Source organism: Ranitomeya variabilis, chromosome 3, assembly GCF_051348905.1.
Source record: "Ranitomeya variabilis isolate aRanVar5 chromosome 3, aRanVar5.hap1, whole genome shotgun sequence".
Classification (NCBI taxonomy): Eukaryota; Metazoa; Chordata; class Amphibia; order Anura; family Dendrobatidae; genus Ranitomeya; species Ranitomeya variabilis.
In genome coordinates, this window is record NC_135234.1 from 29612009 (window position 1) to 29816926 (window position 204918).

Sequence of the window (204918 nt, forward strand, 5' to 3'; positions counted from 1 at the left end):
AGGTCATTTCTTCCCCTTCAGTGGCAGGTCATCACCACCGATGCCAGCCTTCTCGGGTGGGGAGCAGTCTTCCGACAACACACGGCTCAGGGCCGTTGGACCACCCAGGAAGCTCTCCTTCCCATCAACCTTCTGGAGATCAGGGCAATCTTCCTTGCGTTAATCCGCTGGCAGTCTCTTCTGTCGAATCTTCCCGTCCGCATCCAGTCGGACAGCGCCACGGCCGTGGCGTACTTAAACCACCAGGGCGGGACTTGCAGCGGCCAAGTAATGGCAGAAGCGGCAAAGATCCTTCGGTGGGCGGAACGCCACGTTCCGGCCATATCAGCCGTTCATATCCCCGGGGTCGAAAACTGGGCAGCCGACTTTCTCAGCCGCCAGGGCCTAGCAGCGGGCGAGTGGTCTCTCCACCCCGCAGTCTTCAATCAAATTTGCCTCCGCTGGGGTACGCCAGACGTCGATCTTATGGCGTACCGGATGAACCACAAGGTCCCTTAGTTTGTTGCCAGGTCCCGGGATCCTCTTGCCGTCAGCCACGATGCCCTGGTAATTCCATGGTCCCAGTTTCAGTTTCCCTACCTGTTCCCACCCCTCCCCTTGATTCCAAGGGTGGTAAAGAAGATCAAGTTGGAAGGGATTCCAGTCATACTGATAGCGCCGGACTGGCCAAGGCGGCCGTGGTACGCCGAGCTCGTAAACATGCTCGCGGACACTCCTTGGAGACTCCCGGATCGGTCAGATCTCCTCTCACAGGGCCGTCTCTACCACCAGAGTTCTCAGTTGCTGAGTATAATGGCATGGCCGTTGAGGCCGCAGTCTTGAAAAACTCTGGTCTCTCTTCCCAGGTCATACAGACCATGATCAGAGCCAGAAAACCGGCTTCTTCCCGTATCTACCATAGGTACTGGAAAGCATTCTTTCGCTGGTGCGAAACCAATGAAGTTTTTCCAATGTCCTTTTCTCTTCCGGATCTTCTCGGTTTCCTCCAGTCTGGTCTCGATTCGGGCTTATCCCTCAGCACACTCAAGGGTCAAGTCTCCGCTCTGTAGATCCTCTTCCAGAGTGACCTTTCTTCCATTCACCAGGTTAAGACATTTCTACAGGGAGTTACGCATATCCCCCCTCCTTTCCGTCCTCCCTTGGAACCTTAACCTGTTCCTTGGCGCTCTTCAGGCTGCTCCCTTTGAGCCTCTTCAGGACGTGCCCTTTAACCTTCTCTCTTGGAAGGTCTCCTTCCTCATTGCCATTACATCCATCAGGAGGGTCTCCGAGTTGGCAGCCCTGTCATGTCGTTCCCCTTTCCTGATTCTTCATCAGGATAAGGTCATTCTTCGATCAGTTCCTGAATTCCTTCCCAAGGTGGTCACGGCTTTCGACATTAACGAAGACATTGTCCTTCCATCATTTTGCCCTTCTCCGGCTCATCCTTTGGAGAAGTCCCTTCACAAGCTTGACGTGGTCAGGGCCATTCGGGTCTATCTTTCTAGAACCGCTCCCTTCCGTCCGATTCTCTCCTTGTCGTTTCTGAAGGTAGTCAGAAGGGCTTTCAAGCGTCTAAATCCACCATTTTGCGCTGGATTCGCTCGGCAATTTCAGAATCGTACCATGTTCATGAGGCACGTCCTCCCCTGGGGGTGCGAGCTCACTCCACCAGAGCTGTCGGAGCTTCTTGGGCTGTTCGCCACCAGGCCTCCGCCTTACAAGTTTGCAAGGCCGCAACCTGGTCGTCTTTGCACACGTTTACGAGGTTCTATCGGGTTCATACCCAAGCCTCGTCCGATGCATGTCTTGGTAGGAAGGTACTGCAGGCGGCGGTCGCACACCGGCCGACCTGAGACCTTTTCTCTTTTCCTTTCTACCCACCCTTTTCCGGGACTGCTTTTGGATGTCCCATGGTTGTCCTGTGTCCCCCACTGAAGCGATAAAGAAAGAGGGATTTTTGGTACTTACAGTAAAATCTCTTTCTTGGAGCCTTCATTGGGGGACACAGCACCCTCTCTACTGGTTTGTTCTGGTACCGTGTTTGGGGCATGGAGACCCTAGTTGAGTTGGTACTTTTACTGTTATGAGTTCTGTCGCTTCTCCTACTGCTTTTTGCACTAACTGAGGTGCTTGGTGCCTGTCGGTGGGTGTATACTGCCAGGGAGGAGCTACGCCTTTTTCCTTTTTTGCATAGTGTCAGCCTCCTAGCAGCAGCATACACCCATGGTTGTCCTGGGTCCCCCAATGAAGGCTCCAAGAAAGATTTTACGGTAAGTACCAAAAATCCCTCTTTCTCCTAGACTTTGTACTTTTCAGTAAAGCATCTGGGCACCTTCCAAATGCTACTAACCTGCAGATTTATTCTATATCTGCAGGTTAATGGGTCACTTTAAACAGGCTTTGCTTAACCAAATAAGAAAAATGTTTAGCTCTAAGGTCGGCTTCAACAGCCACGCCATAAAATGCAGCTGTGAGATGGAACAATGGACCTTAAAAAAAAAAAGTTGTGACAGGAAAAAAAAAGACCATGATGGGTCTGTAACCAACTGGACAAGGTTGGAGGACCAGTCCAGTGCTACCGTGATCAAGCTCAATCTTGAGTGTGGGGTCAGAAAGAGAAAAAGCAAAGAAATGTATATTGATGGAGTGTCCAATGTGAAGGCCCATGGTTCTCAGGACCTGGCTATAAAGAGGTCCACATCAGGAGGCATGCAACAAAGGCAGGTGGCCAAAGATGTCCAGAAAATAGCCCACTCTACTGGATCTCATGCTATACAAGTAATCAGCCTGCAAAAAATGATAGTCCCATAAGTAGGACAAAGTGAAAAAGTTAAAAGAAAGTGAAAAAAAATTGTAAAAATATTTATTGTACCCAGAAATAAATATTTTTATGGAAAAAAAAAATGTTAATAATAAAAGTACACCCATTTGGTATCGCCACGTCCAGAACAATCCAACCTATAAAACTCCCACTAGTTAACACTGTAAAAAAATAAATAAATGAGACAAAAAAGGCTTTATCATCAAACCGCTGAACAAAAAGTGGAAAAAAAACACAATAAAAAGATGGATATAAATAAACATGGTACCGCTGAAAACGTCATCTTGTCCCGCAAAAAAACAAGCCGCCATACAGCTCCAGAAAAATAAGAAAGGTACAGCTCTCATACTCAAGTGATGCAAAATATTTTTTTTCTATAAAATATTTTTTGTGTAAAAGCTTGAAAACATAAAATCTATATAAATGTGATATCGCTGTAATCGTACTGACCCGAAGAATAAAAATGCCTTATTAATTTTATTACACATGGAATGGTATAAAAAAAAATTCCTGAATTGCTGGAATTGTTAATTCTGCCTCCCAAAAATCATAATACAGTGTGTCTGTAAAGTCATGGTGCACTTTTGAAAGCAGCAAAAAAAACGATAGAAATGTGAAATCTACTCCAAATAAAAGACAAACTCTCCCAGTTTCATACCTATTCAGTGCAGTTTGATGTGGGCTCCATATGTTACCCTACACACATCCAAACGATAGCATGAGCTTGTGGTTGCATGATGTCACAGACCTGGCTGTTATCTCTCCTGACGAACAGGTCTGATGATTGGGCCAGAGAAAGGGCGCCAAAATGTAAACTATAAGGGTATGTGTCCACGATCAGGATGGCCGGCGGTATCGCCGGAGCGGCAAACCCGCTCGGCGCTAAGCCCCGCTCCCTTCTGGGACGCGATGATGCCGGATGTGTTGATTGCACACATCCGGGATCATCGCACCCCTCGCATAAGGCCCTGTGTTATTCCTTACGGCGGCGCAGCGTCGCCGCAAGGAACACGGACATGCTGCGATCTTAAAAGACGCGCAGCATGTCCGGAGTCGCAGGTCCAACGGATGCGTGTTTCCACGCATAGTGGACACGGGATTTCATAAAATCCCCTCCACTATGCTGAAACACCTGGACGCTGCGTGTTTGACGCTGCGGCCCCACGCAGCGTCAAACACGCAGCGTTTCCTGAACGTGGACACGTACCCTAAAAGTGCACCATGACTTTACAGACACACTGTAGAAAGCGATCAAAAAATGTCATGTGGCCGAAAATAGTACCAATAAATCTTTCAGCTTGTCCTGCAAAACAGAAGCCCTCACATGACTGTCAGCCGAAATATGGAAAACTTATTTTGCTATATTTAACAAAGTTTCGTGATGCAAAAACTAGTTTTTGCAATAACAAAAAAAAAAAATACTACTTTTAGTGTGTGACACCACCCAAACAAAAAATAATAAAAGTCTGGTATCTCTGTAATCGCACTGACCCGAAGAATAAAGTTGCCTAATCACTTATACCGCAAAAGGAACGTCGTAAACAATAAAACCAATTCTTCACCTGCTGTTGATTTGTTCATTCTGCCTCCCAAAGATCACACTAAGGCTTGGCGCACATTTATCCTGCACTGAGCGCTTACACCGGCGTTTCCATGTAAATCTCTGAAATCTGTGAATCAGATGGAACCCCCAGCAGAAGATTCCCTATAATGAGGCAGAATGAAGGTACTGTGAATGCCGTCTGACCTGTGATCCGGCGGTGTCTGTCTTTTAAGGATTGCATAAAAGTGCAGTCGGCCAGTTTTGTGCACTTCTGAAAAGAAGGGCGCCGCTGAACAGAGTTCAGAGTAACTGATGCCTCATTATAGTGAATGGATCCCTCGGAGGTTTCATCTGAATCACGTCACTCAGAGATTTAGATGGAAATCCCAAAGTAAGTGCTCAGCGTAGTGCGCAGGATAAATGCGATCCAAAATGTATGTAAAATGTTCCCAATAAAAGCTTCCAACTCAAAAAAAAAAAAAAGCAAGACCCCACTCAGGTCTGTCATCTGTTAATGGAAATATAGGAGGCTTCCACGTAACTGGTAGTGCAAAGACTCTGGAAAAGTGAAATTGCTCCTCACCCGCCAAAAGAAATTCAGCTAATTCTGGGCTCCAAAATCCAAATGCCCCCTCCCTTCTGAGACCCACAGTGTACCTAAACCACATATTGCGTCCACGTGATTGACATTTCTGTAGTGATGAGAGTCGGCCTAACTACATGAGCTGGGCATAACATACTGGTCACTACAACGTACTGGTCACTACAACGGCAGTTCACTCAGTAATATCCACTGCTGCTTGTTTCTGGAAAACACCCATGGAGTCAAAATCATCACTACACCTGTAGATAAATTCCCAAAGGGGTATAATTTCCAAAATGGGGTCACTTGAGTGGGGATTCTGCTCTTCTAGCAATTAGAGGCTCTGTATATGGAGTCCGCAAACTATTCTAGGAAAATCTGCTCCAAGAGGTAAATAGCGCTCTGTTCCTCCCTAGTCTCTCCGTATGGCTAATCAGTACTGTACAGCCACATATGGGGTATTGCCACGTTCAGTAGAAATCGTGGGACAAATTTTGGTGCCAGTTTTACCCACTTCTTTTGTGAAAATGTAAAATCTGGGGCTGAAACTATTTTGGTGGTGTCGGTATGATCACTGCACCCCTAGATGAATACATTGAGAGGTGTAGTTTGTAAAATGGGGTTAGAAGGCTAAAGTTTTATCCTGGTCTCCCAAATCTTCAATAAGCTCAAGGCTCCAGGAATCAAATTATAAACTGTTGTCTAGATGGTACAAGGTCCAGCTAAATTGAACAAAACGTTCTCATCCATTGATCCAATATGTTTGAGATGTACATGTCACAAGGGCAATATTCTCCAAACCTTTTGGTCTTGCCCAGTGTTACAACCCTTCTTGTCTAGGGTGAAAAGTATAATCCGGATGGTCACTGGTCATATACCAGAAATGGGTCTATAACTGTTTCTTCTTCAGCTTTGTGAGATTTCTGTCTGTACAAACACTCACTCTTGAGGTTTTTGGTGATGGCCGCTAGAGCCCGCATTCCTTTACTATGGAAGACGACTAATCCACCTAGTATGTCCCTCTGGATTTCACAGCTTCCCTTTACAATAGACATGGAGCATGCTATATAACCTGGCTTTATTGGATTCCAGTATTCCAGTGAATATGGAAACCTAGTTCTCCCTGATACTTCTACGTAATTGGGTTACTAGTTTGTGGATGTATGGTTACCTTATACAGTGGGGCAAAAAAGTATTTAGTCAGTCAGCAATAGTGCAAGTTCCACCACTTAAAAAGATGAGACGCGTCTGTAATTTACATCATAGGTAGACCTCAACTATGGGATACAAACTGAGGAAAAAAAATCCAGAAATTCACATTGTCTGTTTTTTTATCATTTTATTTGCATTTTATGGTGGAAAATAAGTATTTGGTCAGAAACAAACAATCAAGATTTCTGGCTCTCACAGACCTGTAACTTCTTCTTTAAGAGTCTCCTCTTTCCTCCACTCATTACCTGTAGTAATGGCACCTGTTTAAACTTGTTATCAGTATAAAAAGACACCTGTGCACACCCTCAAACAGTCTGACTCCAAACTCCACTATGGTGAAGACCAAAGAGCTGTCAAAGGACACCAGAAACAAAATTGTAGCCCTGCACCAGGCTGGGAAGACTGAATCTGCAATAGCCAACCTGCTTGGAGTGAAGAAATCAACAGTGGGAGCAATAATTAGAAAATGGAAGACATACAAGACCACTGATAATCTCCCTCGATCTGGGGCTCAACGCAAAATCCCACCCCGTGGGGTCAGAATGATCACAAGAACGGTGAGCAAAAATCCCAGAACCACGCGGAGGGACCTAGTGAATGAACTGCAGAGAGCTGGGACCAATGTAACAAGGCCTACCATAAGTAACACACTACGCCACCATGGACTCAGATCCTGCAGTGCCAGACGTGTCCCACTGCTTAAGCCAGTACATGTCCGGGCCCGTCTGAAGTTTGCTAGAGAGCATTTGGATGATCCAGAGGAGTTTTGGGAGAATGTCCTATGGTCTGATGAAACCAAACTGGAACTGTTTGGTAGAAACACAACTTGTCGTGTTTGGAGGAAAAAGAATACTGAGTTGCATCCATCAAACACCATGCCTACTGTAAAGCATGGTGGTGGAAACATCATGCTTTGGGGCTGTTTCTCTGCAAAGGGGCCAGGACGACTGATCCGGGTACATGAAAGAATGAGTGGGGCCATGTATCGTGAGCAAGGGCATTGAAGATGAAACGTGGCTTGGTCTTTCAACATGACAATGATCCAAAGCACACCGCCAGGGCAATGAAGGAGTGGCTTCGTAAGAAGCATTTCAAGGTCCTGGAGTGGCCTAGCCAGTCTCCAGATCTCAACCCTATAGAAAACCTTTGGAGGGAGTTGAAAGTCCGTGTTGTCAAGCGAAAAGCCAAAAACATCACTGCTCTAGAGGAGATCTGCATGGAGGAATGGGCCAACATACCAACAACAGTGTGTGGCAACCTTGTGAAGACTTACAGAAAACGTTTGACCTCTGTCATTGCCAACAAAGGATATATTACAAAGTATTGAGATGAAATTTTGTTTCTGACCAAATATTTATTTTCCACCATAAAATGCAAATAAAATGATAAAAAAACAGACAATGTGATTTTCTGGATTTTTTTTTCTCAGTTTGTCTCCCATAGTTGAGGTCTACCTATGATGTAAATTACAGACGCCTCTCATCTTTTTAAGTGGTGGAACTTGCACTATTGCTGACTGACTAAATACTTTTTTGCCCCACTGTAGCTTGTAAAATTTGGTAACTTATGGGGGGATTTCTGCTGTGCTGGCACCTCAGGGGCATGACATGGCACCCGCAAAATATTTTGGCAAAATCTGAACTCCAAAATGGTACTTCTTCCTTTCTGAGCTTCGCACGGTGCCTGAAAAAGTAGTTTTCGACCACATATGGGATATTGTCATACTCAGGAGAAATGTCATAACAAATTGTACTCTTCAAATTCTCCTATTATTCTTTCTGAAAATAAAAAAAATTGAGACCAAAGCAACATTGTTGTGGAAAAAATGGTAATTTTACATTCACTCAGTCTTATACAATTTTGTGAATCGCCTGAGGGTTAAAAATGCTCATTACAGCCCTAGAAGAATTTCTCAAGAGGTGTAGTTTCCAAAATGGGGCCACTTGTGTTTTTTTTTTTTGCTGTTTTGCCATGTCAGGGATTTTTCAAATGTGCCATGGCATCCACTATCTACTACAGACTCCTTCCCTTCCAAGCCCTGCCGTGCGGCCAACCAGTAGTTTTCCACTACATATGGGGTATTGTACGTAAGGGAAATTGCACAATAAATTGTACTGTCCATTTTCTCCTTTTACCCTTGTCAAAATGCAAAATTTGGGGCTCAAGCGACATTTTTGTGGGTAAAGGTAACATTTTCATTTTTTCCATACAATTAATTACTGTGAAGTGCCTAAAGGGTTAATAAACTTAGTGCATGTGGTTTTGAGCACTTTGAGGGGTGCAGTTTTTAGAATGGTGTCACTTTTGGGTATCTTCTGTCATATAGGCTCCTCAAAGTCACTTCAAATGTGATGTGGTCCTGAAAAAAAAAAGGTTTTGTAAATTTTGTTTGAAAAATGAGAAATTGCTGATACATTTTTAACCCTTATAACTTCCTAACAAAAAACAAAAACAAAAAAAGTTTTAAAAAATGATGCTGATGTAAAGTATACATGTGAGAAATTTAATTTTTTAAGTGTTTTGTGTGATATAAGTAGCTGGTTCAGGGCTAGCGTCACCACCAACACACCGGGGCAAATGCCGTGGCCCTGGACGACCGGGGGTCCCACCGTCGGGGACACCAACTTGCTATGGGGCCCATGAGTCAGAGGAACCTGGTGCCAGCGCTTTCACCACCACCCCTATCAAATACTCCCGTCTCCCTGTTCCCCGCTGCTCCGGTCTCTTCAGCATCTTCTGACTCTGTCACGTCTCAGGGCTGAGGACTCGATGATGTCACTACAGCGCTCCCTCTGTGCTGAGCACTGCACAGAGTCAGAAGACGCTGAAGAGACCAGAGCAGCAAAGAACGAGGAGAGCATTTGATCTTTTTTATGTATGGATCATTATATGGGGTCCATTTTACTGTAAGGAACAATATGGGGCAGCACGGTGGCTCAATGGTTAGCACTGCAGCCTTGCAGCGCTGGAGTCCTGGGTTAAAATCCCACCAAGGACAACATCTGCGAGGAGTTTGTATGTTCTTCCCATGTTTGCGTGGGTTTCCTCCGGGTTTTCTGGTTTCCTCCCACATTCCAAAGACTTACTGATAGGGGAGAGTGATGATAATGTCTGTAAATCGCTGTGGAATTAATGGCACTATATAAGTGAGTAAAAATAAATAAATATATGGAGCCGTTATACTGTATTGAGCAATATATGGGGCTATTATACTGTATGGATCATTATATGGGTTACATTATATTGGGCCCCTTATACTGTATGGAAGTCTATGTGGTGCCCATAATACTGTATGGAGGACTATGTGGTGCCCATAATACTGTATGGAGGACTATGTCGTGCCCATAATACTGTATGGAGGACTATGTGGTGCCCATAATACTGTATGGAGGACTATGTCGTGCCCATAATACTGTATGGAGGACTACGTGGTGCCCATAATACTGTACAGAGGACTATACTGTCTGATCTAAAAGGATAAATCTGCAGTCACACTGTGCTGCGAGGATTCGCCAGTTTCTGAGCTACTGTAGAATGTACAATAGAAATCACTCATGTAATGTAAGAAGTGAAATCTTTGGCATTGTACCATACCTATATTTCTCTGCTGTATCTGTGCATCATGGATTGCGGTATGGTATGTGATAAAGGGGCCCACTGAGACTCTTTTGCCCGGAGCCCACGAAAAACTGGATTTAAGGGCATACAAATTAAAAGCATGAACATTTTCTACATTTAAGTGAACATTCTTATATTTTCATAAATAAAAGCTACTTATCTAAAGTACAATGTGTCACAAAAAAGCAATCGCAGAATCACTAGAGTATGTTGAAGCGTTCCAGGAGTTATTACCGCACAAAGTGGCGCTGGTCAGAATTGTAAAATTTGGCTTGTTCAGGAAGGTGAAAACAGAGTCAGGAGGTGAATGACGTTAAAAAGATGTGGACAGGGGAGAACCTAACCAAACTGTTATATACTTTCAATACCTTAATTCTAAATAAATAAAACCTATTGAAACTAAAAAAATGTGGACAGCATTGCGGTGGTTGATGCACATGTATGCTTACTGTTGACTGTGCTTATACTGATGAGAAAAATTGGCCACCGGTTAAAAAGCCTGCAAACAAATTTCCACCCTTAGACTGGACATCAAAACCGATTGCAAATACTGCCAGATTACGTGGCTTTTGCTCCTGTCAATTCCCGAAATAGTTGATTTACAAATATAAAATTGTATGTGTCTGAATGCATAACAGTGGACAAAATCTGTGAGACAGAAGACAAAATAAACCAGTATGGTCAATAAATAAAGTACAACCTACACGGAAGAAAAATGAATCAAAAGATCCACTTTTCAATGCCAAAAAATGCACAAACCACAAACATGATCAAAACATCGAAACCACATTTAACCTTAGAGTAGTGAGCAGCCAATCCACAGGATGGATAGCTAGATGCGTGGTGGTGTCATCATGGCAAAGATGGTTCGCAAGAATCGCTCCCATTCATCAAATGTAGACATGGCCATGCGGATAACTGTGTATAAAAAGAACATAAGGGATTACAAATGATAAAACATGAAAACACTAAGAAAAATAATTTACAATAAAAAAAAAGTTTCAGGAAAACCTCGCCATTTTCGGACATCTGAAAAAAAAACCATGTTGTTTTGATCATTTACAAATGATCTTTGTACACCTAGGCCTGTGACGATGACAAGTGGGCATCACCGGCATCCCACTCTAGAGGAAGAAAGGTTTAATCATTATTATTATTTTATTATTATTATTGTACATTTTTATAGTGCCATTTATTCCATGGCGCTTTACATGTGAAAAGGGGCAAATATAGACAAATACAACTAAACATATGCAAAAAAAGGCACACAGGTACATAAGGAGGGAGGACCCTGCCCGCGAGGGCTTACAGTCTGCAGGGGATGTGTGAGGATACAGTAGGAGAGGGTAGAGCAGGTTGTGCGGAGGTTCAGTAGGTTGAAGATCACTGCAGGCTGTAGGCTTGTCGGAAGAAGTGAGTCTTCAGGTTCTTTTTGAAGGTTTCCGTGGTAGGCGAGAGTCTGATGTGTTGTGGTAGAGAGTTCCAGAGTAGGGGGGAAGCACGGGAGAAGTCTTGGATGTGGTTGTGGGAAGAAGAGATGAGAGGGGAGTAGAGAAGGAGGTCTTGAGAGGATCGGAGGTTGCGTTTAGGTAAGTACTGGGAGACCATGTCACAGATGTATGGAGGAGACAGGTTGTGGATGGCTTTGTATGGCACTGTAAGGGTTTTGAACTGGAGTCTCTGGGTGATAGGAAGCCAGTGAAGGGCTTGGCATAGGGGAGAGGCTGGGGAATAGCGGTGAGACAGGTAGATTAGTCGGGCAGCAGAGTGTAGAATGGATTGGAGTGGTGCCAGAGTGCTAGAGGGGAGGCTACAGAGTAGGAGGTTATATTGGAAGGAGAAACAGGAGCCTAGAGTACAAATATACAAAATGCTTTATTGATCAAATAGTTAAAAGTGTAAGACAAGGAACTATCAAAAATGAGCGTACCACAACAATACATGGAGGGGAACAAAGGTGAGGGCAGCCCTATCTATGCATCTCCCAGGACTAGGTAACATGGACAGAGATTGACTCCAATTAATAGTAAAAAATGGTAGATGTCAATATAGTGCACATTGCTGGAAAAAATGGGAAGCACAAGAAATGGTATGAGGAACTGCCGTGTGGCAGTGCAGTACATAGTCTGAGGGAAAATACCCTGTATAGTTAGGTGCAAAAACCCACCGCACAACGGCAATGACCAGATGTAGTATGCTTACCCATATGAAGGGAGATGGAGAGGGAAGGGTCCTGCCGGTGGAGAAGCCCCAACGCACCTACCAGAGTAGGAGGTTGCAGTAGTCAAGGCGGGAGATGATAAGGGCATGCACTAGTGTTTTTGTGGTGTTGCGGTCAAGGAATGCGCGGATCCGGGAGATATTTTTGAGTTTGAGATGGCAGGATGAGGCAAGGCCTTGGATATGTGGCTTGAAAGAGGGGGAAGAATTGAGGATCACCCCGAGGCACCGGGCGTATGGGACTGGGGAAAGTGAGCAGCCATTGGCATTGATAGATAGGTCTGGTGGAGGGGTAGAGTGAGATGGGGAAAGATGATGAATTCTGTTTTAGAAAGCGAGCAGAAAAGAAGGCCGAGATAGCAGACAGTGTGGGATTTTGGTAAGTAAGTAAGTAGGTGAGGTCAGGTCCGGATAGGTAGATCTGCGTGTCATCGGCGTACAGATGATACTGCATACCGTGGGATTCTATGAGCTGTCCCAGGCTGAAGGTGTAGATGGAGAAGAGGAGGGGTCCTAGAACAGAGCCTTGAGGAACACCGATGGACAAGGGGCAGAGTGAGGTGGTGGTGTGGGGGAGGGAGACACTGAATGTTTGGTCTGTCAGATATGACGATATCCAGGATAGGGCCAAGTCTGTGATGCCAAGAGATGAGAGGATCTGTAGCAGAAGGCAGTAGTCCACAGTGTCAAAGGCAGAAGACAGGTCCAATAGAAGGAGGACAGAGTAGTGTCGCTTGCTCTTGGAAGTTAGTAGGTCATTGGTGACTTTAGTTAGGGCAGTTTCGGTTGAGTGATGGGGTCGGAAGCTAGATTGTAACCGGTCAAAGAGGGAGCAGGAGGAGAGGTGGGAGGACAGTTCAAGATGGACATGTTGTTCCAGTAGTTTTGAGGTATAAGGGAGAAGAGATATCGGGCGATAGCTAGACACAGAGGATGGGTCGAGGGAGGGCTTTTTGAGGATGGGTGTGATCTTGGCATGTTTGAAGGATGAGGGGAAGACACCTGTTGTGAGTGAAAGGTTGAAGAGGTGTGTTAGGGTTGGGATGAAGACAGCGGCAAGGTTAGGGATGAGGTGGGACGGGAGCAGGTCAAGCATGCAAGTGGTGAGGTGTGATCTTGACAGGAGGGTGGAGAGCTGATCTTCTACCATGGTGGAGAAGCTGGTTTTGGAGTAACAGGGTGGGACAGCTAAGAGGGACAATGGGCGCTGTGGGCCAAAGCTTTCTCTGATTGTGTCGATCTTCTGTTTAAAGAAAGAGGCAAAGTCTTCAGCAGAAATGAGGGGAGGGAGGGGCTGCTGGGGGCCGGAGTAGAGAATTGAAAGTGTTGAAAATCTGTTTAGGGTTGTGAGACAGGGTGGATATGAGAGATGAGAAGTAAGTTTGTTTTGCGGCAGTGAGCGTAGACTTGAAGCTGGCGAGGGACTGCTTGTATGCAGTGAAGTGGTCGGCAGAGCGGGATCGCTTCCATCTCCGTTCAGCGATCCTGGAAGCCTGTCTCAGTTCTTTGGTCAGGCTGGTCAGCCAGGGCTGCCTGTTGAGTGTACGAGTTTTCTATGCATGAGTGGGGCGGCCGAATTGAGTGTTGCTGTTATTGTGGTGTTATAAAAAGTGGCAGCAGCATCTGTGTAATGAAGGGAGGCTATGTCTGTAAGAGGGAGAAGGGACTCAGAGAGTGATTGTAAGTTGAGGTGATTTCTGCGAGGGTGATTGAGTTTGTGGAGTGGGGGTTGCACACTAGGAGAGGAGAGGGAAGAGAATGTCAGTAGGTTGTGTGTTGTGAATTCTGCTCTTGGGCTCCCTCCGGTGGTTATAAGTGGTAATGCTGCTGTCTTTGGATCGCAGCATTCATCAGGTGTGTCCACTTATTGCAAGTCTGACTGGGCTATTTAGTCTTGTTTGACCCTTTAGTCAGTGCCAGTTGTCCATTGTTCCTGGAGGATTCACATCCCTGCCTGGTCTCTCCTTCTTTGCTGTTCATTTCATCAAAGTTAAGTTCTGGCCTTGTTTTTTGCAGTCCACATGCTGTGGGCCTTATTGTTCAGTTCTTTTTCATGTTTTGTCTTGTCCAGCTTGGTCTGTATAAGGATTTGTTCAGCCAAACTGGTATCTCTGGAGATGCAGATATACCCTCCATATCTTTAGTTAGATGTGGAGATTTTGTATTTTCTGTGGTGGATATTTTTTAGTGTTTTAATACTGACCGCATAGTACTCTGTCCTATCCTTTCTATTTAGCTAGAAGCGGCCTCCTTTGCTAAATCCTGATTTCAGTCTGCATATGTTATTTCCCTCTCCTCTCACAGTCAATATTTGTGGGGGGCTGTCTATCCTTTGGGGATTTTCTCTGAGGCAAGATAGTTTTCCCTTTTCTATCTCTAGGGGTATTTAGTCCTCCGGCTGTGTCGAGATGTCTAGGGTGTGTGTAACAACTCTGCTGGCATCACGGCATGGCCTCGCATTTCTCACACTATCTTACCCACTGCTCCAGGCCATGATGTGGTTTCTGTTTCTTGCCAGCTCCATGTTCTGTGTCTCTGCTCTCTGCATGCTTCATAGTTCTGTGTATAGAGGGGCGGCGCCTGAACTCTCTGGTTCTTATAGGAATCAGGTGCATCTGTCCAATCTGTTCCTGACCAATTGCCAGGAGACCTCCAGTATTTAGTTCAGCTCCACCCAGTGGTCTGGGCCTGTGCAATGTGTTAGCTCAGTTAGTGTCTTGCTTCTGAGTTTGCCTGGCCTTGCTCTGAGTTACTCCCTCTCTGGAGGATTCTCTGTGTTATTTCCTTGGTCTTGTTGTCCGCCCACCAGGAGGCAGTATATCCTGGTCCCAGTGTCTTTGTCCTTGTGTCTTGTTCCATTGCCTTGTCTGTACTTAGTCTTATCTCTGTCTCCTAGTCTTTGGCTTCCTTCCCTGTTGTCTTTCCTTGTATTCTCAGTCTGCTTTCACTCCGCACTCTTGCAGCTCTGCCTGCTCTGAACCTTTGTTACTTTACCTCTGCTCCTCACTTCTGCGTTTCTGCTCCTTTCTACTCAGCTTATCTTCTGCTGTTGCAGTTATCCCTTGCTGCAGCTTCTCTCCACATTCTTTGTGGCTCTGCTCAGCTTTGCTGCAGAGACCCCTCCCGCAGCTCCTCTCCGCTCCTTGCGGTTCTACCTGGCTCCGCTCCTTGCGGTTCTACCTGGCTCCGCTCCTTGCGGTTCTACCTGGCTCCGCTCCTTGCGGTTCTACCTGGCTCCGCTCCTTGCGGTTCTACCTGGCTCCGCTCTTTGCGGTTCTACTTCTCCTGCACTTGGCTCCGCCGCCAGCTCTTGGCTCCGCCTCCTGCCTGTCTGCACTTGGCTCCGCCTCCAGCTCTTGGCTCCGCCTCCTGCGGTTTTGCACTTGGCTCCGCCTCCAGCTCTTAGCTCCGCCTCCTGCGGTTTTGCACTTGGCTCCGCCTCCAGCTCTTGGCTCCGCCTCCTGCGGTTTTGCACTTGGCTCCGCCTCCTGCTCTTGGCTCCGCCTCCTGCCTGTCTGCACTTGGCTCCGCCTCCAGCTCTTGGCTCCGCCTCCTGCGGTTTTGCACTTGGCTCCGCCTCCTGCGGTTTTGCACTTGGCTCCGCCTCCAGCTCTTGGCTCCGCCTCCTGCAGTTTTGCACTTGGCTCCGCCTCCTGCTCTTGGCTCCGCCTCCTGCATTTCTGTTCTTGGCTCTAGCTCCTGTGCTTTCGCTCTGCATCCGCTCTTGCGGTCTTTATCTACTTATTCCTAGGTCCTCATGTCTGAACAGGTTCTTACCCGTTCTACATACCTGCCTGCAGACCGGTCCCTACCGGTTCTTCCAGTGTACCAGTCTTGTCCACCAGTCCTGCCAGAGAGCCAGCCGTGCCCGCCTGCCTACCAGAGAGCCAGCCGTGCCCGCCTGCCTGACAGTGTTCCTGTTGTACCCGTCTGCCTGCCTATGTGCCAGCCGTGCCCGCTTGCTTGTCTATGTTCCGTTCCCCGGTGGGATCAGCAGCCACAACCAGACTCCACCCTGGAGTGGTACCTGGTAGCTTCCTATTGCACAAGTCTGACCTCACCATCAGAGGCTCCAGCGAACACCTAGGAAGCTACTTAGTTACGCCCCTTCCAGGGAGGTTTGGTCTGTGGTCCAGTGGGGCCACTCCCCCGCACGCCCGCGCCAACCAGTCTGGGCGCGAGCATGACAGTGTGTTAGGTACATTCCACGGCTACTTCTAGTTGCGGTGTTAAGTTCAGGGTCTGCAGTCAGTACAGGTACCCACCTTCTCCAGAGTGCGTCTCATGCTGCTCCTAGGCCACCAGATTATAACAGTACAACTGGCCAACAATGAGTTAATCGCATCTCAGAAGAAGGGAAGGAAAGTGCTGAGCCATTTTTTTTTTTCTGTAGTCTGTTGTGTTTTTTTTTCCCTCTTTACCTCTGGGTGGCTCAGAAGTTTGGCGCTGGCATGGATGTTCAGGGATTGGCTTCTCGTTTGGATCAACTTGCTGCTAGAGTACAGGGTATTTCTGATTATATCGTTCAGACTCCAGTTTTATAGCCTAGAATTCCAACTTCTGATTTGTTTTTTGGGGACAGGTCCAAATTTTTGAGCTTTAAAAATAACTGTAAATTGTTTTTTGCTCTGAAACCCCATTCCTCTGGTGATCCCATCCAGCAGGTTAAAATTGTCATATCTCTGCTGCGTGGTGACCCCCAGGATTGGGCATTTGCCCTGGAACCTGGGAATCCGGCTTTGCTTAATGTAGACACCTTTTTCCAGGCGCTTGGGTTATTGTATGATGAACCTAATTCAGTGGATCATGCTGAGAAGACCTTGTTGGCCCTGTGTCAGGGTCAAGAAGCGGCAGAATCGTATTGCCAGAAATTTAGAAAATGGTCTGTGCTGACTAAATGGAATGAGGATGCCTTGGCGGCAATTTTCAGAAAGGGTCTTTCTGAATCCGTTAAAGATGTTATGGTGGGGTTCCCCACGCCTGCTGGTCTGAGTGATTCTATGTCTCTGGCCATTCAGATTGATCGGCGCTTGCGCGAGCGCAGAGTTGTGCACACTATGGCGTTGTCTTCCGAGCGGAGTCCTGAGCCTATGCAGTGTGATAGGATTGTGTCTAGAGCTGAACGACAAGGATTCAGACGTCAGAATAGGTTGTGTTTTTACTGCGGCGATTCTGCTCATGTTATTTATGATTGCCCTAAGCGTACCAAGAGAATCGCTAGTTCCGTTACCATCAGTACTGTACAACCTAAATTTCTGTTATCTGTGACCCTGATCTGCTCATTATCGTCATTTTCTGTCATGGCATTTGTGGATTCAGGCGCCGCTTTAAACTTAATGGACTTAGAATTTGCCAGACGTTGTGGTTTCCCCTTGCAGCCTTTACAGAGTCCTATTCCTTTGAGGGGCATTGATGCTATACCGTTGGCTAAAAATAAACCTCAGTTTTGGACACAGCTGACCATGTGCATAGCGCCAGCTCACCAGGAAGATTGTCGTTTTCTGGTTTTGCATAATTTGCATGATGCTATTGTGCTGGGTTTCCCATGGTTACAGGTGCATAATCCGGTGTTGGATTGGAAATCTATGTCTGTGACTAGTTGGGGTTGTCAGGGGGTTCATGGTGACGTTCCTTTGATGTCAATTTCCTCCTCCCCCTCTTCTGAAATTCCTGAGTTTTTGTCAGATTTCCAGGATGTATTCGATGAGCCCAAGTCCAGTTCCCTTCCACCGCATAGGGACTGTGATTGTGCTATTGACTTGATTCCAGGCTGTAAGTTCCCTAAGGGTCGACTTTTCAACTTGTCTGTGCCAGAACATGCCGCCATGCGGAGTTATGTTAAGGAGTCCTTGGAGAAGGGGCATATTCGGCCATCTTCTTCACCATTGGGAGCAGGTTTTTTTTTTGTTGCCAAGAAGGATGGCTCCTTGAGACCCTGTATTGATTATCGCCTCTTGAATAACATCACGGTCAAATTCCAATACCCTTTGCCTTTGCTTTCTGATTTGTTTGCTAGGATTAAGGGGGCTAGTTGGTTTACTAAGATTGACCTTCGAGGGGAATATAATCTTGTTCGTATTAAGCAGGGTGACGAATGGAAAACTGCGTTTAATACGCCCAAAGGCCATTTTGAATACCTTGTGATGCCATTCGGACTCTAATGCTCCATCTGTGTTTCAGTCCTTCATGCATGATATATTTCGGAATTATCTTGATAAATTCATGATTGTGTATTTGGATGATATTTTGATTTTTTCAGATGATTGGGAGTCTCATGTGAAACAAGTCAGGATGGTATTTCAGATCCTTCGTGATAATGCCTTGTTTGTGAAGGGGTCTAAGTGCCTCTTTGGAGTACAGAAGGTTTCTTTTTTGGGCTTAATTTTTTCTCCCTCATCTATAGAAATGGATCCGGTTAAGGTTCAGGCCATTCATGATTGGATCCAGCCCACATCCATGAAGAGCCTTCAGAAATTTTTGGGCTTTGCTCATTTTTATCGCCGTTTCATTGCCAACTTCTCCAGTGTGGTTAAACCCCTGACCGATTTGACGAAGAAAGGCGCTGATGTGACGAATTGGTCCTCTGCGGCTGTTGCTGCCTTTCAGGAGCTTAAACGTCGATTTACTTCTGCCCCTGTGTTGCGTCAGCCGGATGTCTCTCTTCCTTTTCAGGTTGAGGTTGACACTTCTGAGATTGGGGCAGGGGCCGTTTTGTCTCAGAGGAATTCTGATGGTTCCTTGATGAAACCGTGTGCCTTCTTTTCTCGAAAGTTTTCGCCTGCGGAACGCAATTATGATGTCGGCAATCGTGAGTTGTTGGCTATGAAGTGGGCATTTGAGGAGTGGCGACATTGGCTTGAGGGGGCCAAGCACCGTATTGTGGTCTTGACCGATCATAAGAATCTGATTTACCTCGAGTCTGCCAAACGGCTGAATCCTAGACAGGCCCGATGGTCCCTGTTTTTCTCCCGTTTTAATTTTGTGGTCTCGTATCTTCCGGGTTCTAAGAATGTTAAGGCTGATGCCCTCTCTAGGAGCTTTTTGCCTGATTCCCCTGGGGTCCTTGAGCCGGTCGGCATTCTGAAGGAAGGGGTGATTCTTTCTGCCATCTCCCCTGATTTGCGACGGGTTCTTCAGGAGTTTCAGGCTGATAAACCTGACCGCTGTCCAGTGGGGAAACTGTTTGTTCCTGACAGATGGACTAGTAAAGTAATTTCTGAGGTTCATTGTTCTGTGTTGGCTGGCCATCCTGGGATTTTTGGTATCAGAGATTTGGTTGGTAGGTCCTTTTGGTGGCCTTCTTTGTCACGGGATGTGCATTCTTTTGTGCAGTCCTGTGGGACTTGTGCGCGGGCCAAGCCTTGCTGCTCCCGCGCTAGTGGGTTGCTTTTGCCTTTGCCGGTTCCTGAGAGGCCTTGGACGCATATTTCTATGGATTTTATTTCAGATCTTCCGGTTTCCCAGAGGATGTCGGTTATCTGGGTGGTTTGTGACCAGTTTTCTAAGATGGTTCATTTGGTACCTTTGCCTAAATTGCCTTCCTCTTCTGATTTGGTTCCGTTGTTTTTTCAGCATGTGGTTCGTTTGCATGGCATTCTGGAGAATATTGTGTCCGATAGAGGTTCCCAGTTTGTTTCTAGTTTTGGCAGGCCTTTTGTGCTAGGCTGGGCATTGATTTGTCTTTTTCTTCCGCATTTCATCCTCAGACAAATGGCCAAACCGAGCGAACTAACCAGACTTTGGAAACTTATTTGAGATGATTTGTGTCTGCTGATCAGGATGATTGGGTGGCTTTCTTGCCATTGGCCGAGTTTGCCCTTTATAATCGGGCTAGATCTGCTACCTTGGTTTCACCCTTCTTTTGTAATTCTGGTTTTCATCCTCATTTTTCTTCAGGGCAGGTTGAGCCTTCTGATTGTCCTGGGGTGGATTCTGTGGTTGACAGGTTGCAGCAAATTTGGGCTCATGTTGTGGACAATTTGGTGTTGTCTCAGGAGGATGCTCAGCGTTTTGCTAACCGTCGTTGGTGTGTGGGTTCCCGGCTTCGGGTTGGGGATTTGGTCTGGTTGTCTTCCCGTCATGTTCCTATGAAGGTTTCTTCCCCTAAGTTCAAGCCTCGGTTTATTGGTCCTTATAGGATTTCTGAGATTATCAATCCAGTGTCTTTTCGTTTGGCCCTTCCAGCCTCTTTTTCCATCCATAATGTTTTTCATAGATCTTTGTTGCGGAAATATGTGGTGCCCGTTGTTCCCTCTGTTGATCCTCCTGCCCCGGTGTTGATTGATGGGGAGTTGGAGTCTGTGGTGGAGAAGATTTTGGATTCTCGTTTTTCGAGGCGGAAGCTTCAGTATCTTGTCAAATGGAAGGGTTATGGCCAGGAGGATAATTCTTGGGTTGTTGCCTCCGATGTTCATGCTGACGATTTGGTTCGTGCCTTTCATTTGGCTCGTCCTGATCGGCCTGGGGGCTCTGGTGAGGGTTCGGTGACCCCCTCCTCAAGGGGGGGGGTACTGTTGTGAATTCTGCTCCTGGGCTCCCTCCGGTGGTTATAAGTGGTAGTGCTGCTGTCTTTGGATCGCAGCATTCTTCAGGTGTGTCCACTTATTGCAAGTCTGACTGGGCTATTTAGTCTTGTTTGACCCTTTAGTCAGTGCCAGTTGTCCATTGTTCCTGGAGGATTCACATCCCTGCCTGGTCTCTCCTTCTTTGCTGTTCATTTCATCAAAGTTAAGTTCTGGCCTTGTTTTTTGCAGTCCACATGCTGTGGGCCTTATTGTTCAGTTCTTTTTCATGTTTTGTCTTGTCCAGCTTGGTCTGTATAAGGATTTGTTCAGCCAAACTGGTATCTCTGGAGATGCAGATATACCCTCCATATCTTTAGTTAGATGTGGAGATTTTGTATTTTCTGTGGTGGATATTTTTTAGTGTTTTAATACTGACCGCATAGTACTCTGTCCTATCCTTTCTATTTAGCTAGAAGCGGCCTCCTTTGCTAAATCCTGATTTCAGTCTGCATATGTTATTTCCCTCTCCTCTCACAGTCAATATTTGTGGGGGGCTGTCTATCCTTTGGGGATTTTCTCTGAGGCAAGATAGTTTTCCCTTTTCTATCTCTAGGGGTATTTAGTCCTCCGGCTGTGTTGAGATGTCTAGGGAGTGTTAGGTACATTTTACGGCTACTTCTAGTTGCGGTGTTAAGTTCAGGGTCTGCGGTCAGTACAGGTACCACCTTCTCCAGAGTGCGTCTCATGCTGCTCCTAGGCCACCAGATCATAACAGTTGTGGTCAGACAGGGGGATGGGTGTGTTAATGAGATTAGTAAGGGAGCAGAGGCGGGTGAAGATGATGTCAAGCGTGTGGCCATCTTTGTAAGTGGCCTCAGAGGACCATTGAGTGATGCCGAAGGAGGCAGTCAGTGATAAAAGTTTAGATGTGGAAGTGTCAATGGGGATATTGACGTTACCCATGATGATGGTGGGGATGTCAGCAGAGAGGAAATGAAGTAGCCAGGTGGTGAAGTGGTCGAGAAAGGTGGAGATGGCTAGTTCTGGGAGGCGGTAGATGACAGCCAGCTGGAGGTTGGAGGGGGAATAGATGCGGACGGAGTGCACCTCAAACAAGGGAAAAGTAGCGGAGGGTGGTAGCGGGATTGAAGTAAAAGAGCAGGTGGTGGACAGGATCAAGCAAACTCTTCCACCACGTTTGTTGCTAGGGCGAGGGTTGTGAAACAGCCATAGGAAAGCGCAGCTGGAGAGGCTGAGTCAGAGGGGGTGAGCCAGGTTTCCGTGATGCCAAGGAAGGAGAGTTTGTTGGTGACGAAGAGGTCATGGATAAATGGCAGTTTGTTGCAGACAGAGCGTGCGTTCCATTGTGCTCCAGGTAGGGGGACCGGGGGAGTGGGGGCTGGATGAATGGGTATGAGGTTATCATGGTTGGGAAAACGTGCAGACAATTGTGGCAGGGGGTTAGAAATGAGTGCGGGGATGTGTTGAGGAGGGCCAGGATTTGGGGATACATCACCAGCAATGAGGAGTAGCAAACAGAGCGTTAGAAGGTGGGTGCAGGATAGGACATGATGGGGCCGTCTGTGTCTGGAGAAAAAGGATTGTATGTGGAGGAACAGTTCTGAGGAGAAGGTGAGATGGCTGGGGAGGATGGAGGAAGATATGACTAGCTCTTTGCTGGGTGGAGGGATTGCAGGAGATTGTAAGAAGGAAAGTAGTATGGGGGTGAAAGAGAAAAGAAACCGAAACATTGTAGTGGTTTGGTAATTTGTTACCTTCCAGTCAATTCCAGTCCAATTCAGTCTAATTCAAAGTAATTAAAAAGATGTCATTTAAAAGATGAATGGAGCAGACTATGTCTGTAGCAGACGCCTGCATGTGACTATACCCCCAGCTAAGTGAAATCAGGTGTGAAAGAGGAGGTGGCTGGGTATGAGAGACCAGATGTAGAGAGTTAAGCAAAAGTCATAAAGAGAGGGAGGGGTTGGACTGACCACTCAAAGAGATGCCAGAATAACATAATAAAAGATATTAAAACAGGTAATGGAAAAAAAGATGATAGGTAACAAAGCATACCAAAGAAGCATTATATGTGCTGCACATAGACACTCTGATGCCAGGGAAAATCAATGCAATCATCATCTCAGACAGCGATTTTTGTACTGTACGAGAAGTGAGACTAAGCATTCTTTACTGTACGAGCAGTGAGAATAATGTAGTGGTTGATTCACTAAAAAAGTTAAAGGAGGGTCTGGATGCCTTTCTTGAAAAATAAACAGTAAAATTACAAGTTATCGGCACCAGAATCTGTGATGAGATGTTTATCCACAAAACATGTTTAATTGCTGTTTGTGGTGTCAGGATTAAATTTTTCCCCTAATATGGAGTTATTAGCATCTGCACCATGGGGATTTTGCTTTCTTTAGATGGACATGTTAAGTTATAGGATGAACTTGGTGGAATTGTGTCTTATTTCAATCTTAAATCTATGAAATTATGAATTTGAGACAATTTTGCTCAGATGCTTGCAAAAAGTCTGTTATCTGTGAAAGGAAATCAAGTAAAAATCTTTTTGCAAGCTGGTTCAGCAGGCCAAGATTTATATTCTGTATTATACTCCAGAGCTGCACTCACTATTCTGCTGGTGCAGTCACTGTGTACATACATTACATTACTGATCCTGAGTTACATCCTGTATTATACCCCAGAGCTGCGCTCACTATTCTGCTGGTGCAGTCACTGTGTACATACATTACTGATCCTGAGTTACCTCCCGTATTATACCCCAGAGCTGCACTCACTATTCTGCTGGTGCAGTCACTGTGTACATACATTACATTACTGATCCTGAGTTACATCCTGTATTATACCCCAGAGCTGCGCTCACTATTCTGCTGGTGCAGTCACTGTGTACATACATTACTGATCCTGAGTTACCTCCCGTATTATACCCCAGAGCTGCACTCACTATTCTGCTGGTGCAGTCACTGTGTACATACATTACATTACTGATCCTGAGTTACATTCTGTATTATACTCCAGAGCTGCGCTCACTATTCTGCTGGTGCAGTCACTGTGTACATACATTACATTACTGATCCTGAGTTACATCCTGTATTATACTCCACAGCTGCACTCACTATTCTGCTGGTGCAGTCACTGTGTACATACATTACTGATCCTGAGTTACCTCCCGTATTATACCCCAGAGCTGCACTCACTATTCTGCTGGTGCAGTCACTGTGTACATACATTACATTACTGATCCTGAGTTACATTCTGTATTATACTCCAGAGCTGCGTTCACTATTCTGCTGGTGCAGTCACTGTGTACATACATCACATTACTTTTCATGTCCTGATCTTGAGTTACAGCTTGTATTAAACTTCAGAGCAGTACACCATAAGTGACATACTGTATGTACACAGTGACTCCATCAGCAGAATAGTGAGTGCAGCTTCGCAGTATAACACAGGATGCATCTCAGGATCAATAATGCCTTTCTAATGTCTTTCCTAAATTCTCTAAAACATACAAAAAAAAAGTCCATTATGTTGCTAAACCAAAGATCACAAAAGTTAGAAAACTTATAATGCGGCTTGCCTCAGCAACACCTGGGGGGCACGTCACAGTTTTAGAAGCACTGCTCTAAACACCAGCTGGCTCAACCAACTGACAGTGCATGTTAGGGTCTGTGACAAAACTAAGTAGATATTATTGTGACATGTTAAAGCAGGTGGCCGAGCTCGGACCCAAGGGGCACTGGTGGTTTACATGTGGTGCAGCAGTATTTCAGGATACAAATCTAAAGGAAAGTGCGGGGCGATCAATTAGTGCTCAGTTTTACTGGGAAGTAAATTGATGTAGCACTAAAATAAAAGTATATAATTCCTCTATTCTAATCTATGCTAAATTTGGGGTCAGCAATAATACCAGACAGCCCATGGACAATACTGTTGAGGCCTCCTTTACCAGACACAAGCCTTAACCTTTCACAACCATTGTTAAGGCTCTGTCAATATCTGCAATTATTATTATGTCAATATAGCTAAATCTTTGAAAATGACCTTGAATAAAGATTTTCTATTTTTTTTGTGTTTTTAGGAACTTTTTCACAGTTCCTACGCAGACCTATGTGTCTCCATGGTAACAGACTACAAACAACCTCTGTGTAGTCTGATTCTGCAGTCATACTTTATTTGATATGTCCCCTATAGGGGGGGAAATAAGTATTTGATACCCTGACGATTTTGTAGGTTTTCCCATTTATAAAGAAAGGAAAGGTCTGTAATTTTTATCGTCGGTACACTTCAACTGTGGGAGACAAAATCTTAAAAAAAAAAAGAAAGAAAAAAAAATTACATTGTATGATTTTTACATAATTAATTTAGATTTTATTGCATAAAATAAGTATTTGATATAATAGAAAAACAGAACTTAATATTTGGTCAAGAAACCTTTGTTTGTAATTACAGAGGGCTGTCGCTGGACAACATTGAGTTTCAGCTCCCTCCAAAGATTTTCTGTTGGGTTCAGGTCTGGAGACTGGCTAGGCGACTCCAAGACCTTCAAATGCTTCTTACTGAGCCACTCCTTAGTTGCCCTGGCTGTGTGTTTCGAGTCATTGTAATGCTGGAAGAACCAGCCATGACCCATCTTCAATGCTCTTACTGAGGGAAGGAGGTTGTTGGCAAAAATCTTGAGATACATGACCTCATCTATCCTTTCAGTATGGTGCAGTCATCCTGTCCCCTTTTCAGAAACCACCGTCAAAGTATGATGTTTCTCCCACCATGCTTCACGGTTGGGAGGGTGTTCTTGGGGTTGTAATCATCCTTCTTCTTCCTCCAAACACAGTGAGCGGAGTAGATACCAAAAAGTTATTTTTTGGTCTCATCTGACCAAATGACCTTCTCCCATGCCTCCTCTGGATCATCCAGATGGTCATTGGTGAACATCAAACGGGCCTGGACATGTGCTGGTTTGAGCAGGAGGCTCTTGCGTGCCCTGCAGATACATTATTGTGTTACTAACGATGAAGTTTGAGACTATGGTCCCAGCTCTCTTCAGGTCATTGACCAGGTCCTCCCATGTAGTTCTGGGCTGATTCCTGACCTTTCTCAGAATCTTAATTAATTGCCCCACGAGGCGAGATCTTGCAAGGAGTCCCGGACCAAGGAAGATTGATAGTTATCTAGTGTTTCTTCCATTTTCTAATAATTGTGCCAACAGGTGCTGCCTTCTCATCAAGCTGCTTGCCTATTGTCCTGTATCCCATCCCAGCCTTGTGCAGGTCTACAATTTCGTCCCTAAGGATATGTGCACACGTTGCGGATTTGACGCTGCGGATCTACAGCTGTTTTCCATGCGTTTTACAGTAGCATGTAAAGCTATGGAAAACCAAATCCGCTGTGCACATGCTGTGGAAAATTCTGTGCAGATTTGCTGCAGTTTATTTTCTGCAGCATGTCAATTCTTTGTGCGGATTCCGCAGCGTTTTACACCTATTCCTTAATAGGAATCCGCAGGTGTAAAAACGCAGGTGAAATCCGCACAAAAACCGCAGTAAATCTGCCGTAAATCCGCAGGGCGTTTTTTCCTGCGGATTTTTCTGAATTTGCGCAGAAAAATCCGCACACATATCCGCAACGTGTGCACATACCCTAAATGTCGTTGTCAAATTCTGATGGCAGGAAATAAATGGTGTGATCATGATGAGGGCTCTGTTCTGGAGCCCAGGAATAGCTGGGATACCATGACCACTGAAGGCCCCTGTTACCACCATTTTGGTTCTCCCGTTATGCCCTGCCCAGCCATAGGCTGGCCTAAGTTCCCTAGGGGTATGAAAGAATAAACAGAAAATGAAAAAATAAAAAGCAAAAATAATCTAAAAGTTTAAAACACATTTGTTCCCAGTTTATTATTATTATTAATAATAATAATAATAATAATAATAATAATAAATAAACATGTTTAGTATAGCTGCGTGCATAAAAGTGGTATCTCTTAACATGTGGAAGTATTTAAACTGTAAGATAAATTATGAAAAGAAAAAAAAAAGAAAAATGCAATGCCGATTTTCATTCACTACACTTTGCCCAAAGAAACCATAAAAACTGAGCATTTTCCACAAAATGATATCAATGAAAACATCATCTCGCAATGCAAAAATCCCTGAAGCCATCATACAGCTCTATCAATGAAAAAAAAAATCCTCTGAAAATGGTGATACAAACCAATTTTTTTTATTTTTTTTAATTAAGTCTTGAATTTTTTCAAAACACTAAACAAAGTCGTAATCGTAATGACCTGAAGAATCATGTTACCTGGTCATACGGCTATGTCGATTGAAAAAAAAAAAAAAAGTTAGCTCCTGGAAGAAGGGGAGAAAAAAACCCAGAGTAAAAATTAAAAAAATAGCCTGGTCCTAAAGGGGTTAAAGACCCATACTACTATACTATATAGTGTCATTTTCTTGCCAATCTAGAGAATTGTCATACAAGCAGTTTCCCCAAGTGAGATGTTATTTTTATATTATAGGACCATTAGGGACTTGCACGGCCCACTTGGTCCCAGATACTGAGTGAGACGAGACCACCTGTAGTTACCCCCTAGAAAGCCGTCACTTTCCCATTCACAGTCTGGGTTAGGCCACGTTCATATGTTCAGTATTTGGTCAGTATTTTACCTCAGTATTTGTAAGCCAAAACCAGGAGTGGGTGATAAATACAGAAGTGTTGCATATGTTTCTATTAGGGCTCATTTCCACATGCGAGAAACACGTCCGTGTCTCGCATGTGGAAACCAAGCTGTGGCGCCGGCACTCCAGAGCGGAGCGTGCGGCTCCATGTGTTGCTATGCGGCCGCACGCTCCGCTCCCAAGTGCCGGCACCAGAGCTTGGTTTCCACATGCGAGACACGGACGTGTTTCTCGCAAATGGAAACAAGCCCTTAGACTTTTCCTCGGATTGTTCCTCTCCTGGTTTTGTCTTACAAATACTGAGGTAAAATACTGACCGAATACCGAACGTGTGAACGAGGCCTATAGCTAAGTATTATGTCTGTAGAGGAAAGGGTTATGTAGGTAAGCTGCGGGGCATTAGTTCATCTTACAACCTATTGAGAAGGATTATATGTTATTTTTGGATAAGTAATGTTCACTGACTTCTCCGCCGCAGCTGAAAAGAAATATTTTCTAATTCTCTTATCTGTGAAAAATGTTACTTTTCTAATATAAGCATTTTAGAAATATAGATTTTTTTTTTTTATTTCACATTTTTATTTTGGTTGCTAAAAACAAAGCTGACAGAATTTTCCTGGTAGTCAGACATTAGAGGAGACTAAAGAAAAGCAGACAAGTTGCCCATGGCAACCAATCAGATTCTATCTCTCATTGTTCAGAGGCCTTTTGGAAAATGAAAGCATCGACCTGACTGGCTAATGCATCACGATCTGTTGCAAGTGTGACCCCGGCCTAATGGGGATAAAAGTTCCACATTCTGCCGATCGGCTGGGTCCCAGCAGTCAGACCCCCACTAATCAATAAATGATCACTTATCCTTTGGCCACGTTCACACGTTCAGTATTTGGTCAGCATTTTACATCAGTATTTGTAAGCCAAAACCAGGAGTGGAACAATCAGGGTATGTTTCCACAGTCAGGATACGGCAGCACTTTGGACACAGCACATGTCCTCTCCGTCCAAAGCGCTGCCGGGTTTTGTACGCGCGGTGATTCCGCATGTGTTCATTGAACCATGCGGAATAACCGCATCCTATACATTGGACTGTAATGTCCGCAAGATAAATAGGCATGCTGCGGTCTAGAAAGACGCGCCAAATGTACGTATACACAGGGAAGCCGGAGGCATCCCTGCACGCATAGTGGAGATGGGATTTCATAACATCCCCTCCACTATGCTGTAACATCTGGACGCTGCGTACAGCCGCACCGTCCAAACCGCAGCGTTTACGGACCGTGGAAACATACCCTCAGAGGAAAAGTATTAGTGCATCTTTACTACTGCTTAAGCCTTTTCCGACATCGGGTGTAATAATATGCCGATGTCGGACACCCTCCCTTTGATGTGGGCTCTGGCGGTGAGCCCACATCTATTCAGGCACATGTCACCTGTTTTGAACAGCTGACATGTGCCTCTAACAACTGCGGGTGGAATCATGAACTACCCGCAGCTTTTAACCCGTTAAATGCCGCTGTCAAACTCTGACAGTGGTATATAACACGCACTTCCGGCAGGCACGTCGGAAATCTGCCCATCGGTGACCCCCGTCACGTGATTATGGGTCACCGATGGGTTGGCATGACAACCAGAGGTCTCCTGCATACCTCTATGGTTGTCACTGCTGGAATGCTATGAGCGCCGCCTGCTGGTCGTGCTCACAGCAAGTCAGCAGTTCTGCTACATACAGGCGAGGAGGAGAAAGAAGCAGTTTACTCTAATAAGATATACTACAAAGTTTCTTATTTTCATGCGTACTCTTGATTTATGAAATACCAATTACTCCTGTCTTTTTTATTTTTCCTTTGCAGATGATTGTGACAGATTCATAAAATGCGACTTTTACCAAATATTGCATTGTTTTGACGCATCTCACTCTAGTCCCTTGCGGAGTTTTTAATTTAGTGAATTTATGGACCTTTTAAAGGACTTGCAACTTTTTTTTGGAGGGGACAAATAATTGCCAAAAAAAGACAAAAATAAAGGGCCTTTTCGATTTTGCACCACTTTGAAGAATTTGGTGCAGAAAAACATCAGTGAATACAAGAAAACAAAAGAAAAGTGACTTCAATAAATTGCAAATGATGAATCATGTATACCCCTCCTCACATGTAAAGCGCCATGGAATAAATGGCGCTATAATAATAAATAATAATAATAATAATCAGGGAGGAGTGGCTGAAAAAAAAAAGAGGCTTCCAATTTTCATCCGAATCACCGATCAACCTATTTTCATTGTTTGCGATGTGTTGGCCACAAGTCACCACGTGCCCGTAGCCTAATAACAATGCATAATACAAAATTGTGAATTATGAGCCCTTATTCAAGTATTCCACAAACCACGCAAGCTATTTCACAAATATTACTGAGACACAAACCTATGCGTCCCCCTGCGACATAATAATAGGTAAGACTAGCTGGGGAAATATAAGCTTTGCTTTCTTCACACATATTTGGTTCTTTCCAGCCACAACCTGCTGCACTTTACATATTGGACTACATTTCCCATGATGCCGATGCATATAAATGTTTATAAGCGCCTCATGGAACTTGTAGTCCAATCACAGCCGAACGTTCTTTGCCTACGTCACAATGTATTGTAGCGCCTCGCTTGGAGCGAGCCGCTTTACTGCGTAGGAATACCAATGCTGATTTTTTTTTTCTTGAAAATACATTATTTTTTAACCTTATGAAAGAGTTAATAAATATTTCCTCACAGTTTTAATAGATATTATGTTTGCTCTGAGCTATTTAGAGCTGTGTTTTAGGCTGGATGCAGCGATGTTGTTAGGGACTACTTTATATCTCAGGGTCTTTACGCGGAGGTAGTTGAAGGTTTTCTTCGTGACGTGACGGAAGAGGCGGGTTTAGTTGCAAAGTGTGCGGATGAGAGGAGGCCGCACGGAGGCTCGGAGGACGTGCTCTCAGTCGGGCTCCTGACCTGAGCCGGCATGGCATTCCAGCCTGTGCCCAGCGGCTCCATGCTGCCGGCGGAGTCAGGTAACCGCCTCAGCCCTGCCCCCGGAGCCGGCCATGACCAGGGGCAGCGCCGCTACTTTACAAGTCTCCTGACTGCTGTCACTTGAGCTGTCACCTCAGCAGGAGCCTGTCACCCGAGTCCATCATGGGGCGCACGTATCAGCCTGTCAGAGTCCACTGTAAAAATCATCACTCCCTGTTTATGCAGAATTGCACCATGTCACCTCCTCTTTTCACCTCATCTCCCCTGAATTTGGAGCCGGCAAAAACTTTTTAGTTTTAGCACCCCGGCGTTCGGTTATTTACCACATAAAATTCCATCAATTTGGTGTTTTTTGGTCACCATTTGGCTGAAAAAACAACAAACCAACTAAATTGCATTCAACTTAGGATAGCGGCAGCGGAACGCGCTCTTTGTAGGTGAAAACTCTGCAGATTCTGTTTTTTGGTGACCGCCCCAACCCCCATATGTCAGACCCGCACCCATCACTCATTTATTACCCCCTATCCCGCCTTAGGGAAAAACCCTCCTACCGTATAGTCAGCTGGTGAAGAACTACAAGTGCCAGCATCCTGTCTGTGCCAACTGAAGCCTTTACAGTACTGTAATAGGCCTTGATTTCTCCCAGACTGCCTTTATTCTTATCCGCCCCGCCTACCTGAATTTCTTTGGGGGAGTATTTGTGTAAATAAGTGTTGACTGTCCGTGCCATGATGGGAGTTGTAGTGTCGCCTCAGCCGCGGAGCTGCAGGTCACAGTCCACTGGTGAACTCTAATCCCTCTGGTAATAACCTGCTATGTAGCACTATACCCTCATGCTAAACTTTCAGCAAAGTTCTGCAACTTTCTAATATACCTTGTCTCACTTTTTTCAAAGCCTCTGCTTGCTGTGAATGGAAACATGGTTGCTTATCGTACACATCTGTACTTTTAGGGTATGTGCCCACGATCCGGAGTTGCTGCGGGTTTGACGATGCGAACTTGTGCAGCAGCCAGATGTTACAGTATAGTTGATGGGATTTCAAGATATCTCATGTCCACTATGCGTCCGCAGATGCCCATGGTTCACCCGTGGAGATGGACATGCGGTGCGTCTCTCCAGACTGCAGCATGTCAATTTCTCTTGCCGAGACGAGAGTTATCTGGGTTGGGTTATCCTGGACCGGCAGTACATGGGCATCATGTGGATGATGGGAGTTAGCAGCAGGTGTCTATTGTCTGTTTCTTTTGGTCACCATGTGTTCGGTGCCACTTCCTCCTGTATCGGTGCAGAGTCAGGAGTGTTGTCACAGTGTGTGTTGAGAACAAAAACATAAGTCAACCTCCGGGGCAAAACTTTTCTGCACAGTGGCCTCACGTTTTCCACCATGTGAAAATAGTCTTGATTTATGACAATGAGTGGTGATTGTTATTGGGGAGAATTCATACCTGACAGATTGGTTTCTGAGAAAAGGGGATTTGTAAAAAGCCATGTGTCTGCTGCAGAAACAATGCCCTTGCTGGAATGGAGAGGGTTTTTCACTCTTAAAAAATGTCTGCAACTCATCACCTCTCTGGTCCTCATCACATTTTTTGATCCCCGCCGCTCACTGTAAAATTCTCACGTTGAGCCGAGACTTCTGGTTCTGATGAGACCCGGGAAGAGCTAGAAGTCCCAGCTCAGTTTCAGCAATGGGGATCAGAAGATGTGAGGAGGACCGGACGGGTGATGGTTCATCTTGCTGAATCAGCCTAGAAGTGAATTACAAATAGCATTTGGACTATATTTGATTTTTGTAAAATTCAAGTAGAATTCCACTTGAATTTATCTTAGTCATGCATAAAAATAAAAATAACAAACCAGTGGTATAAAAACACAACGCCCAACAATCACATCGTACCACTGTTAGTCACACCTGAGCGGTAATATGAATGCTGCAGTATAAGGGTGCACCTTCTGGGAAACCGTATCATTACATTAAATAAATCCCAAATGATGGGATCACAGGAAAGGACACGCTTCATGATTCAAAACAAGTTGATGAGGTTCAGTGGCTTGCGAAAAAATTCACCCCTTTGGCTTTTTAGTTTTTACCTATTTTGTTACATTACAACCAGTGTTTAAATATTTTTGTAATCCGATTTGTGTGTGATCCATCAGCACTGAATATTCTAAGTTGAAGTGTGAGAAATAAGGGCAAAAATGATATTTATGGGATAAAATAAAAATTGACATGTGCATATGTATTCACCCCTTTTGCTACAACGCCCCTAAAAATTTCTGGTGCAAACAATTCCCTTCATAAGTCCCATGCTTAGTGACAGGACGTCCCCCTTTGTGCCATCTAAGTGTCACATTTGTCAGTATAGACACTTTGCCTTTTCTGAAAGGCCACAGAGGCTGCAACACCATTAACAAGAGACATCACTAACCAAACACCATGAAGACCAAGGAGATCTGCAAACAAGTCAGGGACCAAGTTGTTGAGAAAAACAAGTCAGGGTTGGGTTATAATAAAATCTCCCAATCTCTGATGATTCTCTGGAGCACTGTCAAATCCATTATCATCAAATGGAAAGAACTTGGTACCACAAAAAACCTGCCAAGAGAGCGAGACAACCACGACTCTCAGCACGGGGAAGAAGGGCATTAATCAGAGAGGCAGCATCGGGACCAAAGGTAACCCTGAAATGGAACTGCAGAGTCCCCAAGCAGAGACTGGAGTATCTGTCCATAAGGTATACTCCATAGAGGTGTCCTGTATGCAAGAGTGGCAGAAAAAAAAGCCTTTAATTGCACACAAATTGTAAGGCTTGTTTTACGTTTGCCAAAAGACTTGTGGGAGTCTCCCCGAATGTATGGAGGAAGATGCTGTGGTCAGATGAGACCAAGATGGAACTTTTTGGACACCAAACCAACACAACTCATCACCCCAAGAACAACATACCCACAGAGAAACGTCGTGGCAGCATGATGGTGTAGGGATGTTTTTTGGCAGCAGGGACCGGGAAAATGGTCCAAATCGAGGGGGAAGCTGATGGTGTGAAATGCAGGGATATGCTTGAGAAAATCCTGTTTCAGAGTGTCAGTGACTTGAGACTGGGACGGAGGTTCGCCTTCCAACAAGACAGTGACCTAAAGCATGCTAATGCACCACTCGAGTGGTTTTAAGGGAATCTATCACAAGGAATAACGCTGTTAACCTGCATGTATGGGGTTCATCTGCATGCTAACAGTAGTGATGATCGATTAGCTATAGCGCTTACTGAATAGCTGGATTGGTAACCTGGATACCTGGAGTGCTCCCGATAGCTGTTCGGCGCCGCAGATGCATGTGTCACAGCTGTGTGACAGTCACAGCACATGCATGGAGAACCCAACAAACAGGCTCTCCATGCATGTGTTGTGACTGAAGCAGCCGCGACACATGCAGCTGCAGCACTGAACAGCTGATATCGGGAGCGCTCCAGGTATCGAGGCTACTGATGCAGCTAATCGGATAAGCTCTTACCTGAAGCTATTTGATCATCACTGCATTATGATGCTGCCAGACACCTGCAGTCATTCAAATGCAGCAGGGAGAAAATGATCTTTATTCCCTCCGGCAGCATTCGTTTTCAGTCATAGGGGTGGGGGCGGCACTGGTTCAGTCATAGGTCTGAGTATACAGACCAGCGCCTGTAACAGCCCCGTCGCTGACTGACAGCCGGTCGCAATATAGAGCCAGCGTCAGCTGACAACCCTCAGCTGTCATCTTCAGCAAGGCTGGTTATTAAGAATACAGGGGTCCCCACACCATGTTTTTTAAATAAAAAAAAAAAAAAAAAAAAAAAAAGGCGTGGCCCCCTCATTTTTGTTGACCAGCCAAGCTAAAGCAGACAGATGGGGCTGGTATTCCCAGGCTGGTAAGGGGCTTTTGATATTGGCTCTCCAGCCTAAAAATAGCAGCCGCAGCTGCCCCAGAAAAGGTGCACCTGTTAGATGCGCCAATTCTGGTGCTTTGCCCGGCTCTTCTTACTTGACCTGTGGTGGTGGCAAGTGGGGTTGATGTCACCTTTGTATTGTCAGATGACATCAAGCCCATGGTTTAGTAATGCAGAGGTGTCTATAAGACACCCCCATTACTAATCCTATAGTTATATTGTAAATAAACACACGCACCCAGAATAAAGTCCTTTAACCCCTTAATGACTGCTGATACGCCTTTTAACAGCGGCAGTTAAGGGTACTTATTTCTCAGCGCCGCATTTTAGCTGTACGATTACAAACTGATATTTACAATTTAGTTTCTGTCTCATCTGATATGATCTAGCATATCAGAGAAGAGAGAAATGGGGTTTCCTGAAAACTCCCCCGGTACCTCCGCCATCCCCGGGCCCTCCTGATCTGTCCCCCGGACCTCCACTTCATCTTCCTGGAAGAAAATGGTGGGCGCATCAGTGTGCCCCCCGAGAGCTGCTGGCCGGTACCCGACAACAGGGCATTTTTCCTAGGGTCTATCACAGTGATCAATATCACAGTGATCAAAATACTTTTTTTTTTATTTTAGAATTTTTTTTTTTTTTGTTTTGGTTGGGACTGTGGTGTAAAAAAACAAAAAAACAAAACGACATGACGACTAGTTTGGAGCGCAAGTGCTCGCTTCTCGAATTTGCATCTGGTACTCTGGTCTGCAAGGAGTATCGCAGATGCCCACATGTTGTTTTTGGGGTGTCTAACAGCCACGAAACATGTGGGGCAGGGACTCTAGCGTGATACTCGGTGCATATCCGAGCGCCTGATACAAACTGGAGTAGCGAGCACTTGCGTTCAACACTAATGACTATATATTCAATATGATGACCTCATGTTATAAAATTCTGTCGCAAGTCGAAAGCTCTCAAGTTCGCTGTGCCGTCAGAAAGGTCCTGGGAGTTCACAGCCAATGAACGCCGTTCAACTCACTGACGTCAGCGCAAGCGCTGTGGGAAAAGTTGTAAGGCTACGTTCACATTAGCGTTGCGTCAGGCGCAGCCGCGGCGACGCATGCGTCATGTGCCCCTATATTTAACATGGGGGCGCATGGACATGCGTTGCACTTGTGTTTTGTGACGCATGCGTCACTATGGTGCATGCGTCAGGGCACAGAGGACGCTGCATGATGCAGTTTTTTCTGCGCCAAAAACCATGCAAAAGTGGACGCATGCGTCACAACGCTGCGTTGTGCATGCGTTTACATTTGCGTTGTGCGTTGCGTCGCCGACGCTGCACCGCACAATGCAAATGTGAACGTAGCCTTACTGCGCTGACGTCAGTGAGTGAAACAGAGTTAATGTGAAATCCCAGGACCTTTCTGACGGCACCGCGAGTGTGAGACTGGTTTCTGGTTGCAGCCTGCAGCTGTCAGTTTTGCCTGGCTGGTTATCAAAAATACAGGGGAACCCATGTCAAATGTTTTTGTTTTTTTTTAATTTTTTTAATTTATAGTGCAATTGATGCCACTTTTCCTGGTGTCTGCCCCTAACTTGAACTTTTTTGGCCTTCCTGAAGGTGTTTTCTATGCATTTGGCTTTGCCTCCCATTGAAGTCAATGGGGTTCGGCAAACATCGGGACGTTTGCCTAACCGAATTTTGAAAGGTTCACTCATCTCTAATTGTAACACATAAAATAATTAAATTGGTTTGATTGTGAGTCAACCGATTTTATGCTAGTATTAAATTCTACATGATAAAGACGTCAATATATAATAAAATTCTATTAAATAATCCCAAATAAGAAAATGTATATGCATAGTTGGTCCACACCAAGGAAATACCGTAGGTACAAATTGTGTATATTACTTTAAATGAACAAGAAATGTCACTGAGCATAAATATCTCCCCAAATGTAACTATTGCAAGAAAGTGACATCAGTGAACCGGAGTCCTATACAATGTATAGCTGCTAAATTCCATTACTTGTCTAAAAACAAATGTATATGAATATTAGATACGGTAGGTTGATCTATAATTGCAACTCTAAGGGAGGGTATGTGCGCACGTTAACTATTTGCAGCAGAAACTTCTACACCATTTCTGCATCTCTTGGCAATAAAACTCTGCTAAAAATATGCAAATTGCGTGTTGCGCAGTTGCAGGAACTATTGTGTTGACTGAAGTGTATATCATTCTGATTTTTGCAGGTCTTTTTTGCATTGCTGTGTGCAATAAAGTACAGGATACTTATATTTTTATTCCTTGTTGTGTGCTGCTAAGTCAAGATGTAATGATCTTTTCCGTTACTTATATGCAGACATTTCCCTGTTTACATGGGTGACATTTCAGGATCTCTGCACTGATCTGACATTTCTCCATGATGTTGTATAGATCCTTGGCTCACACTGGTGGTGACATATCTGTACTATAGTTACATTTTGATGAGATTTCATGCTCTTAACATCCTATTTACATGGTTATAACCACAGTAGGAATCACTCTGATTTTTTATTTTGCTGTGAACAATAAAATACAGCGTTTCTACTTTATTATTCATACTTTTGCATGCATCCAAATAACACATAAAATAATTATTCATTCAATCCATTATTTATAGCAGACACATTTTTCCACTTAACCTCCGGTGTGACGATTTTTTGGGACCTTCTGTCTTTCTCTTACATTGTATAGGACTTGGGGTACAGTCTGATGTGAAATGTTTTCTTGTGATTGTTACATTTGGTAGGATATTTCTGCTCCAGCACACGTTTTACCAGTTCCTGTTTAGCGGAACCATTTCTCCCATATTGTTTTGTTCCCTGCCGCCTGATATTTCAGAAGAGAAGTTTAATTCCGGCGACAGGGAACAGAAGAATATGGACGAAATGGAAAGTATATGCATTCCAGCATAAAATGAGTTGTCACAATCAGACCAATTGTATTTGTTTATTGTTTTGGCTGTTAACAATATGAGCCGTCCTGATTTTTACCGGTTTGTTCACTCTAGTGTGGTCTAATGGCATCAAATCGAGGGGTTCGATAGTAAGGAGGACGAGTATAGTGAAAAATGGTTGAATAGCGATCGGTCCACTTCTTTGTCGATCTAATCGTTGATCTATCTATCTCAATTTACATTACATGAATGTCAAAAGATGAATGGGAATATCTTTTGCTCACCGTACTGATTTTATGCACGACGAGAGCATTTTTGGATGAGCGAACGTGGTTTGAATAAGGTGTTATCTGAGCATGCTCGAGTGCTAACAGAGTTGCTTCGGAGTGCTCGATTAAAATGTTCAAGTCTCCTTGCCTGCATGTACAGCCTTAACACATGCAGGGATTGCCTGTTAGGTGATCCCTACAAGTGTTTGGCTATGTGCACACGTCAGGATTTGCTGCAGAATTTTCCTGAACAAAACCAGACTTTTTCTGTAGGAAATCCGCATGCGTTTTTTTTTTTTTTGCGTTTTTCTCGCTTTTTTGTGCATTTTTTTTTTCCTGGAGCTTCCCAATGCATTAAATAGCGGCAAAAACGCGAAAAATCTGCAAAATTAATGAACATGCTGCGTTTTTTACTGCAATGCGTTTTTTTGGTGGAAAACAACGCATCATGTGCACAAAAATGGCAGAATACATTAAAAATGATGGGATGCTTATGTATGCGTTTTTTTTAAGCGTTTTTCATCGGAAAACTGCTGAAAAAAAGCAAAAAAAACGTGAATAATCCTGAATGTGTGCACATAGCCTTAAGGCTGTACATACAGGCAAGGGGACTCGAACGTTTAATTCGAGCATGCCGAAGACTCAGCACCTGAGCATGCTCAGATAACACCCAAAGCACGTTCACGCATCACTATTGCTTAACTCTTTCATATTGTATAATTATTGTGAACGATGGGGTGCTAAAATCTGACAGATTATCGGCGAGTGTAGATGTGCCTTTTAGGCTATGTGCACGTTCAGGATTTCTTGCAGAAATTTCCTGAGCAAAACAGGACATTTTCTGCAAGAAATCCGCATGCGTTTTTCCCGCAATGCGTTTTTTTCACGGAAAAAAAATGCATCATGTACACACAAATTGCGGAATGCATTCTAAATGATGGGATGCATAATGTATGCGTTTTTTTCATGTTTTTATAGCGAAAACGCGAAAAATCTGCAACGTGTGCACACAGCCTTACTCACACCTGAGATATCAGATTGTTAGGTGTTGTTTGTACAACAATGGTTTGTTACTTTTATTTATTTTATTTTTTTATCTCCACGTTACATATGTTAATGAAGTCACAATAAAGATTTTTCATATTACGCATCTCTTGTTGGATCGGATACTTAAAAAACAAAACTTTCATGTCATTCAAAAATACAACTCTTCCCATTAAAATAACAAGCCCTCGTATCGCTTTGTCAACAAAAAAAATCCTGCAATTACTGCTCTTGGATGTCGAGGAGAAAATGGATGTGTACAAGTTGTTAATTCAGTACTCTGATATCCAAATTCTGATGTCTGGCATTTGCTAAAAATCCCAAACCAGATTTGAAGGAATTTGTCCAAGACTCAATGGCTTTACAATTGAAAAAAAAAAAGTCTTCATTGCCTCCTGACTACACTTTTAAATGTTCTATGACTGATTTCCTGCAGTTTGTGCAGCAATGACCCGCTGATCTATTCACAGTAGCCAATCAGAAGAGCTTGGGCTTTAGGGGGAGGGGGAGACTTGAAGCCTGAGCCAATGATTAGTGAGGGGGCGTGTCTCAGACTACCCTTTAACCTCCCTGTAAACAAACTAATGTGTAGTCACAGATCACAACTCTGCCCTAATGAAGCAGCGCTAGAAAGCAGTAAGATCTGAAGAAAATATATAGCAGGTAATTATGTCCTGTAGCTGCTGACTAATATATGATGTTTGAGCGTCCCACTGGTTTGTTACTTTAAGGCCTGTCAGGGCTTATTGCATGTAAGGAAAGAAGAAAACCACCATAAGAATAAATCCTGATCTAAACATGCAAGTAATCTGTACAGTAAACTTCTAGAAATTCAGACATACAGGATACAGTTAACTGCACTGCCAAATGTGATGTTAGCGCAGCTTATCTATACAAAGTGGCAGAAACCATGGCTTGCAGACTTCTCTCAGAAGCACATATGTCCTCCTTATTTGGCCCCATTCTTCCCAGTGAACACGGATGCTCTGTTTTCTGCAGGCTGCTGACTGTGGTAGTCAGATAATGGCTTGCCCAGAAGAACTCAACAGAACGTAAAAATTAGTGTACCTAATGTCTTGGATAAATTTTCTTCAATAGTGAAAAATTGTCCTCTCAGTCCTACAGTAGGGTTAGCTGAGATGAATATCTCCCAGACACCTCACATGTAGACGTGAAAGATTCTTGCTCCCCTGTCTATAAAGGAAAAGTTGACCAGCACCATGGAAAACATTATACAGCAGTACTGAGCAGTGTAGCTGTGATTCCAGCTCTAGATAATAAACACAAATATGTAGCTGTCTTACCTTCCTCTCTCCATATTGCTATAGACTTCTATGAGCTACGCTATCACCACGACAGTACAGTGCTTGACGCTATTTGATATTACTGAATGGTCCTTACCATATGACCCCCAATACTTACACATAAATATGAGACAGGAGTATTTACCAATGTGTGCCGTGATATGCAGGTTATAGGATCCCATTTTAAAGGCAACCTGTCATCCTGGCTGTATGATTGCCGCCAGAGAAACATTTTTTTTCTTTAAACGCCAAAAATATACTTTAAAGACCCTAAATCATAGACTGAGATGAGTTGTCCAGCTCCAGCCTCGGCCGGCTGCTCCCAGCGCTGAGATAGAGGATTGGCCAATCTCTCCCATAGAGACCTATCAATCTAGCAGCACCGCACATTTAAAGTATTTCCAGGTGGAGAATGAATAGAAAGTTAATGCTCAGAAGCTGGTGCTGGGAGGTGATAAACTGCCGATTGTAAAGGGGTTTTACAAGAAGTCTGCGTCCCCCCTGTACCTTTGCTCTGCAGTGAAGATTGCGCTTTTAGTCCTGATGATAATGTTCGGGGTATTATTGTGTAATGTCACTTTTATCTCCTATTTTTTCAGCTATTGTATGAATCATTTATTAGCAGCATCTGTTGATTTCATTTATTTATTTTTTTTCCATTGCAGAACTGTACTTCTTAATTGCTCGATTTCTCTCGAACGGGCCTTGTGGTAAGTCTGCACAGGTACGTAGCTCTTGATGGATTATTTTGCCTACTGCTGACTGTTGTGGCTTATTCACAAGAATTATTGTTCATGCAATTTAGGGCTTCAAAAAAACAAAAACTATCCGGCAGGAGCCGCCATATTATTTTAGTTACTCTTAATTTATACAGTGTGTCGTGGACAACCCTTTTGTATGTGTTGTATATATGTATGTATGTAATTTAGTAGTACAGACCAAAAGTTTGGACACACCTTCTCATTTAAAGATTTTTCTGTATTTTCATGACTATGAAAATACATTCACACTGAAGGCATCAAAACTGAATTAACACATGTGGAATTATATACTTAACAAAAAAGTGGGAAACAACTGAAAATGTCATATATTCTAGGTTCTTCAAAGTAGCCACCTCTTGCTTTGATGACTGCTTTGCACACTCTTGGCATTCTCTTGATGAGCTTCAAGAGGTAGTCACCGGGAATGGTTTTCACTTCACAGGGGTGCCCTGTCAGGTTTAATAAGTGGGATTTCTTGCCTTACAAATGGGGTTGGGAGCATTAGTTGTGTTGTGCAGAAGTCTGGTGGATACACAGCTGATAGTCCTACTGAATAGACTGCTAGAATTTATATTATGGCAAGAAAAAAGCAGCTAAGTAAAGAAAAACGAGTGACCATCATTACTTTTAAGAAATGAAGGTCAGTCAGTCCAAAAAATTTTGCAAACTTTGAAAGTATCCCCAAGTGCAGTGGCAAAAACCATCAAGCGCTACAAAGAAACTGGCTCACATGAGGACCGCCCCAGGAAAGGAAGACCAAGAGTCACCTCTGCTTCTGAGGATAAGTTTATCCGAGTCACCAGCCTCAGAAATCGCAGGTTAACAGCAGCTCAGATTAGAGACCAGGTCAATGCCACACAGAGTTCTAGCAGCAGACACATCTCTACAACAACTGTTAAGAGGAGACTTTGTGCAGCAGGCCTTCAAGGTAAAATAGGAAACCACTGCTAAGGACAGGCAACAAGCAGAAGAGACTTGTTTGGGCTAAAGAACACAAGGAATGGACATTAGACCAGTGGAAATCTGTGCTTTGGTCTGAGTCCAAATTTGAGATCTTTGGTTCCAACCACCGTGTCTTTGTGCGACGCAGAAAAGGTGAACGGATGGACTCTACATGCCTGGTTCCCACCGTGAAGCATGGAGGAGGAGGTGTGATGGTGTGGTGGGGATTTATTCAAAATTGAAGGCATACTGAACCAGCATGGCTACCACAGCATCTTGCAGCGGCATGCTATTCCATCCGGTTTGCGTTTAGTTGGACCATCGTTTATTTTTCAACAGGACATTGACCCCAAACACATCTCCAGGCTGTGTAAGGGCTATTTGACCAAGAAGGAGAGTGATGGGGTGCTACGCCAGATGACCTGGCCTCCACAGTCACCAGACCTGAACCCAGTCGAGATGGTTTGCGGTGAGCTGGACCGCAGAGTGAAGGCAAAAGGGCCAACAAGTGCTAAGCATCTCTGGGAACTCCTTCAAGATTGTCAAGATTGTTGGAAAACCATTCCCGGTGACTACCTCTTAAAGCTCATCAAGAAAATGCCAAGAGTGTGCAAAGCAGTCATCAAAGCAAGAGGTGACCACTTTGAAGAACTTAGAATATAAGACCTAATTTCAGTTGTTTCACACTTTTTTAAGTATATAATTCCACATGTGTTAATTCATAGTTTTGATGCCTTCAGTGTGAATGTACAATTTTCATAGTCAGGAAAATACAGAAAAATCTTTAAATGAGGTGTCCAAACTTTTGGTATGTATGTATATGTGCACCTCCCCGTCTCGGCTATTCTGGGGACACATCCACTTCAATGGGAAGAGATAACGGTCACTGCGCAGTGCATGGACCTCAGTAGGGGCAGCTGATCGCTTAGGGTGCTGGTTGTCGGACCCCTCTGCAATCTGATATAAATGACCAGTTTTAGAAATCAACTTCCCCTTTAACTCCTTAGTGACCGCCAATGTCTTTTTACTGACCTCGCATATCAGACAATAGCAGCCCCCTGACGAGTGAAAATTCAGCAGCTGTCAGCTGTATACTATAGCTGACACATTGCTGTATCAGCCTTGATTGATTTTGGCACCAACCATGGCTTTTTAACCCGTTATATGCTGCTGTCAATAGTGGCTATGGCATTTAAATGGTTAACAGTATGGGGGCTACCTCTTTAATCCCATCGGCACCTGGAGATCATGATTGTGTAGTCCTGGGATTTTTGCCATGGCAATTCATGGCTACATAACGGCCTTAAAATCTGCCAGCTATAGCTGCCTGTTCAGAAGTTAGCGACATTGAGGTGGTAAAAAATAACATTTTTCCTTCCTGTCATGACACTTTGTATTCCTGAAAAGCAGCTGAATGGTTAATAAACTACCTGACAGCAGTTTTGAATACGTTGAAGGGTGCTGTTTTTAAAATGGTCTCACTTTTGGGGATTTTACAAAATACACTGTATTTTTTGGACTATGACACACTTGTTTCCTCCAAAAATGTGGAGGAAAATGGGGGGGGTGTCTCATGGTTCGGATGTACTGGTTCTGGCTATGGAGGGGAGGTAGTGGAGTGGTTTCAGCAGAGCAGTGGGTCACAGAGGCAGGAGCCGGCTACTTACGCTAACTCATGTGCCTGCTGCTAAAGAGAAATGAATATTCACTGCATTCCACGCCCATGGGAGGGCAATGAATATTCATTTCTTTTAATGGCATTCTGGTATGATTGGCCCCCACCCCTATCCTGGTATGCATTGCCCCATCAGAAAACATTAAAAAGAACAAACCATTATACTTACCTTCCCGGCGCTCCCTCGCAGCATCCTGTTCCGATGCCAGCAACTGCTTTATGCTTGTAAGCAGCACATGGCAAGGATGTCATGCTCTGCTCACAAGCAGAGCACAGCTGCCAGAATACTCAATACTCTGCACGCCGGGACTGTGTGAGTAAAACAGTATTCATTGCTCTCTTGCGAACAGTGTCACCCAGGGAAACTTCCTGCTGCTGGCGGTCACATGTGCTGATACTCAAGAGAAATGAATATTCAACCCATTCCATGAATATTAATTTCTCTTGATTATCGGCACACGTGACCACCGGCAGCAGCAGGAAGTTTCCCTGGGTGACACTGGCACATCCAAAGATGTGCCAATTGTGGCACTTTACCCGGCTCTTCCCACTTCCCTGTAGCATTGGCAAGTGGGGTAATATTTGTGGGGTTGATGTCACCTTTGTATTGTCCGGTGACATCAAGCCCACAGCTTAGTAATGGAGAGGAGTCTATAAGACACCTATCCATTACTAATCCTAGAGTTGTAATGTTAAATAAAGACAGTGCCATAGTAAAGTCCTTTAATATTCTTAATTAACCATACTTACTGCAACGCCTAATCCCCCGAATCCCTCGAACTCTTACAAAAAAATAAAATAATAAACCAACACAAATACTCCCTGTCCAACTTAGTCCAATTATCGAGTGTCGCACGACGAGCCCAGCTCTGCTAAATCTCGATGCCTTTGGCTGAATGGTGTCACGATGGTGACAGATCTTGTAGATGACCACCGGAGATAACTTGGTCTCCAGCGGTCACCTGCACTGCAGTTCTCACAATCAGCTGACCGTGAGAACTAGTGACCGGAGATAACCCTGGCGGTCACTTGCACGGCAGTTCTCGCGGTAAGCTCAGTCATCCCGAGAACTGCAGTGGATGCAAGCTTCTGGATGAAATAAGGTAAGAGGTTATTTAAATTAGTACACATGCGTAGTAAGCTGCATTTCTGCACTTACTACGCATGTGACTATAAAGAGGATTCGGTTTTACCGCATCTAATGATAGTCGATGGGAAATTTATGTTGTGGAGACTGAGCGTGGACCTGTGGGACCTGCCGTGGTCAGGCGAGTACAGGTTAGTATTATTATTTTTTTTAAATATGTACCAAGCCACTGATAATTTATTTTTTGCCTTAAGCTCAGCAGTTGTTACTGCTGATATCGCTCCAGTCCCTATGTGTGAACTTTATGACTATATAATAGTGACAAGCGACATGTAAACCCGGCAGCAGCCATTCCTCCCCCCATGGGTTAAAAACACCGAGCCTGCAGGTTGTGATTTCTGCTGCGAGCTGCATGTAATTATAGTGCCTGCCTCGTCTCACCATCGTTCACTGTGCAACACACTACCTCCTAGGACTGTGATGGGCAACCTTTTGAGCTTGGTGTGTCAAAATTTACCAAAAAACTGAGCATAACTCAGGTGGTGTCACTTCGAGAAAAAAACAACATAATTTTGCGATTTTTAGTTTAACAAAAATGTATACAGTAAATACTCGAGTATAAGCTGAGATTTTCAGCCAATTTTTTTTTTCTTTTTTAGGCTAAAAGTGCCCCTCTCGGCTTACACTCTAGTCTTTTTCCCAGGGGTTGGAGGGAGAGTGGCAGCTGTCGCATCATACTCACCTGCTCCTGGCGCGGTCCTTGCTTCTCAGATTGTCTCTGACGCGACTCCACTCCCATAGGGGTGGAGCACATATTCATTACTTTAATGAGCGGTACCATGTGACCGCTGGACACAGGAACAAGCTTCCGGCGCCAGAGACCATCGCATCAGAGAAGCAGGGACCACGCCAGGAGGGTGAGTATGATGGAGGAGGGTGGGCCATTAAATATTCACCTGTCCCCGTTCCGCCGCCGGGCTCCGTCTTCCACGTCCATGTCTTTTTTTTTTTTTTTTTTTATCGCAGCAGCATATGGGGCATAATATGCTATGGAGCATTTTATGGGGCCATCAACCTTTGTGCAGCATTATATGGGGCTTAATCTATGAAGCATCTTATGGGGCCATCAACCTTTGTGCAGCATTATATGGGGCTTAATCTATGAAGCATCTTATGGGGCCATCAACCTTTGTGCAGCATTGTAATATTCTGTGGAGCTTCTTATGGGGCCATCATTAACCTTTTATGCAGCATTATATGGGGCATATTTTAATATGGAGCATCTTATGGGGCCATCATCAACTTTATGGAGCACTAGATGGTGGCCCAATTCTAACGCATCGGGTATTGTAGAATATGTATGTACGTCGCGCTTAGCACAGCCACGTAGTATATAACACATCCACGTAGTATATAGCAGCCACATAGTATATAGCACAGCCCACGTAACAGATAGCCACGTAGTATATCGCATGGCCCGCGCAGTGTATCGCACGGCCCGCGCAGTGTATCGCAGTTAAAAAATATATATATATTCACTCACCCTCCGGCGTCTACCGAAGCTGTCCCGGTGCGCGCGATGCTTCCGCCAGCTTCCGTTCCCAGTGATGCATTGCGAAGTTACCCAGATGACTTAGCGGTCGTGACCGCTAAGTCATCTGGGTAATTTCGCAATGCATCACTGGGAACGGAAGCTGACGGCAGAAGGTGAGAATAGCACAATTTTTATTTATTTTTTTTAAATTATTTTTAACATTAGATCTTTTTACTATTGATTCTGCATAGGCAGCATCAATAGTAAGAAGTTGGTCCAGGATGGGGCGACACACTGGCACTGACTGGAGGAGAGTAGGGAGGGGCCAATTCGCGGCCGGACTCTGCCCGTCGTTGATTGGTCGCGACCAATCAGCGACACGGGATTTCCGTGACAGACAAAACAGACGGAAGTGACCCTTAGACGATTATATAGATAGAGTATATGGGGCATATTTTGTATGGAGCATCTTATGGAGCCCATCATGAACTGTATGGAGCATTATATGGGGCGTATTTTGTATGGAAAATTATATGGGGCCCATCATGATCTGTATGGAGCACTATATGGGGCTCCTGATTAAATATGGATATTCAAAAACACTTAACCTACTGATGTCTCAATTAATTTTACTTTTATTGGTATCTATTTTTATTTTTGAAATTTACCAGTAGCTGCTGCATTTCTCCCTACCTTCTATCTCTAACACTGAAAGAAGGGAAAGAAGAGCTGCTTTAAAAGCAGGAGCTCTGACAATTTGTGCTTTTCTGTAGCTGGATAGAGGATTTGCAGACTCTGCAGCAGCAAAGTGGTAGAAGTGTTTTAACAACGTTTAGAAAGTGGCTTTACTTTGAATTTAGGAAGTCAAATGAACAATTGGAAATTAAAAATGTTTGAAGGCGTTTAAGTTCCAAACCAAGCTGCATCCTGGTAAAATGCAGATGTGACATAGCTTGTGAGTCAGCGCTGTAGTATAGATGTGGTAGTGGCGCACTTAACACCTCCTATTAGTTATCTGCCTGTAGGTCACTTTAATCCTCAGTATGAATCCTGTGTGAACAACCTGGTAGTGTCTACTAATGCAGACTTTTATAGTATTGCCTAATTGCTGTACTTGATTTCTTTGCTCCCCCCCCCCCCCCCCCCCCCATAGAGCTGGTATATTAAAGGGAACCTCACAACCTCTAATTGTCACACTCACAAGCTGTTCTTAATCCTGAACATGCAGCTACATTGTCTGGCTCCGATGCATGTGTATTGAAGCTGTGTATTCTTACCCCGGCTTTGTCACACTGTGCATTTGCCAGTTGCCATTAGTCCGTAATAATAAGATTCATGGTGGCTCCTGGTGTTTCTCTGCTGAAGGGACTTCAACTTCAGGTCAGAATGTGGATTATTTGGGGATAACTTTCATGACTGTTGACTGGAGCGGCTCCACCTCCATGACTCCAAGAAACTAGTTTGCATACAGCACCTCTTTTAAAGCATGCTGGTACTGAATATATAGACATGCAGGATTCTTGGCATTTCCTGCATGTCCCATCGGTGAAGGTTTTGAGGGAACTATCCAAGTTGATATGATCGCAGCAAAAGAAGGTTAAGAAGGTGCAGGGACCCAGATTGTTGTTCTCCCTTGTCCTCTTTGGGAATGCCCTGCTGATCTGCCTTCCGACTTCTGTTTGTCGTGGGTGGAAAGCTCCAGATGATTGACAGTTCTGTCCAGCAGCATCGGAGGAGAGCAGGGACACTGAAGTTGGCTGGATGATTGCCTATGAAAGCTGGTAATAATGTCATGGAAGTCTGATGTAACCCCTCCGCATGCTTGTTGGAATAATCTTAATAAATATTCTCCTTTTTATAAAATATGCGTGTCCAAGAAATATCACCATAAATGTGAGATGATGTGGTTGGTTTGGATGGAAACACCAGAGACGACTGTGTCTGTTCTATCAGAAGATTGATTAAAACTTACATTGTATGGAGCCTAACATTTACCTGAAATAGGATTGTCAGCTATTGGGGATGGAATGTGTCCGGTAACTAAAAAACGAGCATTAAACAATAAAATAAAGTGAAGATTTTAAATAAAATTGCTTGTTTTTACAGGTAGTTTTCAAATTTACCAATTATTGATGTTGAGAAAACTGCTTCAAATGGATTGTGTCATTTTTTTTAGTTCGGAGCACTGATTCCCAGCCTTCTGACTTCATTCTTGCTAGAGCTTAATATTTTCATGATTGATTCACAGTTTGTCCAGTATGAAGGCTTTGCCGCTAGGCCAAACTGGGCACTCCCTGGTGCTGCAAGCAACATAGGAGGAATGCAGGGGCCCAGAAGCTGCCCGAATTGTGCGCTCTAGCAGTGCCGCCGGCTTTAGCTCAGGTCTTACAAGCTCCATTTAAAGAACTTGAGAATGACCCTTTAAGTACCAAAGAATATTAAGGGGCCATAGGCCTTGTTAGTCTTCCTGCTCATGACTAGTGGTGATGATTATGCACAGGACTAGTTTATTGAGTCTTTGTTTTCTTTGCAGATGCTGATCCGGGAATTGAATCAACACAATGTAAGTACCGCTCTTATCACGGTGTCATTCTAGAGTGAATGAAAGGCTTTTATGGCACGTCAATTAAAATGGCAAAGTTTTTTTTTTTCCAATGATTGGTTCCGATGCCATCGCTTTCCCATATGGGCACGTGCGAAACTGGTGATCATGCTCCAGTTCTATTCATTAGAATGGGATGTGTGTGCGATACCCGTTGAAGGTGCAGACATACTGTGTATCTGGCTGTAAATGCCTTTCACCACCATCCGTAATAATCTTACTGGATGGTCATGGGTCATGCTTTTAACCCCTTCCCAACCTGACACGCCACGTAGGCGTCATGAATGTCGGTGCCAATCCGACCTGTGACGCCTATGTGGCATCATGGAGGGATCGCGTCCCTGCAGATCAGGTGACAGGGTTAACTCCAATTTCACCTGACCTGCAGGGACAGGGGGAGTGGTACTTCAGCCCGGGGGGGCGATGCTGCAGTATCTTCGGCTGTGGCTGGAGACCGTGATGTGCCCCCTCCACCGACTGACAGTGGCGGTCTGCCGCCGCTGTCAGTCTTTCCTCCCCTCCGTTCTGTGCTCTGCTGCCCTCCTCTCACCTCCGCCCGCCCCCCCCGCTGTCCGATCCCACCCCCCCATACTTAAGTCCCGGTGTCCTTCCTTCTTCAGCGATGGGCGCCGCCATCTTCCAAAATGGCGGGCGCATGCGCAGTGCGCCCGCCGAATCGGCTTGCAGATTCATTCCAGGTACATTTTGATCATTGTGATAGGGTTATATCACAGCGATTAAAATAAAAAAAAAGTAGTTACTGAAGCCCCCCTTATCACCCCCATAGGTAGGGAAAATAATGAAATAAATATAATATATTTATTTTTATTTTTCCACTAGGGTCAGGGTTAGAGTTAGGGTTTGGGCTAGGGTTGGGGTTAGAATTAGGGTTGGGGTTAGAATTAGGGTTGGGGTTAGAATTAGGGTTAGGGTTAGAATTAGGGTTAGGGTTAGAATTAGGGTTAGGGTTAGAATTAGGGTTAGGGTTAGAATTAGGGTTAGGGTTAGAATTAGGGTTAGGGTTAGAATTAGGGTTAGGGTTAGAATTAGGGTTAGGGTTAGAATTAGGGTTAGGGTTAGAATTAGGGTTAGGGTTAGAATTAGGGTTAGGGTTAGAATTAGGGTTAGGGTTAGAATTAGGGTTAGGGTTAGAATTAGGGTTAGAATTAGGGTTAGAATTAGGGTTAGAATTAGGGTTAGAATTAGGGTTAGAATTAGGGTTAGAATTAGGGTTAGAATTAGGGTTAGAATTAGGGTTAGAATTAGGGTTAGAATTAGGGTTAGAATTAGGGTTAGAATTAGGGTTAGAATTAGGGTTAGAATTAGGGTTAGAATTAGGGTTGCAATTAGGGTTAGGGTTAGAATCTGGCTATGTGCACAGGGTGCGGATTTGGCTGCGGATCCGCAGAGGATTGGCCACTGCGGATTCGTGGCAGTTTTCCATCATGTTTACAGTACCATGTAAATCTATGGAAAACCCAAACCTGCTGTGCCCATGGTGCTGAAAATACCGTGCGGAAACGCTGCGTTGTATTTTCCGCAACATGTCAATTCTTTGTGTGGAATCCGCAGCGTTTTACAGCTGTTCTTCAATAGGAATCCGCAGTTGAAATCCGCAAGTAAAACGCAGTGCGTTTTACTTGCTTATTTTTCAATAACAGTGCGGAAAAATACGCACACGAATCCGCAACGTGGGCACATAGCCTTAGGGTTAGGGCTGGAACTAGAGTTAGGGTTGGAATTATGGTTAGGGTTGGAATTAGGGTTAAGATTGGGGTTAGGTGTGTTAGGGTTAGGCTTGTGGTTAGGGTTAGGGTTAGGGGTGGGTTGTGGTTAGGGTTGTGGTTGTGATTACTGTTATGGTTAGAGTTGGGATTAGTGTTGGAGTTAGAATTGAGGGGTTTCCACTGTTTAGGCACATCAGGGGGTCTCCAATCACGACATGGCGCCACCATTAATTCCAGCCAATCTTGCATTCAAAAAGTCAAACGTGCGCCCAAACAGTGGTTTACCCAAACATATGGGGCATAAGCGTACTCAGGGAGAACTGTACAACAATTTTGGGGGTCTAATTTCTCCTGTTACCATTGGAAAAATAAAAAAATGGGGGGCTTAAAAATTATTTTTGTAGGGGAAAAAAATGATTTTTTTATTTTCACGGCTCTGTTATAAAATTCTGTGAAGCACTTGGGGGTTCAAAGTGCTCACCACAGATCTAGATAAGTTCCTTGGGGGCTCTAGTTTCCAAAATGGGGTCACTTGTGGGGGGTTTCTACTGTTTAGGCACATCAGGGGCTCTGCAAACGTAACATGACGCCTGCAGACCATTCCATCAAATTCTGCATTCCAAAACATCACTTCCGAGCTCTGCCATGCGCCCAAATAGTGGTTAACCCCCACATATGGGGTATCAGCGTACTCAGGACAAACTGGACAACAACTTTTGGGGTCCAATTTCTCCTGTTACCTTGTGAAAATAAAAAATTGCGGGCTGAAAAATAATTTTTGAGGAAAGAATAATGATTTTTTATTTTCACGGCTCTGCGTTATAAACTTCTGTGACGCACTTGGGGATACAAAGTGCTCATCACACATCTAGATAAGTTCCTTGGGGGGTCTAGTTTCCAAAATGGGGTCACTTGTGGGGGAGCTCCAGTGTTTAGGCACACAGGGCTCTCCAAACGCGACATGGTGTCTGCTAAAGATTGGAGCCAATTTTTCATTCAAAAAGTCAAATGGCGCTCCTTCCCTTCCGAGCCCTGTTGTGCGCCCAAACAGTGATTCTCCCCCCCCACACACACACATGGGGTATCGGCGTACTCAGGACAAATTGGACAACAACGTTCGTGGTCCAGTTTCTCCTTTTACCCTTGGGAAAATAAAAAAATTTTCGCTAAAAGATCATTTTTGTGACTAAAAAATTAAATGTTCATTTTTTACTTCCATGTTGCTTCTGCTGCTGTGAAACACCTGAAGGGTTAATAAACTTCTTGAATGTGGTTTTGAGCACCTTGAGGGGTGCAGTTTTTAGAATGGTGTCAGTTTAGGGTATTTTCAGCCATATAGATCCCTCAAACTGACTTCAAATGTGAGGTGGTCCCTAAAAAACAATGGTTTTGTAAATTTTGTTGTAAAAATGAGAAATCGCTCGTCAAATTTTAACCCTTAACTTCCCGGCAAAAAAAAATTTTGTTTGCAAAATTATGCTGATGTAAAGTAGACATGTGGGAAATGTTATTTATTAACTATTTTGTCTCACAACTCTCTGGTTTAACAGAATAAAAATTCAAAATTTGAAAATTGCAAAATTTTCTAAATATTCTGTTATTTTTTTTCACAAGTAAACGCAAAAGTTATTGACCTAAATATACCACTAACATGAAGCGCAATATGTCGCGAAAAAACTATCTCAGAATCACTAGGATCCGTTGAAGCGTTCTTGAGTTATTACCTCATAAAGGGACACTGGTCAGAATTGCAAAAAATGGCCAGGTCATTAAGGTTAAAATAGGCTGGGTCATTAAGGGGTTAAACTGCCTCCTACTAAATCATGTAAGGGTATGTGTCCACGTTCAGGTTTGCTTCAGGCTTTGGTCAGGATTTTATGCAGGTAAAATCCTGACCAAAAATGCACCTGAGGTTACTGGCAGGTCACCTGCGGTGTGCCTGCGTGTTTTGCTCATTGTAGCAACATGCTGCGTTCTGGAAAAACGCACTGCATGTGCGTTTTCGTGGGAAAAACGCATTCGTTTTTTAATGCACAGTGGAGACGGGATTTCTTTAAATCCCCTCCACTATGCTGTAACATCTGGACGCTGCGTTTTTGACGCTGCGGCTCAACGCTGCGTCAAAAACGCAGCGTTTCCTGAACGTGGACACATACCCTAAGGGGCTCCCTAAGGCCAGTGCTTTGCTGACAATGACCCTTTGATCATGGTGCGGACACTCTTCAATTTGGTGATGACAGGACGTCTTTCTTCGTTTGGGGACTATGGTACCAGTCCTCATTGGGGATTTAGAAAGTAGTCCTGGGCTCTGCAAATCGGCCCGCGGTAAGGGCACCTAAAGCTTAGTCTACACCCCACACTGTTAGGCTATGTGCCCACATTGCAGAATGTTCGCAGAATTTTCTTGATCAAAACCAGACTCTTGTTACAGGAAATCCGCTCGCGTTTTTTTTTTTTTTTTTCCGGAGCGTCCCAATACAATATAGCGGCAAATCCACAGATTTTCTGCAAAGTTACTGTATATACTCGAGTATAAGCCGAAACTCTCTAATTTTGACACAAAAAACTGTGAAAACTTAATGACTCGAGTATAAGCCTAGGGTGGGAAATGCAGTAGCTACCTGTAAATTTCAAAAATTTAAAATGGATACCAATAAAAGTAAAATTGCGACATCATTAGGTTAAGTTTTTTTGAATATCCATATTGAATCAGGAGCCCCATATAATGCTCCATAAAGTTCATGATGGGCTCCATAAGATGCTTCATAATAAAATAAGCCCCATACAATGCTCCATAAAGGTTGATTATGGCCCCATAAGATACTCAATAGAAAATGTGCCCCATACAATCCTGCATAAAGTTTTATTATGGCCCCATAAGATGCTCCATAGAAAATGTGCCCCATATGCTGCGATAAAAAAAAGACATACTCACCTCTCGTCGCTCAGGCCCCCGGCACTTGCGATATTCACCTGTCCTCTGCAGTGACTGTTCAGGCAGAGGGTGGCGCGCACACTAAACACGTCATCGCGCCCTCTGACCTGAACGTCACAGGCAGAGGACGCGGAAGACGGAGCGACGCGCAGCGGTGGAACGTGGGACAGGTGAATATCGCGCAATGTTCACCTCCCCGTTATACTTACCTGCTCCCGGCGCTTCTGCACATCCCTGCTTTTCCGGCGCTGGCAGCTTCTTCCTTGATCAGCGGTCACATCGTACCGCTCATTGCAGTAATGAATATGCGTCCATATTCATTAGTGTAATGAGCGGTACCACGTGACCGCTGAATACAGGAAGAAGCTGCCGGCGCCGGAGAAGCAGGGATGTGCAGAAGCGCCGGGAGCAGGTAAGTATGATTTGGCAGCTGCTGCTCCCCCTCCCTTGCTAACCCCCTGGGACATCGACTCGAGTATAAGCCGATAGGGACACTATCAGCCTAAAAAAATGGGCTGAAAATCTCGGCTTATACTCGAGTATATACGGTAATGAACATGCTGCGTTTTTTTTCCGCTATGCGTTTTTTTTGCGGAAAAAACCCATCATGGGCACAAAAATTGCGGAATGCATTAAAATAATGGGATTCTTAATGTAAGCGTTTAAGCGGAAAACCGCCACAAAAACGCTAAAAAAACCGATAAAAATCCGTAATGTTTGCACATAGCCTAACTCTCCTTAATGAGACGCCCTGAACGCTTGCTGTAAGTTATTGGGGTCCACGTACTTTCTTGGTTTCAGTGAAAAACTGATTATAATATCATTTTTTTTTTCTAACATTCCATTTAACAGCTTCTTCCAAATAGACTGGATTGGCATGGAAATGAACACCCGAGAACATATGATGAAATGGTGAGTGTTTTACGCTATGTTGGGGATTTGTGAGCAGCGTCATGCCATATGCAAAAATGTAGTTAATTTACTAATATGCAATCCTTCAGTGGTTTATCTAGTTAAAATACTGCAAACATGTCTGCAGATGTGTGGACATAGCCAGTTCCTAGTGGCATGTCCTGTGTGCCCCTTCTCCTATCTGGGCACTTCCCTCAGCTGTGGCCCCGTACTTCTGTATGGACCCTGCACTCTTATGGTAACGCACATTGATCTCTGGTTTCCAGCATAGTCCTAAATAAAGAGGATGTAAATCACAGTGAGTAAAAAGTGACAGTGTTGATTTTCTGTACTCACCAGGTTGTATGCTGCTCACATGTTCAGCTGCAGATTGGAAGAGAGCATATTGCTTTTCATAACAAAAAGTTTGTATTAGTGATTATTGGCCACTTTCCGCTGTGACCATAAAACAAAAAAATTAAAATATATTTTCCGGTTTGGCACATCTTTTCCACATTTATTATTTTGTTGTATGGAACAGTGTTAAAAAATAGCATAATCTGCTTATATTTTAGGCGCATAAAAATGGCAAGCCAAAGCTGCAGTAGCCCACTAGTTACCATGACAGGTCATGAGCACCTCGCAATCGCACTGTGATAGGGGGAGCGATGGAGGCAAAGGGGTCCATCTCTGCACCCGTTAACACACACTTAGATACATGAGGCATCTAAGTGGTGACACGATCGGAGATGGGTCTGATGTCTGCAGTCAGAAGCAGGTGCCAACTGGTGAAAACCCCCCACAGACATGCACCTCACATGGCAATCATGTACTGATTAGGGGTTTATTCTGATCTTCACAGTAAAAATTGTATACATTATTACATATTTTTTTTTTATAGTCCTGATAGGGCTGGTGTATTTACTTCAAAATCCATTTTAGAATGGCTGAATGATCCTCTTGTTAATGGCATTGGAGGATTCCTCACTAAGGGTGTTTGACCTACCACTTGGATGCTCAGAGTTGTGTAGGAAAAGTGTTGGCTCTGCCTAATGGACTGTACTGTCTTCTATGCTTAGTCTTTCGCCTTCTTTTTATTCTTTGGAAAGCGCCTACATGACATTGTCAAAGATGCTACTGGGGACAAGCGTGGTGTTCTTCCTCACAATTGTTAATGCTTCATGGTTTTTTCACTCCTTTCGTAACTCTTCCTGCTGAGGTGACGAGAGGTCCTTTTTGACCTTCCCAATTCCAAGCAGCCTTCATTCAAACCTAAACCTTCCTTATAAGCCTCCTCCAATATTGAGGACTTTCCACTGCATTACAGTCTTTCAGAAAGGTGGTATCTATGTTGCAAAATCAAATTGGCCTTCCTGGCTTCAAACAAGTATTTTTACCTTCATCGTCTCCAAAGACCTTGTACCTTTCAAACTCTTTTTCTCCATCTTCTGTTCAAGACATGGAACATTTCTAAAGATGCTACTCCATCCTGTTCAGTTCACAAGAAGGATGACTTGGTCAGGGCTCCCCTCTGCCAGATGTGGCAATCTTATTTTATCTGAACGCTTTTCTGGTGTAAGCCTCTTCCAGAGATGAGAATTGTTCTGTTCTACAAGTTGTCTTGGGTTCCTTGGAGCTCTTCAGTTGAGTCATAAATCAACAGAAGTCATGTCTGATACCATCCCAGCTTCTGTAATTTCTGGGAATATCCTTCGACACTTGGTTCGTTACTTTTCTTCACAAGATCCTTCTAAATCCCACTTTACCTTAGTAACGTTTAATGACATGGCTATTGAAGCGAAGGTTCTAAGATCCAAGATGTCTGACTCTGTTGTCCTGCCCCCGCTGAGCACTTACAAGCCTCAATCTACTAAGGTTTACCAACGTACCTGGAAGTCCTTCAGCTGCTGTGATCAGAGGGACTTCTATCCCATGGTGTTCACAATTCTTGGGATTTTTTTCTCACCTGTCAGGTTTGGATGCAGGCCTCAGTCTTTCCTCCCTCTAGGGACAGATTTCTGCCCTTTCCATGCATGGAGTACACTAGCTTTTCAGAAGAAGCTTAAGACTAGGGTTGATCGAATACCGTAGCTTCGGATAAGTGCTTCTCCGAACAGCTGTAGTGCTTACCAAATAGCTGGATCTGTAACCAGGATACCTGGAGCGCTCCCAAAAATCATCTGTTAAGCATCGCAGCTGTATGTGTCGCGGCTGTGTGACACTCACAGCAAATGCAAGGCGAGCCCAACACACAGGCTCTTTGGTAAGCACTATAGCTATTTGGATAAGCCCTTATCCAAAGCTATTCAATCAACACTAGTTAAGACCTTCCTCAGGAGCTTGCACATTGTGAAACTTCTTAAGTGTCTGAGCCTTGGGAGCTCATCCTTGTTCTTTTTGAACGCCAGGAGTCTTCCTTTGAGCCTTTCAGAAGCATCTCCCCAATGTTCCTTTCGTGGAAGGTGACATGTCTAGTGTCCATAACCCCCATGAGTAGTGTGTGAGCTCATTGCCCTTTCCTGCTGGGCTCCTCTTCCAGAGGTGGTCGTGCCTTCCACATCAACCAGCACTTTGTCTTCCTCCCCCTTTTGCTAATCTCCAGTTAATTTCTTGGCGCATTCACTCCACTGTCACATCCTATTGGCCTTGACCAGATCCAGTCTTCCTGTTCTGGAAGAGTTTTGACATTCTAATTTTTTTTTTTTTTTTTTTTTGTGATCTCTGATAAATCATGCAATAAACTTCCAGCCTCCAAGATGACAATTTCCAAATCATCAGCAGTAGTGATGAGCGAATATACTTGTTGCTCGGGTTTTCCAGAGCACGCTTAGGTGGTCTCCGAGTATTTGACTGCTCGGAGATTGTTTTCTTTGCCGCAGCTGCATGATTTGCGGCTACAAGACAGCTTGATTACATTTGGGGATTCCCTAGCAACCAGGCAACCCCCACATGTATTCAGGCTGACTAACAGCCGTAAATCATCCAGCTGCGGCAAGGAAAACGAAATCTCCGAGCAGTCAAATACTTGGAGATCACCCGAGCGTGCTCTGGAAAACCAAAGCAACGAGTACACTCGCTCATCCCTAATCAGTAGAGCTGTTGTAGAACCCTGCAATGACAAAAACAAGTTTCCTCCCTTTGGGTTCCATCTAATTTGGCAAGGGCATCAGGCATCCGTGTTTCGAGCTTTGCAAAGCTGCCACCTGGTCCTCTGTCCACACCTTCCTCAAAATTCTAGAAGATCCACTCTATAGTGCCTATCGATGCCTCTTTGGGACGTAAGGTGCCTGTTTGCTACATGGTCCACAGAGCTAGTGTCATTTCTTCCCACCCATTGAGGCTACTCTTAAACGTCCCATTTTTCTTTGTCCCCAAATGGTATTAGTGAGAAAATTGGATTTTTGTTTTTACCATTAAATATCACTTGTTAAATACATTGGCGGACACAGCTGCCACCTGATCCTGGTTCTCCTGTCTTAAGGCTAGTTCAGTTGCATGTGGCCTATGTATTTTTCTTCCTTGTGTTCAGGTCATTGTGGTTCTTGCTACTTGTTTATAGAATAGTTCATTTTTTTTCCTGGTTTTGCTTTGCTCTTCTTAGACCTTTTCAGTCTCTGCCCATCAAGCATGGCTTAGTGTTGTAGCTTGTACTGAGCAATGTGAGATCTCAACAGCTGCAGGGAGGAGGGACACTGAGGAGCTGTCAATCAGGCTAGGTGGGCCGAGATGGCGTTAACCTTTCTGGAAATTAGAAATTTAATTAAATGCATATTTGTAAAGTCCCTTTAAAGCTTATTAAATGCTTATTTTTATTGTAGTATTTAGTTTAGTAATTTGTAGCGCAATGCATCTGACGTTTTTATAAGCAAGTGCATTAGGCGGACTCCACTCCCAGCTCTTATGCCGATCTCCCCATTTTCCCTCCCATTGTCGGCCTTCAGTCTTTCCCCGACAAGTCACTTGTCTCTTTTCCTGCCCGAGATTCTGAATCCTCGCCTGAGGCGGCGTTTGCGTGGATCGTTAGTCCTGCTCCTGGAGCTTACTGCGCCCTTTTTAAAGGACTATAGAAATATTTTAACATGGATTCTCCAAGTACACCAGCCTCATCAGGTCTGAGAGCTATTTAATAATGTATGTAGTTTAAATTGTTAAATCTTTAAATTGTATTACCATTCTCTTTATGCACCATCCAAAGAGTGTTATTTTTCATGCATTTGTAATCTCGGGTATGTTATTGTCAAAATGTTAGGCTCTCATAGGCAAGTATTTTTTATTTTTTTTTGTCTTTTCACAGTGATCATTGCTATTTTGCTCTCTAACGCAATGTTTTGCAGGTTTCCGCCAACAAGTCTGTTACTTATGACCATTTACTGAGGATCTGTCAGGGTCTGTCCTACTTCGTTGACCGGCATGCCCCTGTTACTGTATCACGATCAAGTTCTCTACTTGGAATTGCAAACAAGCCTTTCTGTATGGAAAAAGGTACAAATGTCATCTGCACTTGTGTCTAAATAATCCCGACCAGGCGGGGAGAGGGTGACTTTAAAGAGTTTTTGGCTAGCTGCTCAAGGGGACAACATAGCCTCATATATTTATAAATGTATGCTTTTCTGCAATTTCAATCTTCACTACAATTAAATCTGACATGTTTAAAAGTGGCACTTACCGTCCCGTAAAAGTCATTTTATTCAAAGCAAATTAAAAACATGGATGCAGGATGACTGACGGCGCCACACCATGCATCCACGGGTCCTCGTACCTAGTCTTTGGCTAGCTACATATCCTTGTAAATGTATGCGTTCTGCAATGGAAACATGTCAGATTTACCTTACTGTTTCCTTGCTGCCACCACTGGGTTTATTGGTCAGGTGTAACAATCAGCAGAAAAGGTTGATGGTTTTCCTTACTATAATCTCTTTTCTGCATCTTTTCTTCCTCTTAAATCGTTGAAATTGCAAAATGCTTGTAAAAACAAGCAACTTAGCAATTTGCTTGTTGTTAAAATACTCTTAGGAACTGAGGGATTTTTATTCTGTAGTTTACTGCTCATTTACTAGGTTACTGGTCACCACCAGAATGAGGTGGCAGGTTTCCTACCTGAGTGCAGCACTTACAAGCTCTTTGCTGTATATATAATGGTACATCTGCTCTGACGCTTGGCGCATTCCTGGTCTAACCATCTTCGGTGCTTTTGTTCTTCTCCGATGCCGCAGGGGCAAAAATACCTTTGCTAGCAGCCTGGGAGAGCGTATACAGTTCTGGCTAGTTGCACGACAATGCCCATGGCCTAAAGTGCAGATAAATGAGACAACCCCTTTTACGATTATTATTAAGTCACACTGGCGCTCACCACTCAATGAACACCTAACCAAATCAATGGAAAAAATAGTTATATGAATGAAAACAACCACTAGCAGCTGGAATCAAGACAGAACATGTGCCAATTCTGTAAGTACAAAAAGACTAGATAATCATAGTATATGATGCTGCCCTTGAGGATGTGTCATAAGTACCAATATGGATAAAAGTAGCTTCTTAATAGTATGATAGTCACTGTAGTGATGTGGCCCCTTTAACCCCTTAATCCCATATGACGTACTATCCCGTCGAGGTGGGGTGGGCCTTAATTCCCACCGACGGGATAGTACGTCATAGCCGATCGTCCGCGATCACGGGGGGAGCGCGGCCGATCGCGGCCGGGTGTCAGCTGCCTATCGCAGCTGACATCCGGCACTATGTGCCAGGAGCGGTCACGGACCGCCCCCGGCACATTAACCCCCGGCACACCGCGATCGATACAGGGAAGCATCGCGCAGGGAGGGGGCTCCCTGCATGCTTCCCTGAGACGATCGGTACAAGGCGATGTGCTCACCTTGTACCGAGCGTCTTCTCCATGCAGGCCCCGGATCCAAAATGGCCGCGGGGCTGCATCCGGGTCCTGTACTCGTCCTGCAGGGAGTACTTCCGGGTCGGAGCAGGCTGCAGAGCGATGAAAGTATGATCGCCGATCTGATAGAGTGCTATGCAAACTATCAGATCGGCGATCTGTGATGTCCCCCCCTGGGACAAAGTAAAAAAAAAAAATTTTCACATGTGTTAAAAAAAAAAAAACCTAAATAAAGAAGAAAAAAAAGAATATTCCCATAAATACATTTCTTTATCTAAAAAAAAATAAAAAAATAAAATAAAAGTACACATATTAAGTATCGCCGCGTCCGTAACGACCCAACCTATAAAACTGTCCCACTAGTTAACCCCTTCAGTGAACACCGTAAGAAAAAAAAAAAAGCCAAAAAACAACGCTTTATTATCGTACCGCCGAACAAAAAGTGGAATAACACGCGATCAAAAAGACGGATATAAATAACCATGGTACCGCTGAAAACGTAATCTTGTCCCGCAAAAAACGACCACCATAAAGCATCATAACCAAAAAGATAAAAAAGTTATAGTCCTCAGAATAAAGCGATGCCAAAATAATTTTTTTTTCTATAAAATAGCTTTTATCGTATAAAAGCGCCAAAACATTAAAAAAAGATGTACCGTATATACTCGAGTATAAGCCGACCCCCCCTAATTTTGCCACAAAAAACTGGGAAAACTTATTGACTAGAGTATAAGCCTAGGGTGGAAAATGCAGCAGCTACCGGTAAATGTCAAAAGTAATAATAGATACCAATAAAAGTAAAATTAATTGAGACATCAGTAGGTTAAGTGTCTTTGAATATCCATATTGAATCAGGAGCCCCATATAATCCTGCATAATGTTCATTATGGCCCCATAAGATGTTCCATATTAAAATATGCCCCATATAATCCTGCATAAAGGTTAATAATGGCCCCATAAGATGCTCCGTAGACACATTTGCCCAATATAATGCTGCACAAATGCTGATTATGGCCCCATAAGATGCTCTATAAAGATATTTGCCCCTTATAGTGCTGCACAAACGTTATGGCCCCATAAGATGCTCCATACAGACACTTGCCCCATATGCCGTAGTGCCCTACAAACGTTATTTATGGCCCCATACAGACACTTGCCCCATATAGTGCTGCACAAACATTATGCCCCTATATAGTGCTGCAGAAACGTTATGGCCCCATATAGTGCTGCAGGAATGTTATGGCCCCATATAGTGCTGCAGGAATGTTATGGCCCCATATAGTGCTGCAGGAATGTTATGGCCCCATATAGTGCTGCAGGAATGTTATGGCCCCATATAGTGCTGCAGGAATGTTATGGCCCCATATAGTGCTGCAGGAATGTTATGGCCCCATATAGTGCTGCAGGAATGTTATGGCCCCATATAGTGCTGCAGGAATGTTATGGCCCCATATAGTGCTCCAGGAATGTTATGGCCCCATATAGTGCTCCAGGAATGTTATGGCCCCATATAGTGATCCAGGAATGTTATGGCCCCATATAGTGCTCCAGGAATGTTATGGCCCCATATAGTGCTCCAGGAATGTTATGGCCCCATATAGTGCTCCAGGAATATTATGGCCCCATAGATGCTCCATACAGACACTTGCCCCATTTGGTGCGATAAAAAAAAAAAATCACATACTCACCTCTCCGTCGCTCAGGCCCCCGCACTTTCAATAGTCACCTGCTCCTCGTTCCGGGCGCCGATCTGTCTCCAACACTGACGTTCAGCAGAGGGCGCGCACTGACCACGTCACCGCGCCCTCTGACCTCAGCGTCACTGCTGGAGACAGATCGGCGCCCGGAACGAGGAGCAGGTGACTATCGCGCAGCGCTGCGCTCCCCTCCCCGTATACTCACCTGGTCCTGCCGCTGTGTAGATCCCGCTTCCCCGACGCCGCAGCGCTTCATCCTGTACTCAGCGGTCACATGGTACCGCTGATTACAGTAATGACTATGCGGCTCCACCCCTATGGGAGGTGGAGCCGAATATTCATTTACTGTAATGAGCGGGACCATGTGACCGCTCAGAGCAGGAAGACGCTGAAGCTGCTGGTGCTGGGGAAGACAGGGTCCTGCAGGGACCGCGCCTGGACTAGGTGAGTATTTTTAGACAGCCCCCGCTCCCCCTCCCCTGCCGACCCCCGTGTATGACTCGAGTATAAGCCGAGAGGGGCAATTTCAGCCCAAAAAAGTGGGCTGAAAATCTCGGCTTATACTCGAGTATATATGGTAAATGAGATATCGCTGTAATCGTACTGACCCGATGAATAAAACTGCTTTATCTATTTTACCAAACGTGGAACGGTATAAACGCCTCCCCCAAAAGAAATTCATGAATAGCTTGTTTTTGGTCATTTTGCCTCACAAAAATCAGAATAAAAAGCGATCAAAAACTGTCACATGTCCGAAAATGTTACCAATAAAAATGTCAACTCGTCCCGCAAAAAACAAGACCTCACATGACTCTGTGGACCAAAATACGGAAAAATTATAGGTCTCAAAATGTGGAGACGCAAAAACTTTTTTGCTATAAAAAGCGTCTTTTAGTGTGTGACAGCTGCCATTCATAAAAATCCGATATAAAAAACGCTATAAAAGTAAATCAAACCCCCTTCATCACCCCCTTAGTTAGGGAAAAATAATAAAATTAAAAAATGTATCTATTTCCATTTTCCGGCTAGGGTTGGGGCTAGGGTTGGGGCTAGGGTTGGGGCTAGGGTTGGGGCTAGGGTTGGGGCTAGAGTTAGGGTTGGGGCTAGAGTTAGGGTTGGGGCTAGGATTACATTTACGGTTGGGATTAGAATTAGGGGTATGTCAGGGTTAGGGGTGTGGTTAGGGTTACAGATGGCATTAGGGTTAGGGGTGTGTTTGGATTAGAGTTTCAGGTAGAATTGGGGAGTTTCCACTGTTCAGGCACATCAGGGGCTCTTCAAACGCGACATGGCGTCCGATCTCAATTCCAGACAATTCTGCGTTGAAAAAGTAACAGTGCTCCTTCCCTTCCGAGCTTTCCCGTGCACCCAAACAGGGGTTTACCCCAACATATGTGGCATCAGCGTACTCTGGACAAATTGGACAACAAAATTTGCAGTCCAAGTTCCCTTCTTATCCTTGGGAAAATAAAAATTTGGGGGGCTAAAAATCATTTTTGTGAGAAAAAAAAAAAAAAATTTTATTTTCACGGCTCTGCGTTTTAAACTGTAGTGAAACACTTTGGGGTTCAAAGTTCTCACAACACATCTAGATAAGTTCCTTAGGGGGTCTACTTTCCAAAATGGTGTCACTTGTGGGGGGTTTTAATGTTTAGGCACATCAGGGGCTCTCCAAACGCGACATGGTGTCCCATCTCAATTCCAGTCAATTTTGCATTGAAAAGTCAAATGGCGCTCCTTCCCTTCCGAGCTCTGCTATGCGCCCAAACAGTGGTTTACCCCCACATATGGGGTATCGTTGTACTCGGAACAAATTGCACAACAATTTTTGGGGTCCAATTTCTTCTCTTACACTTGGGAAAATAAAAAATTGGGGGCGAAAAGATCATTTCTCCTACACCTCATTGGGGGACACAGGACCATGGGTGTTATGCTGCTGCCACTAGGAGGATACTAAGTAAACAGAAAGATTAACTCCTCCTCTGCAGTATACACCCCTTCACTGGCTACAATTTCCCAGTTCTTGCTTAGTGTCTGTAGGAGGCACTTAAGTCTATTCCTAGACCCCAATTTTCTTATTTTAATTTTTATTTTAATTTTCTCTAAATTTTTATTTAACGGAGTGAAGGGGGCGACGGATCCCTTTTTTTTATAGGGCCCGCTCTCCCCCGAACCAGCAACAGGCGAGCACGGCGAGTATACCTCCCCGTCCCTCTCCTGCGACGCTGGAGCACGCCAATTTTACCGGGGCGACGGTTCCCACTTGGTTCCGATCTCCCTTCCCCCCTGCTGCGGCGAGCACACAGAGTCCTGATGTACCTCTCCGGGGGCCCCACAGACAAGGCCCACTATGGCGGTGCACAGGGTTATTCCAATGCCCTGCAACATCTTCAGAAGGCGTAAGCTGAAGAGGATCTCAATGTGAGGAAGTGCAGCGCACAGCTGACAGGGGGACCGGCTACCGGAGGGCACTGTAAGTACACATCCCTCCTGCCCCCCGGAGCTCAGGGGGGCGCCGGCGTTACCTGCGGGAGTCCCTGGGGAGAGGCGCCGGCGGTCGGGGCCTGCGCTGTCAGCGACGCTCTTTGCGGCATCACCGCCGCACATCGCCGGGCAGGCCGAAAATTTAGTCCCCGGCTTTTCGGCCCGAGTAGGCCTCAGTGGGCAGGTACCTCCCACTGCCGCAAAACCCCGCCCCCCTTTTCGGCGCTTCTCGTCTGGGACGAGAGGCGCCCTGCAGTTCTCGGGGGGCCATATTTCTTCTTCTCTGCAAGGTGGCCCACGCATCCACCTGCAGCCCAAGAACCGCCACGGCTCATTCCTCCCCGGGGACACAGACACAGGATCGTGGGTAAGCTGCTTAAAGAAAGCTTAACCCTTTCCCTGCATACTACCCCGCTCTGTCTCTAAAAGACACTATGTCTCAATCCAAGGAGACCAAAAAGGGTAACAAGAAGCACACAGTGTTTTTCACTGTTTGTGCCACTTGCAATACGGCGCTGCCCCGAGCTTACAGTAGCCCACTGTGTGCGGATTGTGTCACAGCCTCTGTGCAGCCACCTCCCGCCGCCGCCGATATCGCCGCCGAGGCCGCAGCCGTCGATCCTGTAGAGCCTAGTCCCCCGGAGTGGGCAGCTACTCTGTCACGGTCCGTGGCTTCCCTGGTCAGGGCAATTGACTCCCTCCGGGGTCCCCCTCCAAGTCAGACCGCGGAGGATTCAGATGACAGTACGGATCCATCCTCCAGCAGGGGGCGTACCCTGTCACTTTCTACCCGGGGTTCTAGAAAACTGGTTCACGTTTCGTCCCCGGACCATAGGCCAGCGGGTCCTTCAGCGCCTGCAAGCTCTGCTTCCCGGTCCCCTTCCCCAAACCCAAACGACTCTGAATGAGTCCGACAATTCCTACTTTCAGGAAACCTCTCCCTCCCAAGAGTCTCTCGACTCTCTCATCTAGGCAGTCAACCAGACCCTGAAGGTGACTGAGGACTCCGTATCCGCACCCGAACACGCGGTGTCATTCAAAAAGACTAAACGTGTTCAAAAGGTTTTTGTCACTCACCCTGAGTTTAAGGAGATTGTACAAAAACATAGGGACCGTCCAGATAAACGCTTCATGGGGCAAAAGTCTGTCGAGGCCAAATATCCTTTTTTTCTCGGGAACTGATCAAGGACTGGCTGCAGTCCCCTTCAGTGGACCCTGCTGTGTCACATCTCGCGTCAAAAACCATCCTGTCTCTCTCTGACGGTTCCTCCGTTAAGAACCCCTCTGACCGCCAGATTGACTATCTGGCTCGCTCCGTCTTTGAGGCCGCAGGAGCCTCTCTCTTCCCTTCCTTCGCCGCCTCTTGGGTGGCTAAGGCTATGGTCTCTTGGACCGAGACACTTTCCTCGACCATCCAAGTTAGTGACTTATCTCCAGAAGCCATCAATCTGGCTAACCAGATAGGCCGGGGTCTTCATGGTCAGTGCCTCAATAGACGCAGCTAATTGCGCCGCACAGGCAGCCGCCAATGCAATCTCCATCAGGAGAGCCCTGTGGTTCAGGGATTGGCGAGCAGATTCGGCTTCCAAGCGTTCTTTGACAGCCCTGCCTTACCAGGCTGGTCGGTTATTTGGAGAAAAATTAGACCAGATGATCTCGGATGCCACCGGAGGAAAAAGTAAATTTCTCCCCCAGCAAAAGCCTACCCGGCCTTTTCGGTACCAACAGCAACCTCCATTTCGGCCTTTTCGTCACAATGCCAACTGGTCTTCTACATCCTCTGCCTCCGCATCAGGACGCGGTTTGCGCGGTGGCCGAGGCGCCCAGGTCTCTTACAGGCCAAACCGTAACTGGAAACCCAGACCGAGACCACACGGGTCCAAGGGATCCACATCCCATAGATCCTCCCAATGACTCCTTGCTTCATCCGGAGGGCACCAACAAAGTAGGCGGACGCCTGCTCTTGTTCCGTCAAGCCTGGCTCTCAGTCGTTTCCGACGAATGGGTCAGGGAACTGGTGTCCACCGGATACAAAATAGAATTTTCCTCCCCTCCACCCATGCGTTTCTTCCAGTCTTGCCCTCAAAAGTCAAAGGCCACAGCGTTCCTCCAGGCGATACGGGCTCTACGAAAGGACGGAGTCATCATTCCGGTCCCTCTAGGACAAAGGTTCAAGGGTTTCTATTCGAATCTATTCGTGGTCCCCAAAAAGGACGGATCGCTACGCCCGATCCTAGACCTCAAACTCCTAAACAAATTCGTCAAAATCCGACACTTCAGAATGGAATCCCTCCGTTCTGTGGTCGCGTCTATGGAAAAAGGAGAATTCCTGGCGTCCATAGACATCAAGGATGCTTACCTGCACATACCAATCTTTCCTCCGCACCAACAGTTCCTCCGCTTCGCATTTCGCGGAGAACATTTCCAATTTGTGGCCTTGCCCTTCGGTCTCGCCACCGCTCCGAGTTTTTACGAAGGTCATGGCAGCTGCCATGGCCATTCTTCATTCCAGGGGAGTTGTGGTACTACCGTACCTGGACGACCTGCTGATAAAGGGTTCTTCTTACCTAGCCTGAGAGGAGTCCGTCATTCTCACGGTGGATACTCTCTCTCGCCTGGGTTGGAAGATAAACTTCCAAAAATCCTCTCCAGTTCCGGCACAACGGATCTCTTTTCTTGGGATGACACTGGACACTTCTCGCGGTCTGGTCATCCTCCCTCCAGACAAGGCCTTGGCCTTGCAGCGGGGAGCTCAGGGCCTTTCCCGCCCAGTCTCCCACTCCATTCGATTCAGCATGCGTGTTCTCGGGCAGATGGTAGCTGCCATGGAAGCGGTTTCATCTCCGTCCCCTACAACATGCGCTGCTCTCGGCATGGGACGGCAATCCGTTCTCCCTCGACCGCCGATTCCTCCTGTCCCCACGGGTCAGGAAGACCCTCAGGTGGTGGACGCTGAAGTCCTCCCTATCCCAAGGAAGGTCTTTTCACCCGGTGCAGTGGCTGGTGGTGACCACCGATGCCAGCCTCATAGGCTGGGGGGCGGTTTTCAACCATCACACAGCTCAAGGACGGTGGTCCACTCGAGAGTCCCGTCTTCCCATCAAACTCCTGGAAATACGAGCTATCAGGCTAGCATTGTTCCAGTTTCACCACCTTCTGGCTGGCCACCCAGTCAGAATCCAGTCCGACAACGCCACGGCCGTGGCGTACATCAACCGCCAAGGGGGAACCCGCAGCAAGACGGCTATGCTCGAGGTGTCCCACATTCTTCGTTGGGCCGAGTCCAACCATTCGCCCATCTCAGCAATCCACATTCCAGGTGTGGAGAATTGGGCGGCGGACTTCCTCAGCCGCCAGGGTCTCGCTTCCGGCGAGTGGTCCCTTCACCCGGAGGTTTTCCAGCAGATTTGCCATCGCTGGGGGACCCCGGATGTGGATCTCATGGCATCCAGAATGAACAACAAGGTTCCACAATTCTTTGCGCGGTCCCTCGACCCACGGGCCCTCGGAGTGGACGCCCTGGTCTTACCTTGGCGCCAATTCCACCTCCCGTACATTTTTCCCCCTCTTCCCCTGCTGCCGAGGGTCATCAAGAAGATCAGAGCAGAGGGGGTACCAGTGATCCTCGTCGCGCCGGATTGGCCGCGTCGGGCATGGTATGCGGAACTGGTTCAGCTGGTCGCCGACGCCCCCTGGCGTCTTCCAGATCGCGTGGATCTCCTTTCACAGGGCCCAATTTACCACCAGATCTCAGGGGCCCTGTCTTTGACGGCCTGGCCGTTGAATCCTGGATTCTAGGCCAAGCGGGTTTCACCCCCAAGGTGTCTTCCACCATTATCAGGGCTAGGAAACCCGTATCCATGCGCAGTTATCACCGTACCTGGCGAATTTTCTTCTCATGGTGCGACACACAGGGACGATCTCCCCTAGTATTTTCTGTCCCTGTCATATTGGAGTTTCTCCAATCTGGCCTGGACTCGGGACTTGCTCTCAGTTCTCTAAAAGGTCAGGTTTCGGCATTGTCAGTACTCTTCCAGCGAAAGATCGCCAATAGATTGCCGGTCAGGACTTTTTTCAAGGGAGTTTTCCGTGTGGCGCCTCCCTACAAAATACCTTTGGATCCGTGGGATCTTAATTTGGTTCTCGGAGCTCTTCAAGAGACTCCCTTCGAACCGCTATCGGACGTTTCCCTGACCTTCCTTTCTTGGAAGGTAGTTTTCCTAGTGGCTATTACGTCCATCAGACGGGTCTTGGAGCTAGCGGCACTTTCCTGCCGCCCTCCGTTTCTAATTTTTCATCCGGACAAGGCAGTGTTGAGAACCTCTCCCGCTTTTCTTCCCAAGGTCGTTTCTCCCTTCCACCTCAATGAGGAGATTGTTTTGCCTTCGTTCTGTCCGGCACCAGTCCATCGCATTGAAAAGGCTCTGCACACTCTTGATGTGGTGAGGGCTCTTCGTCGGTACGTCTCGAGGACGGCTCCCTTCCGCACGTCGGATGTCCTGTTTGTACTTCCAGAAGGGTCCAGGAAGGGTTCTCCCGCTTCCAAAGCTACTCTAGCTAAATGGATTCGGTCAGCCATTCAAGAATCCTATCGTGTCCGGGGTGTGCCTATCCCCGCTGGGATCAAGGCCCATTCTACTCGGTCGGTGGGCGCCTCGTGGGCCATTCGGCACCAGGCGTCAGCACAGCAGGTCTGCAAGGCTGCGACATGGACCAGTTTGCACACTTTCACCAAACATTACCACATTCATTCTCTTTCTTCTGCAGACGCCGCCCTTGGCAGGCGCATTCTGCAAGCGGCAGTTCCTTAGCCGTAGGTCAGTGGTACATGGGGTATTAGCATATTGCTCCCCACCCAGGGACTGCTTTGGTACGTCCCATGGTCCTGTGTCCCCCAATGAGGCGTAAGAGAAAAGGAGATTTTTGTGTACTCACCTTAAAATCTTTTTCTCCGAGCCACTCATTGGGGGACACAGCACCCACCCTGTTAGCCTGTTTGGCTTGTTGTTACTACTTTGGTTTTGACATAGGTTGTCATTGTTCATGCTCCTACTGCTTTACTACCGAGCTGGGAAATTGTAGCCAGTGAAGGGGTGTATACTGCAGAGGAGGAGTTAATCTTTGTTTACTTAGTGTCCTCCTAGTGGCAGCAGCATAACACCCATGGTCCTGTGTCCCCCAATGAGTGGCTCGGAGAAAAAGATTTTACGGTGAGTACACAAAAATCTCCTTTTTTGTGAAAAAATGATTTTTCCAGGTCACCACCTGACAGCACACTGGAGGACGTCCTTCTTAGCCATGATGGGACAGGAAACACGAGAGGTTAAAAGGACCCTCCCCCTACCACCCTTCAGTGTTTTTCCTGTCCCATTATGGATAGGAACGGCGAGAGGAAGCTACCGTTCTGTGCGGGGGGATGTGGATCGGGGGGGCTTTGCCTCACCCTTCCCTCCATAAGGCGCCCGCTGGCCGACACCCGACCGAGGGTCCCTCTGCCTACCAGTGTAGCGCTGCTCCTGGTATGAGGATCGCTTCCCCCTGCCGGGGGCTCTCGATCCTTCCGTCACGCCCCCTGGTGCATGCGAATCCCAGCGGCGGCCTCTGCTGATGTCGGCGTCTCCATGCGGCCGGCATGGGGATGGAAACCCTCGCTGCACCATCCTCTCTTTCCGGCCGCGCGTCACTTCCGGTTTGCGGCTGAGGGGGGCGGGCGGCGTCTCTGCAGGCGGTAGTGAGCGCGGGAGCGCTGTACAGATGAAAAGAGGAACAGAAGTATAAAGGTATGTGCAGGGGCAGTAAGCGATCTCCAGTGCAGTAACATGGAGGACGCAGCTAGAGCAGAGGGGCAGGAGTCCACAGCGCTAGTAAGTAGAGCAGGGCTCTTTGTTATGGATATCTTAAAAAAAAAAAAAAAAAAAAAAATGGGGCATTATCCTAGAGTTTGTTATTTTCTATAGGCTGCCTCATTACCTGAAAAACCGTTAAAGAAACCTGGCAAAAGCAAGAAGTGCCCTATTTGTGCAGCCAAGCTGAAAGATACCTGGCAGAAACCCCTATGTGAAGCATGCACCTGCAAAATCATAGGAGAGGAGCAGGCTTCTCTTATGTCAAATATGAGAGCCATGATAAGAGAGGAGGTCCAGGCTTCGGTATCAAGTCTGGTACTACCGCAAGCCTCACCTTCAGAGAGACCGAGCAAAAGGCAGAGGGTCGATTACTCTTCAGGAGACTCGTTATCTGCGGTATCGGATATAGGGGAGGAAGAGGAGAGCAGAGACCCTCCAGAGAGAGGGAGGAAATACTTATTCTCCGCAGCAGACACAGGAGAACTGTTGGAAGCTGTACGGCATACTATGCAGATTGAGGATCCACAACCATCTTGTTCGGTTCAAGATGAAATGTTTGGTGGCCTGCGCTCACAAACTGCGATGGTGTTTCCTGTAAATTCCCATATTAGATCCATGATTTTGGATGAATGGGAGGAGGCGGAGAAGAGATTGACTATTCCTAAAGATTTCCGACTCCGCTTGCCGTTTGACCCGGAGGATGTTAAAGAATGGGTCGATGTTCCTAAAATAGACATTCTATTGGCGAAAGTGTCCAAAAGAACCTCAATCCCCTTTGAGGACTCTTCCAACTTAAAAGAGCCCATGGACAGAAAGGCAGATGGACTTTTGAAACGGGCCTGGGAAAGTTCTTCGGCGGTTATCGGAGCTAATATTGCAGCAACATCAGTGGCTCGCTCCATGGACCTGTGGCTAAATGATCTTCAGGATCAATTAATAGCCAAAACTCCTAGAGATACTATCCTGAAATCTCTGCCTCTGTTAAAATTGGCAACCACCTTTTTAGCAGACGCGTCCGCAGAGACTGTTAGATTTGCGGCTAGAGGGCAATCTCTCTCTAATGCAGCCAGAAGAGCTATCTGGCTCAAAAGCTGGTCGGGTGATATGCACTCCAAAAATAAATTATGTTCCATACCCTTCTCTGGGGGCAGGGTCTTCGGACCAGTCCTCGACGATATCTTAGAGAAAGCCGCAGATGTAAAAAAGGGGTTCCCCGAAGAAAAGCCTAAAAAATTTCAGCCCTTTCGGAGACCCCGCTATAATCAGAAACAGGATTACAGGGGTAAAGGGAAGCAAGGTAGATGGAGCTACCAGAAAGGGGGAGATAGTAGACCCAAAACCAAGGACTCGAGTTACTCAGGTCCGAGGTCCAGCTACCATAGAAAATGACGCCATCAGAGTAGGGGGTCGTCTAGCCGGATTCCTAGAAGGTTGGAGGGAAATAACAACGAGTCCTTGGGTGTTACAAGTGGTGTCCCAGGGGTACAAAATCGAATTTTCCTCCCTTCCGCCCGAAAGATTTCTGGTGTCCAGTACACATCTAAAATCATCGTCCCCCGTGTGGTCGGATATACAGGACCTCCTAAAAATGGCAGCAATTGTTCCGGTCCCCTCTCAAGAAGAGTACAGAGGTCATTACTCGAATCTCTTCTCGATAACAAAACCATCAGGAGAGTCGAGAACAATTATAAATCTGAAGCACCTAAACAACTGGGTGGTATACAAAAGGTTCAAAATGGAGTCGATTCGGTCTACCATTCCTCTGTTGGGAAAGGGTATGGTGATGTGCACTCTGGACCTAAAGAGTGCATATTACCATGTTCCCATTTACTTAAACCACCAAAAGTTCCTGCGGTTCGCGGTAAACATGGAAGGGAAAATCTATCACTTTCAGTTTCGCTGTCTCCCCTTCGGCCTGGCGTCGGCTCCCAGAGTTTTTACAAAACTTATGGTAGAGGTAGTCGCATATCTGAGAAATCAGGATTTGTTGGTAATCCCTTACCTAGACGACTTTTTGGTAGCGGCAGAGTCAGTAAACCAGCTCAGGATCAACTGTCAGTTCCTCATATCCACTCTAGAGAGTCTCGGATGGATCATAAACTGGGAGAAGTCAGATCTAATACCAAAATCCAGAATAAAATTCCTAGGAGTCATGCTCGACTCGGAAACAAGAATGTCCTACCTTCCGGAAGACAGGCTAAAGGGTATAGTAAAAAAGGTCCATCTTTTCTCGCGAGGCCGAAATACGATCAGAGACGGGATGATAATACTGGGGCTAATGACGGCCTGTATCCCTTGCGTGAGATGGAGTCAGTTTCATTCCCGACAGCTTCAGCAGGGAGTTCTGAAGAGCTGGAACAGAACGCAAAATTCTCTAAATCAAAGACTAAATCTTTCTTTTCAGATCAAGAGGTCTCTGGTATGGTGGACTCTCTCCAAAAATCTCCGGCTGGGAGTACCATGGCTCCAAACTCCGAGTGTGTCAGTCACGACAGACGCAAGTCAGGAAGGTTGGGGAGGTCATGTCCTGGGAAGATATTTCCAAGGTCGCTGGGAAAGAAAGGACCGCAAGAAGTCATCAAACCACAGAGAGTTGCATGCGGTTTGGAAGGTCTTAACGGCGGCACAACATTTGCTGAAGAACAAGCATGTAAAGATCTTCTCGGACAATACGACGACCGTAGCCTTCCTTCGACACCAGGGGGGCCCAAGACATCTGGCATTGCAAGATCTAGCAGAACAGATCTTCAAGTGGGCAGAGAAGTCGGTGCGGTCAATCTCGGCGGTACATCTGGAGGGATCCAAGAACCAGTTGGCGGATTTCCTGAGCAGGAAAAGTGTATCCCCTACAGAGTGGGAACTAAACGACGAAGTATTCAGGGATCTTTGTCATCGTTGGGGGAAGCCGGCTGTGGATCTATTTGCTACAAAGCAAAACGCAAAAGTCAAGACCTTTTACTCCCTAAACCCCTGGGAAAGCCCAGCTGCGATCGATGCCCTGTCACAGCCTTGGAACGACGGTCTTCTGTATGCGTTTCCACCTCTGGCATTGATTCCAAGAGCACTCAGGAAAATCTGCGAGGACGGGGCCAAAGTTATCCTCATAGCTCCTCACTGGCCGAAACGAAGTTGGTTTCCAATGCTAAAGAGATTATCAGTGGAAGAACCCTTCCGGTTACCAGACAGAGAGGATCTTCTTCTACAAGGTCCAGTTCTACACCAGAACCCAGGAGCGCTTCAGTTGGCAGCCTGGATCCTGAACGGAAGGTCTTGAGGGCAAAAGGTCTTTCAGATGACGTCATTTCTACCCTTCAAGCCAGCAGGAAGCCGGTGACATCTGCCATCTACACAAAAATATGGAAAACATTCTGTGGATTCTGTGGGAAGATGACAGTTGATACTGACCATCCAGATATCCCAAAAATTCTTGACTTCTTGCAGTCAGGATTTCAGAAAGGTCTTAGACCAAGTACATTAAGAGTCCAGATAGCGGCCCTAAGTGTATTTTTTTATTTTTCTTTATCTACTCACCCCTGGATTAGTCGATTCTCTAGAGCAGTCCAGAGGCTAAGGCCATTTATTAGGAAATCAGTCCCACCGTGGGATCTTAATCTGGTCCTGAATTTTCTCTGTGATCAGTCCTGGGATATATCGGGAGACATAGACATCAACAAACTCTCTCTTAAAACCGCGTTTTTAGTTGCGATCACATCGGCAAAAAGGTTGGGGGAACTACAGGCTCTTTCGGTACAGAACCCGTATTTACAGATCTTCGATGATAAAATAGTACTAAAGCTTGATCCGGCCTTTCTCCCTAAGGTCGTTTCTGATACTAATATGAATCAGGAGATTGTTTTACCGTCTTTTTGCCAATTCCCTAAAAATCAAAAAGAAAGATTTTTTCATAACCTTGATGTAAGGGAATCAGTACTCAGGTACCTTGATCTATCTAGACCCTGGAGACAGGACAATAACTTGTTTGTTCAGTTCAGAGGTTCAAATAGGGGGAAAAAAGCGTCTAAAGCGACTATCGCACGGTGGATAAAATCTACAATTGATTTAGCCTACAAAGCTAAAGGTCTAAATTCCCCGGTTAATCTTAAAGCCCACTCATCTAGGGCCATAGCCACATCATGGGCGGAGAAAGGGGGGGGCTACGGCAGACCAGATCTGTAGAGCTGCATCATGGTCTAATCTTAGTACCTTTTCTAAACACTATAAACTAGATGTAGTTTCGCCTCAGTTGGCTTTTGGTAGGAAGGTACTTCAAGCAGTGGTCCCACCCTGAATACCATTCTCCTTTGGTATTTCTCCAGTGTGCTGTCAGGTGGTGACCTGGAAAACAGTAATTAGACTTACTGGTAATTGTATTTCCAGGAATCCATCCTGACAGCACTGTTAGTTCCCTCCCTATGGTTTGATCTTTATACTTATGTGATGTAACATTTGTATGATTGATTATCTTGTTGTAATAAAACTTGTTTTTGCATCCATCCAGATGTGTTACTTTGGAAAAACACTGAAGGGTGGTAGGGGGAGGGTCCTTTTAACCTCTCGTGTTTCCTGTCCCATCATGGCTAAGAAGGACGTCCTCCAGTGTGCTGTCAGGATGGATTCCTGGAAATACAATTACCAGTAAGTCTAATTACTGTTTTTATTTTTACGGCTCTGCATTATAAACTTCTGTGAAGCACTTGGTGGGTCAAAGTGCTCACCACACATCTAGATAAGTTCCTTAGGGGGTCCACTTTCCAAAATGGTCTCACTTGTGGGGGGTTTCATTGTTTAGGCACATCAGGGGCTCTCCAAACACAACATGGCGTCCCATATAAATTCCAGTCAATTTTGCATTGAAAAGTCAAATGGCGCTCCTTTCCTTCCGAGCTCTGCCATGCGCCCAAACAGTGGTTTACCCCTACATATGGGGTATCGGCGTACTCAGGACAAATTGTACAACAACTTTTGTGGTCCATTTTCTCCTGTTACCCTTGGTAAAATAAAACAAATTGGAGCTGAAATACATTTTGTGTGAAAAAAAGTTAAATGTTTTATTTAAACATTCCCAAAATTCCTGTGAAACACCTGAAGGGTTAATAAACTTCTTGAAAGTGGTTTTGAGCACCTTGAGGGGTGCAGTTTTTAGGAAATACCCAAGTGTGACACCATTCTATCATATAGACCCCTCAAAATGACTTCAAATGAGATGTGGTCCCTAAAAAAAAAAAAAAGGTGTTGTAAAAATGAGAAATTTCTGGTCAACTTTTAACCCTTATAACTCCCTAAGAAAAAAAAAAATAAAAAATTTTGGTTCCAAAATTGTGCTGATGTAAAGTAGACATGTGGTAAATGTTATTTATTAAGTATTTTGCGTGACATATCTCTGTGATTTAAGGGCATAAAAATTCAAAGTTGGAAAATTGTGAAATTTTCAAAATTTTCGCCAAATTTCCTTTTTTTTCACAAATAAACGCAAGTTATATCGAATAAATTTTACTAATAACATGAAGTAGAATATCTCACGAGAAAACAATGTCAGAATCGCCAAGATCTGTTGAAGTGTTCCAGAGTTATAACCTCATAAAGAGACAGTGGTCAGAATTGTAAAAATTGGCCCGGTCATTAACGTGCAAACCACCCTCGGGGCTTAAGGGGTTAATTGAGGGTAGGAGACGCTAGCACAAAGATGACTTTCTACAGAATGGTCCCTGTAGGGGGGAGCTGAGTGTAGTTCTTAAGGATTGTATATTCCAAAAGCACAGATAAGAATCACATTGGTATAAGTACCCCTTCAGTGATGTGGTGATCACCGTATTAGTGGGGTCCCTTTGAATGTGGCAGAGCTCCTTCCTGGGGCTGTTAAGGCCAACCAAACAAAAGTCTATGATAACAAATCACACTGGCGCGCACCACCAGACAAATAACCCTCAGCATTTGGGATCAAAGACAGACCATGTGCCAATCCTGCTCTCGGCACTGATAAGTGAGGATCCGTTTTATAGTATTTCTCCCATTAGATCGAGCACCGTAGTAGCATTGCAACCAGGGCTGTGGAGTTGTAGTCACTATAGAATGGACGGACTCCAACTCCTAAAATATATATAAATTGAGTTCAGTAGTACAATGCAGTTTGTGCTGTAAATGTTTTCATAATTTGGGAAAGTTATAAAATGTCCTATAAATGTCTGTGCTCTGTTCCTGATGTAAGGAGCTCTGCTTTAACTAGAGATGAATCTGTGCTGCACTTTATGGACATGCTCAGTAGTGACCAGTGCTGTGGAGTTGGAATTGTAAGTCAGGGAAGTTGAGTCTGAGTCAGAGGTTTGAGTTACCGACTACACAGCCCTGATTGCAACTATTTCCAATGGCGTACTGGCGCACACACGAGTGCGGACCCACCGCTGTGCACCAGAGGTCACTTTTAGGGTTCAAGTGCGGCGTGTTAAAGTAAGTTTTGTGATCCTGTATGTGATCCAACCCTCCCTCATGCGTTGTAGTTTCCTGCACTGGGAAGGGCAAGTCTAATTCTAGATGTGCTATGCTAATGTTTTATTCTCTACATGTGGTTTAGGAGGGGCCTAGGAAAGCTTGGGCAAAAAGAATGTTCCTTTTGTAAGGTTGGCGCTGCTATGAGTAAAATGAATACCTTGGTTGAAGAAATCAGTCTTGTGGTTCTTGTTTAATCTGTCTTTGCAGCTTTGAGTTAATGAGATGCTCGTGCTCCGGGGCGGCCTGTGGGTTTCTTTTTTGTGTTTTTTTTTTTTTTTTCCCCTCCGTCTGGCCTAGTCATCATTCTGGGCTTTAACCCCTTCCCGACCCATGACGCCTATGTGGCGTCATGGAATGATCGCGTCCCTGCAGATCTGGTGAAAGGGTTAACTCCTATTTCACCCGATCTGCAGGGAGAGGGGGAGTTGTACTTCAGCCCAGGGGGGGTGGCTTTACCCCCACGTGGCTACGATCGATCTGATTGGCTGTTGAAAGTGCAACAGCCAATCAGAGCAATTTGCAATATTTCACCTATGAAAATAGTGAAATATTGCAATCCAGCCATGGCCGATGCTGCAATAGCATCTGCCATGGCTGGAAATCATGTTCTGGCCCCCCCCCCCACCGCCCCCGATCTCCTCCCCAGTGCTCCGTTCTGTCCGGTACCACCCTCCGTCCCCCTGTCCGCTCCCCCGTGCTCCTGTCCGCTCCCCCCGTCCTCCGATCCCCACCCCTGTGCTCCGATCCACCCCCCCACCACCCCCTCATACTTACCGAGCCTCCCGAAGTCGGTCCGTCTTCTCCCTGGGCGCCGCCATCTTCCAAAATGGCGGGCGCATACTCAGTGCGCCCGCCGAATCTGCCGGCCGGCAGATTCGTTACAAGTATATTTTGATCGCTGTGGTAGGTTCTATCACAGCGATCAAAATAAAAAAATAATAAATAAACCCCCCCCCCTTTATCACCCCCATAGGTAGGGACAATAATAAAATAAAGAAAATATTTTTTTTCTTTTTCCACTAGGGTTAGGGTTAGAACTAGGGTTAGAACTAAGGGTAGGGGTAGGGTTATGGCATGTGCACACAGTGCGGATTTGGCCGCGGATCCGCAGCGGATTGGCCGCGGATTGGCCGCGGATCCGCAGCGGATCGGCCGCTGCGAATTCGTAGCAGTTTTACATCAGGTTTACAGTACCATGTACACCTATGGAAAACCAAATCCGCTGTGCCCATGGTGCGGAAAATTCCGTGCAGAAACGCTGCGTTGTATTTTCCGCAGCATGTCAATTCTTTGTGCAGATTCCGCAGCGTTTTACACCTGTTCCTCAATAGGAATCCGCAGGTGAAATCCGCACAAAAAAACACTGGAAATCTGCTGTAAATCCGCAGGTAAAACGCAGTGCCTTTTGCCTGCAGATTTTTCAAAAATCGTGCGGAAAAATCTCACACGAATCCGCAACGTGGGCACATAGCCTTAGGGTTAGGATTGGAATTAGGGCTAGGGTTGGAAATAGGGTTAAGATTAGGCTTGTGGTTAGGGTTACGGATAGGGTTAGGGGTGTGTTGGGGTTAGGGTTGGGATTAGGGTTAGGGTTGGGATTAGGGTTAGGATTAGGGTTAGGGTTGGAATTAGGGTTACGGGTGTGTTGGGGTTAGGGTTGTGGTTAGGGGTGTGTTGGGGTTAGGGTTGTGATTAGGGTTATGGCTACAGTTGGGATTAGGATTAGGGGTGTGTTGGGGTTAGTGTTGAAGTTAGAATTGAAGGGTTTCCACTGTTTAGGCACATCAGGGGTCTCCAAACGCAACATGGCGCCACCATTGATTCCAGCCAATCTTGCGTTCAAAAAGTCAAATGGTGCTCCCTCCCTTCCAAGCCCCGACGTGCGCCCAAACAGTGGTTTACCCCCACATTTGGGGTACAAGCGTACTCAGGTCAAACTGGGCAACAACTGTTGGGGTCCAATTTCTTCTGTTACCCTTGCAAAAATAAAAAATTACTTGCTAAAACAATTTTTGAGGAAAGAACAATTATTTTTTATTTTCACGGCTCTGCATTATAAACTTCTGTGAAGCACTTGGGGGTTGAACGTGCTCACCACCATCTAGATAAGTTCCTTGGGGGGTCTAGTTTCCAAAATGGGGTCACTTGTGGGGTGTTTCTACTGTTTAGGCACATCAGGGGCTCTGCAAATGCAATGTGACGCCTGCAGACCATTCCATCAAAGTCTGCATTTCAAATGTCACTACTTCCCTTCCGAGCCCTGTTGTGTGCCCAAACAGTGGTTTACCCCCACATATGGGGTATCAGCGTACTCACAACAAACTGGGCAACAAATATTGGGGTCAAATTTCTCCTGTTACCCTTGGGAAAATAAAAAATTGTGGGCTAAAAAATCATTTTTGAGAAAAGAAAAATTATTTTTTATTTTCATGGCTCTGCGTTATAAACTTCTGTGAAGCACCTGGGGGTTCAAAGTGCTCACCACACATCTAGATTAGTTCCTTGGGAGGTCTAGTTTCCAAAATGGGGTCACTTGTGCGGGAGCTCCAATGTTTAGGCACACAGGGGCTCTCCAAACGCGACATGGTGTCCGCTAATGATTGGAGCTAATTTTCCATTCAAAAAGCCAAATGGCCTGCCTTCCCTTCCGAGCCCTGCGGTGCGCCCAAACAGTGGTTTACCCCCACATATGGGGTATCATCGTACTCAGGACAAACTGGACAACAACATTTGGGGTCCAATTTCTCCTATTACCCTTGGGAAAATAAAAAATCTGGGCTAAAAATCATTTTTGAGGAAAGAAAAATTATTTTTTATTTTCACGGCTCTGCGTTATAAACTTCTGTGAAGCACCTGGGGGTTATAAGTGCTCACTATGCATCTAGATAAGTTCCTTGGGGGGTCTAGTTTCCAAAATGGGGTCACTTGTAGGGGAGCTCCAATGTTTAGGCACACAGGGGCTCTCCAAACGTGACATGGTGTCTGCTAGCGATGGAGATAATTTTTCATTCAAAAAGTCAAATGGCGCTCCTTCCCTTCCGAGCCTTACCATGTGCCCAAACAGTGGTTTACCCCCACATGTGAGGTATCGGTGTACTCAGGAGAAATTGTCCAACAAATTTTAGGATCCATTTTATCCTGTTGCCCATGTGAAAATGAAAGAATTGAGGCTAAAATAATTTTTTTGTGAAAAAAAAGTACTGTTTCATTTTTACGGATCAATTTGTGAAGCACCTGGGGGTTTAAAGTGCTCACTATGCTTCTAGATAAGTTCCTTGGGGGGTCTAGTTTCCAAAATGGGGTCACTTGTGGGGGAGCTCCAATGTTTAGGCACACGGGGGCTCTCCAAACGCGACATGGTGTCCGCTAAAGATTGGAGCCAATTTTTCATTGAAAAAGTCAAATGGCGCTCCTTCCCTTCCGAGCCCTGCCGTGCGCCCAAACAGTGGTTTACCCCCACATATGAGGTATCAGCGTACTCAGGACAAATTGGACAACAACGTTCGTGGTCCAGTTTCTCCTTTTACCCTTGGGAAAATAAAAAAATTTTCGCTAAAAGATCATTTTTGTGACTAAAAAATTAAATGTTCATTTTTTACTTCCATGTTGCTTCTGCTGCTGTGAAACACCTGAAGGGTTAATAAACTTCTTGAATGTGGTTTTGAGCACCTTGAGGGGTGCAGTTTTTAGAATGGTGTCACTTTGGGGTATTTTTAGCCATATAGAACCCTCAAACTGACTTCAAATGTGAGGTGGTCCCTAAAAAAAATGGTTTTGTAAATTTTGTTGTAAAAATGAGAAATCACTGGTCAAATTTTAACCCTTATAACTTCCTAGCAAAAAAAAAATTTCTTTCCAAAATTGTGCTGATGTAAAGTAGACATGTGGGAAATGTTATTTATTAACTATTTTGTGTCACATAACTCTCTGGTTTAACAGAATAAAAATTCAAAATGTGAAAATTGCGAAATTTTCAAAATTTTTGCCAAATTTCCGTTTTTTTCACAAATAAACTCAGAAATTATCGACCTAAATTTACCACTAACATGAAGCCCAATATGTCACGAAAAAACAGTCTCATAATCGCTAGGATCCGTTGAAGCGTTCCTGAGTTATTACCTCATAAAGGGACACTGGTCAGAATTGCAAAAAACGGCAAGGTCATGAAGGGGTTAATGACATCACTGAACCTTCAGTGACCAAAATGCCGGTGGCGCATGCGCACAATATTAAATGTGCAGGCGCAGTATTTAAAATAAGAGGCAGGTCACTGAAGGTTCAGTGACCTGTCATTTAAGCCCAGAATAATGAGGCCAGAGCATAAAAAAAAAAGCCCGCCTGGAGCACAAGCATCTCATTCTCAAAGCTGCAAACAGATTACACAAGAACCACAAGACAGATTTCTTCAGCCCATGTATCATTTTAATCAGTATAACAGCGCCAACCTGACAATGCCTGTAGTTTACTTAGCAAAATTCTGATGACAGGTTTGCTTTAAGTCTGTGTGGCATTCCTTGTCAGCAGGAATTTTTTTATTTAGTTGTTTTAGAAGTTATCTTGGCCAAGGCAGTGGCTGCAAAGAGGTTTTCCTTCCATAATTCAGGAGGTACCGTAACTGTTTTTCAAAGAATAAGCAATATAAAAGTCCCAAATACGAGCATGGAGGATGGAAATTTTTTAGGATCAAAGCAGAGGGTTTTTGTTTGACATTTTGCCTAAAAAAAAATTGGTACATAAATAACTCAAAGCCTGAGGTAGTTGGAAGACTAGAAAGATTTCTACTTGCCTGGATAAACATCTCAGCAAGTGGTTGGAAATAAGATACCAAGGGTTAAACTTGGAATTCAGTTTCTGCCCCGCAGTGATGTATAGTCAGCAGGGTCCTAGCAGCAGCTGCAGGCCAGTCTCCTTAAAACTGGAAGTTCTCTTGTTTTTGGGAAAAGTGTTGGTTCCAGGCCCCAAATAAATCACATAAGGAAATAGTTCTACAATCCTCTTTTTACTTAGTAAAAAAATTAACCCAAAATCACCAGATGCTACCTCCAGAGATTGTTTTATATCCACATAGGGTCTCCAAGATTCCTATGACCATTTACCCATCCTTCCAAAGCATCAAAAATTATTTAAAGGGGGTTGTCTGGGGACCAGTATTTACTGAAAACGAACGCCACCTTTAAGAGTAACAGTAAATATCCAGAGAAACTGCTGGGTTCGCTATCCAGTTCTGGCGATTTCCAATGGGATCTCAGTGGCCTCAAAAGTCTTTACAAAGATTGTGCCACAGATGTTTGCTCCTCATCCTCCTTTTCTCCTCCATAGATTTTTAAAAGCACCAACTGTAATCTCCGGACTAATGTTAAAACCGGTCTTCTCTAAATAGCCCAGAGTTGAGAGTGAAATATGTCAGTCCAGAAGGAGAAAAAAGGGGTTTCTACCCGGCTGGATTAGGAATGCTATTTCTTTAGTCTACATTTCTGTTGGTCTCTCCCCACCGTAGGGTTTGAAGGCTCGCTCTACTAGAGTCATGTCCTCCTCTTGATCACAGATTGCAAATACCACTCTCGAGCTGATCTGTAGGGCAGCTACTTGATTTTCACCATCTACCTTTTTCTTTTTTTTTTTTTTTTTTCCTGTCCTTGACGGAATCCTCTGGTGCTGTTGTTGGTTCCAGAAAATCAAATTACAGGAAGTAATTATCATTATCGCGGACATGTCCTGTTTATTAAAGACATGTGCAACATACCTGTCAATCGTGCACATCTCTGGGCAGTTGTTTGAGGTCATACCAATGCGGAAGTCCGCAACTGTAGACTGCAGTGGATAGCTTTTTTAATATCAAGGGGTTGTCGCATTTCCCTGTTTTACTCCCCATTGTGGCCACAGCTATTTGTGTTTGGCGCTTTCCCCCGGCCCTGGTGCTTTCCCGCAGCGCTTTTGCCTGGCGCAAGCGAGATGACTACTCTTATTGATTTAAATTTATTGCATCTAAAATGTTTTTATTAATGTAAGCAAAATTATTCTTAGGTTACAGACATGCTCAGTGGAGCCACAAAATATTTGCTACTCTTCAACGAGGGAGACCCCCAGAAGTGCCTATTAATGTGAGGAAACCTCCAAATATCGGTACGTTGTGATGGGGGGTGGGGGGAAGCTTTTTTCTTTTTTTTTTTTTTTTTTTTTTTTTTTAATATCTTCGTGCACTACATAACTGGGTGTTTTGTGCATTTCAGTGAATGTCCACCATGGCAAACACTTAACGGGTGCTGTGTGCTTCAACTCTGCATTTCCGGTCACCATGTACCAACAGATCAAGATGCACAAGAGGATTCTCGGCCACCTCTCCTCTGTTTACTGCGTTGCTTTTGATCGCACCGGTCAAAGAATTTTCACTGTAAGTAGACTGCAGACCAACGAGAAGAAATCGGCCAGGTTTACACATCTGTGTTGTGACTGCTACATCTGCGGGTCTACGGAATAGAACTTGGAAATCCATAGTGATCGATCTAAGTGCAGTAGATTCTTCCGAGATTCCGGATCCTGTGACCATAATACCATAAAAAGGTCCCATTTTCATGGAGTTTGGGTTTCTTCAAACCCTGTAACTTTTTGGACATGGTTGCTGAAAACTGACAACTTTTAAAGTGGTCTGGAGTGAACCATGTGTGAAAAGTGGGTCAATAACAAAAAAAACAATTAATGCTCGCCTCACCGATCTCTGCCTTTCCTCTTCCGATTCTCCTTTCCTTTAGCTTCTGCTTCTAGCTGCACTGATGTCCCGATATAGGGCTATGTGACTGCAGCAGTCAGGTCAATTTTGCCCAAAAATGAACTCTTCAAAAACTAACACTCCCACCAGAAAATCTGTGTTAATTACTTTTTTCTCTTTCACAATTTCACCTGAGATAAACAAGTTGAGAAACAAAATTAGTCATGGCGGGAGGAGGTAACATAAAGTTGTCAACTCATTTTAATGTTGGGAACTGCACATTAAGTATTAACACTAGGTTACAGGAAGAACGGAGTCAGTGACTTCATTAATATATTGCTGCCCCCTCTTACTCTGATCTTCACCCTATCTGCCCTAATGTGACCACAGATGGAGGGGCTTGTGACCAGACCTGTGTGCGTGTTTTTCTTTTGGTTTCCTCCCATACTCCAAAGCCATACTGATAGGAAATTTATATAATGAGCCCCAGTTGGGACAGCAATTAAGTCTGTAAAAGAGTTATATAAATGTGTAAAATATTTAATGGAGGCCACTAATGGACAGGTCTGGTCACATGCCCATCCATCTACAGCTATGCTAGCACCAGTCAGACAAACAATACACAGGGTTAATAGTTCAAAACCCCTGTGCCCATAAGGAATACTTATAAATAGTCCCATGCAAGGAAGATATTACCCTATAGAAAATTTTTGCACAACAGAACTAGAATAGTAAATAAGTAATTTTATTGAATAATAACAATTCAAATATTAAACAATATCAACAATGGTGAACAGTACCAAAAAGAAAAAAGGCACCACAGACCAGAGGAAAATTATATAAAGAAGCTATAAACCACACCACCACAAGTTATTACACCTTGTGGAGAATTAGTAAGTAATGCCATTATGGGCAAGATTGCTATCGAAAAGCCACGCGCGGATTAATAAAAAGGTGGCATGGTAATCAAAAATATAAGATGGTGGTAATTACTGTACCTCTGGTCTGATGATGCCACGGCTAGCTATGCCAGCAAGCAGAGCAGACCAAAGACATTGCTGCGGATTGTTCTGTATTATATTTGTTTGACTTTCCGCAATAATGACTTAGTGGCATCTACTCTCTTCTTTGGGTGGCGGCGGCTGCTCTCTGCTTTGGGTGGCGGCGGCTCCTTTCTGCATTGGGTGGCGGCGGCTGCTCTCTGCATTGGGTGGCGGCGGCTGCTCTCTGCATTGGGCGGCGGCGGCTGCTCTCTGCTTTGTGTCTGCTGTCCTGTTGGAAAGGTACGCGGGGCGTGATGTAGAGGGTTCTGTTTGATCACAGCTGTGTTGTCCACCTGTTGTCACCGCTTCTTCCTGTAAGCTCGGTGCAATATGTAAAACTTGTGTAGACAAAGCTGTTCCTGTTCAGATGATGACATTGCATGCCTCTGATAATTTTTCTCATTTTTGTTCCCCCCCCACCTCAGGGGTCAGATGACTGCTTGGTGAAGATCTGGTCTGCACTTGATGGACGGCTGCTAGCCACACTAAGAGGCCACTCAGCCGAGATCTCTGAACTTACTGTGAACTGTGAAAACACCCTGATCGCTGCTGCAAGCTGTGAGAAGATCATCAGAGTTTGGTCTCTCCGAACCTGTGCACCCATGGCGGTGCTACAAGGTCACTCAGGGGCTGTTACCTCATTACTTGTAAGCATCATTTCCAATAATAAAAGCTGCGTTCATTCATCCCATCCCCTGGCCATCACCCTATTGATTAGAGCCTAATTCACATGCTGCAAATTTGCATTTGCAGTAGTGCAAGTCTGTGTTTTTATAGACTCACCTTCTCCTAGTAGCGAAGCTTTTAGGGGACATGGTGCCTTACAGAGGAACACCATACAATAGCACTCTGTGTGTCTATAGGAGCTGTTCCCATACTGGCTCGTGGCACTGCTGCTTTTACTTACAGCAGAGAGTGTGGTTTTTTTTTTTCTATCTTTGGTTTTGTCCATTGTGCCAGTGTTTAACAATATAGTGGAGTTTTGGATCATGTAAAGCAATAATCGCGGCAGCTCTGTATACATGGCATGGACACTTAGGGCTGCTCTCACTTCCCCTAGGTGTATGATACATCTGAAGATGGGAAGAGTGAGGCCATCGCTGACTGCGCGGGGATCGGGTGATATAACAATGTGATATGATCCCCAGATAAGCAAATGCTGGGGTGAATATAGGTGTTATTTTGCAAGGGGGAGCAATGGGGATTCAGAAGGGGTTGTCAGAGTCCGAATTCTTTTATCTCCATATCCAACAGTTCTATAGAATTGTCATTAACTGAAACTCCAAAGGGGTTAACTTACCTTTCTAAATGGGTAAAACTGTGTAGTGTAAAAACAAGCAACATTGCAATTTGCTTCTTATTAAAAAAAATTAAATAATAAAAATCCTCTTTTCTAATCTGGAGCACACTGCTTCACCATGGCAGGCATCTAGGCAGGAGGCAGCGGAGCGCTGCGCTCCTGAACATAGGAACTGAAGACAAACCCTTTAGTAACTTCACTATTTGGCATAAAATGAAAAAACAAACATGCTGGTCAACCTAATTAAGGCCAATTTCAGACTGGTGTATTTCTTGACTCATATACTAACCACAACACCTGATCTGAGCGCAGGTCCCCAACCCAAACTCGCAGCCTTATAAACGCAGATGGATGTAAATTTTGGTCAGGAAACCAATGTTCAGTTCGCCTGACATTGCAGTCTACAGACTATGAAATACACCTGTATGAACCCAGCCTACTCACATGGCTCAGTGGTTAGCATTACTTCCCAGCACTGAGGTGAGGTCCAGGGTTCGAAACCCACCAAGGACAACATCTGCAAGGAGTTTGTACGTTCTCCCGCTGCAAAGACTTATTGATCGGGGTTTGAGATTGCTCACGCTGTCCCCATTGGGTCTCATAAAGCCTAAAAATACTGCGGAATATGTTGGCGCTATGTAAACCAGCGTAATAAAGTAATCAATAAGCTTCAATCTTTACATGGTTTCTCTTTTCTAGTTCAGCCCACTGATCAAAGGTTCTACCCGATACTTGGTGTCTACCGGCGGAGATGCTACAGTCTGCCTATGGCAATGGGATGTGGATACCTTACAGTTCAAGTGCGTACCATGGCTTTTATGCAGAATTCTTTTTATTTATTATTTCTTTATATATTTGTATTTTTTTCCTTCATTATCAGTGATCATCCCCTGAAATTCATTGAAAAGTCTGGTCCTGGAGCTCAGATGCTGTGTTCTTCGTGCAGTGCCGGTGAGTAGTCATCTCCATTATTGTATTATGACTTGTATGTGTCTCTGTATAATAATGTTAGCATTTAGCGGCTGACCTTAAAGGGGGTGCTCCTGACTAATTTTCTGGCTTATACATGCACCTCTATATAGAAGGGTATCGGCGCCATTGAGCTTCCTTCCAGGTTTGCTGCATATGGAAAATCTGCAAACGTTCTCAATCAGCCGCTACTAATCCTATAAGACCTGCATCTACCGACTCCCATCCCGCCCAGTATGCCATCTGCTGTATCAGCCTGCTGGTGAATGAATGGAGAGATTGGCATGCTTCTCCCCTGCTCTCACCATTCACTTACAGGTGTCATGAAATCTGTCTTGTGTGAACATGGTCTAATTCTACTACCCGCGCGCTTTTGTTTGTTGCAGGTGGAATGTTTTTGGCGGTCGGTGGCAGCGACCACGCTATCAGACTTTATTATTTTGGAAATGAAAACCCTACGAAAGTGTCTGAACTTGAAGACCATAATGTGAGTACCTCAACCTTCTGTACAGTGCGTTAAAGGAAACCTATTTGGTCCTCAAACTCTTCTAGACTAAAGCCATGAACTATTAGACCTTATACTCAAATACTTCAGTATTTGTTTAACTCCTTCCCGACCTGTGACACAGCGTATGCGTCATGAAAGTCGGTGCCAATCCGACCTGTGACGCATATGCTGTGTCACAGAATGATCGCGTCCCTGCAGATCGGGTGAAAGGGTTAACTCCCATTTTACCCGATCTGCAGAGACAGGGGGAGTGGTACTTCAGCCCAGGGGGGGTGGCTTCACCCCCCCGTGGCTACGATCGCTCTGATTGGCTGTTGAAAGTGAAACTGCCAATCAGAGCGATTTGTAATATTTCACCTATGAAAATGGTGAAATATTACAATCCAGCCATGGCCGATGCTGCAATAGCATCTGCCATGGTTGGAGACCCCGATCTGCCCCCACCCCACCGATCGCCTCCCCAGTCGTCCTTTTTGCCCCGATCTCCGTTCCGCTCCCCTCCTCCCTCCTGTCGGCTCCCCCGGTCCTCCTGTCCGCTCCCCAGGTCCTCCGATTCCCCCCCCCCCGTGTTCCGGTCCCACCCCCCCATACTTACCTAGCTCTGATGTCCCTCCTGGTGTCCGGCCGTCTTCTTCATGGGCGCCGCCATCTTGGAAAATGGCGGGCGCATGCGCAGTGCGCCCGCCGAATCTGTCAGCCGGCAGATTCGTTCCTGCACATTTTGGTCGCTGTGATAAGTTCTATCACAGCGATCAAAATAAAAAAAAATAGTAAATAAATCCCCCCCTTTATCACCCCCATAGGTAGGGACAATAATAAAATACAGAAAATATAATTATTTTTGTTTTTCCATTAGGGTTAGGGGTAGGGTTAGGAGTAGGGTTGCACTTAGGGTTGCACTTAGGGTTGCACTTAGGGTTGCACTTAGGGTTGCACTTAGGGTTGCACTTAGGGTTGCACTTAGGGTTGCACTTAGGGTTGCACTTAGGGTTGCACTTAGGGTTGCACTTAGGGTTGCACTTAGGGTTGCACTTAGGGTTGCACTTAGGGTTGCACTTAGGGCTAGGGTTGCACTTAGGGCTAGGGTTGCACTTAGGGCTAGGGTTGCACTTAGGGCTAGGGTTGCACTTAGGGCTAGGGTTGCACTTAGGGCTAGGGTTGCACTTAGGGCTAGGGTTAGGGTTGCAATTAGGGTTAGGGTTGGAATTAGGGTTAGAATTAGGGTTGCAATTAGGGTTAGGGTTGGAATTAGGGTTAGAATTAGGCTATGTGCACACGGTGCGGATTTGGCTGTGGATCCGCAGCGGATTGGTCGCTGCGGATTCGTATCAGTTTTCCATCACGTTTACAGTACCACGTAAACGTATGGAAAACCAAATCCGCTGTGCCCATGGTGCGGAAAATACAGCGCGGAAACGCTGCGTTGTATTTTCCGCAGCATGTCAATTCTTTGTGCAATTCCGCAGCGTTTTACACCTGCTCCATAATAGGAATCCGCAAGTGAAATCCACACAAAAAACACTGGAAATCCGCGGTAAATCCGCAGGTAAAGCGCAGTGCGTTTTACCTGCAGATTTTTAAAAAACTGCGGAAAAATCCACACAAATCCGCAACGTGAGCACATAGCCTTAGGGTTGGAATTAAGGGTAAGACTAGGGTTAGGGGTGTGTTGGGGTTAGGGTTGTGGTTAGGGTTGGGATTAGAGTTAGGGGTGTGTTGGGGTTAGTGTTGGAGTTAGAATTGAGGGGTTTCCACTTTTTAGGCACATCAGGGGGTCTCCAAACGCGACACGGCGCCACCATTGATTCCAGCCAATCTTGCGTTGAAAAAGTAAAATGGTGCTCTCTCCCTTCCGAGCCCCGACGTGTGCCCAAACAGTGGTTTACCCCCACATATGGGGTACCAGCGTACTCAGGAGAAACTGATCAACAACTTTTGGGGTCCAATTTCTCCTGTAACCCTTGGGAAAATAAAAAAATTGCAGGCTAAAAAGTTATTTTTGAGGAAAGAAAAATGATTTTTTATTTTCACGGCTCTGCGTTATAAACTTCTGTGAAGCACTTGGGGGTTCAAAGTGCTCACCACACATCTAGATAAGTTCCCTTGGGGGTTTAGTTTCCAAAATGGGGTCACTTGTGGGGGGTTTCTACTGTTTAGGCACATCAGGGGCTCTGCAAATGCAACGTGACGCCCGCAGAGCATTCCATCAAAGTCTGCATTTCAAAACATCACTACTTCACTTCCAAGCCCCGGCATGTGCCCAAACAGTGGTTTACCCCCACATATGGGGTATCAGCATACTCAGGAGAAACTGGACAACAACTCTTGGGGTCAAATTTCTCCTGTTACCCTTGGGAAAATAAAAAAATCAGGGCTAAACATTTTTTTTTGAGGAAAGAAAACGTATTTATTATTTTCACGGCTCTGCGTTATAAACTTCTGTGAAGCACTTAGGGGTTCAAAGTGCTCACCACACATCTAGATAAGTTCCTTTGGGGGTCTAGTTTCCAAAATGGGGTCACTTGTGGGGGGTTTCTACTGTTTAGGCACATCAGGGGCTCTGCAAACGTAACGTGACGCCCGCAGAGCATTCCATCAAAGTCTGCATTTCAAAACGTCACTACTTCCCTTCCGAACCCCGACGTGGGCCCAAACAGTGGTTTACCCCCACATATGGGGTATCAGCGTACTCAGGAGAAACTGGACAACAACATTTGGGGTCAAATTTCCCTTGTTACCCTTGGGAAAATAAAAAATTCAGGGCTAAAAAAAATTTTTTGAGAAAAGAAAAATTATTTTTTATTTTCATGGCTCTGCGTTATAAACTTCTGTGAAGCAAAGTGCTCACCACACATCTAGATTAGTTCCTTGGGAGGTCTAGTTTCCAAAATGGAGTCACTTATGGGGAAGCTCCAATGTTTAGGAACACAGGGGCTCTCCAAACGCGACATGGTGTCCGCTAATGATTGGAGCTAATTTTCCATTCAAAAAGCCAAATGGCGTGCCTTCCCTTCCAAGCCCTGCCGTGCACCCAAACAGTGGTTTACCCCCACATATGGGGTATCATCGTACTCAGGACAAACTGGACAACAACATTTGGTGTCCAATTTCTCCTGTTACCCTTGGGAAAATAAAAAATTCTGGGCTAAAAATCATTTTTGAGGAAAGAAAAATTATTTTTTATTTTCAAGGCTCTGCGTTATAAACTTCTGTGAAACACTTGTTGGTTTAAAGTGCTCACTATGCATCTAGATAAGTTCCTTGGGGGGTCTCCTTTCCAAAATGGGGTCACTTGTGGGGAAGCTCCAATGTTTAGGCACACAGGGGCTCTCCAAACGCGACATGGTGTCCGCTAACGATGGAGATAATTTTTCATTCAAAAAGTCAAATGGCGCTCCTTCCCTTCCGAGACTTACCATGTGCCCAAACAGTGGTTTACCCCCACATGTGAGGTATCAGTGTACTCAGGAGAAATTGCCCAACACATTTTAGGATCCATTTTATCCTGTTGCCCATGTGAAAATTAAAAAATTGAGGCTAAAAGAATTTTTTTGTGAAAAAAAAGTACTTTTTCATTTTTACGGATCAATTTGTGAAGCACCTGGGGGTTTAAAGTGCTCACTATGCATCTAGATAAGTTCCTTGGGGCGTCTAGTTTCCAAAATGGGGTCACTTGTGGGGGAGCTCCAATGTTTAGGCACACGGGGGCTCTCCAAACGCGACATGGTGTCCGCTAAAGATTGGAGCCAATTTTTCATTCAAAAAGTCAAATGGCGCTCCTTCCCTTCCGAGTTCTGCCGTGCGCCCAAACAGTGGTTTACCCCCACATATGAGGTATCAGCGTACTCAGAACAAATTGGACAACAACTTTCGTGGTCCTGTTTCTCCTTTTACCCTTGGGAAAATAAAAAAATTGTTGCTAAAAGATCATTTTTGTGACTAAAAAGTTAAATGTTCATTTTTTCCTTCCATGTTGCTTCTGCTGCTGTGAAACACCTGAAGGGTTAATAAACTTCTTGAATGTGGTTTTGAGCACCTTGAGGGGTGCAGTTTTTAGAATGGTGTCACTTTTGGGTATTTTCAGCCATATAAAACCCTCAAATTGACTTCAAATGTGATGTGGTCCCTAAAAAAAATGGTTTTGTAAATTTTGTTGTAAAAATGAGAAATCACTGGTCAAATTTTAACCCTTATAACTTCCTAGCAAAAAAAAATGTTGTTTCCAAAATTGTGCTGATGTAAAGTAGACATGTGGGAAATGTTATTTATTAACTATTTTGTGTCGCATAACTCTCTGGTTTAACAGAATAAAAATTCAAAATGTGAAAATTGCAAAATTTTCAAAATTTTCGCCAAATTTCCATTTTTTTCACAAATAAACGCAGAAATTATCGACCTAAATTTACCACTAACATGAAGCCCAATATGTCACGAAAAAACAGTCTCAGAATCGCTAGGATCCGTTGAAGCGTTCTCGAGTTATTACCTCATAAAGGGACACTGGTCAGAATTGCAAAAAAACGGCAAGGTCATTAAGGCCAAAATAGGCTGGGTCATGAAGGGGTTAATACAACTGCGAATATTTGAGTTAAATCGGCATGCATATATCTGCTTGGGCTAGTCCAGTAAGAAGAGTACTCACTAAGATAAAGATTAGTCTGGGTTCATTTGACTTGGTCACATCCCCCTGACTGTGACTGACGGTCCCCATAGTGCTGGGGGCATCTTCGCATTCTGCTCCCTCCCGACTCCTATGTTCTCTTATTGTAGCTCACCATAACATAGTAGCCGGGAGGAGTAGAATCTGAAGATGCCATGAGTACGGGGACTGTCACTCAAAGAGCAAGACCCGGACTAGTGTCAGTAGCCTCACTGGACTAGTCCTGGCTGGCTGACATTCATCAAGCTGATGTATAGAAGTTCATTTTGCAATATTTTCAGCTGCATATAACAAAATATTACTGGAATACTTGAATGAATGTCTAAATAAGAGTTCATGTTCATTGGTGTGGTCTAAAAACGTTGTAGGAATAGAGAGGGTTCCCTTTAATCTGGTGCTATTAAACTAAGTGGCACAACTGCTCAATAATAACCCGTGCATTCCCTGCCAATCCTCCCTCATTTCTCTTCTATATTACCACGTTACAAGCAAAACTGAGAGAAATACGGAAATAATTTTTGGACTATAGACTCCTGTACCTTTTAGATTATACGGTGTTAGTCCTGTGCCCCCCAAACCCTCTGCTATAAGATTTATTTAGACAATGTGTACCCCCAGTGAAGGTAGAGCGCCTGGCGCTCAGTTGTATCTCTCAGGAAATTGCTTTTTCTTGGTTGTAACAGAACTGTGTTTACATTGCAGGATATAGTCGACAGCATTCTGTTTTCCTACAACACTGAAAGGTAGGGGATATTTTTAATAAATATTTTTATCTTTAAGAATACGGTGTTCCCTTACACACTGTTACCGTATAACCTAAATATAAGGCATCCGAGTGCTGGGGGATGTATGCAGCGGGTTTAGAGATTAATCGCGCACACTACCTGGCAGGTGCACTCTGCCTCTAGCACAATCCTCCTCAGCTTTAAGTAAGGGTCTCCGAAAATGGAGAAACAAAGTTTGTTTTGTTTTTTAAATGAAGACTAGACGAAAAAAAGTTTGGAATCACTGTAAAACTGCTGCCCCGAAGAATCCTATTGCCAGGTCATTTTTACCGCACAAGCCATGAAAAAAAACAAAGCAAAATTTGAATTGCAATTTATTTAATTTATTTTTTTTAAAGCGAGTGGCGTCAATCATAACTACAACTTGTCCCGCTAAAAAAGTGCTCATACGGCAATGTCGAAGGGGCAAAAAATGTTAAAGGAAAAAGTGCAAAAACAGCAATTTGGTTGCTTCTTCCCCCGCTTATTCTTTTGACTGTCAGAGATGGCCAAGTAGTTGAGGGGCTCTCTAACACTTTGAGGAGTTTACTCACAACAGAAGTAACTTTTTTCAGGTTTGTAAGTGGAAGCAAAGACGGAACGGCTAGAATATGGCGTCTAGAGGAGCAGGAGTGGAAAAGCCTCGTACTCGACATGGATATGACTCTAGATGACAGGTGTAGTATCCCGACTTATCTACTAGTTTTCTATTAACCATGAGAAACAAAGATGGTTTCCTCCATAGAAATAAAGACTTTGTGCTGTCCTTGCCTTTCTGTTATTACATTTAAAGGGTTTCCCAGGTTGCATTTTTTTCTCTTTAGACATTCTTAGTAAAAATGACAAAATCTTCCTTAGTTACCCCTCGCCTCTCCTCCGCTGTCCCCGTATATTGCTGACATGACTGCATCAGTCACGTCCCCTCTACAGCAAATAACTGCTGCAACCACTCTCTGGGCTCAGCAGTCTTCTGTTGGCTACACTTCTTTTTGATTGGCTTCATGCTCCTCTGTTTTGCTTGCTTTTGTGTTTTTTTGTTTGTTTTTTTGTTGTTCCTATTGGCAGGTAACCTCCTTTTCTGCATCTTCCTTCACTCTTTTCCGGACTGAGGAGACCTCTGTTCATTGTCCGTCATGACGTTACAGCATGGCTGGACCGAAACCTACTGTCAGACGCAATGTGAAGGAAGTTGCAGAAGGACATCGTCTGCCATGCAGAACAGAAAAGACAGGAGCCGGCAAAGGCACAGCAAACCCATACATTTTACCAGAAATTTATTTTTCAGTAAATACTTTAACTGTGTTTTGAGCCTGTCGGTGCTCAGACCATACACAGAGGTTACAGAGGTGGGGGGTCCACCGGTCAGTGCTCAGACCATACACTGCATCAAATTGATCTCCATGGCTGTCATCCCCGAAAAAACCCCTTCTAAAGATTATGCACAAGAAAGCCCACAGTTTTGCTGAAGACAAGCAGACAAAGGACATGGATTACTGGAACCATGTCATGTGGTCTGGTGAGACCAAGATAAACTTGTTTGGTTCAGATGTCAAACGTGTTTGGTGGGAACCAGGTGAAGGGCTACAAAGACAAGTATCTCTTGCCTACAGTCAAACATGGTGGTAGGAGAGTCATGGTTTGGGGCTGCTGTACTCTGTGGGGGGCTACAGGTCATTGAGGGGACCATGAATGCCAACATGTACTGTGACATACTGAAGCAGAGCATGATCCCCCTCCGTTCAGAAGCTGGGCTGCAGTGCGGTATGCCACCATAGCGACCCCAAACACATCTCCAAGACCACCACTGCCTTGTAAAGAAACTGACGGTAAAGGTGCTGGTCTGGCCAAGCATGTCTCCAGAGCTAAACCCTATTAAGCATCTGTGGGGCATCCTCAAACTGAAGGAGGAGGAGCACAATGTCTCCAACATCCTCCAGCTCCGTGATGTCGTCATGGAGGAGTGGAAGAGGATTCCAGGGACCACCGGTGAAGCTCTAGTGACCTCCATGTACAAGACAGTTAAGGCTGTGCGTGAAAATATTGGTGGCCACACAATATTCAGCTTGGGCCATTTTCACTTTGGGATGTACTCACTTTTCTTGCCAGCAGTTTAGACATTAATGGCTGGCTGTGAGTTACTTAGAGGACACAAATTTACACTGTTAAACTAACTGCACACTGACTGCTGCACATTGTATCAGTGTCAGATCTTCAGTGTTGTCCCATGAAAAGATATCATAATTTATTTATAGAAATGTGAGGGGTGAACTCATGTTTGTGATATACTGTACTCTTACTTGCAAAAACATGCGAGCAGCCTGCCACATGTAGCCATCTTCCCCCATGTCATCCTCCTACCTGCAGATCAGGTGAACGTTTACTTGGATGTTTTATTTTTCTTTCTTTCTCCCTCAGACCATCTCATAATGATAACACGTTGTATCCAAAGCCCAAGGTCCTCATGATTGCATGGGACATAATGGATGACTATGTTGTGACTGCGAGCAGCGCCCACCTGCTGAAGGTGTGGGATTCACATACTGGGAGACTGCTGCATGTTCTGATGGTGAGTACAGGATCACAGTGCTGCTAACCCGAATCTGTTCCCCCACCCTTAACCTGCCTACGTATTAAACAATAAATAGGTTTTACTTGTAAAAATGGTAAAACTATGAACAGAGGCCCAGTTGGTGGCCTACTGACAAGTGCAATGGGGACCCGATTTCTGAAGGCTTGGGAGGCATCGGCCACTGTGGTGGAATCTGCATTGACTCGAAACGATGGATCTTTTGCTTTGCACCTGTAGACTTCCGTAATGACAATAAATCTACTTCAACATGGGTGACTTGGACACAGCTAGACCCCCTTCATGGGCTGTCTGAGGGTCGCAAGGAGCAAATCAGAAAGCTGTGAACTTGTATCACAGAATAGTGGACGTGAATTGACTTAACCAGATCCATGTAGTGGTAGGTTTTGAGCATGGTTTGGACCACAAGAGTCCTTTGGATTGTATGACCTTATCCTCCACAGCCATGCTGGTAAACGCAGCTAGATAGAGTGGGGTGGAATAGCTGACATTGGGACTGGAGGTTGGGGTGGAGCGAGAAAGAGGCCAAGGGGCATCTTAAGCGGATGGACTAGATTGGAATACCAGGTCAATCCAGACCTATGAGGATAGCTAGAAGCTCTCTACGTTGAATCATTTGTGTAGATGAGGTAGAGCAGGGAGAACTCTACCCAACGAGTGACCAGATCTTCCATCGTGAAGGCCAGAGGATTCTGATTTCTAACTATGCAAGTTTAGTGATTGCGGTTCAGAAGGGATGCAAGGAGGAGATCCACCTAAGGAGATGAAATTTGGCCTAGGACCTCCGTAAGGGTGGACCACACTTCTTGGTCCAGAGTTTTTCAGCGAAGCGAACGTGCAGCCCTGTTGTCTATTCCTGGGATGAAGACTGGCAAGCGCTGGCATGTGAGGTACCGTCATGTAGAGTGTTCTGGCTGAACATGGTGATGCCCCCATGGGGATTCAGGAAGGCCACAACAGTATAGTTAGACTTACTCTGTCACCTCATTGGGGGACACAGGATCATGGGTGTTATGCTGCTGTCCACTAGGAGGCGAAACTATGCATAATCAGAAGATGATTAACCATGGCGCCTCCTGTGCAGTATACACCCCTGGACGGCGTCAGCCTTTTCCAGTTTTTGCTTATTGTCGCATAGGAGGCACACCTAAGATTTTTTACTCCGTTTTTTTTCCGACGGGATTACAGATGAAGAAAAGTGGGTGGCTCCTTCCTCGGCCCCCTATTACGGGGTGCCCGGTTGAAGTAGAGATGGCTATTCCCCATGTTGCTCCTTCCCCAGTCCCTCGGGTGCTGGTTCGAAGTAGAGACCCCCCTCCTCCTTCCCCAATTCCTTTTGGTTTCTGGGTTGAGGTCGAGGCGAGGATAAAGGCCCCTGATGGTCACACAGCACCCTCCCTAATCCCCCTCTGGGGGCATTAGGTTGAGACGCCTCAGGAAGGGCCTGTACAGGCAGCACTCTACAGCTCCCAGCAATGGGCCAGCACACTGCGCCTGCATCCAGGGACCCCAGCCCTGCTGCGGGCTCCTGTCAGGGCCGGGGGGAGTGCAGGCAGGCATGGCACAGACAGACACAGGGCTCCCTGCGTCCCTGTCTCTGCGGCAGCACCAGCTCTATACTGCCTCTGGGACCCCTCACAGGGCCCCCCTCCCGCTTACAGCCCCACTGCTATGCTGCCTTTAAATCAGGGGGGGGTCCGGTTCAGATCCGACCAAATCCCCCCCCCCCCCGGACTTCCGCGCCGGCTTGGAGCCTTTCTGGGCATCAGGCATCTAATTTAGGCCCCGGCTTCGGCCTAGCTGTAGCCGCTGCCTCTTCTCCGCCCCCTGGATGACAAATGACACTCTACAGCAGAGGTGTCAAACTGCATTCCTCGAGGGCCGCCAACAGGTCATGTTTTCAGGATTTCCTTGTATTGCACAGGTGATAATTTAATCACCTGCACAGAATGATTCCAGCACCTTGTGGAATGCTAAGGAAATCCTGAAAACATGACCTGTTGGCGGCCCTCGAGGAATGCAGTTTGACACCTCTGCTCTACAGTGTCATAAAGGGGGTGGATCGAGACAGAAAGGGCGTATTTTTACACATCTTTGCCGCCTTTTTCTCAGCTCTCCGCCCCCTTCTCCCCCTGCCTCTTCTCCTCGGCGGCCATTTCTACTGCAGCAAGGATTAACCCTGCATCTCCCGGTCAGCAGGGCCAGGCCAGCCAGTCTCCGGGGGGCACAAGACTGTGGATCTTCGGCGCTGGACCTAGGGGCATACAGGTGGGGTCAGAACACAGCTGGTTTGTTTTACTCGGCTGTGAATCCATATCCCCCTATAGGTTTCTCTACCCCTGTAAGGTCCTTTGCATAGCAGCCCTTCTGCACTCTGTGCACTATGCCGGGCTCAAGGTCCAAGAGAACCAGGCAGGACTGCTATTATGCATTCTGTACAGCCTGCTGGACCGCTCTCCCCAGTGGCAGCACGTAACGCGCTGCCAGGACTGCATCCAGACTACTGCGTCAGAGCCCCAAGAAGCCCCTGCCAATGCCTCGGTGTCTAATGCCACGCCGGAATGGGTCACTCAGAGGTCGCAATCTATGACGCAGTCTATAGATAACCAAACCTCCACATTGCTTCAGGCTCTGCAGAGTCATGCCTCGGCTATGACCGCTACCCAGCAAAGGGAGAGCTTGACTCAGGAACAGAATGACCTGGCACATCCACGTCTAGGTCAGGACGCAAGCGGACCCATAGGTCAAGTCCATCTGCGTCATCCCATAGCACAGGTCATCCCCTTCTAGGGAGAGACACCGTAGTTCCAAGTCATCTAGACCAGAGGTGTCAAACTGCATTCCTCGAGGGCCGCCAACAGGTCATGTTTTCAGGATTTCCTTAGCATTCCACAAGGTGCTGGAATCATTCTGTGCAGGTGATTAAATTATCACCTGTGCAATACAAGGAAATCCTGAAAACATGACCTATTGGCGGCCCTCGAGGAATGCAGTTTGACACCTCTGATCTAGACCCTCCCCTTCCAGGGGCAGACAATGCAGATCTCCGCAGTCCCCGACCAGAGAAGGCCTCCTCCCCTGCTCACTCAGCAGGGGACGCCTCAGTGATACACAGGATTCGGAGGGCATCTGTGACTCCCGACTCAGACAGGGAAACGGAGGGGTCCCTGATCCCAATCCCCCCTAGCAATACAGCGCTAGTCGAGGACATAATCTCTTCCATCCATCGGCAGCTGGACATTTCTAATCTGCCACCAGAGGATTTCCTTTGAAGGACCTCTGAAGCCGCCTAAGGTTTTCTCTACCACCCAGAGTTTAAAGCGATCCTTATAGAGCAGCTCTCACAACCTGAGAAAAAATTTGCTAATCGCAAATATCTGGAGGCAAGGTACCCTTTCCCACAGAAGGACACCAAGGAATGGACAGATCCACCCGAAGAGGACCCCCCAGTCTCTAGACTAGCAGCACAGACTCTCCTTTCACTGCCAGATAGCTCAACCCTCAGGGACACAGCAGACCGGCAGTTAAATCGTATGGCTCGTTCAATTTTCGAGACTGCAGAGGCCTCCCTGGCTCCCACGTTCGCTTCAGTTTGGGCTGCCAAGGCCATACTGGCTTGGGCCAAATAATTTACAAGCTGGCCTCCAAGCATCCGCTCCTGAGCTGTTGGACCAAGCGGTTCAAATAGCAGTTGTAGCAGATTACATGCTTCATGCAGCTCTGTATTCAGCAAGGGGCGTAGCGAGGATAGCAACAAACGCCATCACGATTCGGCGTATCCTCTGGCTGCGGAATGGAAAGCGGACGCAGCCTCAAAAAAGTCCCTCACGCACCTCCCTATCTCAGTGGGTGACCTTTCGGTGAAAAGTTGGACACTATGATAACCAACGCCACCGGGGGGGAAGAGTACCTCTGTCCATCAACTGAAACCTATACGCACTTACAAGAAGTGTAACAAAACCAATTCCGATCCTTTCGGAATTCCTCGGGCTGGTCCGTCTCGCGTCCAGCACAAAATCGTAACCGTTCCCCACACAGGGACAACTCATGGTCGACGCAAAGGACGGACAAGACCTGGCAGTTAAAAGCAGGCCAGTCAAAGCCCAAAGGAGGTAAACCTCAGATTTTTTTTCCTCATGACTCATGGACCCCGGAAGACATCCCACCCGTAGGCAGCCGACTTTGCTCTTCCAGCAAGTCTGGATGCCTACTACAGAAGACAGGTGGGTCAGAGAACTAGTGTCTTCCGAATACAAGATAGTGTTCAACCACCAACCCACCGAACCGAGTCTTCCTCGCTGTTCCCCCAAAACCGCCAGCCAAGGCTCGTGCCTTCACCAAGCGGTTCCCTCGCTTCTTCAAGCAGGAGTCATAGTACCGGTTCCCATGGCCGGGAGCTTCCGAGGGTTCTACTTCAATCTATTCGTAGTCCCCAAGAAAGGAGGTAGCGTACGGCCCATACTGGACCTAAAACAACTCAACAAATATGTACGGGTTCGTCACTTCCGCTGGAGTCCCCTTTGGTCCATCATTGCGTCCATGGAGAAGCGAGAATATCTCGCCTTCATAGAAATACAAGACGCATACCTGCATATACCGATTGCACCTGCTCGTCAGAGTTTTCTCAGGTTCGCAATCGACCAGGACCACTACCAGTTCGTGGCTCTTCCGTTCGGACTCACCACGGCTCCCAGAGTGTTTACCAAGGTCATGGCAGCCACCATGGACGTCCTACACTCCAGAGGCATAGTAGTCGTTCCATACCTGGACGATCTACTCATCAAGGCTCCTACCTTCAAGGACTGCGAGCTCAGCGTCTCAATCACAATCGACACTGAGTCGCATGGGCTGGTTAGTCAACCTACAAAGGTCATCACCAACCCTGAGTCTCTGACGTTCCTGGGAATGCTATACAACACCTCCAGGGGTCTAGTGCTCTTTCCCGTAAAGGCACAGATGATTGGCCTCTGGGAGACCAAAACATCCAACACCGCGGAGACACCATCACGTGTTTCTCAACGCAGTGATCCAGAACACTGTCCCCATCCCTTCGCATCCTCTTCCGCAAACCCCCTCGATCTCTCCGGTTTGCCATGAGTCCTCGGCAGGATGGGGGCAGCAATAGAAGCGGTCCCAATTTGGCCCAGTTTCACCTCAGGCCTCTCCAACTAGCCATTCTCATGTCCTGGGACAGGAATCCCTTTCTCGACAGGGAGTTCCGGCTAACGTCGTCAACCAAGAGGTCCCTGCACTGGTGGCTCAAGCCAACCTCGCTAGCAAAGGGGAAATCCTTTCTCACAGGTCAGTGGAAGGTTCTGACCACCGATGCGAGCCTGAGGGGTTGGGGTGCAGTGCACCTACACCACAGGGCACAGGGCAAGTGGTCCCCAGTGGAAGCGACCATGCCCATCAACATCCTGAGAAGTCGTGCCATCCTCCTGGCATTGAGGGCCTTCCATCACTTACTGGCAGCCTCTCACATCAGAATACAATCGGACAATGCCACCACTGTGGCATATGTGAATCACCAAGGGGGGACCCGCAGTACCCAGGCGATACGAGAAGTGTCACATATCCTCCACTGGGTGGAGGACACAGGCTCGGTTCTCTCGGCGGTCCACATTCCGGGTGTGGAGAACTGGGAAGCAGGCTTCCTCAGATGACACGGAATAGATTCTTGAGTGGTCTCTCCATCTCGAAATTTTTCATCAGATCTGCCATCGCTGGGGGACCCCAGATGTGGACCTAATGGCATCCCACTTCAATGCCAAGGTCTCCAACTTCATGGCCAGAACACACAATCCGCGGTCGCTCGGAGCAGACGCTCTGGTTCAGGACTGGACCCAGTTCCAGCCTCTGTACATTTTTCCATCTCTCCCCGTTATCCAGAGTGGTGAGGAAGATCAAGCAAGATGGAGTTCCAACCATCTTAATCGCATCAGTCTGGCCCAGACGTACATGGTACGCCGACGTCGTACAACTTTCAGCAGACGCACCCTGGCGCCTCCCCGACCTCCCGGATCTTCTATCACAAGGCCCGTTCTACCACCAGAACTCAGGGGCTCTCAAGTTGATGGCATGGCCCTTGAAACCTGGGTTCTAACCCAGGCAGGGCTCTCGACGGACGTCATTAGGACCATGATCAGGGCACGGAAGCCAGCCTCTGCCAAGATCTATGACCGTACCTGGAAAGTTCTCTTTACCTGGTGCGAATCTCGCGGCCAGACCTTATTCCCTTCTTCCCTCTCCGAACTACCTGTTTTTTTTCTCCAACCAGGTTTGGAGGCCAGGTTGTCCCTGGGCTCGCCTAAGAGCCAGGTGTCAGCCCTCTCAGTGCTTTTTTTCAAAGGCGCATTGCTACCAAGCTGCGAGTAGGGACTTTTCTTCAGGGGGTTTCCCGATTGGTTCCCCCCTACAGACGACCACTAGAAACGTGGGACCTCAACCTGGTCCTGACAGCATTGCAGGAACCACCCTTTGAGCCCCTTAAGGAGGTCCCGCTCTGCCTTCTCTCCCAGAAGGTGGTTTTTTTTCCTGGTGGCAATCACCTCGCTACACAGGGTGTCTGAACTGACAGCACTCTCCTACAAACGGCCCTTCCTGGTTTTTCACCAGGACAAGGTAGTTCTCCGTACGGTCCCATCCTTCCTTCCGAAGGTTGTGTCCAACTTCCACGTCAATGAGGAAATTTCTCTGCCTTCCCTTTGTCCGGTCCCGGTTCATAGAGTGAAGAAGGCTCTGCATGCGCTTGACCTTGTCAGGGCATTGCGTATGTGTGTCTAGGACTGCGTCCTTCCGGAGGTCTGATCCCTTTTCCTTCTTCCGGAAGGCGGACGCAAGGGTCTCCCAGCTTCCAAAGCTACCCTTGCCAGGAAGATCACATCCACCATACAAGAGGGCCTACTGCCTTAAGAATTCTCCTCTTCCAGCCGGTATTACGGCACGCTCTACACGGGCGATAGGGGCCTCCTGGGCCATTCGGCTCCAGGCTTCGGCACAACAAGTGTGTAAGGCGGCCACTTGGACTAGCCCACACTCGTTTACTAAACACTACAGGGTTCATACCCAGTCCTCAGCGGAAGCGAGCCTGGGTAGATGTGTTCTGCAGGCGGCGGCGCCCCAAGTATAGGGGCCTGTCTGCACAATATTCATCCATTGCTTCCCACCCAGGGACTGCTTTAGGACGTCCCATGGTCCTGTGTCCCCCAATGATGCGACAGAGTAAAGAAGATTTTTGTGTACTCCACCGTAAAATCTTTCTCTTAGCCTCTAATTGGGGGCTAAGAGGGGGAGATTTTACGGTGGAGTACACAAAAATCTTCTTTTTTCGTAATAGCCTTGGAAAAGGGGAGACCATTGGGAGAGTCAGGAGGCTAGCTCTGAGTTGTGGATGGTTTTTCTGGAGTGTTTATTTGTTCTCACTGAATTAAAAAAAAAAAAAAAAAGATGCTACTTCAGAGAGACACAATTTGGTAGTCTTATAAACGGGCAACATAATGATGTATGGAATTAAATCTTTTGGAAATGTGGACACCAGGATTTGGTTCTGTGGCTAAAGGCAGCTTCCATTCTGCTTGGCCTGTGCCTCTCCTCCAGTTTATTCTGTATGTATCCTCATTAGAGAGCGTTACCATGGAAAGGGAAGACCCTGCTCTCATTGCAAGAGCAACAGTGAGGGTCTGAAGGGGACATGGGAGTTTCTTTGGACCAGTTTGCTGGCTTAGTTTAAAGGGAACCTGTCACCCCCAAAATCGAAAATGAGCTATGCCCACCAGCATCAGGGGCTTATCTACAGCATTCTGTAATGCTGTAGATAAGCCCCTGATGTATCCTGAAAGATGAGAAAAAGAGATTAGATTATACTCACCTAGGGGCGGTCTGATCCGATGTGCGTCACGGTCCGGTCCGGGGCCTCGTATCTTCATAGGATGATGTCCTCTTCTTGTCGTCACGCTCCGGCACAGGCATAATTTCTGTCCTGTTAAGGGCAGAGCAAAGTACTGCAGTGCGCAGGTGCCAGGCCTCTCTGACCTTTCCCGGTGCCTTGCGCACTGCAGTACTTTGCTCTGCCCTCAATACAAGAAGAGGACGTCATCGTAAGAAGATGGGAGGCCCCGGACCGGACCGTGACACCCATCGGACCGGACAGCATCGGGACCGCCCAGGTGAGTATAATCTAACCTCTTTTTCTCATCTTTCAGGATACATCGGAGGCGTATCTACAGCATTACAGTATGCTGCAGATAAGCCCCCTGATGCTGGTGGGCTTACCTCATCTTTGATTTTGGGGGTGACAGGTTCCCTTTAATACATCCCACCCCCAGAGACTTGACCATGTTCTGGGCCTGGCTGACTGCTTGGAAGAAGTTTATTGCAGCGAGAGTATAAAATAAGTGACTACTGCGACCAAAGGTTGCTGAGGAGGTTCTTCATGGGCTGAGGACATGCTGCATGGAAAACTGACTAGAGAAAAATATCTGGCACAGAGAACTAGGGACAGGTTCCATAGGGCAAAAGCCTGACCTCAGGGGATAACTGGAGGAAAAATCCCAAATCAGAGAACTGAAACTGTGACTCAGAGCTCTGTCCCCCAATAGTGAGCAGCAGGGAAGTGGGCAGGCTGTGTTCTCTGTAACGGTGAGATGCTGTTATGTACACAGTGACTGCACCAGCAGAATAGTGAGTGCAGCTCTGGGGTATAATACAGGAGGTAACTCAGGATCAGTAATGTATGTACACAGTGACTGCACCAGCAGAATAGTGAGTGCAGCTCTGGGGTATAATACAGGATGTAACTCAGGATCAGTGTTGTAATGTATGTACACAGTGACTGCACCAGCAGAATAGTGAGTGCAGCTCTGGGGTATAATACAGGATGTAACTCGGGATCAGTAATGTAATGTATGTACGAACAGGTACCACTGATACATAGCTTACAAACAAGTACTGGGAAGATACACCCTATACATTGGACAAAATCCCTGTAAGGAGGACACTCCGAAATTATCTAACCTACAGCAAAATATGGAGTACATAGTCCCATACGCAAATATGAAAGATTTGAACACAATTTTATTAACAATCATAGACTACATCATCATAGAATAAATATATACAGACTGACAATACACGGTACAGAAATGGTGCAAATACAGACAGACCCTAACTACTGCAGTGGCAATATGGGAAATAGCAGCTAAATCACATAAACCTCCTAAAAGGTGCTTAATGCAAGATAAGGTGCCAATAAATGTAAGGCTGAGTCCCTCTACATACTGGGATCGCTAAATAGCATCCCACCAAACCACTACTAAAAAGGAGGGGAGGTAGGAAGGAGGAATATGCCGCTCATCTTACCCATCAGTATATGCCAGTAGTGCGTCTCCAGCAGCCCCGACGCGCGTTTCGCGTTGGGCTTCCTCGGGGGGCTGTGAGTGTGTGTGCTTTGGGCGTGCGTTTATGTCGTGGGTGCACCTGTGTTTGATTACCGGCGCCATTATCGGCGCATGCGCACCGTCATGCAGGCCCGTTAATGTGCATCGGCTCCTGCTCTTCCTGTGACAGGGCGGGGAGAGGGAAAACCCTCGTGACGTCATTGGCCCGTCGCGTCACATCCTGGAAGCAGGAGGAGATGCACGCCGGACTCCTGCCGCACTGCGCATGCGCGCGCGCCGCAACCACCATATTGGAAAAGGGAAAACTGCCACTGGTGAGTACTAAGTGCAATCATAAAGTAAAATTACGTTATATAGGAGGGTTAATGTGACTAAAGTGTCTAAGTGCAGTATAAAATACTAATGGGGGAAGAAGCAAACCCATATCTTCAACCTCGAATACAGACCGCTCACGGTATCAGTGTGACAAAGAAATATAATTCATATTATTAATGGCTACTCCTGGTGAATATTAATTACAGTCATGGACTGAAATAACGCTAAATAAAAGGGTAAACACAAATAAGTTGTCTAGGTGTGATATAAAGTGCTAATGAAAAAAGAAACAGATCCGTTGCCTTAACTCTCACTAAAAATACAAACGTACACATCTGCTCGCAGCAGCGGTGTAGCATAAAAATATTAATAAATATCTAGAGCAAGGATATAGAGAGGGGAATAAACCCCGAAAATATCGATAAACAGATATCCTTAAATTAGGACCTAAGTCCCTTTAACAAGTGCACATTACATAATAACGTATCTACAAAAAAGAAATATAAAAGTAGCCAAACTGCGAATAAATAAGTACTATAAAATACTATCAACTTCAAGGAAATCTTCAGCAGAGTTTTTTTCTTCCTTTTTTCCTCCATATGGTGTCTTGCTTCAGGTGCCATTTGATAACACGACAAAACTCAAACGCTCCAAAGGTATGTGAATGGGGACAATAGACCATTTAGACGAAATTACTACATAAAAAAGATAAAAACACACAAAATTAAAATCCAGAGGATCACAGAGACTTTAAGCTAACCCGACAAAACCTAGAGGAAAGATGAGAAGCTCAATTGCTCATTTAGACCATGTGGGGACATGGTACCTAAAATTGCTATCCATCGACATTCCAATTGTGTTAGTGTCCGTTTCGTATCACCACCTCTGATACCACACCTCACATGGTCAATACCAAAGATTTTTAAGTCCTTTGGATTGCACTCATGATGGAGCCTAAAATGGCGTGGTATTGTTTTTAAAGTGGCAATGTCTTCCACCTTACTTGCCGCCATGATATCTCTTATATGCTCACGTGTCCTGATTCTGAGCTCCCGTGAAGTGAGGCCCACATAGAATAGGCCACATGAGCATTTAGCCAAGTATACCACAAATGTAGTACTACAGCTAATGTAGTCCGTGATTTTAAATTCTTTACTACCATCAGCCGAGGTGAAAGACACTGCCCTTATGTGATTACGGCAAGCTAGACAATCTCCACATGGATAGAATCCCCACCGACGTTTACCTGCTCCAAAGATGGTTGGAGCCTTGGTTGTGTAATGACTCCTGACCAAGATGTCTCTCAGATTCTTCCCCCTCCTTGCTGTCATGAGAGGTTCATCCGAGAGACATTTAGCAAGTGTGGGTTCGGTTTTCAGAATAGGCCAATGTCTACTCAAGATTTTTCTCATCACTCCCCATCGGTGATTAAAAGTGGATATATATCGAATCTTACCCACCTCTTCCTTTCCAGGTTTTCGAAATTGGGAAAGTAGATCACATGGGGGCGGCGTGCGCGCCCTCTTATGCCAATCTTTTCCTTGGTTTTTGGGAGAGGGGCATTTTTCAGGGGGGCGTGCATTCCGCCTCGCGGATTCTGGGGTGGTATCGGTATATCGATGATATTTTGTTTATTTGGCATGGTTCGGCGGAACAACTTAAGCTGTTCATGCAGGATTTGAATCGCAACAGCCTCAACATCAGGCTCACTTACAATTATAGCTGTAAAGAAATATCATTCCTGGATATTCTGCTGCTGGTCCAGAAGGACGGCTACATCCACACGGATGTGTTCAGGAAGGAAATATCTGTCAACGCACTCCTCCATGCCTCATCATCTCACCTCGACTCCACGATTGGTGCCATACCCATTGGGCAATTCTTAAGGATGAGAAGAATTTGCTCTACAGAGGAGGCATTTGACAGACAATCTGTGGACCTTGGGGAGAGATTTCGTGCACGGGGCTACAGCAATAGGAGCATAAAACGTGGCTTGACACGTGCTAAAAAGCAGAAGAGATGTGATCTACTTTCCCAATTTCGAAAACCTGGAAAGGAAGAGGTGGGTAAGATTCGATATATATCCACTTTTAATCACCGATGGGGAGTGATGAGAAAAATCTTGAGTAAACATTGGCCTATTCTGAAAACCGAACCCACACTTGCTAAATGTCTCTCGGATGAACCTCTCATGACAGCAAGGAGGGGGAAGAATCTGAGAGACATCTTGGTCAGGAGTCATTACACAACCAAGGCTCCAACCATCTTTGGAGCAGGTAAACGTCGGTGGGGATTCTATCCATGTGGAGATTGTCTAGCTTGCCGTAATCACATAAGGGCAGTGTCTTTCACCTCGGCTGATGGTAGTAAAGAATTTAAAATCACGGACTACATTAGCTGTAGTACTACATTTGTGGTATACTTGGCTAAATGCTCATGTGACCTATTCTATGTGGGCCTCACTTCACGGGAGCTCAGAATCAGGACACGTGAGCATATAAGAGATATCATGGCGGCAAGTAAGGTGGAAGACATTGCCACTTTAAAAACAATACCACGCCATTTTAGGCTCCATCATGAGTGCAATCCAAAGGACTTAAAAATCTTTGGTATTGACCATGTGAGGTGTGGTATCAGAGGTGGTGATACGAAACGGACACTAACACAATTGGAATGTCGATGGATAGCAATTTTAGGTACCATGTCCCCACATGGTCTAAATGAGCAATTGAGCTTCTCATCTTTCCTCTAGGTTTTGTCGGGTTAGCTTAAAGTCTCTGTGATCCTCTGGATTTTAATTTTGTGTGTTTTTATCTTTTTTATGTAGTAATTTCGTCTAAATGGTCTATTGTCCCCATTCACATACCTTTGGAGCGTTTGAGTTTTGTCTCGTTATCAAATGGCACCTGAAGCAAGACACCATATGGAGGAAAAAAGGAAGAAAAAAACTCTGCTGAAGATTTCCTTGAAGTTGATAGTATTTTATAGTACTTATTTATTCGCAGTTTGGCTACTTTTATATTTCTTTTTTGTAGATACGTTATTATGTAATGTGCACTTGTTAAAGGGACTTAGGTCCTAATTTAAGGATATCTGTTTATCGATATTTTCGGGGTTTATTCCCCTCTCTATATCCTTGCTCTAGATATTTATTAATATTTTTATGCTACACCGCTGCTGCGAGCAGATGTGTACGTTTGTATTTTTAGTGAGAGTTAAGGCAACGGATCTGTTTCTTTTTTCATTAGCACTTTATATCACACCTAGACAACTTATTTGTGTTTACCCTTTTATTTAGCGTTATTTCAGTCCATGACTGTAATTAATATTCACCAGGAGTAGCCATTAATAATATGAATTATATTTCTTTGTCACACTGATACCGTGAGCGGTCTGTATTCGAGGTTGAAGATATGGGTTTGCTTCTTCCCCCATTAGTATTTTATACTGCACTTAGACACTTTAGTCACATTAACCCTCCTATATAACGTAATTTTACTTTATGATTGCACTTAGTACTCACCAGTGGCAGTTTTCCCTTTTCCAATATGGTGGTTGCGGCGCGCGCGCATGCGCAGTGCGGCAGGAGTCCGGCGTGCATCTCCTCCTGCTTCCAGGATGTGACGCGACGGGCCAATGACGTCACGAGGGTTTTCCCTCTCCCCGCCCTGTCACAGGAAGAGCAGGAGCCGATGCACATTAACGGGCCTGCATGACGGTGCGCATGCGCCGATAATGGCGCCGGTAATCAAACACAGGTGCACCCATGACATAAATAAACGCCCAAAGCACACACACTCACAGCCCCCCGAGGAAGCCCAACGCGAAACGCGCGTCGGGGCTGCTGGAGACGCACTACTGGCATATACTGATGGGTAAGATGAGCGGCATATTCCTCCTTCCTACCTCCCCTCCTTTTTAGTAGTGGTTTGGTGGGATGCTATTTAGCGATCCCAGTATGTAGAGGGACTCAGCCTTACATTTATTGGCACCTTATCTTGCATTAAGCACCTTTTAGGAGGTTTATGTGATTTAGCTGCTATTTCCCATATTGCCACTGCAGTAGTTAGTGTCTGTCTGTATTTGCACCATTTCTGTACCGTGTATTGTCAGTCTGTATATATTCTATGATGATGTAGTCTATGATTGTTAATAAAATTGTGTTACAAATCTTTCATATTTGCGTATGGGACTATGTACTCCATATTTTGCTGTAGGTTATGTAATGTATGTACGCAGTGACTGCACCAGCAGAATAGTGAGTGCAGCTCTGGGGTATAATACAGGATGTAACTCAGGATCAGTAATGTATGTACACAGTGATTGCACCAGCAGAATGAGTGCAGCTCTGGAGTATAATATATAGCGAAACTCCGAATCAGTAATGTATGTACAGTGACTGAACTTTTTGCATATTTCATCTTGTATTTAATAGAAATCGTGTTTACAGCTGAACATGTTGCTTCTAACAAATTTCTACTTTTGTGCCTTCCTGAGTTTATGCACATTACTATGACTGCCTTGACTTTGCCTATAAATTGTCATTCCATATATTTTTTTTTTTTTGGTACCAGGGTCATGAAGATGACATCTATGTATTGGAACCTCACCCCTATGACTCCAGAATGATGCTATCTGCAGGACACGATGGAAATATATCTATGTGGGATATAAAAAATGGCACCAAAGTCATGCACTGCTTTAATCTGGTAAGCTGCTCTTTTCTGGCCCATCCAAAAGCGGAGAGAGGGTGGTGAAGCAGATTAGACAATGCAGCATGTTGTGTGTATGTAGGGTAGTTTTCTTTATCGCCTCTCATTGGGGGACACAGGAACCATGGGTGTATGCTGCTGCCACTAGGAGGCTGACACTATGCAAATAAAAAAGTTAGCTCCTCCTCTGCAGTGTACACCCCACCGACTGGCATTGAACTCTTCAGTTTTAGCTTAGTGTCAGTAGGAGGTGGACACGGGTCTTTCATTAGACCCTTATCTACCTCAATGTGCGTCGTTTTCTTGCAGGTTTCCTCGGAGGGATACAGGGTGAATAGTCACACCTGTATTCCCACAAGCGGACTATGAGTACGGTGTGTACTGCCACCCCGTATCCTCATTGATCCCTCACCAGGACCAAGATCCTGGCACACCAGCGTGCTCAGAAGTCCGGTCCTGGCTCCGTCCCCCACCCACTCGCCCACCAGAGCCTGTCGGTTGGAGGAGACGAGGACGTCCATCAGCCCTGGACGTTTCACCCTTTTTTTAAGGTTAGTACGGCGTGGGATGTTTTTAGGTGTTTGGGGGGCCGTCTTCTCCGTTTCAGGGACGTCTGGATTTCCGCAGTAGAGGATGCATGGGTCAGGGAAGTTGTATCCTCGGGATACAAGATAGAGTTCGCCTCCCGACCCAGGGATCGTTTCCTCTTGTGCTGCTCAGGCTTCCAGCAATGCCGTTGCCATTCGCCGGACCGTTTGGCTCAAGGCCTGGCAGGCGGACTTGTCCTCCAAAAAGTCCCTCACTAGTCTGCCCTTCCAGGGCTCTCGTCTCTTTGGTTCCCAGCTGGACCAGATCATTAAGGATGCCACTGGGGGCACAAGTTCCCTTCTCCCCCAGGCTAAACCTCGTCGCCCTCCTCCTAGACGGCAGTTTCGCTCGTTTCGGCCTTTTCGTCGCTTCGCTGCATCAAACTCCTTTTCCCAGCAGCAACAGAGGCCACAGGCACGTCAAGAGAAGAAGGCGGTGTCCTTCAGGCCCACTCCGTCCTGGCGTCCTCGCTATTCCCAGGGTAGATCGTCCAGGCCCAGGACTGGAAGATCCACTTCCGCATGACTCTCGGCAAGACTCCAGCCCAACTCCCAGAATCTTTCTGTCCCTCCGCCATTGGGAAAGGATCCTCAGGGGCCTTCCAGTCCGGATCCAGACGGACAACGCCACGGCTGTGGCATATGTCAACCATCAGGGGGGGACTCGGAGCTCCTTGGCCCTTGCCGAGGTATCCAAGATCCTCCTTTGGGCAGAGGCAACGGTTCCGGTGATATCCGCGGTGCATATCCCCGGCGTAGAAAACTGGGCCGCCGACTTCCTCAGCCGCGAGGGTCTCGCGGCAGGGGAATGGTCCCTGCATCCGGAGGTCTTCCATCAGATTTGCCTTCGATGGGGAACTCCGGATGTGGATCTCACGGCGTCTCGAATCAACAGGAAGGTTCCGCAATTCGTCTCCAGGTCACGCGATCCTCTCGCAGTGGGCGTCGATGCCCTGGCCATTCCTTGGTCACAGTTCAAGCTGCCCTACCTGTTCCCACCCCTTCCATTACTTCCCAAACTGTTGAAGAAGATCAAAGCGGAAGGGGTGCCGGTCATCCTGATCGCCCCGGATTGGCCCAGGAGAGCTTGGTTCGCGGAGCTCGTCAACCTTCTCGCGGACGCTCCCTGGCACCTTCCAGACAGGCCCGATCTGCTGTCCCAGGGTCCGATCTGCCACCCGAATTCTCGGTCGCTCAGTTTAACGGCGTGGCTGTTGAGACCGCGGTTCTAAGAGCGTCCGGCCTTTCGGACCGTGTGATTCACACCATGATTCAGGCTCGGAAGCCTTCGTCTTCCAGGATCTACTACCGCACCTGGAAGGCCTACTTCCGTTGGTGCGAGTCCAACCGCGTGCCGCCTATGGTTTTTTCCCTGCCTTCTCTTTTGGCCTTCCTTCAGGCAGGACTGGATTCGGGCCTGGCTCTTAGTTCCCTGAAGGGTCAGGTCTCTGCGCTTTCCATCCTCTTTCAGAAGACCTTGGCCTCTCGGCCACAGGTTAAGACCTTCTTTCAGGGGGTAGCCCACGCGGTCCCGCCGTTCAGGGCCCCTGTGGAGGCTTGGGACTTAAACCTGGTACTGGACGTTTTGAAGGTTTCTCCCTTTGAACCTCTTAGGGAGATTCCTCTATCAGTTTTATCTTGGAAGGTGGCCTTTCTTGTGGCCATCACGTCCATTCGCCGCGTTTCCGAGCTGGCGGCACTGTCTTGCCGCCCTCCGTTTTTGGTCATTCACCAGGACAAGGTGGTCTTCCGTCCTCCACCTTCTTTTCTTCCTAAGGTGGTTTCCACCTTCCACCTCAACGAGGACATCGTTCTACCTTCCTTTTGTCCAGCTCCGACTCATCCTCTGGAGCGATCGTTGAACAAGCTAGACCTAGTCAGGGCAGTGAGGATTTATCTGGATAGAACATCCTCTTTCCGGAAGACGGATTCTTTTTTCGTCATTCCTAATGGCACGCGCAGAGGCCAGCCGGCTTCTAAAGCGACTATTGCTCGTTGGATCAGAACGGCAATTTTGGAGGCTTACCGGGTCAAGAACAGAGTGCCCCCTCCTGGGATTAAGGCTCACTCTACCCGGGCAGTCGGCGCCTCCTGGGCGGTGCACCACAGGGCTTCCGCCCTACAGCTTTGCAAAGCGGCAACTTGGTCTTCCATCCACACGTTCGCCAAATTTTACAAGGTCCATACCTACGCATCGGCGGACGCCAGCCTAGGCAGAAGGATCCTGCAGGCGGCAGTGGTGAGTCCTCTGACCTGATGGAAGTCTGTTCTCCCGCCCTTGGGACTGCTTTGGGACGTCCCATGGTTCCTGTGTCCCCCAATGAGAGGCGATAAAGAAAACAGGATTTTTGGTTGCTTACCGTAAAATCTGTTTCTTGAAGCCTCCATTGGGGGACACAGCACCCTCCCAATGTTTTCTGTTATCTGTTCTATGACTGTTCTCACGTTACAGTTCTCAAGTTTGTGGTTATGGTTTTTCAACCTTGTTTCATTATCTCCTACTGCTTTCTCACTAACTGAAGAGTTCAATGCCAGTCGGTGGGGTGTACACTGCAGAGGAGGAGCTAACTTTTTTATTTGCATAGTGTCAGCCTCCTAGTGGCAGCAGCATACACCCCATGGTTCCTGTGTCCCCCAATGGAGGCTTCAAGAAACAGATTTTACGGTAAGCAACCAAAAATCCTGTTTTTACAAGCTGTCAGCAACTTTACTTACTTGAGCAGAGGGCTGACCCCTGCTCTTTACTTAACTAAACATTTTGTTTTTTCAACATCTATGGAGAGAAAATAAGATATTGTGACTGCCTGCAGCCACCACTAGAGGGAGCTTTAGGGCACTTACGGCATACAGAATGGGATTTACTAATGTATCTATAGGATATCCTATTTTTGTTTTTTTCTGTCCTTTCCTGTCTATTTATTGAGCAGCACTGCGCATTGTGGTGTTAATCATTGTAATATTTCCTTCAATTTCTGCCAAGATTGAAGGACAAGGCCACGGTGCCATACTGGACTGCAAGCTGTCAGCTGACGGGCAGAGCATGGCGGGGACAGATTCCCATGGATATCTGCTGATTTTTGGATTTGGCCATAGCAAATCGTATGAGAAGGTGAGTTTTCTGTGTGCATCTATAATATAATATATATATTTATTATATTTTTGTATAGTATCAGTTCAGGTCCATTCTTGGTCTGTTTTGCTATGTTTAGGGGGGTCTTGGTGGGCAATTTATGCATTACAGTCTGCTTGCTTATTTCAATGAAAACTGTGATGCTTAATTTCTCCTGTGGTGGCGCTGCAGGGAAATTGATCACTTGCTGATGGGTTTCCCCATAGACTCCTGACAACCTATAACTGTATGATCTGTGCCTTGTCGGGGGACCTGTCTATCAGTAGGGGATGGCGATGGTTTTATGTTTGGGGTACTGACTTGTACCTGAATCTCCCTCTTATTTCAGATTCCTGAGCAGATGTTTTTCCACACGGACTACAGACCCCTCATTGTAGATTCAAACCATTTCGTCCTCGATGAACAGACCCAACAGGCGCCACACTTGATGCCGCCACCTTTTCTGGTAGATGTTGACGGCAACCCCCATCCGCCTCCGTATCAGCGCCTGGTACCTGGGCGAGAGAACTGTTCGGATAAGCATTTGGTTCCTCAGCTGGGCTATATGGAAACTGGTAAGAATTGAGTTTATGGCTGACTCTTCGAGTAGTTAATTTAAAAGGGCTATCCATCGCCGGTCACTGCCACATCGGAGGTGAGCAGTGCCAATGACGTTCCCTCCCCACAATTGTGCCGAGACTCGTGCATGTGTCCTGTGAATTGAGACTTGCCAACCGTGCACACATCTCTGAAGGTTTGTGTGGTCGCAGCATCATCCGCTCCATTCACCTCCCAGGTGGAAGCGACTGGCAATAGTAACCCCTTCCTGCACTGCTCAGCATTAATAAGACATGTAGGACGGGCAGTTCCTGCACCAGGTATCATTGCAGTGAGCGGATAGAGCAGTGTTGGTTATAAGAGCTGGGATCAGAGATCATGCTGATCCCGGCTGTTTAACCCCTCCCTGCTGATAACTGTGCAGGCTTCTGCTGCTTGAATGATTTACACTTTTAACTTCCTATCTCGAAAGTTGACGGAGAAATAGTGGAACAAGTGGTCAGTCAGCAGACAAACTCTGATCAGCAGAACCAGGATCCCAACCAGCGCCAGGATCAGCGGCCAAATCCAGAGCAAGAACCTGCCGCGGGCTCCAGCGCCCAGGCCAACAATGCGGCCAGAAGAGGTACTGGATGTCCGAATAGACTATGTACTAGAGCTCCGCTGTGGGCCCATTCTTAGAAGTTCATATAGTGATTATTAGGTTGATCTGTCTTATTATAATTATCATTAAATTTTCATTATTAAATTTTATTTTTTTTTTCATGGTTTTTAATTTATTTTAATTTATTATTTATGTCATAGATCTTGCTTCTCCTCCAAATATCGGCCTGAGACGCAGCGGTCAGGTAGAAGGGGTTCGGCAAATGCATAACAATGCGCCTCGCAGTCAGATTGCTACCGAGAGGGATTTAATTGCCTGGAGGAAGAGGGTTGTGGTGCCTGAGATACCCAGCATCTCTTACAGGTTTGTACTATGTCTGTGTTATAGCTAGTGGTGGTCTTGCTCTCTAGGGTCCCCGTTGTCTCCAAACATCCGATCTACGTTTCCTGTTGAGCTTTTGACTTAATCGCTTCATTGGGGGACACAGGACAACCATGGGTGTATGCTGCTGCTGCTGCTAGGAGGCTGACACTATGCAAAAAAGGAAAAAGGCGTAGCTCCTCCCCGGCAGTATACACCCACCGACAGGCACCAAGCACCTCAGTTTGTGCTTAGTGTCTGTAGGAGGCGGACCTGGATCTTCAGATCCGCTGCTAATCTTGATTCCTTTACAGGTTTTGTTGTTTTTATTAACGTTTTGGCTTTTCTTTTTCAGATACAGCATTCAGGGATTCCGGGTGCAACCTTCCACCCTGCCTCCCCAGGAGGGCGGCTGAGCGAGCAGTGTGGTGTCGTCCGCATCGCAGCTCTCAGACCGCCGGCAGGACATTATCCCCTGTCACCCTCCCAGGTGCTCCAGGGTCTTTATGGTGGCGGCCCTTGCCAAACAGTCCCCCTCACCCCTCTCCTCGGAGAGGGCTGAGAGGAAGACGGTGGTCACCAGCAGTGACCCTCCCCCTTGTTTTGGGGTCGAGGCAGTCTTCTGGACGAAGGATTCTGTTCCAGCGACCCCTCTCTCATCGGGCCCCTGGTCGATCCTCTCTCCCTCTACCTGTGGAACCGGAACATGCAGGTACCAGCGCTTCAGCAGCCGCTCCCCCGCAGCACTATTTCCCTGTCTAAATGTACAGTGCTTTCACAGAGTCACGGCCGTTTTTTTACTTTCACTTTCACGCTGTGGCCGGCCACGCCCCCTCCTTTTTCGGCGCTCTTTTCCTCCTCCGCTCAGAGGGGCTTTTACATCCCGGGCACACCCTTCCCTTTCAGTGCGGCCCTATCAGGAGCCTTGGCTTATTCCTCTCAGTACAGCACCGCCCCTTCTTCTCTGCTGGCACTTCCTGCTTCAGCAGCTCCGTGCACAGGAGACATCGTGTGTTGGGGGACACAGACAACTCTGCGGTGCAGTAGGATTGCGACGCTATATTGGCCCCTCCCTGGTATTATCCATACCACTGTAGGCCCTTTAGCCTTTTCTGTAGTATAGTGCTGCAGAATATCCTTATGTCCAACTCTTCTGTAGCCTGCCTTACCAAACCTACCATAACTCACTACTTCTGTGCTCATTGTAAGATAAAGTGGTCTGTAGGCCAATCGTCGCCTCTCTGCCAGTCCTGCAGTCCTCCTGCCATGTCTGCCCCGCAGGAAGCTTCCGAATCTCGGGATGGGGGCGCTCCCCCTCCCCCTGAGTGGGCTGTTGCTATCTCGCAGTCGGTCTCTGATTTGACTAAGGTATCTCAGTCCCTGGTCAAGGCGCTTGAACGTCTTCCACAGCCTTCAGCCACCAGCGCTCCGACCGTCTTCCATGGCGAGTCGGCCGCACCTGACCCTGAACCACAGGGAGACAAATCAGCCAGCCGCTCTAGAAAAAGGACTCTGGCTCTTCGTCTGGTTCTCCAGGTCCCTCCGCAGCGCTTAAGCTGCTCTCCTCCTCCCAATTCCCCTCTTCGGAGGAGGACATTGGGTCTGATGTGGATTCCCAGTCCGGTTCTGACTCCGATTCAGACCAGGCTTCTAGCATGCAGGCTGTCGTAGATAGTCTTATTTCGGCTATATCGCTAACCCTCAAACTAAAACAAGACGAGGTTTCCCCCCAGGATTCCTCTGTCTCCTTTAAGCGGGTGAAGCGTCCCTCTCGCTCTTTTCCTACCCATGAGGAGTTTGAGTCTACCCTGTCTAAACACTGGGAACATCCTGAAAAAACGTTTTTCAGGTAGAAAACATCTGGACGTGCTCTATCCCTTTAGCGCCGACCTTCTCTCCAAGTGGGCTGAATCTCCCAAGGTCGATCCACCGATCTACCGTCTTTCCTCCAAGACTGTTCTCTCCTTACCGGACGGCGTGTCGAGTAAGGCCGAGGCATTTTGGCTTCGGCCTCCCCTACCGAGCTGGCTGACCTCGCCGACCAGATTAACCACGCAGGGAAATACCTTCTCACTGCCTCCTTAGATGCAGCAGCCTGTTCAGCCAGGGCAAGCAGCAACATTGTCGCTATGCGCCGCATTCTTTGGCTCAAAGCATGGAATGCAGATGCTACTTCCAAAAAGTCTCTCACCAACTTGGCGTTTCAAGGTTCCAGGCTTTTTGGCGTTCGTCTGGATCAAATTATCTCAGACGCGACTGGGGGCAAGAGTATTTCTCTCCCCCAGTCCAAGCCAAAACGCTTCTTTAACCCAAAGGCTCCTCGAACATTTTGCCCCTTTCGTCCGTTTGCAGCCTCAGATTCCTCTTCGCAACAAGAGCAACCCGCTACCACGGGTGAACGTAGAAAACCCTCTTACAAGCCAGCTCCCATGTGGAGATCCAGGGCTCCACCTCCCAGGTCTTCCAGACCTCGTTCCAACAGATACCGTTCCAAGTGACGGGTCGCCCCCACCTGGGAGTCTTTCCAGGGTGGGAGCCAGGCTGCTTCTCTTCAAAGACACCTGGCTGTCAGTGATCAGCGATGCCTGGGTCAGAGAGATTATCACCTCCGGGTACAAGATCGAATTTTCTACCCTCCCGGAAAATCGCTTCTTTCTCTCTCGCCCTCCAAAGCAACCGTCCCATTTACCCGGCTTGCTTCAAACGTCTCTGGTCGCCGCCGTAGTCGTAATTCCCGTTCCTTCCGAAGACCGTTTTTGCGGGTTCTACTCGAACCTTTTTGTAGTCCCAAAGAAGGACGGGTCTCTTCGCCCTATCCTGGATTTGAAGCTTCTGAACCGCCACGTCCGACCTCGCCACTTCAGAATGGAATCCCTGCGGTCAGTGATCGCCGCCATGGAACCCGGGGAGTTTCTCTGCTCGGTCGACATCCAAGATGCGTACCTTCATGTCCCCATCTGCGTACGGCATCAGAGATACCTTCGGTTTGCTGTCGGGGACAATCACTACCAGTTCACGGCTCTCCCCTTCAGTTTAGCGTCTGCCCCCAGGGTCTTCACCAAAATCATGGTGGCAGTCATGGCCCTCCTTCGTTCCAGGGGGATCCTCGTTATCCCCTACCTGGACGATCTGTTGATCAAGGGGTCCTCACGTCTAGACTGTGCCCACAGTCTCCAGGTCTCCCTGGACACCCTGACCCGTCTCGGCTGGAATACAACCGGAACAAATCCTCTCTGATTCCATCACAACGACTATCCTTCCTGGGCATGGTGTTCGACACGAACTTAGCTCGGGTCTTCCTCCCAGAGGACAAGTTCTCAATACTCCTCAAGTGGTCCTCCTTCTCAAACGCCCAGCCCCTCAGTAACTTCGTTTCTGCATGGGAGTCCTGGGAAAGATGGTGGCCTCCATGGAGGCTGTTCCTTTCGCCCAGTTCCACACCCGCCACCTCCAACTATTCCTCCTATCCACCTGGAACAGGTCCTTGGACTCCCTGGACCGTCCCGTCCACCTTCATCTCCAGGTCTGTCAGTCCCTAACCTGGTGGACATTGTCCTCCTCTCTCCTGAGAGGAAGATTATTTCTTCCCCTTCAGTGGCAGGTCATCACCACCGATGCCAGCCTTCTTGGGTGGGGAGCAGTCTTCCGACAACACACGGCTCAGGGCTGTTGGACCACCCAGGAAGCTCTCCTTCCCATCAACCTTCTGGAGATCAGGGCAATCTTCCTTGCATTAATCCGCTGGCAGTCTCTTCTGTCGAATCTTCCCGTCCGCATCCAGTCGGACAACGCCACGGCCGTGGCGTACTTAAACCACCAGGGCGGGACTCGCAGCGGCCAAGTAATGGCAGAAGTGGCAAAGATTCTTCGGTGGGCGGAACGCCACGTTCCGGCCATATCAGCCATTCATATCCCCGGGGTCGAAAACTGGGCAGCCGACTTTCTCAGTCGCCAGGGCCTAGCAGCGGGCGAGTGGTCTCTCCACCCCGCAGTCTTCAATCAAATTTGCCTCCGCTTGGGTACGCCAGACGTCGATCTTATGGCGTCCCGGATGAACCACAAGGTCCCTCAGTTTGTCGCCAGGTCCCGGGATCCTCTTGCCGTCGGCCACGACGCTCTGGTAATTCCATGGTCCCAGTTTCAGTTTCCCTACCTGTTCCCACCCCTCCCCTTGATTCCAAGGGTGGTAAAGAAGATCAAGTTGGAAGGGATTCCAGTCATACTGATAGCGCCGGACTGGCCAAGGCGGCTGTGGTACGCCGAGCTCGTAAACATGCTCGCGGACACTCCTTGGAGACTCCCGGATCGGCCAGATCTCCTCTCGCAGGGACCTCTCTACCACCAGAGTTCTCAGTCGCTGAGTTTAATGGCATGGCCGTTGAGGCCGCAGTCTTGAAAAACTCTGGTCTCTCTTCCCAGGTCATACAGACCATGATTAGAGCCAGAAAACTGGCTTCTTCCCGTATCTACCATAGGTACTGGAAAGCGTTCTTTCGCTGGTGCGAAACCAATGAAGTTTTTCCAATGTCCTTTTCTCTTCCGGATCTTCTCGGTTTCCTCCAGTCTGGTCTCGATTCCGGCTTATCCCTCAGCACACTCAAGGGACAAGTGTCTGCTCTGTCGATTCTCTTCCAGAGTGACCTTTCCTCCATTCACCAGGTTCGGACTTTTCTACAGGGAGTTGCGCATATCGCCCCTCCTTTCCATCCTCCCTTGGAACCTTGGGACCTTAACCTGGTCCTTGGCACTCTTCAGGCTGCTCCCTTTGAGCCTCTTCATGACGTGCCCTTTTCCCTTCTCTCTTGGAAGGTCGCCTTCCTCATTGCCATTACATCCATCAGGAGGGGCTCCGAGTTGGCAGCCCTGTCATGTCGTTCCCCTTTCCTGATTCTTCATCAGGAGAAGGTCGTTCTTTGACCGGTTCCTGAATTCCTTCCCAAGGTGGTCTCGGCTTTCCACATCAACGAAGACATTGTCCTTCCATCATTTTGCCCTTCTCCGGCTCATCTTTTGGAGAAGTCTCTTCACAAGCTTGACGTGGTCAGGGCCATTCGGGTCTTTCTTTCTAGAACCGCTCCCTTCCGTCAATCCGATTCTCTCCTTGTCGTTTCTGAAGGTCGTCGGAAGGGCTTTCAAGCATCTAAATCCACCATTTTGTGCTGGATTCGCTCGGCAATTTCAGAATCGTACCGTGTTCATGAGGCACGTCCTCCCCTGGGGGTGCGAGCTCACTCCACCAGAGCTGTCGGAGCTTCTTGGGCTGTTCGCCACCAGGCCTCCACCTTACAAGTTTGCAAGGCCGCAACCTGGTCGTCTTTGCACACGTTTACGAGGTTCTATCGGGTTCATACCCAAGCCTCGTCCGATGCAGGTCTTGGTAGGAAGGTACTGCAGGCGGCGGTCGCACACCGGCCGACCTGAGACCTTTTCTCTTTTCCTTTCTACCCACCCTTTTCCGGGACTGCTTTTGGACGTCCCATGGTTGTCCTGTGTCCCCCAATGAAGCGATAAAGAAAGAGGGATTTTTGGTACTTACCGTAAAATCTCTTTCTTGGAGCCTTCATTGGGGGACACAGCACCCTCCCTACTGGTTTGTTCTGGTACCGTGTTTGGGGCCTGGAGACCCTAGTTGAGTTGGTACTTTTACTGTTATGAGTTCTGTCGCTTCTCCTACTGCTTTTTGCACTAACTGAGGTGCTTGGTGCCTGTCGGTGGGTGTATACTGCTGGGGAGGAGCTACGCCTTTTTCCTTTTTTGCATAGTGTCAGCCTCCTAGCAGCAGCAGCATACACCCATGGTTGTCCTGTGTCCCCCAATGAAGGCTCCAAGAAAGATTTTACGGTAAGTACCAAAAATCCCTCTTTTACATTGCTGATATTCTGAATGGATAGCGCTGCAGTATAAAGCATGGTGTAAGTACAAAGCTGGAGAATGAGGTTCTGTTGAATCCTAAGTGTCTAGGTTGAAAACATGCCATGGCTGAAAGCCAACAAAACTTTATTACGGACTGTGGCTCATTCTTAACTATAGAGAAAAATTAAGGTTCCTTAACCCTTTGGTGACATCGACCATGCATGTACTCACTGCATATGTGGAGCCGGCTCAGCTCCTTACACTGTGCTTTGACGTCTGTGTTTGACAGAGGACTCCTCACCCCATATTCATGTTTTTTTTTCTGTCGGAGATTTGTTATAATCTTATATTTTTTGTCGCCTCTTGCAGGAAGGACGAAGATATTAGAATTGCAAAAGGAGAACAGGAAAAGTTGTTCTTTGTGAATCAGAAACCATATGGCATACAGGACTATTCCCAAGAGGTAGGATATTTTATTGTTTTTCAACCTTGTTTATAGGTCAGAGCTGCCAATAACTTAAGGTCTCGGGATAGCTAATCCTTTGTCTCCAATGTCTAGGACATTAGGGCTCGTAATCTGAGGCTGCGTAAGAAGTTAGCATCTCACATGCGACCATCGCGCAGCGAAGTGGAAGAATTTCTTGAGCTCTCCTGCGAGGAAGATGAAGGAACCAGGTCTTCTGCAGATGAGGATGAGGCAAGTGGCTGAAAATTAGAGTAAAAATTATTATTAGTTTTTGAAAATATCAGATAAGATAAATAAAACACCAGTTTTCCCCATCCAAAAATTGCAAATTAAAAAAATAAGCCGTTCTCATTAATGGCATTCTGGACCGAATACCCTGGGTACACACCGTATGCTTAGGAGGTTGAAAGTGTTGGCTTCGACCGGTGAGCTGTACCCTCTCGTCAACCACCAGGTAGTGTTGTTTAAGCCTAGTAAGAGGCAGACACAGACCTCTACCAGATCTGCTTTTTTTTCTTTTTCTCTTCATTGTTCTACCTGGTGGCTTTTATCATAGATCCTGGACCTCCTCTCCTAGAAGTTACATTCCATCCTTCCCTCTTGGGAAATGGTAGATATTTCGCCTTGTATTTATCAACTTTTCTCCTATGCCTACGTGCAAACGCCGCCTCAAACGAGGATTCAGAATCTCGGGTAGGAAAAGAGACAAGTGACTTGTCGGTGAAAGACTGAAGGCCGTCAATGGGAGGGAAAATGGGGAGACCGGCATGAGAGCTGAGTGGAGTCCGCCCAATGCAATTGCTTATAAAAACGTCAGATGGCTTGCGCTACAAATTACCAAAGTAAATACTACTATAAAATAAGCATTTAATAAGCTTTAAAAGGGACTTTACAAATACGCATTTAATTAAATGTCTAATTTCCAGACAGAAGGTTAACGCCATCTCGGCCCACCTAGCCTGATTGACAGCTCCTCAGTGTCCCTCCTCCCTGCAGCTGTTGAGATCTCACATTGCTCAGTACAAGCTACAACTGTAAGCCATGCTTTATGGGCAGAGACTGAAAAGGACTAAGAGCAAAGCAAAACCAGAAAAAAAAATAGGGATTCTTGTTTACTCACCGTAAAATCCTTTTCTCCGAGCAAATCATTGGGGGACAGAGGACCATGGGTGTTATGCTGATGCCACTAGGACACTAAGGTAACACATAAAGAATAGCTCCTCCTCTGTAGTATACACCCTCCTGCTGGCTCTAAGTGAACCAGTTCTTGCTTAGTGTCTGTAGGAGGCACTTGGGTCTGTTTCAGACTCCACCGATTTTATTTCATTTTTTTATTTTTTGTTCTATTTTTTCCCTTACGGAGCGAATGGGGGCGACGGATCCTTTCTAGGTTCCGATCTCCCCCGAATCATCAACAGGCAAGTACGTGGAGCGTTCCTCCCGTATCCTTTCCTGCAACGATAGATACCAGCCCTGAGCTCACCTTACGGGTGACAGTTCCTTCGTGTTCCGATCTCCCCCCTCCATAGCAGGCGACCACATGGAGTAGCCTCCATCTACCTCTCCTGGAGCCAGGTGCATAGCCGGACATGATATATATGGCTTCCGTGCAGCCCCCCTCTGCATCATCACTGATATAGCGGATGACGCATGGCGGCAGAAGCTCTCTACCCCCTCCCTGATTATGGCGGCGGTGTATTGAGCACCAGCCCACCGCATCTACAGTGAGTACACTGCGGGGGCCGAGGCGCTTGGGGGGTCCTGGTCCCCGGGGTATGGAAGGTCTGCATCTCCTAAAGGGCTAAGCCCGGGTCCATGGGTGGTCCGCAGCGCCCATTTTTGATGTTCGAGCGCTACCTCAGGATGGCACTAATAGAGGTCGCGGCGCCGGCAACAGGCCGCAAGTTTTTTTAAATTTAGTCCCCGGCTTTTCTCCTCATACAGGCCGGAGTCCTTGGCCACGCCCACCGGCAATTACCGCCGCCCATCTTTTCCAGCGCTTCTTGTTCCATGAGAAGCGCTCTCACAGATCTCGGCAGCCATCTTGGGACACCCAGCGCTGATCCTGCAGCGTTTTTCCAGCCTTCCTAATCTCTGGATCCGGTGTCACAACCGATATACAGCCTTCACGTACATTGCGGACCTCCCCTGGGGACTCAAGACACAGGACCTGGGTAAGCTGCAGCTACATAGCTTAACCCTTCCCCTGCTAGTAAGCGCTCTCCTCAAGGTTACTTTGTCTCAATCAAGGCCTCACAAAAAGTCTTGGAAAACCCACACAGTATTTTTTGCTGCATTTACCTCTTGTAAGGTCTCATTACCCCGGGGTCACAATACTGCATTATGCACAGCTTGTGAACCGGCAACTGTTCAGGAACCACCTGTTACTGATACCGAACCTAGTGAGCCTGGTCCCCCTGAGTGGGCTACCTCCCTTACCCGGTCTATGGCTTCCCTGGCAAAAGCGTTCGAATCGTTCCAAGACCCCTCCTCTAACCAGGGCACTCTTACGGATGGCGCTTCCGATCCTCAAAACCCCTCGTACTCTAGGGGTCGTACCTTGCCAAGGGGTTCTCGCCCTTCCAGAAAAAGGACTCATGCTATGTCCCCAGACCATCACCAGGTTTCGGTTTCTGAGAGCTCCATTTCTCGCTCCCCTTCCATTGGGGCTAGCAGAGCACCTGTTTCAGAGGACGATTCTGACACGTCCCTAAATCAGGAATTTCATCACGATCAGGAGACTTTCGACACTCTAAGTCAGTGAATAAGCTTTGAAACTTGAGGAGGAACCTTTATCTAGAACGGATCATGCCGTGTCCTTTAAGAGGACCAAGCGAGCTCACAAGGTACTCATCCAGAATTTAAGGAAATAGTTGAATCTCACAGGATGCGTTCCGATAAACGATTCACAGGGCAGAAACCCATGGAATCAAAATATCCCTTTGCCCAGGATCTAAGAAAAGATTGGTCTCAACCTCCCCTGGTAGATCCTCCGGTATCACGCCTGGCTGCTAAATCTATTTTATCCTCTTCGGAGGGCGCCTCTATTAAAAATCCAACTGATCGTCAGATCGACAATATGGCGCGTTCAGCCTTTGAAGCCTCAACAGCCGCACTCTTCCCATCTTTTGCTGGTACGTGGGTGGCTAAGGCTATGACCCACTGGGTTGAGGCCTTGTCCGCAGCGGTGCCGGATACCGACCTCCCCCCTGAGATAGCAGACCTCGCTACTCAGATAGCCAGAGCAGGAGATTTTGTAGTTACCGCGTCCCTGGTTGCTGCTAACTGTGCATCTCAAGCAGCAGCAAACGCCATCACTATCCGGAGATCCTTATGGCTCAGGGACTGGCGTGCAGATTCGACTTCCAAAAAGTCATTGACTTCTCTTCCATATCAGGTCGGTCGCCTTTCTGACGAGAAGCTCGACCAATTAATTTCCGACGCCACTGGAGTGGAAGAGTAAATTTCTTCCACAACAGAGACCCATTCGGCCCTTTCGGAACCAGCAACAGGCGGTCCCGATTTTTTTTTTTCTTTTTTCTTTTTTCTCTCTCGCTTCAACTCAAACTGGTCCTCTACTTCCACATCCTCCAGACCTGGCCGGGCACAACGCAGGGATAGAGGTCTCTTCCACCAAATTGCATTTTCCTGTTTTCTCCTCCCAGGGCAAAGGCATCAGAGTTCTTCCAGGCCATAAACTCTCTAAAAGACAGGGTTATTATCCCGGGTCCTCAAATCGAAAGGTTTCAAGGTTTTTATTCAAACCTGTTCATTGTTCCAAAGACGACTGGAAGGGCGGTACAGTACGGCCCATACTGGACCTAAAACTGCTAAACAGATTTGTCAGAGTGCGATGGTTCCGGATGGAATCGCTTCGTTCCGTCATCGCCTCCATGGTGAAAGGCGAGTTCCTGGCGTCCATAGACATCTAGGACGCGTACCTCCACATTCCCATTTTACCTGCTCACCAAAGGTTTCTTCGCTTCGCAATTCAGGACTTCCAGTTTGCTTCTCTGTCCTTCGACCTCGCCACTGCTCCCAGGGTATTCACCATGGTCATGGCTGCCGATGTGGCCATCCTTCATACCTGAGGTGTGGGGTGGTGTTACCGTATCTCGACGATATCCTCATCAAAGGCCCCTCTTTCCACACCTGCAAAGAGGCCGTGACCATCACAATAGATACTTTCTCGCCTGGGTTGGAAGATAAACTTAAAAAAATCTTCCCCACTACCGGCTCAGCGAATTTCCTTCCTAGGAATGATACTGGACTCGTCCCGGGGGTTGGTACTTCTTCCCCCGGAAAAAATCTGTCTTACAGCGGGACGCTCAGAAGCTCTCCCAACCTCATTCTCACTCTCTTCGTTTCAGTATGAGAGTCCTCGGCAGGATGGTAGCTGCTATGGAGGCGGTCCCATTCGCTCAACTACACCTCCGCCCCATACAACATTCTCTCCTGGCTGTGTGGGACAGGAACCCGTTATCTCTCGATCGTCGTTTCCTACTTCCCCAGCGAGTCAGACAGTCTCTCAGGTGGTGGACTTTGAAGTCCTCCCTGAATCAAGGGAAGTCCTTTCTCCCAGTACATTGGCTAGTTGTGACAACAGATGCCAGTCTTCTGGGCTGGGGAGCAGTGTTCCACCATCACACTGCTCAGGGCCGCTGGTGTCTTCAGGAAGCTTGCCTGCCCGTCAACATCCTGGAAATACGGGCAATCAGGTTGGCTCTTATTCAATTCCATCCTTTCCTGACGGGTCGTTCCATCAGGATTCAGTCCGACAATGCCACAGCAGTGGCATACATCAATCGGCAGGGGGAACACGCAGCAAAGCAGCCTTGTCCGAGGTAGGACACATTCTTCGTTGGGCCGAGGAAAAACCGCTCAATGATATCAGCGGTTCATATCCCGGGAGTGGAAAATTGGGAGGCAGATTTCCTCAGCCACCAAGGTCTTGACTCCGGAGAGTGTTCTCTCCATCCGGAGATCTTCCACCAGATCTGTTGTCGTTAAGGGAACCCCGGACGTGGATCTGATGGCTTCACGGCTAAATTCCAAGGTTCCCAAATTCATAGCTCGGTCCCACGACCCGGCAGCCATCGGGGCAGATGGACTCGTTCACTCGTGGCGTCAGTTCCAGCTTCCGTACATATGTCCCCCGCTCCTCTTGCTGCCGAGAGTCATCAAGAAGATCAGAGCAGAGGGGATACCAGTAATCCTCATTGCGCCAGATTGGCCGCGCAGGGCCTGGTACGCCGAACTAGTTCAACTAGTCGCTGATGTCCCCTGGCGATTACCGAATCGCACAGACCTGTTGTCCCAGGGCCCCATTTACCACCAGGACTCTGAGGCCCTGTGTTTGACGGCATAGCCGTTGAGTCCTGGGTCCTGACACAGGCAGGCTTTTCTCAAAAAGTCATTTCTACTATGATCAGTGCTAGAAAGCCTATGTCCATGCGTATATATCATCGCATTTGGAAGACCTTCTTCTCATGGTGCCAGGACCGAGGACGCTCTCCTCTTGAATTTTCAGTTCCTTCCATCCTCGAATTCCTTCAGTCGGGTTTGGACTTAAGTCTCTCCCTTAGTTCTCTCAAAGGGCAGATTTCAGCCTTGTCAGTCCTGTTCCAGCGTAAAATTGCCAACAGATTACAGGTGAAGACGTTCATTCAGGGAGTCTCCCATGTGGTGCCACCCTATAAGAATCCGTTGGAACCATGGGACCTTAATTTGGTCCTCTGAGTCTTGCAGGAGGCTCCTTTTGAGTCTCTGCAGGACGTTTCCCTGTCTTCTGTCATGGAAGTTTGCCTTCCTGGTTGCGGTCACGTCCATCCGACGAGTTTCAGAACTGGCGGCCTTGTCTTGCGAAGTTCCTTTCCTCATTTTTCATCAGGATAAGGTGGTTTTGAGAACATCCCCGTCTTTTCTACCGAAAATTGTCTCATGTTTCCCCCTCAATGAAGAGATTGTCTTGCCTTCACTTTGCCCGGCGCCGATACATCGCACCGAGAAGGCTCTCCACACACTGGATTTGGTGAGAGCTCTTAGGAGATACGTCTCGAGGACAGCGTCTTTCCGCAGGTTAGATGCCCTGTTTGTGCTCTCGGAAGTGCCAAGGAAAGGTCTAGCCGTTTCCAAGGCTATGATAGCCAAGTGGATTCGTTCAGCTATCCAGGAGTCCTACAGAGTTAGAGGTCACTCCGTCCCAGCAGGGGATAAGGCTCATTCTACTCGGTCAGTGGGGGCGTCTTGGGCCATCCGGCACCAGGCGTCGGCAGCACAACTCTGCAGGGCTGCGATCTGGTCCAGCCGGCATACATTTACGAAACATTACCATGTCCATTCTCAGGCCTCAGCAGATGCGTCTGTCGGCAGAAGAATTTTGCAGGCGGCAGTACCACATCTGTAACTTGTGGGTACAAGGAGCAATTGCAGTGGTACGAGGAGCAATTGCAGTGGATTGTTTCCCACCCAGGGACTGCTTTAGGACGTCCCATGTCCTGTGTCCCCCAATGAGGCGTAGGAGAAATGGGGATTTTGGTGTACTCACCATAAAATCCTTTTCTCCGAGCCAATCATTGGGGGACACAGCACCCACCCTGTTAGCCTATTGGCTTTCGTTTTTTCTGTGTTGACCTAGTTTTGACATAGTACATTCTTGTTAATTGTTAAGCTCCTACTGCTTTGTTACCGAACTGGTTCACTTAGAGCCAGCAGGAGGGTGTATACTGCAGGGGAGGAGTTATTCTTTGTGTGTTAACTTGGTGTCCTCCTAGTGGCAGCAGCATAACACCTATGGTCCTGTGTCCCCCAATGATTGGCTCGGAGAAAAGGATTTTACGGTGAGTGCACAAAAATCTTTTGCCTGAACCACAGTTTCTCAGCCATGGGTGTTCCTAGATCTTTTTGATCCCTTTCTTGTTCCTTCCATGGAGTCTTACAGCTCCCTCTGACTGACCCATTGGCATGTTTAAGCCCAGACTGCTCAGCCCTTCACCTCTAGGATCTCAACCGGTGTTTTTTCCCCCCCTTAAACTACGAGTCTTCCCATCGCTGTCGGTAAAAACAAACTTCTTTCCTGCTGCAGAGTTTAGCATTCTTTAACAATCCCTCTTAGAACCTATTTGACATCAAGTTTTCCTTCCTTTCGTGGAAGGTTGCCTTTTTAGTAGCCATCTCGTCCATCAGAAGAGTTTTTGAGCTGGCAGCAATCTCTTGTCTCTCTTTTCTCATTCTTTTTCTCATTCTATATCAGTACGAGGTGGTCCTCAGACCAGTCCATTCCTTTCTTCCTAAGGTAGTCTCATTCCACATCAATGAGGACATCTTTCTGCCCGTCTCCGGTTCATCCCCTTGAAAGATCACTTCACAAGCTGGTCAGAGCTGTACATGTTTACCAATCGAGCACCGCTTCTTTCAGACATTCTGGCGCATTGTCATCCCGGAGGTTCATTGCAAGGGTCTCCCAGCTTTAAAATCTACCATTTCCGACTGGATTCGCTCAGCTATACTTGAGGCGTATCACGTTAAACACAGGCTTCCCCCTCTTGGTGTAAGTGCTTGCTCTACCGGGGGGCGGTGGGGGCTCATAAATAAATTATGGCCTGTGAAAAATGGCAAGAATAAAATGAATCTGCAAAAAAAGAAAAAATTTTGCTAAAACTTTAACACCTTATCTAAAGGTGACGTACATGCACTGGGGTCACGGTGTGTGGCGTGGCTCAAGAGCTGAGCTATCTCCACATGCGATAAATGTAATTGTGAGTTCAGAATCCCCCCCCCCAAAAAAAAACAAAAAAAAAAAACCGAAATAGGCATCCATTTTTTTACTTTAGGTTTTTTTGGTGTTTAATATATATCGATTGCAAGAAAAGTAATTGATGATAAAATAAGTTTTTAAAAATTCTAGGCATAATCTAAAAAATGAAATCACTTTCCAGTTCCCCCATTAAATAATAAAAATATTTTTTTATATGATCTAAAAGTAATCCGTATGGTAAATACAGTCAAGAGGAAAAAAATCAAAAAGCCAGAATTGTGTTTGTTTTTTTTTGTCGGTCACGGCACCTCCCTTTTTTTTTTCAAATTTTATTTTTCCAGTACGTTAAGTGGGAAAAATGTTAAAGGGAACCTGTCAGCCCCAAAATTGAAGTTGAGCTAAGCCCACCGGCATCAGGGGCTTATCTACAGCATTCTGTAATGCTGTAGATAAGCCCCCGTTGTATCCTGAAAGATGAGAAAAAGAGGTTAGATTATATTTACCCAGGGGCGGTCCCGCTGCGATGGGCGTCGCGGTCCGGGGCCTCCCATCTTCTTACGATGACGTCCTCTTCACGCTGCGGCTCCGGTGCAGGTGTACTTTGTCTGTCCTGTTGAGGGCAGAGCAAAGTACTGCAGTGCGCCGGTGCCGGGAAAGGTCAGAGAGGCCCAGCGCCTGCGCACTGCAGTACTTTGCTCTGCCCTCAACAGGGCAAAGTACGCCTGCGTCGGATCCGCAGCGTGAAGGCCAGAAGAGGACGTCATCGTAAGAAGATGGGAGGCCCCGGACCGGACCGCCTGCCCAAGTGAGTATAATCTAACCTCTTTTTCTCATCTTTCAGGTTACATCGGGGGCTTATCTACAGCATTACAGAATGCCCTAGATAAGCCCCTGATACTGGTGGGCTTAGCTCATCTTCGATTTTGGGGGTGACAGGTTCCTTTTAAAATCAAGACTAAAACTTGTCCTGCTAAAATCAAGCGCTTATACTGCTATGTTGAAGGAGAAGTGAGTTATGGCTCCTGGGAGAAGGGAAGGGAAAATGCAGAATTAAAATTAGCTGTGGAAGCGAGGAGTTAGAGGTGGTGACATTAATGTAGAAGTTTATTTCTTTTCTTTTGCAGGTGGAAAATCAAACTGATAATTCAGTGGAGTCTCCTTCTGAAGAGGAAGATGACTGGGGAAACACAAGGTAAAATTTCTGGTGTTTGTGCTTCCGAATGTCTAGAGGTCTGAATTGTGGATTACGGCCGCCAGCATATTTTTAGATTCCCACTAGGTAGTTTCTTCAAACAGCAGTTGCATGGGCCAATATTATTGTGTGGCCCTCACATAGGAGCATGGTCTTGGCTGCGTATGGTTTCCATAGTGTTGAAACCCAGCCTCCGGCATGGGCCACACGCAGACTCTTCCAATTTTACCTATTGAGATTCCTGGTGACTGCAGTTTCCTCGTAATATGTAAAATTAGATCATTTCATTGGTCTGTCTATAACCCCTCATCGTAGTGACGTATCCAGTGAGTACTCAGATTGGACGACCGATGCAGGAATCAACCTTCAACCTCCAAGCCGTAATTCCACCCGACGTAAAGTTAAAAAGTTAGCGAGCAGCTCTGAGGACGAGAGTTCAACGGTGGAGAAATCTACAGAAGAAAAGTCCACCCCAAAAAGGGAGAGAAATAAAAAAACTACTATTGAGAACGAGGTATGCTCCTTAGATCAGTTTGAAATTCTTCGAGATGTGAATAAGATCACTTGTGTACATTACACCATATGTTCTGCATGTAGACAAGAAGATTGCCTGAGAGAGCGCCTCTGAACAGAGCAATCTCTAATGACTGGCGTCCATCTAATTGGATCACGGACACAACACCTCGAAGATCCCCTTTTGTTCCACAGATGGGAGATGAAGTGAGTTTTTTCTTTGAGGTGTTACAATCATCAACTAGAAAAGCAGTAGAAGCGTCTTTTAGCTTCTGTACTCCACTGTGCAAAGTGTTTAACGAGTTCATTTGTGTCAGAAATTGGGCCACCTTTGTGGCATAAATTAATTCCTCAGCTGCGCTCTGCTCCCCGTTAATCTCTGTCCACTGGAAAAAACAAACAAAAAACCCTGCCATTAAAAACGCCCAAAGTAGGAAAATTATTGCAAGTTGCTCAAAAATCTTGGAAAATTTCAAACAGGTTCACAGCAGAATTCTGACAAGAACTTATAAATCCACTTCACAATTTCTGTATGTGCAGGTCATCTACTTTCGGCAGGGTCATGAAGCGTACATAAATGCTGTCCAAAGGAGCAACCTTAGTATCGGTAACACGCTTAAGGAGCCATGGAGGAAATGTGTGCTCAGGGTAAGGTCTCTCATGGTTTCTTGACTGCGAAGGTTTTGCATAACATTTGCTGCCGATGGAAACTAGAAATTAAATTTGAGCAGAGTATTTGTTTTGGGAGTTTACATCATACCGTAGATCTATGTTTCTCTATTTAGAAGATACCTCGCCCAGATCTCATGGAGGGATTAACATATTATGTTTTTGACTAGGATCAGGAATTGGTGAAAATTGTCGGGATCCGATATGATATTGGGCCACCTACTTTGTGCTGTCTGAAACTCGCCTTGATAGACCATGATAGTGGAAAGATCACGGAGCAATCCTTCTCGCTCAAGTACGTTACGCGTATTCCTTGTGTCCTTATTATTTAGACGTCTTATAGCAAATTAAAATTGGTGCTGTAGCTTTTGAGAATGCAGACAGAGAAAAGTCTCACTAATCACAATTTAAAGGGAATCTGTCAAGCCCCCCGAGCCCCCCCCCCCCCCCCAGGCGTTTGTAACTAAGAGCCACCTCGTGCAAAGTGTAATAACTATGTTGGTGGATTTATGGTGGTCAGACATATACAGACAGCATTTGCTAGTGATAGGATGGGAATACCCCTTTAAAGGGAACCTGTCACCCCCCCAGGCGTTTGTAACTAATAGAGCCACCTTGTGCAGCACTAATGCTGCATTCCGACTAGGTGGCTTTTTTAGTTCGGGTCCCTGGCACTGCTGAAAGAATAGTTTTTGAAATGTGTCCCTCATACCGTGAAATCGCCACGGGGGCAGGTCTTTCCCCCTAATCCAGACGCCTCAGAGCCGTCAATCATGGCCTCTGCGCGCCGCCTCCTCTTCCATCATTATAGTCCCCGGCGCCTGCGCTGTAAGTTCAAAGGGCAGCGCAACTGCGCATGCCCGAAAAAAAAATAAAATAACTGCGCAGGCGCCGGGGACGCTAATTAAGGAAGAGGCGCCGGCACGGAGAGGCCATGATTGACTGCTCTGAGGCATCTGGATTAGGGGGGAAAGACCTGCCCCCGTGGCGATTTCACGGTATGAGGGACAAATTTCAAAAACTATTCTTTCAGCAGTGCCAGGGACCCGAACTAAAAAAGCCACCTAGTCGGAATGCAGCATTAGTGCTGCACAAGGTGGCTCTATTAGTTACAAACGCCTGGGGGGGTGACAGGATGGGAATACCCCTTTAAAGGGAACCTATCACTAGCAAATGCTGTCTGTATATGTCTGACCACCATAAATCCACCAACATAGTTATTACACTTTGTTGACTACAAACGCAGAAGCCAGAAGTTTCCAGCACAGCTCGGAGGGGTAGTCTGCGAAGGGGATGCAGCGCTAAACCAAATGCAGCGTCTTTTTTTTTTTTTTTTTCCCCCCTATCCTGTAAACCTCAGACCAAGAGGTCTGTGCTCCATTATTTATTTTTTTTCTCCTTCGCCTCATTGGGGGACACAGCCCGTGGGTGTATGCTGCTGCCACTAGGAGGCTGACACTAAGTGATACAAAGAAAGTGCTCTCCTCCCCTGCAGTATACACCCTCCTGCTGCCTCTCAGCTAACCAGTTTGTGTGCCTCCTACAGACACTAAGCAAGGACGGGTCTGCTATTCGGACCCAAAAACTTTATTTTATTTTTACCTTTTGCATTTTTGATTTTATTTTTTCCACGGACGAATGGGGCGACGGATCCTTTCAAGGTTCCGATCTCCCCGAACCATCAACATGTGGCAACGGAGAATGTAGCCTCTCCTGCAACGTGGGATGCCACTACCTGGGCTGATTCTAAGGCGCGATGGGCCCCTTCAAGGGCACCCATCTCCCCGCACCATCAACAGACGAGCACATGGAGTGTCGCCTCCATGTATCCTCTCCTGGAGCCAGGCCTATAGCCAGACAACTGGCCCTGTCCACCCGGGGGCTGAACTCCGTGGATTTACAGAGGCCCCTCTCTATGGCGTCCGAGCAGCCCCCTCTGTCCCACCACTGTTAAAGCGGATGGCACAATGAGGCGGACAGTTCCTCTCCACCTCCCTAACAAAGGGATGGTGGATTGAGGTTTATCCCTGCACCGTCCACGCTGCAATACCTGACCTGCAGCAGAACAATAGAGTGCGCGCTTTCCTCGGCGCTGAAACCCTGTCATCCGCGGCGGCTCCATGCCGGGATGCGCACCGATGGTGAGTGGAACCAGTCAGCGATGGGCCTCTGCAGCGGGATATTCACATGCTGACAGGCAGCCTCAGCTTCCCTGTGGCCCACCTCCCTGAGGTAACGCTGCGGCCGGCTGCAAAAATTTAGCCCCCGGCTTCGGCCAATGTGTAGGCCGCACCCCGGAAGCCGCGCCCGCACTATGGCACCCTAAGGCAGCTCTGCCCCCTTTTCTGGCGCTTCTCGCCTGGGAGCACTCAGTTTTCTCGGCCACTACAGCGCCCCTCACTTGTATCGCTGGTATCGCTCCCGCCGGCTGCAGAAATTTAGGCCCCTGCTTTGGCCTGTTCATGGAAGTCTCGAGGTTCCGCCCACATCGTGCCTGTGGCTCCGCCCCCGAATTGGCGCTTCTCGCTCTCTGTGAGATTTTATCACCTCTGCAACTCCCGGTGGCCATCTTGGTCCACCCGGCCGGCTCACACAGGGGCGACGACTTTGCATTAAAGGGGCACAACGACTCTGCAACATGACCAGTATTCCCTGGCCTTAAAGGCACATGACCAGTATTCCCTGGCCTTAAAGGCACATGACCAGTATTCCCTGGCCTTAAAGGCACATGAAGCCGGTCACAATAAATGAGCGCCGCCGCTGATCCCAGTTTATCCCAGAGTACCTAGTTCCCTCAGTGGACTTTGTCACTGACCGCAACCCATGGTTTCCCTGACCAAGAGATTGAATCCCCTCCGTGATCCCTCTGTGGCTCGGAGTGCTCGCAGGACCGATATACATGGTCCCTCTTCTACATGGGAGCCGTCGGCTAGCAGGGGCCGCAAGTGTTCTAGAAACGTACAGGCATCTATAAACGTACAGGCATCTAGAAAACGTAAGTTTTAATTTCCTGATCTCTCTCCCCAATGATTTGCTGAGAACAAGACTCTGAATATGGATCGGATATTGCCTTGGATCTGGACTTGCCAGAACTTCAGAAAAGGATGAACTCGCCTATTTATATCATCTCTGTACATTGACGAGGACTCCGGTTTTGCTCTAGACTACGCAGTGTCCCTCATAAGGAGACTAAACTCCCTCGTAGAGCATTTGCCATTCAGTCCGGATAAGCGATTCACTGGACAGAAGACTCTACGTGGGATGCCATGCCTGGTCTGGTTTTTAAGGGCGACGGGTCCTTTAAAGGGCACCAATCTCCCCACACCATCAACAGACGAGCACACGGAGTGTCGCCTCCATGTATCCTCTTCTGCATCCAGGCCTAACGCCAGACAACCTGTCCTGTCCACCCGGAGACCTGAACTATGTGGATGTACAGAGGCACCCCCCTCTGCATCACCACTATTTAGCAGATGATGCCTCTCCACTTCCCTGTTAAGAGGATGGTGGATCGAGGGTGCCTAATTTTTTAACTCTGCACCGTCAAGAGACCGGTGATGGCAAGAGACGACCTGCTGGATGCAGCCGCGCATTCTGCCACTTGGCAGATTAACCGGGTAGAATCTCCTGTGGTATCCCTGCCCGATGTATCATCAATTAAAAATACTACGGACTGTCAGATAGCAAATCTGGTTCGTTCTGTCTTGCGGCTTTGGGTTCAGCGCTCCACCCTCCATAGTCGCCGCATGGATTGCTACAGCAATGGTCTCCTGGTTGAAGACCTTAACTACTTTGATTCACACCAGTAACCTTTCCCGAAGGGCCAATCAAATCTTTTGAGTGGGAGACTAACAAAGGATCGTATGTTTCCTACAGACCCAACCAGCAGTGGAAGGGTTGTCCAGGACAGTCTAGATCTAAGGGATCTTCGTTCCAGAAAGGGGAACGAAAAGTAAGACTGATCCTGGACCTCAAACTTCTAACAACCTTTGACAAGGTCCTCCTCCTTCGGATGGAGTTCCTCCGCTCAGCCATTACTTCAACAGAAAAAGGTGGAGTTTTTGGCATCCATCGACATTCTGGATTCTTACCCTCACATTCCTATTTATTCCCTCATCAAAAATTCCTTTTCTTTTCCATTTGCGAACAGCATTGTCAAGTCACGACCTTGTCCTTCGGCCTTGCTACCGCACCCAGAGTGTTCGCAAGGGTCATGGCTGCTGTCATGTTCCTCTTGCACCCTAGAGGCGTGGTCATCCTGCCCTGTTTGGTCGACTGTCTAGCCGCTCTTCCAGGACTATGCTGAGTCGTCTATATCACTTGCGATACCCTCTCACCTGGGCTGGCAGCTAAACTTAGACAAGTTCTCCTTATTTCCAGCCCAGCAGATATCCTTTTTGAGGATGATCCTGCACACTTCCAGAAGGATGTTAATTCTCCCTCGAGACAAGGTCATGGCCCTTCAACAGGGAGCTCGCGCACTTGATCACTCATCCCCTCATTTCATTTGATTTGCTAGGAGGGTTCTGAGGAAAAATGGTGACGACAATGGAAGCAGTTTCCTTCTCTCCGCTCGTTTTCAGCAAGTCAAACAGACTTTCAGACGATAGTCTCTGAGCTCCTTTTTCATCCAGGGCTTTTCTCCCGGTTCAATGGTTATTAGTAACTACCAATGCCAGTCGTCTTCTCCCGATCTTTGCTCTGGAGATCCGAACGGTAGTCCTACAGCAGGTCCACTGCCTTCGGGCGGGTCACCCCATCCGAATTCAATTGGATAATGCCACGGCTGTGCCATACGTCAATCATCTAGCAGGTACCCACGGTCAGACGCCATGGCCAAGGGTACCTCACATTCTCTGATGGGCCGAGATCTATCATTCGGTGATCTCGGCAGTACATATCCTAGGAGTTGAACTCTGGGAGGCCAACATATTCAGCCGTCAGGGTTCCGCCTCAAGTGAGTGGGAACTTCACCTGGAAGTTTTCCATCAGAACTGCCTTCACTGGAGCTCTTCAGTTGTAGATCGGATGGCATCCAGACTGAACGCCAATGTACTCGAGTTCGTGGTTCGGCCTCGAGATCCAATAGCCCATCGCACTGCATGCTCTGGTTCTTCCGTGGTACCAGTTTCCATAACTCCCCTTCCGCTACTGCCGAAAGCCTTTCGGAAGCAGAAAGGGCCCCAGTGATCCTTGAAGATCCGCACTGACCACTTCAGTTTTTTGTTTGCGGAGCTGGTAGCTTTCTGCGTTATTGCAACAAAACTGCAAGTAGGGACTTTCTCGCACGGAGTTTTCACACGTAGTTCTTCCCTATCGCATACGGTTACATCATTGGGACCTTAATGGTCCTGGGAGTCTTAAGGTACCTTCACACTAAACGACTTTGCAGCGATAACGACAGCGATCCGTGACGTTGCAGCGTCCTGGATAGCAATATCGTTGTGTTTGACACGCAGCAGCGATCAGGATCCTGCTGTGATATCGCTGGTCGTTGCTGAAAGTTCAGAACTTTATTTGGTCGTCAGATCGGCGTGTATCGTTGTTTGACAGCAAAAGCAACGATGCCAGCGATGTTTTACAATGGTAACCAGGGTAAATATCGGGTTACTAAGCGCAGGGCCGCGCTTAGTAACCCGATATTTACCTTGGTTACCATTGTAAAAGTAAAAAAAAAAACAGTACATACTCACCCTCTGATGTCTGTCACGTCCCCCGGCGTCCGCGCTGCTGCTCAGAGCTTCCTGCACTGAATGTATAAGTGCCGGCCGGAAAGCAAAGCACAGTGGTGACGTCACCGCTGTGCCCTGCTACTGCCGGCGCTTACACAGTGCAGGGAAGCGGACGCCGGGGGACACGAATGTAAGTATGTAGTGTTTGTTTTTTCACATTTACACTGGTAACCAGGGTAAACATCGGGTTACTAAGCGCGGCCCTGCGCTTAGCAACCCGATGTTTACCCTGGTTACCCGGGGACTTCGGCATCGTTGGTCGCTGGAGAGCGGTCTGTGTGACAGCTCTCCAGCGACCACACAGCGACGCTGCAGCGATCGGCATCGTTGTCGATATCGCTGCAGCGTCGCTTAGTGTGAAGGTACCTTTACAGTAGACTCCTTTTGATCCGGACAGACTACTATCAGGGAAGGTCGCCCTTTTTTTTTTCTCTGCGATATCTTCATCCTGACGAGTCTTCGGATCTAGCTGCTCTGTTCTTTCAGACTTTTTCCCTTATTACCTTCAAGGCAAGGTTATCCTTGGGCCATCCCCGTCCCTTGTTACCAAGGTGGTATTGTATTAGCACTGTTATGAGGGCATCGTTCTTCCCTCATCTTTCGGCACCAGTCCACAAAATGGAATGAGTTCCCCATATTCTGGACGAAGTCAGTACTCTGAGTAGGTATGTCTCGTGGACGGCGTCCTTCCGAAGGTTGGACGCTTTATTTGGGCTCCCTGACGGTAAAAAGAAGGCTTTCTGACGTGTACAGGAAGGATTTAGCTGTTTCATCGGCCATGTTGGCCTGGTACTAATATAATAATCTTTATTTTTATATAGCGCTAACATATTCCGCAGCGCTTTACAGGTTGCACACATTATCATTGCTGTCCCCGTTGAGGCTCACAATCTAAATTCCCTATCAGTATGTCTTTGGAATGTGGGAGGAAACCGGAGAACCCGGAGGAAACCCACACAAACACGGAGAGAACATACAAACTCTTTGCAGATGTTGTCCTTGGTGGGGTTTGAACCCAGGACTCCAGCGCTGCAAGGCTGCTGTGCTAACCACCGTGCTGCCTGGTAGATTTGTTTCATCGTCCAGGCGTCCTTCTGTGTTAGATGTCAGCCTATCTCCTTGTCTGACATCTATCTCCTTGTCTATCGAGGGTTCTAGGCACCAGGCGTCGGCAAAGCACGCCTGCAAGCTTGCGGATTCGTCCAGTCCGCATGCATTCTTGAAGCACTATAATTCCCACACTTCCACAGATGTGAGTCTGGGCAGGCAGACTCAGCAGGCTGCGGTGGCGCACTTGTAAGTAGCGGTTACCCAGGGACTGCTTTGGGAAGTCCCACGCTCTGTGTCCCCCAATGAGGCGAAGGAGAAATAGGGATTTTTGATTTCTCACCGTAAAATCCTTTTCTCCGAGCCATTCATTGGGGGACACAGCTCCCACCCTGTTACTAGCTTATGCTTGTTTTATAATCTGACATGCTATACTCTCATATATAATAACATACTATACGCTCCTATGTTATTGATCTCCTACTGCTTTTGCACCGAACTGGTTAGCTGAGAGCCAGCAGCAGGGTGTATACTGCAGCGGAGGAGCTAACTTTCTTTGTATCACTTAATGTCAGCCTCCTAGTGGCATCAGCGTACACCCCGTGGTCTGTGTCCCCCCCCCCCCCCCCCCCCAATGAATGGCTCAGAGAAAAGGATTTTAAGGTGAGTACACAAAAATCCCTATTCTGTAATTTTTCCATGGAGTTACCTATTACTTTGTGCAAACATTACATGCTGCAATGTGCAACCCCTTGTGAGTTAATCAGTCAACAATGAAAATCCTTAAATGCAGTATTTTAAAAACAAAACTGTAGTTTTAGTGATATTTCGGCTCCTTTTCCTGCTGTCCCTTGCATCCTCCCCATCCCTACATCTTCCCTGCAGTGGTAGCTGTGGGTTAGTGATGTTTTATGGCTTGTTTTGCACGGATGGCTACACATCTGTTCCCGGTGTAATTACTGGACAGCCAAGGGCTGCGACCTGCAGAATCATTGCTACTTGTGACTGAGAAGATGATTACGTAGTCTGTTCCTTTGACCTGGTAGAAAATTAAATGAGAGATTGTAACGGCAAGGAGAGGATTTAGAGTTCTTTTTTTATATAATTTTGCAAATGTGAGTTAAATTTATAAAAATGTTATAATGCTCTCTAAAAATAACTGCGTTCCTAAATGCATTTTGTTTTGTGATTTAGATACCATGACATGCCGGATGTGATAGACTTCCTTGTCTTGAGGCAGTTTTATGATCATGCACGTCATACTGACTGGCATTCGGGTATGTTCCATTAATGCGGACGTATGCAATCGAGTTTTCCTGTATGTAAAGGGGAGCCTTTGCTAGAAATGTCATGTTTCCATCAAAATAAAAAGTGGGGACACTATTTTTATTTTTTTCCTGTCTTGTGCCCTCCCCCCCCCCCAAGAAAAACTCAAAACTTAGATATGTTCAATCAGCTGACTGATTCTCCTGTCTGATCTCCATTTTGAAGTGAAGTCAAAGCCATTTGTTCAACACTTTTGGTTCCAGAATAAGGTGAGCCATCCTTCTTGGGCATGTTGAAGAGGTTTGATAATTTAAATTAAAAAAAAAAAAAACCCAACAATTTAATAAAGCCCTCCTGTACAGGAATCTGAGCAGTAACTCCTGACCAGAAAGTGATGGCCCGGAAAAAAAAAACAAAAGCCAATGCCGGAGAAGAAACCTCTCATGAGTTCAGTCATGTATTCGTAAGAGACGACCTACGGAGTCCACATGTTCCGAAAACATGATGACCTCCCACCCGAAAATGTTTACTGGGTGGGGATGCTTTGTAATGCTAAGTAATAAAGGATCTCTTGAATGCAGGACAAAGTAACGCAACTTGAGTTAACAATGTGACAGATCGTCACAATGATGATTTGGGTCTGAACAGGACAGTCGGCAGCTGTAAGCAAGACAAAGCAGATACTTGCCCTCCAATAACAGTTGTTGGAGCCCCTGAAGTGTGCTGGACAGAAAAAAAATACATTTTTTTTAATACGATCTTGTCTGCATAAAATTTGTTCTGGTAGCCTGGCCATTCTGAAGGACACTGTCTCTGCAGGAGGAGAAATCTTGCTTCCATTACTTTCTCTGACTGGTTCATGACACTGATAAGCTATTGACCATGTCTTTAGCGTAAATGCCTTGTCGGTGTCCCGGTCCAAGTCTTGTGGTGGTTGAGCCTCAGGAAAAGGGGAGCAAGATGCCTTGAGCCACCTAGGACACATGGAGACCAAGACTTTGAAATCACTCGAGGTCACTTGGTCCCCTGCCATGATCTGCCACGCTCCTGCAGAGTAGCTAGTGGATCTGACTTACCGTATTTTTCTGACTATAAGACGTACCGGACTATAAGACGCACCCTGGTTTTAGAGGTGGAAAATAGGGAAAAAAATATTTGAAGCAAAAAAGGTGGTAAAATATTTAATAACATACTATATGTGTTATTATATATAATAGTATGCGATTATGTTGGAAGCTACGGGACCAGTGTGGTGTCTGTAAATAAAGTACTATATGAAGACGCTGGAGGGTGAGTATAAGAATGGGGGGCACAGGGCTTATATTTAAAGCACCACTCCAGCACTGACAAATAACACTGGAGTGCTGCTTTAAGAACCCATGGGAGAACTATAACTCCCAGCATGTCCTGCAGATCCTATGGCATTCTGGGAGTTATAGTTCACCACAGAAGTGGCAGAGTGCTTTGTGTGTTGTAGTGACTAACCTTTTAATTGTGGCAGCCAGCTGTGGTGAGGTAAAATGCTGGAGCATCCCATCCCATGACACCACAGAGCCCTCCCTCTTGTTGCCTCTCTACAGCACAGGAGGAAGCGTGCAGATTATAGTGTGGTGTCTGCAGGACCTGTGATGACATCAGAAGAGGGAGGGCTCTGTGCTGCCATGTGATGCTCCAGCCTGCCCACTCCTGACATCACACAGGTCCTTGTGCTGGAGCACTCAGCATCCAGCACAGCCCCTGCAGGCAGGTATGCAGCGATCTTGTGTCCCCTCTGGCACCTGCTGCTGCCTCCTCCACCAGACACACATCTCCCCAGCAGCTGCAGGAATCCAGCGCTGGGGAAACCATGTGTGTCCCTGTGAAGGAGTATTCATTTGCTGCTCCTGGCTCACAGGCTCAGCTGACAGGTGGGCGGGGAAGCAGCTAATGAATGTTCACTGCACTTTAATGATCAGGACCATGTGGTTTCCCCAGAGCTGATTCCTGATGCCAGGCAGGGACATTTTTCTGCCTCCTGCCTCCCAGTGCAATCCCACTCGCTGCTGCCCCCTCCCCCACTTTACATCCCTACCATAAGATGCACCCACACTTTCCTCCCAAATTTGGAGGAAAAAAGTGCGTCTTATGGTCAGAAAAATACGTTACTCTGGATAGTGAACTAGGTAGTTGCCTGCATAGGTAAATGCTCCAGAACTGTCCAATATTTGGATACATTGTTCGGTTCTGACTCTGATGGGTACAGTTACAGGCTATGCAGGAAAGGGGGTGGATTTCTTTGTAGATCACGGGGAGGCCCCTAAGTGGGAGGACACAGGTAAGTCTGGCAAATACGAGTAGTGCAGAACACAGCGGTTGGCCAGATGAGTTTTTGCTCTGACATAGGGCGCAGGTATTAATTAGTAACCAGGGCTTCCCGGGCAGGCTGCCGTGTGCGATCCTCCCTAAAAGCATGCATGGTGGTTGGCTAGCAGCTGATACTGGAGGATGTGCTGCTGGGGTACCGCCAGTGTTGATCCCACAAGAAGCAGATGGCCCACCCAGTCTGCTGTGGAATGACCAAATAAGGATCAGAAAAAAATAATAAAGTGGGCCGAGAATGAAAAATATCGGCACAATACAACAGCAGGGGATGAGGGCCAGCTCAATGCAGAAGGATGCAAGACAGGCCTTATACTCGCCTGTTCTGGAAAGGTTTTATCTTGGATTCTCTTTGCTCCATGTCACGCTCTTTGGTGAGCAGGTGGTCAGGAGATCTGACCTGTTGTTGACTATTCTACATGTTTACAGAATGGTTATTCCAATCTGTTTCCCTAATCTAAAGGAGAAAAGAGGCGATCAGTGTAAAGAGGCAGGTCCTAATCTACACCTAGTAGCCAGTAGGGTGGTGCAGCCTGCTGGAAGGAAATTGTCCCCAATGAGGTATCCGGAAAAGTATTTTTGTTTTTTCGGTTATTTTCACTCCTGCAATGTGACAACATACTTTGGGGAAAGCCAAGAAATTTCTTAACATCTTGTTTACATCTGGGTTTAGGTGATCGCTTCCGGTCTATTATAGACGATGCATGGTGGTTCGGGACAGTGGTCGACCAGGAGCCGTATCAAGCCGATTGTCCCGACAGCCTGTTCCAGTGCTACACAGTGAAGTAAGAGCAGAGACCCCCGAGTCCTCTCATCAGTGCACGTTCTCCTCACTAAACGTACCTTACAATTCTCCGCACAGGTGGGATAATGGAGAGACTGAAAAGCTGAGTCCTTGGGACATGGATGTCATTCCTGATGATAGTACGTACTTTATTTTACTTTTTTTTTTACTGGTTTCATATTCCGTTTTGTACAGTCAGGCTTTAAGTGTTTTCTTTTCTAATTTTTTTCATGCTTAAGTGGCTAAAAGTAATCTGGAACTTTGTTTAAAAAAATAAATAAAAACAAAATTTATGTATAAAGAAAAAAAAAACACAAATTGGCCTTGTTTGGAAGGAGGTTAAAGTTTAGCAGCCCATTAGTGGAGGACCTCTGTGGTATTTCATCACTCACTCTGTACCCCCGTCTGCTTTTAGTACTTCCACCCGACGAACCTGGAACCAGCATCTCCATAACCGAAGAGGAGCGAGATGCTTTGCTGTATTCCCCCCAGGAAGGAGAATGGGGGGAAGGGAACCAAGACAGTGAATGTGAGCGAATCATATGCGGCATCGATCAGCTCCTTAATCTAGGTGAGATGCCAAATGTGCAAGTTATGGGTGAAGTGTGGCATCGGGTGCGAGGTTTTACAAATCGGTTGTATTGCGATCCTCCAGTCATAGACAATTAGTGCCCAGCCTGATGGAGGAAGTGTACGGTGTATCCACTGGATAATAACTGTTAGATTGACGTTTTTTTCTGCTTTTCGACATGTGCCACTTCTTATGTAACAGACATGGCGGCTCAGTTTGCTGCACCTGTAGATTTAACAGTCTACCCATCATATTGCATGATAATCGCTTACCCTACTGATCTCGGCACCATACGGATGAGGCTGGTGAATCGCTTTTACCGGTAAGATTTGCAGTTTTTTTTATTATTATTCCTTCATGACTTATGGGATATTTAGAGAAATTGGCTTGTGTCTGAATATTCACGTTAGTTTTTTTTTCTCCTTACAGGAGGGTTTCTACTCTGATTTGGGAAGTCAGATACATTGAACATAACGCCAGGACGTTCAATGAACCGGGCAGCAACATCACGGAGTCCGCCAAGAAAATCACAGACTTGCTGCTAAAATTTATAATGTAAGCATTACACCCAGACTTTTATGTAACCTTAGATGTGAGCTTTCCCCTGCGGTAATGAGCAGACAGGAGCGCTCCTGCTGCTTAAGGGTTCACGTTCTTGTGGCTTAGTGCATCTGACTGATGGAAGGAGCCATTGCCTGGATCCTTCAGTGTGATGCACAGACCGTATTCCCCTGGAGCTGGGGCTTCTATACATTCCTGAGTATGAAGAGTAGGTAAAGAAATACCCAGATAATATCGAATGCTTACAAGCTTCTCATATAGATATATACAAAAATGTAGATCAGAACATCAGTACAGTCCATTGTGTCACCCACCGGTGCGTGCTGAGGTCAATTCACATGGATATTAGTCCATGTGGGGGAAATAAGCTGCGTTCACAGGACTGCTAGTTTCTATTATTGTGAAATGCTTGGTAGCACATGAGCTCTTCCACAATGCTGATGGGAGCTGCACACTCACATCCAGCACTGGAGAGTATTAGATTAAAAATATATTTTATTTTTTTTTCCAGGGATGGGAGCTCTTCCAACATTGCAGATTTGAGCAATACCACTGAGGCGACGACAGGAGAGGAGTCGTGTGATAGACAGGTACGGCTCTTCCTATCAACATGCAGCCGTTCATTTATTCATTATATAACTTAAGTTTGCATAAGACGAAGCTCCACTTCTGGCCAGGTTTTCATGTTCGGTGGATCACACATACAGAGCAATTTAAAATCTTTAATTTTAAGTTTCTACAAAAATAAGAGACGCATGCATAAAGCCTGTACGTGTTCGCTGACATGACTTCATTACATTCAAAGAATTTAATGATCCCTTTTTCTCAATAGGGTGAGAACAGTGCTGATTCCTGGAAGAGTCGCTGCATGGACCTGGTGGACATTATAATAGACTGTGAAGACTCTGAGCCCTTCAGAGAGCCGGTGGACCTGGAGCAGTTTCCTGTAAGGGAATGGTTATTATTGACTCTGACCTTTTTGAGTCTGGGGGGCGATTGTGAGTCTTTTGGGGCAATGAATTTCTTGGTTGCTTCTTTGGGGGACACAGAAACCCCAATGAACACTAAGGTTTTACAGTGCATGCTAAAAATCTTATTTCAGCCATTTATATTCATCACGTATGCACAGAATAGGTGATAAATGTTATATTGGGGGGGATTAATCGCTGTTACCCCATTAATTGCTGACTTGTGGGTATCCCGTTACTTGAAAATAGCACTTAATCGCCAGTGAGGGGAGAAGATGGGATGTAGGTAAAGATTTAGTTACACATTTTGTATGTTTTGTAGGATTACAAGGACATTATTGAAACTCCTATGGATTTTGGGACCATCAAAGAAACTTTGACTGCAGAAAATTACAATAACCCTTATGACCTGTGTAAAGATATGAGACTGGTCTTCTGTAATGCAAAGTTGTACACGCCAAATAAAAGGTCACGGGTAAGATGTGATGTCCTGAAACTTTACGATATTTAACTGCTTTTGTGTTTTGTACACCCAAGTCTTCTGACTGGCCGACAATCTAATGTGTATGAAGCCTCCGTATTTTCCTTCTGACAAGTGATCTCGGGGGTGAGAAGGATCAGACATCATGCCCTCCCTCTATCTGAAACTGAACCTGTCAGAAACTGATCTTGTGATTCCTCCCTCTACCAACCTACCTATGCAAAATCACAGAATAAAAAGCAGAGATGATTACCTGCTCAAGCTCCAAAAAAATGACACGGTGCAGCGGACCCGATTACTGATGGTTGAAACACAGGTGCAGCAATACCGATGTAGCAATCACTCCCGGCCTACCAATCCATGGAGGGGATGATTGCTTGGTATATTAGTGCACAAAAGATGATGATCTGTATGCGGCATTATTCACACAGGCATTGCAGAGCAAGTGCGTATAAGGGAGTTAGAAAAAATGACTGGTGACAGAAGGAATCCGACCATCTCCTATGTGTATGGACAGCTTTCCAATTTTATATGTTCGATGATGAACTCAAGTGCAAGATACTGCTTCTATGTAGCACTTTCCATATCTATTGGCTTTGATCTGTAAATATCCATTTTGCTGTCTAGATTTACGGTATGGTATTAAGACTTTCGCCACTCATGGAAGAGAGAATGAGAGGAATTATCTCTGACTACAAAGCTGCCCAAAAGAAGATTAAAGATTGCCTTGCCCTGAAGAAGGCTCAAGTAAAGGATGTGCAGCACGAGAGAAGACCACTGAGGTGAGAAGCTGCAATACAATAAAACGGTATAAACACATATTAACCCCTTTTAACGTTGGGCGTAATAGTATACCCATGTCCAACTCCCCCTATTTGGTGCCGGCTCAGGCGCTGAGCCCGCACCTTTCCGGGCACATGACTGCTGATCTATACAGCTGACATGTACGCCCAACAGCCGTAAGTGGAATCACGATCCAACCGCAGCTGTTAACTAGTTTAACTCTAATCCTGCCCATCGGTGACCCCGTCACATGATCGTGGGTCACCGATGGGTCGGCATGACAACCAGAGGTTAACAGCAGACCTCTATGGTTGTTGTCATTGAGAGATTGCTATGAGCGCCGACCAAAGGCGATTTCTGCTACACACGCGCGATTTGATCATAGCCTATGTGTAGCACAGGTGATCGAATTATTAGTTTCCCATAAAGACCATTGAAGCATGTAAAAAATAAAAATAAAATATTAAATAAAAAATATAAAAGTTCAAATCGCCTCCCTTTCACCCCATTCAAAATAAAACAATAAAAAAAAATAAAAAAAAATCTCATATTTGCTATTGCCGCATTCAGAATTGCCTGCGATTGCAATAACGGGTGATCAAAAGATCATATCTACACTAAAATGGTATCCATAAAAACGTCAGCTTGCCGCACAAGAAATAAGCCCTCAGCCAAGCTAAGATCATAAAAAATGGAGTTGCTACAGGTCTCGGAAAATGGCACTTTTTTTAAAACAAATTTTGGAATTTTTTTTCAACACTTAAATAAAAAAGAACCTATACATGTTTAGTGTCTGTGAGCTCGTAATGACCTGGAGAATCCGAATGGTAGATCAGCTTTAGCATTTAGTGAACATGGTAAAAAAAAAAAAAAAAAAAAACCCAAACTGGAATTTCACTTTTTTTTTCCCATTTCACCACACTTGGATTTTTTTCCCGTTTTCCAATACATGATATGTTAAAACCAATAGTGTTATTCAAAAAGTACAACTTGTTTCTCAAAAAGACAAGTCCTCACATTGCCATATTGACCAAAAAATAAAAAAGTTATGCCTCTGGGAAGAAGGGGAGCAAAAACAAGAAAAAAAACCCCTGAAATACACCTGGTCGTTAAAGGGTTAATTGAGTACGTGCAGTTTGGTGTTTGCATAACATTCACAGGCATAGGATCAATTACTATCAAGCAGGTGACCACCTATGGAAACCTCTTAAACCCATTACTACTCCCAGCCTTGTATCGACCAGTGAGAGACTAGGGGAAGCGCTTATCCAAATCGCATAACTCGTATCCCAAGAGTGACTAGTGGATAAGAAGTCAGAGAAGACACAATGATCCTCAAACCTTGGAGAACTTCTAGGAGAAAACCCTGTTCTTATACACTATTTCTTACTCTGTCGCCTCATTGGGGGACACAGGACCATGGGTGTTATGCTGCTGTCCACTAGGAGGCGACACTATGCATAATCTGAAAAAGATTAACTGTGGCTCCTCCTGTGCAGTATACACCCCTGGACGGCATCAGCCTTCTCCAGTTTTTGCTTAGTGTCGCAAAGGAGGCACACCTAACGGATTTTTACTCCGTTTTACTCCGTTTCCCGTTTTCCGACGGGATTACAGATGAAGAAAAGAGGGTCTCCTGTGAGACCCCCGGCATGGCTCCTTTCTCGGCCCCCTATTATGGGGTGCCCAGTTGAAGTTGAGACGGCTATTCCCCATGCTGCTCCTTCCCCAACCTCTCGGGTGTTGGTTCGAAGTCGAGACCCCCCTCCTTCCCCAATTCCTTTTGGTTTCTGGGTTGAGGTCGAGGCGAGGATAAAGGCCCCTGAAGGTGACACAAGCACCCTCCCTATCCCCCTCTGGGGGTATTAGGTTGAGACACCTCAGGTAAGGCCTGTACAGGCAGCATCCTACAGCTCCCAGCAATGGGCCAGCACACTGCGCCTGCATCCAGGGACCCCAGCCCAGCTGCGGGCTCCTGTTGGGGCCGGGGGGAGTGCAGGCAGGCATGGCACATACAGACACAGGGTTCCCTGCGTCCCTGTCTCTGCGGCAGCACCAGCTCTATACTGCCTCAGGGGGACCCCAGCCGGGCTCCCCCTTCCGCTTATAGCCCCACCGCCATCCTGCCTTCAAATCCGGAGGGGTCCAGTTCAGATCCGACCCCCTCCCGGACTTTCGCGCCGGCCTGGAGCCCTTCTGGGCCTCAGGCATCTAATTTAGGCCCCGGCTTCGGCCTAGCTGAAGCAGCAGCCTCCTCTCCGCCCCCCGGCCCGCCCCCCCGGATGACAAATATGACACTCTACAGTGTCATACAAGGGGCGGATCGAGACAGAAAGGGCGGGTTTTTTATAGCCTTGCCGCCTTTTTCCAGCTCTCCGCCCCCTTCTCCTCTCTCCTCTGTCTCTGCAGCCATTTTCGGCTGCAGATTAACCCTGCATCTCCCGGTCTGCAGGACCAGGCAGCCAGTCTCCGGGGGGCACAGGACTGTGGATTTTCGGCGCTGGACCTAGGGGTACACTGGTGGGGTAAGATCACAGCTGGGTTATCTTTACTCAGCTGTGAATCCATATTACCTATAAGGCTCCCCTGTAGGTTCTCTACCCCTGTAAGGTCCATCTGCTGGCAGCACTTCTGCACTCTGTGCACTATGCCGGGCTCAAGGTCTAAGAGAACCAGGCAGAACTGCTATTATGCATTCTGCACAGCCTGCGGGACCGCTCTCCCCAGTAGCAGCACGTACCCGCATTGTCAGAACTGTATACAAACTACTGTGTCACAGCCTCAAGAAGCCCCTGCCAATGCCTCGGTGTCTAATGCCACACCGGAATGGGCTACTCAGTTATCGCAATCTATGACGCAGTCTATAGATAACCTAACTTCCACATTGCTTCAGGCTCTGCAGGGTCATGCCCCGGCTATGACCGTTACCCAACAACGGGAGAGCTTGACTCAGGAACAAGATGCCCCTGGCACATCCACGTCTAGGTCAGGACGCAAGCGGATCCATAGATCAAGTCCATCTGCGTCATCCCATAGCACACGGTCATCCCCCTCTAGGGAGAGACACCGTTGCTCCAGGTCATCTAGACCGTCCCATTCCAGGGACAGACAATGCAGATCTCCGCAATCCCCAACCAGAGAAGGCCTCCTCCCCAGCTCACTCAGCAGGGGACGCCTCAGTGATACACAGAATTCGGAAGGCATCTGCGACTCTGATTCAGACAGAGAAACTGAGGGGTCCCTGATCCCAATCCCTCCTAGCAATACAGCGCTAGTTGAGGACATAATATCGTCCATCCATCGGGTGCTGGACATTTCTGATCCGCCACCAGAGGCCCCAGAACATCAGATTTCCTTTGAAGGACCTCTGAAGCCGCCTAAGGTTTTTTCTAACCACCCAGAGTTTAAGGCGATCCTTAAAAAACAGCTCTCACAGCCTGAGAAAAAATTCGCTAATCGCAAATATCTGGAGGCGAGGTACCCCTTCCCACAGAAGGACACCAAGGAATGGACAGATCCACCTGAAGTGGATCCCCCAGTCTCCAGGCTAGCAGCACAGACCCTCCTTTCACTGCCAGATAGCTCAACCCTAAGGGACGCAGCAGACCGGCAGGTAGAACGCATGGCTCGTTCAATTTTCGAGGCTGCAGGGGCATCCCTGGCTCCCGCGTTCGCCTCAGTTTGGGCTGCCAAGGCCATCCTGGCCTGGGCAAACAATTTACAAGCCTTCCAAGCATCCGCTCCTGAACTGTCGGACCAAGCGGTTCAAATTGCTGTTGTAGCAGATTACATGCTCCATGCAGCTCTGGATTCAGCAAGGGGAGTCGCGGGGATAGCATCAAACGCCATCACGATTCGGCGTATCCTCTGGCTGCGGGAATGGAAAGCGGACGCAGCCTCAAAGAAGTCCCTCACGCACCTCCCCTACCTCAGTGGGAGACTTTTCGGTGAACAGTTGGACACTATGATATCCAACGCCACAGGGGGTAAGAGTACTTCTCTTCCCCAACTGAAACCTAAACGCACTTACAAGAAGCGTAACCAAACTCGATTCCGATCCTTTCGGAATTCCTCCGGCTGGTCCGTCTCGCGTCCAGTACAAAATCGTAACCGTTCCCCACGCAGGGACAACTCACGATCGACGCAAAGGTCGGACAAGACCTGGCAGTCAAAAGCAGGCCAGTCTAAGCCCAGAGGAGGAAAATCTCAGACCTTCTCCTCCTCATGACTCACGGACTCCGGAAGACACCACACCAGTAGGCGGCCGACTTTTGCTCTTTCATCAAGTCTGGCTGCCTATTACAGAAGACAGGTGGGTCACGGAACTAGTGTCTTCCGGATACAAAAAAGACTTCACCTCCAACCCACCGGACCGGTTCTTCCTCTCTGTCCCCCCAAAACCGCCAGCCAAGGCTCGAGCCTACCACCAAGCGGTCTCCTCGCTTTGTCAATCAGGAGTCATAGTACCGGTACCCACGACCGACCGTTTCCGAGGGTTCTACTCCAATCTGTTCGTAGTTCCCAAGAAAGGAGGCAGTGTACGGCCCATACTAGACCTAAAACAGCTCAACAAATATGTACGGGTCCGTCATTTCCGCATGGAGTCCCTTCGGTCCATCATTGCGTCCATGGAGAAGGGAGAATATCTCGCCTCCATAGACATACAAGACGCATACCTGCATATACCCATTGCACCTGCCCATCAGAGGTTTCTCAGGTTCGCAATAGGCCAGGACCACTACCAATTCGTGGCTCTCCCCTTTGGACTCGCCACGGCTCCCAGAGTGTTCACCAAGGTCATGGCAGCCACCATGGACGTCCTGCACTCCAGAGGCATAGTAGTCGTTCCATACCTGGACGATCTACTCATCAAGGCTCCCACCTTCAAGGACTGCGAGCTCAGCGTCTCAATCACAACCGATACTCTCAGTCGCATGGGCTGGTTAATCAACCTACAAAAGTCATCACCAACCCCGAGTCAGTCCCTGACCTTCCTGGGAATGTTATTCAACACCTCCAGGGGTCTAGTGCTCCTTCCCAAGGACAAGGCACTGGCTCTCCGACTAGCAGTTCGCACCCTCCTCCGCAAACCCCCTCGATCTCTCCGGTTTGCCATGAGAGTTCTCGGCAAGATGGCAGCGGCAATAGAAGCTGTCCCATTTGCCCAGTTTCACCTCAGACCTCTCCAACTAGCCATTCTCAAGTCCTGGGACCGGAATCCCTTTTCTCTCGACAGGGAGTTCCAGCTAACGTCGTCAACCAGGAGGTCCCTGCACTGGTGGCTCAAGCCAACCTCGCTAGCAAAGGGGAAATCCTTTCTCTCAGGTCAATGGAAGGTCCTGACCACCGACGCGAGCCTGACGGGTTGGGGTGCGGTGCACCTACACCACAGGGCACAGGGCAAATGGTCCCCAGCGGAAGCGACCATGCCCATCAACATCCTGGAAATTTGTGCCATCCTACTGGCATTGAGGGCCTTCCATCACTTACTGGCAGCCTCTTACATCAGGATACAGTCGGACAATGCCACGGCTGTGGCATATGTGAATCATCAAGGGGGGACCCGCAGTACCCAGGCGATGCGGGAAGTGTCACATATCCTCCGCTGGGCGGAGGACACAGGGTCGGTCCTTTCGGCGGTCCACATTCCGGGTGTGGACAACTGGGAAGCAGACTTCCTCAGCCGACAAGGAATAGACTCGGGAGAGTGGTCTCTCCATCCCGAAATTTTTCAACAGATCTGTCTCCGCTGGGGGACCCCGGATGTGGACCTAATGGCATCCCATTTCAATGCCAAGGTCTCCAACTTCATTGCCAGAACACACGATCCGCGGTCGCTCGGAGCAGACGCTCTGGTTCAGGACTGGACCCAGTTCCAGCTTCTGTACATTTTTCCACCTCTCCCCCTGATATCCAGAGTGGTGAGGAAGATCAAACAAGAGGGAGTTCCAACCATCCTCATTGCACCAGACTGGCCCAGACGCACATGGTACGCCGACATCGTACAACTCACAGCAGACGCCCCTTGGCGTCTCCCCGACCGCCACGATCTTCTATCACAAAGGCCGTTCTACCACCAGAACTCAGGGGCTCTCAATTTGACGGCGTGGCCCTTGAGACCTGGGTTCTAACCCAGGCAGGGCTCTCGGCAGATGTCATTGGAACCATGATCAGAGCATGGAAACCAGCCTCTGCCAAGATTTATTACCGTACCTGGAAAGCTTTCTTTACCTGGTGCGAATATCGTGGCCAGATCCCACTCCCTTATTCCATACCCAAAGTACTTGGTTTTTCTCCAATCGGGTCTGGAGGCCAGGCTGTCCTTGGGCTCGCTTAAGAGCCAGGTGTCAGCCCTCTCAGTGCTTTTCCAAAGGCGCATTGCTACCAAGCCGCAAGTAAGGACTTTCCTTCAGGGGGTTTCCCGATTGGTTCCCCCCTACAGACGACCACTAGAAACGTGGGACCTCAACCTGGTCCTGACAGCATTGCAGGAACCATCCTTCGAACCTCTTAAGGAGGTCCCGCTCCGCCTTCTTTCCCAGAAGGTGGTTTTCCTGGTGGCAATCACCTCGCTACGCAGGGTGTCTGAACTGACAGCACTTTCCTGCAGACGGCCTTTCCTGGCATTTCACCAGGACAAGGTAGTTCTTCGTACGGTCCCATCCTTCCTCCCGAAGGTTGTGTCTGACTTCCACCTCAATGAGGAAATTTCACTACCATCCCTTTGTCCGGTTCCGGTTCATAGAGTGGAGAAGGCTCTGCATACGCTTGACCTTGTCAGGGCTTTGCGTATATACGTGTCTAGGACTGCGTCCTTCCGGAGGTCTGATTCCCTTTTTCCTCCTTCCGGAAGGCGGCCACAAGGGTATGCCAGCTTCCAAAGCTACTCTTGCCAGGTGGATCAAATCCACCATACAAGAGGCGTATCGCCTTAAGAATTCTCCTCTTCCAGCCGGCATTACGGCACACTCTACACGGGCGGTAGGGGCCTCCTGGGCCATTCGGCACCAGGCTTCGGCACAACAAGTGTGTAAGGCGGCCACTTGGACTAGCTTACACACGTTTACTAAACACTACAGGGTTCATACCCAGTCCTCAGCGGACGCGAGCCTGGGTAGACGTGTCCTGCAGGCGGCGGTGCCCTAAGTGTACGGGCCTGTCTGCACAATATTCGTCCATTGCTTCCCACCCAGGGACTGCTTTAGGACGTCCCATGGTCCTGTGTCCCCCAATGAGGCGACAGAGTAAAGGAGATTTTTGTGTACTCACCGTAAAATCTCTTTCTCTTAGCCTCTAATTGTGGGACACAGCTCCCACCCTGTTGCCCTTTCCGGGCTGTTGTAACTGTTGAGTTCTCATATTGTTTCTTGAGCTCGTACATAGTTGCCTTCTTACAGGCATAATTATGTTATTCATGTTACGTTCCTCCTACTGCTTTTGCACAAAACTGGAGAAGGCTGATGCCTTCCAGGGGTGTATACTGCACAGGAGGAGCCACAGTTAATCTTTTTCAGATTATGCATAGTGTCGCCTCCTAGTGGACAGCAGCATAACACCCATGGTCCTGTGTCCCCCAATTAGAGGCTAAGAGAAAGAGATTTTACGGTGAGTACACAAAAATCTCCTTTTTCATAGTTTCCCTGAATTCAGATTTTCTTCCACTGGGAAGAGAGGGCTGATGGTTTCCCATCTAACTATTGCCTTCCAAGCAAGAAAAAAATATGCAGTTATGATTAGTCTTCAGTGGTTCTTCTAGACATCTGGGGTATGTGGGGTGGGGGGTCATCAAAATATCCAACAAGTGAACATGTTATCTGCCAAAAATCTGCGCCTGGTATCCTACAACTGTGACGCCTGCTATGAAGGTGGTGGCCCATTTTCTGCAGTTGAGGAGATGAGTAACTTTCATGCAGAAAATAGAATTGTATCCTCCTATTGTGTGTCGCCGTATATGCATATACACTGCTCAAAAAAATAAAAGGAACACTAAAATACCACATCCTAGATAACTCTGAATAAAATATTCCAGTTGCAAATTTTTATTGCATAGTGGAATGTGTTCATCACAATAAAACATAACAATTATCAATGTAAATCAAAATGAATGTCCCACGGAGGTCTGGATTTGGAATGATACTCAAAATCAAAGTGGAAAATCAAACTACAATCTGATCCAACTTCAGTGGAAATGCCTCATGAAAAGGAAAAGATGCTCAGCATTGTATGTGGCCTTCACGTGCCTGTATGACCCCCCTACAATGTTTGGGCATGCTGCTGATGAGGTGGCGGATGGTCTCCTGAGGGATCTCCTCCCAGACCTGGACTAAAGCATCCGCCAACTCCTGGACAGTCTGTGGTGCAACGTGACGTTGGTGGATGGAGCGAGACATGATGTCCCAGATGTGCTCAATCGAATTCAGGTCTGGGGAACAGGAGGGCCAGTCCATAGCCTCAATGCCTTCATCTTGCAGGAACTGCGGACACACTCCAGCCACATGAGGTCTGGCATTGTCCTGCATTAGGAGGAACCCAGGGCAAACCGCACCAGCATATGTCCTCACAAGGGGGTCTGAGGTTCTCATCTCGGTACCTAATGGCGAGCACATGGAGGGCTGTGTGGCCCTCCAAAGAAATGCCACCCCACACCATTACTGACCCACTGCCAAACCGGTAATGCTGAAGGATGTTGCAGGCAGCAGATCGCTCTCCACGGCGTCTCCAGACTCTGTCACGTTTGTCACATGTGCTCAGTGTGAACCTGCTTTCATCTGTGAAAAGCACAGGGCGCCAGTGGTGAATTTGCCAATCCTGGTGTTCTGTGCAAATGCCAAGCATACTGCACAGTGTTGGACTGTGAGCACAAGCCCCATCTGTGGACATCGGGCACTCAAACCACCCTCATGGAGTCGGATTCTAGCCGACTTGTGCTAACACATGCACATTTGTGGCCTGCTGGAGGTCATTTTGCAGGGCTCTGGCAGTGCTCCTCCTGTTCCTCCTTGCACAAAGGTGGAGGTAGCGGTCCTGCTGCTGGGTTGTTGCCCTCCTACGGCCCCCTCCACATCTCCTGGTGTACTGGCCTGTCTCCTGGTAGCGCCTCCAGCCTCTGGACACTACGCTGACAGACACAGCAAACCTTCTTGACACAGCTCGCATTGATGTGCCATCCTGGGTGAGCTGCACTACCTGAGCCACTTGTGTGGGTTGTAGAGTCCGTCTCATGCTACCACGAGTGTGAAAGCACAACCAACATTCACAAGTAACCAAAACATCAGCCAGAAAGCTACTGAGATGTGGTCTGTGGTCCCCACCTGCAGAACCACTCCTTTATTGAGGGTGTCTTGATAATTGCCAATAATTTCCATCTGTTTTCTATTCCATTTGCACAACAGCATGTGAAATTGTCAAACAGTGTTGCTTCTTAAGTGGACAGTTTGATTTCACAGGAGTTTGATTTACTTGGAGTTATATTCTCTTGTTTAAGTGTTCCCTTTATTTTTTTGAGCAGTGTAGTAGTCATCTGGGATTCAGGCTTTGAATCAAATAGTCCATTGTACAGGATGAATCAAGTACAATGGACAGATATCACAATATTAACTGCACTATTAGAAAAGCAAATTGCAGCATAAAAAGGAAGTCCAATATTAGTATCAAAAAAAAAATATTAGTAGAATTAAGTGAGGGGGGGGGGGGGGGGAAGAGTCCAAAACAATGTCCAATATGAATAAAGTCTGATTTAACGACTTATTGTGTAGATGAAGCTGATCAATGATCAGAATACTGAATCCAACGCGGAATCCTCAATGCAGGGAAAACATAAAGAAAAAAGGGTTTAAGCTACTCTAACCGGGCCGTGAGCGCCTCCTGGCGATATTCAGCATTCATGGTTCCATTTACCAAAGCAAGTCTTCCAGGTACTGAAGGAGCAAAACAACATCAGACCATCACACTACCGCCACCATATCCTACTGTTGAAATGTTGTTCCCTTCCTGAAATCCTGTTACTACTACGCCAGATGTAATGGGACATACACCTTCCAAAAAGTTCATTTGTTGTCTTGTCAGTCCAGAGTTTTCTCCTATAAGTCTTGGGAATCAAGATGTTTTTTCTGGCAAAACTGAGATGAGCCTTTATGTTCTTATTGCTCAGCAGTGGTTGTAGTCTTGGAACTCAGCCATGCAGGCCATTCTCTTTCTTATGCTGGAGTCAAGAATACTGACCTTAACTGAGGGAAGTGAGGCCTACAGTTCTTTGGATGTTGTGGGGTCATTTGTGACCTCTTGGATGAGTCCTCGCTGCGCTCAGTCCTCGGTGTGGGTAGGGAATTTGAACTTGGCTTCCCAAAGATGTGATAAACCACAGTTAATTTATGTTTTAAGGGGTCGAGCAAACATTTTTTCACACAGGACCCAAAAGGTTTGGATTTAATCTCGCCTGAATAGTAAAGACTTTCCATTTAAAAACTGCAATCTATGTTTAAATTTGTTTGGTGATCTGAAACATTTGTGTGACAAACAATAAAAACAAAAGGAAATCAAGAAACGGCAAACACTTTTTTTCACACAACTGTATTTAAAGCGATCATGGGGGAATGAGATCTTGCTCCTTGATGGAGACAGCCGGGGACATTTTTGTGATGGCGGAACACTGCTCTTCCCTGACTGCATTACACATAAAAGGAAAAATGACCAGGCAGATTTCCTGGGTTCAAAATCAATTGACTGGGATTGGTCCCTAAACTCAGTCTTGTTCCAGATGGATAGGTCTGTCGGGTGTCCCAGATATAGATCTGTTCGCCAACCACAGGCACGGGAAGGTGGACATGAGCTGCTGTGAACCGAAGGAAGAGTCTTATGCGGTGGACGCCTTTTCAAATATCGTGGGAGTCCAGCCTAGCCTATGTTTTTCCTCCCATAGTAATGATAGTCTGTACCGAGGAAGATAAAGGAATATGGCGCAAGAGTAAATATTAATAGTCCTGTTCTGGCATAAAGACTGCGGTTGGCATGGGTGAGGCAGATGTCCATTTTGGATCCTTGGGTCTTGCCGGAGATTACAGATCTGCTCAGTCCAGTATCTCCCCCAGGTTTCAGGTCTCAATTTAATATCCTGGAATTTGAAAGGTCACTGTTAATACAGAAAGGATTTTCCCCAGAGATTAGCATCTATTCTTCTGAAAAACCGGAAACCAGTGACTGCAAAGATATATGGTAGAACTTGGAGAAAGTTTCTATCTAGTTCAGGGGAGAAACTGGGCGGAGAAGGACCTATAAAATCTGTCCTAGAATTTCTCCAAAAAGGGTTCAAGCTTGGGTTGTCTACCAGCTCCCTTAAGGTTCAGGTTTTGGCCCTAGGGGCACTGTATAATTGTAACCTATCAGTCAATAGATGGGTAACTAGGTTTATTAAGTCCTGTGGTGGGTCCAGTCCAATCCCTAGTCCGAAGATTCCTCCCTGGTATTTGAATTTAGTTTTGGAATCATTGACCACAAGTCCTTTTGAGACTTTTCATGAGTTATCCATTATTCATGCTTTGTCGATTAATGCCCCATACTCTGAAGGTTTAGAAGACCGGATAGTTTTGAGACCTGATCCTATCGACCTACCAAAGGGGACCATGAGATTCCATAGGAGTCAAGAAATTATACTTTCCTACTTCAGTGATAACTCCAACACCCCATGGAATCAACTAAAGAGTGGTGGAAATCCCAGTAGTTGTCGTCTTTTCAGGGGGCCAGGCGAGGGCTTAAAGGGAATCGTCACCTCATTTTTCGCATATAAGCTGCAGCCACTGCCATTAGGGGCTTATCTGCAGCATTCTGTAATGCTGCAGATAAGCCCCCCGATGTAACCTGAAAGATAAGAAAAGCAAGTTAGATTCTACTCACCCAGGGGCGGTGCCGTTCGGGTCCGATGGGCGTCGCAGGTCCGGCGCCTCCCATCTTCATGCTATGACGTCCTCTTACTTGCCTCTGTCGTGGCTCATGTTCAGGCGTAATCTCTGCCCTGTTGAGGACAGATCAAAGTACTGCACTGCGCAGGTTCCGGAAAAGGTCTGAGAGGCCCAGCGCCTGCACACTGCAGTACATTACTCTGCCCTCAACAGGGCAAATCAGTACGCCTGCGCCGGAGCCGCGACACGAAGCAAGGAGGATGACGACATCGAATGTAGATGGGAGGCGCTGGACCCGAACCGCCCCTGGATGAGTATAATCTAACTTGTTTTTCTTATCTTTCAGGTACATCGGGGGCTTATCTACAGCATTACAGAATGCTATAGATAAGCAGATTCCCTTTAAAGTATCAAAGGGCACCCTAGCGCGAGGTGTATTAGAGGTACCATTAAAGTAGCTTATTCTGACAGTTATGTGTCATTTTAATGCAATGTCGCGGCAACCAAAAAAATGTAATTCTGGCGTTTCAAATTTTTTTCTGGCGGCTACGCCATTTAGCGATCAGGTTAAATCTTTTTTTTTTTTTTTAATTGATCAGGCAATTCTGAACACGACGATACCAAATGTGTAGGTTTGATTATTTATTGTTTTTTTAAATTTTATTTTAAATGGGGCGAAAGGGGGGTGATTTAAACTTTTTTATATATTTTTTTTTTCACTTTTTTTTTTTTTTTTTTTTTTTTTTTACTTTTGCCATGCTTCAATAGTCTCTATGGGAGGCTAGAAGCTGGCACAACTCGATCGGCTCAGCTACATGGGAGCGATAATCAGATCACTCCTATGTAGCTGAATTCCTGCATTGCTATGAGCGCCGACCAAAGGGTGGCGCTCATAGGAATCCGGCATCAGTAACCATAGAGGTCTCAAGGACCTGTATGGTTACTATCCGGACCCATCGCTGACCCCCGATCATGTGACGGAGGTCGGCGATGCGCTCATTTCCGGCCCGATGACCGGAAGCGCCGGTTAAATGACGCGGTCAGTGTTTGACAGCGGCATTTAACTAGTTAATAGCGGCGGGTGAATCACGGTTCCACCTGTCGCTATTGCGGGCACATGTCAGCTGTTCAAAACTGCTGACATGTCCCGGCTTTGATGCGGGCTCAACTCCGGAGCCCCCATCAAAGCGGGGGATCTGACCTCGGACGTACTATCCCGTCCGAGGTCAGAAAGGGGATAATTCAAGGTAGCTGTGACCTAAAAAATGGAATTCTGGGGTGTTTGGGTTTTTTTTGGGTTTTTTTTCTCTCTCGTTAGTTTACCGATCAGATTCATTCTTTTCATATATTGATAATCGGGTGATTCTGAACGCTTTGATACCAAGTGTGTGTTTCTAATTTTTGTTTTATTTTGAATGGGGGGTGATTTAAACATGGATTTTATTTAATATTTTTAAAAACTTTTCTTTTTCTTGCTTCAATATTCTCCATGGGAGTCTAGAAGCTGCGATAATTCAATCGCTTGTGCTACACAAAGCAGGGCTTCAGCCTACTCTGTTTAGCAGACATGCTCACTTGCTGTGAGCGCCGACCGCAGGGCCATGCTCATAGCTCTCCGGCTATGACAACCACGGGGAACTCCTGCAGACCCTGGGTTGTCATGCCAACCCATTGGCGACCCGCGGGGTTTGTGACGCGAGCATGTTAAATACTGCTGTCAGACTGACAGCTACTGCTGTCAGAGACTGACAGCCAGCGGCATTTAACATCTTAACAACCACGAGTGGATCGTGATTCCATCCACGGCTGTTACAGGCACATGTCAGCTGATGAAATTAGATGCCATGCCAGAAAAGATATGGGCTCAGTGATTCAGCAAACATCAAAAAGGGAGACCCGATATGTTCTGTACATGTTTGGCGCATGACATGAAGGGGTTAAAAAATAAAGGGGGGGAGGGCTCCCTCCATTTATTTTGGAAACATCAAGATTTTTTTCCTGGGTACATGTGACACGACACTTGTCCTTTCTGGCCTCCTATGCAGTCAAATTATTTGACAATAACACCCGAATAAGTGTTTTGTTTTGTTTTTTTCATATATGCAGAAAAGTCAGACAAGCGAGACGATCCACATCTGATGAAATGAACCAATGTTTCTTAGAAATGCGTTCACCGCAGCCTACCTCAAGTGGAGCCGCTTGTGCTCCCAGTCCGCTCAGCGCAGCCAGTTCTTCTTCAAGGCACCTTAATGGACAATCACCGGGCTCCTCGCCCATATTATTCACCAAGTCCCGAGCATCAAGCAGAGAGCGTGACTCCTCACCAAGCTGCTCCAGGTCATCAGGTAATGGCACCGTCCCGCAAAGGGTTATCATAGCCGTGATCTAGCATCAGGAGTGGAGACTCTGACTGATGCTGGGGCAACAAGACTAAACAGGAAGGATTTTGTTTATAATCACAGGGGGTTCCCCAAGATGGGAAACCTCTTTCTCTATTACTATCTTAGGCTACGTTCACATTTGCGTTGTGCGCCGCAGCGTCGGCGCCGCAGCGCACAACGCAAACAAAAACGCGGCAAAACGCACGCTAAAACGCTGCGTTTTGCGCCGCATGCGTCGTTTTTGGCCGAAAGTTGGACGCAAAAAAAATGCAACTTGATGCGTTTCTTGCGTCCAACGCTTGCGGCCATGCGGCGCTAAACGCAGCACAACGCATGTCCATGCGCCCCCATGTTAAATATAGGGGCGCATGACGCATGCGGCGCCGCTGCGGCGCCCGACGCTGCGGCGCTGACCGCAAATGTGAACGTAGCCTTATTGCTTATTTTTGCCTGGATTTGACCCTACTAATGTCTTTGACTTGTGTCCTGACTTTGTAGGAAGTGAAACGGACTCATCCTCTTCTACCTCGGCTTCTGAACATTCCTCCAACTCTTCATCATCATCTTCCTCCAGCTCAGAAACGAATGCCAAGACTGACTTGAGTTCGGCGTCGCACAGGGTTAACGGCGTGAAATCTAAAATGAATGGCCGACAACAGAGAGCAACTGCAGTGAAGCAAGGTAATCGCCTCTGATCATGGAAGTAACATCTGGGATCTGTTATGTAAGCGGAAAATGTCACTATATCCAGTATTGGCTGTGAGGGCGCAGTCAGACAGCCGTATAACATGGACGATGATCGCTTCGCAATGCTCGGACTGGTCGGCGATACTTCTGACCTGAGTGTGACAGCATGTATTTCTATGCAGCTGTCAGCTTGGGTCAGGAGAGCCGACGGTCAGTCCGTGCACTGCGACACTATGGGCCCTAAAAGTCAGATCTGTACAAAGGATGTCAGAATTTTGAGATTTTTTGGGGCTTCAGCACTTAAACTCTGGCATTAGCCAGGGCTTCATAAGTAAGAGACATGAAGGACTTTATTAGTCCCTCAACTGCCATGGCAAACTTTTGGCATCTTGCAGACATGTCTCAGGAGCCGCTTTCTTCCCTAAAACCTCTTATTATTGACAAAGCTATCGTGAAGCTGAGTTTCCGGGATCAGAGTTCGCTCCCATCCCGGCCTCTGCATCATGTTTTCAGGTTTATTTTGTTAGCTTGGCACTTTTCCTGCAAGATACAAGTCTCTTGTGCCTAATGGAAAACCTTTATGGTATTATTGATCCGGTAGGTAGGTGCGAGCAGGCAGAGGGGGCAACATGAAACACCCTGGCCAAGCAATGTCTGGCTGTATGGAAATGTAGTTTTGCAGCATCACATATAAGATGTTACCGATTGCTCCATTTCTAATATCTTTTCCTCTTAATGCAGCATCTCAGGGCAATAACCAAAGGAGATCTGCACCCAGCAAAAGGAGAATTTCATCTTCCTCCGAATCGGACTCTAAAGCTGCAAGCAAAACTCATCAGGGAACGCGGAAGAAAACACTCCGCAAATGTGCTGCCCTGGCAGCCGACAAGATCAAAAACATGTCCGATGTCGAAAACAGCTCCTTCACTTCTGACAGCGACTGCAGCGCCCAAAAAAACAGCAGAACCCTACCGCAGCGGACCGCGGCCGAACGAGCCAAGAAACGACTCCTGCACGACAGCGAAGAGGAGATTGATTTAAAAAGTGACAGTGAGCAGGAACGGCCGGACACAAAAGCAGCAAACTTACAATCTCCGGAATGCAGAGTCATTCTGACCAACGTGTGTCCAAGCGGCACTTTTGGAGGTAGGTTAATATCTCCGCCCTGGAATCGGAAAATCTCGGATTCTGAATCAGAAAGTGAATCTCCTGAAAGAAAAAGGATGAAAAAACCCATCTCCCCACCCCGTACTAGAAATCAAAGATTAGTCGGCGACTCGGATGACTCCTTGGTCTCCAGCTCTGATGAGACGTCTCCACCCAGGAACGGAAAATGTATTTCTTCAGATTCCGAATCCTCCCTCTCTGACGACAGTGAGGACATCCGTAATAATGGGAATGCGGCGGGCCGATCCAGAGGTCACGACCACAAGCGGAAGCGTATTCTCAGCAGCTGCGATGAGGACTGGCAGGAAGATGACCGGGTCCACAAATTAACCCGCCGCTCAAAAATACGCACAAGAAACCAAGGGAAAAGGACAGTACGGTATGACGAAAACCCGGCTCACAGTGACGAAAACTTGAACAGTGCGCAGTCTCAAGAGTCCCGTCTGCAGAGGCTTTCTGTACGAGAGCGAGTGAGACAGTTTCTCCGCTAATTCACAAAATGAAAAAAAGTTGACTTAAAAGTTGTTAAAATTCAGGGATTAGACTTTTTGTTTTTTCTCTTTGATGTGAATGTGAAGAGACTTTTTACTCGTTTGCACTTGTTATTGATGCATTTACAGCACAGATGCCAACTTGTGCCTCGTGACGGGCCGAGCTCATCTGTGGGGCAATAAGTGTTTTTGTATTTACAAATGTTTGGTAATTTTGAGGCTTCCCGCCACGAGACCCTCCCAATATCCCCAGGAGCCTCCTTTTTACTGTCTGACTTATTGGCCATTGAACACTAATTTGCACAGCTTGCGTTACGTTTACAGATTTCTATAATTTTGTAATATATTTTTTTTTCCCTTGTTACATTTTTTTATGAAGCTTGTTAGGAAAAAAAATAACAAATTTCATCTATTTTCCCTCCTCAAAGCTTGAACACAATTTTCGTTTCAGAACCGACTAGTATAGGCTATTGACGTTTAATTTATTATTTTTGAGCTCCGATATTTAAATCTCCATGAATTTCATATTTTCAATGGTTTTTTTTGTTCGTTTGTTTTTCCCCCTCTTGGTTTTCATTTAGTGAAAACATTCTGAAGTATTAATTTGTGACATTAGTACGGGCTGATTTCTCACCCGTCACTCCTATTTTCTGGAGCCTTACGAACGTGAGTCGACCGCAGTCTTAAAAATAAATTGACCGCTAATTGTTGCTGACCGACATGTTACCTGGTTTTGTGCTTTGGCCACCGATTTGTGAAGTCTTCCATTAATTGCAGAGCTTTTTTTTATTATTATTTGTCTTATAGGGGTGCTTTATCAAATTTTTACTAAAAAATTAATTTAACTACTGGTATAGGATGGCAGGGGTGTGGAGTGAACACTTTCAAGCTGATTTTCCCCCTTCAATACAACAGTGCCAATCCAGCTTTAAAGTGAATGTCTACTATTTATCATCATGATTTTTTTTTTAATCATTATTGATAAATCTTCACAGTGGACAGATTTTTTTTTTTCATAACCATATCTCCAAAATGCCCTGCATAGAGTATACAGAAGATGGGAAAAAAAACAAAACTATTCTTACCTGCATCCATCACTAGGGGGAGCATAAGAGCTGTGTGCCCGTGGGCCGTCCCTCTGGCGGAGGCTGTGTGCCCGCGGGCCGTCCCTCTGGCGGAGGCTGTGTGCCCGCGGGCCGTCCCTCTGGCGGAGGCTGTGTGCCCGCGGGCCGTCCCTCTGGCGGAGGCTGTGTGCCCGCGGGCCGTCCCTCTGGCGGAGGCTGTGTGCCCGCGGGCCGTCCCTCTGGCGGAGGCTGTGTGCCCGCGGGCCGTCCCTCTGGCGGAGGCTGTGTGCCCGCGGGCCGTCCCTCTGGCGGAGGCTGTGTGCCCGCAGCACATTATCAGTTTGACTAGACAGGTGCTTTGCTGCTTTCTTTGACCACTGTAGTAATCTTTATGGTCATTGGTGGACATAACTTTTAACTGGAACTTTTTCACCTGGTTTTTACGCCTGTACATAATTTACACCTCTCTGGCAGACCATTTACTACCTTTATTGATCTGCACTAGCTCTGCATAGTGACACCATGTATAACTCATGCGCTTTGCTCCATGCTGATGTTTCCGTATGGTGTATACCGATTTTAAATGTTAGACTTAATCACTGAGCCAGCCTCCAGGTTACCAAAGCAGGGAATCGGTGCATGCTCAGCAGCTTCTCATTTTTGTGTGTAAAGAAATCAATTTTGTTCTGCATGTGCGACGGTTGTGCTCAATACAGAATAATTGGCTTTATTATTCACTTTCTCACAGCAGCTTTAACATAATGCTCTGCCAAGTAAAGTTGGGGTCAGCGCATGTGCAGAACAGAACAAGCTGAAATCTTTCCACACAAAAAAAAAAAACGCCGGTTCCCTGCTGTGGAAAACCTTGACATGGATTTCCCTTTCCATCAACACAACCTGGATGGATTAATACTTAGTCAGTCTCCGCCCAGTGGACTCTAGTTCTAAACAGTAAACCGCGTGGGAGGTTCAGTCAAGCTTTGTCTCTTTGGCATCCCGTGCCAGGGCGATCAATAGAAGAAAGGTTACATGTCAACAGGCTTTACCCCAATAAAACCTGTCTCCACCAGCCTGTGTGACTGGCTTCCTTTTCGTCAGGGTCTGAATATGGAGCAGACCCAGGTCTCCTGACCTCAGCAGTCTCATACATAGACATAAGCCTGTTGCTGAGTTTGGGTCTGGAGACCTGTGTCTGCTCTACACGGACGGTGATACATAGATGTCAAGATTAATTCCAAAGTTGAGTTGCCACGACCAAGGAGGCACCTACATGAGAGCCACAGTGTTTAACAAAGATGTCCCCAGCACCCAGTCTGTCAAATGGTTTAGAAGACATTCAAGTGGAGGACTAGGGTTTCTGTACCCCGATGTACACATTTCCTATATCTAATAGACCTTTTCTTTGCTGCCATGATGGAGTCACCATGTAACTGCTGATGTCCCTCATGGCCATCTCCCCATGTTCTGCCATGATGGAGTCACCATGTAACTGCTGATGTCCCTCATGGCCATCTCCCCATGTTCTGCCATGATGGAGTCACCATGTTACTGCTGATGTCCCTCATGGCCATCTCCCCATGTTCTGCCATGATGGAGTCACCATGTAACTGCTGATGTCCCTCATGGCCATCTCCCCATGTTCTGCCATGATGGAGTCACCATGTAACTGCTGATGTCCCTCATGGCCATCTCCCCATGTTCTGCCATGATGGAGTCACCATGTAACTGCTGATGTCCCTCATGGCCATCTCCCCATGTTCTGCCATGATGGAGTCACCATGTAACTGCTGATGTCCCTCATGGCCATCTCCCCATGTTCTGCCATGATGGAGTCACCATGTAACTGCTGATGTCCCTCATGGCCATCTCCCCATGTGCTGCCATGATGGAGTCACCATGTAACTGCTGATGTCCCTCATGGCCATCTCCCCATGTGCTGCCATGATGGAGTCACCATGTAACTGCTGATGTCCCTCATGGCCATCTCCCCATGTTCTGCCATGATGGAGTCACCATGTAACTGCTGATGTCCCTCATGGCCATCTCCCCATGTGCTGCCATGATGGAGTCACCATGTAACTGCTGATGTCCCTCATGGCCATCTCCCCATGTGCTGCCATGATGGAGTCACCATGTAACTGCTGATGTCCCTCATGGCCATCTCCCCATGTGCTGCCATGATGGAGTCCCCATGCCAATGCTGATGTCCCAAATGACCTCTCCATGTGCCACCTTGATGGTGTCACCATGCCACTGCTGATGTCCCACATGGCCACCTCCCAATATGCTGCCATGATGGTGTCACCATGCCACTGCTCATGGCCACCTCTCCATGTCCCACCATGATGGGGTGATCATGACCCTTCTGATCTCCCCTGTAATTCTTGTTTTCCAGCAGTCTGTAAGAATTAAGGGTCCTTACTTTGGGTGGACAGAGATGTTGATTTTGACCTGCTGCACTCCCTGGTTCCTCCCTGCATGTAGGTATCAGTTTGTTATTGATCTTAGTTTGCCTCGTTTCTGATATATACAGGTGACTCTTCACTTATAGGGCAGCCTTCCAAATAGAAAATAAGTAAGATCAGGCAGCGGACAGCAGAATCTTCACCCCATGTTTTAGTTCTTTTATGGCCATACCTTGCTGGCAGTAAATGAGGCTGACAGTGGTCGGGAAACCAATGGCCGTTTCCTTCCCCCAGAGGACGTTTAGGAGATCATGTACAGGGGCTCATTAATGGCATATTGGCCATTGCAGGAGATCAGTGCAGACTGTAAGATAACCGTAACGCGCCTACACCCAGGTCCAGCGCACTTCACCCTTGTTTTAAAGGGCCGGCGCGTGCTGTGCTTACTCTTTCATTATTGCATTTGTGGGCAGCTCTTTCTGTTTTGTCAGAAATCCACTTTTTTTTTTCGTTGCACTGTTTGCAGTTTGGATCCAATCTGTATGTGGGTGAGCGTTGGGTGCAATGAAAATGGAAGTATTGACCAGAAACGTTTTGACATCTAATTCTATATATAAAAGTATTTTCTGCTAAAGATTTAACATTTATGTGCAATTTGGAAACTATTATTTTATTTTGAATAAAGAAAAGTTGTACGGGTTTTATTTGTTCGCTTGCATTGGACACAATGGCGCCAGGTCGGAGAACATAATCCAGGGGGGCTTTATAACAATTGGGTAAGGCTACTTTCACACTGGCGTTAACTGCATTACGTCGCAATGCGTTGTTTTGCCGAAAAAACGCATCCTGCAAAAGTGTTTGCAGGATGCGTTTTTTCTGCATTGACTAACATTAGTGACGCATTTGCGACGCAATGACACACGTCGCAACCGTCGTGCGACGGTTGCGCCGTGCTGTGGCGGACCGTCGGGAGCAAAAAACGTTACATGTTTTTTGCTCCCGGCGGTCCGCTTTTTCCGACCGCGCATGCGCGGCCAGAACTCCGCCCCCACTTCCCCGCACCTCACAATGGGGCAGCGGATGTGCTGGAAAAATGCATCCGCTGCCCCCGTTGTGCGGCGGAGACAACGCTAGCGTCGGGAACCGACGCACCGACGCTAGTGTGAAAGTAGCCTAGTGCAACCCTGATCAGTGGGCTGTAAAAATGACAGCTGGAAAGAACCCATGGTCTATTGGGGTATGTATAGAAATGGGGAGGAGCCGTGCTGCACGGGGTGCGGAGGGGCCGTGCTGCCCGGGGTGCGGAGGGGCCGTGCTGCCCGGGGTGCGGAGGGGCCGTGCTGCCCGGGGTGCGGAGGGGCCGTGCTGCCCGGGGTGCGGAGGGGCCGTGCTGCCCGGGGTGCGGAGGGGCCGTGCTGCCCGGGGTGCGGAGGGGCCGTGCTGCCCGGGGTGCGGAGGGGCCGTGCTGCCCGGGGTGCGGAGGGGCCGTGCTGCCCGGGGTGGAGGGGAGCCGTGCTGCCCGGGGTGGGGATGGCCCAGTAATATTTAGATTCATGGAAAACCAAGTCTACATTGTGATGATTCTTCTTAATTTCTCCTGGAAATGTCTGAATAAATTAACGGCTGCCTCGCCCAGAGCTTCCCTGATCAAACATCCCACCCTGTGATTATAACATGTCAGGTGGTTTCAGAAATTACAGGCACCCGTTAAGGACAATAAATGTATTGTTACCAAATCATACCCCTCCCGGCAAAACTGCTCAGTTCTAGGATTGTTCTCCCCAATCCATGTTCTAGGGGAGATACCTTTGATCACTGGGATTCTGAAGAATGGAAGGTTTGATTGCGCGCTGCGTTCATTCTTAATGGGAGCACCTTTGATGGCCGCGCACAGCACTTACGCCTGGTTCCCGTTGGCGTATGGCTTTCGATGATTCCCTCATGAGAGCGTCAGATGTGATCTGCCAATGACAGTCGGCTCCTGCTCTGCTGGGAGTGTAAGCGGAGCATCAGAGCTGTGATCTGGCATGAGAGAACCGGAGCACAGCTGTGGAGGAGACGGAGAAAGTAATTTCTCCATCTCCTCTGCTACCGACGTAGGTGGGAATCACACTGCACTTGGGTGATATCCGAGTGCAGTGCGATGTATCACATGAACATATAGACTTGTATGGGGGCGTGCGATCCGATTCTTGGGTGCAATTGCAGCATGCTGAATCTGCATGAGAAAATAGCAGATATGAGCTGAATTAAAGCGAAACATTGGGGTAAGTGCAAACCGATTTTTTTTTTTTTTTTTTTTTTTTTTTTTTTTTAAATCAGATTGCAGTCCGAATGGCTTGCAAGTGGGAATGAGCCCTTAGAATTAATACAGCGACCATACACATGATCTTCCTCTGTTCCATTCAGCTGGGTCTCTTCACAGTTCTCACGATCAGTAGGGCCACATCGATAAGATAGATATCCCTTAGCAGATTGCCTTCAAACTTGAGAACACGCCTTTTAATTACTGATAACACATCCTACATTATACTTCAGAGCTGCACTCACTATTCTGCTGGTGCAGTCACTGTGTACATACATTACTGATCCTGAGTTACATCCTGTATTATACCCCAGAGCTGCACTCACTATTGTGCTGGTGCAGTCACTGTGTACATACATTACTGATCCTGAGTTACCTCCTGTATTATACCCCAGAGCTGCACTCACTATTCTGCTGGCGCAGTCACTGTGTACATGCATTACATTACTGATCCTGAGTTACATCCTGTATTATACCCCAGAGCTGCACTCACTATTCTGCTGGTGCAGTCACTGTGTACATACATTACATTACTGATCCTGTTACATCCTGTATTATACCCCAGAGCTGCACTCACTATTCTGCTGGTGCAGTCACTGTGTACATGCATTACATTACTGATTCTGAGTTACATCCTGTATTATACCCCAGAGCTGCACTCACTATTCTGCTGGTGCAGTCACTGTGTACATACATTACATTACTGATCCTGAGTTACATCCTGTATTATACCCCAGAGCTGCACTTACTATTCTGCTGGTGCAGTCACTGTGTACATACATTACATTACTGATTCTGAGTAACATTATTTATTATAGTGCCATTTATTCTATGGCGCTTTAAATGTGAAAAGGTATTTATAGTAAAAAAGTGCATTAATCTTTAATAATTCAAGTCAGCAACTGGTACAGGAGGAGAGAATACCCACCTGTCCATTACTACGCCACCCCCCTGTGTAGTGTAGGGATGGGTGAGGATACAGAAGGTGAAGGCAATGCTAGTCGTACAGTGGCATGGTGGATAGGGAGTTATGGTAGGTTGTAGGCTTCAGTTTGCGGGCATGCACTAGTGGTATTTGTAGATTCTTGTTTAAGGAATGTGCGGATCAGGGACATATTTTTGAGTAGGAGTCGGCAGGAAGAGGAAAGAGCTTGGATATGTGGTTTGAAGGAAAAATTAGTCTAGGGTTACACCGAGGCAGCGAGCTTGTGAGACTGGGTAAAGTGGGAAGCCATTGACGTTAATGTATAGATCTGTTAGTTGAGTGAGATGGGGGAGGGATGATGAATTCTCTTTTGTCCATGTTAAGTTTTAGAAAATGAGCAGAGAAGGATGAAATAGTGGACAGACATTGTGGGATTCCGGTTAGTGGGAAGGTGATATTTGGTCCAGAGAGGTTGATCTATGTGTGATCAGTATAGAGATGATACTGATAGCCTGCATGATTTACAGCTGCTAGACAGCTTGAATACATGTGGGGATTCCCTAGCAACCAGGCAACCCCCACATGTACTCAGGCTGGGTAGCAGCTGTATATCATGCAGCTGCGTCAACAAAAACTAAATCTCCGAGCACTTACAAATACTCGGAGACCACCCGAGCAACGAGTATACTCGCTCATCACTAGTCTTCAGCAGTCACGCATTAACAGCCCCATCTAACACCATATCACATACATAGCCATCAGCTTTTCTTTGGGCCAAAAGATTTATTTTTTTAAAGCACCACCACGACAAGGTACACTCTGTTGGCCGGGCTCTACTCTAACCTATTTAAAGTGAAACTATCACCCCCCCGCTGGCGTTTTTAATTACAAGAGCCACCTTGTGCAGCTCTAATGCTTCATTGTGCCATGGTGGCTCTTTTATTTGGGGTCCCTTCCAGCGCTGAAATATTTGTTTTTATAATTTGCCCGCCCTTCCTGTAGTGTGCTCCGGGGGGTGAGCACGTCTTTTCCCCCGGACATACACGCCTCCCTGCCGTCACTCATTTCCTCCGGGTGCTGCCTCCTGCATTAATTTACATCCCTGGCGCCTGCGCTGTAAGTTCCCATCATGTGATGTGAGTTGAAGGGCAGCGCAAACTGCGCATGCCCGGAAAAAAAAAATTAGCGCAGGCGCTGGGGACGTAACTGAACACTGAGGAAGCTGCGCCCCGGCACAAGGAGCAAATGACTGATGGTTGGGAGCTGTTTGTGTCTGGGGGGAAAGACATGCCCCCGGGCAGACTACAGGTAGGGCGGGCAAATTATAAAAACGATTATTTCAGCAGTGGAAGGGACCCCAAATAAAATCCGCCTTGAAAGAATGCAGCATTAGTGCTGCTCAATGTTGCTCTTTTAGTTAACGCCAGGGGGGATGTGACAGGTTCCCTTAAAACATTTCGTAAAACACCAATACTCTTTTTAGGTATATATTTTATTTTTCTTTAAAGGAATGTCACATATAGTTTTTAAAATGACCAATAATATCACATATAAGGGACACATGGCTGGACCACATATTACCAACACATAGTGCCCAAATAATACCACATACAATGGAGAAATACCATCACACCATGAACAGATCACATTACCCCCACATAGTGACTGAATACTGTAGTACTGATTAGTGATGAGCGAGTATACTAGTTGCTCGGGTGACCACCGAGTATTTGTTATTGCTCGGAGGTATAGTTTTCATTGCCTCAGTTGCATGATTTACGGCTTCCAGATCTGCTGAATACATGTGTGCAATGCCTATCTGGAAGCCGTAAATCATGCAACTGAGGAGGCGATGAAAACTATATCTCCGAGCAATAACAAATATTCGGTGGTCACCCGGAGCGTGCACAGGAACACCTGAGCAACGAGTACACTCGCTCATCACTAGTCCTGAATTATCCCCCCCAATACTAATATTACCGTGTCTTTATACACAGGAGCTCTGTACATAGTACGGTGTTGTCAGTCAGTGTGCAAGTAATACAGTGATCACCAGTGACATTACACAAAGGAGCTCTGTGTATAGTGTCCGTAATTAGCATAAGTGTACACGTAATACAATCACTCAACAGTGACCTCTCTAGTTGAATATATTCATCTTCGCCTTTCTTCTTCAGTGCAGGCAGCCAGGTTCATCTTTGCAGAAAATAAATGATCTAGCACACAACACAATCCTCCCATAAGTCCTCCCATCCTGCACACTCATAAGCAGGGCCGTATTTGCCACTAGGCACTTGAGGGCACGTGCCTAGGGCAGGATGATGCGGGGGGGGGGGGGCGGCACCTGAGCAAGTTTTTTTTTTAATTTAATAAAGTCCGGGGTCACCTCCCGACTGCCTGCCCCTGATGCTCCCACGCGCCCGCCTCCTTGAAGACATCATACTCACCTACTCCAGCGATGCCTGGTCTCAGCGCTGGCAGCTCGTCCTGTGAGCGGTCACGTGGTACCGCTCATTAAGGTGATGAATATGGACGCATATTCATGACCTTAATGAGCGGTACCACGTGACCGCTCACTCAGGAAGAAGGTGCTGCGCTTGCACCGGGACAGAGCTGGAGGAATGTTCGGCGCGGTGTGGAAAAGGTGAGTATGACAGCCAGGGAGGACGGGGAGCCAAGCCATGCAAGATGGGAGCCAATGAGCCATGCATACAGGAGGGGGGTAGAGATGAGCCATGCAAGATGGGAGCGGGGAGCCGATGAGCCATGCATACAGGAGGGGAGGGGAGATGAGCCATGCAAGATGGGAGCGGGGAGCCGATGAGCCATGCATAGAGGGAGGGGGGGAGAGATTAGCCATGCATACAGGGAGGGGGGGAGATGAGCCATGCATACAGGAGGGTGTGGGCCATTATATAGTATGGAGCATCATATGTGTGGCCATTATACAGTATTGAGCATCATGTGTGGCCATTATACAGTATGGAGCATCATGTGTGGCCATTATACAGTATTGAGCATCATGTGTGGCCATTATACAGTATGGAGCATCATATGTGCGGCCATTATACAGTATTGAGCATCATGTGGGGCCATTATACAGTATGGAACATTATGTGCGGCCATTATACAGTATGGAGCATCATGTGTGGCCGGTATACAGTATGGAGCATCATATGGGGCCATTATACAGTATGGAGCATCATGTGTGGCCATTATACAGTATGCAGCATCATGTGCGGTCATTATACAGTATGGAGCATCATGTGTGTTCATTATACAGTATGGAGCATCATGTGTGGCCATTATACAGTATGGAGCATCATATGTGCGGCCATTATACAGTATGGAGCACTATGTGTGGCCATTATACAGTATGGAGCATCATGTGTGGCCATTATACAGTATGGAGCATCATGTGTGGCCATTATACAGTATGGCGCATCATGTGGGGCCATTATACAGTATGGAGCATCATGTGCGGTCATTATACAGTATGGAGCATCATGTGTGGCCATTATACAGTATTGAGCATCATATGTGGCCATTATACAGTATGGAGCATCATGTGCGGTCATTATACAGTATGGAGCATCATGTGTGGCCATTATACAGTATTGAGCATCATATGTGGCCATTATACAGTATGGAGCACTGTGTGGCCATTTTTTTTGTTTATAATTATTGTTTATGAAACAGTGTGATCAGCAGTGCTAAATGGGTGTGGTTGGGACGTGGATATGGGTGTGACTAGTTGTGAAATGGGTGTGGTCAGAGGCGTGGCCTAAATTTTGCCACGGCGCACTACGGGGGCCACAAACTTTCTCCCTCTTACACCTTCAAAAGTTGGGAGGTATGGTACCGTATTTGCCGGATCACAGCAAGTGCCGCAAATCCCATAGGGAAAGAATGAGCCCGAACGCAGTGTTGCCGTAAGTGATCCGTTACGCCGCAGATGCAGAAAAACTGTCGGATCTGCTGCAAAAGGCGACTTTCACATCAGCGATTCTTGCCAAAAGTTATATACTCACCAAAGGGGGAGGCAGCACTAAAAGTGCCTAGGGCAGCAGAAGCTCTAAATACGGCCTTGCTCATAAGTCTCCATCCATGTTTTCATGCAGCCCCCTCCATATGTCTCCATCCGGCCCCCTCGCAGGTCTCCATTCTTCCCCCTCGCAGGTCTCCATTCTGCCTCCTCATATGTCTCCCAAGATTGCAGATTTCAGTGAAAAAAAAAAAAAAAGTTTCTCTTTAAAGTGTATTCAGTAGCTCTGTGTCCGTAAAAGACCAATCTATCAAAATATAAAATTAATTGTCATTTTATAGTAAAAAAAACAAAACTAAATGTCTTTGTTCTAGTTTTCTATAAGGGGCATAATAGTCGTATGTCCCTTGGGCCCCTCTAGTGGTGGACGGTGGTAGTGTTCTGTAGCCTCTGCTGTTATGCAGGCTGCTCTAGCGCCATCTAGTGGCGGTAACTGTTCATGAGCGAAGCGCCACCATAAACGGTATATATGTGAATGTCCCCTTGCTATACAGTCAGCTCTGTACCCCTGCGCTATTTCACGTATACATATTACTCGCATCTCTCTGTAGCTGCAGTTTTAGGACCCGAGTCAGATAGTCCGGCTGCTTAATAGTCAGCTTGTATTTATTAATGAGTTATGTCTCCCTCTAGCGGAAGTTGCTGCACGTCACTCACGAGAAAGAGCCGTGCGTGGCGATTGGGCTCCCTCTAGTGTCCGCAGCTGGTTAGTACAGCGCAAACCCTGCTATGTAAAGCAATGGGGATTCTAAGTAGTATCTCATCAGAGGCCATGCTCCCTCTAGCGTCAGCTATTACTCAGTGCATAACACGTGTTGTTGCTGTACGTTATGACGTTATCACGTTGACGCTACGCAAGGCGTTCGGGCTCCCTCTTGCGGTAGCTGCTGAGTATTACATTTGTGAAGCAAGGCTCCCTCTCGTGGCTGTTTTCTAGTACTGCAGTATAAACCCGTGGTTGCATACTCCTGGCTCCCTCTAGTGGTGAGATGTGAGAATTGACCCCTCCCACGTTTCGCCTGTGTCATGCTGCACAGCCGCCACTTCCTGCAGCCATTGCTCTGCACACAATACACAATCATGGCCACCTTCTTTGGGGAGGTTGTATCTGTGTTCTCCAGAGCTGTGGAGGAGGACGAAGAGGAGGAAGAAGATGGAGCAGAAGAGCTGGATGAAGAGGACAAGGAGATCAGGAGGGAATTGGTAAAGAAAAGGTAATTGTGTCTTTACCATCTGACTGCAGCGCGTTACACTATTATAATAAGACCGGATTATAATGTATGATAGGACGGACGGTGTGCAGCCTCATTTTCGGAAGCCGCATATGTGGCTTGTTTTTAACCCCTTAAGGGGATTATCTCATCTTATACGGGCAAAAAATTGTAAAGTTCTTGTAAAAACGACATTTTGCTATTGATGGTTACCGGCCACTCCTGCAATCAATCAGAGGTGGTCGGTTTCCCAAGCAGTTCCCTTTCCCGTCTCCCCTCCCTGCAGCCCCCTGAGATCGGATCTTCCGGTCAGATATTTCCCATTGTAATGTTTCGCCAGCGTTTTCTTAGCTTTCCTCGGTTTTGCTGTAATCTGCCAGTGGGTGGCGCTACATCAGTCTCCTGCTGCTGGTGACCCTATATCTGATGAGTGGGTGCGGTGGGCATCGGGTAAGCGCTGGTTCCGACCTGACGTCTGCTGTCCTGTGCTGTCTCTGCAGAGAAGTGACCGTCACGTGGAGCTCTGAAAGCTGCGCAGCCATGGAGAACTCTGCGGACCGGACGCTGCCCTGCTCCAGCCTCATCCTGGGGGTCGGGGACAACGCTGCAGGTATGGTGCACAGGTAACAAAAATAAGTCACCCTGAAATACTCTGCGCTGCTGATGCTGGCGGGGCCCTACTGATGCTGGGTGTCTACTATATAGGAGATCTTCTTTAGTGCTGCTTAGGGTTCATTTACTTTATGGAAGCCAGAAGGACACTGTTTTGGCATCTGATGGGTCCATAGTGCCTCAAGGATACGTTTGGTGTATGTGTCAGAAACGTTCACTAAGCATATATACTGCAGTGTAATAGGAGCCTCCGTAATGTTCCTCCATAGGAGGCTGCAAGTGCTCTCTTTATATGAAGCTACTGTAGATCTATGCAAACTGTGAGCTATGGCCACCTGATATGTCTGAAGATGGAAATCTGCTCTAAGATGCAATATTTATTACCTTATTTATTTTCAGACTCCTGATTTTTCTTTTGTTAGGCGTTTTTCTCTCAGTAATATAGGCTGGATGTGACCTCTGTGTGCCTCCCAGTAATATAGGCTGGATGTGAGCTCCGTGTGTCTCTCCCAGTAATATAGTCTGGATGTGATCTGTGTCTCTCCCAGTAATATAGTCTGGATGTGATCTGTGTCTCTCCCAGTAATATAGGCTGGATGTGAGCTCTGTGTCTCTCCCAGTAATATAGGCTGGATGTGAGGTCTGTGTGTCTCCCTGTAATATAGGCTGGATGTGAGCTGTGTCTCTCCCAGTAATATAGGCTGGATGTGAGCTGTGTATCTCCCAGTAATATAGGCTGGATGTGAGCTGTGTATCTCCCAGTAATATAGGCTGGATGTGAGGTCTGTGTGTCTCTCCCAGTAATATAGGCTGGATGTGAGATCTGTGTGTCTCCCTGTAATATAGGCTGGATGTGAGCTGTGTCTCTCCCAGTAATATAGGCTGGATGTGAGCTGTGTATCTCCCAGTAATATAGGCTGGATGTGAGGTCTGTGTGTCTCTCCCAGTAATATAGGCTGGATGTGAGGTCTGTGTGTCTCTCCCAGTAACATAGACTGGATGTGAGGTCTGTGTGTCGTCTCCCAGTAATATAGGCTGGATGTGAGGTCTGTGTGTCTCTCCCAGTAATATAAGCTGGATGTGAGGTCAGTGTGTCCTCTCCCAGTAATATAAGCTGGTGAGAGCTGTGTCCTCTACCAGTAATATAGGCTGGATGTGAGGTCTGTGTGTCTCTCCCAGTAATATAGGCTGAATGTGAGGTCTGTGTGTCTCTCCCAGTAATATAAGCTGGATGTGAGGTCAGTGTGTCCTCTCCCAGTAATATAAGCTGGTGAGAGCTGTGTCCTCTACCAGTAATATAGGCTGGATGTGAGGTCTGTGTGTCTCTCCCAGTAATATAGTCTGGATGTGAGCTCTGTGTGTCTCTCCCAGTAATATAGTCTGGATGTGAGCTCTGTGTGTCTCTCCCAGTAATATAGGCTGGATGTGAGCTCTGTGTGTCTCTCCCAGTAATATAGTCTGGATGTGAGCTCTGTGTGTCTCTCCCAGGAATATAGGCTGGATGTGAGGTCTGTGTGTCTCTCCCAGTAATATAGGCTGGATGTGAGGTCTGTGTGTCTCTCCCAGTAATATAGGCTGGATGTGAGCTCTGTGTGTCTCTCCCAGTAATATAGGCTGGATGTGAGCTATGTGTGTCTCTCCCAGTAATATAGTCTGGATGTGAGCTCTGTGTGTCTCTCCCAGTAATATAGGCTGGATGTGAGGTCTGTGTGTCTCTCCCAGTAATATAGGCTGGATGTGAGGTCTGTGTGTCTCTCCCAGTAATATAGGCTGGATGTGAGGTCTGTGTGTCTCTCCCAGTAATATAGGCTGGATGTGAGGTCTGTGTGTCCTCTCCCAGTAATATAGGCTGGATGTGAGGTCTGTGTGTCTCTCCTAGTAATATAGGCTGGATGTGAGGTCTGTGTGTCTCTCCCAGTAATATAGACTGGATGTGAGGTCTATGTGTCGTCTCCCAGTAATATAGGCTGGATGTGAGGTTTGTGTGTCTCTCCCAGTAATATAAGCTGGATGTGAGGTCAGTGTGTCCTCTCCCAGTAATATAAGCTGGTGAGAGCTGTGTCCTCTACCAGTAATATAGGCTGCATGTGAGGTCTGTGTGTCTCTCCCAGTAATATAGGCTGGATGTGAGGTCTGTGTGTCTCTCCCAGTAATATAAGCTGGATGTGAGGTCAGTGTGTCCTCTCCCAGTAATATAAGCTGGTGAGAGCTGTGTCCTCTACCAGTAATAAAGGCTGGATGTGAGGTCTGTGTGTCTCTCCCAGTAATATAGGCTGGATGTGAGGTCTGTGTGTCTCTCCCAGTAATATAGTCTGGATGTGAGCTCTGTGTGTCTCTCCCAGTAATATAGGCTGCATGTGAGCTCTGTGTGTCTCTCCCAGTAATATAGTCTGGATGTGAGGTCTGTGTGTCTCTCCCAGTAATATAGGCTGGATGTGAGCTCTGTGTGTCTCTCCCAGTAATATAGGCTGGATGTGAGCTCTGTGTGTCTCTCCCAGTAATATAGTCTGGATGTGAGGTCTGTGTGTCTCTCCCAGTAATATAGGCTGGATGTGAGCTCTGTGTGTCTCTCCCAGTAATATAGTCTGGATGTGAGCTCTGTGTGTCTCTCCCAGTAATATGGGCTGGATGTGAGGTCTGTGTGTCTCTCCCAGTAATATAGGCTGGATGTGAGGTCTGTGTGTCTCTCCCAGTAATATAGGCTGGATGTGAGGTCTGTGTGTCTCTCCCAGTAATATAGGCTGGATGTGAGGTCTGTGTGTCTCTCCTAGTAATATAGGCTGGATGTGAGGTCTGTGTGTCTCTCCCAGTAATATAGGCTGGATGTGAGGTCTGTGTGTCTCTCCCAGTAATATAGGCTGGATGTGAGGTCTGTGTGTCCTCTCCCAGTAATATAGGCTGGATGTGAGGTCTTTGTGTCTCTCCCAGTAATATGGGCTGGATGTGAGCTGTGTGTCTCTCCCAGTAATATAGGCTGGATGTGAGGTCTGTGTGTCTCTCCCAGTAATATAGGCTGGATGTGAGGTCTGTGTGTCCTCTCCCAGTAATATAGGCTGGATGTGAGGTCTGTGTGTCTCTCAGTAATATAGGCTGAATGTGAGGTCTGTGTGTCTCTCCCAGTAATATAGGCTGGATGTGAGGTCTGTGTGTCTGTCCCAGTAATATAGGCTGGATGTGAGCTCTGTGTGTCTGTCCCAGTAATATAGGCTGGATCTGAGCTCTGTGTGTCTCTCCCAGTAAAATAGGCTGGGTGTGAGGTCTGTGTGTCTCTCCCAGTAATATAGGCTGGATGTGAGGTCTGTGTGTCTCTCCCAGTAATATAGGCTGGATGTGAGGTCTGCGTGTCTCTCCCAGTAATATAGGCTGGATGTGAGGTCTGCGTGTCTCTCCCAGTAATATAGGCTGGATGTGAGCTCTGTGTGTCTCTCCCAGTAATATAGGCTGGATGTGAGGTCTGTGTGTCTCTGCCAGTAATATAGGCTGGATGTGAGGTCTGTGTGTCTCTCCCAGTAATATAGGCTGGATGTGAGCTCTGTGTGTCTCCCAGTAATATAGGCTGGATGTAAGCTTTGTATCTTTCTAGGGTGCTGCTATCTTCAATTGTTGACATGTTTCAGCACCTCATCAGTTTTGGAGTGAAGTTTCCTTCTACCAGTCATTGACAATCACTGAGGAGTTTGTGTTCAGTCTGCCATGAGTCCTGCCCTTACTTTCTACACTTTTTCACATCCTGTGTTATTTTACCCCTCCTCCTGCAAACTGCATCATGCTTGCTTTCTTCTGTATCTATAACATGTGTGATCTGCCCTCCATGAACACATCGATGCTTTCTTCCCTCTTCAGAAATGTAAAAGTTTCTTAATTTTTGCATTTCAGAAGCAGATGAACAAAAACCATGCCATAGCCTTTGAGGACAATATCTTACCCTCTGTGCCCTGTGCCATGCATTAGCCATAAATACTGTGAAGGAAAGTAATAATCATTTTTTTTCTTTGTCCAGGGTTTCTGTCTGCCTATATCCTGAGCTCTGGGAGCTGGGAGGTCGCCGGCTCTATTAAATTATGGAATGAGAGATGTCGAGACCACACAACAACTTCTCCATCATCCTGTATCTTCTACCGATCCGTCACGGATCCCTCAGTAAGTGGCGGAAGGAGGAGATATGTTCTGTAAGCCAATGTGAGACCTGAAGATGCCTTTGAGGCTCAGTATATCGGTGGTACTTTCTTGATATTCTGGATTTCTTCTGGTTTAGTAAGTTGTAGTTTATGACTGATCGGTCCTTACTATAATGGAAATCCGCTTTCTGGTGATTCTGAAGAAGCAGAGCTGCAGTGTAAAGTATGAGGGAAGATCAGAGCAGTAGATGCTACAAGAAGTAGATTTCACACTAGCTAAGACCAGCAATAGACAGCCGCCATTACTGATTTAGGTTCCCTTGTTTCAGGTGCTGCTCTGCCTGTGTAAGTCCTATGTGGCCGAAGATCAGCAGTTCCAGTGGTGCGAGAAGGTGAGAGACGGAGTGATCCCTCGGGGATGTCTTATATGTTCCTGGCGGCCAAATGTATATACACTCAGCCCAGTCAGACCCAGAGAAAATGAACGCCACCAGCAGCGGTCGGATTCCATAGAAATCCTTCAATGACATCAGCGACCTTCTGTGATTTAATATGATGTCATCAGATGTGTTTGTAGTTACATTAATCTCTGGCAGGTGAGGAGATTACTGCGTCCATGCGAGTTGTCTCCTCTGCCAACATAAGGGAATCTGTGAAGGAATGTAGAAAAGCTTGAACATATTGGTGGGTAATATGGGTGCCGAAAATATTAGCATCACTTAGGTACTGGAGGTGTGACCCTCTACAGTAATAAAAGAATTCCCTAAATGTTTTGGTCTACCTAGTGTCCGATGGGCCCTGTGCAAAATTTGGACCTGGTACCTGGATGTTGATCAAATGTACGGCCTCTATAGCTTTCTTGAATCTATAAAGACAGAAATGTTCAACCTCCGTGCAATAATGTCCTCTTCTTGTGATACTGTCGCTCCGCCCTGGTCTCCTTCCTGTCATAATGTCCCTCCGCCCTGGTCTCCTTCCTGTCATAATGTCCCTCCGTCCTGGTCTCCTTCCTGTCATAATGTCCCTACGTCCTGTTCCCCTTCCTGTCATAATGTCCCTCCGTCCCGGTCTCCTTCCTGTCATAATGTCCCTACGTCCTGGTCCCCTTCCTGTCACAATGTCCCTCCGTCCTGGTCTCCTTCCTGTCACAATGTCCCTCCGTCCTGGTCTCCTTCCTGTCACAATGTCCCTCTGTCCTGGTCTCCTTCCTGTCATAATATCCCTCCGCCCTGGTCCCCTTCCTGTCACAATGTCCCTCCGTCCTGGTCCCCTTCCTGTCACAATGTCCCTCCGTCCTGGTCCCCTTCCTGTCATAATGTCCCTTCGTCCTGGTCTCCTTCCTGTCACAATGTCCCTCCGTCCTGGTCTCCTTCCTGTCACAATGTCCCTCCGTCCTGGTCCCCTTCCTGTCATAATGTCCCTTCGTCCTGGTCCCCTTCCTGTCATAATGTCCCTCCGTCCTGGTCTCCTTCCTGTCACAATGTCCCTCCGTCCCGGTCTCCTTCCTGTCACAATGTCCCTCCGTCCTGGTCCCCGTCCTGTCACAATGTCCCTACGTCCTGGTCCCCTTCCTGTCACAATGTCCCTCCGTCCTGGTCCCCTTCCTGTCACAATGTCCCTCTATCCTGGTCCCCTTCCTGTCATAATGTCCCTACGTCCTGGTCCCCGTCCTGTCACAATGTCCCTACGTCCTGGTCCCCTTCCTGTCACAATGTCCCTCCGTCCTGGTCCCCTTCCTGTCATAATGTACAGTACCTCTGTCCTGGTCCCCTTCCCGTTTGCCTCTGGTTGGTGGTTTGTTTATTGCGTAGTAAAACAGTGACTTAATGACTTCACTGACTGAGTTTCCCGGTCGGTTGTCTCCCCTCAGAACTGGAGGTTTAGCAGACTTCACCTATCTAAGCTTTTTGCTAATTTTGTCTCTTGCAGGTTTTTAGTTGTCTCCAGAAGTCGTCTATTAAGGTGACCGTCCTCTCCACTTGTCCCGTCACGGACTATAAAACCCCAGAGCCCATACATAATCTGACGGTCCCATTTCTCAAAGTGGTTACCACAAAGCAGTACACGGATCACACGCCCTGCAGTTACCTAGAGCAGCCGAATATCGTGGACGCTCTGCCCGCGGCAGGTAATATTGATCATCAGTAGTAATAATAATCCTCAGTCCTGTTAGTTCTGGCAGAGGCTGATGATGATATAATGTATCGTGACCTTTTTTCCAGCAGAAAGCACAATGTAGCATTATGGGGTGGACAACTTATGCATAGGGGTAGAGATGGGCGAACCCGAACAGTAAGTTCAGTGTCCGTACCGAGCACCTACTGTTCAGGCACGGATACCGAACACTGACTTCATCAGGAGGTCCATGTTACTGTTCAGGTTCGGCTGCTCGAACACCGGGTGTTTGTCATGCCATCATATGCATGGCAGCGCGGCAAACACCGCTTCGGATCGGAGGTGAAATCGTCCCCTCTGGTCAGACAGCGTGAACGCTCAGCTGTGATCGGAGGTATAAAGTTTACCTCCGGTCACTGGTGTCAGCTGATGGGACTACAGCTCCCATCATCCAACTCCTGCTGCCACTAATAAAACAAGGGCGTGGGTTCCCCCGTATTTTTGATAACCAGCCAGGCAAAACTCTCAGCTTTCAGCTTCAACAAGGCTGGTTATCAAGCATAGAGAGGTCCCCATGCCGTATTTTTTTTAAATATTTAATAAAAAAAAAAAAAAAAATGATGTGGGGTTCCCCCCCATTTTTGACAACCAGCCTTGCTAAAGCAGACAGCTGGAGGCTGGTATTCTAAGGCTGGTAAGGGGTCATGGATATTGGCCCCCTCAGCCTAAAAATAGCAGCCCAGAAAAAGCACATCTATTAGATGCCCTAATTCTGGCACTGTGCCCGGCTCTTCCCACTTGCCCTGTAGTGTTGGCAAGTGGAGTTAATATTTGTGGGGTTGATGTCACCTTTGCATTGTCCGGTGACATCAAGCCCACGGCTTAGTAATGGAGAGGCGGATGTAATACACCTATCCATTACTAATCCTATAGTTGAATGGTAAATAAAGACACAGCCAGAATAAAGTCCTTTATTAGAAATAAAACATAACACACTTTTACTTTTTATTTAAAAACAACAAACGCCGTTATACTCACCAAACGCCTATTCCACCGAAGCCCTTGTCTTCTGTAAGAAAACAAAAATAAAAAACAACCATATCCCTCACCTGTCCGTCGTTCTGTCCCACGCCATAATCCATGTCTGGGGAAAAACAGTTTTCAACCTGAATGGTGCCAAAATGTGACCGTCCAGGCTGAGGACCACTGAGGAATGAGGTGCTGTGCGCGCAGCCTCAGTGGCCGGCGGTGATGTCATCGAGGTTACCGCCTGTCACTGAGGCTGCTTTCCTAGCCGGGCTTAACTGCTGTGACCTCGGTGAGATCCCAGCTAGCACCGTGAGAGCTATGAAGCTAGATTTTCTGAGTTCATTAGGTGTTCGCTGTGAAGTGTCACCCTGATTCTTATTTTAAAATCCCAGAAGCCCCAACAACCAAAATCTCAAGCTTGTGTTATGTTTCATCTCCCTCCCTTTTCCACAATGACATGGAGGTGCAAGAAGGAATGTGTGAGAAGTCTCCTCAGGGATTCACAACTTCCTAGCTGGGAATCCTCCTGACCTGCACTGACTAAAGATGTCTCTATATTAGTCACAGTAGATTTGCAAGAAGAGAAGCTGTGACAGCACGGGATTTGTGTGAAGTTTGTCGCCATGGAAGCATATATGCCTGCATGGGAACTGAATACTTTTAATGGAGCTTTTCATTCAAAAAGAGTTGTAAAATTTGCTTAATTTTTAATTCACGTGCATTTTAGGACAACATAAGTGTCTCCAAGATGCCTTGTGATTTTTTTTTTTTCCTTTGTCCCCATTACATTCAGTTAGGAGAGTATTGAATTATTATTGTTTTTTGCAGTGATGGCGCACTGTCAGGTGTTTGGGATCCCTGCCGTGTTCTACCAATGCTACACCGATGTCGCCAGTCTGGACTCTGTCACAATCGAAGCGTTTCGCCCCCTACTGTCCTGTCAGAACATGAGCCGTCTGGCTGCGGTGAGATTTGTGGGTTTTAGAATATAATCCAACACATTACATTGCATCCATTAGGAATTTGCATGTGAATAGAAGTACAACAGGCAGATAGTCGTGCTGACAAACGTACATGATATAAGGTGGGAGCTGGACAGGTCCTGGATGGGAGATATGTGTCACCGAGGTGGGTAGCCTTGGCGATGTGAAGCCTTCAAAAGCAGACTCCTGCACAGATAGTGCTGAGGTTTTTAACCCCTTAATCCCATATGACGTACTATCCCGTCAAGGTGACCTGGGACTTAATTCCCAGTGACGGGATAGTACGTCATAGCCGATCGGCCGCGCTCTCGGGGGGAGCGCGGCCGGGTGTCAGCTGCCTATCGCAGCTGACATCCGGCACTATGTGCCAGGAGCGGTCACGGACCGCCCCCGGCACATTAACCCCCGACACACCGCGATCAAACATGATCGCGGTGTACCGGCGGTACAGGGAAGCATCGCGCAGGGAGGGGGCTCCCTGCGTGCTTCCCTGAGACGATCGGTACAAGGGAATGTACTCACCTTGTACCGAGCGTCTCCTCCCTGCAGGCCCCAGATCCAAAATGGCCGCGGGGCTGCATCCGGGTCCTGCAGGGAGTACTTCCGGGTCCGGAGCAGGCTGCAGATGAAAGCTGCAGCGATGTGAGTGAGATCGCCGATCTGATAGAGTGCTATGCAAACTATCAGATCGGCGATCTGTGATGTCCCCCCCTGGGACAAAGTAAAAAAGTTTTAAAAAAAATTTCCACATGTGTAAAAAAAAAAAAAAAAAAAAAATAAATTCCTAAATAAAGAAGAAAAAAAAATATATTATTCCCATAAATACATTTCTTTATCTAAAAAAAAAATAAAAATAAAAATAAAAGTACACATATTTAGTATCGCCGCGTCCGTAACGACCCAACCTATAAAACTGTCCCACTAGTTAACCCCTTCAGTGAACACCGTAAGAAAAAAAAAAAAAAACGAGCCAAAAAACAACGCTTTATTATCATACCGCCGAACAAAAAGTGAAATAACACGCGATCAAAAAGACGGATATAAATAACCATGGTACCGCTGAAAACGTCATGTTGTCCCGCAAAAAACGAGCCGCCATATAGCATCATAACCAAAAAAATAAAAAAGTTATAGTCCTCAGAATAAAGCGATGCCAAAATAATTATTTTTTCTATAAAATAGCTTTTATCGTATAAAAGCGCCAAAACATAAAAAAGTGATATAAATGAGGTATCGCTGTAATCGTACTGACCCGACGAATAAAACTGCTTTATCAATTTTACCAAACGTGGAACGGTATAAACGCCTCCCCCAAAAGAAATTCATGAATAGCTGGTTTTTGGTCATTCTGCCTCACAAAAATCGGAATAAAAAGTGATCAAAAACTGTCACATGTCCGAAAATGTTACCAATAAAAACGTCAACTCGTCCCGCAAAAAAAAAGACCTCACATGACTCTGTGGACCAAAATACGGAAAAATTATAGGTCTCAAAATGTGGAGACGCAAAAACTTTTTTGCTATAAAAAGCGTCTTTTAGTGTGTGACAGCTGCCAATCATAAAAATCCGATATAAAAAACGCTCTAAAAGTAAATCAAACCCCCTTCATCACCCCCTTAGTTAGGGAAAAATAATAAAATTAAAAAAATGTATTTATTTCCATTTTCCCATTAGGGTTAGGGCTAGGGTTAGGGCTAGCGTTAGGGCTAGGGTTAGGGTTAGGGTTGGGGCTAGGGTTGGAGCTAAAGTTAGGGATAGGGTTGAGGCTAAAGTTAGGGTTAGGGTTTGGATTACATTTACGGTTGGGATTAGAATTAGGGGGTGTGTCAGGGTTAGGGGTGTGGTTAGGGTTACTGTTGGGATTAGGGTAAGGGGTGTGTTTGGATTAGGGTTTCAGTTATAATTGGGAGGTTTCCACTGTTCAGGCACATCAGGGGCTCTCCAAACGTGACATGGCGTCCGATCTCAATTCCAGACAATTCTGCGTTGAAAAAGTAAAACAGTGCTCCTTCCCTTCCGAGCTCTCCCGTGCGCCCAAACGGGTTTACCCCAACATTTGGGGCATCAGCGTACTCGGGACAAATTGGACAACAACTTTTGGGGTCCAAGTTCTCTTGTTATCTCTGGGAAAATAAAAATTTGGGGGGCTAAAAATCATTTTTGTGGGAAAAAAAGGATTTTTTATTTTCACGGCTCTGCGTTGTAAACTGTAGTGAAACACTTGGGGGTTCAAAGCTCTCAAAACACATCTAGATAAGATCCTCAGGAGGTCTAGTTTCCAATATGTGGTCACTTGTGGGGGGTTGTACTGTTTGGGTACATCAGGGGCTCTGCAAATGCAACGTGACGCCTGCAAACCAATCCATCTAAGTCTGCATTCCAAATGGCGCTCCTTCCCTTCCGAGCTCTGCCATGCGCCCAAACAGTGGTTCCCCCCCACATATGGGGTATCAGCGTACTCAGGACAAATTGGACAACAACTTTTGGGGTCCAATTTATCCTGTTACCCTTGGGAAAATACAAAACTGGGGGCTAAAATATCATTTTTCTGAAAAAAAAAAACTTTTTTATTTTCACGGCTCTGCGTTATAAACTGTAGTAAAACACTTGTGTTTTGAGAGCTTTGAACCCCCATCAAGATAAGTTCCTTAAGGGGTCTACTTTCCAAAATGGTGTCACTTGTGGGGGGTTTCAATGTTTAGGCACATCAGGGGCTCTCCAAACGCGACATGGCATCCCATCTCAATTCCAGTCAATTTTGCATTGAAAAGTCAAATGGCGCTCCTTCCCTTCCGAGCTCTGCCCTGCGCCCAAACAATGGTTTACACCCACATATGGGGTATCGGCGTACTCAGGACAAATTGCACAACAATTTTTGGGGTCCAATTTCTTCTCTTACCCTTGGGAAAATAAAAAATTGGGGGCGAAAAGATCATTTTTGTGAAAAAATATGATTTTTTATTTTTACGGCTCTGCATTATAAACTTCTGTGAAGCACTTGTTGGGTCAAAGTGCTCACCACACATCTAGATAAGTTCCTTAAGGGGTCTACTTTCCAAAATGGTGTCACTAGTGGGGGGTTTCAATGTTTAGGCACATCAGGGGCTCTCCAAACGCAACATGGCGTTCCATCTCAATTCCAGTCAATTTTGCATTGAAAAGTCAAATGGCGCTCCTTCGCTTCCGAGCTCTGTCATGTGCCGAAAAAGTGGTTTACCCCCACATATGGGGAATCGGCGTACTCAGGACAAATTGTACAACATCTTTTGGGGTCCATTTTCTCCTGTTACCCTTGGTAAAATAAAACAAATTGGAGCTGAATAAATTTTGTGTGAAAAAGTTAAATGTTCATTTTTATTTAAACATTCCAAAAATTCCTGTGAAACACCTGAAGGGTTAATAAACTTCTTGAATGTGGTTTTGAGCACCTTGAGGGGTGCAGTTTTTAGAATGGTGTAACACTTGGTTATTTTCTATCATATAGACCCCTCAAAATGACTTCAAATGAGATGTGGTCCCTAAAAAAAAAAAATGATGTTGTAAAAATGAGAAATTGCTGGTCAACTTTTAACCCTTAACTCCCTAACAAAAAAAAATTTTGGTTCCAAAATTGTGCTGATGTAAAGTAGACATGTGGCAAATGTTACTTGTTAAGTATTTTGCGTGACGTATCTCTGTGATTTAAGGGCATAAAAATTCAAAGTTGGAAAATTGTGAAATTTTCAAAATTTTTGCCAAATTTCCATTTTTTTCACAAATAAACACAAGTTATATCGAATAAATTTTACCACTAACATGAAGTACAATATCTCACGAGAAAACAATGTCAGAATCATCGCCAAGATCCGTTGAAGCGTTCCAGAGTTATAACCTCATAAAGGGACAGTGGTCAGAATTGTAAAAATTGGCCCTGTCATTAACGTGCAAACCACCCTCGGGGCTTAAGGGGTTAATGGGCCCAAATTTTGATTTTGGGTCCAGGTTTTAAGAATGGCTAGAAGAGTTCGGTGGGACTGGCTGATCTCACATCTCAACTTCCAGGCTTTGAACATCCTACTAGAAGCAGCTCAGCTGCCTCTTTCTTTATCTGTGAGTGAGAGGTGAAACACCTCTTTCTGGTGTGAGAGACTGGACATTACTCAGACCGGGTGAGCCTGTTCTATGATGTGGACTATTTTTGTTTTTCGTTTTTGTGGTCTTTATACTGAAGGAAAGGCTGTTTATTTTTCTTCATGCTGGACGACTATGAGCTTTATTGAATTGTCCTGTGTGAACGTATGTGCCAGTGCGGGTACTGAGCCCGCTGTCAGAGAGAGTGATTGCTTACATTGTTTATATGATGAGTTTGGTGGTGTTGATGTGAATCCGACATATGTATTTAATACCACTTTAGATAAAGAATGGTGCGAATAACCGGCTTCATTTTATTATATTTAGAAATCTGAGAAAATTGAAGACTCTCTGAAGAAAATGGTGACGACCATTGAAGTCCAGAGCAACCTGTACATATAGGATTATCCGTGAGCCCCTTAATCCTCGCTAATGGGACTTGTCAGGAATCGTTTACCCCAACAGCAACGGTTTAAAGCTGAAACACAACCATTTTTGTATACAGAATATTATTTAGTGTTTAATAAATAGTTTATTTTTATGTTCTGTGTATTTGTGACTGTGGAGGGCCCCTATACATTCCTCCATGCTTCAGAGCGGAGCCATCTCTCCGATATCTGTAAAGCCATCCTGTCGCCGACTATCTGGCCATTAACCTCGTAGCTCCTGGTCCTTCTCGTCGTTAACCCTGGGCCTTTCCTCTGGGTCGATGCTGCTTGACTCCAAGTGACAGGATTTTTACAGCCGGTTCCTGATCGCAGCGCCAGCAGCAGAATGTTTGGGTCATCATGGGCAACAGATCTTTCCACCGTTGTGTGCGATCTTCGAGCAAAGTTCCTCCAAGGTGTCATTCATCCTTTTCAAGGTTTCTTGGAGAGACGTTACAGCCTCTTCCATAACTTATGATGAACCTGGAGTGGAGAGTGTCCGCATCCCACCATCTTGTTCCTCCTGTTGCCGTCACATCCAGGAGGAGCGCCTCATTACCATTAATAAAGTTCTTCACCATCGTCATATTACTAAGCCACAGACTGGTCTCTGAAGATTTTCCCAATATTTGGACTTGCTGCATTTCCCTCTGGGTTTTGCTTTCCAATTTATGCCGTGAGTTTTGTCTTCTAATTTCTTCTAGATCTCAAGGACTAGGCAGAAATCTCCATCGATCACCAACAGGCATCAAATGATGGTGTCTCTGGTGTCCCATTGCTCCACGGGCAGAAGTAACATCACCCTGAGGTTGTGATGTGCTTCTGGAACTTGGCACAAACATATTTTTCTATTCTTTGTCACTTTTGTTTCTTTTTTTTGTTTCTGTCTTTATCTTCTTAATTTCGTCTTTATTTTCTTCATCTTATTTTGCTTTGTCTCTTTTTTTTTTTTTTTTTTTTAAACATCTCTTCATTTTCTGTAATTTTTTTTCTCTCCCTTCTTTTATTTTGTCTTTTTTCTTCATCTTCCTTCTCGGTTTTTTTCTTCTGCACCTGTCAAACTTTGGACCTCTTGCACTTACAGAATTATGTAAAGACTGTAGGGTACCAGAACTTCCAGTTTTGGGTTCCGGGGTCTTGACTGCTTGTCCCTGGACTTCTAGCATGTTGATGGTCTTATACCTGTCCAGTGTAGCATGGTGTATTTTGCGTGTGTGATTTCCCGTCTGCAGTTGAATCCAGAGGGTCACTCTAGTGCATCTGGTAACCCTCTGCACATCTGTGTCCAGGCCCACGTCCTGCCTCCCGGCCTTCAGCCCACCACGTCTCTGTGGAGAACAAGCTGCTTCCATTCCCAGGTCCACTTCTCTCCTCTCGCGTGGAGCTGCCCCTGACCTTTTCTACTTCACAGACCAACAGCAGTTGCTCCAGGCACAGGTCATAGACCATCTTCTTCATTGGTACCAAACCTTCCTTTTTGCCTACTTCTCAGTTGTCCTTCCAGTGGCCACCGTTCATGGCATGGTGGCTCAGTGCATGGGGGCGTGATGGTGCAAACCTTATCAGCACCAGGCTGCTCATGGGCCGGGTCACCACCGGTACCTCCCCTTTTGTCTGATAGCTTATCATGGCACAGCGGCCGCCATTCAAACAACCTGCAAAGGCAACATGTACACAATCACATGTACACACATATCCCAAAAATGAGAAGGTTAGAGGGTTAAATCCATTGACAATCCAGAGGGAAGATTTTTAAAAACATGGCTGCCTTATACGCAAGCCCCCGTAGCTGAAATCTGTTCCCTTATTAACGGTAGATGGCGGAATTGAGCTTTACAGCGGTGACAAAGTGCGGTAATAAATGTCTCGTGTAAGTTTTAGCTGCTCCATTTCTTAACGTTACAGATTTTACAGGCAATAAATGATAAAATGGTTGGATTTTATGATAGTATAATCCGTATCTAGTGTGTATATGTGTGTAGATGAGAGGAGAGCACAAAAGTGGTAAAAATGGTGAAAATCCAGGGATCCGTGATAAAAATCCACATACTAGGAAGCAAAAATTGTCAGCACAACAATAATCCGTGGAAAAATGTATCACAAAAGGTTTTTACTCCCGTGTCAGTACATGCAACATTTCGGAGCCTTTCTAAAGCTTGAAACATTGCATGTATTGATACGGGAGAAATAATAGTTTCTTGTACCTTTTGGCATAGACTGTTGGAGTGCGGCCAATGTTTGCATACTAGAAGGAAAAGTCATTGAATGATGGAAATCACAGGATGGATAGACTTGATGCTGATCTATAAATCATAAAAAAAAAAAAATGGAAAAGAATTTACAAAATATCTCGATTCTATTCAGAATACTGCTCCTATGTACAAGGATATAACTACTATAATACTGCCCCATGTACAAGAATATAACTACTATAATACTGCCCCTATGTACAAGAATATAACTACTATAATACTGCCCCTATGTACAAGAATATAACTACTATAATACTGCTCCTGTGTACAGGAATATAACTACTATAATACTGCTCCCTATGTACAAGAATATAACTACTATAATACTGCCCCTATGTACAGGAATATAACTACTATAATACTGCTCCTATGTACAAGAATATAACTACTATAATACTGCTCCCTATGTACAAGAACATAACTACTATAATACTGCCCCCTATGTACAAGAATATAACTACTATAACACTGCCCCTATGTACAAGAATATAACTACTATAATACTGACCCTATGTACAAGAATATAACTACTATAATACTGCTCCCTATGTACAAGAATATAACTACTATAATACTGCCCCTATGTACAGGAATATAACTACTATAATACTGCTCCTATGTACAAGAATATAACTACTATAATACTGTCCCTATGTACAAGAATATAACTACTATAATACTGCCCCTATGTACAGGAATATAACTACTATAATACTGCCCCTATGTACAGGAATATAACTACTATAATACTGCTCCTATGTACAAGAATATAACTACTATAATACTGCTCCCTATGTACGAGAATATAACTACTATAATACTGCTCCCTATGTACAAGAATATAACTACTATAATACTGCCCCTATTTACAAGAATATAACTACTATAATACTGCCCCTATGTACGAGAATATAACTACTATAATACTGCTCCCTATGTACAGGAATATAACTACTATAATACTGCCCCTATGTACAAGAATATAACTACTATAATACTGCTCCTATGTACAAGAATATAACTACTATAGTAGTGCCCCCTATGTGCAAGAATGTAACTCCTTTATTGGACAATATTATATTATTACTAATAAATAAATCCCGACAAGCTGCCATAAAAGAAGCAGAGTGAAGTCATGTTCTTGCGCTGTTGGCCAGTTCTTGGAGGTGATGACATACGGCTTCCAGACTGAATCTTTCTATATAAAACTTTAAAAGCTGCTACATTTTATGAAAAACTAAGGGACCTGAATGCAAACCATATTTCAATAATTGGGCCACCTGCAGAACGTCCCACTCTTCCAAAAATAGCAAACGGGGGTGCTGATGTGCTGCAGATGTGCTGGGTTCACAGCGCTGGGGGTTATGTGCAGCCCGATCCAAGGATCAGGAGAGGACGAGCGGCTGCTCCGGGAGCTGGACTGGGATTTGGGTGATGAATGTTTTTATGTTTTGTCTCCTGGAGGGAGGAAAGTTTTCTTTTCCTGTTTCTCCCATAATTGATGGGGTGCGATGATTGTTATCATACAGATGTAGCAGAGATGAGTTTCTCTTATCACTGCACAGATGGCTCATTTTCTAATCCTGTTAATTTACCTGCAGTCCTATGTAAAACCCACAGATCCCATTTGATAATATCACTATGAATGGCAGATGACTAACTCGGCTCTGCTACATCTCTACAATTTGCATCAAGGCCCAACATGATGAACTGGGTGGCCTGGGGCCAAGAGGTGGAATTGACTCTGGTGGCTCACCCTACAGCTGTACACAAATACCTGTTTTACTGGAGCTTCAACTGTAAATACCATGTGATATTTCAGGGTTTTCTTTTTAATAAATTTGCAAAAATTACTACATTTCTGTTTTGTTTTTTTTTCAGTCAAGATGAGGTGCAGAGTGTACATTAATGAGAAAAAATGAAGTTTTTTGAACTTACCAAATGGCTGCAATGAAAGAGTGAAAAATTTAAAGGGGTCTAAATACTTTCCGTACCCACTGTATGTGTGTGTGTATATATATATATATAGCTGAATGTATGTATGTGTGTGTGTGTCCGGGATTGGCATCTGCACCGTCGCAGCTACAGCCACAAAATTTTGCACAGTCACACGTCTGGACCCCGAGAGCGTCATAGGCTATGTTGTGAGGTGAAATTTTAACCCCGCGCTTTCCAATTCACCAAACAATTTTGCCCCTATCTAAAAATTGCCACATGCACAAAAGTTGCAACACATGCAAAAGTTGCCTCACACAAAACTTGCACATACTCAAAAGGCACCACACATAAAACTCGCCACGCGCAAAACTCGCCATGCGCAAAACTTGCTGCACACAACTTACTACACTAACCTGTCACATGCAACTCGACACACAAAAAGTTGCTACACACGTCGCCACACAAAACTCATCTCACAAAAGTCGCTACATGCATGTCGCCACACGCAACTCAACACACACAACTTGACACACGAAACTCGCCCTAAAACACACACAAGTCTGGTATTATCCTTCAAAAATAAAAATCTGATTAATAAGCAGACAAACTACAAGAGCAACAAATGTACCATATAGGAATCCGGCAGCTGTCAGTCACATGACCTGTCTATTATGTGTATGTGTGAGCTAATATATACTGCCAGGGGGTGGGCTTACTGTTGGCTGGGGATTTATCAGGCTGCCAATTTAGCTTACAAATACTGAGGTAAAAATACTGACCAAATAACGTGTGAACGAGGTCTAATACAGGAGGAGATGACATACAGATATATACTATATACAGGAGGAGATGACACACAGGTATATACTATTAACAGGAGGAGATGACACACAGGTATATACTATATGCAGGAGGAGATGACACACATATATACTATATACAGGAGAGATGACACACAGGTATATACTATATAGAGGAGGAGATGACATACAGGTACATACTACATACAGCAGGAGATGACATACAGGTATATACTATATACAGAAGGAGATGACACACAGGTATATACTATATACAGGAGCAGATTACCTACAGGTATATAGTATATACATGAGGAGATGACATACAGGTATATGCTATGTATAGGAGGAGATGACATACAGGTATATACTATATACAGGGGAGATGACACACAGCAGGTATATACTATATACAGGGGAGATGACATACAGGTATATACTATATACAGGAGATGACATACAGGTGTATACTATATATAAGGGAGATGACAAACATGTATATACTGAGGTGAAAATGAGAGGTGTGAGGTGAAAATGAAAAGGTGTGAGTGCGAAATGAGAGGAGTGAGGGAAAATAGTGGAGTGATCGGAAAATGACAGATGTGAGGTCGAAATGACAAGTGTTAGGGGGGGAATTAGAGGAGTGAGGGGGAAAATAAGAGGAGTGAGGGGGAAAATGAGAGGTGTGAGGGAGAAAATGAGAGATGTGAGGGGGAAAATGAAAGATGTGATGGGGAAAATGAGAGGCGTGATGGGAAAATAAGAGAAGTGAGGTGCTATAACTAACCACAGATATTTACTATGCCCAGGCAACGCCGGGCTCTTCAGCTAGCTTAGATTTACAATCTCCATGCTTTTCTCATGGTCAACTTTATGTGGCCTGTTCAAGAGTTGGAACAGCCAAAAATCTGTTTGTGTTTGCACCTGAAGGAAAAACTAAGAATGTCGTTTATCAAAAGGCTCTCGAATAAGTAGTAGAAGATTACTTCACATTACTTGGCCAATTTAGTTAAATCTGTGTGGAATATCTCTGGTGTTGAAATATATGTTGTAAAATGCTTCTATTAGCTTAGTTTTTGCCTTTTAATAATTACATTTCTATCTATTTGTTTTGTGGTTTTTTTGTGCAGAATAAATTTTTATTAACACATTCTATATTGCTAACAGCAGTTATTACCCCGGGCAAAGCCGGGTAGTACAGCTAGTATATATATATATATATATATATATATATATATATATATATATATATATATATATATATATATATATACACATACATATATATATATATATATATATATATACACAATGGTGTTCAAAAGTCCTGCATAGGCGTGAAGATAACTATATGTTTCATACTTCTGCATCTCTACAGTGAAACTGGTGGAACATAAATGTTTTTGTAATCCCTCATTGTATGCCATACTCATTTTTGAATGTCCCAAGTGTATAAATTGTTATGGTATGCGCATTTTTGATAATTTTTTTACAGCATAACCATACCTACACCAGTACAGTGTGTTGAATGGTGAACAGGTTTCTAAGTTCATTAGCGTCCAATGCAAGTTCACACAGACTTAAATTTTACTTTTTAAGATTTATTATTTTTTATTTAATTCAGAGTCCTGAAAAGGGCCTTTAGAGTGCATCTTTAGCTTCTAATACTTTATTGGCCAGCCTTTGCTCTTGAGCACCAGCTTGCATCTCTGTGGCATTGAGTGAACAAGCTTCTGCAGATGTTCACGAGTGATGATTTGGTTCCAGGCCTGTATCAGAGCCTCAATCAACTCACTCTTGGTCCTTGGCTGTTTTCTAGATATCTCTAATGATACCTTGTGCCACAAATTTTCAATTGGATTGAGGTCCGGGGACTGAGCTGGCCAGTCAATAGTAGCCACCTTGTTCTTTTTTTTCCATTCCGTTACTGTCTTAGCTCTGTGACAAGGAGCATTATCATCCTAGAAGGTATAATCCCCTGAAAACAGGTGTTGAGCAGAAGGCAGCATTTTCTTATTAAGGATGTCTATGTATTTTTTTTGCATTAACCATACCCTCCACAATATGAAGCCTTCCAACACCACTGGCTGCCATACAGCCCCAGACCATTCACAGAGAAGCTCAAACACTCTGGCTTGTACTCTTCATGTGGGAACCTTCTCACATAAGACTTGCCATCATTTCCTAAAATGCAAAAAGTGCTTTCATCACTAAATAGCACTTTTTCCCACTCCTCCTTCCTCCATTTTAAATATTTCAATGCCCACAATCCTCCGCTGACAAAAATCTGAAGGCTCCCATCGTAAAACTCTACAGTATGATTCACTAGATAGACCAACAGCTAAAACAAACAAGCAAAGCAGCAGATGTGATGCAATGTAATGCAATGTTGATTGACTGCCATATCCAGGTTATGATTGGTCACAAGAACCTCATCTATGATTGGCTAATTTTGGATCTGAAGCTGTACAATATTTAGTTGTGCTTTCAATTCCCATATTGTTGCAATAATTTCAGGCAAAACTGCTTCAAAAGCTAAAAATATTACAGGGAGAGAATGCAAAATTGTACTCTGAACAAAACCATATATAATATGTCATATTAGCATCGAAGATATTCAACAGAAAACATTTAAAACTTGAAAAATCAATTTATCCTATGCCTATGCAGGACTTTTGAACACCACTGTATATATATATATATACATACTAGATGGTGGCCAGATTATAACACATCTGATGTATGTAGTTTATTTATGAAGATTTAAGAATAATGCAATGAATACACAGGATTCGGCCAGCCGGGAGCGACCAATCAGCAAAGCGTGGTTCAAGTCCCGCGCCAATTCGCGCCTGGACTGCGCCTGTCGCAGTGAAGCCAGGGCTGGCTCCAGGTTTTTGAGGGCCCCGGGCGAAAGAGTCTCAGTGGGCCCCCCCTTTAACACATACCACGATTCATGATGCACAGATACAGCAGAGAAATATAGCACAGTCACGTAGCATATAACACAGCCCACGTAGTATATAGCACAGCCACGTAGTATATAGCACAGCCACAAAGTATATAGCACAGCCCACGTAGCATATAGCACAGCCCACGTAGCATATAACACAGCCTACGTAGCATATAACACAGCCCACATAGTATATAACAGCCCACGTAGTATATAGCACAGCCACGTAGCATATAACACAGCCACGTAGTATATAACACAGCCACGTAGTATATTGCACAGCCACGTAGTGTATAGCACAGCCACGTAGTATATTACAGCCCACGTAGCATATAACACAGCCCACGTAGTATATAGCACAACCATGTAGTATATAACAGCCCACGTAGTATATAACAGCCACGTAGTATATAACACAGCCCACGCAGTATATAACACAGCCCACGTAGTATATATCACAGCCCATGTAGTACATAGCACATCCACGTAGTATATATCAGCCCACGCAGTGTATAGCATATCCCACACAGTATATAGCACAGTGCACGTAGTATATAATACAGTCCATGCAGTATATAGCACAGCCCACATAGTATGTAACACAGCCCACGTAGTATATAGCACAGCCCACGTAGTGTATAACACAGCCCACATAGTGTACAACACAGCCCACGTAGTGTATAACACAGCCACGTAGTATATAGCAGTCACATATATTGCACAGCCATGTAGTATATAGCACAGCCCACGTAGTATATAGCACAGCCCACGTAGTATATAACACAGCCCACCTAGTATATAGCACAGTCCACGCAGTGTATAGCACAGCCCACGCAGTGTATAGCACAGCCCACGCAGTGTATAGCACAGCTCACGCAGTATATAGTACAGCCCACGTAGTATATAGCACAGTGCACGTAGTATATAGTACAGTCCATGCAGTATATAGCACAGCCCACATAGTATATAACACAGCCCATGTAGTATATAGCACAGTCCATGCAGTATATACCACAGCCCACATAGTATATAGCACAGCCCACATAGTATATACCACAGCCCACGTAGTATATAACACAGCCCACATAGTGTATAACAGCCACGTAGTATATAGCACAGCCACATAGTATATTGCACAGCCACATAGTATATAGCACAGCCCACGTAGTATATAACACAGCCCACGTAGTATATAACACAGCCCACATAGTATATAGCACAGCCCACGTAGTATATAGCACAGCCCACGTAGCATATAGCAGTGTGGGCACCATATCCCTGTTAAAAAAAGAATTAAAATAAAAAATAGTTATATACTCACCTTCCGGTAGCCCCCGGATCCAGCCCAGGCCTTTAGCGATGCTCCCGCCAGGTCCGTTCCCAGTAATGCTTTGCGGCAATAACCCGTGATGATGTAGTGGTCTCGCGAGACTGCTACGTCATCTGGTGTCATTACCGCAAAGCATTACTGGGACCGGAGCATCACAAGGAGCGGGAAAAGCTGCTGGGGACGCCGGAAGGTGAAAATATCACTATTTTTGTCCAAAATTTTGGTCTGTACTGTATATATATATATATATATATATATATATATATATATATTACAAAGATATTAGAAATGCCGGAATTCAGCAGCCACGTGCTGTAAAATCACAGCAGGAGCCAACAAGATAGAATAGATGGATTACATACAGTAAATACATATAGGACAGATATACAGATGTCTGACAAATATTATTATTATTATTTATTGTTATAGCGCCATTTATTCCATGGCGCTTTACATGTGAGGAGGGGTATACATAATAAAAACAAGTACAATAATCTTAAACAATACAAGTCATAACTGGTACAGGAGGAGAGAGGACCCTGCCCACGAGGGGCTCACAATCTATAAGGGATGGGTGAGGATACAGTAGGTGAGGATAGAGCTGGTCATGCAGCGGTTTTGGTAGATCGGTGGTTACTGCAGGTTGTAGGCTTGTCGGAAGAGGTGGGTCTTCAGGTTCTTTTTGAAGATTTCGATGGTAGGCGAGAGTCTGATGTGTTGTGGTAGAGGGTTCCAGAGTAGGGGTGATATGCGAGAGAAATCTTGTATGCGATTGTGGGAAGACAAATACAACTAGTATAGTGTGTGTGCAGCTTACTGTACATGTATTTAATAAATAAAAGATAATTTTTTCTGAAAAAAATGGCGTGGACTCCCACGTAATTTTCATAACCAGCAGAGGGAAAGCCGACGGCTGGGGGGTCGATGTTTATAGCCTGGGAAGGGGGTAATACCCATGGAGCTTCCCAGGCTATTAATATCAGCTCACAACTGTATACTTAGCCTTTACTGGCTATTAAAATGGGGGACCCTAAAAAAAATGACATATCGTCCCCCTATAATTAATAACCAGCAAAGGCTATGCAGACAGCTGCGGGCTGATATTAATAGCCTAGGAAGGGGCCATGGATACTGCCCCCCATGCTAAAAACATCAGCTTTCAGCCGCCCCAGAAAAGGCTAATCTATAAGATATGCCAATTTTATCACTTAGCCTCGCTCTTGCCACTTGCCCTGTAGCGGTGGTAAGTGGGGTGATAGTTGGGGGGGTTGATGTAACCTTTGTATTGTCAAGAGACATCAAGCCCCAAAGTTAGTAATGGAGAGGCGTCAATAAGATGCCCCCATTACTAACCTTATAGTCATATTGTTTGAAAACACAGACACCCAGAATAAAGAACTTTAATTGAAAGAATGACACAGACTCCTTTAATAAATCTTAATTAAACCATACTTACGACCTTGCCCATTCCACTAACGCCATTGTCTTCTGCAAGAGAGATAAAAAAAAGCAAACAACAATATTCCTCACCTTTCTGCATAGAAGATGATAATCCATTTGTCCCACGACGGGTCTAGCTCTGCTACATGTAGCCTGTCATCCAACAGAGACACTGAGCATCGTGTGCTCAGTGTCTCCCTGTGAACTCCTATTCCCTTTCTGAAGGCACTGCGAGCGTGAGAAAGTCCTCCTGCTCGCGGTGCCGTCAGACAGGTCCTGCGAGTTCACAGCCAATGAACTCACTTCACCTATCTGACGTCAGCGCGAGCACGGTGGGAAATAAAGTATCTTCCTCTTTCTGACTGACTCCCGTACAGCAATTATGTTCTTCATCCTGGGCCCCTTCCTGTAATAGTGTCCTCCATCGTCAGCCCTTCTTGTAATACTGCCCTCCCTCTAGGGCTCCTTCCTGTAATAATGTCTGACATCAATTTTGTTCCTCTTCCTGTAGTAATGTCACCGACCCTGCCACTTCTTGTAATAATGTCCTCTATCCTGGGCCTTTCTTGTAATAATGTCCTCTATCCTGAGCCTTTCTTGTAATAATGTCCTCTATCCTGAGCCTTTCTTGTAATAATGTCCTCTATCCTGGGCCTTTCTTGTAATAATGTCCTCTATCCTGGGCCTTTCTTGTAATAATGTCCTCTATCCTGGGCCTTTCTTGTAATAATGTCCTCTATCCTGGGCCTTTCTTGTAATAATGTCCTCTATCCTGGGCCTTTCTTGTAATAATGTCCTCTATCCTGGGCCTTTCTTGTAATAATGTCCTCTATCCTGGGCCTTTCTTGTAATAATGTCTGCCCATCCTGAGCGAGCATTTTCCTGTACTAATGTTCTGCATTGCTAAGCTGCAGTACAACACACAACCTGGCGCAGGGTTGGCGCTATTTTTTAAAAATGTCAGCCATGATTTTCTAATCCTGGACAACTCCTGTAAAATCCTACAGAGATTGAACAGCTGCATATACAGACATGAATAATGATTTAAACCAAGGCAAAAATGTCCCTATGACCATATGACAGTAAGTGTTGTCGTGAGGCCATCTGAAGAAAGGAGCTGTAGAATGTCGTAGATTGTAAATATAACAATAATTATTATTATATGAAAGAATAATGAAACTATGTTGGATTATTATGCACTAAGGAGGCTTTTGAGAGTTTCCTCTTAATTTTCAGCTGTTATTAGCCATTACAATGTCCATCTGGGGGATGTGATCGGATAAGTAGCTAAATGCCAAAAATTCTCAGCTATGACACCTTTAAAACTTTACTTGGGCTGCAGTCCAGTAATGTCTTCTCCTATTTGCAGCCAAGAGTATTCTGGTTATTTTGCATCTTGACTATAATAAATAAAATGGCCTCCAGTCACTTCCCTACATTTCATCATTTATCCCTGACTTGTCATTGCCAAATACAGTATAAAGCGCAGCTGCAGAGATTTGTCTTACAACAGGCACCTGGACGTAAGAAAATAACTCATCGACTTGTATGGGAGAGTGTTGTGGACATGCTCTGTGACCTCTGCAGGGTAAGGAGAGGGAGGACGAGCTATCCCTGTTGTCGATGGTGTAATCTTAAGTAATTTATCTGCTTTGTCTTGTAAAGTAGATAGTGACATGGATCTAATCTAATAATATTCTTAATTCTCATACCAGAGAGAATGTGAGAGAATGTTTTTTTTTAATTATAACTATAGCTACTATAATACTGCTCCTATGTACAAGAATGTAACTACAATAATACTGCCCCTATGTACAAGAATATAGCTACTATAATACTGCTCCCTATGTACAAGAATATAACTACTATAATACTGCCCCTATGTACAAGAATATAACTACTATAACACTGCTCCCATGTTCAAGAGTATAACTACTATAATACTGCTCCTATGTACAAGAATATAACTACTATAATACTGCCTCTATGTACAAGAATATAGCTACTATAATACTGCTCCCTATGTACAAGAATATAACTACTATAATACTGCCCCTATGTACAAGAATATAACTACTATAATACTGTCCCCTATGTACAAGAATATAATTACTATAATACTGCTCCCTATGTACAAGAATATAACTACTATAATACTGCTCCTATGTACAAGAATATAACTACTATAATACTGCCCCTATGTACAAGAATATAACTACTATAACACTGCTCCCATGTTCAAGAGTATAACTACTATAATACTGCTCCTATGTACAAGAATATAACTACTATAATACTGCCTCTATGTACAAGAATATAGCTACTATAATACTGCTCCCTATGTACAAGAATATAACTACTATAATACTGCCCCTATGTACAAGAATATAACTACTATAATACTGTCCCCTATGTACAAGAATATAATTACTATAATACTGCCCCTATGTACAAGAATATAACTACTATAATACTGCTCCTATGTACAAGAATATAACTACTATAATACTGCTCCTATGTACAAGAATATAACTACTATAACACTGCCTCCTATGTACAAGAATATAACTACTGTAATACTGCCCCTATGTACAAGAATATAACTACTATAATACTGCTCCCATGTTCAAGAGTATAACTACTATAATACTGCTCCTATGTACAAGAATATAACTACTATAATACTGCCCCTATATACAAGAATATAACTACTATAATACTGCCCCCTATGTACAAGAATATAGCTACTATAATACTGCTCCTATGTACAAGAATATAACTACTATAATACTGCTCCTATATACAAGAATATAACTACTATAATACTGCCCCTATGTACAAGAATATAACTACTATAATACTGCTCCTATGTACAAGAATATAACTACTATAATACTGCTCCTATGTACAAGAATATAACTACTATAATACTGCTCCTATGTACAAGAGTATAACTACTATAATACTGCTCCTATGTACAAGAATATAACTACTATAATACTGCCCCTATGTACAAGAATATAACTACTATAATACTGCCCCTATGTACAAGAATATAACTACTATAATACTGCTCCTATGTACAAGAATATAACTACTGTAATACTGCCCCTATGTACAAGAATATAACTACTATAATACTGCCCCTATGTACAAGAATATAGCTACTATAATACTGCTCCTATACACAAGAATATAACTACTATAATACTGCCCCTATATACAAGAATATAACTACTATAATACTGCTCCTATGTACAAGAATATAACTACTATAATACTGCTCCTATGTACAAGAATATAACTACTATAATACTGCCCCTATGTACAAGAATATAACTACTATAATACTGCTCCCATGTACAAGAATATAACTACTATAATACTGCTCCTATGTACAAGAATATAACTACTATAATACTGCCCCTATGTACAAGAATATAACTACTATAATACCGCTCCTATGTACAAGAATATAACTACTATAATACTGCTCCCATGTTCAAGAATATAACTACTATAATACTGCTCCTATGTACAAGAATATAACTACTATAATACTGCCCCTATGTACATGAATATAACTACTATAATACTGCTCCTATGTACAAGAATATAACTACTATAATACTGTTCCTATGTACAAGACTATAACTGCTATAATACTGCCCCTACAGTATGTACAAGGATATAACTATGGAGAGTGCATTATACTATATGGAGGACTATGGGAAGTGCAGTATACTATATGGAGGATTATGGGGTGCCATATACATGTACATATTGGTCCTATTATACTATATGGAAGGTTATGTTAGAGCTACTATAATATTTGGAGGGCTATGTGGGGGGGCATTATAATATTTGGAGGGGTACGTGGGGGCCATTATACTGTATGAAAGCAAATATACAGTGTGAAGGTTTGTGTGGGGTCCATCATACTGTGTGGAGGGCTGTGTGGGGGCCATTATACAGTGTGGTGAGGTGTGTGGCCATTATATTGTAAGTAGGCCCATTATACAGTACTACATGAAGGGCTCTGTGGGGACCACAGTTGGGGGATTATACTGTGTTGTGGTCACAATACTATGTCGGGGTAGTTGAGGTGGGGTACAGTAGGGTCATCATACTGTGTGGAGGGCTGTGTGGGGGCCATTATACAGTGGGGTGAGTTGTGGGGGCCATTAAACAGTGTGGTGAGGTGTGTGGCCATTATACAGTGTGGTGAGGTGTGTGGCCAATATATTGTAAGTAGGCCCATTATACAGTACTACATGAAGGGCTCTGTGGGGACCACAGTTGGGGGATTATACTGTGTTGTGGTCACAATACTATGTCGGGGTAGTTGAGGTGGGGTACAGTAGGGTCATCATACTGTGCGTGTGGAGGGCACTGTGGTGGAAGTCACTATGGGGGTATCATGCAGTGTTTTTGGGGCACTTTTGTTGGCATCATACTTAATAGGTGAAATGAAAGGGGAATCTAGGGCTTCAATAGGAGGAAAATTACTTTGTAAAGGCTGCAGAGGTGTGAGATATGCTCTTCTGTGACTCCCCTGAATATTCATTTTATTTCTTTGTTGGGAGGGGGAGCCTAATTAGAACTTTTGCTATGTGTGCCCCATGATTTCTATGTACGCCCCTGGATGACGTTCTTTGCAATTGTTTTAGTATGGAAATCGTAGGGTCTACCATCTTCTAAGTGGACTATGACATGTACAGTGGGGAAAATAAGTAGTTGATACACTGCCTTGTATGTGGGCAAGAGTTTGCAAAACTTAGAGATAGTGAAGTCTCGCGCTCCTTCCCCAGGTTATGCCAGCTGCACAATCCATTGGTGGTATAATATGTATATATATAAAAAAGGAAACAAGAAATTGAATGTGAGGCTTTGAATGTAGTAAAAAGTAAAACTCCACCACCGGTTCCAATGCAAACAGCATGCGGTGGGAAGTACAGCTCCACACTCCTAACCAGTCCCCCCAGGGTTCAATCCTTAAAGGCCCCTCGGAAATACTTATTTAAGAGCACAACTTTCTGGCCAAGTGCTCCACACATGGTAGACAGCTTAATGGCTGTGGTCAGGGTGTCTGGCATTTTTAGAAAGTCTTGGGTGCTATAATGTTCCCATCATTCCGTCTTGCAGTCTTATGGTTGTGGATTTGGCACCCAGCAATGAACCCGCAGGGACCTGCGCAGTCTCGACAGTTTATGTTTTCGGACTCCCTCGTAAGCCTCGTGTGTGAGTCCATTAATGAGTCCAGACTACTGGACAGGTATTTACTGAGCCACTCGTGCAACCTGATCTCAGCATGTGATCTAGAAAACGTAACGGAGGAGGGTAAATTGTCTGCTCTGCACCTTCTGACATTTCTCTGAGGATATTTTATAGGAGTTATATATGGAGTGTACCGGATCTTGAGCCAGTCAATAATTACATTTTAACCCCTTCAGGCCGCTGTGCACTTTCATTATTTTATTCCATAACTTTTTGATTGATTTCTATTTTTTGTGGGGAACAATTTCTGGGTATTTGCATTGTATTGTAGTATGTTACTCACCTGTCCCGGCTCCAGCGCTGGGCTTTGCATCCTGCTTCCCCTGTGGCTGGCTTCTTCTGCTCCCATGTGTATCAGGTTAGCTTTGTATCCTGCCACACTGATGTCACACGCTGTAGCCTTATAGGCAATACAATGCCTGATTATTCAGATAATTGGCATCCTAGATGCTACCTAGCAAACTGGGCTTTACTTCATCTGAACCAAAAGAATCTCCTGACAAACCCAGCTCTCCTGTCTCCTGTTCCGGCCAACATATCCAGCTCCATTGTTCCATGCTGCTCCAGATACCAACGAACATTTCCAGCTCTGCTGTTTCACCCTGCTCCAGATACCAACCAGCATATTCAGCTCCATTGTTCCATGCTGCTCCAGATACCAACCACAATATCCAGCTCTGCTTTTCCACACTGCTCCAGATACCAACCAGCATATCCAGCTCCATTGTTCCATGCTGCTCGAGTTACCAACCAGCATTTCCAGCTCTGCTGTTCCATGCTGCTCCAGATACCAACCACCATATCCAGCTCTGCTGTTCCATGCTGCTCGAGTTACCAACCAGCATTTCCAGCTCTGCTGTTCCATGCTGCTCCAGATACCAACCAGCATATCCAGCTCTGCTGTTCTGCACTGCTTCAGATACCAACCAACATTTCCAGCTCTGCTGTTTCACCCTCCTCCAGATACCAACCAGCATATCCAGCTCTGCTGTTCCGCACTGCTCCAGATACCAACCAGCATATCCAGCTCTGCTGTTCCACACTGCTCCAGATACCAACCAGCATTTCCAGCTCTGCTGTTCCACACTGCTCCATATACCAACCCACATATCTAGCTCCATTGTTCCATGCTGCTCCAGATACCAACCAGCATATTCAGCTCCATTGTTCCATGCTGCTCCAGATACCAACCACAATATCCAGCTCTGCTGTTCCATGCTGCTCGAGTTACCAACCAGCATTTCTAGCTCTGCTGTTCCATGCTGCTCCAGATATCAACCACCATATCCAGCTCTGCTGGTCCATGCTGCTCGAGTTACCAACCACCATATCCAGCTCTGCTGTTCCATGCTGCTCCAGATACCAACCAGCATATCCAGCTCTGCTGTTCTGCACTGTTCCAGATACCAACAAGCATATCCAGCTCTGCTGTTCCGGACTGCTCCAGATACCAACCAGCATTTCCAGCTCTGCTGTTCCATGCTGCTCCAGATACCAACCAGCATATGCAGCTCTGGATTCAGTAGGGGTCTGCACAAACAGCTCTGGAGAACCAGACATGTACACGGTGAAGGTAATTG

The 204918-nt window shown here is 46.1% G+C and overlaps 2 protein-coding genes across 2 annotated transcripts; both read left to right on the plus strand.

Moving 5' to 3' along the window:
* The first annotated feature begins 30067 nt into the window (after positions 1-30067).
* BRWD1 (bromodomain and WD repeat domain containing 1) lies at positions 30068-162716 on the plus strand. Its single transcript, XM_077293874.1, is given in 41 exon segments — positions 30068-30223; positions 40313-40371; positions 48180-48209; positions 53763-53822; positions 58136-58283; positions 82226-82324; positions 82432-82592; positions 84376-84597; positions 85950-86050; positions 86131-86201; positions 86606-86706; positions 92090-92130; positions 92727-92828; positions 94567-94717; positions 109023-109157; positions 112728-112856; positions 113206-113431; positions 113887-114039; positions 114219-114381; positions 120601-120694; positions 120791-120928; positions 129578-129645; positions 129961-130159; positions 130243-130365; positions 130699-130795; positions 130798-130806; positions 130998-131020; positions 131022-131122; positions 138801-138883; positions 141904-142015; positions 142093-142154; positions 142430-142585; positions 142787-142907; positions 143015-143140; positions 143658-143736; positions 143979-144092; positions 144437-144589; positions 145223-145377; positions 159379-159617; positions 160152-160334; positions 161082-162716. Coding segments are annotated over 41 exon segments (5553 nt in total). The 5' UTR covers positions 30068-30174; the 3' UTR covers positions 161999-162716.
* An 11057-nt stretch (positions 162717-173773) lies between these two features.
* Positions 173774-187461, plus strand: PSMG1 (proteasome assembly chaperone 1). Its single transcript, XM_077293875.1, has 7 exons — positions 173774-173956; positions 174454-174563; positions 178566-178705; positions 179013-179075; positions 180613-180811; positions 182656-182792; positions 187248-187461. The coding sequence occupies exons 1-7, from the start codon at positions 173823-173825 to the stop codon at positions 187320-187322; spliced, it is 858 nt and encodes a 285-aa protein (XP_077149990.1). The 5' UTR covers positions 173774-173822; the 3' UTR covers positions 187323-187461.
* The last annotated feature ends 17457 nt before the right edge of the window (positions 187462-204918 follow it).

Coding starts and splice junctions, on each gene's coding strand:
- PSMG1 (XM_077293875.1), top strand. CDS start 173,823: ATGGCCACCTTCTTTGGGGAGGTTGTATCTGTGTTCTCCAGAGCTGTG. Junction 173,957..174,453: donor AGGGAATTGGTAAAGAAAAG/GTAATTGTGTCT, acceptor CTGTCTCTGCAG/AGAAGTGACCGTCACGTGGA. Junction 174,564..178,565: donor GGTCGGGGACAACGCTGCAG/GTATGGTGCACA, acceptor TTCTTTGTCCAG/GGTTTCTGTCTGCCTATATC.